Source organism: Bos grunniens, chromosome 4 (genome assembly GCF_055505025.1).
Source record: "Bos grunniens cultivar Pamir isolate PY7600 chromosome 4, Bosgru_T2T1.0, whole genome shotgun sequence".
NCBI lineage: Eukaryota > Metazoa > Chordata > Mammalia > Artiodactyla > Bovidae > Bos > Bos grunniens.
Genome location: NC_141168.1, coordinates 2,108,915 through 2,397,272, shown reverse-complemented (window position 1 = coordinate 2,397,272; position 288,358 = coordinate 2,108,915). Strand labels below are relative to the sequence as shown.

The following is a 288,358-nucleotide window of genomic DNA, read 5'->3' as shown; positions in this document are numbered from 1 at the left end:
GCCCTTGGGATATTACAATACGGACTTAATGTAAATTAGTGTGAATTTAAACAAGGCTTCACTGGGCATTGAGAATGTATTGCCGATTCCAAAGCCATCAGTCACAAAATCAGCCAATTTCTGTAGTACTAGAGCCGTGAAAACAATATAGGTCACCCTTATATCCCCAGGATATATGAATTCACGAGGTACCTACAGAGCGACGACAATTGCAGTAAATATAAAAACTCCATATGTCCTATTTCAATAGACATATCCTTTGAGGGAAGATAAAATGGGCAGCTGTGTCTTTCCAAAGCAATTTATACAATAGGGTTTTTAAATGTCTGCACCACTTTAAAAGGAAATTTAAAAAGTAGTATATTACCATTACGCACTAGCCATCAGAAATTATCTTAAAATTGATTAAAGTATTACTTATCTTAAGTACTGTTGACCTATTTTCCTTCGAGCCTGTCATCTGTGTCTCTAGGATATACAGTTTGTAGGGAAACAGAAGATCACTTTGGACCCTAGAAGCTTCTTCCTGAAGAATAATGACCATGTGCTATAACTTACCACTCTACTGGATCATAAGCTGGTGCACAAAGCTGAAGATATATAACAGGAGAAGTTTTTCACTCGATGTAGGAAAACGTGTGGCTCTTCAAGCCAGCTTGAAACCAAGCCTTGAATTAATTTCAGGTCCTAGGCGCATGTTTGAAAGTGAAGTCTTTGTGATCCACAGGTTCTAACATCCAGCCCAACAAACGCAATTCAATGCTTACTGTAAATTTTTCTTAGTTGCTGTCTTTACTGTGTCACATTTTATAACAGTATTAATTGTAACGTCAAATGCTTTCTTTTAGTCATAAGCAGAGTGTGTGTGGCTGTTGTCCTGTCGCTAAGCTGTCTCTGACTACTTGTGACCCCGTGGACTGCAATCCATGTCCAGGCCTCCTGTCCCTCACTATCTCCCAGAGTTTGTCCAAGATTGTGATAATGCTAAAGTCAATCGATAATGCTATCTAACCCTCTCATCCTGTGTTGTCCTCTTCTTTTGCCTTCAATCTTTCCCAGTACCAGGGTCTTTTCCAACAAGTCAGATCTTTGCATCAGGTGACCCAAGTATTGAAGCTTCAGCTTCAACATCAGTTCTTCCAGCGAATATTCAGAGTTGATTTCCTTTCGGGTTGACTGGTTTGATCTTCTTGCAGTCCAACAGACTCTCAAGAGTCTTCTCCAACACAATTCAAAAGCATCAATTCTTTGGTGCTCAGCCTTCTTTATGGTCCACCTCTCACATCTGTACATGACGATTGGAAAACCCATCGCCTTGACTATATGGAAACTGCTTCAGTTTGTCAGAAAACTGACGTCTCTGCTTTTTAATATGCTGGCTAGGTTTGTCATAGGAGACCTGGTTCTTTCTAAACATACCATCAATGAACGGAGCATTTTAAGGCAAATAACCTCTTGCCTATATTGTTAAAGTCAGGATTGAGTTAGACAAGAAGGTGGCAAGCTGAGCTGTACAGAGTCCCAGGGGTCCAAGTTCCTCACGGGTAGAGACCAATGATTCCAGGCACTTCTTTTGCAAGAGGCATCACTCTTTTCTTACTGTATGTCTACATTAGGAGTCTAATTGTATGTATCCATATACAATCTGAAGAGCAGTACTCCCCATTATGGGCTTCCCAAGTGGTTCGGTGGGTAAAGAATCCACCTGCAATGCAGGAGATGCAAAAGACAGGGGTTTAGTCCCTGGGCTTGGAAGATCCCCTGAAGGAAGGCATGGGAACTCACTCCAGTATCCTTGCCTGGGAAATCCCATGGACAGAGGAGCTTGGCAGGCTACAGCCCATAGGGTCACAAAGAGCTGGACAAAACTGAAGCGACTAAGCCTGCACACACGCAGTCCCCATCATAACAATATTGGAATTCACTGGCTACACCTCCTTTTAGACAATGTGGTAGACTAGGTGCTATATAGTCGCTGAGTCACTTCTGACTCTTTGCGACTCCATGCACTGTAGCCTGCCAGGCCCCTCTGTCCTTGGAATTCTTCAGGCAAGAATCCCGGAGTGGGCTTCTACTTCCTTCTTCAGGGGATCTTCCCAACCCAGGGATTAAACCCTGGTCTCCTGCATTGTAGGCAGATTCTTTATCACTGAGCCACCAAAGAAGCCCATGGCAGACTAGGCATTCTGATAAAACTTTTGGGGACAAGACATTTAAAAACTTCAGATTAAATAGAGCAAAGGTCTTTTTCTATGCAGAGCCAAAGGAACAAGAAGGTAAAGATATCCTCAGAGTCCAGGCAAAGCAAGTACAAACTTTTGGGGACAAGACATTTAAAACTTCTAGATAAAATAGAGCAAAGATCTTTTTCTATGCAGAACTGAAGGAACAAGAAGGTAGAGAAATCTCAGAGTCCAGGCAAAGCAAGTGCTGAAGGCAGAGAGTGAAGCGGAAGAAGCCCTTCACCCCAAGAAGAAGGAGAGCCGCACACAGGGCTGAATGCATCCATCAGGATTTCCCCGACCTGGGCAGGGATCCTATAACGAATGAGAGGAGGAAATTAGGCCAGAGGTGTGGGGGGAGCTGAAGGGGAGCAGCCTGAGACGAGGGGGCCAAGGGTCAGCACGAGGGGAGCCTTGGAGTGGAGGGGGCTGCAGGAGGGCTCCCCTAGCAGAAACTGCCGGTGCAGGAGGGCCAGCCCTGCAACAGCGCCCCTGGCCTGGAAGAGCCCTTCTCCTCTTGCCCTCTGGTCTCCCGCCAGGCCCTTGGTGGCTACACCCGACCAGAACCAACCAGTGGGGGAGGGGCCCTGCCCCCCTTGGTTCCCCCCTCCAAGGAAAAGGAGAGCTGCTGTGGGAGCACAGCCTCGCGGGGCACACCTGGTGAGGCTGGAGGAGCCTGGCTTTGGGAGCACCACTCTCCCCCGCCAAGGATGCTTCATCAAAGACAGTCTTCTTGTGTTTTGGGGGAGTTCAAGTTCACGCTTTAAGTGGGAGGGGTTCAGGGAACGCCAGATGAAGATGACTAAGGTCCTGTTTGCCTTGCAGCTCCTCATCCACATGGTTCTCAGCACCCACAGCTGCAGAGAGAAGTCAGCTCGAGACTGAGCCCAGAGGGCTTGGCTCCATCAGTAGACAAGCTTATACGTTCAGAGAGCTGATCGTCTTGCTATCCCGACAGGCTAGTCTACTTAAAGACATTAACAGCTGCTTACTCAGTGCCACGAACTGTCTCAGGCACTTCAGGAACTCAGGTCATTCACTGCTCACAGGGATCTGATCGGGTCACCATCACTGTGCGGACACTGCTGGGGACTTCCCTGTGGTCCAGTGGTTAAGACTCTGCGCCTCCAATACAGGGGTTCAGTCTCCGGTCGGGGAACTCGCTCCCATGTGTCTTGTGGTGGGACCAAGAAGCAAACAAATAAACAAGGTTGCACTGCTGGAGAGTGAGGGGCCCCAGCCTCTACTCCCTGGAAGAGCGTGTGCGCAATTGACAGGTTTCCTCCTGACGCATCTGGCACAGTTTGACTCGCCTGCATAACTAACCGTCCCAAGGTTTTCAGAGACAGATTGTTAAGCTTCTTTACTTTGATACTTACAGAACTATTCGTATTTTTATAGTTCTTCGGGCACCAATTTTTGATGTTTTACTTTTCTAATAATTTGTCCATTTCACCCACCTTTAGAAATGTATTAATAAACTATTTCCTTTAAAATACGTTTATTGTTTGGTTACAGTCTAAAATATATGGAGAAACAAATTCTTCATTTTTGCCACCACTAATTTTTCTTTCTCTCATTTTCTCTGATTAAATTTGCCAGGGATTTACTGACATTCATTTCTTTGCAAAGATCCAATTTTTTTGACTTTTTTAATATTCTTTTTGTTCATCTCCAAGTTCATTAACTTGTTTTTTTTTTTTTTGTCTTTTCCATCATTCTACTTCCCTTGAATTTAACTTGTCATCTTCCAACTACTTAAAAGAGGTACTCAGAAATTTTGAGATTTTTTTTTCTCTTAAAAATGCATATAAACCTGTTTATTTTCTCTAAGTGAAGCTTTCACTGAGTCCTACAGGTGTTAATATTGATATATTGTATTTTTATCATCCAATTCAAAACATTTTCTAATTTTCATCAAGACTCATCCTTTGACCCACGATTATTTGAAAGTTTATTCCTTAATTTTCAAATGATTATGTAGGGTTTTTTCTTGGGCTTTGGGTTTAAGTAAATTATAGTCAAAATATATACTCTGTATGATTTCAATTCATTGAAATATGTTGAGACATCCTTGTTTTATGGCCATAATATAGTTGATTTTTATAAATGCATTTCATATGTTTGAAAATAATGTGCACTCTGCAGTCATTGGGTGTAGTTTTTATTTTGTTTTTTTGGCAGTGCCATGCAGCATGCAAAATCTCAGTTCCTTGTCTAGGGATCAAACCCACACCCTCTGCAGTGGAGGCACGGAGCCCTAACCACTAGCCCGGCAGAAATTCTCCTGGGTGTAGTTTTTAAAATACATCTCTAAGTCCAATTTGCTAATTGTTTAGATGTTTTAACCTTATTGATCTTGCAACCTACATAAACATTTTAAATAATTTAATAAGTTGTTTTATCGAATAACGAGGAGAGATGTTTTCACATTCCCCACACGGCTGTGGGGATTTGATATTCTCCACATCACTTTGTCGCTTTATGCTTCCTACAGCAGAGGTGGTCTTAGACTTTTAAGTCTTCCAGGTGACTTGAAATCTCTATTATCATGACGTAACCTGTGTGTCTCTGGTCAAACGTTTAAGTTTGATTTCTGCTTTGACATCAATATAAGAACACTACGTTTTATTGGTTTTGCTTTTTACTTTGTAAGTTCCCAAACTTTCTGTGCTTCAGGCACCCTCAGGATATCAGTAATTCTGTCAAGATGGTCCTAAGACAAACATAAGACCAAGTTGTTCCATTTATTAAACATGACCAAACGAATCGATAGACATCTCTGTCCTAAGAACTTGGCACCTGCCGGTCAGGGTGCAGCCCCTCAGCGCCTGGAATCAGAAGGACGTCACCCCGCATCGCCAGGACCACAGCATCTCTGCACAGTGCTTGGCACCCACTGGTCAGGGTGCAGCCCCTCAGCGCCTGGAGTCAGGACGTCACCCCGCGTCGCCAGGACCACAGGATCTCCGCACGGTGCTTGCTTTTTACCCTCAGCAACTGTGGTAAGGTCATCTTCGCAAAGATATGACATCGTCATAAATAATGTGGACATCTGATGTCGGAACCGGGAAGGACTCTGAGCTATTATCTCTGCAGGGCCAACGGATTTGGCTGTGTTCTCTCCAAAGTGTAAAGCGCCCCGCGTCAGCCTTTGAGCTTGCCCTGGAGCATAGGATGCATCTCCTCCCATCATTTCACCGTCGGCCTCTCTGCCCCCTCACTGCGCGCGCGTCACTTGTGAGCAGCACACTGCTGGACGCTATTTTGCTTTTCAGTCCACTCAGATAATTCTGCCTTTTAATTGAGGCTCATAGCGAACTGAACTCCACAAAATTCATACGCTGAAATTCTGTTAATGTTAGGGTATTTGGATAAAGATTTGGACAGCCCTTAGGCATACCATTAACGCTGATTTTAACAGCAGAAGATAAAAGTCTTCCCCTGTGGCTGGGAACGTTGTCGCCTTCATTCAGCGTGCTTGTTGGGTGCTATTTTATTTGTCAATCCACTCAGATATTTTTGCCTTTTAATTGAAGCTCACAGTGAACTGAACCCCACAAAATTCATACGCTGAAATTCTAACTGTCAATGTCATGGTATTTAGATAAAGCTCTGAATAGTTCAGGGCTCCCCTGGTAGCCTAGCAGTAAAGAATCCTCCTGTGATGCAGGAGCCATAGGAGACACAAGGTTCGATCGTGGTGGGGAAGATCCCTTGCAGAAGGACACAGCTACCCACTCCAGTATCCTTGCCTGGAGACTCCCATGGACAGAGGAACCTGGCGGGCTACAGTCCATGGGATCACAAAGAGTCAGACATGGCTGAGCAACTTAACATGCACATACCAACCATCTTGACCTAACAGTCAGAGGAAGACACCCAAGAAGATCAGAATAACATTTTTCTCAAGTGTACATGGCGCGTTTACCAAAGAGACCATGTTCTGGATCATAAAAGAAGCCTCATAAAAAATTTCATAGGATCATAATAAAGCATAGCATGTCTTCCAACTACAACAAAATTGAACATAAAATGTTGAGAGAAATATTTCAGAACATCCTGAAATATTTCAAAATTAGCAACATACTTCTACATGGTATGTGTGTCAGAAAGTATTTACAGGAGGAATTAGAAAAGAATTTGAACTGAATGAAAATTAAAACAGAACATAACAAAACTCTTGTGGGATGAAGTTAGAGTACTAATTCAAGGGAAATGTATAGCATTAAATATCCCAATGGCTAACACTAATTTCAACAGTAAAAGATAAAAATCTTCCCCTGTGGTTGGGAACCTTATTTGCGGGAAGGTTAAACCATGTGGAAAAGAATAGGAAAAACTGTCCTTGTTTGACAATGACTTGGTTGTAGAAGACACAGAACATCTTAAAGAATTTATACCAAAAAAAATTCTCAGAGGAGTGAGTTCAGCAAGTTTTCAGAATGCAAAGAAACACTTGCTCACTAGTGAACAACTGAGCACTGAAATTTAACACCACTGTAATAACATCCAATAGTTAGGGATAAATGTGTGCATGCGTGTGTATGCATAACACACGGATACTGAGAACTACAGCATATTGCTGAGACAAGGCTTTTTTAAAAGCCTAAATAAGTAGAGAAATATGCCATGTTTATGTATCAGAAGACTCAAAATGGTTTAAAGGTCAGCGGCTCTCAGCTGCGATCCAGGTGTCAGCTGGCACCTCCATCGCCCAGCTTGGAGGAGAGAGGACCGGGTGCCAAGCCCCTTCCCGGAGCTGTGGCCACGCTGCTCTGCGTATCAGTAATGTTCCTCTTCTCACTGAGGGCTGCTCCATTGCTTGAAATCCACAATGTGTCTGTCCATTTAGTTGCTGATGTTCCTGTTGGTTGTTTCTCGTGTTTATCCGTTATGCATAAAGCTGCTGTGAGTAATGATTTACAGGTCTCTGCCTAGAAGTGTAAAGGGGACGCATGGAGAAGGACAAGCTCCTGGCCCTCTGGGCTTCACCCCTCACACCAGATGTGCCTGCCTTGCTCCCACTTGAGGTCACGTCCTCATCAATGCTGAGCTCCTTGAGACTGTCCATCACCCGAATCTCGCCTTGCATCTCAGGGCCGGGTTTATAGGAAAGGCCAGGGGCCCAGAGTTTGCTACTGTTCAGTCACTAAGTCATGTCCGACTCTTTGTGACCCATGGACTGCAGCACTCCAGGCTTCCTGTCCTCCACTATCTCCCAGAGCTTGTTCAAGCTCATGCACATTGAGTCAACCACGCCATCCAGTCATCTCATCCTCTGTGGTCCCCTTCTCCTCCTGCCTCAATCTTTCCCAGCATCAGGGTAATTTTCCAGTGAGTCAGCTCTTTGCATCAGATGGCCAAAGTACTGGAGCTTCAGCTTCAGCATCAGTCCTCCCAGTGAATATTCAGGACTGATTTCCTTTAGGATTGATTGGTTTGTTCTCCTCACAGTGCAAGGAACTCTCAAGAGCTTTCTCCAGCACCACAGTCAGAAAGCATCAATTTTTTCGTGTTCAACCTTCTTTATGGTCCAACTTATTCCTCATTGAATCAAGACTTGCTTTTTTCTTTTGCAGATAACTTAATTACTTGACCACATGATCCTCTTGAATTGTCATTCTAAACTTTTATTCATGATTCCCAATTCCAGTTGGTAATCAGCAGATAGAAAGTGTTCCAATTAGAGAAATCAAATTAATTCTTTTTTAAATAAGGAGAAAAAACTACTTATTCTGGACTCCTGGGAAGCAGAAATTAGGTGGGATTCTTAAAATGAAAAGGACAATTATCTCTCCCTCATTTGCTTCATCTTCTCTTCTTTCCCTGTGTTCTCCACTCCCTGTAGCCCAAGAAATTACCAGAGGAGGAAATGGTGCCACGTGTCACACTCCCCACTGAATTCTGCCACCAACCGTGACTTTGGCTTTGCTGACAGATCAGAACAGAAAGTCCAGAACGTTAGGAAATCAGTATCAGATGTTCAGGAGAAAACAGGTGACGGCTTGGCGTCTATTTATCAGTCATGGTGGGATTGAAGGGTGAAGGACGTGGAACCGAATGCTTCGGATCATCCCGCCCTTCCCATCCTATGACATACTTCGCTTTAAGTTGCTTTTCCCTTATCAGGTATTTATTCCATTAGAATTGCTTCATAAAAGCTTTCGATTCTTCTCAGTGATGAGCCACTAAGGATCCAGGCAGAGTTATAATTACTTCAATCAAGACGTCCTGTAACCTGTCATTCTCTCCCCCTTTACAGCTGTGTTCAGAAAAGGCAGTTGAAACCACGAGACACAGAGGCTGAAATTCCGGCTTTCCTATAAGAGCCGTCAGCAACGGTGCACCTCCTTTCCAAGGGTTTTTAGTCCTGGTTTGCCGACGATAACTCCTTTCTCAGTTCCTTTCTTGTCATCCTTGTTCCTGAAGCCAGTCAACAGGCTCTGTCCCAGACCAAAACTTCATGAAAATCATCACTTTGGTGAACTTATTTTCGGCCTAGCTCCCAATTTTTAAAAATGAAAGTGAAAGTCACTTGGTCGTGTCCAACTCTTAGCGACCCCGTGGACTGCAGCCCCCCAGGCTCCTCTGTCCATGGGATTCTCCAGGCAAGAGTACTGGTGTGGGTGCCATTCCCTTCTCCAGGGGATCATCCTGACTCAGGCATCCAACCCAGGTCTCTGGCATTGGAGGTGGATTCTTTACCATCCAACTCACCAGGGAAGCTCCTCGAACGGCATACCTGAACATCTAGTGATTTTCCATGTGAAACTGAATCACTGTACTGTATTTTTAAAGCATGTTCAGTCCTGCATCCCTCGTTATTCCATTTGCAGAGGGTCCTCTGAGCAATGGTTGGGTCATCAAGGCCACCTAATGCCCCGGCGACAGTGAGCGCTGGGGACACAGGAAGCTGAGTTCAGCCCCCTTGTTCTTCCAAGGAGGGGCAGGAGCCAGGGAAAGGCCCCACGGCCTTGCTAACCGAAATAACAACAGCAGGCTTTCCCATCAGGACCACCGAGACAACTCAGAGATGAAGAAAATGAAGACAGGACGCGGTGGCTGGGTTACAAACAGAAAAAGGACTGTGAAGTCACCATGGGACTTTGAAGCGATCTAACAGAGAAACCACGATGTTCTCTCATTCCAAGCCAGCGAGTCTTGAAACAATCGCAGTGTTAATTTTAGAAGATGCTTAACGTGGAGGTTTTCATGGTGGAGGCTACAGTGGTTTCTCTGAGGTGAAGAACTAAGAAATAAACACAGAACAAGCCTGCTAGGTATTGGTAAGACCAGGAGCACTGACGTTCTCGTAAGCCTGCTCCTCCCAGGAAGGCACGCGTCAGGGCACTTCTGGTGTGGGTGCTGAGTACAGAGCAGCTGGCAGTGAAGTGCCAGGAGCTCCCAGGCACCACAGGGTGAAAACCTGTGTCTGATTCCTTCAGCCACCAGAAACAGCCTCGGACCTGACAGTTCAGGGCGCGTCCAGGTCTGTGCTCGTGCAGACAGCAGTCTCTGTATAGCCGTCGAGCGTGTGGACGGTTGTGGAGGATGGGCTCGGAGACTGAGGGCGGACGCATGGTCAGAGCTAACTGGTCACGTGCTTGCCCTGTGATGAACTAGTTACAAAAAGAGGGGTTCAGGATGGGGGACACGTGTACACCCGTGGCTGATTTGTGTCAATATATGGCGAAAGCTACTGCAATACTGTAAAGTAATTAGCCTCCAATTAAAATAAAGAAAGAAACTGGACCCTTGAATTCTCATGCCTTTTCCCGGTGCAGGCGCTCATGATCTGCATCTATCAGAGCTGAGGGCTCGGGTGCAGGTGTGACGATAGTGTTCAGGGTGAGCTGAGGCTGGAACCCCAGCTTCAGCCAGCGCCCCTGTGCCCCGCTGCTCCCGGGTGGGCTGAGGGGGAAGCAGGGCCTCCGCACTGCCCCCACAGCCCTAACCCCCGTCCTGCCTGCCCCCTGCCCAGGCTGGGCCAGGAGCCAGCCCCTGCCCAGGGACCTGTCTGCTCCTGCTGGCCTAGGGAAGCGATGCTAGTCCAAGAGCAAATTCAAGCGATTTTCTTACTCGAGTTCAGAGACAGCTCACAACACCAACAGTGCGTTTTGACCAGGAACTGCTGACGAGCGTACAGAGCAGTGGTGGGCCGAGAAGTTTTGCAAAGGAGATGAGAGCCTGGAAGACGAGGAGCACAGCGGCCGGTCGACCGGAGCTGGCAACGGCCAGTTGAGAGCCTTCATCGAAGCTGGTCCTCTCACAGCTCCATGAGAAGTGGCCAGAGAACGCAATGTCGACCTTGCCACAGTCGTCCGGCATTTGAAGCAAACTGGAAAGGTGAAAAGCTCGATAAGTGCGTGCCTCATGAACTGACCGAAAAATTTTAAAAATCACCATTTTGAAGTGTTGTCTTCTCTTACTTTACAAAACGACAGTGAACCATTTCTTGATCAGAGTGTGAAGTGTAACAAAAAGTGAAGTGCATGCAACAACCGGCCATGACCAGCTCAGTGGCTGGACCAAGAGGAAGCGCCAAGGCACTTCCCGAAGCCAAACTTGCATCTGAAAAAGGTCGTGTTCCATGACCACTGTGTGGTGGTCTGCTGCCGGTCTGATCCACTCACTACAGCTTTCTGAATCCCAGCGAAACCGTTCCATCTGAGATGTGTGCTCAGCAAGTGGCTGCGACGCACTGAGAACCGCAGCTCCTGCAGCTGGTGGTGGTCAACAGGAAGGGCCCGATTCTTCCCCAGGACAGCAGCCAGCACGTCACACAACCAGCACTTCAAAGGTTGAGTGAAGTAGGCTGCAAAGTCTTGCCTCATCTGCCGTATTCACCTGACCTCTCACCAACCAACCGCCACTTCCTCAAGCATCTTGACAACCTTTTTCAGGAAAAGTGCTTGCACAGCCAGCAGGAGGTGGAAAATGCCTTCCAAGAGCTCCCTGAATCCCCAAGCATGGATTTTGATGCTACAGGAATAAACAAACTTATTTCTCACTGGCAAAAATGTGTTGATTGTAATGGCTCCTAGTTTGATTAACAAAGATGTGTTTGAGCCTAGATATAAATGATTTAAAATTCACTTTCCAAAACCACAACTACGTTTGCACCAGCCTAACACCAACCTGCAGCTAGGATGTTTCTCCTCACCCTTCTGCTGTTCAAAGACCATCCATCACCCGGCAATTCTTGGAAGTCTGGAAGGAGAAGCTACGTGTTCTGTAAGGGTCACTACAACTTTTCCAATTCAAAATGCTTATGGGCTTTGCTGTGATGGGCAGTCCAAAATGAGATAATCTTCTGGTCATTTCTTAGGAACTAGCTTTATATCTCCAACTATCCCCTAACATCTTTCTTGGTTGAGGCCACACGATATGGTTTGCAGGGGAGGCGGCGACGTGTCACGCTTCGCTTTACGCTGGGAACACATCTGCTCTTAGGAAATCACTAGGCACTGCTTGTTTTGCACAATCTAGGCACAATCCTCCAAATGAACTCACGGAATGTGAGAGCAGAAAGGCACCTACGAGCCCTCCACCCCCGCTCTGTGTTTCAGGAACGCGAGTTGGTCCAGGCAGCACACTGAAGCTTCTGGTACCAAAGGTGAGAAGGGGCAGGCTGGTTCTAGGATCTCAGGTCATCTGTCTCCTATTCGGGACTGTTTCTACTCACACACACAGCAGGAGCAGGCAGAGATCTCCTGAGCAGCAGAAGATCTACTCACACACACAGCAGGGGCAGGCAGAGGCCTCCCGAGCAGCAGAAGAAACGCCCAGCTCCCCGTTGTCATCTCTCTTTTAAAACAACACTCAGTTCTACCAAAATCCACTTCAAGGCTTCTGCTTCCTGGCAGGATGGACAAACAAGGACCAGGCTTACCTTCCTGCAGGAAAAATAAACGAAGACACGGAATGAAACACAGGAAACAGCCGTACTTCGGACTTGGTGAGTCAGGCAGTGAAAAACAGTGACCCCTGAGGAATGAGAAGCGAACGAGGCGACGCCCACAGGCTTCTGCGACCAGCGGTGACCGCCGTGCTGTCCAGGGGTGACCGCCACGCTCGTGGCTGCTGCCTCTGGGCCCGTCGGTGCTCAGAGCCTGTGTCCCCCTCAGCCCCCGCTGGAACCATACAGAGCAGTGCGGGGGAGCTAAGAGGGTAGGTCTTACATCCAGTAAAATATAATGATAATTGAAGATGGTGGGAGAAACTTCTGGAAGTGATGGGAACGCTTATGTCCTAGAGTGTGGCAGTGGCTTCACAGGTGTGAAAGTGAAAGTCTTAGTGGCTCAGCCCTGCCCAACTCTTTGCGACCCTGTGAACTGTAGCCCCCCAGGCCCCTCTGTCCATGGGATCCTCCAGACAAAAATACTGCAGCAGGTTGCCAGTTCCTCCTCCAGGGGATCTTCCCGACCCAGGGATCGAACCCAGGTCTCCCGCATGGCAGGCGGATTCTTTACCAGCTGAGCCACCAGGGAATCATGGGTATGAACTTATCTTCAAACTCACGTAGCTGCCGACATCACATCGTAATCAGCAGAGTTCTCCAGTCTCCACGTACAGCTCAGGGTAGTGGTTGGGAGGGACGCCGAGTTCTGCAGACCACTAGTGACCCTGCGGGAGCTCAGTGCTAAGAGACCGAGAGAGGAACAGAGCAGGCGTCGACGGCGAGGGCGCACTGTGCCCGCCGACTCAGGACCAACGGCACACAGCCAGCGAGGACGTGCACAGCACCCGCGCTGCGGGAGGCCCGGCACCACAGTCCCCACGGGAAGGCTCGGGGTAGCAACACCCCGCACGGAGACGGAGAACCAGGTTCTGGTCCCACGCTGCTCTGGTTCACCAGGGAAATAAGGATGAGCCAGAAGATCCTGACATTTGGACACAAAAGTGGGAGTGCCTCCAACCAGCAACAGTGTACGAGCGATGCCATAACTGTGACGCGATGGGCTATGTTCACTTATCTGTTTAGTGACTTAGCTAGTTATCAGGGCTTCCCTGCTAGCTCAGTTGGTTAAGAATCCGCCTGTAATGCAGGAGACCCCGGTTCCATTCCTGGGTCAGGAAGATCCCCTGGAGAAAGGATAGGCTACCCACTCCAGTGTTCTTGGGCTTCCCTGGTGGCTCAGCTGGTAAAGAATCCGCCTGCAATGTGGGAGACCTGGGTTTAATCCTGGGTTGGGAAGATCCCCTGGAGAAGGGAAAAGCTACCCACTCCAGTATTCTGGCCTGGAGAATTCCACGGGGTCACAAAGAGTCAGATACAACTGAGCGACTCTCACTAGCTAGTTATCAGGGATCACAAATCCCTTGAGGATCTGATGGAAGCTGTGCAGTCATGCCATCCCCAGCAACATGGATGTAGGTAGAAATGACCACACTGTGTGAAGTAAGAGAAAGACTGATATCACTTACATGTGAGACCTAAAAAATGATACAAATGAATTTATATACAAACAGAAACGGACCCACATAGAAAACAAACCTATGGTTACCAAAGGGGAAAGGGAGGGAAGGATAAATCAGGAGTTTGGGATTAACATACACACACTACCGGGGTTCAGTCCCTGGGTCAGGAGGATCCCCTGGAGGCGGGCCTGGCACCCAACTCCGGCATTCCTGCCTGGAGAATCCCATGGACAGAGGAGCCTGGCGGGCCCCAGTCCACAGGGTTGCAGAGTCGGACACGCCTGTGCTGTATGTATGCGTCTCTGCTGTGCTCAGTCGCCCGCTCGTATCCAACTCTTTTGACCCCAGCGACTGTAGCCCTCCAGGCTTCTCTGTCCACGGGGTTTCTCCAAGAAAGAATACTGGAGTGGGTAGCCTTTCCCTCCTCCGGGGGATCCTCCCAACCCAGGGATCAAACTCAGCTCTCCCACATTGCAGGTGGATTCTTTACCAGCTGAGCCACAAGGGAAGCCCAAGAATACTGGAGTGGGTAGCCTAACCCTTCTCCAGGGGAATCTTCTGACCCAGATTTGAACCAGGGGTCTCTCACATTGCAAGCAGATTCTTTACCAGCTGAGCCACCAGGGAAGCCCATATGTATGTGTATATATACATGAATATATATACACACATATATGACTGAGTCAGTCTGCTGTACACCTGTGGTGAGGTTACATAACACCGTAAAACAACTCTACTTCAATAAAAAAAAATAGAACAAACCCCTCCAGCAATGTCACACGCACAATGTTACATGTCACATATATTTCAATTTTAAAAAGTAAAAGACACATAGAAGTAAAAAAGAAAGAAGAAAGCTTCGAGCCCCAACTCCAGAGAAGGGTGTGAACAGACACGCACAAAATCTTGCATCAGCTGCCAGTTAGCCCCCTGTTAAGAATCCCTAACACATTCATTTAGAACTTTCCACTTTTCAGAGTGTTCTTAGGTCTATTTTTATCTCACACTTTGCTTTAACAGAATATACAGATTACTGAACCCCACCCAAACCCGGGGTCTCCAGGGTGGACAAGGAGATATTTCTGCCCTGACCTCAGAATCCCCGTAGAGAGGAGACCCTCCATGGTGGGAAATGTTTGTTTCTTCGTTCATAATGCAGACATCAGGTCTGAAGGAGAGGGGAGAAGGGAGGCAGGGTGGGGACCAGTCTGGGGTCTGGTTCTCCGTCTCAGAACTACCAGCAGAGAGCTGGGGGGCAACAATGCAGAGAATAAACCTCGGCCTCCGTCTGGTGGCCAGCTGGGGTCACTGGTGTGGAGTCAGGGAGTCAGCAGGGGGCTGTCCGGTGACCTCAGAGAAGGGCCGACTCCAGGGACCATGGAGCAGGAGGGCAGCTTCAGGGGCAGAGGCCCCCAGGCTCCCAGGCTCGCTGGCCACCCCGGAGGCCTCCCCACCTCCCTGGAGGACACGGGGGCCTGGATCTCCCCAGCACCCCGAGGACGAGGCGGCCTCTTGGAGGCTGGCCGGGGGCAATCAGGGGGCGGCCTGATGATGGCACCCCGCACGTGGACGCAATCAGCATAATTTACCCCCAATCAGTGGGGGGGCGTGGAGCCGGCAGGCCTGGCACTCGCAAGGCCGGGTGACAGAAATTGTTTTTTAAGCAGCCGCCCTCTGGAGACATTACCCTCTCCCGACACCCAGCATAATGAGGCCTTGATTATCTGTCGGGCCTGCGAGCTCAGGAGTGGCTGTCGAGGCCGCCAGCGCCAGCTGGAGCCACCCTGCCCTCCGCCCCGCACCTGCCCTCCAACGAGCCCCTTTGTTCCCCGACGCCCCTGCCCTTCGCTCTCCACTCCCGGAGTGTCTGCCTCATGCCCCTTTGAGAAGGAACACGCTCCTGCCTGAAGCTACTCAGGACACAGGGCGGAGCAGGTCCCCACCTCGCAGAGATTGAGCTGGACAAGAAACTCAGCCACTGCGGAGGCAGCAGCTCCAGACAGAGCTGGCAGCACAGAGACCCTGTGCTGGGGAGTCTGTGGGCACCCCACTGCACGCGCCCCCACTGTGGATATCTCCCCTCGGGCACCCTCACTACAGACACCCCCACTATGGTGTCTCCCCTTTGGTCACCCCCACTGCGAGCGCCCCACCGCAGGCTGACCCCGGGAGGTGGAGTGATGGGAGGTGACGGGGACAGAGTGAAGGGTGCCCCCCTTCTCTAGGGACATGTCTTCCTGCTCTGAGTGTCCCGATGGAGCACACCCGCAGAACGTGAGATGATGGACGGAGGGGAGATGGAGAGCTGGAACGGGTAGAGGGGCCCAGCTCTGAGCTCCTGTTGCCTGGTCCACGTGACCTCAGGGTCACCGTCCACTGCCCAGCCCAGAGACCAAGTGCCGTGGCGGCAGGCGTGGGACTGAGCCCCGGTTCCCAGACACGGTCGGTCTGGTCCAGGAGACAAGGTGCCCCCTGCCTCTCCTGCACACATCCAGGGCCCACACGGCACGCACAGTTGGAGGGATCAAAAGATGAATCCGAGACTCTGCCATCAAGAAATCTCAGCGAATAGCTGGCGGGAAGACGAACTGAAACGAGGACGGAGCTCTGAGGAGACGGGCGTCAGCCACGTTTGTGGTTGCTGTTACACTTCGCACGTCAACCCCCAGACGCCAGCCCCACGTTCTGTATCCAGACGGAGCTCGGTGTTTGCCGATCGATGAGGCTGTACTCACTTTGGCAGAAAAACGTAAATGTTTCCTGGCAGCAAAAGCAGAAAATATATTTATCTAAAGGGTATGCGTTTAAAATTCCACAGTAGCAAAACCAATGACGAGGCAGGCAACTCACGTTTCTTTCCCCCAGATAATCCCCTGGTGAAGGACCAGCTCCAGCTGGTGGAGGCAGCCCTTGGCTGCCAAGACCTCAGCTTCGAAGGAAGAAGCCATGAACTCACCCGCTCAAAAGTTCACAGGCGAAAAGTGCCATTCCCCTCCGAAGCATGCTGTGTATTGGAATGGGCCGGAACAATCTGATCAGCCTCTTGGCCCGTTCCAAGGAACTGGGATGTCCCTCCTCCCATCAGCTGAGCAGAAGAGCAAGCTCAACATCAGGACGAGCATGCAGGCTGAACCTTGCAGTCTGGCCCAGCCATGGGAGAATCCCCCCCACCTCAGGCTTCCTGGCAGAAGAGAACCACCGTGGGGTATGTGTGTTTGGGGATGGACAGGAAGTTTGTCCAGCCATCCTCAGCCACCAGCACTGCCTGGAAAAATGCAAACCCCTTACCACATGCTGCTACCCGCTGTCCAGTGAGGCTGGATTCTAAGACCTGACTCAGTCCTCCGTCTCCATATTGAAACACAGCTCTCCACACACTGGGCTTCTCAGATAGCTCAGTGGTAAAGATGCTGCCTGCAATACAAGAGACACACGAGATGCGGGTTCGATCCCTGGGTCAGGAAGAGCCCCTGGAGGAGGGCATGGCAACCCACTCCAGTATTCTTGCCTGGAGAATCCCATGGTCAGAGGGGCCTGGTGAGCTACAGTCCACGGGGTTGCAAAGAGTTGGACATGACTGAGGGATTAAACAACAACAACTGTGTCTGTGAAATGGGGCCAACAGCTGTAGCTGGCTGTGGATGTGAATGAAGCATGTTTACAGAAGTAGGAGGCAGCTGCTTCTGAATCTTGTGTTAACTCTTTCTGCTACTAAGAAAGCTGAGTGCAGAAGAACTGATGCTTTTGAACTGTGGTGTTGGAGAAGACTCTTGAGAGTCCCTTGGACTGCAAGGAGATCCAACCAGTCCATTCTAAAGGGGATCAGTCCTGGGTGTTCATTGGAAGGACTGATGCTGCGCTGAAACTCCAGTTCTTTGCCCACGTGATGCAAAGAGCTGACTCATTGGAAAAGACCCTGATGCTGGGAAAGATTGAGGGCAGGAGGAGAAGGGGATGACAGACGATGAGATGGTTGGATGGTATCACCGACTCAGTGGACACGGGTTTGGGTGGACCCCGGGAGTTGGTGATGGACAGGGAAGCCTGGTGTGCTGCGGTTTATGGGGTTTCAAAGAGTTGGACATGCCTGAGTGACTGGACTGAACTGAACTGATACATGTCTAGAAATCTGAGTGACCCCCAAGGCTTCTTGGGAGTGAGGTTGAGGGTGATTTGTGGTGGCCCATTCTGTCTTCTTGATCCTTCCGTAACTTTGTGGATAGAGACCACAGAGCTGTACCTGCTGGAGGCGGAGCTCTGTATTCATAGAAAACATGGGGAGTACACCTGTGGGACATGGTTCCGGGACCTCAAAAAATAAGAGAAGTAGCAAATATTCAGTAGAAAATATAATGGAATTATTAAGAGGTAGTAGAGGTTTAGACAAAATTCCATCTAGTCAAAGCTATGGTTTTTTCAGTCATCATTTACAAATGTGAGAGTTGGACTATAAAGAAGGCTGAGCACTGAAGAATTGATGCTTTTGAACTGTGGTGCTGGAAAAGACTCTTGAGAGTCTTTTGGACTGCAAGGAAATCCAACCAGTCCATCCTAAAGGAGATCAGTCCTGAGGATTCACTAAAAGGACTGATGCTGAAGCTGAAGCTCCAATATTGTGGCCACCTGATGCAAAGAGCTGACCCATTAGAAAAGACCCTGATGCTGGCAAAGATTAAAGGCAGGAGGAGAAGGGGGCGACAGAGGGTGAGATGGTTGGATGGCATCACTGACTCAATGGACATGAGTTTGAGCAAGCTCCAGGAGACGGTGAAGGACAGGGAAGCCTGGTGTGCTGCAGTCTATGAGGTCACAAAGAGTCAGACATGACTGAGCGACTGAACAATAACAAGGGGATTGGAAGGACATAAGAGAAAGGAGGAGAAAGGAAGAGAGAGATGGAGAGAAATGGAAAGAGAGGGAGATGGGGGAGGATAGGAAGAATGGAGGGAGAGAGGAGAGCTCTCCAACCAAGAAATGCCAGAGCACAGGAGGGAGGAAACTTTAAATGAACCAATGAAAAGACGAGCACCTCCAAGTTCATAATGGGGTGCCCGCAGGAGAAGTGGGTGCCATCCACCCTTGAGGTACAGGGCAGAGCATTACGGGGGGTTTCCTGGAGCCGGGCAGCCAGCCATGAGCACAGGAGTGGGGTCACCCCATGGCTTCCCCCCTGCTCTGCCCACCTGAGTCACAGATGCCCCCAGCAGCCTCGACCTCCAAATATCACAAGGTGTCTCAATGGGCCCCAGAGCCAGAATCACGTAGGGAAGGGCCTCCTGGAGAATGCAGTCCAGCTCACTCAGGCAGATGTGACTGTGGCCTTTCATACCAACCCTGAGATGGAGAAACGCAGCCAATCCTCAGTCCTGCTCCTGGGCATCTCTCCAAAGGAGTGGAGACCAGTCTAAAGAGACAGCACTGCAGCACTGCTCACAACGGTAATGAACAGCAGGGCTGGAGGAGACTTAGGAGGTGATGGCAGGCTTCAGCACGGACTCTGGTGACAGTGGCAAGGTGTATGTGGCGGTGGTCAGTCATTAAGTCATGTTCAACTCTGACTCTGTGGACTGTCGCCCGTCAGGCTCCTCTGTGCATGGGATTCTCCAGACAAGAATACTGGAGTAGGTAGCCATGTCCTTCTCCAGGGGATTTTCCCAACCCAGGGAATGAACCCTTGTGTTCTGCATTGCAGGCAGATTCTTTACCAACTGAGCCACCAGGGGAACCCTTCAAGGTGCATAAGTGTTAGTAGCTCAGTCGTGTCCAACTCTTTGACTCCATGGACTGTTGCCCACCAGGCTCCTCTGTCCATGGGATTCTCCAGGCAAGAATACTGCAGTGGGCTGCCATTTCCTTCTCCAGGGGATTTTTCCCAACCCAGGGATCATACCCATGTCTCCTGCGTTTCCTGCACTACAGGCGGATTCTTTACTGCTGAGCCACTGGCGGAGCCCCTGTTTTCTATTATAATTCACAGTAATTCCATGTCTGCATTTAGACCCTCGTCTGGGTGTGTTTCAGGCTCCGTGGTGACTAACCTATTTGATTTTTCTTTGATCACAGCTTTTGAAGGGCATTAAGGTTCTAAAAGTTGGCTTTTGATTGTAATGAAAGCTCAGACAGGGACAGTGACCAATGTCCAGATGCATTTTTCACGTGAAACAGACATTTCTTAATATATTTGTTTCCTTCTTTTGGACGTTAATCCCTCAGAGTTATTCATTTGACTGTTAGTAACAGATCATCAAAGGAGTGCTGAGAGCCCAGCACAGAGACAGCAGGGATTTACTGCTCAGGTCTCCAGCCCTGCGCGGCGTGCGTCCGCGCGTGTACACACCCACATGAATGCATGTCCTCTGGTTTTGTTCAGGTTAATGCTATAATCTAAGGCAAAAGAAAAAGCACCTGCATAACATAAAAATCTCAAAGAATGGGTCAATAGCCATTGAAAATAATGTTGGAACAGGTGTGGAAGGAAATCTTTGATCTCGAAGACCCTTTTAAAAGTGTCAGAAACAAAGTACATGCTTAAGTCAAAGAGAAACCCAGAAGCATTGTTTGGGAAAGTCAGGGAGGTTTTCGGTTTAATGCAAACGTGGCTCCATTGCCTGATGTTCACAGGATCCAGCTGAAAAGACAAAATCCGAGGGAATTACCCGCGTGGCGCCCGGGGCGCTGCGTTCTCAGCGGACCCGCAGGGGAGCCCCGGGCGTGTTCTGGAAACCCAGAGGGAACGCAGACGTGGTCCCGTCCTGACCACGGCCACGGCCTCGGCTCCTCCCGCTGGAGTTTGAGAGCCCTGCGGGTCGGCTGAGGGCCAGGGGTCAGAGGGCAGGGTTCGGGCTGGTGGTCGGGACCAGAGCTGTGGCCCCAGCGCCTCTGGCAGTGACTGGGACGGTGATGGGAGACGGGGCGTGAACGTGGGTTTGCAGCCAGCACCCTCGCTCATCCGGAAGACGCTCCTCCTCCCAGTTAAGCGCGGGGCTGAGGCCAGTGCTCGGGGTGGGCGCTTGGGCAGGACTGGCCCATCCACACCCCCGTGGGTGCAGCGTGCACATGGGCGGGCTCTGAAGCACCAGCCCCCCAGCACTGTGGCCGCTGGACCCCCTCACCTTCCTACAAGTTATGCAGGACCCCAAAGAGCCGGTGTTCACGGGGCTACGCAGATCTCTACTATCACGCCCTGCCATCGGCACAACGTGGATGGACCTTGAGGGCCTCACGCTGAGTGAAGTAAGTCAGAGAAAGACGAACACGGAACGGTCTCACTACATGTGGAACCAAAACTAAGAAACAGAAGAACTCACACAGAGAACTGGGGGCTGCCAGAGGTGGGGGTGGGGGGTGAGCGGGTGAAGGGAGTGAAAAGGTGCAGGCTTCCAGGGATAAAGTCAGAGCGCTGGGCTGGAACGCACGGCCTGGCGACACCTCATTGCATTATTTGCGAGTTGCTGAGATCTCAAAGGCTCGGATCAGACAGTACCCTGAGGACCGCCAACACCAAGCCTGAATTACATACAAGAAGAAAAGGACGCGGACAAGTTGCTAACTTCCCCTGGAGGGCTGGGGAGAGCTTCCAGAAGAGGGTGTACCCTAGCAGAAGTACGGGAATGAGCTGGAGCGCCTGCGGGAGGGAAGCAGGCTTCAGGAGAGGAGGGCAAGTCCTCTGTCTTATCCCATTGCCCTCCCTGGGCTCCTCCAAGCACATGGCCTGTCTGCCCAAGCCTCAGTCTGCTCACCTATAAAACAGGATGCCAATAACTACCTCGTCGGGAGTCTGAGTGCTCAACTGCACACTCTGCATGGAGCAGTGGGTCCAAGCCCTGGCATGCAGCCAGGTCACTGCCTGCCGGGGACTCTGACCCACCCTGAGAGACAGGACAGGCGGCTTTTTCCATCAGTGAAGTCGCTCAGTCATGCCCGACTCTACGACCCCATGGACTGTAGCCTACCAGGATCCCCTGTCCATGGGATTTTCCAGGCTGTTGATAAACTCCCCCCACCCCTAAATAACTTATTAATTTTCTCTTTGATGATGTAAGGATTTCTCTGGTGGATCAGATGGTAAAGCATCTGCTTATAATATGGGAGACCCAGGTTCAATCCCTGGGTTGGGAAGATCTCCTGGAGAAGGAAATAGCAACCCACTCCAGTACTCTTGCCTGGAAAATCCCATGGATGGAGGAACCTGGTAGGCTACAGTCCATGGGGTCGCGAAGAGTCGGACACGACTGAGCGACTTCACTGTCTTTCACTTTCTTTGATGAGGTAAAACTATTAATATATTTGGAGCCTTGATCCTATGTATCACAAATTTGAATGCAAGTAACAATAGTAAGGTGTTCATAAGGTCCTACTTGATGAAGCCCTTGAGTTTAAGTGTCTGTGAACTCCTTTGATTTGAGTACAAAGGTCGGGGCCTTGAGTGACAAAAACTCTGAAAGGTTCTGTGTCCAAGAGAGACAGCTCCTCAGTGTGAAACCAAAAACGGCAAGTTCCTATGCTCTTGATGGGCTGATGCAATTTGGGAGGTGGCCCCCAGAATATCAGATCCAGAGACCTTTGTGCAGGCACACTAAGACACTTTGAGAACTTGGGAGAGGTCTTTCTCCATCTATAGATTTTTGCTGCATGAGCTCTCAAATATGAGGGTCTAAATGGCCAGCAGCATACAGCAAGTCACTGTATCTTCAAGTTCAATGTCAAGTGGGTTGAATGTGTATCATTTTTCATTTTGAAATAGATTCTCTACAGTGCATGTTCCCAACAGGTCAGTCAAGGAATGAACCCACATCTGAAATGGGCACTTTGGAAACATCAAGTTTGGCAAGCCAGCCAATGTGTACCTCCTAAAACCGAAGGCAGTATTTGTCTTTGGAAACAAAGTCTTCCCAACCTGAGATTTTCTAATACAAAGTAGTATCTACTTTAGTCACAGAGTTTTCTGAAGTCTTGCCAGAGCAGAATTCTCCAGATGCCCTTCTATCAGAGATGCTTATCTGCTCCTTTCTAGGTGGAAATAGAAGCTGAAAGAAACGCCCAGGACCTGCAGGACAGGGACCTCCATCTACAGAAACTGAAATGACCCGCCATGCAGGGTCACTGTTGTTCAGTTCAGTTCAGTCGCTCAGTCGTGTCTGACTCTTTGCAGCCCCGTGGACTACAGCAGCCAGGCCTCCCTGTCCATCACCAACTCCCGGAGTTTACTCAAATGCATGTCTATCGAATAGGTGATGTCATCCAACCATCTCATCCTCTATCATCCCCTTCTCCTCCTGCCTTCAATCTTTCCCAGCATCAGGGTCTTTTCAAATAAGTCAGTTCTTCACATCAGGTGGCCAAAGTATTGGAGTTTCAGCTTCAACATCAGTCCTTCCAGTAAATATTCAAGACTTACTTCCTTTAGTATTCACTGGTTTGATCTTGCAGTCCAAGGGACTCTCAAGAGTCTTCTCCAACACCACAGTTCAAAAGTATCAATTCTTTGGTACTCAGATTTCTTTATGGTCCAACTCTCACATCATACATGACCACTGGAAAAACCATAGCCTTGACTAGACAGACCTTTGTTGGCAAAGTAATGTCTCTGCTTTTTAATATGCTGTGTAGGTTGGTCATAACTTTTCTTTCAAGGAGTGTCTTTTAATTTCATGGCTGCAGTCACCATCTGCAGTGATTTTGGAGCCCCCCAGAAATAAAGTCTATTGTAAGTGTCCAACATTCTCTTCCTAAGGCCCAGGTCAGATAGAGTCTCCCCATGAGGCCGCCCGCAACTCCCCGCATCAGCATTAACCACTTTCTGTGCTTTCCAATGCTTCCCAGCTGGATGGTTTAAGCCTTCCTTCACAGTCACACAGCGATGGCCCTTGCCACCCTCTGAGCACCTGTCCACAGGCTGATATTCCATCCATCCTCTTATGCTTTTCCTGGTTGCGGGAGTGGGCAGCGACTTCTGATCTTTGTTTCTCCCAGCAGATGACTTAGGAGTTTATGCAAAATAGGTGTTCAAAAAGTATTTATTAAGTCGCACTAAATGACTTTTTTTTTTTTAAGTTCAAGTAACAGAATGTAGCAGAGCAGCACTTGAGCCCAGACCTGCGGTTCTGTCTGTGGCTCACTAGCACTTCCTGTGCAAACGTCCCTCCGTTCTTATGGCTCCTGTTCAGCAGCTGTCAACTCTCCCACGTGCAACTTTCCATGGAATCAGGTCTCTCTGCTCTGTTTACACAGAGCATGCAGCAGCAAAGTCCAGAAGAAGGGTGGCCCCACACTCCTCCCACGGCAGAGAGGGTCATCTCAGCACCCCCACAAGCACAGCCCTGCACGCACACTCCCAGTCACAGCCCTGCATGCACACTCCCATCGGCCCCATGGGCTCCTTACCAAGAGATACTATCAGACAGCTTCAGACACCAGTTTGATCAGACACCAGCATCAGACATCAGTGGATACTGATGGATGTGAAGGTCAAAGTGAAAGTTGCCCAGTCGTGTCCGACTCTTTGCAACCCCATGGACTATACAGTCCACGGAATTCTCCAGGACAGAATACTGGAATGGGTTCACTTCTCCAGGGGATCTTCCCAACCCAGGGATCAAACCCAGGTCTCCCACATTGCAGATGGATTCTTAACCAGCTGAGTCACAAAGGAAGCCTGAGAACACTGCAGTGGGTAGCTTATCCTTTCTCCAGCAGATCTTCCCGACATAGGAATCAAGCTGGAGTCTCCTGCACCGCAGGCAGATTCTTCACCAGCTGAGCTGTGAGGGAAGCCCGCACTGACGGCCGGATTTGTATCCATGGCCGTGCTGCTCTCCCAAGCAAAGCATCTACTCCAAAAGCTGGCAGCCCAAATCGATTCTTTGACGGGTTCCTGGCTCCCCTACAGCATGTTGTGATCACTCAGGTCAGGCCGCCGCCTACTTCACACCAGCCTTAACCGCAGAGCTGGCCTGCAGGCCTTCTGTCCCTGGAGAAATCCGGTCCAGACGGGGCATTCACGTCCACCAGGACGTCCCTGAGAGAAGTGGCCTTCCTTCCCAACTGGCATGTCATGGTTTCCGGCAAGCACAGAGCTCTGGGGTCACCGGTGCTGGCTCTGCTTTGTGTGAGGTTACCCCCAGCCATGGCCCCAAGGGCTCCCTCGGCCAGCGGGCAGTCTGGACAGAACCGGAGGCCAGCAGAACCCGGAGAGGCCCAGGCTGCAGTGGCTCCAGGTCCCCTGAGGACTGTGGTGCAACCACTCAGCAGCTCGCAGGGCACTTGGTCTGCAGCTGCCGGCCTGCGTCTGCCTTAGGAAAACATCCGACATCGTGGGATGACAAAGACAGCCGCCACAAAAAGCCGGGAGGCCACCCTCGCTCTCGCAGGTTTAGACTTGGGGTATGATTTCTACACCGCCCCTGAAGCTCCCATTAGCAAACAGGAATGAAAAGATACCCGAGGCCTCCATGGCTGGAGAAGACCACCAGCAGGCGGGGCGCAAGGGTGCAGGGCGAGCTGGTGGGGAGGGTCCATGCCACACCCTGCCAGACCCGCCAACTGCTTCCGCACGAAAAGGAAAACACGCAGCCTTTAGCAAGAATGGCCGCTTCAGAGAGACTCCCTTTCTCGTGCCCCTGCTCCAAGGCTGGCTGGAAATGACGCCAAGAAAGCAAAACCAAATGGAAGAAATCGTTGAAGACACTTTGACGGATGTCAGAGCTGCTTGGGGCCCGTCCGCGTGCAGAACAACGCCTGAGAAGAGCCTTCTGTACTGGGGCGGTCGCCCTAAACCAAATGCTGCCGTTGCCTCACCGTTTGGGGGATAGTGAAACGCTACAGGGAAAGTGCTGTGGGCTGAGTCAGCGCGTTATTAAATATCGGCAATCATCAGCAAGAGCGCAGAGGGTTCCTTGCTCCTTCTTGGTCGAAGAAGCCAAGAACAAATAATTCAATTGTTGGTAAAACTGGGGTTTTAGTATGGCTGTTTTCCCCTAAAACTCACCTATTATATTTCTCATGCTCTTAAATTAAGGAGAATTGCTAGGATTACAAATATTAAGATGAACTCGAAAGCAACAGACGTAGCTGAACAAATGTGTTGCCGCACTAAACACAGAGACGCACTTCCAGGGTGGGGAGTCGAGGCGAGCTGCCTGGAATGCTGGCTCCAAAACATCCACGAGACAGGAGTTTTGATCCAACCAGGCACGGGCACCTCCCGAGAGCGGGGCGGGGCCCCACAGAGCAAGAGCACGTGATGGCAGTGTGGGGGCCGCCTCCCCACACCACGCTCCTGAGCGAAGCTGCGGACACTCAACGCTCCAACTCGTGACCTCTGGCTGGAGGGTTCCCTGCGGGGCTCCGTCTACGTCCTTTGAATCCCAGACCCCCTCCTTACGTTTTCTGTGGGTCTGCAGCCCTGGCCCTCCATGCCGCTGGCTGCAACTAGACTGGCCCGAGGCTTCCATCTCAGGCGAATGATTTTCCTAAATCCAGCACGTGCATAGTCCTGAGATCTGCTCTTCACATACCTCTACTGAGATGGTGAAAGTGAAAGTGAAGTTGCTCAGTCATGTCCAACTCTTTGCAACCCCGTGGACTGTAGCCTACCAGGTTCCTCCATCCATGGGATTTTCCAGGCAAGAATACTGGAGTGGGTTGCCAGACGGTACCTTGGTTTAATTCCTTCTTTCTTTTTTAATTGGAGTAACTTGATTTACAATGTTGTGTTAGTTTCTGGTATACAGTAAAGTGATTATATATATATATATACATATAAAGAGCAATATATATATGTTATTCTTCATATTCTATAGGTTATTATAAGATATTTAATGTAGTTCTCTGTGCTATACAGCAGGTTCTTGTTGCTTATTTTATATAGTGTGTGTTGGAGAACTAAATGGCAGCCCAGTTCAGTATTCTTGCCTGGAAAATTCCATGTATGTGTATGTTGATGTTTTCGAAATGTGGTGCTAGAGAAGACTCTTGAGAGTCCCTTGGACTGCAAGGAGATCAAACCAATCCATCCTAAAGGAAATCAGTCCTCAATACTCATTGGAAGGACTGATGCTGAAGCTGAAGCTTCAATCTTTTGGACATCTGATGTGAAGAGCTGACTCCTTGGAAAAGACCCTGATGCTGGGAAAGATTGAAGGCAGGAGGAGAAGGGGGAGACAGAGGATGAGATGGCTGATAGCATCATCGACTCAATGGACACGGGTCTGAGCAAACTCGAGGAGATAGTGGAGGACAGAGGAGCCTGGTGGGCCGTAGACCACGGGGTCGCAAAGCGTTGGACATGACTTGGCGACTGAGCAACAACAAACGTTAATATAAAACTCCTAATTCGCCCCACCCCCTTGCCCCTTCAGTAACAAGTCTGCTTTCTACGTCTGCGCGTCTGTTTCTCTTTCGTAAAGAAGCTCACTCGTGTCGTATATTAGACTCACCCAGAAGCAATACCACGTGGCACCTGCTTTCTGTCTGACTCCATGTTGTGTGACAATCCCCAGGTCTATAGTTCCTTCTTCACCACAGCTTCCCTCCCCTGGCCCCTGGCACAGACCTCCTGGGGCTGGGATCAATCACAGATGGCACAGTCCTGCCAACCCCCGACCAGCTCTCCACCCTGAACCCACCAGCCCCTGAAGCCAGTGTGGTCCCAGGCCATAGATTCCTCCTCGGCTCAGGGAAACGTCTGCCCTCAGTCAGCAGCATAAGACGTTTCAGAGACTTTCAACCTCCAAGCATCTCCCGTGAAACCAACAGCTTTGCCATGAGGGTGACTGGGCTCTCGTAAGAGCGCTGGGAGCCTTGCCATGTTTGAATTTGCAAGAAGACATAGCTGACACATCCACCCTGGGATTCTTGGTAGTTTTTCAGCAACTTTCAACATTTTCAAATTAAAATCTAAAAAAAAATAATTAGGGATCACTCCCCTGTCAAATGGGAAAAACAGCAGCACAAGCATGTTTTTACTTCCATTTGAAGGACAAGAAAACCAGGGTTCTGGGTGGCCATTTAGGGAGACAGACAGAATCGCAAACCCAAATTTTCCCATCAATCATTCAAAGCCATTTTCCCTACATCCTAACACTCATAAAAAAACATAAAAAAGCTAAGTTCTCTTGAATATAAAGAGACAAAAGGACAGTGTTTGTCGACTTGCTGTCCATGAAGATAACATTCAGTTAATCTTATATCAATACCAAGAGAAATAAGAATTTGGATTCTGCAAAATCATTGCACAGGTTGAATTAGTTGGCCACGTGCACCTCCAGTGACTGTGTTATGTTTCTATGGCGATGAACTGTTTACAGAGTGTCGCGGGCAGGCCAGCCCTCCAGCCGCCATGAGCTGGCCCCGGGCTGGACCGCCAGGAGCCCGGCAGTGCCTTTTTCGTGGGCAGGCCAGCCCGCCAGCCGCCGTGAGCTGGCCCCGGGCTGGACCACCAGGAGCCCAGCAGTGCCTTTTGAGGACGGACTTACAGATCTCAAAGCCAGACTCCACTTTAAAAAAGAAAGTCTTCCCTACTCAAAATTCTTCAGATTTCATTTTCTAACACAAGATGACCCAGTTTCTCTTTTGCTTTTCAAGAACCTTCATGGTGACCACAGACAAAACAGCCACTCTTGTTCTGCACAGTCCTGCAGGTTCCACGGTCAGGGCTGGCCTCACAGGAGCTCACCTCCGCACAGATCCCGCCTCCAAACATGTCAGCTAAAGCCTCTCCATCCCCCTCAGCCGGCCCCACCTGTCCACGTCCTCCCCATCCAGCCCCGTCCCTCACTTCCCTCCCCTCGTCTCCTCCCTCTGCAGCTGGTGTGAAACTCCTCCCAGTAAAATCAGTGAGAATACTGTCGCATACAGGACCCGACTGATGGTGAGAGGGTGCGGGTCCTGCCCGCTGATGCGCTCAGCCTCGAGCCCCAGGCACGCGGTCCCCGAGATCCCCATGATGAGAAGTGTACTCAGGAGAGCACAGGAGGGGGCAGTTATCTGTACAGACATCCCCGGACACGCTGGTTCCTCTGAAGATTTCTCAACTTTCAAAATGTATTTTTGCTTAGTCGTATCCAACTCTTTGCGACCCTATGCACGCTAGGCCACCGGGCTCTTTGTCCATGGGATTCTCCAGGCAAGAATACTGGAGCAGGCTGCCATTTCCTCCTCCAGGGGATCTTCCCGACCCAAGGACAGAACCCATGTCTCTTATGGCTCCTGCATTGGCAGGTGGGTTCTTTACCACTAGCGCCGCCTGGGAAGCCGTGATGGTGCGAAAGTGACCCTCATTCTGCAGACGCTGTACGTGGACTTGTGAACTTCCATCTTTCCTCAGGTGGCAATAACCCGTCTGGTGCTCACTTGTGACGCTGCGCAAGGCCGCGAGACTCAGTTCCCAGTCGGCAGCCCCCACCCCCGTCACACGTCACCACGGAAACACGGACAGCCGCTCTGCGTGTCCTCCAGTGTGGGATTCGGTAAGCAAGCAAGCTATTCGACACTTCGACAACATGTGGGCTTTAGGTGCTGGCCTCGGTGCTCTGAGCACATCTAAGGTGGGCAGGGCTGCATGATGTGCAGTAGGTAGGGTACTGGATTCACTTCTGATTTCCAACTTAAGGGTGCGTTCATCAGGAGGTCATCCCAAGGGAAGGGAGATCTCTCTGGGGAGAACTCACCCAGGCCAGGCATGCGGGAGGGCCTGTGTTGGCCTCAGCGGGGTGTGGGACACAGGGAGGAGATGTGTGTGTACTGGTGGGGTGGGGAGCAGGAGGGGTAACTGAGGCAAGCAGGGGAAAGAGCATACAGAACGGTTCTGACGCATTAAATTACATACATTTCTCAATACACTGAGATAAGAAATATGGTTAGTGCATTGAGAACAGACTTACGGACATGGGGAGGCAGGGAGGAAGGAGAGGGTGGATTGCGTGGAGAGAGCAACGTGGAAACTCATGTTAGTGTAGGTAAAACAGACAGCTGATGGGAACATGCTGTGTGACTCAAGGAGCTCAAACTGGGGCTCTGTAAGACCCTAGAGGCGCGGGATGGGGAGGGAGGTGGGAGGGAGACTCAGGAGGGAGGGGACATATGCAGCTCTACGGCTGATTCATGTTGATGTTTGGCAGAAACCAAAACAATTCTGTAAAGCAATTATCCTTCCATTAAAAAATTTAAAAAAAAGTTTTTAAATAAATACGGTCAGTGGAGCAGAGTTCACGGAGCACGAGGCAATCAGGATGAGATGAGGGAGGGAGGGTTGCATGGGGCCCTAAACCAGCGTCATGTCGAGAAGAAGCCCAGGAAGGACTCTGAGACCCTCCCTCTGGACCACAGGCAGAGGAGGCTGACCCAGGGAGAGGCTGCCGTCGGGTGAGGCACTGGGCTCAGGGCGGGTCAGTGCGGCCTGGAGAGTGATTCCACGGGGGACGGGAGCATCCAGGTGAGTCCAGGTCTCTGCCCTGAGCGTGCAGGGCACATGGACGGTGGTCAGAAGCCCTGGAGAAAGGACGGGGCAGGGTGGAGGCAGCAGAGGGCATCACGGTTTTGCTCCACTCTCTGTAAGTGGGGGCCAGGCCAGAGCTGCGGGGTGGGCAGCTGGGGGGCCCAGACCGCAATCTACCCGTCGCCTCTGGAGCTGCATGGTGATGCGTAAGGGCACTGAGGCCAGGGAAGACTTCGTCCCTTCCAGCTCACTGTGACTTGAGGAGCCCGCAGGCCGTGTGTCTCCTGGGGTGATGGCCTGTGGCCACCTCGTGCGGGCTCCTGGGAGGACGTGGGGCGGCAGGAAGGGTACCAGTCACGGCTTCCCTGCCTTGTTCAGGACAGCCCCCTGGTCCTCGGCAGCTCAGACAGGCTCCACGTTCCCCAGAAACAGTTTCCCCTCAACAATCCAGTTAGCCTAAGACTCAGTGCAAGAGCCTGGCAATAGAACAGTGAGGATAACTGAACAGCGTGTCTGCCTGAACCCATCCCAGAAACGACCTGGTCCCATGCTCACGCGATGCCACGGGGCGCGTCTCCCAGCCACCCGCGCCAGCCCGTGGCTTTCCCTCCACGTGGGAGCCGGCCCTGGCCTGCGCTGGCCGGCGACCGCCTCAGGGGCCTGCTTCTCCTGCGTCATCGCGCGGGCACGGGGGCTGAGAGCAGAACCGGGAAGCCCACGAGGCCGTCTCCTCTTCCCTCCCGCCCCCGCCAGGAAGCCGAGTCCCACTCTTCTTCTCTCATCAGAGTCGGCCCTGAGATCCTCCACTGTACTGGCGTGTGAAGGACTGCCACGCTGCCAAATGCTCCTCTCAACGGACAGCACGAGCTCCCAGCCCAGCCTCGGGCGTCAGCCCGCACCTTTTCCCTCCTCATCTTTATTTCAAAGCCTCCCGTTTGTCCACCTTTTGTGACGCTTCACAGGCTTCCCAGTCTCCCGGCCTCCGATCTGCGGGACACATTGGTCCCTCCAGTGTTGCGTGACTGTGTCTTCAACATCAGTGCTCTGAGGTTTAACAGTCAGGCCAGGTCGCAGGAAGGGTCGGGACCCCTGAACTGTGGCTCATCCAAGTGGGGGTGTGCTGCATGTGTAGATTTCAAGGACTTAGAAAGATGTAAAATATTTCATTTATATTTTCTGTAATGACTGCACACGAAATGCTACTGTTTGATAAAACCCACTGGGTTAGATAGAACATATTATTTAAAATAATTCCATTTTTTATGTTTATAGTGGCTACTACTGATTCATAGCCGCCTGTGTGGCTCTCGTCACGTTCCCGTGGACCACGCCCACCATGACACCTGGTGAGGACGGGGTGGGGGGAGCCACTTGCGGAATCATGACAGGGGGTGCAGGGTCTCTGGAAGGCTGCTTGTCTGGACCCAGGGGAGATGCCATCTGTTTGGGGGGCACAGCTGCGTCCAGATGAGGGGCCAGGTGTTCCCAGAGGGTCTGCTGAGACATCTCACTGTGCAGGGGCAGTTTTTGAACATCTCGAGTAAACAAGGAAAGGAAAGAATGAATTTTCATGCATTTTTACAAGAAGTGCTAGGGAATTCATGTTGCTCCATCAGAAGTTTCACAAATGAAAAGGTTCACATCTGCGTCTCTGTAAACCCAGAGGCGGCCCCGTGGGTGGGGCCCAGCCCAGCCCTGCCCTCATCACCAGGGCACTCAAGGTGCTGGTTCAGCTTGGCCCCAAGCAGGCTCTGCTCTGAGGAGTCCACAGTGTGTAGGAGGAAGCTGACCATCAGTGACACGCGAGAGATACAGGTGAGGGAAGGCTTGTGCAGTTTTACAGACTTAGTGTGCAAGGACATTATCATTTTGTATGTAATTTATTTCAAGCTTTGTGGTTTTCAGCCTACAGCTCCTGCACTTATTTGGTAAGATGTAACCCTAAATCTTGGTGCTACTGCAAATGGCATTGTTTTCTATTTGTCTTCTGCTGTTCAATGCAAGTATACAGAGATACAAGTGTTTGCATTCTGACCTTCTTAAATTCATTAGTTCCAGTATTTTTTTGTGGATTCTGTTGGTTCTAAACAGTTTTACTTCTTCCATCCCAGTATGTGTAAATTTATTAATTTTTCTTTCTTTATCCCACAGGCCACAATCTCAGGTACAGTGCTGAAAGGAACCAGTGGTAAAGCACACCAGCCCTCAGCCCAACCTGTAAGAAAAAGCACCCAGCCTTTCGCCACGGGTTTGTTGTCAGCGGTAAAGTCTTCGTAGCTTCCTTTATCAGATTGAGACAGAGCTGCCTATTTTGTTTGCTGAGAATTTTTTTTTAATTGCACCTGGGTCCTGAATGTCATTAAAACCTTTTCTGCATCTATTGAGATGCCCACACAGTTTTCCTTTCTTGGTGATGCATGTCACATGTTGACATACAAAAATTCCTAATTTTTGTCACACTAAATTTTTACCTATGAGTAGATAAAAGGTATTTTTCATCATGATAATATTGTAACTATCCTAGGATATAATGGTGTAACACTAGGGTACACACCCAAAGGGCAATTTTAATAAACATTTCTGATGTTCAATTATTTTAAAAGAACATTTTTTTCAAAATTTAATATTGAAAACTTTAATAGTAACCTATGCAACAAGAAAAAAACAAACTAGCCCTCATTCAAATAAGGACCAAACAAGTAGCCCCTTCTCATCATTAATATTTAACGCTTTTTGGAAGTTCTGTTAAAATCAATAAGAAAAAAAAAATCACAGAGACTCCCTAGAGAAAAATAAGTAAAGGGCAGGAACAAGATTCCCAGGAGAAAAACAAGTGACCAAAAAGCAGGAAGCGTGTCCAATTTTGCAATCAGAAAATAAATTCAATAGAGGATGATAAAGTGATAGCATTCCCTGCCAATTAGGGAGTCAGATTTTAAAATAATAATGATGCCAATGGAGCGAAGAAATTGGCAGTCTTTGTGGTACAAATTTTGGGAAAAGGTTTTTGCTGAGAGAAGGTAAAGAAATGCTAAATCAACCAACAGATATAAATTGGAGTCCATCAGAAGTTAACAACATGCTCTTTGAAAGACTACTCAGGAAATGCAGTGGAAGCCTCTGATGGAGAGAGAGTATTCGCAAGACACACATCTAAGATCTTGGCCAGAATCTACGAGGAGCTCACAATTCAATAATGAGGCAAGCAATCTCAGTTTTAAAAGAGTGGGCAAAAGATCTGAACAGACACTTCACTGAAAAAAGATATACAGACAGCAGACAAGCCCATGAAGAAATGCACACCACCATTTGTCATTAGGAAGATTGCAATTAGAATCACAGCGAGACAGCACCACACGCCTGCTAGAGTGACCGGGATTCTGACAAACGCCTCCCACAAGAGAGCAAGTGGAGCTCTCCCACATTTCTGGAGGAAATGCCAAATGGTACAGTGACTTTGGAAGACAGGTTTTTTTCTTACAAAGTTAACATAAGCTTACCATACAATCCCACCCCAGGTATTTACCCAAGGGAAATATAAGTATACCTTCACCCAAAGAGCCCTGCGTGAATGTTTCTATTAGTCTTATGCACAGTGGCCCCAAAGTGAACGCAACCCAACTGTCCATCACTGGTGAATGATAAACAAATCGTCAAATATGACATAATAGGGTACTACTCAGAAATTAAGGGGCACAGCTACTTCTGTCCATGCAGCAACATGGGTGAGCCTCAAAAGCACGATGCTGACGGAAGCCAGATGTAAACGTCTGCATGTGAGCACACATCTCTAATTCAAAATGATACACACGCCCCGGTGCTCACTGCAGCGCTATTTACAACAGCCAAGACATGGGGGCCTAAGTGTCCCTCAGCAGAGGAATGGGTAAAGAAGATACGGTACGTATACACAATGGAGTATTACTCAGCCATAGAAAAGACTGAAATATTGCCATTTGCGGCAACATGGATGGGCCTAGGGATGATCATACGGACTGAAGTCAGTCAGACAAAGGAAGACAAATATCTCATGATTCCACTTACATGTAGAATTTTGAAATGATACAAATAAACCTATTTACAAAACAGAAACAGACTCATGGTTACCAAAGGGGAAAGGTGGTGGGGAGGGATAAATTAGGAGTTCGAAATATACACACGACTACATAAAGAAGAGATGGTCAACAAGGACCTACCGCACGGCACACGGGACTCTACTGCATGTTGTGTGATAACCGACAAGGGAAAGACTCTGAAAATGAATGAATATATATATATTTATGTATAACGGAATCACTTTGCTGCACACTTGAAACTAACATCATAAATGGACCATATTTCAATTTTTAAGCAGCCCACATATTGTAAGATGCTACTGATGGACTATTTTAAAGGAAATAAACCAGAGGACATAGATCAGGTCAGTGGCTTCAGGGTCTTGGGAGAGGAAAGAGAATCTGTTGCAAAGGGCAGGAGGAAATCTGTGAGGTGAGGAACGTGTTTTCTCTATTGGTTGCAATCATTGTCAGTACACGACTATATGCATTAGCCAAAACTCATCTGACTGTACATTTCATGAGCACATTTTCGCGTATGTAAGTTACACCTCAATAAACAATGCCCAAGGATAAAGGAGACCAAAATTCCAAACAAGACCTCAAACAGACAAAAAGCGCTTCCTGTGTGTTCTTAAATCGGTGCCACCAGACATCTGCTCCTACAGATCACGGCTTCGGGTCCCTGTGTGTCGCGCTCAGTCGTGTCTGACTCTGTGACCCTATGGACTGAATCCTCCCGGGCTCCTCTGTCCACGGGGATTCCCCAGGCAAGAATGCTGGAGTGGGCTGCCATGCCCTCCTCCAGGGGATCTTCCCGATTCAGAGGTGGAACCGGCATCTCTTATGCCTCCTATGTTGGCAGGTGGGTTCTTTACCACTAGCGCCATCTGGGAAGCCCCCTTTACTGGGTCCCACTAAATGCAAACACCTCCCCAGTGTGGGAAAGGGCAGAACCTTCCCCATCCCTGGTGCCCCCTCGCCCTTCCACCGTGTGAAGATCACAGGCCGCATGAACATCATGTAAAAATGGTTCCGAAAGCCCTGTTTCCTGTAAAGGGTCTGGGCCCTTTCAGAAAACAGCTTTGGAAGAACAGTTTAACTAATGACTCTCTGAGGAAGAGGAAAGGAGAAGACTTTGGGGTGCTTTGTACTCAAATGTGGTAAATGTCCACTGAAACCATAAAGGAACTAAAATTAAAACCTGAATAAAATATGGCAGCACATACCAAGACCACATAACAATCTATTTAAAACTCAATAAAGATCTCAATAATAAGTCCCCCAGGTGTCCTTTCTACCACTCCAACTTGCAGTTTCTTATTGAAAAAGCATCTGACAAGCTCATCTGATCCTAGCTCCTGACGAGTGGCCCGAGCATGCAAGCATGATACGACTTCACACACTGCGTGAATCGGCAGTGTTCTCTTTACGTGGTCTTCAGAATTCTTTAAAACTCATTTTTTGGACATTACCATAAGCCTATCAGATAATCTGTAGGTCTCATTTCACAAATGAAAAACAATATTTTCCTCTCTTTTCTTGGAGGAAAATAGCCCTGGTTGTGGGCAGAGGCCACACCCAGGTCCCTGACGCTTTTCATCACCTCGTATCGCGCTGCTGGGAGATGGAGCTGGAGGCAAGCATCCTGTCAGGCTGTCCGCGGGGCCTCTTCCCCTCCCGTCACCCGTCCCCACGCACCCTCTGTCCTGGCTCAAGAGATGGCAGGAGGAAGAGGTGCTTTCTGATTTTCCTAGTCCACCGGGTGGGGGAGATCGCCAATCAGGGAATTTCCGGAGGGTGTGGAGTGGTGCACGTGGGGAGCATTCCAACTGGAATTCTGCACCCACCCCTGGGTGGTCTCGAGACTCCAGGCATGGAGGGACCTCCAAGTTCCCCATAAACATCCGAACTCCAGGGCCTTCCTTCAGGTTCCCCTGGGCGGGAGGGGTCTTCCTGTCCACTGCGGCCTCCGCTGAGCGTCCACCTCTTTGTCTGCAGGCCCAGAAGAGGCACAGCGATTCTCAGGCTTCCAGATGAGAGCATTTTGGGCAAAAGCAGCCGCGACCTGGGCAGTGCCGCCGGTTGAGTCCTGGCGAGAGGAGGGCGAGCGGAGCCGCACGCAGGGTCACCCGAGAGGCTCCCAAGACCCACGCCAGCGTCCCGCCGCCCAGGCCCGCTCCAGTCTCTGTGGGGGCAGCCGTGGCACGGGGCTTCTGCAAGCGCTTGGGCGGGCTCAGCGCACAGTAAACCCTGGGACCCACTGAGCAGCCCGAAGCAGAAGGGGAGGGTCCTTCAGGGGACAGGGCTCAGCCAGGGCACGCATGACCACACACGGCCTGGGCTCCAGTCTGACGGCCTCCTCCTCAGGTCCCGGAAATGCTGCGTCACCGGGTCCCTCCTGACATCTGAGAAAGACATGAGGTGTGGAGCCAGTGCCCCAGAAGGGCAGCTCTTCACGCAGCCTGGACTGCCCCCCAGACACACGCAAATCACTCACGGACCCAAACACCTGTGAGGGCCGGAGGTGAAGAGGGCGACAGAGGAGGAGATGGCTGGAGGGCATCACCGACGCGACGGACATGAGTGTGAGCAAGCTCCGGGAGTTGGTGATGGACAGGGAGGCCTGGTGTGCTGCAGTCCATGGGGTCACAAAGAGTCAGACACGACTGAGCGACTGAACAGCAATGACACAGACACACCCACACACACACACAGGCCCTCACACAGAAAGCACACCTGAACACGGGCACAACCACACGCTCACGTGTGCAGTCACACACTCACACACACACACACAGAGTCAGTCCCCTCTCTCTTCCTGGGATCCTGTGTCCAACCTGGGGAGCTGAGACCACGTCCGGGGGTCCAGGAGGTCATGCAGAGATGCCGTCTCTAGGTGTCAGCAGGCGGCGAGCAGCCACCCTGGGACCCCCGTGCTCGCTGGAGGACGACGACCCTGTGCCCTGCCCTCACCCTCAGACGGGCCGAATCAGACGGCGCCGGCCACGAAGAGGCAGGACGCTCATCTCAGCCCCACGGGGGCCTCCCTGAGTAGACTCCCAGGAATCGGGATCATTAAGACCAAGTCACCAGAGGAGCCCTTGCCAGCTGCCAGCCGGCTCATCAACCTGCCACCGAGAACTCTGGGAGGATCTTCCTGCCTCCCTGGACCTCAGAGGCCTCCTTTCAGCCTCGTCTCCTCAGGTCTCAGCCCCTAACCTGGCACCCCTCCCCTCTTCATCACCAGGTCACAGTCCAGAGGATGCCCTTCAACACCCAGGTGTGTGTGCTCACGCAGGACGAGGCCAAAGGCGGGGGTCTCAGACGTGTCCCCTCTGCTGCCGACCCCAGCCCCCAGGAGCACGCATTCGGTCAGCACTTGCAGGAGTGAACGGGTGGACCCGCAGGCTCCCCGAGTGTCTCTGGTCCCTCCGTGGGACGCTCACGACGCTGGGTGCCGCGGGACCCTGGAGCTGTCGTGCTTTCTCTCCACCCTGACCTCAGCACCAGCAGTACGGGGAGGAGTGGACACCTCTTCTTCTCTCGCGTTTCCACTCCAGGTGGTGGTTGCAGAACTGAGTCTCCTAAGGTGAGGCCAGAGTCCGGAGAAGCAACAAGGTTCTAGAAGGTCCAGGGTGGTTGCTGGGCCCCGTCAACCTCAGGATGGGACACCGAGGTGAGGGGCTCTGTGGTCCAGGCCAGGGAGCTCTCAGCCTGGGGGAGGGGGTGGCGCTTTTGTCGTGGACTCGGCGGAACCCTGCATCCGTGGAGCCCCTGTTGGGGCTTTCCTCCAGCTCGGAAGTGGAGGAGCCTGGGAGAACCACTTAAACCATCTTGTACCTCACAGGGCTCACCGCCTCAAAGAGCCCTGCGCCGAGCTTCATTAATTAATGTTTGCAAAGTGCTCTGGGCTCCGCGGATGAAAGGGCACTCGAGCAGTGCAACGTGTTATTATTATTATGAAAATGGATTGGCAGCCAGGCCAGATGCTGAATGCAGATAGAGCCTGATAAAAGATGGGCCACAAAAGAAGAAAAAGTTAATAAGGATGTTTCGGGTGTGCTGCTAATGGTCTCCCTGAAATTACTCCTCTCTCCTGTAATGATGATTTTGAACAGAGATAGGATCTTAACTGCTTGCAGAACCAAAGGGTATTTCCATGGCAGGCGTTCGGAGGACGCAGAGGCAGCTACAAAATAACCCAACCCCAGCCCCGCCTGGCACAGGGCACCATCACCCGTCTCCCAGCTGCAGCAGGATCGAGCTGGGGCTCTTAGATGATTAGAGCACAGTTAATGGGTTATCTGGGCCTCCATGTGGCAAGCTCCATGTTCAAAGGTGCCCTGAGAAAGCCTGCAATGAATGAAGAGTTAAGTGGAGAGAAGCGAATCCCGCAGCACGTGGTCCCAGCCTGGGTCCTGCGCGGCCAGCTGCAGACGCGAGTGCCCCAGAGCAAGTCCGGACACGCACGCCTTGATTAAGTCTTTCTTAAAACCCAGAAGTTAACTGTCTCCTGAAGTATTTGGGGGTGTTGAAACATGTCACAGCTGACAGAAAGTCAGGTTTGAAAGTCCTGGCACAAAGTCGCACTGGGTAGCTTGGCTCTGTTTCTGCCCAGGAAGGAAAAACGTAAAAATAAAAACCCCGCTGCCACGCAAACACCTTATTCTCTACACGCAGTGAAGCTGCTGAAGGCTGTAAGTTCTGAGAGGACGAGCCTGCCGTTCTGACCCCAGATGGGCCCAGAGAGATGAGGCCCCTTGGCTGAAGCCACACGTCTAGGACTGCAGGACCCTGGTGTCTAGGGGGTTGCCCCAAATCAAAGTTTCAGGAGAGACTCCTCTGCTCTGTTAATTTTTTAAATTTTATTGGAGTATGGTTGGTTAACAATGCTGTGTGACTTTCAGGTATACAGCAAAGTGATTCATTTATACACATACAAGAAAACGGATACATGTATACCCGAAGCTTAGCTGTATACCTGAAACTAACACATCATGCAAATCAAGTCTACTCCAATAAAATTTTTTAAAACCTAGACAGTGTATAAAAAGCAGAGACATCACTTTGATAACAAAGGTCCATATAATCAAAGCTATGGTTTTTCCAGTAGTCATGTATGAATGTGAGAGTTGGACTGTAAAGAAGGCTGAGCGCCAAAGAATTGATGCTTTTGAACTGTGGTATTGGAGAAGACTCTTGAGAGTCCCTTGGACTACAAGGAGATCAAACCAGTCCATCCTAAAGGAAATTAATAGTGAATATTCTTTGGAAGGACTGTTGCTGAAGCGTCAATACTTTGGTCACCTGACATGAAGAGCTGATTCAATGGAAAAGAACTTGATGCTTGGAAAAACTGAAGGCAAAAGGAAGAGGGGATGGCAGAAGATGAGATGGTTGGATGGCATCACTGACTCAATGGACATGAGTTTGAGCAAGCTCTGGGAGACAGTGAAGGACAGAGGAGCCTGGCAGGCTTCAGTCCACGGGGTCACAAAGAGCTGGACACGACTTAGTGACTGAACAACAACAACAAAACAACAAATTCTTTTTCAGATTCTTTTCTCAAATAGGTTATCACAGAAAACCGAGTCGAGTTCCCTGTGCTACACAGTAGGTCCTTGTTAGTCATCTATGCTATATATAGCAGTGTTGTTTATAAAACCCAAGCTCCTGTTCCACCCCTCCTCCCGTTTCCCCTTGGTAACCGTAAGTTACATGTGAGTATATCTGCATCAATGTCTGCCAGTCTGTTTTGTAAATACATTCATTTATGTTCATTTTTAAAAAAAAAATAGATTCCACGTATGAGCAATACCCTGTGATATCAAAGGGCCATCCAACAGCAAGGGGTCCACGGCGTGCCATCCCTCTGGACATCATCTGTAGCTGTTGTGCAGGGCTGTCAGAGTGCCGGTCCTACTCGGCCCTTGACCTGGGCTAACCCTGGAGAGCAGGTGCAAGTCCACGCTCCTCCCACTGGGACGAGGGCTCCAGGCGACCGACGGGTGGAACCAGCCCCGGCAGGTCCCAGGGCCCCTCCACGTCTGTGGGTCTCCATGTCGCGTGTCGTCATCTCTCGTCTTCTAACCTTCCGTCATCCGTTTTCATCCTGATGGTTCATCTGAGATGAGCATTTCTTCCCTCCTAAGTTGTAACTTTTTTTTTGTTGTTTAATCACTCAGTCGTGTCTGACTCTTTTGCAACTCCATTGACTGCAGCCCGCCAGGCTCCTGTGTCCATGGGTTTTCCCAGGCAAGAGTACTGGAGTTGGTTGCCATTCCCTTCTCCAAGGGCTCTTCCCAACCCAGGAATTGAACCCGCATCTTCTGTGTCTTCTGCATTGGCAGGAGGATCCGCCTGGGAAGCCCTAGTGGTCACTCACTTGGTAGCAAGCACAGGATTCATGTTCTCTGTGGTTCTCGGTGGTGATGAGTAAAAATAACATGTGTGTAGTTCCTGCTGATGTGTCTGAAATCTGCAAGGATTTCAGAGTGGCTCTGCATGTGTGTGAAAGTGCAAGAGTGTGCAAGCCTCAGGACTTAGGTGCACAGCCTCTGAAAGAAAGCATGAAAGGGGAACCAGAGGGGGAGGAAATAAGCGCAAGTAAAACTAAGTCATCTGTAAGTATTCACAAACGGAAGTGGAGATCAGAAGGGGCCTTCAGGTCAGCTAGAGACCCCACCCTCGTTTGTAATCAAATTGGAGTCAGAACCCAGACGGATGGTGACCGGCCCAGGGACGAGATGGACAGCGGAGGAGGCAGGACCAGGTGTCTGGAAACAGAGCCCACTGTTCTCATAAGGCCGTGAGGACACTGTGTCCCAGTGGAATCATCAGTGTTTGAGGAAGTGACCATTGAAATAGAGTGTCGGTGTGGCTTTTACTAAGAATGCTAAGATTTCATGTTTCTTGGAATTACAGTATCTTGAGAAGCTTTGGCAAAGGACACGGAACCAAATGTTCGAGAAATTGTGTCCTTAGCGCCGTCATCAGTTCTCCCTAACTTTCAGACAGTGGAGCCTTTAAAACCAACAGCCAAGTCTCAAGACCAAGGTCAGTTACATGTTACTGACACAGAAGGAACGCTTCATTTCGCAGAAGGGATGGGAGCTCCCAAATCCGCCAGAAGGAGGGTTTTTGTACTAGAAGTCATGCTTCTCAAGTGGAGCGTCACTGCAGCATGAGAGCTGGGACTGGCACACGTCGCTGGATCTGTGTGTGTGTTGCCTCCAGCCACCATAAAGATGCAGTGGGAAGGAGCACGTCCCGCAAGCACAGTGTTTTGCGATCACCGGTGTGCGAGGCATGACGACTAAAACACGAAACACCCGGGGGGCGGTAGCCTAGGTCCTCAGCCCTCTGTGCCTTCCAGCTTGCACTGGCTACTCTGCTTTCATGTCTCCACGCAGACCTGAGAATCCGTTGATGCCTTGTAAGCGACATGCTGGGCTTGTTGAATCTGTAGATTGAACTGGGAAGAACCGACATCTTAACAAAACTGCACCTTGCTGATTTTCTGTTTCTTAATATTAAAGGAGGACTATAATTCAATCAAGTCTGACAAGCTCCTTGGGAAACAAAAGGGACCATGTAAATCTGATGAGATGAAAACCCCAAAAGTATAAAACCTCAGCTGAGACCTGAAATCTGGCTCAGGTAAACATTTCAGCTGAAAAAAACATATGTCATCTAGTACAAAAGCCTTATAAAATCCTCAGATCAATGCTAACTTTCTAAATTAATACTAACCTATTTATGAATTAATGTATTAAGATTCAGTACACTTCAGTCCCTCAGTCATGTTCAACTCTTTGTGACCCCATGGACTGCAGCATGCCAGGCCTCCCTGTCCATCACCAACTCCTGGAGCTTGCCCAAAGTCATGTCCATCAAGTTGGTGATGCCACCCAGTCATCTCATCCTCTGTCGTCCCCTTCTCCTCCTGCCTTCAATCTTTCCCAACATCAGCCTCTTTTCAAATGAGTCAGTTCTTCCCATCAGGTGGCCAAAGTTTTGGAGTTTTAGCTTCAGCATCATTCCTTCCAATGAATATTTAGGACTAATCTTCAGAGTGGACTGGTTGGATCTTCTTGCAGTCCAAGGGACTCTCAAAAGTCTTCTCCAACACCACAGTTCAAAAGCATCAATTCTTCGGTGCTCAGCTTTTTTATAGTCCAACTCTCACAGCCATACATGACTACCGAAAAAAACATAGTTTTGACTAGATGTACCTTTTTATATTAAAATGAACATTAAACTGTCAGATTAAAATAATTTAACATTTAATTAATTAAATAGAAGAATGAATGATTCTTACACACTGCTATATTTAAAATGGATCACGAACAAGGACTCTCTGTGCACATGGAGCTGTGCTCAGTGTCTTGTGGCAGCCTGGGTGGGAGGGGGCCTTGGGAGAGAACGGGAATCTGTGTTCTGTGGCTGAGCCCCTTCCCTGTTCACCTGAACCTATCGCGACGTTGTTAATCGGCTATGAAAAGTGAAAGTGTAGTCACTCAGTGTCTGACTCTCTGTGACCCCATAGACTTTAGCTCTTCCAGGCTCCTCTGGCCATGAAATTCCCCAGGCAAGAATACTGGAGTGGGTTGCCATTCCCTTCTCCAGGGGATCTTCTCAATCCAGGGATTGGACCTGGGTCTCCTGTACTGTAGGTGGAAAGTTTAAAAAGTAATGATAATTGATTATTTAATAGTAATGATTATTTAATAACCAGTGATAAGTAAACTCAGCTTAACATATTAGTTTATTTAATAAATTCCCAAATCGATGTGAATTTCTTTGACATGCACTAAGGCACAGTTTCCATCCTGTCCTGTTCTTACCTCTGCTACTTGGATGCTAATCTTTTGCACATTTCACGTGCTTTAGCCCTAACTGGTGTGTTAGTACAGTGAGCAGCTGCCTGAGGCGATTAATACACAGGACAGGCGTATGCATCACTCAGGGAGCCAGGCTCTGTTTTTTGGGTCATTCAGGCCCTGGGCTCCTGTTGCTGTGAGACGTAAGAGCCTGTCTGGCCCCGTCAGGGCAAAGGAAAGAGAAAACGAACTCATCAGGTCAGCTGCCGTTTGGGGTGGTCTGATTACCGCTGTAATGGGAGTAGGCTATCTTATCCATGCGGTCCCTTATCACTGGAAATGAAATCACGCCTATTACGTTGTCAGGGGGGAAATGAGGGAGGCGACTACAGAGAGTGATCTGACCTCCGGTCTGAGGACTGCCTCTTGATTTGGGGGAAGCAGCTGTAAAAGACACACTGGGACACAGGGAAAATCCACGTGGATCAGGTAACAGACGGTGCCAGGGAGCCAGCATCACCAGGCAGGCATTTGTCACTGTGGGACGAGGAAAACTGTGCCTATATTTTAGAGATGCGTACTGAAGAAATCAGGGATAAATTGTCAGTATGTCTCAACTTACTCCAAAGTGTCACTGCAGAGAAGTAGCTAAAGAAAGCATAGCCAGGCAGGTCACAGTAATAGAATATTACTATTCTATTCTCTTTATTTTTTCTTTATGTTTGAAATTTTTCTTAGAAAGATAATATACACTTTATTAAAATGGGAAGGTGCTGGATGTATTCTCTGGGACACTGGGGAACACGTGGAGACCAGGCAGGAGGCTGGACACGGAGTGTTCACACCTGCGTTCTAGACAAGATTCTGAGGCTTTTAAGTCCTTCACAGTCAAGTGATTTTTTCAAGTCCCAGGAAGAAAAGTCACAACTGGTTAATATTCAGAGGGTGGGTTAAAAAAATGGTTCCAGTCTAATGATAGAGGAAAGTTACCTACAGAACTTAACTTGCGACCCCATGGACTATGCAGGCCATGGAATTCTCCAGGCCAGAAGACTGGAGTGGGCAGCCTTTCCCTTCTCAGGGGATCTTCCCAACCCAGGGATCGAACCCAGGTCTTCCACCTCTCAAGCAGATTCTTTACCAGCTCAGCCACAAAGGAAGCCCAGAACTTAACTTAAAACCACACAAATCACAGAGAATCCGTGCTCTGACTCTGGGGGTGACGTCACTGTCCACTAGTCTGTCAGCTCATCGACGTCTGTCTGTCCATTTGTCTCTCTCCCTTTCTCTCTAGTCTTATGACCCTTGACAAGTACCCATCAGAATAGGCTACTCAAGTGCCACTTTGACCTTGTCAGGCCCCAGGTACCAACTGTCCTTCAGAGGCTCCTGGGCTCCTAAGGCCTGGCTCAAGCATCCTGCCCCAACCCGCTTCGTTTCTTGGTACTTACCTCCTGTCATTGCTGGACCTGCCCTCCCTGGGCCTGAGTCTCATCCAGTCCCTCTCCAAGTGGCCACACAGGTACACACGTGTGTGCACGCACGCCTCCTGCTCCCAGCACCCTGTGAATCTCCATTGCCCTTGGAAACCGTCTGCCATCTCCCCCGGGGTGCTTCCAACAGCCTCCAGGTAGGCCAGGTACCTCCGTCTCCTGCATGCTCCCAGAATCAGGCGGCACCCGTGCCTGTGAACTCACCCTGGGCCTGAAAGAGCCAGAGTGGGCAGCAGGGCCCCCCTCCCTCTCTGCACCCCCAGCCTCATCTCAGCGCTGATGCCAGGAGACGGCATCCTACAGCGAACTAAAGTGAAACTAAGCCGGGAAATGTTGTCATGAAGACGTCTAGGAAGCCCGGAGGTAGATGTTCTCAGGTCAGAGTCTTCCCACGGTCCTCAGCCCCCACCCATGTGCCCTTTGCTTCTTGGAGGGCCGATGTTTTCTATTCCCAATTTTACTTGGTTTCCTCACCACCTCCCAGATGTTAAAAAAACAAAGGAGGCAGGACCTGTGGCTTTCAGGTGCTACCCAGGTGGCACCAGTGGTAAAGAACATGCCAGTCAGTGCAGGAGACGTGAGACACGGGTTCTATCCCTGGGCCTGGAAGATCCCCTGGAGGAGGGCATGGCAACCTGCTCCAGTACTCTTGCCTGGAGAATCCCATGGACAGAGGAGCCTGGCGGGTTACAGTCCATGGGGTCGCAGAGTCAGACATGACTGAGCAACTTAGCACACGTGGGATTTACGATCTTACTAAGTAGCTATCTGTAGAAATACACATGGATGTTCATCGGGTTAGATCTCCCGTCCGTGTCTTCTGGTTTAACAAGAGGTGCCTCGCTACCCTTTGAAAAAACAAACAGAAAAAGAGGTGCGAGGACAGACGTCTCCAGGCAGTAATTTCTGCACCATCACAGGAAGGACCACGCCACGGCCGAGAAGGACCTGGCTCGTGTCCCCTCCAGCTGCTGAGAGGAGACTGCTCTGACAGTCCCAGTTCTGGTATTTGCTTGGCTTCCGAGAGCTGGTATTTGGGGATGTGCCTAGAATTCTGACACCCTTTAAAGGGAATCTCACCCTCCTCCAGGACGGTGACTGGGTGTTGGAAATACCAGCAACGTGCCTTTTGATTATTTTGGAAATCTATGTGTTCGTTTTCACCTGGCTCTTTTTAAACTGCTACTATTTACATTATATGTTGTGATTTTTTCAATCTGTTTCTGCCAAAGATGTCAAAGAAATGATTTCAGTCTTTCAAAAGAGCTTTAATTCTGCACATGCTTGACCTGTGAGTTTGGTTTGCAGTGAGCTGTCCATTCACTGCCCAGAATCGCTCCTAGACTGCTCTGAGGTTCGTGTCTGTGCTGGCGACCTTAATCCATGCGCCGCCTCCCACCACCCGTGACCCTGGCTCAGCCTCCAGCAAGAGCGGGGCTGCAGGGACTCCGAGACGCTCAGACCCTCGAGCTGCTGTGGGTGCAGTAACTGTGGAATATGTCTAGTCCTGTGGGTTTATTTGTCCCCTATCAAGTCAACAGGACTGATAATGTAGGCATAGACACTGAAATACCCTATTAACACACTGAGGAAAAAAACTGCCATACAGATTGTTACATGGATATTCAAAGATGCGGATTCTCGGTTAGGTGGGTCGGTTTGCTGTACCTGAAATCCTTTTATTTTGAAGTTGAGAAGAGTATTTTGTTTATTTTTGGTTTTGTTTCTTCTTTTCCATCTATCACAGGATGGTGACTGCAGTTCCCTCTTCTGTGCAGTACCTCATATCCATCCCATAATCATAGTTGGCATCTGCTGATCCAAACTCCCACTCCTTCCCTCCTCAGCCCCCCGCCCCCTTGGAAACCACAAGTATAGAGAACAGTGGGGCTTTTTTAAATGAAAATGTAGGTACTGAAGGTATGTGACATGGTGATCTGAACACACACAATGACGTGACCGCAGTGATGCTCACTGACAACCGTCTCCTCTCACGGCTGGTTCTCCGCGTGTGCGACAGGCACAGGAAACGCAGACCGTCACCAGCATCAGCGCGGAGTCCGTCGTGCGGGTCCCCAGGCCCACTCCATCCCCTCGACCCCCTCCTCCTGCACAACGGCCACGCCGTACCCTGTGGCCAACCTCTCCCCTTGCCCTCCACCCCAGGCGACCACTGCTCTGCTCTCGGCCGCCACATATCTGACTCCTTTGGGTCCCAGCTGTAAACGCGATCCCGCAGCTTCTGTCCGGTTTATTTCACATGGCATAATGTCCCGCAGGTTCTCGCATGTTACGTGATAGAGACACACACAGAGTGTGCACACAGGTGTCACACACCCGTCTCCTCCTTCCATCTGTCACCTGCGGCCTGGCTGGTGTGACTCAGACTCCCCCCTCAAGCTCACCCCAGCACTCTGGGTCCGGGTCCTTCATCAGTCCCAGCCTGGCTCCGCCTCCCGGCTTCTCGGTCCTGGGGTGCCTTCCCTCCACTGTCGTGCTTCGGGCCTGAGGCTCTGCAGCCTCTCGTCCACACACGTGAGCGTAGACCCCTGATCGTCTCTGAGACTCTCCTTTCAGCGGCCACGAAAAGACACGTTTACTTTCAGTTCCCTTCAGTTGCATCTAGTTGTCACTTCAGGATATTCTGGATAAATCAGTGAACTTTCCTCTAGCTTCTCATGGCAATTTTGAATCAGGGAATACCAAAATTTCACTATGGCGCCCACATGTGCATTTTCCACCATGCATTTGATACGTTTTCTGAAGAATTTAACTCTGGTGACTGGGTGCCTTACGGCCACCACACCAGGAGCCCCATTCTCTCCTTCAATCCCTGTGGGGAAAGATCAGGTATCTTTCTTTACGGGAATGAACCTGGAGATGCAAACTATTCTTGCCAGATTGCTGGACACTCGTTGAGGACAGGCTTATGACGGGTACAAAGATGAGTGAGCACTCTCTTACACTGCTACATTCTAGACAAACCAGAGACTGGGGCTGATTCGAAAAGCTGGGACTCAAAGCACGCTTGCTCTGAGAAACTCAAGAACGAGGTCAAGAGTTTGGCTGTCTCTCAAAGAAAAGTGAATTTCCCACATTTTGATTTCCAGGCCCCCGGTTGGTGCTGGACGGATTCTCACATGGTGCGCTCTGCAGGACACCTTCCCAGAATAATCCGGAGCTCGGGGGCAGGGCTTGCAACGTGAGCCACCCCTCAGCCTCAGCCCGTGAGCAGCCAGCAAAGATGCACTCTGAGTATACACTAAATGGACATCTTGGCCGGGAAATGACAAGTCAGCAGTGGCTGCAGCATCCTTGAGAGTGAAGGGCAATGATACAGACGGGATGGAGGCGGGAAGCAGAGCGAATTGTCCTTGGGACCCAGCCTCTCCTGGGTTCACATCCACTTCTCCGTTCTGAAGGGTTCCAGTCTCGTCAGCTTTTTTCTCACTTCTCTGTCCGGAGAACCATTCCCAGTCTGTCAGAGGTCTCACCATGTCTCGAGTACCCATCCTATTTAAGGAATTTTAAGAAAATGCCAGATCTTTCATGACTTAGAGTACTTGACATTCTCTCTGAACAAAACCAGCTGTTGAAGGATTTTAAATCCATGCAACCTTTGGTACAAAACAAGATGCAGTGTGAAGGACTCAAAAGGATCTTGGGCAATCAAGACCTAAAGAAAGTAAGACAGTGTGGTGATAGTTGCTCAATCGAGTCTGACTCTGTGACCCCATGGACTGTATTCCACCAGGCTCCTCTGTCCAGGGGATTCTCTAGGCAAGAATACTGGAGTGAGTAGCCATTCCCTTCTCCAGGGGATCTTCCTGATCAGGGATCCAGGCCAGGTCTCCTACACAGAAGGAAAGAAGGCAGATTCTTTACAGTCTGAGCCACCAGAAAATTGAGATAGGACCCCAGGAAATAATTATCTTTTCTACTGAAGTATAGTTTGATACAATAGGATCATTAGTCAGTCGGTCAGTTCAGTTGCTCAGTCATATCCAACTCTTTGCGACCCCATGGACTGCAGCACACCAGACTTCCCTGTCCATCACCAACTCCCAGAGCTGGTTCAAACATGTCCATTGAGTTGCTGATGCCATCCAGCCATCTCACCCTCTGTCGTCCCCTTCTCCTCCTGCCTTCAGGCTTTCCCAGCATCAGGGCCTTTTCTAATGAGTCAGTTGGCTAGTCAGTTGCACCAGGTGGCCAAAGTATTGGAGGTTCAGCTTCAGCATCAGTCCCAGTGAATATTTAGGACTTACTTCTTTTAGGATTTACTGGTTTGATCTCTTTGCAGTCCAAGGGACTCTCAAAAGTCTTCTCCAGCAACACAGTTCAAAAGCATCAATCCTTTGGCACTCAGCTTTCTCTATGGTCCAACTCTCACATCCATACATGACTACTGGAAAAACCATAGCTTTGATTAGACGGACCTTTGTCGGCAAAGTAACATCTCTGCTTTTTAATATGCTGTCTAGGTTTGTCATAGCTTTTCTCGCATGGAGGAAGGGTCTTTTAATTTCATGCCTGCAGTCACCATCTGCAGTGATTTTGGAGCCCAAGAAAATAAAGTCTGTCACTATTTCCACTGTTTCCCCATCTATTTGCCAGGAAGTGATGGTACCAGATGCCATGATCTTTGTTTTTTGAATGTTGAGTTTTAAGCCAGCTTTTTTACTCTCCACTTTCACCTTCATCAAGAGGCTCTTTAGTTCTTCTTCACTTTCTGCCATAAGGATGGTATCATCTGTGTATCTGAGGTTATTGATATTTCTCCCTGCAATCTTGACTCCAGCTTGTGCTTCATCCAGCCCAGCATTTCTCATGATGTACTCTGCACAGAAGTTAAATAAGCAGGGTGACAATATACAGACTTGATGTACTTCTTTCCCAATTTGGAACCAGTCTGTTGGTCTATGTCCAGTTCTAACCAGTGCTTCTTGACCTGCATACAGATTTCTCAGGAGGCAGGTAAGGTGGCCTGGTATTCCCATCTTTTGAAGAATTTTCCACAGTTTGTTATGATCCACACAGTCAAAGGCTTTAGTGTAGTTAATGAAACAGAAGTAGATGTTTTTCTGGAATTCTCTTGCTTTTTCTATGATCCAACAGATGTTGGCAGTTTGATCTCTGGTTCCTCTGCCTTTTCTCAAGCCAGCTTGAAATCTGGAAGTTCTGGGTTCACATACTGGTGAAGCCTTGCTTACAGAATTTTGAGCGATACTTTGTTAGCATGTGAGATGAGAGCAATTGTGCAGTAGTTTGATCATATGCTCAAATATTTCTGAAGATCCTGAAATAATAACCAGATGTGTGGACCTAGAAAGCACGAGAGTATTGCTGAACAGGAATACTGGGCGAAGAAATGGTGTAACTAGCAACATGCAACGTTTACCCAGAATTAGCAGGGAACGGCCTTTACTCCTCTCCGGGTCACTGCTCAGTGAGCAAAGTTGGTGAATGGATTCTAAATGACCTTTCTTGAAGACAGTGCAATGTGGTTCGAGGTCATCGTTTCAGAGCTTAGCGATGACCACCTCTGACTCCCGGTGGATGTGAATGTCCATGTTATTCTGGGGACTGTCGTAAATACAGGACACCACGCTGTAGCTGAAATGACTCCAGAAAAGCCCTTTTTTTTTATTTGCTCTTTAATTTTAAAAGAGTGTGTGTCATAATTTGTGATAATATTGTACACGACATATACAATACTTTGGCCACCTGATGTGAAGACCCAACTCATTAGAAGAGACCCTGATGCTGGGAAAGACTGAAGGCAGGAGGAGAAGGGGACGACAGAGGATGAGATGACTGGGTGGCATCACCTGCTAAATGGATATGAGTTTGAGCAAATTCCAGGAGATGGTGAAGGACAAGGAAGCCTGGCGTGCTGCCATCCATGGGGTCACAAAGGGTCAGATACGACTTAGCGACTGAACAACAGCGCTGTACATGAAAGTGTTAACTGCAGCTGGATGGAAGAAAATCCAAGGGGGAAATTTCGATGGGAATGAAAAAAGTAACATTTCTCCTTCATCTCCAGCCCTCTCCATAGCAGGAACACCCCGTGCCGTTCCCCAAAGGCACCATCCATCCCTTGGTTCTCCAGAAAAAATCTGAGCTCTGTCTGTGATAAGGTCAAGAATTAATACTGAAACAAATTATACAACTGCTCAAATTGAGAACCAATTCAGGAGAAATTCTGTAGGGGTCAAGAAGGCTGGTCCGTCCATTCTCAAGCCCAGCTCCTCGACTTCCTAGCCCCTGATCTCCTCCAAGCTCCGGTCCCCCATCTGCAGAGTAAGGACAGTGACCGCAGTGATGACAGCGGCCCCTTCTCACCGTTCAGGGCCGTCACTCGGCCCGGGCCTCTCAGGACGTGTCCTCTGCCCTGAGGACTGTCGCCTCCTGCGTCCGGATGGCTGGCACGAGGGTCTGCACCCTGGTGACGCAGGACGACATGGACAACAGCGTGACTAGGTGGATTCTCAGCCGGCTGAGCCGTAAATATACTGCCAAGAGCACGTGGATTTAATCATCCTGGAGGAAGGCTCTGTAAGGCCAGCTTTTGAGTTAAACCAGGTTCCATTTCAGTGTATTTGTGAATCGACTGGATGAAGAGAGAGGCGGCTTGTCCTTGACTGAAGAAAAGCCCTTCTCTGAGCTGGGAGGTCACATTCTTCAGCTGCAAGCACATCGGAGGAGCAGCATGGGAGGCCGCCTGGGCCCTCCTTAATCAATGAAGACAAGACACTGCAGCCGGATCAGCCTCCGATTCTAAAATAAAATGTGCTTCACCAAGCTGCAGACGACACACAGAGGCAGGGGAGGCAGCATTAAACCAACAGTGACTCAGAAGCCAAGCCGCGTGCCAAGCAAGCCGGCAGCTCAGCCTGAAGGACGGGGGAGCCCTGCTCTCGGATTTACAAACCCACTGCGGAGCCCAGGATCAGGAAGCCTGGCCTCACCTCTAACTACTGCGCGTGTGAGTGCCTCTGGGGGCTGTTGTAAATGCAAGACACCAGGCTGAAGGTGAAGTGACTCCAGAAAAGCACGTTTTTTTTCACTTATTTGCTCTTTAAGTTTAAAATACATAAACCTGAAGGTCTGGGTTGCATGACAGATTCAAGGGGCCTTCACAGCAACGCAGACCACACAATGGAAGGCTGCTTAAAACAGACCCAGTCAACTTACACAGGTGGATGCTCAGAGAAAACCGTGAAACCAGCACCCCTCTGCCTCGTGCTCAGGTACTCAGTCGTGTCCGACTCTTTGCGACCCCCTGGACTGTGGCCCGACAGGCCCTTCTGTCCACGGGATCCTCCAGGCAAGAATACTGGACTGGGTTGCCATGCCTTCTTTCAAGGGATCTTCCTGACCCAGGGATCGAACCCACCTCTCCTGCATTGGCAAATGGATTCTTTCCCACTGCGCCCCCTGGGAAGCCCTTTGCCTGGACTGACATTCAAAGTAGCACGTTCAAATTGGAATACTTCATTTTAAAAAAGCTGGTGAGCCCCCAGGCCGGGTCCAGCATGGAACAAACGAGACAGGAAACACCAAGGCCGTCATCCCACCAGCAATGACAGACGTCTATGACATCGGAGGTCGTGTCGAGCAGCTGTTGGCACAGTCTCATGGCCGTCTCACAAGATGGCATTTCGTCCCAGTTCCACGAGTGAGAAAACACAAGCTCACAATTAACCTCAAAATGTGAACAAATGCACCCAATCTCATGCAGCTAGGAAGCAGCCAACCGCAGGTCTGACTCCAAAATCCAAGTGATTTCCATGATGCAAAATATTCACGGCTGATAAGAATGGCTGAGGAAATCTGTGGGGAGGGAGAGTCACACTGCTATTCTCCAAAGTTCTGAGCTGCTTTCTGTGGAGCTCCTAGAGACAGAACTGGAGGGACCAGTCAGTGGAAATATAAGACACCATCGGTGCCAATGAACCAGCAGCATGACCGAGGGGACCACAGAGGCATCGCTTCCATCACCAAGTGGTCCGCGGCCACCGAGGGGTGGGGAGCAGGCACGGCCACTGGCCACAGCTGTCACGGACGCGGCCCTGAATCGCATGACGTGCTGACCCGGTGACCTGAAGCTCTTCCCACTCTCTCGATTCATCCCAAATTTCAGACCACAAGGAGCGGTACCTTCTCCACCTGCACAAGGCCAGGAATGGCCTTAGATAGAATGGCCTTCTATCTAAGGTGTGTCATTGGCTCAGCTGGAAATTAAGGAATGACTCAGATGCTTGGAAATAAGATTTATATGGGCAGGGACTCTTCACACATCCATAAAGGGACAGATCCCATCAATCTCTGAAAGCACAGCAGCACTAACAGCATTTCTTTTTTTTTAAAGCCATGCCTCCCCTCTGAGCCACGTTCTCAGGCCCGAGAGTCCACGAGGGACCTTCTCCTTTGAGGGAATCCCTGCTATTTTCTATTAAACAGGTGCTGGCGTCACTTTCTCTCCCTCTCTGAGCGGTTCTGGGGAAGAACTGATCGGACTTTGGCAGGAAGAGTCCCCAGCACAGATGGACGGGGTTGGTGTGCCCACAGGGGAGCAGACCCGGGATTCTGACGGCAGATACGAGAAGCGGGCGCTCTGGGCGTGTCTGCCTCGGGGTCCAGAGAGGCGAGGAAGGGTCGGGCCCAGGGGCGGGGAGCCCGTCACCCCACTCAACTGTTCCACTGTCTCTCCAACCCCTCCCCCATCCTGCCCATCATTCGTGGACAGCCCTGCCCTGCAGGCCCCTGACTCACTTCACCCCCCTGCTGACACCCCAGGTGAGCTGCAGGATGGGAGGGCTAGCTTCAGGGGGACGGGAGCTTGAGGGGGGAGAGGGAGTGAGCCCCTCGGTCACGTGAGCACCCGGCTGTGACTGTCCTCGAGAGGTCCCGGAGGAGGGAGCAAGCTCCTTCAATCAAATACCTTCTTACGAGATGCATTTAATAACCATCCGGTGTCATGAATCCTAAGATCTGAACATGGGGGGCTCAGTGCCACAAGTGACCGCTCATAGGTCACACCCAGGCTTTGGTGACAGACACGTCTGTGACTTCAGGTGAGCGGAGGAAGTGACCCTTAAGACAAAGCGATCCTGTTGCAATGCAGAGAGGTGACCAGAAAGCCTTCAGCATCTGAAATTCATGATGAGCGAAGAGCGTGGTGTGAGCACAGAGGTATCCGGGTGCACGTGTGCAGTGCCTGCATCGGTCCGAGCTCATCCAAGGTGTAAATATTTACTGAGAGCCTACTGTGTGCCAGACACTTCCCTAAGTTCCACAACCTCACAGGCAAGTAAGAGAGGCCTCTGTCCTTCACTCACCCGGGAGACACACCCATGTATGCGATGCTCTCACTGGACATGACGCCCACTATGGCCGACGTGCGGAGGGACCCCAGAGGAAGACCACCTAAACTGGGGGTGATGGGCGGAGGGGCCAAGGATCGGGCACCTTAAGAGACAGACTCTCAAGTGGAACAGTGATGATGACCGTAGCCGCTCATGTTTGAGGGCTCAGGACGGTGAGCCCAGAGAGACTAAGCCCATACCTAAAGTGCCGCACTGAACTGCTGGAAACTTGATCTTGACAGTCTGGCCAACGTAGACCCTGGTTCAGTCCCCCCGCCGCCTTCCCGCCAGCGAGAGGCCGAGCAAGACAAAGCACACCCCCACGCGAACCCCTGGGTTTCCCTTGCTCTCGGGGAGCTTGGCGGCCACGAAGGGGGCAGGAAGGCAGCCTGGCGGTGGGGATGCCTGGCCAGGGAAGGAGGACCACATCGAACACCCCGCTCTGCCTGCAGGAGGAAAAGGTGCATGCTGACCCTCCGAGATTCCGCATCGTGAGCCAGTGGGGAAAGGACCCCACTGAAAGCATCACGCCACGGGGAGTACAGGGTCTCTGCTCCCCGGAAGTAGAGTAAGTAGAGTAAGCCAAGATGACACAAAGCAAAGAAGAGGTTACTGGAGGACCCCTCCTGCTCACAGAATAGATGGAGGTGAAGCCCAGGTGCTCCCAGTTCAGAGCTGTGGCGGCTCGATGCTGAGTGTGGTCCCCGGGGAGGAGGGGGCTGGGCGGGGCCACTCACTGTTGGTGTGGGCGCCACCTCTGTGACGCTCACAGTGAGACACACTGAGCTGAATGCGATTTACCTTTAAAAAAAAAAAAAAGGAAAATCTGAATTTCTTTCTGTTGGTAGTCTTTCATAAAAGCAAAATAGCATAAAGTGAACTTTGGAAAAGTGGGTGATGCCCGTACATTGTACAGAACTCGGGTGTGGGGAGACTATCGACACCCAGAGATGTATCAGGGAGCAGAGGCCACCAGAAACCAAACAGCTGGAGAACCTGGGGACGTGGTGCTGGGAGACCAGCCAAGCTACTAAAAAACGCTCAGAAAAAGAACTGGCCCCATCAGTCAGAGGTAGAGGGGTACTCAGCCTGCATGCACCAGGCAGGCTTCAGGGGGCGGCCCGGGTATCAGGAGGTGGCGGGGGGGCAGTTGGGGGCCTCCAGGGCAACGACCAGCAGGGCTGAAGCCGCTGGTACACGCCTCCTGCTCCCGATGCAGGCCTGGAACTCCATGTGGCTGGACTTGCAAGAAGGAACCCATTGCTAGGGACCCAGCCTGGAGGGGAAGGGGCGGGGGCTTGTTGAGGTGCCCACTGAAGCAAGGAATCAGTGCACCCAACTCCAGGGCTGGACAGAGGAACACAAGGGAACCTGTCGACTGTTTATTCATTTAACTTATTTCAAAAAGCAGTATCTGTAGGATGCTTTCTCCAGGACCCCTGGTCAGCAAGCGAAGAATTCTGCTTTATACAATGCCTCTCTCTCTGTGCTTCCTTTAAATTTTGAGAATAAGCATTTGCTATGGTTTGTTAATTACTTGTCAAAGGAATCAGGCAGAGGGAGATTTTTAATGTGTTAGGAGCTAATGTTGATTGAAAATCAATCAGAAATTAGGCTAGGGTTTCCTGCCCTGAGATGATTCCATAAGTCAATACAGAAATGGGCTGAGAGTTGGAAGATTCCATTTTCAGGCAACTTTTAGGATGACATCATTTCCAGGAAGTCAACACTTGAGTCATAAAATAGCACCTAAAAATAGAAAGCACCTCGCTGAGCTTCCAGCTCGGCCAGGACTCTGCCCGCGCCTCAGGCAGGAGAGGACTCAAGGTCATTTCTAGAACAAAATCACCATCAGAAGCTGCAGCAGAAAATCTCCCCAACCCCGCCAGCTCATCCCACTCCTTCCAGCCCAGGGCCTGGGGCAGCCTGCATCCTTCGAGGGCCGGTTCTCACAAGGGAGCCCCAAAAGCCGCGGGACTCTGGGGCCAGGTCCGGGGACAGCCAGCAAGTGTGTGGGTCTGGGGAGGCAGCGCCGTCCCCAGCACCCCCCAGTCAGAGACCCCGTGTCCAAACAGCATGAAGGAGGGGTACATCCATGTACTGCCCCCCCTCTTGGCCACCCAAAAACCCCACCTCCATCCTCACTTCCTGCTGTCAATCAGGGGCAGCTCGGGGCGGGAGGGCCACCAGGCCAGCCACTGACCCATGCTCACGGCGGCCCCAAGGTGGCAGGCACCACGCCCCCAGTGATGGGATCAAGGATGCCACCTGGTTCATTTACTTTATTTTCTTAAGAATTGTATGCAATTAGATATACAATTGGAGAAGGCAATGGCAACCCACTCCAGTGTTCTTGCCTAGAGAGTCCCGTGGACAGAGGAGCCTGGCGGGCTGCTGTCCACGGGGTCACAGAGTCGGACGCAACTGAGCGACTTCGCAGCAGCAGCAGCCGATGCACAATGTGATGGCCCGACACACAGGGAAGTGACGGCCACAGCCAAGCCGACACTCACTCCCCACGCACTCCTCTCTGCGTGTACATCAGGGGCACTGGACATGCACCCTCACACAAGCTCCCTAGCATCAGTGCAGGGTCACTCCCTGGGGTCCCTAGGCAACCCCACGGTGGCCTGCTTGCTCGAGTGGCTCGGCTATAGTGCTGAGGGAGGCTTCAGCACGAGAAGCGGTGTCACCCGCTGCAGAGACGCTGGCAGGCATCAGAGAAGGACTGTCACGGAGACCGGGGTCAGGCCCATCCCTGTCATTGGGCGAGAAGCACCGACACTGCAGGGAGCACAGCGGGGCTGCTGGAGCGTCCCGGGCCACCCTCAGAGGCCGCAGCGGGGGGCCTGGAGAGCAGCTCCTTGGACACGAGGTGGAAACTCGGGACCCAGGGTCTAGTCTGGGGTCACCTGGGCATCCCTGCTGGCTCAGCAGTAAAAGAGTCTGCCTGCAATGCAGGAGATGCAGGAAACGCAGTTTCAACCCCTGGGTCGGAGAGATCCCCTGGAGGAGGGCATGGCCACCCACTCAAGTATCCTTGCCTGGAGAATCCCATGGACAGAGGAGCCTGGCAGGCTACAGTCCACGGGTTTGCATAGAGTCGGACACGACTGAAGCGACTGAGCATGCACACACACGCTGGGGTCACCTGCATCTCGTCACCGTTAGCCCTAAAGCCTGTAGACAGAAGGACACGTGGACAGCCAGCTGTCAGTGGGGTCACTGCTGCTACTGATGCCATGGGTGGTGGTGGTCTGGTTGATCTGTTTGCTCCCTGTTCAAAGGCAAAGCTTGGATTTGGTGGAAACATAAAGCTTGACCCTGTGTGGAAAGCATGCGTCCTTTATCTCAATTCCATTATTTTAATAAGAAATTCAATTTTTATGGGTAAAAACACGTCCTATAGAAAGGACACTTCTGAGTATCACCACAGCTCCTTCCCAACCAACCTCAGGCCCTTTGGCGGGAACTTGTGTGAAGAGGACTTCAGTGTCTTCACCAAGACCCTCTTGGCAGCCACCAGCTGTGGCAGGAAGGAGCTCAGACCGAGAGGCAGCACCCGAGGGCCTGAGCAGGTCGGGTGACCACGTGACAGAGACCCCACCTCCGCACGCACGTCCGTAATTCGAGTTCCGGTTCCTCCTGGGCTTGCTCCCTCCATCTGCAGTGGTCTCCTCCCGGTGAATTCTGAGGCCTCTGCGGTTGAGGACACCCTGCCCCACGCCCTCTCCCGGGATCCAGAACCGCAGCTGGGCCGGGTGTCCAGCCCGGGCCCGACCCTCCTGCCGTTTTCAGGTGCTGCTCCGAGACTCGTGTTTCCCAGCCTCCTTTGCCACCCAGACCTCCGGTGACAGGCCAGCGTTCTTCCGACAGAGAGGGTCGTCCCCGAGCCGAGCCGTGCTCCCTGCATCCCTGGCTGGAGATTCTCCACCTTCGCTGAGAACCAGTGATGCACACATGTTACCAAGGTGGGGGATGTGGGTCTGGTCCCCACAGCCAGCCTCCCGCACGCAGGTTGCTCTCAGACGACTGCTGTCTGTGGGCCGTTTTTGCGTTCAGTGCTTTTCTCCACTTCATTGAAACGAGGGAGGCGTTATGAAGAGGCTTCGCTCGTCTACTTGAGCTACTGCAGTCAGGAAAAAGCAACACGCAGAAACGTTCCCAGCGGCAGACCCAAAATACTGTTCCCCTACCGACCTCTCCCGCTCTACTGTGCCACCCGAAGGCGCTCGGGAAAGGAAAGCGGAGCCAAAGCCCTCCGTGTCGGACGTCAGCCCGCACGGTCATTCTCCCCAATGTCTGTGGCTGTGTTATTAATTCATTCACCAGGCCCGCCCCAACATTTTAATGAAGTGCTGGCTCGGTGGCCGGGCCTTATTCTCTGCCTTTCATCCCAGAAGTCTCGAAGGCAAAGGAAACACAGCCTAGTCGGGGGATCGTTCCCAGATCGTGTGAGCTCCCGGGGGTAGCACATTACTACCTCTGCCGAGTGACTCTTTAAGGAGCCCCGTCGGGGGAGTGCTAGGTTTCGGGAGCCCCGGGGGGAGCGAGGAGAGGACGGGAGTCGGCAGCAGCGGAGAAGAGCCCCCGACTGCAAGAGCCCACCGAGGGCCCCCCAGCGGGCCGCCCCAGCCCTGGCTGCAGGCCCTCCCAGGTTCTCCTGCACTCAGGCTGGTGGGACCTGAGAAGCCTGCATCTCCTGCTCACACATGGTGGGGGTGGGGGTAGGGTCGTGCTGGGGCCACTCCCGAGGGTGGCCTTGTTGCCCGGGCGGGCTCCCCACACTGCCACCCGCCTCGCCCCCGCCCAGCTGCCCTGCTGAACAATGAAGATAAAGATGCCCGTCTTGGGGCTGTTGTGAGACTCGGGGTAGATAACAGCGGCACTTGAGCTTATGTGAACCAGAAAGCTCCGCCGGGTGTGCAGCGTGAGCATCGCTGTGACCGGAAGTCTGGGCGCTGGAGCTGCGGAAGGAGGCTGGAAGCTTCCCGCGGCCTGGAGCCGGGCCCTTGGGCTGCTGGGCTAGGGCTCCCATCGCCCTCCCGCCGCAGGGCCCAGGCCAGCCCCAGAGAGCCACTCGGGACAGGCACCACACGGGTTCTCAGCTACCCCCGCTCTGCCGAGTCCTGGGTGCATGGCTGGGGCCACCAACCAGCTTGTGACTGAACTGAGTCGATCCGCCGTCTACAATGGGGCTCTTCTCTCCACTTCCCACCACAGCCTCTGGGCAGCGCCCAGGCTTCCCTCCAGAAGGCCCCCTGGGCAGCGCCTGTGAAACAGGCCAGCACCCCGAGCAGGGACCCCCACCTCTAGCCTGACGTCTAACCCATCAGGAGGGCACTTTCCCCAGACGACAGACGAGGAAGCTGAAACCCCGAGATGACGATGGGGGCTTGAGGACCGAAGCCCGGGACCCCACCCGACGCCAGCACTGGCCTGTGATCGCGGGTACCGTCAGGGTCCAAACCAACAGCAGATGAGGCTGGACTGTCCACTGCTCTTGGCTCTGGTGGAGCAGCGGGCGGCAGAGCTGGCGGAGAAGACACTACGAGGATAGGCGGCGCCCTGCAGAGAGGGGCCGGGGTCTCAGCCCTGCCCGCAGCCCGGCCCACCCTCCGTCACTCGGGCTCGCCTCCCATCTGTGGGCTGTGAGGTGTGGATGGGGGAGCGGCCAGGAACCAGATGCCCACTTTCGTCTTAGGACCCATGGGCAGGGACAGCCAAGCCCTGTCTCACAGGATCCCATGTTCTCTGTGCTAAGAACCCGAGCTTGAATGACAAGCAGGGTGCTTGTCCCCAGGGACCAGGAGGACCGAGTGGGGTATACAGGTTGGAAGGGGGCGATCACAGGCCTTCCTGGGCCCCCCAGTGAGGCCCCCACAGAACAGGGTCCCCTCACGCCTGCAGCCACCCTTCTCCCCGACACGCCTGCCACCGAGGGCACTGTGTCCTGGGATGCACACGTGTAGGGTCTCGAGCCTGCAGAAGGAGCTGGGGCAGCCTCTCAAGGGAGTCTGTCCAGGTGAGGAACTGCCCGAGGAGCCCTTCACTCAGCAGAATCTCCTACCAGAGCTCTGCTCCCTGCAGCGACCGTGGTGGCCGCTGCCAGCCACGCCCTCGACAGGCGAGGTCAAGTGCCCCGCACAAGGGAGGGGCTCGCAGCCCCGTGCCCTGTGACCTCCCACGATCACCCCATGACCTCCCGTGCATTGTTGCCGGGTCACGGAGGGAATGTCGCCCCGGAAGGGTCACTGCAGACATCCAGCCCCACTTCTGCATCCTCCAGAGACAGAAGAGCCCGGCAGAGCTCTGAGGATTCGCCCCAGGGCACAGGCTGGTCAGCCTGAAGGTGTGAACAAAAACCCAGCTTTTGGCGCCATCCTGCCATCCAGAGGCATGTCTCAATGGGGATATAAAGGCCAAAGTGAAAATATGTGGAGAACATTCTCTGCCAACAAGTGGCCTATATTTGGAATTCACACAAAGGCAGGCAAGTCACTCAGATAAACCAAGTAAGTATCCAAGGGGGACTTTCCTGGCGGTCCAGCGGTTAAGACTGTGCTTCCAATGCAGGGAGTGTGGGTCTGATCCCTGGTCGGGGAACTAAGATCTCACACGCAGTGCGTCCCAGTAGGTGGCCAAGTAGGAATACAGTGACTAAACATTGACTGAAGCCTTGGGTAGATCCAATAAGCTTTCCCAGACCTCAATCCCTCCTTCTATGAAGTTAAGGAGTTCTAATTCCTTAATAATGTCTTTCCTGGATCTTAATGATCTTGGGGAAGTCTCCATTGAAGAAACGGACTAGGAATTAAATAACAGGAGGAAAGGAGCACACAGCTGTTGGGAACCATAGATTTTGAACCAGTTTGCCGACATCGGGTATCTTTTCCCTGAACAAACAAGGAAATCTCTAAAAATTTTTGTTGCTTCTTCTTTTAAAAACCCTTCTTAGGCCTTCCCTGGTGGGAAGAATCCAGTGGTTAAGAACCCACCTTGCAATGCTGCGGACATGGGCTCAATCCCTGGCTGGGGAACTGGGATTTCATGTGCTGCAGAGCCACTGAGCCCACGGGCCACAACTAGAGTGTCTGTGCACCACAAGGAAAGGTCCCACATGACGCAATGGCGATTCCTGAGTGCTGCAATCAAGATCCGATGCAGCAAAAAAAAACAAATATCAAAAAACCTATTCTTCATCATCAGTCTCGCACTAGGAGTGTTCCTTGGTGACCTGAGACGCCCAAGCAGAGCCAGCAGGCAGAGAGGATGGGGCATCGGAAGAATGGTAGGTATGTGTCCAGCAATCACCTCAATGGCCAAACTAAGTTCCTTCCCCTCCAGCTTAATTTTCAGTTGCAATTTATCAGTTAGGCAAAGACTGGTTCAGCTCTTGGAGAAACAACCACGTGTCTGTGTAAGAGAAGCTGCCAAGAGGTGAATGTTTAGAGAGAAAAGTCCTAAAGCATTAGGGATGAAAGGGTATTTTAGAGAAGGCGACCCCTCTCTTCGGACCATCCTTCACAGAGAATCATTCTGGTTCCCCTTGCCAAAGGCTTAAAAACGCATCTCTGCGTTCACTTTTACAGCAATTATTAATCTACTACCACTCAAGTTTCCATCCTTTTTAAACCACCAATATTTTAACCAGCAGGTCCCCTAAATCAATTGCGGACACACTGCAGCGTGTCTGGAAATGCACTCGCAGCACACACGGTACAGATGGTTAAACACCTGCAGGACAATTAAACACGATTACACACATTCCTGATAAGCCAGGCAACCTTGCCTCCTGTGTGCTCCTCTGCAGCACCCACCAGTATGTCGGTCAGTTAATAAAAAGACAGTTACTAAGCCCTGACTCTCTACCCAGCCTGATCTCAGGTGTGGTTTAGAATACATTAGAAAAGGCCCTCAAGTTTATCATCACCAATATTCAAAAGAATTTGAAGATCAAGGTCCTAAGTAGGAAATCTGAAAAGGAAGAGATTAGGATTTGGCTGAAGTTGTTGAAAGATGTAGAAGAGCAAAAAAAAAAAAAAAAAAAGGCACACGAGGCTTCACCTGATCCTGGGCAGAGGGGTAAAATCTGCATCCCCTAAGAGAAGATGGACCTCTCAGCAGTGGAAGACAGCGTGAGTACAGGCAGAGGGTACACTCGAGCGGCCCGGAAGAGGGGCTGCAGGGGTCGCGTGGAAGAGACCGTGACGCAGGTGAGCGTGTGTCTCCATCAGTGAAGTGGGGCTTAGGAGTCAAACAGGAGAAGACAAGGCGCACAGTAACTTTTGTAAAACCCCAGGCTTTGAATGCTTAGAGGCACTGTGAGGTGCTTTCTGGACGGGCGTGTGCCCACTCAAAGGTGCAGAGCTGGCGGGAGACACGGCCCCAGCGCTCAGTCAATCGAGGCGACGACAGAGGTGCTTGCGCTGCGCCCTCCTGGGCTGTTCCTCTGCCGACGGACTCGGGGTGTTGCCAGGTCTGAGCCATGGTGACTCCGCTTCAGTGGACGCGGGGCTTGCAGCACATCTTCGGTACGTTGCTTAGTCTCCTTTGATCACACACCCAGAAGCGGGCCTGCCGGACCGTATGGTAGCTTTCTTCACGTCGTTCCTAAGTCTGGCAGTGGACGGGTGGTCTTTACCTGCTCACTGGTGGACTCTTTCCTTCATGAGCTCCTAGAGTCTGTATTTGTCCTCTTGTTTTATTGAGGTAAATTGCCTTAGCAGTTTTAACAACTCATGATAACAGACTGGGTCAGGACAGCCCCTTACCTCCAGGCAGTGTGTCTCAAACAGGAGAGCTTTCGTTTGCCATCTGCGCATCCTGTGAATTTAATACATTTCCTTTGGCATTTTCAAGTAGACCTTTTAAATGACCATTTGTCGCAGAAAGCGGTTTCCTCCACGCGAGGAAGCCGCACCGTTGCGAATCCGAGTTCGTGCTCTGAGCAAATGGGAATCCTCCTTCTGTCCTGGGTGGCTTCGTGAGTAAATCCGTGTAGGTCTACTCTGTTCCCGCCGTTGAAGGCAGCAGCACAGGACTGCCCGACCCAGGGCTTCTCTCCATCGGCCTCACCGACACACTGATACCCACGCGTATATTTCTTTTAACATAGCTTCCTCCATCCCTCCTGATGGTAACTCTGCCTCCCCTGATTGCTGAGACGCCATGCCACACTGGACCCAGCCCGCCTCCTTCCCTCCTTCCAAGCGAGGGACTGTTGGCTCTCCCCAGGGGCAAGGGCCCTCCCTCTGGAGGCGGGCTCCGTCTGCCTTCCGGAGGTCTGCAGCTGGGTGCCCCTCCTAGGAGCCCTCCCTCCTGGGGCTCTCTCTGACCTTCTCTCTCCTTGGCAGCCTTCCCTCGTATATTGTGTTTCAGGCTCATAGATGTCTCCCGATTTTATTGTAAAGAGGGCATTTGCATTTTTATTCTTATTCTTCTTGAGGCTTCAGGCTGATTTTTAAGAGACCCAGATGGAAAAATGCCATCTTTACATAGCTAATTCTAAACAGGAATCTCCCGGTAAATTCTGAGTAAGTTTTTAAATGCAAAGAGGGAAGAAAGAGGCTAACGGGAGGACTCCTGAGGTCTGAGTCACACTGACCTCGGGAACACACAGGCAGATGCCTGGTGGGTGAGCCCAGGAAAAGGCTGCCCCCCCAGGAACCTGCGCACGGGGCCCCACGCTCTTTGGAGATCAAGTGAAGACCCGAGGGGGCTTTAAAGCCTGCCGGGTGATCTCACCAGGAAACCAGAGACTGCGCGCCCCCCCCAGGATGAGGGGCCAGACATCAGCGCGGGCGGGCGGAGGTGTCTTCCCATGGGCAACGGTCTGGGACGTGTGTCCCCAGGACCCACCGTCAGAGGCAGAGAGACAGCGTGCACCTGCGTTCTGAACTTTTCTGTGCCTTCTTTTTCCTTTTAGTGAAATTCCCTTTTTATAAATAAATTACAGTCTCAGCTTACTCGAGGAAAATAAAAACAGCATCTTCTTCATTTCATCCACGATCAGCCCAGAGAGAAAAAGGTGAAGATCAGAGAATGATTCGATTCAGGGAAAATCATAAAACAAATGAACGAGGCACATGTATGTGCCTGTGTGTGCACCTGCATGTGTGTGTGTGCCTCTGTGTGTGTGCATGTCTGAGTGTGTGTGTGTGAATGTCTCTGTGTGTCTCTGTGTGTGTGTGTGTGCATGTCTGAGTGTATGTGTGTGTGAATGTCTCTCTGTGTGTGTCTCTGTGTGTCTGAGTGTGTGTCTCTGTGTGTGTCTGTGTACGAGTGAGCATGTGTGTGTGTGTGCACGAGACATATGAAAGAAAGGACTCCTCCTGCTGGCACACCGTCCTCTCAGACTGGAATGGTCACTCCTGACCTCCACTTCGCTCAGCAGGACAAGTGAGGCTCAGTGGACAAGCAGCAGCTTTGGATGAAGGAGGTGGGGGCCAGAAGGGAAGAGCCTGGAACACCTAGTTAAAGAGAGAACGCCCGCTCCGTGGCTCAGCTGCCACAGATTTCCAAGAGTTCACCCCATGTTCCCATTTAGTCTCTAACCCTCCGTGTGCCCACCAGCACCCTCCATTCCGAGAGGGGCAAGCAGACACCAGGAGGTCATAAATGGCACAGCTGCCGCTCCCAGGCTGGAGAAGGGACCCGGCTCTCTGTTCCACGTGCTCACGGCGCTCCACCGAGCCATCCGATCGCGATGCATAATTAATAGCAGGAAATGCAGGACCCCGCTCTCTGTCGCCTCCGATTCCCAGAGGGCTCAGTAATGAACTTCCACTTCCAACAAGAATACCCATCTCTGAGACAGATGTTGTCCCAACATGGAGCCAGGCCCCCCGCTTTACCTTCGGGTAAAACCAGGCCAGGCCTTCAACACCACAAGGACGGCCTCCCTGTGTCAGGAGGATGTGAGACCCATGTGCTCCCAGACCCAGCACAGCTCTTGTGAGCATCACTGCAGACCAGCACTGGGATCGGCCAGTGTCCTGAGGGACAGCGACCAGGCCATGTGACTGGATCTGAATTCATCCTTACCACCAACTGCCCTCACATACTCTCCACGCTCCTGTGCCTTCCTCAGATTCTAAACTGGCTATTTTCCTGTTAACTGATCAAATAGCATGCTTCACTGAAGTCAGTTTGTTACAGGACAGCACCAGACGAAAACGAGAATAAGAGAGAAAAATGCCAACTGACACCATCACAAGTGAAAAGGGACGCACACGAAGTTCCCCTGGGAACCTGAGTGCTGTTACCAGTGGGAATTAGAGCCCAGTTGGGTTTCACTTTGAGGTAATTTGTCTCTTCGCAGTTGGTTGACTTATTGCAGGAACAGTGACCTGTCAGCAAGCCATTGGGAAGTGTCAACAACGCACAGTATCCTTTTAAGGTTTTGAACCCAGGATCCAGAAATCTGAGTCCAAGACCCAGGTCTGTTGGGCAGCGGGGTGACCTCTGGGAAGCCATCCCCCCCCCAGGCCACAGCTTCCTCACTTGCCTGGGTGTGGTCTGCACCCACACATCTAACAGTCCACGGACATGGACTAAGGGTCCACGAAGCCTGGGCCACACATGGAGGACAAAGGGAAGGGGGAAACCGAGCCGGTGGCCATGCTCCTGGGAGCTCAGAGTGGGGCGGGCGGCAGATGTAGATGAGGAGACGCACAGTTCAGACATGCGGGGCCGCCCCCTGGGGTAATCCAGAGGAAGGCAAACGTATTTATCACACCCCGACACCCAAGTCACCCCTCTCCTCGGACATGACCCCATCTGGAAATTCCAGACTCCCAAGTGCAGGCGGAGAGGAGGTCTATCATCCTGGGAAACGGCAGCAGCTTCCAAGGAAACTGACCAAAATTGGAGGAGTGACCTCTTCTCTTGTCCCTTCCTGGGGAAAAGCCGCCAGTGAGAGCAGCACAGCCCCCACCGCGGAGCAGCACGTGGCTTTCTCCTGCTAGAGCGCCAAGCATGATGGCCCGCAGCCCCGCGAAGCCCCAACGGCCCGGCCCGGCCTCACCTTCCGATAAGCACGGGCACTTACGTCGCGCAGCTGAGTTTCTGACATAAATCATTTGAGACCGTGTGTATTTCATCTTGGTTGATTCAAGAAATTACAAGTGTCCTAATGCTCAGTGGCAGAAGTTGACATATCAAAGGATTCGTAGGAACATCAACAAAAAATAAATCACCTTTTCACTGCCTCTCCCCAAAACTAAATTCCTCGTTTTACAAAGACCATATAATCCTTTCATTTTCAAACAAATACCACTGCATCATTGTTGTTCTAGCATAAGCTCACATAAATCTTGCAGTGAGGAGCACCCTTTAATGGCCCTGCCTGAAGGGCCCTCGCGACACCGGCACAGGGCAGAATCCGAGGGGATTACACATGTCCGGACAGTCGGGACGATCGGAGCACAAAGGCCCCCTCCTGAGAACCCTCCACAGGCGACGACATGCTGCACTTTCCTGTCTCGTAAAAGGAGGCAGGAAGACAGTTATAACATGAATTGGCACTAAAGGCATGTACTGGTTATCGAATCTATTAATTTGGGGTTTAATATTAACTCTGGTGTCTGCTATGACACGCATCTGACCCACATGGGCTGGTGTGGGGAGGGGGGCGGTGGGCTGGGCACCATCACGTCTCTGGGGGGAGATGAGTGGCCGGGGGCAGGAATCGGGGGTGGCATTCTTTCGCTTTGACCTTGTATTCGAAGACAGTGTTTGCTTTCAGACAAGTATTGACTTTACATGGGGCCAGCCTCCTTGAGCCTGACGTAGCACGTTTCTCTGTAAATTTTAAAGGACTGCAGGTTCAAGAGGTAGCTTTTAACTCTAAGACATTTGAGCAAGTTAAGGTGATACCTTCATTCTTCAAAGGAGCAGAAGATGTTCATTCCTAAGGAAGACAGGTGTGCGTCCCATCGCCTAGGCCACTCAGCAGGAGAATGAGGAGTCAGATCCCTGTGTCTATTTTGCCCCACGTTCCCCTAGTTTTTATTTATTCAAAACCAGAGGAAATGCCCTTAAACTTTATATGCTTCATTTGAGGAATGAGGTTAAACTCTGGAAAAAGAATCATACCAATAATAACCATGCCATTTGCTCGAGCTGTTAAAGACAAGTCTGAACCCAGAGGAGTTCTTTAACCCATCAACACCACTGGAAGGAGAACGCTTGAAAACTGTAAGATCCCCTGCAAAACTTTTGATGGCCTGAACAACATCAAGGACTTGCTGCTGAGTGCACCGAGGTGCTCGGGGGAGCAGAGAATGGCCTGCTGGCTAAGGTCTCCCAAGAAGCAGTCCCCAAGCTCTCCAGCCATCAAACCCCTTCCCTCCCCATGCTGGCACTTTCTCACAACTTGCATCCTGGATCCAAGGATGCTCTTGGATCACAGGACCACAAAGAATGTTGAGTATTTTCATGAAATGAAACCACCAAGTGGGTGTCTTCACAAGCAACGACCTGGCTCTCCTTACTGCTGTCCCTCCCTGGGAAGCAGCTTAGGACGCATCCAGGAGCAGAGGCAAATGGATGGATCTGGGGGCCCTGCTGCAGGTTCCAGGAGGGAAGAGGTGCATTTCTTGTTCTTGGGAATAACGCACAGGCTAACCTTCTGAACACGGCAACAGGAAGCTCTCAGAACCAGCCACGCTGCCCTTCCAGACCGCCTCAGTGGCATCTTGCCATGTGGAGAAGAGTCCAGCGGGAGGATGTTTGCTGAGGAGCCATCATCCATGGCGCTTCCCTGGTGGCTCAGCGGTAAAGAATCCACCTGCTAATGCAGGAGATCTAAGAGACACAGGCTCAGTCCCTGGGTCGGGGAGATCCCTGGAGAAGGAAATGGCAACCTGCTCCAGTATTCTTGCCTGGACAATCCCACGGACAGAGGAGCCTGGTGGGCTACAGTCCATGGGGTCCCAAAGGGCTGGACACAAATGAGCACGGCACACACGCCGTTCATCACAGACCGTGACCCATGAGAGGCTGTTTGTCCTGCACCCAGAGGATCTGCTCATCCGCTTCCCTTTCCATGAGGACAGCCTGGATATACCCACCCCGGGTCCCGCGAAAGCCACTCCCAGCTGCGCCGCACTCAGGACGCCAGCAGAGACACGCAGAGACCGGAGGCCCCAGGCCACCTAGAGCCCTGCTGACCGAGGGGCAGGCTCTGAGTCTGCCAGTGCTGGGCGGTGGGGGTCGGTGGAAAACTGCTGTCAGCCGAAAACGCCGCTGCCTGCTCTCGCCATGGGCAGCACCGTGCTTCAGCAGGTGCCAAACACCAGACCTACAGATGAAACCGCAGGATGGACTCAGCCGTCCCCGGCAGGCTGGCGGTGCTGGCGGCCACCCCCTTGGCTCATAGGAGTCTGTGCTGAACACGGGCCGCCAGCTCCCGGACAGGGGCTCAACTCTGCCTCAGGCTCCTCCATGAATCAGGGCAGCTGCGGCCCCCTGTCCACTCACAGTCGCCTCCAGGAGCCCCCAGCCCCTCTCCTCAAGAGCCTGTAGGGCAGAGGAGGAAAGACCCGGGCTTGCCAAGCCGTCCCACCCAGGGTCACCCCTGCTTGTCCCTGTGCTGACGTGTCATGTGGCAGTCAGCTTTAGATGCTGTGGAACCGCCCGGCATACCACTCCCAGGAGCATGAAACGCTGAGCAGGCTCAGGACGGCCCAGAGCTGACCGCAGGCCCGGTGGGCCGGAACCGTGGGGCCGTGGTCCAGTCACTGTGGTTCACGTCCTCGGACGACCTTACTGCTCACGTGGCGGTTTCCCGTTACTCACTTCACCCCAGCTGAAGTTTGCTGTGAATAAAATGCCGGGTGTTACGATAAGCACTGTCTGTGGACTGCCCAGCATCACCTGCTAGAAGATGGTGCAATTATTCCTGCTTTGTAGATAAGGACGGACAAGAGAGGGGAGGCTGAACTGCGTATCTGAACAGCACGTGAGAGAGTCGGGACACACGCTGACCTCTCTGGGTCTCTCTGACCCAACCAGTCAATGGGGTTTGCTCCCGGGGTCCATGTCCCTGGGGGTCCATGTCCCCTGGGGGGTGCGGGCTCCTGTCCTGCCTCAAGCAGCATGGCCTGGAGAGAGGAGCTCGGCTCTGATGGAAAGCAGCCCCCTGGCCTGGGTGCGGAACCGGGCCCCGGTTTGCTGTCTGTCTGTGAGCATCTCACTCCGTGTCACTGGTCACATGGTGCCCACCCTCTTCCTAACAGGAAAGAGCCCCCAGCTCTGCCTCGGGTGCTCAGCCCTGGGGTCTCCTGGCTCCAACCACAGGGTCAGCGTGGGGCTCCAGGGCTCCTTACACGATGTCCCTCCCTGCCTCAGCAGCCAGCCCAGCACGGCTTCCAACACACCTGGCTCGGGAAGCAGGGGCCTGGCCGTCCTGCTGCACTGGGAGCCACACGGGCCCCTACCCACCTGAACCCCAGCTCTCTGGGACGGCTGAACCAGATGATTTCCGAGTTCTTTCTTACCCCTAATATTTTTCAATATTTTAATTTTATAGGAAGTCATCCCTAATATTGGCTGTCTGTTTTTAATTGAAGTCTACTTGAGTTACAGTGTTGTCTCAGCTTCAGGTTGCAGCACAAGGGCTCAGTGCACACGTACAGAGGAGAGTCCCCACACCACACGCAGGTCCTGCTGGTCATCCCTTCTATATGAAGTGCTGTGTGTCTGCTGATCCTAACCTCCCAACTGGCTCTGTTTTGAGTAAAGATGGATGACGGCCTTCCCTGAGTCACGTGAATGATCCTTCCCAGAAGTTAGGGTACATGTCTGGTTCTCACTGTCATCTGCAAACGCCAAGATTTCTGGAAGGGAGCTGAGCAAAGAACCCAGCCCAAGGGATGGCCGGTGCCACAATTCTGGCCTCCTCCCCAGACCGAACCCTTGAGGCTGGCTGGACCTCGGCTCCCACTTCAAGGAGCTGGGGCATGGCTATTTTCCCATCAAATTCTCAGGAAAACGTCTAGATGATATTGAAAGCTGTAGAAGAAAACCAATGTCTCCCCTTCAATTAACCCCAGTGCTTCAGCAGAGGTTGATGTCACCGCCGTAGAATTGTGTTAAACGTGCTGTGTAAGTGAACAGCTCGGTGACCACGAGCACGCCTCCCGATGCTCGCTACCTGCCCTGGGCCAGCTGCTGTCAGAGGCTCAGGCCTGTGCACTCCTGGGCAGGGGCGGGAATGGCTGCGGCCAAGTGTAGCTATCCAGGGCCACGGGCTGAGACCAGCTGCCTTTCCCCATTCCCCTCCGATTAATTCAGACAAACGTGTCCTTTCTCGGCAGACTGAGCCCCGAGAGGCAGCAGGTGTAGATGATAATGACATCAAGCAATGTTTACCAGGCGCCAAAATTCACTGGACATTCACAAAATCAAGATGGCTTTGTAACTCGCCGCAGAAGTGTCCATCTGAACCAGGACGAAGAGCACGCTCTCAGAGACGAGTCTCATTTTGTTTGGGCCAAATGAAAAGATGGACGTGAGACGAGCTCCGACGGAACAGCCAGCTGCCTCGGAGGAGCCGGCTGCGGAATTCGAAAGGCCCACAGAGGTGTGGGCACGGGCCTCACTCCCGGCTCGACGTCCTCAGCAGCGGAATGAAACGCTAAAATGTGGGGCAAAAATCGCTCTTTTTCCTTCACGTGGGAAGGTGTGAAGCACTTTACAGCAGCTCCCGTGGTAAAGACCATCTCTGATCACGTATGGTATTAACTGTGCCAAAGCTACACCGTGCTTGAAGCTAAAGTGTCTCATTACGAAGATAGCACCAAGGAATGTGTCATTATATTATAAAGAAATTACCAAAAAAATAAAAGAAGAAAAAGCTGGATCTTATTCTCTGTCTTCTGTGCAGAATTAAATTCTCTAAGGACCACTGACCATGTTGCCATCCCCCCACGAACCCGCTCCACACTGAGATCCAGCCCAAGAAAAGCCCCTCTGGGGCAGTTAATGGGGAGCTGGTTTGCACTCTGGGGGCTGGAAGGCAGGGTTGCGGAGGTGCTGAGAACCCTCATGCAAAGCCTCTGCCCAAAAAGCCTTTCTAAAAGCTGCCACGCAGCAGAACTTAAAACGGACAGGGGTTGCCAAGAACGAGCTCATAGCCAGACACGAACGTCAGCCAGCCGTCAGGACAGCAAGTGGCTCACTGGAACCTGCCCCACCTTCCCTAAAATCCTGGGGTGTGTTTGACTGGTCGGCCCTCACGAGGAACAGCTTCCATCCCATGGGGCACCTGCCCAGCCCACCTCGGGCTCACGCTCCTGAAAGACAAAGCGCTGGGCTCTGTGCAGCCAGAGGGAGGGGCTGCCCCTCCTCCCCCACTGTGGGCCGGGCAGCCACACGCCCACCCGCTGTCACCAGCCTGGGCACAGAGTGCCCCGGGGAGCATCTGGCCCCGCCAGGCTGGACCCACCTGTCTGTTCCCCTGCTCTCCACCCCAGTAAGACACAGGAACACACGCTCCTTAAAAAGAAACACTTAGACGCTGCTTTGAAGCACAACGGGATAATACAATTTTTTCCCGGAGAGCGCTGCGATTAGATGGAAGCACAAGGAAGGCTGAAGGGGCCGCCCTGCAACATCCGGCACAGGCTCAAGCCCCGCATGGGCCCCGATGGGGCCACAGTCTGGATCTAAGTTCTCAAGCAAATGAAGTGGACGGGCAACAGCGTCACAGTTCCTGGGGCAGAGCGAAGGCACCGTGGTGGCAAACGAGATGCAGTGCGCCCGGCTCCTCCAGGCCCTGAGATGGAGGAGTGCCTGCTCTGGCCTCGTCCAGACTAGGGGTGCAGATAACACGGTGGCAACCATCTCTCAATGCCATTCACTGGGTTTCCTCCTGCAACAGCCTCAGTAGCTAAAATGCACGCGGAAAGGAGCTATCTGTACTCTTTCAACACACATTTACGACCACCTCCCATGCAGGCCGGCTGAGGAATGGAACAGCCTTGAGAGGCTTAGAGTCCAGCAGGGAGATGGGCAGCAGATCCGTAAGTCAGTCTATACGGGCAAAATGCACCCGCCGTGCGGAGGTGTGGCAACACATCTGTGATTGGAGAACGGCAGGGGGAGGGGGCGTGAGGCCTTTCAGGAGGAAGCGTCCCCGCACAGGTCGCCCACGGCAGGGCCCCACCCAGGCAGGATCGGCACCCCAGGGCAGAAATTCTTCACCGGGGACTAACAAGCCCCATAGGGGTCATGGAGAGAATTCAAGGGCATGCACACTTAGGCGGAAATTACAGCTTCAGTTTGACTAACCTCTTAGGCAATCAAACCGACTACCAGTGAAATCATAGAAAAATTCCCATCCCGTGACCGTTGTCGGAGATTTCTCAAATACTATGAGGCTCAGAACTACTTTAGAGTGCTGGTGATTACAAAATCTGCCACCAGGTCTTGTGATTTGATACGGTGCTCCTAACGTACATATATTACTACACCACCAATTATATTTTTACAACACATCTGATTTCTTTTGAAACAACAGACTACACCATAATTTGTTTCTCTTAAAATCCTGTACATTTTATTTTATGCACCAAGAAATTTTATTCTGTGAAGGGTCCCAGTGGCTTCACCAGAGGTCTATGGGAAATGCATCAATTAATCAATAAGAAAAATGACAGTAAAATTAAGAGCCTCTGCCTTAAAACAATTGTTCTTACCATTCTTAAGTATTCAGTTCAGTTTAGTTGCTCAGTCATTTCCGACTCTTTGCGACCCCACGGACTGCAGCACGCCAGCTTCCCTGTCCATCACCAGCTCCCGGAGCTTGCTCAAACTCATGTCATAGTGTAGTGAATGGATGAACAAAATATCTGATTTCTCCATCCATGCCATTTCTCATAAAGATCTTTCAGTAATAACTGAATCACAATGTGTTCCCAGGTAATCCACCACAAAATATAGGAAACAAGAAAAAGCATCTCTACAGAATTAAAAATGATCAAGTTCAGTATCCACTTGTAATCCAAGCTTCTAGGAAACTATGAGCAGAAGAGAACGTTTTCACCCTGATGAAAAGTAGCTTCAAGAAATCTACAGCAAACCTCCCAGATTAACTGCGACATTTTAAAGCTTCTCTACGAGGTAGGGTTGCTCCTGTGCACACCACTTCTGCTCTGCGCTGCCCTGGAAAGCACAGTTACTTCAATAAAAAGAAATAAAAGGCATAAGGATCGGTACACAAGAAGTAAAACTGCCGTTATTCACAGATGATGCAACTTTTTAAGAATAAAATCCCAGAGGCTCGATAGACAAATTATTAGAATTAGTAAGTCAACTGAGGAGGGTTATGAGATTGAGGTCACTGTATAAAAATCAACTGGATATCTTTCCACCAAGAGCCAACGGAACATTTTTTAAAAATAATAATGGAGGAGATTCTGCGGTGCGCTGGGATGCGGCTTCGGGCTGGCCCGATTTCAGCACAGCTGCGGTGGACAGCTCCACGCATGCCCTGGCCCCACGTCAGGCTGATGCTGCGGGCTCTGAAGCTGCACAGGGCCCTGCCGCCTGTGCACAAAGACACTCAGAGGCCCAGCAGCTACACCCTGGGGCAACCTGCACCACCAGAGGACCAGGGCTGCTGGCAAATGCCCCGACCTGTTCTCTGGTGGGCAAAGCCCAGGCCCTCTCTCCTCCGTCTTCGGTGAGACTGGGTCCCAGCCATCCACTAACACCCACTCTGGGGGTTCTCGTCTCTCCCCTGGCCCACTCCTGTGCCCTGACTCCTGGATCTGCCTTCTAACTAAATTGCCCGTGCTTGCATTCTTGCCTCAGGCTCTACTTTAGGGAAGTATACACAGACACCATCTACAATAGCATCAAACAATATCTGTAAACTGTGAATGAATCTTACAGGAGATAAGCAAGGCCTCTCTGCAGAAAAAAATATAGGATATTATTGTAAGTAAGAGATCAGCTAAGTGGAAGCATATATAGTATTCGTGGATTGGAAGACTAAATATGGTAAATATACTCATTCACCAAAATGGATTTGTATAGTAAATGCAATCCTAACCAAAACCCAAGAGACTATTTTTTTTATTTAGAAACTTGGCAAGCTGATCCTAAAATTTCATGAAAATTCAAAGAGCAAAGAACAGCCAAGACACTTTGGAGACAGGAGACATGCTCTACTAAATATAAGATCTTTTAAAGTTATGGTAGGTATTGATAGAACGATAAACAAATTAATGATCAGACCAGAAACAACAGCCAGAAACAGACCCTAAAATTTAGTCACTTTGCATAATACAAATGTTCTGCTAAAGAGTGAGAAGTTATTCTTCCTAACAAAAGAGTTCAGGACACTCAGATATATTTTTAAGAGCCTTGATTATTACTTCACACTATGCATATAAGTTAATTACATGGAGATGACAGAACTAACCACAAAAAGTAAAACAGGAAAGCTTGTTACAAATAACATAAGAAAAATTTCTACTCTTTCTACTTATAACCATATTTATTGTATATCCTTCACTATTTTACTGGGCATTAAAGATGAATGATTACTAAAACAGTGTATTTCACGTTTATAAATATGGGACAGACTTCAGTATCACACAGTGATTTTTGCTTTTAATGATGTTTCAATATTAATGTCATGCCTTTCCTCTGTTTGCTTTCTTGATGTGTTTCCAACCTTTTGTTTAGGTCTGTGTTTCTCATCGAGCACATGGTTTTCCTTTCTGAACCAGGATAAAACCTCTGACTTTTCATTCAGAATTTTAACCCACTTGTATTTATTGTTATAACTGATTTTTCACTTCTCTCATTATATTTATAATTTGCATTTTATGACCCCTTGTTGCTTCTTCGTTTTCCGTACTCTGAAAAAATAAAATGGAAAAAAAGGTCGAACTTAACAAAAAAAGTACAACAAAATCAGAAATATCTAGAAATACACATCTTAGGAAATGTGCCAGATCCACATGAAGAAAATGTAAAAGCCTAATTGAGAGACAGAAGACTTAGAGAAATGGACAGATGCGGCATTCCTATCACATTCGCTAAACTGAGGACTGTAACACCGTCGACGTTCCTCACATTAACTCGTGAGCGTCTTGCAATTCTACTCACATTAGTTTTATTTGCTTGCTTGATTGCTGTTTGTATAATTAGACAAATGAGTGTAACATCTATATGAAAGCATAATCTGGCAAAAAGAATTAATGCAGCTGAGAATTTCAAGGTAAACCTTCCACGACCAGAGCTTAAAAGAACGCGGTGAGACGACGCAAGACGGGGGCCCGCGGGGGAACACGTGCAGTCTGCAGGGGCCACCGGAGGCCGCGGAGGAACACGCGCGGGCGCGGGCCAGGCCGCCAGGCTGGTTTAGAACGTCGCTCCGTCCGGAAGCCGGGGGCGCAGTTTCCGGCCTGTCACTCGGGGTAACAGCCGCACGGACCTCACAGCGAGGCGGATGGCACAGCTCACACACGACAGCCCTGAGCGCTGAGCCCGGGCACGGGAGGGTCAGGGCGTCCTCGGTGGCGCCGTCCTCCGTGACGCTGAGCACGGGACAGGCTGCGACAACGCCCACAGTGCGGAAGTCTGGTGAGCGTCGACCAGCCCAAGCTTCCCAAAACCAGTGGAGCGAGCATGTTTTTACAAACATCACCTCTCTTAAAACCTCTCATAACCATGGCCTGAAGAGCATGCCCTGGGCAGTGCAGTCCTCGTGGGAATAAGACTTAGGCTCTGATGGGATGGTGTCCAGAATCACCCGGGGGAGGAGGGGGTTTAAAGATGATCCAGAGAAAGCTCATGAACTATCTGGAAAGAAATAAATTAAGCTATGCATAAAAATAAACTATAAGACACTAAAGAAACGTAAAAATGAAAGTCGCTGAGTCGTGTCCCACTCTTTGGAACACCATGGACTGACTGCGCCGTCCATGGCATTCTCCAGGCTGGAGTATTGCAGTGGGTAGCCGTTCCCTTCTCCAGGGGATCTCCCCAACCCAGGGATTGAACCCAGGTCTCCTGAATTGCTGGTGGATTCTTTCCCAGCTGAGCCACCAGGGAAGCCCAAGAATACTGGAGTTGGTAGCCTATCCCTTCTCCAGTGGATCTTCCTGACCCAGGAATCAAACCAGGGTATCCTGATTTGCAGGCGGATTCTTTACCAGCTGAGCTACCAGGGAAGCCCATAGATAAAGTAAAAGAAAAATAAACCAGAAAGAACAAGCTAAAATAATTGATATAATTAATCAATTATAATTAATTATCATTTAAATTATATAGCTATAATTTATATAACTATAAATTATAGTTTAGTTTAATTAATTAATAAAACTATAATTAATTTTAATTAATTAAAAATAAACTAAAAGAAGCCATATTCCTTAAACCTGTTTTTAACCCTGAGGTAAAGGTAACTCGTATTAGCAGAGTAGCAAGATAAGACAAAGTAAGGGGAAACCTTGGTAGATGCTATTACAAGACAACTGAAAACTTCTGCAAATTGAGACTTCATAAACTCAATGAATCAAAGAATTACCAACATTTTAAAATATCGACAACTATAGTCAACAGGAAAATTAAGAAAACTGTGGTCAAAGTGGCAACTGGCGCAAAGAAATACTTAACAAAAAGACATATAATGTTCAGTCACTAAGTCCCATCTGATTCTTTGCAACCCTATGGACTGCAGCTCACCAGGCTTCTCTGCCCTTCACTACATCCCAGAGTTTGCTCAAACTCATGTCCACTGAGTTGGTGATGCCATCCAGTCCTCTCATCCTCTGTCTCTCCTTCTCCTCCTTCCCTCAGTCTTTCCCAGCATCAGGGTCTTCTCCAGTGACCAGGTGGCCAAAGTATTGGAGCTTCAGCGTCAGCATCAGTCCTTCCAATAAATATTCAGGGCCGATCTCCTTTAGGATTGACTGGTTGGATCTCCTTTCTCTGCTTTCTCCTATCTCTGCTTTTTAATATGCTAAGTTTGTCATGGACATGAGTTTGTGCAAGCTCCGGGAGATAATGAAGGACAGATAAGCCTGGCATGCTGCAGTCATGGGGCTGCAAAGAGTTGGACACGACTGAGCAGCTGAACAACCACAATGGTTTGTCAGAACTCCTTCCAAGGAGCAAGCATCTTTTAATTTCGTGGCTGCAGCCACCATCCACGGTGATTTTTCAGCCCCCAAAAATAAAATCTGTCCCTGCTTCCACTTTTTCCCCTTCTATTTGCCATGACATGATGGGACCAGATGCTCTAATATAATACCCAATATAAAGGTATGAGGTTAATTCAGAGAGAAAGACTACAAGGCTGCATTTTCCCTTTCAAGCCAGCAAAGATTAAAACCTACATTTGCCAGGTGTTTGGGGAAACGGTGTCACATGCTGGGAGTCTGAGTATAACCTTTCTGAACGTCTCTTTGCAAACTGTAGCAAAAGCTTTCAAAATATGAAGACTTCGATCTCTCAGGTGAGATGATGTTCTCCATTGGAGCCCCTCTCTCCCCAAAGCCAGGAAATAAGTCAAAAGATGTTTATCGATGCAAAGTCTAGTATAAGTGAACAGACTGAGTATCCTACGTTATGGAGGCCCACCTGCCCCCGTGGAACCCGACAGGATGCGACCGTTTCTAACACTTCTTGTTACCTTACATCATGTCGGCTACACGTTTTACTTTTGATGCGACGCTAGCTAAGTCCTTCTTGTGTTTATTTGATATTTCTCCGCATAACACTCAGTAGTTTGCCTAAATGGACTAAATAAGACAAACGAAATCACATGCAAAATTCTAAACTGTCCGTTTAGAGAGCAGGGCCATTTCTCTCTGGACCGCCCTGCCCCTTGATGGGTTCTCAGGGACACAGTGTATGGGAAACAGAAGGGCTGCCTGTGCTGCGTGGGTCTGACTCGAGTCTCTCCTGCTGCAGTGACAGGTCTGGTGAAAGCTTGGGAGCTGTCCCCACAGGAGTATAAAGTGACAGGAGACAGCTGAACTGACACCAGAAAGCCTAACAGAGAGGTTATGATGGGGGTTTTGGCAGCAGCATGGGTTCCATAATGCCTCTAAAATCCAACAGCGAATTTGTAAATCAAATCAAAAGTATGTGAACCGAGCCCGAGTGGCAGGGATAAGTGGGGATGAAACAGAAGAAGCAGTGACGTGTCGCGCCGTGATGCTGAATTTAAAAACGCGAGGCCTTCCTGGAGCCGGCGAGGCCCTCTGGGCAGAATCGCTTCCTCCCTTGGACGTTCCCAAGTGGACTATCCAGTGTTATTTCAAATGGTTTTGGCCTCATGTCACCTTGCTTGTGATCTTTTTAAAACCTGCCATTAGGTTGAGTTCAGCTCTTACCCCTTTTCTGCAAAGTCACACCCAGAATATGTCACGAGAGGCAATGCCAGTGGATACAGTGTGTGGGCTGGGGTCCCAGCCCCTTCCCCAGGTTCGGCCCAGTCCCCTTCTCCCCACAAAACCTCGAAGGGCACATGACACAGCTGCACAGACCACTGCAAACGTGGGCTGGGCCCCACATATGCCACACGGACGCACCTCTCGACAGCCGACCTCACAGAGGCCAGCGGGTCCGCACAGCGCTCGGGGGCTGTCTGAGCAAGGCACCCGCCACCTCCTCCGCCCTCCTGAGTCCTGGCCGGGCCTCAGGCTTCGTGAAGCTTCTGAGTCATGACGGCAGTCAGGTACGAGCCTGGGGGAGGAGCCCTGGGCGCCCAAGTGCCCCCAGTGGTGCCCGGCCCTGACACCCCGTCCATGTATACTCACAGCACACTGCCTGCCCCAAAGTGAAAGAAACTGTGTTAATCGCTCAGTCACATCTGACTGTGACCGCATGGACCATAGCCTGCCAGGCTCCTCTGTCCGTGGGATTCTCCAGGCAAGAATACTGGAGTCAGTTGTCATTTCCTCTTCCAGGGGATCTTCCCAACCCAGGGATCAAATTCAGGTGTCCAGCATTGCAGGCCCACCCAGGGGTCAGTCGAACGGATCTCAGATGCTGACGGCGTAAACTGAGCGAAGGACATGATTTTCACTTTAGTGGGACCTGTAAATGGGCAAAAACAAACTGGTGCAGGTGAAACGTGACGGCGTCCGCCCGGCGGTCGGTCTTCCACGGTGCGGTCAGCTCGCCCAGCTGGAGCAGCTGCTTCCCTCGGGCTGTGCCTCAGACCCAGACCTGGTGTCTGACTTTGGGGTCCACATCTCCCTGGGGCTGAAAGGCCCATTTCCTAACTCAGAGATTCTGTGTTCCTGGAGCAAAGTCTCAGGACAAACAGAAAACACAAACCACAACAGGACAGGAGCCCAAAGCCCCACATCTTCCTTCTCGGGAGCCCGAGAGCAGGCCCCACAGCCCCTTCTCCCCGGGAGAGCTTCGGGCGCCGCCCCTGACGGCCCGTCTCCCCGTCCGGGTCAGCAGCTCTCTGATCGACTCGGCACATCATCTCCCCCATCCAGGGCACGCAGTCGTGTCTTCTTTTATCCATCTCGCCCACCCTAGGCAAGAGAGCACGTCCTCTCGTGAGCATACACTGTGATCATTTTCGTAAGTGTAAGGTTTTTTTTTTTTTTAACTGGGAGAGTCTTGCCTCCCGGCTGAATCAAAAGCTGCTCGGGCCGCGTGGGCCCTGATTCATGCCTTGCACCCCTCGTCTCCAACTGCAGGCGAGGCACGCAGCAGGGGCTCGACGAGCGCCCGCTGATTAATGGAACTTGAGCTGTGAACGACAGCCCTCGCTGGGGAGCCCGAGCCTTCAAGTGGGCCGATTAGCGTCTCTGCCGCCATCACCGCTGATGGGCTATTGTGCACCGCTCACGTCTACAATCAGCAGACCCAGGTACTCAGCACTGCCGACAGCTTTCCACGCTCTCAGGCGGCCAAAAATAGCTGTACAGTAAACTCTCATTATGCAGGAGGATGGTAAATTGGGGTGCTCTAATTAATTAAACATTCTGGTCAGTAAAAAAAAAAAAAAAAAGACATATATATGCAGAAGACCGGCTTTTACAAAATGAGAATACTTTTACAAAATAAGATATACTCAGCCCCGAAATTACCCAACCATGGACCCGCATCGTTGGAAAATGATCTAAAGGACTCCGCTGTGTCTGATGCAGTGTGTGCAGAAGGCATCAGTCTGGAGGGGAAATCTGTGTTCTTCGTCGCTCAGTCGTGTCCGACTCTTTGCGACCCCACGGACTGCAGCCCACCAGGCTCCTCTGTCCATGGAATTCTCCAGGCAAGGATACTGGAGTGGGCTGCCATGCCCTCCTCCAGGGGATCTTCCCCAACCAGGGACTGAACCACAGCTCTTTCATCTCTCGCGTTGGCAGGCAGGTTCTTTACCATTAGCACCGTCACCTGGGAAGCTCCAAGGGAAAGTCTGTGGTCCCTCAAATGCAGCAAGCTTCAGGGAGGGGCTTACATCTCCCCTGGCACCAATACCCACGAGATACCAGTTTAGACGTTCCGGTATCAGCATTATTTTCAATAACTGAGGCTTTAACTACTTACATAAACTTCCTGGTTATCATAATTCTGCAAAAACAATCATTTAAAGAGAGTATTATTTCTAGGTTTTAAAATGAATGAGAAGAAAGCTTGAGGGCAGACTTCCTGGGAGTTTGAATGTTAGGGGTCTTTCCCAGTCTCTGAATTCTGTCTTGTAATATTGTCTCTTTAAAAATCCTGCTTTTGGTCATACGGGTTACCAGCCATTTCAACAAAGACCGAAGCAGTTAACTTTTAGTTTATGCATACAGGAAGTTATGACCAACCTAGATAGCATATTCAAAAGCAGAGACGTTACTTTGCCAACAAAGGCTCGTCTAGTCAAGGCTATGGTTTTTCCACTGGTCATGTATGGATGTGAGAGTTAGACTGTGAAGAAGGCTGAGCGCCAAAGAATTGATGCTTTTGAACTGTGGTGTTGGAGAAGATTCTTGAGAGTCCCTTGAACTGCAAGGAGATCCAACCAGTCCATTCTGAAGGAGATCAGCCCTGGGTGTTCTTTGGAGGGAATGATGCTAAAGCTGAAACTCCAGTACTTTGGCCACCTCATGCGAAGAGTTGACTCCTTGGAAAAGACCCTGATGCTGGGAGGGATTGGGGGCAGGAGGAGAAGGGGACGCCAGAGGATGAGCTGGCTGGATGGCATCACTGACTCGATGGACGTGAGTCTGAGTGAACTCTGGGAGTTGGTGATGGACAGGGAGGCCTGGCGTGCTGCGATTCATGGGGTCACAAAGAGTCGGACACGACTGAGCAACTGATCTGATCTGATCTGATACAGCTTTCATGCAACTTCCAGTTGCTTATTCCAAGACTCTGCAGTGTACAAAAACAAATGTATCAACTATTGTTTCCAACTTTTCTAGCTTGGGAAACTTAGGTTTCTTTATGCTTACATGCTCAAAAGTATTCAAATGATGAGCATATTTTTAAATGAATAAAATCATATTAAAACCTTGTGTAACTCAGTCAATCTGTCCTGGTCGTACATTAAGGGTGAACTGGGAGCCTTAGAAAAGGCCACGCCCAGCCCTGAGAGATTTTTTTTTTCCACTTAGGTGAATGGGTCTGGGGTCCAGGCATCCACATTTTTAAAACATGGGGAGATTCTAACCAAAGTTAAAGCCCAAGACTGTGGTAGAGAGAAAAACTGGGCTTCTTTTTTTTGACTTTAAACTTTTTCCTTTGTCCTGGGGTGTAGCCGAGTAACGATGCTGTGGTAGTTTCAGGAGGACAGTGAAGGGACTCAGCCACACGAAGGCATGCGTCCTTTCTCCCCCAGACCCCTCCCCTCCTGGCTGCCACCTAACACTGAGCAGAGGTCCCTGTGCTGCACCACAGGTCCTTGTTGATGGTCCGTTTTAAAGATAGCAACGTGTACATGACCTTTCCAAAGTCCCTAACTATCCTTTTCCCCCGGCAAGCACAACATCATTTCTCTAAGTCTATAAGTCTCTTTCTGGAAAAACTGGGCTTCTTAATCAAATATTTATTAACATGAGAAATACCTGTGTCATCCAAACCGGAGAGAAAGCAGCTCATACCTCTGTGTGCAGAGATGCCGACTTGCAGGGGACGACTATTGAAGCAGGTATTTACTGCCAGATTACTGAGGGCTTGACTTACCTCGAGTTTGAGGAGTAAATAGACTCCGAGTTCTTTTATTCTCCCACCTGAACCAGCCTCCCTTACTTGACTCGAGATGTAATTCTAAACCTTCAAGAAAAGCATATCAACAAACTCCTCTCATCTTCCTGTTGATTCAGAAGTGGACAAATTCCTCATAAAAAGTACTGAAAGCAGAACCAGCTCGTAATTGGTTCCCACGTCCTACACTGGGCACACAGGTTTGAGGAGGAGATAGCATCTCTGGGGCGAGGCTGGGAGGTGGGGCGGTAGAAGCTTCGTATCACGACATCAAAGCCGGGGAGAGATGAAAAGGCATCTCTCTATTTGCATCATAAACAAATTTTACATATTATGATATTCCAAGAATCTTTCATTTTAACAGGTGGAAAAACAAGGACAGAGGCCGCGTGTAAAACACAGAGCCTCATTTGTGGTCGGTGATGAAGTTTATGGGGCTTTGATAGAAGCTCTGCCATGAGTGCGCAGCAGGCAAGGGCTTGTCGGGCTCTGCCCAGGGCACGATGTTTACCGATCCCAGGATGATGCGATAAATCCATCGTCAGTTGGGCACAGCTGCAAATTCATTTTTAAAACGACCATTTTGGTCCCAGTGAACCCATTTCAGATTTTTTTTACCTCCTTTTCTGAAGGGCCGTAACTTAAAAGGGGCGACTTGGTGGGTTTCAACTGGCTTGGCACAAGTGCGGATCTGCAGGGCTGGGTGAGCGACACGGGATGTGGGCACAGTTTTCCTGCAGGTCCCGGGGCGGAGGCCGCCGGGGTGCAGCCACAGGCCGGCAGCTGCTTCCCGCCGCTTGGCGGTGAGCACGGGCTCGGCGAGCAGCCCCAGCGGGGAGCAGGCGGCTGCATCTGGGCCCCGCACCTGTTCCTCACCCGGGCAAGCAAGGGCACAGAGACAATGGCTTTAATCAAGGGAGAGTGATGAGCGATTAGGTGTCTTCTAATTGTACCTGGAACCTCTGAAAGAGCCCCACTCGTGCTTGTTTGATTCCTTAATTACAGAAACGCCTCTCAGAAACGGCTGCCGCTTCCTAGACAAGAACGCACTCATCTCTGGATGTGATGGTCCACTTTCCGGCGAGAAGGGTGCGCATCATGGAGCCCTGAGGCTCTTCCAGCTGACGGACACGCAGGCTAGTTCACCGAGGCAGTCTCTCCCTTCCAGACGTTATCCGTTGCTGGGAGCTCAGGTTGTCTCAGAGCTAGATTTGGGGGTTTTTCTGACTTGTTTTACTTAGTTTTAAATTTTAAATTTTACTGACATACAGTTGATTTACAATGGTATGCCTAATTTCCGATGCACTGCGAAGAGGCTCAGTTATACATAATATGCATTCTTTTCCATATTCTTTTCCATTACGGTTTATCCCAGGACATCAGAGGCAGCTCCCTGTGCTGAACAGGAGGACCCTGTTTATCTGTCCCTTACATAATCCACATCTGCTAATCTTGACTCCCTGTCCTCCCCTCCCCGCAGCTGCCCCCCGCCCTTGGCCACCACTGGTCTGTTCTCTATGTCTGTGAGTTGTTTTTGTTTCAGAGACATATTTTGCACATGAGGCACTTGGAAATTTTCAGTAAGTCAGCGACTTTGTGAAAATGAGGAGAAACACACGGCAGGTCAGCACCACGAAACACAAATTACTGTCCCTTCATCAGGCAGCAGAGTGTGAGGGAAATGGGCCAGGTGCGCTGTCCCGGCTGTGCTGCTTACCGTGCCTTCATCAGACAACGAGCAGTGTATGAGAGAGATCGAGGCCAGGCGCGGTGTCCTGGCTGTGCCGCTTACCGTGCCTTCATCAGACAACGAGCGGTGTATGAGAGAGATCAAGGCCAGGCGCGCTGTCCCGGCTGTGCTGCTTACCGTCCCTTCATCAGACAACGAGCAGTGTATGAGAGAGATCGAGGCCAGGCGCGGTGTCCTGGCTGTGCCGCTTACCGTCCCTTCATCAGACAACGAGCAGTGTATGAGAGAGAACGGGCCAGGCGCGCTGTCCCGGCTGTGCTGCTTACCGTGCCTTCATCAGACAACGAGCAGTGTATGAGAGAGATCGAGGCCAGGCGCGGTGTCCTGGCTGTGCCGCTTACCGTGCCTTCATCAGACAACGAGCAGTGTATGAGAGAGATCGAGGCCAGGCGCGCTGTCCCGGCTGTGCTGCTTACCGTCCCTTCATCAGACAACGAGCAGTGTATGAGAGAGATCGAGGCCAGGCGCGCTGTCCCGGCTGTGCCGCTTACCGTGCCTTCATCAGACAACGAGCAGTGTATGAGAGAGATCGAGGCCAGGCGCGCTGTCCTGGCTGTGCTGTGGAGAGAGCCAGGGGCCTGGCAGGAGCGGCCCTCAGCAACATTCACCCCCAGGAGGTGTGACAACGGCCCAGACCGGGGTGGTGTCTCGGGCTGCCAAGGCACAGAGGGGCCCGCCCACTGCATGGCGCGTCCATCAGCTACTGCATCACTGGGCGTTCACCCGTGTGGCATTATGGGAGTTTCTGGGGCGGGCCGACGAGACATAAGGAAACACGGCCACCTCTGGTGGGCCCTGTGTCAGGGGGACGTGGGGCGACAAGACAGTCTTCTGGTGGGCGCTGCACACTCCCTCTCGATACAGTGCAGGATGACATCTTGTGACAAAGAGAAGGCAAGACGTGGGCACCCCACATGCAGACTTAATCCCAAGAAGTCAGGCTGGATGCAGAGACATGTCAGGCTGCAGGCCTTTGCTCCCAGTGAATCTGCCCATCCTGGGCATGGGGGGCACCTGGGCACTAGTGGGCGGATTGGCTGGGGGTGGGAGCAGGACGGCAGATTAAAGCAGCCCAGACGTCACCCCGGCCCGAGCCGTTTCCACGTCTCCCGGGGGGGACTCTTCCTGCCCCAGTGTCTGGGCCTCAGTGACCCGGTGTTGACAAGGACTAAAGGATTCTGCTCGCAGGACCGTCTGCGGACCACCCCGAGCTGCGATGCTCCAGTCACTGCTGACCTGCACTGCAACCAGGGCCGTCCGGGGCCCCAGGTACAGAGCCCCCGAGCAAACAGCTCCTCTTTGTCCCAAGCCCAGGCCTCTGCCCACCCACCAGCCCAGCCCACAGCTCTGCATGCCTTCGGCAGAACCCACCCGGGCTGTGGAGCCAGGCTCCACGTGGGGGAGCGGCGGACACACCTGGTTTTGCTCTTGCTCCGCACGGCAGCCTTCTGGAGTCTTGTCTCTGTGGGGACTAGGCGGGATCAGACGCCTCCTGTCTGCTGTCTTCATCACCCCCGTTTGCCCGTCTTCCCAGGGTCGGAGGAGCCAGCCGTTCATGTCCTGGGCCTCCTCTCCTCGGACACGAGCGCTGCCCCATGGACCTCACCCTCAGCAGGACAGTGGGAATAAAGGGCCTCAGGAAAGGTGTCCTTTCTTGACAAAGCCTGGCATTCCTGATGGTTTTGACATCATACAAATCCCGTTTGGAATGTCTCCAGTCGACAGTCAAGGTCCTTCTCTTTCCTCTCCTGGTGTGACACTCCCAGTCCTCCAGTCACAAGGTACCCAACTCGGGGAGGACTGGAGAGACCGCATGGAGAGGGACAGCAGAGGGGAAGAGCATGCTAACTTGGTTTTAGAGGGACAGCAGAGGGGAAGAGCATGCTAACTTGGTTTTAGAGGGACAGCAGAGGGGAACAGCATGCTAACTTGGTTTTAGAGGGACAGCAGAGGGGAACAGCATGCTAACTTGGTTTTAGAGGGACAGCAGAGGGGAACAGCTAACTTGGTTTTACAGCGTTACTGCTGTTTTATTACATCTAGAATTGCTATTTGCTTTTCACCACATCACTGGTGAGGTCTGCACAGAGCAGGCAGTCCGAACCGGCATTTGAGAAAGAACAGAACGTGGGTGAGAACGGTGGACTGGATGGGCCAAGTGGAGACGAACTAGAGCAGAGGCCCAGGAAGTCAGAGCAACGAGTGCCAACCGTCCGCACGCCTCCGAAGCCCGGATCTGTGCAGACACAGCATCTCCAAAGATCCACCCGCGGGTGGAGTCCAGGTAGATCTACCATCCTAACTTTCTAGCCAATAAAGCATTTTCAAAAATGATTACCACAACACCAAGCAAGCTCTTCTGCTGCCAAACAGATATGCAACAATTACGCCAGTGAACGGAAAGATTTAACTTGACAAAGCACTCAGTGTTTGCTATTGGAGTTATGATGCTAAGTCGCTTCAGTCGTGTCCAACTCTTTGCAACGCTATGGACTGCAGCCCGCCAGGCTCCTCCATCCATGGGATTCTCCAGGCACGAATACTGGAGTGGGTTGCCATGCCTTCCTCCAGGGGATCTTCCCAACCCAGGGACTGGACCCACGTCTCTTACATCTCCTTCATTGGCAGGCAGGTTCTTTACCACTCGTGCCACCTGGGAAGCCCTATGATGGTATCAGTAAGTACAAAAAACAAACAAACAAACAAGAAGAAAAGAACCACCAACTAGCTAATAAGCAGTGGAGTGGAACGCCAACACAATTTTCCAAACTTTGAACTTGGGGTTCTTCCTATTATATAGTACTGTCTCTCTGTCAGCACCCCTAAGACTTTAGAAATCAGAAGACAATGGAGCACAGATAACCAAGAAGGACCTACCACACAGCACATGGAGCTATACTCAATCACATGTAATAACTGAGAATGGAAGAGGATGCAAAAAAGGAATATGTATGTATAACTGAATCACTTTGCTGTATACCTGAAACTGCCACAACACTGTAAACCACCTATATTTTAATAAAAAAAATTTTAAAGACAACAGAGCAAATGGCCTCTTTCTGAGCGACTGCTTTGCTCTAGGCCCACGTGCAGTGATGACCGCACACGGCCACCCTGCTGCTGGTCCAAACCGGCCACTGCTCCCCCAGACGCCACACCCACGGGTCACACCACGGCCCTCTGGGCACAGATACCTGTGCTGCTGCCCAGGAACCCACCAGCTTTGGGCTGGTTTCATTTCCGTTTGCATGGATTGAACATGAGGGTGGTGGGAAGGAAGCTGCTAGAATCCCACCGGCTCCAGGAAGCCCCCACGCGTGGACCTCTATCCACCTTTCCACACGGCACGGATGCCCAGACCTGCGTAGACGGTCACTGGAGATGCTGCTCTGTGGGCTGGCCCAGGGAGGGGGGTGGAGCAGAAATCACAGGGGCTCACGGCCCCCCGTCAGGGGGCTGAGGGCTGCCTCGCCTCCCACGGAGGCCTTCTCCCTTAGCTCCCCATATGAGCAGGTGCAGGCTATAATCCCACGCGCTGGGGATCTCTTGGGACAGTTCTTAACCCCTGCCTTCACGCTGCCACCGAGCTGTGATAGTGATCAAGACTGAAGAGGAGCCAGGACAGCCAGAGGCATCCCACCTCCCACCTGGACCGGTACTGACACTCACATCGGACTGTACACATCGAACTCTCACGACCTGGTTCAACGGTTACCAGCATCGTGCCGTTTTCGTTTCCCTGTCTTCCACTGGGATCTCAAGGTCCCAGTCAACTCTTATCCTTATATTTTTACATCCTTATATTTTTCTTTGGGGGGTAAACTTAAACACGCTGAAATGCACAAATCTTAACTGAATAATTGTGACAAATTGAATCACCTGTGAAGCCCACACCCTATCCCCTTAAAGAGCATCCCCAGCTTGTCAGAAGGCGGCCTCCTGTTCCACCTCCCAGAAGCAATCACCGTTCGGACATACCTCACCGTAGACCAGCGTAGCTGGGATTCGAACGTCACATAAATGGAGTCATATAAAGCACGCTGTCGGGGAGAGGCTCGGCTTCTTTTTTCAGCTTCACATCCACGAGAGTCACCCGCCCGGCTGATTCGGCCACTGCTTCCTCCTCTCCGGTGGCCGGTGGCATCCCCCGGGTGACCGTGCCACAGTTCGCTTGTCCTTTCACCCACGGGTGGCCACTGGAGCTGTCTCCAGTTTTGTACAATTGTGAGTGAAGGTTCTGTGAACACTAGGATGTAAATATTTTGGACAAATATTTTCCTGTGTTGTTTTGTTGTTTTTATATAAAAACACGATCGCATTACTGGAGTCTAAGGGCATGAGTTTAACTTTATAAGAAACTGCCAAACACGTTCCAAAGTGGTTTCACCGCTTTGCAAACCTGGCGGAATCAGGCTGGAACTGCAGCTGCTCTTTTCAGACGTAGCCATGCTCTTCGGCGGGTGGAGCTGCACCCTCGTGACATCTATCTGCACCTTCCTGACAGCTACGATGCTGAGCGCTTCTCTATGGGCTCATTTGACCAATGGACATCTTCCTTGGTGAACTGACTGGTCAACTCTTCTGCCTATTTTTAAAAATAAGGTGTTTATTTTTTGTTGTTGAGAATAAGAACTATATTCTCAGTATGAGTCCTACGTCACCTCTGCCTGGAGAATACTTTCTCCCAGCCCAGATCTGCTCATTCTCTTTCCTAAAATATACTTTTAATGGACTGGAAGGATTTTTTAAAATGAAGTCTAATCAGAAATTTCCCTTTGAACATTGCTTTCTGTGTCCCATGCAAGAACCTGTTGCCTACCTCCTGGTTAGAGAGATACTGTCCAATGTTTTCTTTTAAACACTTTATAGTTTTAGCTTTACTTTATATATACATGACACACCTCAGTTTTTGTTTATGAGGGAAGGGAAGCCAAGTTTCTTCTTTATTTATTTGTTTATGGTCATGCGAGGTCTTCCTTCTGCACAGGCTTTTCTAGTTGCGGCGGGCGGCGGCTTCTCCTGCTACAGGGTGCGGGCTCCAGACACACGGGCTCCTTGGTCGTGGCTCACAGGCTTACTCTGCGGCATGTGGGGTCGTCCCAGACCAGGGGTCAAACCGTGTCCCCGGCACTGGCAGGCAGATTCTCATCCACTGACCACTAGGGAAGTCCAAAGTTTGTTTTTTTTCCCCCTTTATGGGCATCAAGTCATTTCAGTAATATTTGTCTTTTTACAAAACCTTACTTTTACCATTGAACATTTTAGACGTCTTGGTTAAAAACCAATCGGCCATATAAGGGTGGGCTCTGGAACCTCTATTTCACTCCACTGTTTACTAATGTCTATTTTATATTCTCAGACTAGAGCCACACTGCTTGATGCTGGACTTTGCAATAAATCATGATGTCAAGCATCACAAGCTCTCTCAGTCTTGAGGCTGGCCCATCTTTCCTAGGCTTCTAAATCAATGTTAGAACCAATTACCGAAATGCTTACTGTGTGAGACTGGGATTGCGTTGAAAACATAATCAAATTGGAGATGAGAGACAGCTTACCAGTACTGAGCCTTCCAGCCTTTCACGAACATGGTGCGTGCCTCTTCATTTATTGAGGGATTGCCTGTTTTCTCTCATCAAAGTTTTGTCATTTCAGTGTGACATACTCTGTATGTCTTTTGTTAACTTTATTTCTACTTTATGCTTTTTTGATGCTTTTACACATTGATTTTTTAAAATTTTACTTTTAAAACTGGTTGCTGCTAATTTATAGAAATTCAATTGTATTTTTGAATATTGACCTTCATCCTAAGACTTTGTTAAATCTACAGATTTGTCCTAATAAGATATTGTTGTGGTGGTTGTTGTCAATAACTTAGGATTTTCTGTGTAAATAATCAGCTTGTCTGAGACAGGACAGTTTTACCTCCTTATTTCTATTTCTTCTTCTTATCTTTCTGTACTGGGCAGACCCCCATATGAAGCTGAATGTAGTGATGGTAAGAGGTATCCCTGCCTCGTTCCCCGCCGTAGAGAAAAGCATCACTGTCTAGTAAATGGCTTCCCTGGTGGCTCAGACGGTAAAGAATCTGCCTGCAGGGCAGGAGACCCGGGTTGGATCTCTGAGTCAGGAAGATTCCCTGGAGAAGAGAATGGCTTCTCCAGTATTCTTGCCTGGAGAATTCCATGGGCAGAGCCTGCTGGGCTACAGTCCAAGGGGTCGCAAAGAGTTGGGCACAACTGAGCGACCGACACACACTTTTATCGGATTGAGGGAGTTTCCTTCAATTGCTAGATGCCTGAGAATGTTTGTCTTGAACAGGTTTTAATTTTTACCAAATTTTTTTATGAATCTACTGAAATGAATCTTTCTTTTTTTATTCAATTTCAATGATTTTCAATTTCTGTGGTCTCTGATTTTCAAACATTAAACCAACTTTACATTCATAGGATAAAGCCCACTTGGTCATGATGTATATTTCGCATGTATTGTTGGATTCAGTGTGTTAACGTTTTGTTAAAGATTTCAGCATCAATGTTCTTAGAAGATACTGATCTATAATTTGTTTTTTTCTGTGACTCTTTTTGTCAGGTTTGGGTATTACAATTATGCTACACTCGATATGAGTTTAAAAGTTTCCTTTCTCTATTTCCTAAAAGATTATTGTAGGATTGATGATTTTTCTGCCTTATATATTTGAGGAACCCTCTGGGTCTAGGGTTCTCTTGTGGGAAATTACTTTGATAGGAATTTTAAGGTCTTACCTGGCTTTTTCCTTTCACCTTGTGTAATTTTTCATAAGCTGTATGTTTTTTGAGGAATCTGTCCATTTCAATTTTCATTTATTGACATTTGTCAAAAGACAAATGTCAAACTGTCAGATCTATCAAATTTATGGCATAAACCTGTTTGTAATATTTCCTTATTACACTTCTGCAGGTGCCTGCAGGATCTGTCACGATCTCCCTTCTTTCGTGACTAATACCATCAGCTTTTGCTCTCCCTTTTTTTTTCTGGATTATTTTTGCCAGGAGTTTGTGACTTTACTCACATTTTCAGTAGACCTCACTGGGCGTTGTCCTGATCCCGGCTGTTACGGGCTGTTCCTGATTTATTTCTGCTCCCAGTTCTATCATTTCCTTCCTTCTAGCTGCTTTGGGTTTCATGTACTCATTTTTTTTTCTAGTTTCTTGAAGTGGAAAATTAGATCATTGATTTAAATCACTTTCTTTCTAAAATAAGCGTTTTGGAGTTATAAATTTCCCTCTGAACACTGCTTTAACTACATTTCATAAAATGTGATATGCAGCATTTGTAGTCAATTTGAATTCTTTCTCTTTCGCATTGTGATTTCTCCTTTGACATGTGGGGCTTTTTCAAGTTCATCATTTAACATAAAAATATTTGGAACTTTTCTGGAGCTCTTATTCTTATTGATTTCAAATGCAATTCCATTGCTGCCATAAGACACATTCTGTAATATTTCAACCTTCTGAAGGTGATTAAGTGTCATTTTATGGCATGGCATATGAATTATCATGATAAGCATTCCATGTATGCTTGAAAATAATGTGAAATCTGCAGACTTGGGCAGAGTTTCCATCAACGTCAATTAAGGCACTGAGATCCTATAATTTAGGTTTATAATTTAAGTGGGTAAATTTATAAACATATAGATTTATAATCATAATTCATAATCGAGATTCTCTGTCTTTACTGATTCTTTTTGTCTAGTTATTTTATAGATTCCTGACAACACAGTTTTACTAAGCCTAGTAAATTCTGTCCTTTTTGGTGCAGTTATTTTGAACCTCTAGTCCTAAGGCTTGTACAAAGTGTTTATGGTTATGTCCTCCTGATAGACCTTCATTAGTATGAAGTGGTTTTCTTTATATTTGGTGATATGTTTTGCCTCAAAGCCTATTTTTATATATTACATATTATTATATCTATATATTATATATCTATTTAATACACATCTATTTTTATATATAGGAGTCCCTGGTGGGTCAGTGGTAAAGAACCTGCCTGCCAATGCAGGAGACCAGGGTTCAATCCCTGGATTGGGAAGATCCCCTGGAGGAGGGAACAGTGACCCACTGCAGGATTCTTGCCTGGAGAATCCCATGGACAGAGGAGCCTGGTGGGCTACAGTCCAGGGGGTCATAAGAGTTGGGCATGACTTAGTGACTAAGCCACCAGCAGCAGCATTTTTATGAAATATATATATATATATATCTCTGCATTTTTCATCTGCATGCAGACTAGTCCCCTGTAAGTGTTCAACAGCTTCTGCCAGTGGCCACTGAGCTGGGCAGCTGAGCCCTGGAATGTCTCTGTGCTCTGTGTTGAAGACTAGCTTCCTGGGTATAGAATTCTAGGTTGGCAGATGCTTTCAGCACCTTGGTTTAAAATGTGATTCCAGTGTCTTCTGGTCTCTGTTCCAGAAGAGACCTCTGTGGTTGCATCGCCATTTGCCTTATGTAAGATGCCATTTCCCCCTAACTGCTTTTCAAAATTTCATACTTACGCTTGGATTTCAGGAACTTAACTACGACATGCCTAGAGGTCTGCAGTTTTGGTTTTTCTTCTCTTATCCTACTTGGAATTCTTTGAGGTTGTTGGATTTGTAAACTTGATGTTTTTTAAAACATTCAGGACACTTTAAATTATTATTTCTTCAAATCTATTTTTCCATTCCAGTATCTTTCTCATTGCTTTTTGGAACTTTAATTACAGATGTGTTAGATTCCTTGATCTCTATTTAACTCTAGGCTTTGGAAGCTCTGTTCATTTTCTTCAGTGCTTTTTCTCTTCTTCAGAATTGATCATTTCTATTGATCTATTTTCTTTTTTTTTGGCTACACTGGTCTTTGCTGTGGCAAACGGGCTTCTCTCTGATTTCACAATGCAAGCTCAGTTCCCCCGCAGTATGCGGGGTCTTCGTTTCCCCACCAGGGATGGAAGCCACCTCCCCCTCATGAGAAGGCAGGTCCTTGGCCGCTGGCCATTGGAGAAGACCTCTATTGGTCTGTTTTCCCTCATGAGAAGGCAGGTCCTTGGCCGCTGGCCCATTGAGAAGGCCTCTATTGATCTGTTTTCACGTTCACTGGTTCTTCTGTCATTCGTCTCATTCTTCTGTGAAGTCAATTCTGTGATGACTTCAGTTCTATTTCTGAATATTTAAAGCCAAGAACTTCTACTTACCAGTTTTCTTCCAGAGCTCTCCAGCTATTCATTTACTAGGCATTTACTTTCCTTTATCTTCTGGTATACATGTTATTAAGTTCTTTAATGCATACCTATGCTCATTGCAGCATCTGGCTCACTTGAGTTGGTTGTTATTTGCTGTTTCTCTAAGTACAAGTACGTTTTCTTGCTTCTTCACACATCCGTGGAGTGCTCAGTCACTCAGTCGCGTCTGACTCTGACACCACGGACTGTAGCCCTTGAGGAGCCTCTGTCCATGGGATTTTTCAGGCAAGAATACTGGAATGGGTTGCCATTTACTCTTCCAGGGGATCTTCCTGACCCAGGGATCAAACCCGCGTTTCTTGGTTCTGCATTGGCAGGTAGATTCTTTACCACTGCACCAATTACTATTAAACACAAGTCACTAGGGATGAAACACCGTAGTTTCTGGATTATTTTACGCTTCTCTGGAGAATAATTTTTATTTCAGCAAGCAGTTAGTTTCAGGTCAGTTCAGTTCAGTCGCTCAGTCATGTCCGATTCTTTGTGACCCCATGGACTGCAGAACACCAGGTCTCCCTGTTCTTCACTGTCTACCAGAGTTTGCTCAAACTCATGTCCATCAAGTCGGTGATGCCATCCAACTATCTCATCCTCTGTTGTCCCCTTCTCCTCCCACTTTCAATCTTTCCCAGCTCAGGGTCTTTTCCAATGAGTCGGCTCTTTGCCGACTCAGGTGGTCAAAGTATTGGAGTTTCAGCTTCGGCATCATTCCTCCCAATGAATACTCAGGGTTGATTTCCTTTAGGATTGACTGGTTGGATCTCCTTGCTGTCCAGGGGACTCTCAAGAGTCTTCTCCAACACCACAGTTCAAAAGCATCAATTCTTCGGCGCTCAGCTTTCTTTATAGTCCAACTCTCACATCCATACATGACTGCTAGAAAAACCATAGCTTTGACTAGACGGACTTTTGTTGGCACAGTAATGTCTCTGCTTTTTAATATGCAGTTAGTTTGGCAGGGCTCAAACCCCATACTCTGCAGTGGACAACAGCTAAATTGTCTGTGTAATTGTACTGGTTTCCAGATGCCATTTTCTCACCCTGCAACACACAGCACAGCTCAGCGGTCAGCTGGCAGTGGGGTGGGCTGTATGTGACAGTCTGGGGCACCTCTCTTCCATCATTTTCTAACTTTCTAGATGGTCAGCCAGCCCCAAGGTCCCTCAGTCTAGAAACTCTGCACGTGTCTGCCATCCCAGCCACAAACTGGGGATCGGGGAGGTCCTTCAAGCAAAGACCCCAAGTGTGAACCCAAAAATATCGCCACCTCTGTGGCTTGTATTTTAAGACTGGGCTCCTCTCTAGCTTCTGCCTATTATCAGTTACTCTCCATTGACATTGATTAGGTTTTTATTATTATTATATTCTGTTCAGCTTTTGCAATGATTATCCTTGGGAGACTTAACCTGAGAAGCTACTCTGTCATCACCACAGTCTTGAGCTTCCTTATATTGTATTTTGAGTACTGCCTATGATAAACCTAGGCTTCCCAGGTGGCTCAGTGGTAAAGCATCTATCTGACAATGCAGAAGATGCAGGTTTAATCCTTGGGTCAGGAAGATCCCCTGGAGTAGGAAATGGCAACCTACTCCAGTATTCCTGCCTAGAAAATCCCATGGACAGAGGAAGCTGGCAGGCTACAGTCCATGGCGTCACAGAGTCAAACACGACTGAGTGACCAAGCACACAGGATACGCTTGGTAGGTTTTGGTACCCAGGTCTGACCCAAACTAGTGTTAGGTGTTTCTCTTTAATTTCCACAGCGGGCGCTCCCACAGCACTTTAAGGAAGTCCAGTGGACGGGACTGTGTCGGGATCGCCCATGGAGGTTTCCTCTCAGGCTCTGGAGGCCAGCAGAACAGCAAGGTGAAAAGTGCCACCCAAGAATCCATAGAAATGTGCCATCCCCTCCTCAGACAGGTAACCACAGTCACCTCCCACCAACAACAAGCTCTGTAACAAGCTGGCACCCAGGTCAGTTCCCCTCTCAAAATCCTTTGGGAAAAAAACAACTGATGAACTTCAGAAAGTCTGTTTCTGTAACAAAATGTTCCTTCCTTGCTGCTTTTTTTAGCCTGGATTAGAACCAGCCACTCCTCTTACTGTGCTATTGTAATAACAATATGGTAACCTGGTATCTTTACTAGAAACCTAGACTTGGGAGACAGCCCCAGAAATAGGGTTTGCTTGAGGCCAATTTGGAACCAACCGTCTCTCCAAAGGGCTTCCCCAGTAAAGAATCCACCTCCAATGCAGGAAATGTGGGTTGGATCCCTGTGTCAGGAAGATCCTCTGGAGAAGGGCATGGCAACCCACTCCAGCATTCTTGCCTGGAGAATCCTATGGACAGAAGAGCCTGGTGGGCTACAGTCCATGGGGTCACAAAGAGTTGGGCATGACTAAGAGACAGCATCTCTCAAAATCTGGAATCCAGGCTCCAGGTTGCAAGAACCTCTCCTTTCTGCTGAAGTCCTGGTGGGCACACACTTTCTAGGAATGGTCACCCATCACTTTGTAGGAGTCGATCTGGAACCTTCAACTAGACCACAGCTCCCTACCGACAGGACCCCTTCTCCTCCTGTGGTCTCCACAACACTGAGGACCATGGGTGAGGTCCTAAATCCTGAGCCATTGCTGGTTTTACAATATCCAGTACAGGGGTCCCAAAGATGACCCAACCCAGCCACCCAGATGACACGTAAGGATGACTTGTTGGCATCATTTTGGAGGCAGAACAAGAAGTTTCAACCTCAGATCTTCACACGACTTTAATTTCAACTTTGTCTTAGAGATAAGTGCCTACTATGTGTCAGATCCCCTGCTTGGGGCCAAGGCACATGAGACAAAGTAAGATCTGTGGTATCGAGAAGTCCACAGTCCAGTGGGGAAGCAAAACAAAAAACAGTGAATGCAAACATATGATTCTAAATATCAGAGATGTTAGTGAAGGAAACAGTGAAGAAAGGGTAATAGGTTTGGAGGAAGTAAGTTTGCAACAGTAATATTTATTACATTGTGAAGAAGAGGGTTAGCTCCTCTCAGCTGCTGCCCCTAACCTCAGGTGTGGGGTAGCTCCTCTCAGCTGCGCTAAGGGCACCAGTCACCGGGAGGACCTACCCCATGCCCGAGGCCAGGGGCCGCGGCCGGGAGGAGAAACCCCACCTCCAAGGAGCGGTGGCTGCGTGGGCGCAGGAGGGCCTAGAGGAGCTATTCCACGTTCAAGGTCAGAAGGGGCAGCGGTGAGGGGATACCCCTCGTCCAAGGTAAGGAGCAGCAGCTGCGCTTTGCTGGAGCAGCCGTGAAGAGATTCCCCACGCCCAAGGTAAGAGAAACCCAAGTAAGACGGTAGATATTGCAAGAGGGCATCAGAGAGCAGACACAGTGAAACCATAATCACAGAAAACTAGTCAATCTAATCACACTAGGACCACAGCCTTGTCTAACTCAATGAAACTAAGCCATGCCCGTGGGGCCACCCAAGACAGGTGGGTCATGGTGGAGAGATCTGATAGAATGTGGTCCACTGGAGAAGGGAATGGCAAACCACTTTAGTATTCTTGCCTTGAGAACCCCATGAACAGTATTAAAAGGCAAAATGATAGGACACTGAAAGAGGAACTCCCCAGGTCAGTAGGTGCCTGATATGCTACTGGAGATCAGTGGAGAAATAACTCCAGAAAGAATGAAGGGATGGAGCCAAAGCAAAAACAATACCCAGCTGTGGATGTGACTGGTGATAGAAGCAAGGTCCGATGCTGTAAAGAGCAATATTGCATAGGAACCTGGAATGTCAGGTCCATGAATCAAGGCAAATTGGAAGTGGTCAAACAAGAGATGGCAAGAGTGAATGTCAACATTCTAGGAATCAGCGAACTGAAATGGACTGGAATGGGTGAATTTAACTCAGATGACCATTATATCTACTACTGCGGGCAGGAATCCCTCAGAAGAAATGGAGTAGCCATCATGGTCAACAAGAGTCCAAAATGCAGTACTTGGATGCAATCTCAAAAACAACAGAATGATCTCTGTTCGTTTCCAAGGCAAACCATTCAATATCACAGTAATCCAAGTCTATGCCCCAACCAGTAACACTGAAGAAGCTGAAGTTGAATGGTTCTATGAAGACCTACAAGACCTTTTAGAACTAACACCCAAAAAAGATGTCCTTTTCATTATAGGGGACTGGAATGCAAAAGTAGGAAGTCAAGAAACACCTGGAGTAACAGGCAAATTTGGCCTTGGAATACAGAATGAAGCAGGGCAAAGACTAATAGAGTTTTGCCAAGAAAATGCACTGGTCATAGCAAACACCCTCTTCCAACAATACAAGAGAAGACTCTACACATGGACATCACCAGATGGTCAACACTGAAATCAGACTGATTATATTCTTTGCAGCCAAAGATGGAGAAGCTCTATACAGTCAACAAAAACAAGACCAGGAGCTGACTGTGGCTCAGATCATGAACTCCTTATTGCCAAATTCAGACTCAGACTGAAGAAAGTAGGGAAAACCACTAGACCATTCAGGTATGACCTAAATCAAATCCCTTATGATTATACAGTGTAAACGAGAAATAGATTTATGGGACTAGATCTGATAGATAGAGTGCCTGACAGAGTGCCATAGATCTATGAACTGAGGTTCATGACATTGTACAGGAGACAGGGATCAAGACCATCCCCATGGAAAAGAAATGCAAAAAAGCAAAATGGCTGTCTGGGGAGGCCTTACAAATAGGTGTGTAAAGAAGAGAAGTGAAAAGCAAAGGACAAAAGGAAAGATATAAACATCTGAATGAAGAATTCCAAAGAATAGCAAGAAGAGATAAGAAAGCCTTCCTCAGTGATCAATGCAAAGAAATAGAGGAAAACAACAGAATGGGAAAGACTAGAGATCTCTTCAAGAAAATTAGAGATACCAAGGGAACATTTCATGCAAAGATGGGCTCGATAAAGGACAGAAATGGTATGGACCTAACAGAAGCAGAAGATATTAAGAAGAGGTGGCAAGAATACACAGAAGAACTATACAAAAAATATCTTCACGACCCAGATAATCACAATGGTGTGATCACTGACCTAGAGCCAGACATCTTGGAATGTGAAGTCAAGTGGGCCTTAGAAAGCATCACTACGAACAAAGCTAGTGGAGGTGATGGAATTCCAGTTGAGCTATTCCAAATCCTGAAAGATGATGCTGTGAAAGTGCTGCACTCAAAATGCCAGCAAATTTGGAAAACTCAGCAGTGGCCACCAGCAAATTTGGAAAACTCAGCAGTGGCCACAGGACTGGAAAAGGTCAGTTTTCATTCCAATCCCAAAGAAAGGCAACGCCAAAGAATACTCAAATTACCGCACAATTGCACTCATCTCACACGCTAGTAAAGTAATGCTCAAAATTCTCCAAGCCAGGCTTCAGCAATATGTGAACCGTGAACTTCCTGATGTTCAAGCTGGTTTTAGAAAAGGCAGAGGAACCAGAGATCAAATTGCCAACATCCCCTGGATCATTGAAAAAGCAAGAGAGTTTCAGAAAAACATCTATTTCTCCTTTATTGACTATCCCAAAGCCTTTGACTGTGTGGATCACAATAAACTGTGGAAAATTCTGAAAGAGATGGGAATACCAGACCACCTGACCTGCCTCTTTGAGAAACCTATATGCAGGTCAAGAAGCAACAGTTAGAATTGGACATGGAACAACAGACTGGTTCCAAATAGGAAAAGGAGTACGTCAAGGCTGTATATTGTCACCCTGCTTATTTAACTTCTATGTAGAGTACATCATGAGAAACACTGGGCTGGAAGAAGCACAAGCTGGAATCGAGATTGCCGGGAGAAATATCAATAACCTAAGATATGCAGATGATACCACCTTTATGGCAGAAAGTGAAGAGGAACTAAAAAGCCTCTTGATGAAGGTGAAAGAGGAGAGTGAAAAAGTTGGCTTAAAGCTCAACATTCAGAAAACGAAGATCATGGCATCTGGTCCCATCACTTCATGGGAAATAGATGGGGAAACAGTGTAAACAGTGTCAGACTTAATTTTGGGGGGCTCCAAAATCACTGTAGATGGTGACTGCAGCCATGAAATTAAAAGACGCTTACTCCTTGGAAGGAAAGTTATGACCAACCTAGATAGCATATTCAAAAGCAGAGACATTACTTTGCCAACAAAGGTCCGTCTAGTCAAGGTATGGTTTTTCCTGTGGTCATGTATGGATGTAAGGGTTGGACTGTGAAGAAAGCTGAGCGCTGAAGAATTGATGCTTTTGAAGTGTGGTGTTGGAGAAGACTCTTGAGAGTCCCTTGGACTACAAGGAGATCCAACCAGTCCATTCTGAAGGAGATCAGCCCTGGGATTTCTTTGGAAGGAATGATGCTAAAGCTGAAATTCCAGTACTTTGGCCACCTGATGTGAAGAATTGACTCCTTGGAAAAGACTCTGATGCTGGGAGGGATTGGGAGCAGGAGGAGAAGGGGACGCCAGAGGATGAGATGGCTGGATGGCATCACTGACTCGATGGACGTGAGTCTGAGTGAACTCCAGGAGTTGGTGATGGAGAGGGAGGCCTGGCGTGCTGCAGTTCATGGGGTCGCAAAGAGTCGGACACGACTGAGTGGCTGAACTGAACTGAACTGAAGGACAGGGAAGCCTGGCATGCTGTAGCCTGTGGGGCATAGAGTCAGACATGACTTAGCAACTGAACAACAACAAAGGCATCTCTGAGCTCATCTTCATGGACATTGACACTGCTTCTGGCAAACTGTGTGCCTGTAATTCGCAATCAAAGCCAGGGGGAAAACACAGGAGCCTCGATCCCTGTGTAACTTGTGAGATTTCCCCACCCAGGGCCTCTCCAGGCTGGGGGCCCTCTCCAGGCCCTCCCCCTGGCCCCCGCCGACCCTCACGTGCAGTCTTGGTAACCAGTTCAAGAAACGAGGCCGTGTCATCCAGGGCTGCGTAAACACACAGGTCAGCCAAGGTAAGAACACCATGAATCTGTGCTTCTGTTCGGCTGAACCCTCTCCATTAGCACACCCATGAGCTCGTCTCTTCTTCTGAGCTGTGTCCCCGCCCAGGAACACAGACCCCACGTGGAGGGGCACCTCGGGGCTCTGACGGAGTCCAATCAAACCCTGAAATTATTTTAAATTCCCTACTAATGTCTCTGGGTATATTCCCAAATCTAGCCCTGAGGCTGGAAAAACACATCAATCCGGTCTCTTCACACTGCACAAAGGTCTTCATTTCCCAGCTCAATTATAACTAGAAACTATCTGAACTTGGCCTCGGTGGTCTGGTTTCCCCATTAACATCTGGATCCTTGGAATTAATCTCTTATAAGGACACTCCCCTTTAGACACCTAACTGGTTTCCCAATATGTCACATTTGAGGATTTCTGGTTTCTACAAATCTCAGACCATGTGAAAGAAGGATGGGTTGGGAGGGACACGAAAGTCACCGCTTCTGTGGGCATTAACTGATTGCAGCCTTCCTCGTCCTCCTTGAACAAAACAGACGATATTTATTGGGAGATGCATAAGAGAACCACTGATAAGGCCAAAATAGTACCACAATAAACTAACCAGGAAAGCAACCTGCACAGACAGGTGGGCTTGAAATTACAGTAACCACCACAGATCAATCCCTACTTTAGCCCAAGCTCCTGGGAAGAAAGACCACACGAGACATGAACGGTGGACTCGACCGTGTAGAATATCCACGTGTGACTATGTCCTCCTGGAGGGAAGTGTCCACTGGGCTGACGTGGGGCTCTGGAGGGGGCCCTGACCCAATGAATCTCCACAGCAACAATTAGAGGAAACTATCAACAAATGTGTCCATGAAGTGTATACATATACAATCCCAAGGGGACACAGTACAAGCATTTGTAACCTGACAGGCTTTCAAAAAACAATAGCTAAATGACCGAAACTAACTTCATGTAACAAGTCCTGTACTTCAAAAGCTCAACTGCAGAAGTAGGGAAAACTGAGGATACTAATTCTTCAAGAGATGGGAAAACCAGACCACCTGACCTGCCTCTTGAGAAATCTGTATGCAGGTCAGGAAGCAACAGTTAGAACTGGACATGGAACAACAGACTGGTTCCAAATAGGAAAAGGAGTACATCAAGGCTGTATATTGTCACCCTGTTTATTTAACTTATATGCAGAGTACATCATGAGAAACATGGGACTGGAAGAAACACAAGCTGGAATCGAGATTGCCGGGAGAAATACCAATCACCTCAGATATGCAGATGACACCACCTTTATGGCAGAAAGTGAAGAGGAACTCAAAAGCCTCTTGATGAAAGTGAAAGTGGAGAGTGAAAAAGTTGGCTTAAAGCTCAACATTCAGAAAACGAAGATCATGGCATCCGGTCCCATCACTTCATGGGAAATAGATGGGGAAACAGTGTAAACAGTGTCAGACTTTATTTTTCTGGGCTCCAAAATCACTGCAGATGGTGACTGCAGCCATGAAATTAAAAGATGCTTACTCCTTGGAAGGAAAGTTATGACCAACCTAGATAGCATATTCAAAAGCAGAGACATTACTTTGCCAACAAAGGTCCGTCTAGTCAAGGCTATGGTTTTTCCTGTGGTCATGTATGAATGTGAGAGTTGGACTGTGAAGAAGGCTGAGCACCAAAGAATTGATGCTTTTGAACTGTGGTGTTGGAGAAGACTCTTGAGAGTCCCTTGGGCTGCAAGGAAATCCAACCAGTCCATTCTGAAGGAGGTCAGTCCTGGGATTTCTTTGGAAGGAATGATGCTAAAGCTGAAACTCCAGTACTTTGGCCACCTCATGCGAAGAGTTGACTCCTTGGAAAAGACTCTGATGCTGGGAGGGATTGGGGGCAGGAGGAGAAGGGGACGACAGAGGATGAGATGGCTGGATGGCATCACTGACTCGATGGATGTGAGTCTGAGTGAACTCCGGGAGTTGGTGATGGACAGGGAGGCCTGGCGTGCTGTGATTCATGGGGTTGCAAAGAGTCAGACACGACTGAGTGACTGATCTGATCTGATCTGAGGATACTAATTTGTGTTTTAAAAAAAATAACAGTAATACTTGAGAAGCTTCTTGAATGATAGCACTTAAGCATGGTCCACCAGATGACAGACGTTCCTCCACCTTGAGGCTGAGCTTTTTCTGTTTACCATCAGATCCTCAGCAACTAACACATGTTCAGCACTTAATAAACGTGTGTTGGGATGGGTGAATGGACAGAGCAGGATACGAAGTGGCCACAAGAAGCAGCTGGACGATCTGTGCCGACGCTCTGCTCTGTGCAGCCCAGGACAGGCATGGCCCCGGGGCTGGCAAGGCCACCGGGGCACTCGTTTCGTCCAGCACAGGTCAGAGGAGGTGCTGAGTCAGTGCTCAAAGGATGCACTGACTACCTGGAGGGTCTTGAAACAGCGCTGTAAGATCAACACGGGTTTCTGGAGCAGTGAAAATACTCTGCATGCTACCACAGTGCTGGGCCCACGGAGTTACCTCTTTGTCCAAAACCATAGACTGGTATGTGGGAGACCTGGGTTTGATCCCTAGGTTGGGAAGATCCCCTGGAGAAGGGAACGGCTACCTACTCTAGTATTCTGGCCTGGAGAATTCCATGGACTGTATAGACCATGGGGGTCGCCAAGAGTCGGACACGAATGAGCGACTTTCAGTTTCACTTAGACTGGACACACCAAGAGTGCGCCCTGATGCAAGCTACGGGCTCTGAGTGATGACCACGCGAACCTGCGGCGCCACTGACTGTAACAAATGGACCATCTGGTGGGGATGTTGAAAGCGGGGAGGCTGGGCTGGGGCGAGGGGTAGGTGGGAACTGCCTGTACGTTCCTTTCAGTTTTGCCAAGAACCTAAAGCTGCTCTAAAAATATGATGTCTTTTTAAAAAGATTAAACTGGGGAGGAAGCTGTAAATGGCAATAATGTGAAAAAGTAAAAGTAAGCACAAACCAAGGCAGTCATGATGGCCAAGTTTTCGACTTTGGAGGGCCACACCCACCAAGGAGACCAAGGGGGAAGCCCTTCTGCTGAACTTCAGTCGCCAAGGAAACCCCAGGGGAGCCTGCAGCCAGCATCCCTGGACGGTGGGGGCAGGCCCACCCAGCGAGGCCTCCAGCCTCCACACATTCCACCCACGGGCATTCCCGGGTTCCTCCCGAACACCCACCACCTCGTGGACAAGCCCACCCCCAGGACATTAGGGACCGTTCAGTCGTGCGACCCCCACGTTGAAGACCCTGACAGGAGCTAAAGGGGCAAACCGCGTGCCTCTCAAAACGGAAGGCCTGCCGCCGGCCCGCATGCGCCACCAGGAGCCCCGCACCAGGCGTACACAAGGTCTCCCCCAACGCGCCTGGTGCGGGAAGAAAGTCACACAGGGCGGCTGGCCGGGCACAGCTCACGGGCAAACATCCGAGCCAAGGGGCTGCCTTGGACGAACAGGCTGGCAGACGTCGGCACTGCAGGCATCAGGGAGCTAAGGGTGCCCAGCAGACGCGCTGGGGATGAGAACTCGTCCTCCTGAGTCAGGACGAGTGTTATGAGGCTGCCTTTCCTGGGAGGGCTGCGAGGTAGCCGCTTCCCAAATGCATGTGACCTCAGGTCCTTTGTCCCCCGCGGAGCAACGCCCCCCACCCCGGGAAGGCCCTCAGCATGCACACAGCAAGCGGGATGCCCCCTTCCTGCCGGGCTGTGGTCCAGGAAACCACAGTCTGGACATGAACGGACAGGTCAGATGGCACTTGGTGGGCACAAGCAGCCATCTTGACCCAGAACCGACAGGACACACACAGGTCCCCACCCCAGGGGTCCCTGTAGGCACAGTTCAAACAGCACCCAGCTCCCTACAGAGGTCTCAGATGCGACCCCAAGGAACACTTGAGGCTGAGTCTGAAGCGGGGCAGGGGCTCCTATTACACGGCAGATCACTGTCCTTGCCAGATGCTGGTGCTCGGGAAGGTGGGGCAGTGGGCGCACCTCTGTCCACTGGCATCAAGCTAGACTGATACAAAAAATCAGGCAGACGGCCATACCTGCCACCCAGAGCTTCACTTGAGGGCATGAAATGGTTTTTACGAGCATGAATTTAAGTTGCCAGACTCACAAGATAGTCTTCCTCAGACGCTTACCAAAACATTACAATTTTCAGTATTCATGTAAAATTAAGAGGTACTGTTGGTCCAGCTAGTAAGGTTATGCTTCATATCTTCCAAGCTAGGCTTTAGCATTCCGTGAACTGAGAACTTCCAGATATTCAAGCGGGGTTTAGAAAAGACAGAGGAACCAGAGATCAAATTGCCAACGTTTGTGGGATCACAGCGAAAGCAAGGGAATTCCAGAAAATATCTACCTCTGTTTCATTGACTATGTTAAAGCCTTTGACTGTGATCATAATAAATTGTGGAAAACTCTTAAAACGAGATGGGAATACCAGGCCATTTTACCTGTCTCCTAAGAAACCTGTATGCGGGTCAAGAAGCAACACTTAGAACCCTGTATGGGGCAACTGAACGGCTTAGGATTGAGAAAGGAGTATATGGGACAACTGAACGGCTTAGGATTGAGAAGGAGTGTGACAAGGCTGTTCACTGTCACCCTGCTTATTTAACTTGTATGAAGAGCACATCGTCGGAAATGCGGGCTGGATGAGTTACAAGCTGGAATCAAGACTGCCAAGAGAAATATCAACAACCTCAGATATGCAGATGTTACCACTCTAATGGCAGAAAGCAAGGAGGAACTAAAGAGCCTTTTGATGAGAATGATGGAGGAGAGTGAAAAATCAACATTCAAAAAACCAAGATCTTGGCATCTGGTCCCATCGCTTCGTGGCAAATACATGGGGAGAAGGTAGAAACAATGACAGATTTTTCTCTTCTTGGGCTCTCAAATCACTGCAGATGATGACGGCAGCCATGAAGTTAGAAGACGGTTGCTTCTTGGCAGGAAAGCTAAGACAAACCTAGACAGTGTGTTAAAAGCAAAGGCATCACTTTGCCGACAAAGGTCCGTATGGTCAAAGCTATGGTCTGTCCATTAGTCATGTACGGGTGTGAGAGCTGGTCAATAACGAAGGCTGAGCGCTGAAGAATAGATGCTTTCCAACTATGGTTTTGGAGAAGACTCTTAAAAGTCCCTTGGACTGCAAGGTGATCAACCAGTCAATCTTAAAGGAAATCAACCCTGAGTATTCATTGGGAGGACTGATGCTGAAGCTGAAACTCCAATACTTTGACCACCTGATGCAAAGAGCCAACTCACTGGAAAAGACCCTGAGCTGGGAAAGATCGAAGGCGGGAGGAGAAGGAGACAACAGAGGGTGAGATAGTTGGATGGCACCACTAACTCGATGGACGTGAGTTTGAGTAAGCTCTGGGAGTTGGTGATGGACAGGGAGGCCTGGCGTGCTGCAGTCCATGGCGTTGCGAAGAATCAGACGCAACCTGGTGACTGAATAACAACAAGTTTATCTCAGGGGTCAGCAGCCACGTGGCGCCAGTTTCCGGGGACCATCGGCAGGATTTGAGTGAGTTCCCTCTTGACCGGTTCCTTTGGTTCCACCCTGACACTTCTGGCTTCACAGGGATGATAGTCACAGGCCCTTGACAGCTCTTCTCTCAAATACCCCACTGCTATTTCCTCTCTGTCACAGACCTTGCCACTAATTTTTCAGCAGACGTTGATCGAGTTCTGTTCTGTGTGCCAAGGAGAAAACTGAACAGTTAACCCTGCCGTCCTGAGGCATACTTCCTAGAGGGATTATACCCTGACCACAGACCTTGTACATTATTTTTAGCAGAATTTTCTCTCTCCTTCAAAAGTAGAAAAGGACAGTAAGCGGAATACCAGGGAAATACACTCCCAGTCTCATGCCAGTGAAGACATTCCCTGGCATTACAGATTCTAGAATCTTGCAAGGAATTCCTGGGATCAATAGGCCACAGCAGGAGGGGAAGGCCACGGTTTCGGGTTCTCTGCACAGCTTTAGGAAGTGGGACAAGATCTGACATATTCTTATCTCGTTTCATAAAACTCGAAAAGCACGTAGTTTTAGGAAAAGCTGTGAGACAGTTTTCGTGTCTCGGCGTATGCGTCACAGCCTAGTGGGTGAGCAAGTGACCGGGGACGATCTTTAGCACTTTACAGTCTCCTTTCGCCTGTGAGTCCCGGGTCACCCCGTGAGATCAGGGTGGGTGCTCGGGGTTTTCCATCCCAGCCCTCCGCCCCAGAGGATGGGGCGTCTGGGCCTCGTCCCTGGGAGTTTCGCAGCTCGGCCCCCGGACCAGCGTGTTTTTCTGGGGGTCACTACGAGAAACTGCTTTATGAACACTGTCACTCTGAATCCCTCACCGAGAAGCACGGGCATAAATAATTAAGAAACTCCTGCTGCATTTGTGGCTGAGGACGCTGCACACCAACCCTCGGGGCCTGATGTGAAAAGTCCAAGGTGAATATTTTTTGCATTCAGTTCTTGGAAAAGGCTTCCTCCTTCTCAAGAACGAAAATGTCTCTTCCTTTCTGAGGAAGAGAATTCTGATTCTCTCCCTGTCTTCATATTCACTGACCTCACCAGAGCGGAAGAAGGTGGAGAAGAAAGGAAAGCAAGGCCAGAGAAGAGGGAACAGGACATGCTGAGCTGGCAGAGTGCAGGGGACAGCTCGCTGAGCGCAGACGGTCCTCGGGCCTTGGACTGTGTTGTAAACACCACGGAAAGGCCCAAAGTCTTTTGTGAAGAAGAAACGTGAGCTCATAGCACTGAAAACTCTACTCAATACTCTCTAATAAAAGAAGCTAAAAAAGAATGATATACATATATGTATAACTGAGTCACTTTGCTGTACAGCAGACACTAATAGCATTGTAAATCAACTATACTCCAATAAAAATTTTAAAGTAAATTAGAAAAAGAAACTCAGGGTCTTCAGCAGCCTCTCGGGAATCCCTCACACCCCGGGGCTGCCTGTCCCACCCACCTGGGGACCATCCCACTGCAACCACCACCCTCCAAGGAGCCCAGGTCACAGAGAGGTGACGAGGAAGCCCCCGTCGGGAGAGGGAACTGGGTACCACTTGAAGCAAATGGGGCTTCTGGTCTGGGTCACCTGCACAGCCGGGAGTCGGATGCACTGTGCCACGGCCACATCTCAGACACTCCCACGAGAAATTAACCTGAAATGCAACCATGACAACCGCTGGGATCCTACCGCCCACCCATGATGGAGCTCACAGACCTTCTGTGAGGCTGGACCAAATCTGTCCGGAGCTGCAACTCCCAGGAGAGGGAGGCCAGCACCTGCGAGGACAGCTCATTAGTGGAGTAGACGCAGGATGCAGGCTGGCGTCCACACCGTGTCCTCAGGAGCGCTGGGTCCAGGGCACCAGAGGTGAGAGGTGGGTTCTCAGGCTCTGGGGGCTGGGGGCCCAGGCCTCACCCCAACTCTCCCAGGTGGGCTGGTCTTATCTGTTTTCTCATGGAGGCCCTGAGTGAGATATAATGTGAAAGCGGGATTCTACTGTCCCCAAACACTGAGATGGCAGAACGAGGTGACCCAGGGGACACGTGATCCACTGATCTGCCGCCTGTCACTCAGCCTATCTGCCTTCCTCATGGCTCGGGTCATGACCCCTAGTGACCCCGTCTGCAGACTCCTCACGGCTCGGGTCATGACCCCCAGTGACCCCGTCTGCAGACTCCTCACAGCTCGGGTCCTGACCCCCAGTGACTCTGTCTATGGGCTCAGTGACACTTTCCCATCTTTATCCTGACACAGCGACCCGCTCCCTCTGTACGGGACTCTCTCCTCACCTACACTGAGCCCTCAACTGCTTGCCCACCCTGAGCTGCTCTGACGCAAGCCCTGCCCTCCTTGGTGCCCCAGGCAGCAGCCAATGGCAGCCCCGCTGGGCGTCCATGGCCAAAGACAATCGGCGTGAGCACAGCTGGACTCGGGACATGGCCCAGAGCCTGGTTTCCTCCTGTTCCCCTGTCTCCTGCGGTCACGGGTAAGACTCCTGGTGCTGAAAGTCTTCCGTGTTGTGGGTTCAGAAGCATTCTGTGTGCACACATGTGTGTGTGCACGTACATGCCTGCTTTTGTGTATGTGTGTGTGGGTGTGCTCAGACATGTTCAACTCTTTGCAACCCGATGGGATGTACCCACCAGGCTCCTCTGTCCATGGGCTTCCCAGGCAAGAATGCTGGAGTGGGTTGCCATTTCCTCCTCCAGGGGATCTTCCCCATCCAGGGATAGAACCTGCGTCTCCTACACTGGCAGGCAGATTCTTTACCTGTGAGCCACCTGGGAAGCCCTATGTGGAAACACTAACCCTCAAAGTGACAGTATTGGGAGGTGGGGCCTTAAGCAGGTGATCAGGCCACAAGGGTGGGGCCCTTGTGGTGGAATCAGTGCCCTTGGGAGAAGAGTCTCTTGACCCTGTAGATCAACCATCAGATCAGATCAGATCAGATCAGTCGCTCAGTTGTGTCCGACTCTTTGCGACCCCATGAATCGCAGCAGGCCAGGCCTCCCTGTCCATCACCAACTCCCGGAGTTCACTCAGACTCACGTCCACAGAGTCAGTGATGCCATCCAGCCATCTCATCCTCTGGCGTCCCCTTCTCCTCCAATCCCTCCCAGCATCAGAATCTTTTCCAATGAGTCAACTCTTCACATGAGGTGGCCAAAGTACTGGAATTTCAGCTTTAGCATCATTCCTTCCAAAGAAATCCCAGGGCTGATCTCCTTTAGAATGGACTGGTTGGATCTCCTTGCAGTCCAAGGGACTCTCAAGAGTCTTCTCCAACACCACAGTTCAAAAGCATCAGTTCTTCGGCGCTCAGCCTTCTTCACAGTCCAACTCTCACATCCATACATGGCCATTGGAAAAACCATAGCCTTGACTAGATGGACCTTTGTTGGCAAAGTAATGTCTCTGCTTTTGACTATGCTATCTAGGCTGGTCATAACTTTCCTTCCAAGGAGTAAGCATCTTTTAATTTCATGGTTGCAGTCACCATCTGCAGTGATTTTGGAGCCCAGAAAAATAAAGTCTGACACTGTTTCCACTTTTTCCCATCTATTTCCCATGAAGTGATGGGACCGGATGCCATGATCTTCGTTTTCTGAATGTTGAGCTTTAAGCCAACTTTTTCACTCTCCTCTTTCACCTTCATCAAGAGGCTTTTTAGTTCCTCTTCACTTTCTGCCATAAGGGTGGTGTCATCTGCATATCTGAGGTTATTGATATTTCTCCCGGCAATCTTGATTCCAGCTTGTGCTTCTTCCAGTCCAGCGTTTCTCATGATGTACTCTGCATATAAGTTAAATAAGCAGGGTGACAGTATACAGCCTTGACGTACTCTTTTTCCTATTTGGAACCAGTCTGTTGTTCCATGTCCAGTTCTAACTGTTGCTTCCTGACCTGCATACAAATTTCTCAAGAGGCAGGTCAGGTGGTCTGGTATTCCCATCTCTTGAAGAATTTTCCACAGTTTATTGTGATCCACACAGTCAAAGGCTTTGGCATAGTCAATAAAGCAGAAATAGATGTTTTTCTGGAACTCTCTTGCTTTTTCCATGATCCAGCGGATGTTGGCAATTTGATCTGTGGTTCCTCTGCCTTTTCTAAAACCAGCTTGAACATCAGGAAGTTCACGGTTCACAACCATACTTCAATAAAATAAATTTAAAAAAGAGGAGAGTCTCTCCGCCATGTGAGGACACAGTGAGAATATAGCTGGCTATGAATAGGCCGTGGGCTCCCACCAGACTCCAAATCGGCTGGTGCCATGACCGTGGACTGCCAACCCACAGAACTGTGACAGACGTGTTTTTTGTTTAAGCTGCCCAGTCCCTGACATTTTACTTACAGCTGCAAGTTTCAAGACAAGGGAAGGGAAGGTGAGTGTCTAACACAGCTGACTGTCTGTCCATGTCTCCAAACGTCACAGACGGACAACTGTCTGCACCTCGTCTCTCTGATGAAACATATATAAATATCCATGCATAAATATCCACATCCTTAAGAACTATTTCAGTAACTTCACAGCACCCTGACGATTCGGAAGTGTCTGTCCAGTGGGTGTCATGGATGAAAAGCACTGATGAGGTAGAATCCACCATGAAAGGGTCATCAGAAAGCGTTCAATGCTAGAAACTGCCTGGCCAGGAACCACTGAGCCAAGACCAGAGGAGGGCGGCTTGGAGTGGCTACGACAGCTGTCCTCAAACACCTGAAGGGTTACACAGAGTAAGAGAAACACCTCTAGGTCCCCTGGACTGCAGCGGGGGAGCCACGGATGCAGCTGCTGGACTCTGGGTGTGAGTCCTGACTCTGGACATCAGTGGCCATGTGACCTCGAGCTTCCTGGTCTGAGATTTGGGGAAGCCTCAGCCTGTGTGGGGCAGCCTCACGAGACAGTTCATGAAAACGGTGCTCACAGTTCTCGGCCTCTAGAAAGAGGCTCGGAAAAGAACAGTTACTGGTATCGTATTGATGCCTAGACTCACCAGCCCTAATAGAGCAGGACTATGAAGCTATGACCTGCAATGAGATTATGGGCTGAAATCAAAGGTAACTCTGGTTTGTTGATCATGGAGAAATCTGAGGCCTGCCATGAGGTCATCTTGACAAATAATATAGTCCACAGCTGTCTGTCATGGTACATCTTCCATACAAGGCCTGAAGTTTCCTAAATTAAAGCACTATTGGGTTAGCTGGGATTCCCAGGTGGTTCAGCTGGTAAAGAATCCACCTGGCAATGTAGGAGACACAAGAGACACAGGTTCGACCCCTGGGTCAGGAAGATTCCTTGGGTAAGGAAATGGCAACCCACTCCAGTATTCTTGCCTGGGAACACCCATGGAGAGAGGAGCCTGGCAGGTTCCATGAGGTTGCAAGAGTCGCACACAGCTGTGTCTGAGCACAGCACACTGGGTTAGAAAATGAAAACTTCCCAAAGACCCCTAGTAACAAGGTCTTTCCACCACCCGTACACCATTCAGGTCTGAGAATGCCTGCCTCGGCCTGGGGTGGGGTCAGCAGGTGGTTGCAAATATCTGACACCCCCGATGGGAGGTGGGCTCAGGGTGGCTTCCACCAACAGAGGACAGCAGAAATGACAGCAGCAGGCAAGGTCTGAGCAGGAGAGAAAACCTCTAGTCACTTCAACAGGGAAAGCTCAGTGCAAAGAACTGGGGACCAGGGTGATGGGGGACCTCAGTAAGGAGCAGGGAGAACCCTGAGAGTTCAGGAAAGCAGGAGCCACGGAGCGCCCCACCCCAGGGCCGGGATCCAGATGTGCGGGCGGGTCAGCCCATGGCTCTCACAACCCAGCTGCCTCAAGCCCGCCTTGAAACAGGGTTCTCTTCTCCCTCCCCGACTTCTCAAAGCCTCACCTGGCTCCTTCTGGTGGGACCTTCACATCCTGCGTGTGCAGCAAGCCCGGCGCCGCCCTGGGCAGGACCAGACATCACCCACGGAAATGGGCTCACGACTGATGGCCCCTCCTGGGTCCAGGCCAGCAGCCCATCCTCCTGATGACCAGAGCAAGTCTTGTACCTGTTCCTGTGGCTCCAGGAAGCTGAGCACCCAGAGCCACACAGAGATTCTCCTGCAGGCTCAGCCACTGCTCGGAAGGCATCTGGGTCAGGACCCAGTGCTTGTCAGGAACCGGGCACGTTCATTCAGTGTACAGTGGTAAACACGAGGCCCTGAGCCAGCGCAGAGGTGGGCGGCAGCCAGGGCAGCTGGGACAGCCCTCAGATGCCCCTCCCAGAGTCCACGGGGTTCCCTCTGTCCAGGGACCCTCCCTAGTCATCACCCCCATGCTGTCTCTGGGCTGTGAATTGATCCCAACTTGCCCTTTGCTGCAAACTGGTCCCTCTCTCTTCTCTTTGAGAAAAGGCTCAAATCACTGAGGCATGGCTAGTGAACTAATCAATATCCCAGGTTAACTGCCAAGAAGGGGCGGGAGGTTGCCTGCGTCAGCTCCGCGGAACACCTGTCTGCTAACGGGGTGCTGCCAGGGGACTCCAGGCAGCGTGCCAGCTGCAGGCGGGACGCACCAGGGCAGAGGGGGGTCATCCTCCAGCCCCGCAGGCCACTCCCCATGGCCTCCTGCTCACGGCTGTGGGAGGTGAGCGTGGATGGAAACTGAGGAGGAGCCAAGCAAATGTTCCACGTGTGACATAAGAGATGATCCAGCAAAGGAGAGGGTAAGACGGCTCAAAAGCACTCAGTGAGAAAAGTGACCGGAAGCGTGTCAAATTTAAAGTTCCATATGGACAACGCGCATCGCGTAGAGATGAGCAAGACAATCGCTTCCCTCCGGCCAATCGTCCTCTTAGAGGAGCAGCAAGAAGCGGATGCGTGCCTCTGGGAGTGGACGGGCCACGCTGGATGTGGTCAGAAAGGGGAGGGCCTGGCTGCGGGGGTGCAGGTGCAGCCCTGGGCGGCCCCCTGGGGGTGGGGACACCCAGAAGAGCAGACACGGCCAGCCGGGGTGGGGCGGGGGGACGGTCACTCCCGACAGAGGAAACAGTCAGGGCAATGACCAAGCATCCCGCAGAGACAGGGCCCCAGCAGCAGAGGCCACACGGCGGCGTGTTGGCAGAGGGCTGGGTGCCGCACCGCTGCTTGGAGCCAGGAGGAAGGTAAAGTAACCCTAGGCTGGAGCCCGTCACCTGGGGAGAACGGTGATGCGAGATACAAGGGTGAGCAGTGGGGTTCTGAAGAAGACAGCGTTTGGCTGGTTGACAACTTCACATCATCTGTGGAAACTACAGTCTGGGATCCAGAAGGCTTCCCTGAGGAAGTGATGTCCGAGTGAGACCCAAAATGTGAAGAGTTAACGATGTGAAGTTCAGGGTGGGGAAGCAAGGTCGACAGAGACACAAGGCATTTGAGGACCGAATTAGGGATGGGTGGATGGATGATGGATAGATGGAATGGTGGGTGATGGATGGATGGATGGATGGATGGAAACAGGGTGGTTTCAGCTTTTACAATCATTTATAATCAGCCAAACACATGCGCGCGCACACACACACACACATCACATGGATACCGTGTGCCTACAATTCTTTCCTGTTTTAATATCAGACAAGGAACAGCAGCAGTGACCTCCCATACCTCAGCCCAACCTTAAGATCACATTCGGGAGGAAAAATAATATCTCCGAGAAAAACCCAGTTGAAGATGAACAACCAAGCATTTCACTAGAGAGAAGAGTTACGTTAGGTGATATTCAGCACTTTACGCCTAACTCCAAGAGCAAAATGTGACACATATCTGCCAACAGGAAACTTTTATAGAAACTGCCTTCAAAATTCCTTCATCTTCATTAAAACATTTAAGAAAGAAGTTAATTAAGAGACTGCTCCCCTTTCAGGTTATTGTTACAACAATAAAACTAGAAATGACCAACTGTCCCAAGTCAAAAGAGATAAAAGCAAAAATAAGTAAATGGGACCTAATCAAAAGCATTTGCACAGTAAAGAAACCCCATAAACAAAATGAAAAGACAACTTATGGACTGGGAGAAAATATTAGCAAATGATGCAACCAAGGGCTTAATTTCCAAAATATACAAACAGCTCATGCAGCTCAATATCCCAAAAAAAGCAAACAATCCAGTCAAAAAATGAGCAGAAGACCTAAACAGACATTCCTCCAAAGAAGACATACAGATGGCCAACAGGCACATGAAAAGATACTCAACATCGCTAATTATTAGGGAAATGTACATCAAAACCAAAGTGAGTCAGAATTACCAATTACACAACAGTCGGAATTACCATTGTTCAAAACTCTACAAACAATGAACGCTGGAGAAGGTGTGGAGAAAAGGGAGCCCTCCTACAGTGGTGGGAAGGTAAATTGGAGCTGTTACCCTGGAGAACACAATGGAGGGTCCTTAAAAACTGAAGACAGAGCTGCCGTACAATCCCGCAATCCCACTCCTGGGCATCTTTCCAGAAGAGGTAAAACTTGGATTTGAAAAGATCCATGCACCCCAGTGCTCACAGCAGCCGGGCATGGAGGCAGCCTAAGCATCCACCAGGAGAGGAGTGGGCAAAGAAGACGGGGCGCCGCACAGTGGATGCCACTCAGCCGTGGAAGAGAATGAAGCAACACCACCTGCAGCTCCAGGGTGGACCTGGAGACGCGCACACTAGCTGAAGCAAGTCAGAGACAGGGTCACATGATGTCACTTATATGTGGGGCTTAGAAAAGTGACACGAATGGGCTTAATTGCAGAGCAGAAATCGACTCACACAGAGAACCGCCTCACAGCCGCCAGAGGGGAGGGGGGGCGGCAGTCAGGAGTCTGGAACCAACAGACACACACCACACACACACCACAGACGGCCACCAAAGACCTGTTGCACAGCACGGCTTTGAAAATATTCAAGATTTTTTAATAACTTCTAGTCAAAAAGACTCTCGGAAAGCTTTAACGTGTGCGTGTGCGTGTGCGCGTGTGTGTGCGCGTGTGTGTGCATGTGTGCACGTGCGTGCGTGCACGTGCGTGCGTGTGTGTAACTGAACCACTTCGCTGGACACCTGAAACTGACACAGCAGTGTAAATGCTTCAGTTTAAAAACAGGCTAGCAGTGCGCACGTCGCGAGTGGGCACTGTGAACGGGGCTGCACCAACGCCTCGGATAGTCACTACCCTGCTCAGCCCCCCAGCCGCCTGGAAACAAGTGATAACACCATCCCTTCTCATAGGCGAGGAAGCAGGCTCAGAAGGGTGTCTCGTGTGCTCAAGCTTACAGGGCTGTAAGTAACTGAAAGATTCGTGCTAACACCTATTAAAATGTCATTTTTGAAACAAGGGGAAAAAACACCCACATTCAACCCTCTGGGTCCCTCCTCGCCGCTCTCTATGTTGCTGCGTCTTGTTTCTCTTGAGTGAGCAAAACCCTGTCACTGGTTACAGGCTGTCGCCCCGGCAGGGCGCTCCCACCCAGAAAAGAAAAGGACCCCAGCACCCCGGAGAACCTCGCTGTCCCAGGACGCCCACTCCTGCTGCTCAAGGACCCTGCGGGCCGGGAGCGCGGGACCCGGCCCTTCTCCCGTGAGCCCGCCGGGGACGCGGGCCGCCTGCCTGGACCGCATGATGGGAGGGCGTGCAGCCCAAAGGCTAGAGGGAGAAAGGGCCCCTTGGGGCTCACGCGGGGGCTGCAGAGGGCCTGGGGCCCGCCTGCCACCACGTCGGCTCCAACAGTCCCGTTCACCCGGAAAGGCAGACGGGGAGACAACAGGGAGGGGGTCTCTTGGCAGAGGAGGAGCCTGCTCATCTGCTCCCCCAGAGCCCCAAGCCGAGAGAGGCCACAGCGCTGCGTCCCCTGGGAGCAGGACACTCGGAGCCCTCTCCTGACTTGGCCTCGAGGCCTCCGAGCCTACCATGGCCCCAGCTCCCTCCTGCCTACGTTCTGTGAGAGCCCAATTAAGCTCGACACTGATATCGGTGCTTCTGCCTCGGAGATAAAAATAACCGGCGGAGCTGAACGGAGTTCTGTCCCAGTTTATTTAAGGCATAATCTCAAGCATCCCTTTGTCCTAATTACGGCGCCGCGCCCCAAAGGAGGGAGCACAGAGAAAGCCTGAGAGCGGGCCACGCTGTCCTTCCGATCTTCAGTGTGACTCTCTCAAATATTTACAAACCTCCCCAGAGCTGGGCTTCCCGGGTGGCTGCGGTAAGGAGCCCGCCTGCCAGTGCAGGAGATGTAAGAGACGCGGGTTCCACCCCCGGAGGAGGGCATGGCAACGCGCTGCGGTGTTCTTGCCTGGACAGTCCTGTAGACAGAGGAGCCTGGCAGGTACAGTCCACGGTCGCACAGAGTCGGACACGACTGAGTGACTGCGCACACACGCAGCGGAGGGGTAAGAAGGCTCAGCTTTGCCTCCTGGAGAAGAAAGTGGGGAGGAGATGAAGCCAGGCCTTCCTGAGGAACCAGAGGCTCAGCTCTTCCAAGTTCAAGAGATGGTCACGCTCTTTAACCGTGGTGACAGCCCCTCAGTACGTGTCGCCATGGTGCCACCTTCGTCCTTCGTGGGACCCTTCACACACCTGGGGGCTCAGAGCGCTGTGGGCGACGCCCAGCGCCAGCCACGGCCGTTGGAACCCGCCGCCCGGACAGCGGTCCTCTGGGTTGTGAGCCTGCGTTAACATCTGAACTCATCTCACAGCAAATTTCATGGAAATCCATTTTTTTAATTTATAAATATATATATGTATATATATACTCGAAGGCTACTCTAGCTCTAATCTGCCTGCAATGCAGGAGACGTGGGTTCAATTCCTGGGTGGGGAAGATCCCCTAGAGAAGAAAATGGCAACCCATTCCCGTACTCTTGCCTAGAAAATCCCACGGACAGAGGAGCCTGGCCAGCTATAGTCCCTGGGGTCACAAAAGGTCGGACACGACTTAGCAACCTAAACAATAATATATAATTTATGGAAAAGTGCTTAGGCAGATGTTCTGTTTCTGGATGTTCTGCAAATCCATCTGAAGGTATAGCTTGAGGCCCTGAGTAAGGTAACTTACTCCATTACAAGTAGAAAAACCCTTCAAACAGGGCTGGGAACAAAGAGCGGGACATTCCAGCAGCCTGAGTCACCTCCTGCCAGCCAGCCCCGCCCTCCCGCTTCAGGCCCGTCCACCACTTCAGAGGTCTCCCAGATACAGGTCTGGGTGGACCCTTCTTGCTCAGAGGCTGAAACGAGCGATACCATCTAGGAGTCCTCCCCTCAAGCCTCCCCACGGAAAACTCCTGAAGAAGCTGAACCTTCATAAGATAGCTGCTCTATCCTGATGCAGGTGGCGGGCGAGCGTGAGTTCACTGACTCAGTGAAAGTGTTTCTCAAGCCTCCACCATGTGGAACGCAGCCCACGCGGGGTCCTGGGGTCTGGGGCTTGCTGCTGCACTGTTCAATGTGATAACAATTAAACGTCTCTGTGTCCAGAATGGTTTATAACTTGCTCAAAGTGCTGCACGCAGAGGGTCCCTTCAGTGTGCCAGCCGCAAAGAATGTCATCACTTACTCTAAATCACACACATAAACAAATAAGAACGTTATTTAAACGAGAGGCCCTTCACTTAGAGAAACCATATCACAGTTATTTCAGGATCCAATTAGATTTAAAGCTTCGTTTGGGAAACAGAAGATGAAAATGAACTCTTCTCCTAAGGCCGTCTGGATCAGGGTCAACAGTGTGCCTCATTTGACTCCATCGAGCAGCAAGTCTGCCCAGGTAACAGTTGAGCTGTCATTACTGCTTGAAAATAATGACAATGTTAACTGCCCTCTGCTTTGATTTAAAATATATATGATATCAAGGTGTATTCACTCAGTCGTGTCCAACTTTGTGACCCCATGGACTATACAGTCCATGGAATTCTCCAGGTCAGAATACTGGAGTGGGTAGCCTTTCCATTTTCCAGGGGATCTTCCCAACCCAGGGATCGAACCCAGGTCTCCCGCATTGCAGGTGGATTCTTTATCAGCTGAGCCACCAGGGAAGCCCATATATAATATTACATATAACAATACGTAAGAATATGATATCAACATAACACATTCATAAAACAGGTCATTTGAAGAAAGGAAAGGCCGAACAGCAGGGATCATCCATCCAAGAAAAGATTCTTTACATTAAAGGAGTTGCTGGAAAGGGTTTTGAACTTGAAGCTTCTGGAGGCATTGAAGCGTTGGTCTGTAAAGCAGGTGCTTCTTGACAAACCCCAGAGAAGGCGGCTAAGGCCGAGGGTGGCAGGACCCCAAGCGGGGCCCCTAGAGAGGACACTGGGGCAGGAGGGATCGTCCGCAGGCTCTGGGGAGACAGAGTCGCTGGAGCTAGGCCCGGTGCGGAGAGCAGGAGCGGGTCACGGGGCTCCTTCCGGGTCCCAGCCACACCCACCTGCCGCTCCAGCCAGGTGGCCCTGGCCTGCAGGTGTGGGGTCCGAGACCGTGTGGGCACCTTGCGTGGACTTGAGGGCTGGGAGCGGCAGCGTGGCGTGGAGCCGCTGAGGCTCCCCGCTTCCCTGGCCCTCCCAGCGGGCATGCTCTTGCCTCCCCGCCTCTGGGCTCAGCCCCATGGCCAGGTCAGGGCTGTCCTGCTCTGCTCGCGTGAAAGCCCGTGCCAGGCTCCAAGCTGGGGCCCCAACAGCAGGCCAAGGGAATCCCCTCCGCCGGAGCATCCTTCCCCCCGGCTCTCTGCCCGAGCCAGGCCCCCTGGTACAGACAGATCGCAGGCACCGGACCCAGCACACCATCCGTGGGGCTGGAGCCGGACGCCGGGGGGAGCTCAGGCCTGCTGACCAGCTGGAGAGAAAGCCAGAGCTGCAAAGGCTGGCCCTGGGAGGCTGGCTGTGGTGACCACGGGGACCAAGGCACGGTGCGGTCAACCACCATCCCCACGTGAGAACAGGGGTGCCGGCACACATCGGCCCCCGAGGAGGGCGTGCCCCTCAGTGAACGGCCCGGCCCGTCGCCGAGGGAAAACGTGCTCCTTCCCCAGGTATGCACGGCGTGTTTGGGGAAAAAAACAACAAAAACTTGCTGATTAAGATGTCCAGCTCTCTGAACACGGTCTGCGGTTACCAGACCACCATCATCCAGTTACACTGGCTCTGAATGTTAAATAACCCGGGACGTCGAGCTGAGCTGTGAACCTCTCCCTGGGAGGGGGAGGAGGAACCGGCCCCCAGTGGCACTGTGCCCACAGCAGGGAGCTGCCTGCCGAGGGCAAGGAGGCCTTCTCGGACCCGGGGACACACCTTTCTCCTTTCCTGACCTCCCTGACAGTCGTCTGTGCCGGCCAAGTGATGACAAGGATGACAGTTCTTACAGGGTTGTATTTCTGCCTGATGGTTTCATGTTCGAAAATCGCCATGAACCAAAACACAGTAAGACCCCCAGACCACATCTGCCGTGCGCATAGGGCCCAGCTCAGCAAAACTGCACACGATTTCAGGGTCAGAGTCGACGGCGGGGGCATCAGAAGACTCTGGAAATAAGTGACAACTTCCTCCCCCGTCGGCCTCCCCCGAGGATCCCTGCCTCACCCCGCGGCAGCAGCCATACCCCAGGGCTCCTTCTGGACGCCCCCCTCTAGAGCACCCCAAATTCACGTTCAAGCTGCTCCCAAAGGCCTGCCGGGTTTCCAATAAAGGGGCCGCTGTCATGCACTTCCTGACAGTCCGTCTCACCAGCTGAACCCGAGACCCCGCACACACGCCCACCCCCACCCAGCGGCCTCGGTGATCTTACGACCACAATCTGAGCTGGTCACCATGTGCCCCAAACCTCCAATGTCTTTCCAAGACCCCCTAGATCAACCCCACACCCGCCCCTGCCCCCGCGTGAGCCTCCGCCAAGCCCACAGCCCGTGTCTCTGACCCTCCTCCCGCCCCAGGGTCTTTGCACAGGCTGCTCCTCCCACAGACTCCTCCGCCCTGGGCTCCGCTCCACTGAATGCCGCGCACCCACGAAGCTCCCCAGACCCTCTGTGCCCTCACACGCTCTGCTTCTCCAGGCAGGTGACACTCACGTTCTAGTGGGATTAACTGGCTAACGTCCACGCTCTGGCAAGAATGCCTTCTGATGCTTGCGCGTCCTCTCTGCCCAGCACAGCTCCACTTCCTGCTGAAGTTCCCAGTGGGTGAATAAGCAAGCCAATCAAAACAATCGATACATTAATTCCACGGTGCATGCGACCCAAGTGAGCTCCAGCGGGGGAGTGGATTTCTCGCCAGGGTCGTGTGCTTACTGACTTAAGCCGACCACGGCACGTCAGGGCTTAGTCCTAGGACGATGCACGACCGCCTGGGTGAGGCAGTCTGTGGTGTCAGCACAGACGCAGTGGGGAGAAGAGCCCACTGTGAACAGAGCAGCTGAGCACGCGTGCGATCCGGACCCCGACCGTGGAGGTGAAACGCCCCCAGAGTCACACCAGTGGGCCACCTGGTTGCCAGCATCTGGGGGCCAGGGAGACCCGCTTCCACAGACCACTGGCCCTGGAATAGGACGGACCCCAACAGCCCTGGCCGGGAGGGAGGGAGCCGGTCTGCCGCTGGCCCCTCACCACCCCTCGCTGCTCCAGCCCAGGAGAAGTCAGGGCCCACAGAGGGTGGCCCCCAAGTCCAGCACAGAGAGCCCGCGAGTGGCCCAGAAGGCTCGAGAGGGCCGTCAGCACCCTTGTCATCCCTGCGGTCCCGCCTCCAAGGGCCGAGCATCACCCTTCCGACCCCTGCAGCTTCCTCATCCAGCGGGTCCTCGCGGGCACTCGGTGTGAGACTTGCACACACAGGCCTCGTGCCCAGTGCTGAGGATGGGCACCCCAGGGCCTCCCCTGGCTGGCACACTCCCCCACCCCACAGTCAGCACGACCCCTGATGGCGGGCTGGCATCCTAACCTCTCAGGGGCTCATGTCTCTTCCCCTGTTGGCTCTTAGGAGGTCAGCAAGGAAACTGCAGGCATTTGAGAGCAACTCGCACACCTCCACACTCCCAGGACATGCTGCCAAGCCAGAGTTCTAAGCTAATCAGGTGAACCGACATGACGGCACGCTGGGTGAGTCGAGGGCTGGCCCCCAGTGCATTAAGAAGTTTTAGAGCTTGCTGGCAAGCCCCAACCTCAAAACCCTGATTATTTATTTATGCCCTTTTTTGTCTAAGAAGTTAAATCCCCAAAGCATCTCAATTTAGATCAAAAGCAATTTACCAAACTTCACCTGGCACACCTGTGCCTGGTGACTCGTTAATTACCCGCTTAGCATCTCCGGCTGCATGGAGGCGCAGCCACACCGGCCACAGGGGGAGCCTCTGACACCCGCTCCCGGACGGAGCCTTCCAGAACGCCCGAGGTGTGCACCCGAGGAGGCTCCCCACAGCCACGTGCACTTCTGCAAATTGCTTTTATTTTCCAGGGCGAGGAACTCAGAGCACCCAGCAAACAGACCCATAAATGCAAGTGAGCTTGCTGACATGCTTCTTGGCTACCTGATCAAATTATGTAATGGCACTAATATATCTTATCACCCGTGATCTATCGCACACAGGATCATCAAGTCCTGGCACCCCATTTATTTCTCCAGAGCCCTTGGTTTCCAATTTGGCATTAGAATATTAGGAATAACAATAATTACTTGCTTTTTACACTGCTTCAAACGAAAGAAATCATTAAATTGCACACATGAAAAGATGATCTCATTTCTAAGATGTCTCTCTCAGCTTGCCTGCCCTTTGGTTTTCCTTTCCTCCTTTCTTCTTTTTTCTTTTTCTTTCTCTTCTTTTTCTCCCTTCCTTCCCCTCTCACACACTCTAAGCAATCATCAAAGTATCTTCTTCTGGAGCATAAGCAGTGGTTACGAATGCCAAGCAATTAAAAAGAAAGGGAGTTTATTACAGCAACCCAATGCAAAAAAAATTTTGTCTTTTCGGTGTGACGAGATGGAAAGCATGACCTTTACTGAGCTCCAGAGGCATGCGAAGCGCTCAGTGCAGCGCAGTACGCCGTGTCCCAGGCTAGAAGCTTCTCCACCTTAATTTGCTCCCTGCTTTTTAAGTTCAACTCAGAGCTGAATAGGCTGCCTGCTTTGAGAACATCTAGAAAATTAAGATTACAAAATGTATTGGCTTCTGGAAGTCAGTAGCAAAGCCACAGCTCAGTGCCTCGTGACAGTGGCTTTCTGATCCTCCCCAAAGAAGAAACCACTCCCCTTAAGCCCCCACAGTTCTTTATTTTTATCCCTCCCACAAAACTTGCTGCGTTTTAACTTGTAATTGTAATTATGTCCCAGCTCATTCATTATGCCGTAAGCCCCTTTAAAGCCAGATTCTATCGCTGACTCCTCTCTGTATCCTTCCCTGCCCCAAACTGCCTCAGTCCCTGCCCAGGGAAGAAGCAGTTGGTCCAGCTGCGGTGGGGCCGCTAGGGTCTCACCCCAGGGTCTTTATTCCCCTTCAGAACTCGCGGCATCTTCCCTACCAGCATGTATTTTCAATGGTGCTTCCTGTTTTAAAGCTTATCTGGAATGTCTTCACAATAATTGGGATAATAATATCCCACCCCGCCCCGTGGCAATCCTACCCAGAGACAAGATCCCGATGTGTTAGACTGGAGATAAAAAGTACACAGAGAGGAAAAGAAAGCGTCCAGACCATCACAATCAAGAGAAGCTTATCACTGTTGTTCAGTCGCTCAGTCGTGTCCGACTCTGAGTGACCCCATGGTCTGCAGCATGCCAGGCCTCCCTGTCCATCACCAATGGACAGAGCTCCCAGAGATTGCCCAAACTCATGTCCATCAAGTCGGTGATGCCATCCAACCATCTCATCCTCTGTCACCCCCTTCTCCTCCTGCCTTCACTCTTTCCCAGCATCAGGGTCTTTTTCAATGCATCAGCTCTTCTCATCAGGTGGCCAAAGTATTAGAGCTTCAGCTTCAGCATCAGTCCTTCCAGTGAATATTCAGGGTTGATTTCCTTTAGGATGAACTGGTTGGATCTCCTTGCAGTCCAAGGGCCTCTCAAGAGTCTTCTCCAACACCACAGTTCAAATGCATCGATTCTTCAGCCCTCAGAAAACAGGAAAACGAATAATCCCAAAAACCATCTGTGCAGTTCAGCTCAGTTGCTCAGTCGTGTCCGACTCTTTGCGTCCCCATGGACTGCAGCACACCAGGCTTCCCTGTCCATCACCAACTCCTGAAGCCTGTTCACACTGATGTCCATCGGGTTGGTGACGCCATCCAACCATCTCATCCTCTGTCGTCCCCTTCTCCTGCCTTTAAACCAACTCCCTTACAATTTACACTGGAAGTGACAAATAGATTCGAGAGATTAGATCTGATAGGCAGTGTGCCTGAAGAACTATGGACGGAGGTTCATGACATCGTACAGGAGGCAGTGATCAAGACCATCCCCAAGAAAAAGAAATGCAAAAAGGCAAGATGGTTGTCTGAGGAGGCCGTACAAATAGCTGAGCAAAGAAGAGAAGCAAAAGGCAAAGGGGAAAAGGAAAGATATACCCATTTGAATGCAGAGTCCAAAGAACAAGGAGAGACAAGAAAGCCTTCCTCAGTGATCAAAATCCATAATGAATAATAAATCCAGAGGCTGCAGGAATGACCTGCCTGGTGCGTGTCCCTGTTCTCGTTCAGATACACTTTGCCTGGATGTGGAACTAACAAAATACAGTGTCCGCAGACCATCCTAGAACCCGTGGGTGTGTGCGCACCAGACAGTCCTCACCATGGTCTAGATTGTTTGAGCAGAAAAGACGTGTCTGTGTTCACTCTGTTCCACGGGGTAACTGATATCACAGCCACGCATGGTCGCTGTGCTGAGCTGCAGCGAATGAAGCTCTGGCATGGGAACCAGCGTCAAGCCCCCTTGCACGTGGAGACCCCGGACATCCCATGCCATGTCCACAGCCTTGGCGCCTTCCTCTTACTCTGTCAATGGACAGGGCTGGAGTCAGAGCGCTTCAGACTGGACTGCAACCGTCCAAGGAGAGTTTTATCCTAATAGACACCCCAGGGCCTCCAACGGGTCACGTAAACACCACAGGTACTGGCGGGTGGACTCTGCTCCCCTCTTCCATCTCAGAGGAGCTCCAGGATCCAGCCAGAGGTGGGAAACAGTCATTTGAGTTACAGCCGCTCGACACACCGAGGGTCCAATCACCCGGAACTGGTGAGGGAGGCGGTGTCAGCACCCCACCTTCTGGGGGGACACATGCCCCCTACTCCCAGCCAATGGACTTTACACAAAGTCGAGTTCCCTGCGTGGCATGCCCAGAGCTCTTCCCTCTCCACTCCTGCCTAGAAGTAAGCTGCTCGTGGCTAAAAACACAACCGAACAGACCAGGCAGCAGCCACTGAGCTGAGTGAGTGAGGGCACCTGCGGGGGGTGCGGGCCCGTGTCCTTGGCCAGTCGTCCGTCACGGAGCCGCACGGCACGAGCACACAAGGGCCACGAGAGGAAAGCACTGCAGGTGAACGCTGCCCCAGTTCTGGGGCACTGAGCTGTGATCCAGGCGTCGGCGGGTTGTGCCTTCTGGAGACCCTCCTCCAGGCCCTCCTGCTTCCTGTGGCTACCAGCAAGCCAGGGCACTCCCGGGCTGTACCCTCTGCCCTTGGCATCAAGGGCTTCCACGTGTGCCTCTGTGGCTGTGCCCTCAGGTTTAAAGCCCACTGGTTAGCCCAGGCTGGCCACGTCTTGAGATCCTGAACTGAGTCACATCTGCCACGACCCTGTTTTTCAAATCAGATCGCGTTCACGGGTCCTGGGTGACGGAAGCCCACAGAGCCCACACGCACTCTCTCCCGACCCCTGTTCCTCCTGGCTGCGCCTGTGCTGGGCTGTCCTTCTGTGCTGGCTCTCCCCCAGCTGCAGTGAGCGGGCCGCTCTTTGCTGTGGTGTGCGGGCTGCTTGCTGCAGTGGCTTCTCTTGTTGCGGCTCCCAGGCTCCAGAGCACAGGCTCAGTGGCTGTGGCACCCAGGCTCGGTCATTCCCAGGCCGAGTCTCCTGCACTGGCAGGCCGATTCTTCACCGCTGAGCCCCCAGGGAAGCCGTCAGGACCCTTAAAAACCCTGGAGCCTTTTCCCTTGTGTCTTCTATACCTTCTCAGGAGCCTAACAATGTGGCAATCTCCATGAGGACGTCCGATCTCAGCCACTGCCAGTTGACACCACCACTGACTGGCTGTTCCCGCAGAGCAGGCTGGACTTGCCCGTCCAAACTCCTGGAGAGCGAGAACAAGGGGTTTTTCCCTACAGAATGGGCATACATTAGGACCTGAGCGTTGAAAAGTTTTCTTGTGATAGTTTGTAGTGGTTGTTGTTCAGTTGCTCAGTCGTGTCCAACTCTTTGCGACCCCATGCACTACAGCACGCCAGGCCTCCCTGTCCATCACCAACTCCTGGAGTTTACCCAAACTCATGTCCATTGAGTCAGTGATGCCATCCAACCATCTCATCCTCTGTCGTCCCCTTCTCCTCCTGCCCTCAGTCTTTCCCAGCATCTGGGTCTTTTCCAACGTGTCGGTTAGCGGCATTGTTTCCGCAAGATCGGATGTTGTGAATGTGGAGAAGAGAGAAGAGAGACAGGAGACGAGGAATCATCTCTCCAAACAGTCACTCCACCCGGAGCTGGGCACTCACCTGCACACACCCTGCACAGAAGAGAGGAGGGCGGAAGCCGGGCCGGTCCGCAAGCTTGTGACCTGACTGGGGGCTCACCCTGGCCCAGCAGAATCGGGGCACTCGCACGGCCATGACGGGACCCCTCGCATGGCTGTGACCAGCACAGAAGGGCAGAGTCCCTCCACAGACAGGACAGGGGAAGACATCCCGGAGGAAGTGGGCTGCGGAGGGAGAAGACACTTACTGCCAATGACCAGCTTGTGAAAAGGTTCAGGGAGATAAAGCTTGGGGGATCCTGCAGGTTTGTGTTGGGACAGAAAGCGGGAGAAGACGAAGCTTAAAGTGCAAACTGCAGCTGGTCTGGAAGCCGCCTTGCACCTCTATCCTGTAGGCAACGGAGCTTGTAAGCTCCTCCACCTCCTGGGCCTGGGGAGGAGCCCTGCCTGCCCCGCAGCGTCTCTGCTCACAAAGGGCAGGCTGCCGTGCCCGTGGCGGTCTGGGGGACCAGCACCCCCAGACCTGTGCACTCTTCACCCACGCAGTCACCCCACCTTCACTTTCACTTTCTGCTCAGCGGCCTTTTGTACACAAGGCCAGTTTTGGCAGTCAGCTATTTGGGGACTGGAAGCAAGCCCCGGTCACACATTAGAAGTAATCAGAATAAAGCAGGTCATAAAACCTCGCTTGGTAACTCATGCTGTATTTATAACATGTAAATAAGTCATGGATACTCCAGCTGTGCAGAGAGGCTGCAATGACAGGGTGAATAATAACACGATGAAAGGTTGTCAAACTGCAGTGTGTCGACTGCAGGGAAGATTTTAAGGCTTCATTTAGGAAGAGAGCATGACACCAGATTTACGAAAGGGGAGGAGGTCCCAGCCGGCCGCTAGAGCAGACAACTCTGTGAGACGCACAGTGGGGCAGGACAGCGGGGGACCGGAAGCAGCCCACTGACCCTCCTTCTAGAAGGGCCTCAGGTTACCACGCCTCTCGCAGGAGACACTCAGACCTTTGCGCAGAGGAACTGGAGGCATCTTGCATGAAAACTCTGGGGAAATACAAAGGGATAGTTTCATGTCAAACAGTTATTGTCAGGGAAAGAGAAAAGAGCCTCCAGGCACTGGAAAGACAGTGGAGGAAGGTCCCCCTTGGGGTTCCTGCACTTCTTTCTCCTCCTGATTTGAATGTCAGTCTCTGGGTGTCAGGAAGGTGTTTGGAAAGCAACAATCCCCTATGAAAAATACAGGGCTGGCAGAGAGCAGAGGTCACGGGGCAGCAGAGGAGGCTTAGGCCAGAGCCTGGCAGGCTGGGGGCACGTCGGAGAGTCTGCACTTAGAGCAGCACTGCTTCCGGCTCCCCCAGCCCAGCAGCTCAATGCAAGAAAGACAGACGACTTGGACGAGGTTCAGAGCCGAGCGGAGCAACAACAATACTAAGAGGCTGGCTTCAGGGATTGATTTAGGAGGAAAAGATTAAGGCCGCCAAGTGTGTACAGCGCTCCTAATCGTGGACTAAGCGAAGACAAGATAAACATCATCAGATATTTAAAGGGTAGAAGCAGCGAGGATAGAAGGGGATTATTTAGACGAGATTCTCCATTTATGCAACACGTCGTAAACTGTCATAAAGAGCTATCAGATGAGGACTTGGCTCCCTCAGAGGACTCGGGGGTGAACTTCAGCGGAAACTCCAGAGCCCGCACTCGCCGCCCTCCCGAGAAGTAAGGAGGCCCCGGAGGGCGGCCCTCCACCGCAGTGTGAGCGGTGCGTTCACACTGGGACACGCCGGGAGGGACCTGGAGTCGCTGCTCAGCCCATCGTGATCTCCGGTTCTTTCCTGGGGCCTGGGTGCGAAAGGGAGGCTGCCGTGCTGCCCCGCCCCCTGGGAGGCCACGCCCCTGCACGGCGCTGCCCCGCCCCCCTGGGGAGGCCACGCCCCTGCCCCTGGTGCGTGGACTGCAACTTCGTGTGCCTCCGTCTCACCCACCCACCCAGGTACCGCCGTTTCTCACCATCAGTGGACCTCCCAGCGCTTGGCCAGCTCTGGTCACCTTCACGGTTCCTCTTGGGCTGGGTTTGGTTCTGCCCTGCGTCTGCTCCGGCCCTTTAGTGACCCTCGATACGTGGCAGGGGCTCTCTCTTCTGGATGGTCATGTTCGTCAGCCCGCACATGAAACCAGGATATCCTCCCGTTAATTAAAACCCCCTTTTGTGCTCCATGAAAGAGTATTTAAATTTTCTTCTGACGGTCTTTATGCATTCTCTGTCAGGTTAAGTTCTGGATGCTGAAGAGCTGGTGGCTATTCTGATGGTGCCTTATTTATACTATATAATCCAACTGTTTGCTACTGATGAGGAAAAACATTACTGAGAACTGTAGGTTAATTTTATTAATAATCCAGGTTCCTTACTAGGCCCTGTTTGGTTTCAGTAATTTATTCATTAATTCTGCTGGGTTTTCTCTATAGATAATCATATGAAAAATGACAGTTTCGCCTACCTTCTCACATTTTTATACCATACATCCTTGTATTTGACATGTACTATTTCTCTGTTCAGGAGAGATGTTGAAAATTAACACAGATAACAGTCATCCATGTCTTAATCCTGGGCTTCCTCAGTGACTCAGAGGTAAAGAAACCACCTGTAAAGCAGGAAACACAGGAGATGTGGGTTTGATCCCTGGCTAGGGAAGATGCCCTGGAGGAGGGCGTGGCAACCCACTCCAGTATTCTTGCCTGGAGAATCCCATGGACAGAGGAGCCTGGCAGGCTGCAGTCCATGGGGTCACAAAGAGTCAGGCACGACTGAAGTGACTGAGCACGAAAGCACATGTCTTGATCCTAATCACAAAGAAATAATCTAAGGTTTTTCCACAAGCCACACTGCTCACTGTTCATTTCCGTTTGTGCAGACCTTCTTCCAGAGACACAAAAGGGCGGGCTAAGTCACTCAACCACGTCTGACTCGTTTCAACCCCATGGACTGTGGCCCACCGGGCTCCTCTGTCCATGGGATTTCCCAGGCAAGAATACTGGAGTGGGTTGCCATTTCCTCTTCCAGGGGATCTTCCCATTGAACCCAAGTCTCTTGCGTCTCCTTCATAGGTAGGCAGATTATTTCCCACTGGGCAAAAGGGACCAGGTACCAAGGAGCTACTGTGACCAACGCAGTCCTTACTCAGAGCAGGAAGCAGAAGCCACCACCACCACTCCCGCTGGGAGGCGGCTTCGGTTTGCAGTCGCCGAAATGAACAAGCGGTTGTTAGCTGTTCATTATCGACTTGGCCAACTAAAAACTGAATCCCTCACACCACTGGGAAAACCTCTCACTTCTCCATATTTTGTGTGCTTCCCACAGACTTTGCTAAAATGCTGACGGCCTTCACACCATATGATCAAGGATGGCTTCTCCCCCATTATCCAGCATGCTGTGTCCATCCTTAACGGCTTGGATTATGTTATCTATTTATTTAGCAACAGATGGTGTGGTTTTTTTGAAGGCAAGGATGAACTCAGACGCAGGCTAGTATGTTTTTTTAGTTCTACAACTTCTTGTGATTCTAGAAACCGTATCCTCAATCTGCACTGAGTGAAATCTCCACCATCCCTGTTCTCCAGCGCGTGTCCTCAGTTCACCTCGTCAGGTGCGTGCGATGGCTCCTCCCCGGCACGGAAGGCCAAGAGGTTGGTCCCCCGAGAGCAGACGGGGCCCGGCCTGGGGTCCCTCCTGCACTGCGTCCTCTGTCCTCTGCTTATGCATCTGGGCACACGTGGTAACACCTTTCCGCACTCTGCCCCCTTCCGCCGTCCTTGGGGTGAGAAGGTCCAACAGGCACGTCCACTCTCATGTCCAACCCTCCTTTCCTCTGTGCTGCATGCGTGGAGATGGCGCCACTTGAGTAGATTTCTGAGGATGCTGTGAAATCAAGACCACACAAAGACCTGCAGGGCCCAAGAGTTCCCCAAAGGATTGTTGTTCCCCTGTATTTAGTGCAATCGAAACACTCATTCTGCAAAATAAAGAAGCTCAACAAGACCTGGGGGTCTCCTGACAGTTCAAAGCTTTAAAAAAAATCAGTTTTCCCCAAGACTGCCTTTTCTCTCTGGACTGTGGAGCCTTGGTTTGGGGGGACCTAGAAAAGACCCTGATGCTGGTAAAGACTGAGGGCAGGAGGAGAAGGGGGCAACAGAGGGCGAGATGGTTGGATGGCATCACCAACTCAATGGGCAAGAGTTTGAGCAAGCTCCAGGAGATGGTGAAAGACAGGGAGGCCTGGCATGCTGCAGTCCATGGGGCCACAGAGAGTCGGACACGACTGAGCCACTGAACAGCAACAACCACCCAGATGGCCCTGGGCTGGAGGGAGGGCTCCTCCTCCGTGTGAGCTGAGGCTGTAGCTAAGGCCCTCCCCAGGCTCTTCTCCAGTGGCAGGTGACTCAGGCTGGGTCTGGGTGTCAGAGTCTCCTCTTCACTGGGACTCAGCTCTCACTGGACCCAAGAAGATCATTCTAAAAATCCTCGCATAAATCCACAGTGCCTGGAACCTGGGCATCTGGGAACACACCTTCAGAGGCACCAAGCTCAAACATCAATGAACAAAGAAGGTGAAAGTGTGATGGCTACAGTCACGTGCAAGCCCCCCACGTCTGCGACGGGGACGCAGGTGAGCAGTCTGGCTGCAGTGTCTGCAGGGAGCCTGTTGTGCAGGGGAAGGACAGCCTGGGCCGGGCTCAGCAGGGCGCCCACCCTACCGCAGGCACATGGATGCAGAGACCGCCACCCACTGGCCCACCCTCACGGGGAGCACCCTTCCCAAAAGCCGTCACACACTCTAGCTTCCTGAGCTCCAAGTCCCTGGGCGGGTCCCGTTGCCCCATCTTACAGGCAAGGAGACTGAGGCTCAGCACAGTGAAGATCCCTCCTATTCCAAGGGCCAGTGCCGGCTGATGACCAGGCTGGGAATCCGTGTCCCCGGCCTCTCCCAGAGGTCGGTCCTCAGCGCAGGGCCTCCTTCCCGCCCGCACGGCGTTCACACCACACCCAGCAGCAGGCTGCCCACCGCCGACAGTGTGTGAGGCTAAGGCTGGGCCCCTGCATGCAGGCTCAGGGGCCGAAAACAAACCTGCCTCCTAATGGGCACAGCGATCAAATAAACATGAGGGAGAAAGCCTCGTGCGCTGATGTCCTGACTTCAGGTCACATTAAAGTGCTGTGTCACTGACCGCGCTGCTGCAAGGCCCCCGCTTGACCTAAGGACGCAGCTGAGGACTTTAAAGATCCGTTTGGACCCACCAGGGAGGAGGGGGCCACCGCCACTGGTCTACACCCAGGACCTGAAAGGACCCAGGTAACTACAGCTCATAAAACTGTGCTACCCCTTCATGCATGTGAAAGGGCAGCTGACGCGAGGTGATGGAGACCAGGGCAGAGCTTTCTGAATGTGACTGCGAGCGTTAGGGGGTTTCTGTGTGTGTGTGTGGTGGGGGGGTGACATTTAAATACATATGAAGCACTTCAAATGTGATGAGAATGTTGGGAACAGTGGAGGAGGGAATAGTAGACCTCCAGTATTCTTGCCGGGAGAATCCATGAACCGTGTGAAAGGGCAAAAAGATATGACACCGGAGATGAGCCCCCCAGGTCAGTAGGCGTCCAAGATTAAATTACTGGGAAGAGCAGAGAAACACTCCAGAAAGAAGGAAGGGGCTGGGCCAAAGCTGAAACGACGCACAGTTGCAGACGTGTCTGGTGGTGAAAGTAAAGACCGATACTGAAAAGAACAATATTGCACAGGAACCTGAAATGTTAGGTCCATGCATCAAGGTAAATTGGACATTGTCAGGCAGGAAATGGCAAGAGTGAACAGTGATACTTGAGGAATCAGTGAATTAAAATGGATGGGAAAGGGCAAATTTAATTCACATGACCATTATATCTACTACTGTGGGCAAGAATCCCTTAGAAGAAATGAAATAGCCCTCAGAGTCAGCAAAAGAGTCCGAAATGCAGTACTTGGGTGCAATCTCAAAAACGACAGCATAATCTCTTGTTCGTTCCCAAGGCAAACCATTCAATACCACAGTACTCCAAGTCTATGCCCCAAGCACTAATGCCGAAGAAGCTGAAGTTGAATGGTTCTATGACGACCTATAAGAGCTTCTGGAACTAACACCAAAAAAAAAAAAAAAACGATGTCCTTTTCATCATAGGGGTCTAGAATACAAAAGTAGAAAGTCATTTGGCATTGGAGTACAAAATGAAGCGGGGCAAAGGCTAACAGAGTTTTGTCAAGAGAACACATTGGTCATAGGAAACACCCTCTTCCAACAACACAAGAGATGACTCTACACATGGACATCACCAGGTCAATACCTGGTCAATACCTAAACAGACTGATTATATTCTATGCCGTTGAAGATGGAAAAGCTCTATACAATCAGCAAAAACAAGACTGGGAGCTGACTGTGGCTCAGATCATGAACTCCTTACTGCAAAATTCAGGCTTAAATTGAAGAAAGTAGGGAAAACCACTAGACCATTTAGGTATCACCTAAATCAAATCCCTTATGATTATACAGTTCAGTTCAGTTCAGTCACTCAGTCGTGTCCGACTCTGCAACCCCATGGACTACAGCACTCCAGACTTCCCTGTCCATTACCAATTCCTGGAGCCTACTCAAACTCATGTCCATTGAATCAGTGATGTTATCTAACCATCTCACCCTCTGTCGGCCCCTTCTCCTCCTGCCTTCAATCTTTCCCAACATCAGGGTCTTTTCCAGTGAGTCAGTTCTTTGCATCAGGTGCCCAGGAGTTTCAGCTTCAGCATCAGTCCTTCCAGTGAATATTCAGGACTGATTTCCTTTAGGATGGACTGGTTGGATCTCCTTGCAGTCCAAGGGACTCTCAAGAGTCTTCTCCAACACCACAGTTCAAAAGCATCAATTCTTCGGTGCTCAGCTTTTTTAATAGTCCAACTCCCTCATCCATACATGACCACTGGGAAAACCATAGCTTTGACTAGATGGACCTTTGTTCGTAAAGTACTGTCTCTGCTTTTTAACAGTGGAGGTGACAGATAGATTCAAGGGATTAGATCTGATAGACAGACTGCCTGAAGAACTATGGACAGGCGTTCTTAACATTGTACAGAAGTGCTGTTTGAGACCGTCCCCAAGAAAAAGAAATGCAAAAAGGCAAAGGGGTTGTCTGAGGAGGCCTCACAAACAGCTGAAGAAAAAAAGAAGTGAAAGGCAAGGGAGAAAGGGAAAGACACACCCACCTGAACACAGAGTTCAGAATCCTAGGCTTACAACCATGAATGTCTTCCCCAATCTTCATCTATCGTAAGGAAAAAGTACAAATCAAAAGACATCTCTTCTCAGAACAGACACAATTTTATAGTAAATATTTCAGACTAAAGGCATCATTGGCTCAAAGGACATGAGTTTGAGCAAACTCCGGGAGACAGTGAAGGACAGGGAAGCCTGGGGTGCTGCAGTCCATGGGGTCACAAAGAGTCGGACACGACTGAGTGACTGAGCAGCAACAGCAAACAGCAACAGTGCGATCCAGAGGCTAAACTGGAGACCCCAGGGGGCAGTGGAGAGGGGCTGTCCACCCTGTGTGTGTGGTGTGCAGCTGGGAGGAGAAGGCAGCTCCCCAAACTGGAGAGTCCCCACAGACGAGCGTGACCGCGGGCTCATGACCGCCCCACAGCACCGAGTGACGGACGGCAGAGAGGGTCGAGTGTCCCTGCTGACCGCAGCCAAGGCTGGTGCTGGGGACGCGCTCGTCCTCCAGGCTCTGGGAGGAGAAGCAGCGCAGAGAGCTGGGCTGCAGGCTCCAGCCCCAGAGCACCTCTCGCCCTCCTGGAGTCAGCACAGTCACAGCACCCTGCCCTGGGCCACATGTGCCAGTCAGGACGACACCGTAACACACAGCGCACAGCAGGCAAGACGCTGGCGCAGGGGTGCGCACCCGTCAAGAATGTTCCCTTCAACACACCGACAACCAATGTGTAGGTTTGCAGTCTGGGCTCCTACATGTTCCCGCTTTACACCCCAGTTCACAACAAGGGACCTTCACCAGCTCCTGGGCGGGCTGTGGACACACATGTGGGATGTACAACCGATGGCTTATGCTCTTGGTTCTGTTTTCAAAGGATATGCATTTCCATGTCACAAAACCACACCACTAAAGGCAGTGAGGGCTGAGCCCGCAGGAGTGGACACTTAGTCAGGAGGCTGAGGAGTGACGAGGAGACAGAGGGGGCACAGAACCGCCCCAGAGCCCAGGGGCGTGGGAGGACAAGGCTGAAGGAGACTGGACTGAGCGTGAAGGGCCGTAAGCGCTCTAAGGACAAGGCCACGAGATTCAGGACTTAGGAAGAGATGTGCATGCCTGCTTAGTTGCTCAGTCATGTCCAACTCTGTGTGACCCCATGAACGGCATCCTGCCAGGCTCTCTGTCCATGAGATTCTTCAGGCAAGAATACTGGAGTGGGCAGCCGTTCCCTTCTCCAGGGGATCTTTCCAACCTAGGAATCAAACCCAGGGAAGCCCACCAGGGCTTCTCCCACCAGGGAAGCCCAAGAATACTGGAGTGGGTAGCCTATCCCTTCTCCAGGAGATCTTCCCGACCCAGGGCTTCCCTGGTGGCTCAGCTTGTAAAGAATCCACCTGCAGTGCAGGAGACCCTGGTTCAATTCCTGGGTTGGAATGAAACCCATCACCAAATAAGCATGAGTGGAGATCTCGGACAAGACGCTGGTCCTCCCGAGGCCCCAGTCTACTCAGCAGAAGCGAGAGGAGCCTGGGACGTGAGACCAGGAGCTGTGCCAGACGGCGCCCCCCTCCCAGGCCCTGGGCCCACAGAGCCACTAACCTCCCAGAGGATCTGGAGGGCTGACCTGGAAAGAAAAGGACACGCCACAGACAGCATCAGTGCCGCTGGAAGAGTTTGATCCGAGGGCCCGTGTCTTTTAAGAAAGAGATGGTTGCTAAAAGCGTGAGGACCAGAATTACAAGACTAAGAGACAGAAGGCTCAGAAAATTATCCCACGGTGACCTGGCTGGCCCACCACCCCGGGTCCCAGGGGCTCGTGGCCCAGACCACTGAATTCCCTCCGGGTCCCCAGCCTGGCCATGGCGAGATGCGTGTCCTGCTCCCACAGGCCCCGAGATGCCCATCCTGGCCCTTCCTCATGATGATGCCCTTTGTCTGCACTGTCCGACCGTTCACCAAAGCCCACCGACGCTGAGATGTCTGCCGGGCCCCAGCATCGGAATTAATGCCTTTCGGGAACTGAGTGGGTTCCCTCTGCCCAAATCTCGGCCTCGGCTGCCCCGGCTCTGTCCCGGGGCCAAGCACCTGCCCCACCGGGGGAAGTGTCTGTTTTGCGGGCCAATGACTCATGGCACCCTCCCTGAAGCCGGACCCGACAGCCTGCAACACAAAGTTCATTTAAATCCCCATTTACGGGATCCATCACTGAGCTGGCATAAAAGACACTTCTTTGGATGCTCGTAATATGGTTAGAAAACTACGTTTCAACAACAACACACAGAGACTCTACAGGAATTCAGCGGAAAGGGAAGAACATTTCAGGAAGATTTCATGCAAGGAAATTTCAGGGACTTCCCTGGTGGTCCGGGGGTTAAGAATCCACCTTCCAACACAGGGGACGAGGGTCCGACCCCTGGTGGGGGAAACTGAGATCCCACGTGCCCACGCAGCACAGCTGGAGAAGCCCGGCCGTCACAGGGACCAGCCTGCGTGTCTCGACGAGGACGCAGCGCTGCCAAAATAAAACAAATCAAATCAAATCAAGAGGAAGTCTGAGCGGGAACTTCAAGAAGGGGATCGGTTTTGGAGAGTTGGGTAAAAAGTAAGGATTTTTAGCAAGAAAACATCCCGTTGAAAGTTGTGGAGTTAGAAAGCTCCAGGTGTGGTCAAGAAGCCAGGCGGTCACCCGACACAGACCAGGAAGCCAAGGGGAGCAGGCGTGCCCGGGGCCCAGTACCTCAGTGGACAGGACAAGGCCCCCGCCCTGGGGCAGATCACGTCCTCGGGACCAGGCACCTAGAGGAAAAGGTTCACAGAGGCGGCGACAGGATGGGGGCGGTGAGAGGAGGGCAGAGCAAAGAGGAACCCCAACCTCGGGGGCCCCAGGCCTGCTTGCCCACGAGAGCTGGGGTCACAGCCAGAATCCCCCGGGGCCTGGCGCTGGAACTGGGCATTTACAATCTTCATCTGTACTATGAACACATCTCACGCAAGAACTCTGTGACCATGGCTACATCCTGGTGTCCAGGTAACATTTCTGGGATTCACAGGAGGATCTACACAGCTGTTCATCGTGGTTTCTGCACAAGCGGCAGCCACGTGTATTTTTCTCCTGTGATGAAGGGAACCTCTGGACACATATGCCTCTCACAGAGCGAGTACAGGTGAGCCCTGCATGCCCACGGTCTGAAAAGGACTGCAGGTCCCCCAAAACCATTTCCCGTCTCCTGGAATCTGTGACTAGAGCAGGGTGAAGTCCCAGCCCCGAGCGCACACCTGCGATTTAGGAAGCGTTTTGGTTAGGAAGCCTGGAGGTTGGTCAGGAAAAGGAGCGAAAAGGCGCGGACAAGCACGGGGGCTCCAGGGGCGGGGCTCCAGGGGGCGGGGCTCCAGGGGCGGGGCTCCAGGGGGAGGGGGTTGCTCCTCCCCTGGGGGTGGGTGCAGCAGGGACCAGGGTCCCGGGACAGCCCCAGGAATGCCACCGTCCTGGCTCCATCTTTTCCTGCTTCTGCCCTGGAAGGACAGCTCCAACCTCAAGACCCTCGGAGGCAGCGAAGACGCACAGGGTGTTAGGAAGTGACCTCAGCACATCGGAGACCCCAGGTCTTGGTGGAGATGATGAGGAGAGGTGAGGCTCAAGCGGTGGGGTGGCAGCTGGGCCCCGGCAGGTGAGGGCCTGGAATGTGTGAGGCCCTCCGACAGGTATCGAGGAGCAGTTGTAAAGAGATAATTCAGGCAGCGAGGAATTGCAGTTCAAAGCCAGTGACACAGAGAGAAACCTGAGATTCCAAGTTCAAAGTCGCAGCAGCGAGAACAAATTGCCGTGCGTCTCAGCCGCGAGTATGGCTGGGTGCGCGCTCCACCGGCTCCCGGGGTTCGGGTGGGGCCAGGCTGGAGGTGCGGCTCAGCTTTGAAGTCCCCAGAAGGCTGGGGGCCTGCATCCCGGCGGGGCGGGGCCCAGGAGGACAGACCATCAAAGACGCCTCCCTCCACGTTTGCTCAGGGCCGGGCTTTCTCCAGTTACAGCTGCCTAACCCATTGTGTAACCCACTGTTTGCTTAGGTTTAACGCAGAGTTAGAATTCTGGTTTTGTTTCTCACTTAGGAAAGAAAATCACTTTGTAGAGGGAGGTTACTAAATAAAACTTGGAGAACTGTATTCAGCCTCATAAGATGACTTTTGGCTTGAATTTGATCCCTGGTGGGTGACTGAGAGGGTATAGAATTTCCAGGAGACTAGAAGACATTTGAAAGAAATTCCTCTTGAGTAGTAACCTGCCGTGGTAACCACAGAAGACATTTCTGCCTGCCCAGCTCCAGGCAGAGTTCTGGGGGCCCCACATCATGGCATTCCTTCACTGGTTCAGGAAACACGACAGTGCCCATTGTCAACTCAGCTCTGTGCTGGGTCCTATGGATCCAAGGGTACAGAAAACACGTCGCCACCTTCAAGGACTTCAAAGGTAATAAAACAAGCATTTTGAGTGTTTCCAGCAGTTAGTTCAGTTCAGTCGCTCAGTCATGTCTGATTCTTTGCGACCCCATGGACTGCAGCACGCCAGGCCTCCCTGTCCATCACCAACTCCCGGAGTTTACTCAAACTCATGTCCATTGAGTCGGTGATGCCATCCACCCATCTCATCCTCTGTCATCCCCTTCTCCTGCCTTCAATCTTTCCCAGCTTCAGAGTCTTTTCAAATGAGTCAGTTCTTCGCATCAGGTGGCCAAAATTTTGGAGTTCTAGCATACTGAAGCCCAAGATAGTGAAGTGAAAGTTGCTCAGTCATGTCCAACTCTTTGCAGCCCCATGGACTATACAGTCCACAGGATTCTCCAGGCCAGAATACTGTAGTGGGTTGCCTTTCCCTTCTCCAGGGGATCTTCCCAACCCAGGGATCTAACCCAGGTCTCCCGCACTGCAGGTGGATTCTTTACCAGCTGAGCCACAAGGGAAGCCCAAGAATACTGGAGTGGGCAGCCTACCCCTTCTCCAGAGAATCTTCCCCACCCAGGAATCAAACCTGGGTGCAGGGGTCTCCTGCATTGCAGGTGGATAGCAGCTGAGCTATCAGGGAAGCCCTCAGACCAATGAAGAAAAGTCAAACCCCCGAAAACTAGACCTTTGAGAGTAAATACGGAAGAACAGGGGTGGGCCCGGGAGGGGACGGCACAGCACGGTTGGACGGTGCTGTCCGCCATGGGAGAGGAGGCTTCCGCACGGAAACGTCCGGTGTCGCCGTGGACACAGGACTCACAGTGCACGCGTGTTCAAGGCGCCTGGGGCGACGTCTTCATACGTGTATCTGTCTACTGAGAGTTTAGGCCGCCCCGAGGTCTAGTCCACAGCTAGGCTTCCGCTGGAGCACGTGACTAAGCTGGAGCCTCCTGGCGTGAGTTCTGTCTCCAGATCAAGACGCTTGAGCTGACGTCAGACTGGATGTCACCCAGCATCCCCTGCAGAGACAGGACCATGGTCGCCCAGCATAAAGGGCCTGCTTATTCCCTGTATCACTTATTTTACGATGACCCATACGTCTACAGGAAAGAAAGTCTGAGGCCCCAGGAGTACGACGTGTGGGAAGGAGACCCTTTCCCCTCAAGTGTTCACTGAGCACATCCTTATCTGTCTCCCACTGAGCTGCAAGATGACAGGGAGACAAGACAATCTGAGAGACTGCTCCCGTCCCCAGACACCCTGACCTTGCAGCTGAGATGCAAAATGTGCCTTCACAGAAGTGCCAAATGGCTTTGAAACTGGCAAAAATTAAAATGCAGTGAGGTTTCGAAAAACGGGGTAATTAATACAGGCTGCCGTGGCCAGATAAGACCTTATGGAAGAGCAGGTACTGGAAAGGCCCTGAGAACTGCAGAGTTCCACAGATGCAGAGGAGACAGTGGCCAGAACTGGGTTTCATCGCGTGTCATCTAAACCAGAAGAGACTGGAGCGTGGGTGGGAGAGGGAGAGTGGGGGAGGGAGACGGCTCGGCAACCGGAGGACACCTGCCTCTGGACAGGTTCCTACGTCCCTCACTGGACTCTACTGTTCCCAGGACACTGACACCTTACACTCTGGAACCAGAGATAAACTTCAGATCGGAAACAGCAATAGCATAACATGCATTGCATCCTTGGCCTAAGAGCTTAAACCATTAAGTATCAGTGGCTACTGCAGAAAGCTGAAATCATACACGGATATCACCATGCAGATGCGTGGGAAACCATGAAGACCAGAGGGAAAACAGAGGTACCCCCAAGGGAGATCCTGGCCCCAGGGAGGGATGGACCGTCCTCAGGGACAGGGACTGGGGGGGCAGGTGGGAGAAGGAACAGGCTCAAGGGGACCAGGGTGGTGAAAAGCTGAGCCTCTTCTGAAGCACCGCCAGGCGACAGGTCCAGCACTCCCATGTCACGCTGGGCACCTGCTCTCGGGACACCAGTGTTACACGTGACGGCTCAGGATTGGATCAGAAACACACCGATTATACCACAGCTCTTCCTAGTCTCACAGGCACACGAAGATGACTTATCATACACCCAAATTCTATCTCCATCTCAGCAAAGGGACATGCCCTTCCTGTCGGCCGCTCTGCCAAAATCACCAGGCTCCTCCAGGACATTTCTTCTCCCAAACCCAACATCCATCAGCAACACACGAGATGGTGCCTGCAAAGCACACCTGGGTAGAGCAGCTGGTGCGGCCCCACCTGAGCCCCCACAGTCACTGCTCCCCTGCGTTCGGGCGTACTTCCGCCCTGGCCCTGCGACCCATCACCAAAACACAGAACGTAACAAGTGGTGAGCACACGGAGAAGTTAGAGCCCTTGGGTCTTCTGGTGGAAACAGCCCATAAGAGACTAAATACAGAATTACTGTGTGACCCAGCCACTCCCCTCTGAATGAATTACCGCCGTGACGCCACTCACCGCCTCTGAAATCCACGTACCACTGAGACCCACCCACGCCTGAGACCCACTCACCCCCGAGACTCACTTACTACTGAGACCACACCCACCACTGAGACCACACCCACCCAAGAGCCACCCACCAGACCACACCCACCCCTGAGACCACACCCACCCCTGAGACCCACTCACCATTGTAACCCCACTGAGACCACACCCACCCCTGAGACTCACTCATCATTGTAACCCCACTGAGACCACACCCACCCCTGAGACCCACTCACCACTGTAACCCCACCCGCTGAGACCCACCCATCAGTGACCACACCCACCACTGTGACCACACCCACCGCTGTGACCACACCCATTGCTATGGCTCCACCCACCACTGAGGCCCACCCACCCCTGTGACTCCATCCACCACAGACCAAACCAACTGCTGTGATTGCACCCACCCAACCGGCACACACCGCCTTTATTTTCTCCACTTAACCACTTTGACATATTTTACTTATTTGCTTATTTATTATCTGTCTCCTCAAATAAGAATTTAGGTCCTATTAAGGCACAGATTTGGTCTCCTTTTTTGTTCCAAACATCCCAGACAGTGGCTGGAACACACGTGCCTCTTATAGCTGTTGGGTGAATAAACGGATGAGTAGGTCAAGCTTGACTATATAAAAAAGAGAAGAAATCTTTTCCTTAATATTAGCATTTTCTAAAACTCTGAGTCTGGTTATACTGATTTTTCCCTCCATATGAAGGTGATGCTCTTTTCAAAAATGTATATGGTCCATATGTGTATAAAGCACAGAAAAAAAAACTGGACAGAAATCGGCTCTACAAGGGCCAATCTCTATTCCCCATCTCTACTGTAAGTCTCTGTATCACAATGACTTTATCACAAACGTATGGAGCACGGCACGTGTGCGTGTGCATGTACATATGAGGCTCTAACAAGCTTGCAGTAAGAAGCTGTTGGAAGAACACTCCGCATTTTCCCTGTGGGTTATTTTTGTGAAAAAATGTCCAGCTCTGGTTGCCACACTAGGTTTCACAGGCTTCAAAAAACTGAACTCAAGGACTCCATATTTGAAGTCTGCACACATTCTAAAACCCTTCTTGAAAAGTCGATAATATTGGAACAATGGCTGATGTTTGGAAGAGAAGAGCATTCTTTACTCTGCAGCATTTTCTGCTAAAACCTCAGCTGTCAACACCGGCTGAGATCCTGCCTATCAGATGCCCTGGCCGCCTGACTCCCCTCGCCCACCAGCCACTTAAAATACTTTGTTTCCTTTTAATCAGAATAAGCTCTGATTATCTCCCTTCAGAGCCAGGCCGCCGTTCTATCACGTTGACAGGCTGGGGAGGGCTGCTGCGTTTTCACACGTGATGCGGGACAGACTCAGGTAGACACCCAGGAGACAGACAGAGCCTCACACAGACAATGGGGGGATATTTCGCAGCTCCAGGGAGCACGGCGTGCTCCAAGAGAACACAAAGGAGCAGTGCCTTTTTGCCCAGAAGCAACGCGTTTCTGGATGTTTGTTTTCGAGGAGGTGAGGGAGGCGGGCAAGCCAGAATTTGGCTTCCCCAGCTTCGCTCTGAGTTGGTGGGGATTTAAACGGCAGCTCACTCGCTCTGAGCAGCACAGGCCACTATCAATCTGGAGACAGATGACACGAGGCAGGCTCCCTTACATGCGGCTCTTGATCACTGGAGACCCACGGGGTGAAGAAGTGGTTTCCGTGCCGTAAACAGAAAGCAACAGGAGAATGCTGGCTTCCAGTCCGCTACAAAAAAACACTCACATTGTTTTCAGAAGAAGCAAAGCTCTATTACCTGCACACTCCGGTTATCTGAGGACAGAAGAACGGTGGCTCTTGGCCCGGTACTGGTGTCTGCAGGAGACAGTGAAGGAGGAGATGGGGCCGTGGTCCCCCCACCCCAAGTTCAGCCCCAAGGACCAAAACAGACGCCTCCCAGACCAGCTCCCAGAATGGCCGCGGCTGGCACCACTCCCTCCGAGAAGGCTTTCTCTCTGTTAAGTGGAGTGGCTCCTCATCCATAAATGGCCCCAAATCTGTTTATTTGGGGGAGATAACAGGAGCCAGGATAGGGCTTCCCAGATGGCATGGTAGTAGAGAAACCACCTGCCAATGCAGGAGATGCAGGAGGCGTGGGTTCAATCCCTCGGTCTCGAAGATCCCCTGGAGGAAGGAATGGCAACTCACTGCAACATCCCCGCCTGGAGAATCCCATGGACAGAGGAGCCGGGCAGGCTGCAGTCCACAGGGAGTCCACAAAGAGTCGTGAGTGACAGAGCGACTGAGCGCAAGCAGGAGGAGCCAGCAGCTGGTGAGGAGCACCAGGGTCTCCAGGACGAAGCGTCACCCGCCGGGTGCAGCCTTCCTCAGCGCGTGTGTGCACAAGTTGCCCTGACCTTCCGGCCGCTCAGCTGGCCCCACAGCCTTGCCACCCCCTCCCCACAGGTCTCCGTGATAGCCCAGTGGCAGAAGCAAGAGCGAGCACTAAATGAAATCCTCTGCTAATTCACTAGCACAACCAGCATCGATACTTATTAGACGCAAACTAGGAAAATCAAGTTCCCACCTAATTAGGAAACCCACTAACTGTGCAATACACTATCGCGACAAAGTTCTAGCTGAAACGACTAAGATTAATGGAGTGGTGGCTTTTTGCATTTTTTATTGTCGCAACTAATACCTTCAAGCATAGTATTATATTCCCCAAGGCTTTGTCTCGGCAGCTAACCTGTTAGTACAAAGCCTTGACGATAGTTTCCCATTGAAATGGGTGTTTTTCAAGATTTCTGTCACATCATTGATAACGTCTTTCAAAGACCACACGTCTCTACTTCAAATAAACCACTCAGTCACGTAGCCAGCAGCCTATTGCCCTTAATTCTAAACAATCTTTGACAGTTCAGCAGAGGTAGGAGTATTTATGGACAGTACTCTTGTCTTTACTGACAAAGTACTTCATTTGCTTTTGCTCTTGTTCAGTCTCAGTCATATCTGACTCTGCAATCCCATGGACTGCAGCACGCCAGGCTTCTCTTTATGGATCACAGTCTTGTCGTGGCAAAGGGGCTTGCATAGCTCAATGAAGCTCTGAGGCATGCCATGCAGGGCCACCCAACATGGACAGGTCGTGGTGGAGAGTTCCGACAAAACATGGTCCCGTGGAGGAGGGAATGGCAACCCACTCCAGTATTCTTGCTTAGAGACTCCCATGGACAGAGGAGCCTGGTGGGCTACAGTTCATGGGGTTGCAGAGTCGGACATGACTGAGCAACTAACACACTTTATATATGTTGCTAATTATCCTTCCATGGTTGCACAAGTAGGGCATATAAGAAGATGCATCTGTGTCTTTAAAATTATTTCATAAAAATGCACGTAGCAAGTATATGCATAGAGGCACGTGCTTTTTTGTACACTATCTAACTGCAAAACAGAGTGATTATCTCTCACCTTTGACACAGCCATCCTAAACGAGAGAGTCTACGCTGCTACATCAAGACACTGATTTCACATCCAAAGGTCAGACTGGTTACTTCACCTAAATTTATAAACACTAAAGATAATTGAACAGTTAACTGATCCATTCTGCAAGGCTGTCCCCAGACTGCATAGCATGGGATGTGGCTCAGGGCACCTGGAAGGCATCTACTCTTCCCACGCTCCAACCTGGAGCCACCAGGATTCTCTCAGGGCGGCGAGAGGCAAGGGCCGCCAGGCGTCACTGAGGGGGGACAATGAGAACGGCAGACCTCAGCAAAGGCAAGTTCCGACACCCTTTCAAGTCTGCTTTGGTGTTAAACCACCATCAGTAGTCACTGGGCCCTTCTTACATACGTAGCTCTTGACCAGGTCATCAGATTTTTGAAATCAGAAAAGTTGGCCCAGTCTTTACATCATGAAGCAAACTAGTCATGTCTGACTCATTGCAACCCTATGGACTGTAGCCCACCAAGTTCCTTTGTCCATGGGATTCTCCAGGCAAGAATACTGGGGTAGGTAGCCATTCCCTTCCCTAGGGGATCTTTCTGACCCAGGGATCACACCAAGGTCTCTTGCATTGCAGATTTTTCACCATCTGAAGCCATCAGGGAAGCCCCAATCAGTTGACCTGCAAACATTAATTAGAAAATGATAAAAAAAAAAAACAAACCTTGAACTCACAGTGTTCAGGAGGAACACTGGTGGCCCATCCAATAAGTGGAGCAAAACCCATGAAAAAGAGACAGAACTCAAAAACTAATAATGATAAAAGAAAGCAGAATCTGAAATAAACAAGCTGAGGCCCATGTGCGACTTCCTCCTGCTTAATCCGCGCTATCTTATCTCAAAAGCCCACTGGGAGCCTTTGATTTTCTTAGCCTGCTTTCCATATTCTAGTTACTGAGTTTTTGTAAATGTTACATAAAGTATTTAGTCTCAGATGAAAAAAGTGCCACTGAAGATAGGCTTTTAGTTTTGTCAAGTGTTGGTCTGGCTTCTATTTGGCTTGACATTTTGGGAAAGAATCTGAATGAGATCATTTTAAAAACAACATTGGTTGAAATCTAAGTTTGACTCAATTAGATGTTTGTTCCTGAATGTGAGTGATCTTTGCGTTCGTTTTCCTGGATCATCCTCACCTGGTCGGGGGCTGTGGCGGGGGGCAGGAGAGTGACGGTGAGAGAGAAAGAAGAGGTGACAACCCTGAAAACCAAACTGTACTTATTTCAAGGACAGTAAAGTCAGAGTTCTTCCCACTGTCTAGAAATTATTTCAGTGTTTTTTTAAAAAAAAAATTACTGGAAGTACAGAAAGCTCATCTTTATAAAAATTATTATACCTTTAGTTTGCTTCCTGCAGAAAGGTCAGAGGGCCTACATCCAATTAATGGTGAGAATCTACTTCAGTCCAGGACATAATTCAGTGGTGACTACACTTACTGTTCTGACCGTCTGAGACAAAAGCCTCAGCCGTGTATGTCATCCAGGCCCATTCACAACGAGACTCCTTACACCAACTAAACCCCCATACGTGAAACAGACAGAAATTCTACAGTTTCTCCTACAGTGAAATTTTGTTATCACAAGCAAGCTGCGGTGGTCTGGTCGATAAGCCAACAGACCAAACAGAGTGGCCCCTAAGTTCCTACCATCGATGAGTCATTAAAATCACACACTTCATACCCGGAGGACGAAAAGAAGGACATCATGCAAATACCTCCCTTTCTCTGCGTTCCGAGGGCAGCTTTGTGTGTGTCTTTGTTGCTTGTAGCTTAGGAGTTGAAGTGGGTTTTCCTGCCTGGAATGGTTGGAATTCTTGCAGTGGTGAGTGGCGGGGCAGAGCCGGCCGTCACCGATGCTCCGACAGAAGCACCGCAGAACTCAGCAACCACCGGCCGCTCTCCCGCCCCCGCCAGCGCACACAGGAAACAGAGGGGAAGGCCAAACCAGGCCAGCCAGCCTTCATCCCAGACAGACCGCTCACTGAGAAGGACACCCGAAACGCAGATCCCAGGGCACCACCGCACCGGCAGACCCCGCCGGAGCGCACGGAACCCCGTCTCCATCCACCCTGACCACGGCCCAGCACCATGGGCACCGCGCCAGAGCCGGAACATCGGCGCGCTGAGCAGGAGTGGCCGTGACGACGAGGCGCCCGGGATCCTCGGGCAGCCCCCCAGCTCGGGGACGCCTCTGACGAGCACCGCCCGCGTGACCCAGCGCGACACCCATCTCATAAACCGGGGACTCGCGGCACTTGCAGCAGGTGCTGAAAGACGCCCCCCGCCCTGCTGGGTCACCAGCGCGCCCGGGCCGCCCCAGTCCCGGAAGTCCTGCCCACGGCCCGCAGCACCTAGCGCCCGCATCGCAGCTCTGTCCTGCTCTCGGCTCTGCAAAGGGAGGGCGAGCGTCCTCACAGACTCTGTCCTCTGTGGTTTGGGGCGGAACTGGAAGCAAACAACTCTCCAGCACCCCTGTTCCAGGATCAAAGTCCAGAATCTTGGGGCTTCCCTGGTGCTTTAGTGGTTAAGACCCCCGGCCACCGATGCGGGGGGCGTGGGTTCAATCCCTGGTCGGGGCACTAAGATCCCTCATGCCACGGGGCACAGCCTATGTAACGTCCAGGCTCTTTGTCATCCTAGGGCCACAGGGCCACGTGCCGGGAGGTAGCCCTTGATGTACGTCTCAGAGATTCGTCCGAACACTGCGATGAGGAGAGGGCATGGCGCAGGGGCATGCAGGAACCACTGAAACGTGCGGCCCTGGGCTCACTCTCTCTCTCCTGCAGAGTTGAGGAAGCACCAGCCCAGGACTCCATGAACACTGCAGGGCCGGCTAGGGCACGGGGCAGGGGCACACAGGAACCACTGAAACGTGCGGCCCCGGGCTCGCTCGCTCTCTCCTACAGAGTTGAGGAAGCACCAGCCCAGGACTCCATGAACACCGCAGGGCCGGCTTCCTCCTGCAGCGCGGGCCGCCTCTGCCTTCTTGGCCCCTTCACCCGTGCACCTCACCGAGACAAGGCCAGCCCTCCCTGGCCATCACTCATCACTCCCCGGGCCCTGAGAGCCCGGGCCGGGCTGGGTCTCAGTGTCGGAAGCTTTACAAACCAACACCCGTGTCCTCAAAGCAGGGAAGCAGAAAAGACGCTGAGACCCCACATGGGATTCCCAGGGCAGAAGCCTTTCTCGCCTGACAGGTGGGAGCGGAGTGCAGGCCTGGGTTGCTGGCGTTGGCCTTGCGTCCCAGGACCTGGCCTGTGACCTGCTTATGAATGAAGGGAACTAGGAGGGATTAAGTTCCTACTGTGTGCCCAGAGCCACTCGAGGGCCTCACGTAGCCCAGCTCTACAGATGAAGGCAGGGTCTCCACGCTGGCAGGCAGCATGGCCCACCAGATCCTTTAGGGTCGGGTGGTGTCACAGAGACCTAGCCCAGCGCAGACAGGGCCACCATCAATACTCACTGAATGGCTGAGTCAGTAGACGTCCCGTACTCTAACAAAGGACTTATTTCCCTTCCCACACCGTGAAAAATGCAGGCCTTTATTCCACTGTAATCGGGAGAAGAGGCACCAGAAATCAATGCTTTCAGGTTTTGCCATGTTACAGACACGGTGTCTATATGAACATTAATTCACATATGAGTTCCTTTACATAATACTCCCATCAAGGAAACCCATCAGTATTTGAGTCCACCATCAGATTTAACTCCAGGGCCTGCCTGAAATTTTAAAACTTATTACTAGTAAGCCCACTAGTAACTAACTTTGGGGTGCGGCGTGGGTACAAGGCATCAGCGAAACACCCAGGTCCAAGGGTGGAGAGAGGTGAGGTGGGCAGAAACAGAGTCAGAAGAGCTCCGCCCACGTACGTGTGACCCACGCTTGTCTCAGGGCTGTAGACCCCGGGGGACTGTGAGGGCTCCCTGCCTTCTATCCCCAAAGACCCTCGTGTTCTGGGTGTGCTCGGACCTTCCACACCCCAGGAATGGACTCCCGTCGCTGGCCACTGTGCCCCACTGCCGGGCGCAGAGCAGGTGTTCACTGGAACAGACGGAGGGAAGGAGGTGCCCGCTGGCCCTCACGCCCCCCAACCCCATCCTCCACACACTGCAGGGTCGTCTTTCTAAAGCACGCGTCTGATTTCAGAACTGAGGGGTGAGAGACATTCCTCTCGGAGACAGAAAAGGTACTTCTTAATCTCAAAATATATGTTCAGCAAGAGGAATATTTTTATAAAAATAAAGGATAACCTGTCAGAACATACACTAGACGCTGTAACTTCAACAATGGAATCTACCCTATCGTTTGAAGCATCAGCAGTACATATTATATCTGCATTAGTGACAATGATAAATAGTGTTTTAGGATTTAAACGCATCAATTATAGCGTTCCTGGATATTCAGATGTCTTTTCCTGTTCCATTTTTACACAGTTCCTCTCTGAATTCAAATCAACGCTCCGAAAACATTTTTTCATTCACTGTAAATTCACGGGGGCCATTCTTAGTTATAGCATTCTTGTGAAAACAAGGAAAACCAAATCTGCCTTGAGCAAGATGTCTTTATCACAGCAAATGACACGGTTTTATTCTGTACCCAGATAAAAAGAACACCGGCGAGATTAAAGTGAAAGTAAGTGTCAGTCTTGAATGAACAAATCTTCTGAACTGGCTGGTCACCGAGAGCTATGTTCCATCAGCAATTCAATTCTTTGCTTCAAACGTTATTCTTCCTTTGCACCCATTCCTCTAGTGAAATAAGCCACTAACCTTGTGCTGTAAGTTACTCTTAGTAACTCACTCTCCTGCAGAAGGAAGAGAAGAACAGAACAGAAAAACAGAGAGGCTGTGGGGCAAAGCCACGGAAATTCCACCCCAGACACCCTGTGTGTTACCCCCACCCCCGCCACCCCGTGAAAACCCAGAATTTGTTGGAAAGAGTCTTTCTACCACAACAACAGATGAGAATGGAGATGGGGGGAAAAAAACACACTAAATTCAGTTTTTGACTCTCTGATCTACTGTTTGAAATACTGAAGAAAATCTATTGAAACTAGGATGCCAGCAGCTATGATTCCCAAATTCATTTTTCAGATGAGATCGTGTTTTAAGGACCTGCACCATAGCGCCATCTGGTGCTGACACAGAGAAAGATGCTTCGATCAGACAAGTAGGACGCAATCCCTTTGTTAGCCTGAACAGTGAAAATTTTAAAACACACGACAGCTGTCTTTCATCACATTAAATCCTAAAGTACTACTAAAAACAAATACAGTCTGAAAATTAACTCTGAAACTATTCTGCCTAAAATGATCTTATTTTGAGCAGGTATACCTTAAGATCAGTTAACATCAACACTGAGTTCTTAGAACATACTAACTTTTGCTTGCTGGAGAAGACTCTAGAGAGCCCCTTGGATTGCAAGGAGATCAAACCAGTCCATCCTAAAGGAAATCAATCCTGAATATTCACTGATGCTGAAGCAGAACCTCCAATACTTCGGCCACCTGATGGCAAGAGCTCACTCATTGGAAAAGACCCTGATTCTGGGGAGAGATTGAAGGTGGGAGGAGAAGAGGACGACAGAGGAGGTGATGGTTGGATGGCATCACTGACTCAATGGACATTAGTTTGAGCAAACTTCAAGAGAAAATGAAGGACAGGGAAGCCTGGCGTGCTACAGTCCATGGGGTTGCGAAGAGTTGGACACGACTGAGTGACTGAACAACAGCTCTCTCCATGTTCATCTATTTTTAAGTAATGAAAGCACTTCCAACTGGGGTTGCTGGTGAGATGCTTTGTCGTGAATTGGCACTTTCTCAATCACACTCTGCTGTGGAGGGGGACAGGGTACTCCTCCCCCTCCTAGGAGGTAAATTTAAAGTCAAGGCTCTACAATGGACTTGGAGGGTCAGACTGATTGGCAAGGAAAACGGCAAAGACCTCCAACTCTAGCTGACTTCCGCTTCTCAGAGCGGACATGTCCTTCCCCGGAAATGCTCGTGACCACAGAGCCGCCCCCGCGACGCTACAGGCTCCGCCATCCAGGCTCTCGGGCCCTGGGAGACAGACAGCGCTGAGACCACCCCGCGAGCCACGCCGCCCCGCTCACAGTGATGGGTCACCGCGCAGGCAGCACTGTAGTCCAACAACGGCATCAGAGATGGGGACGAGGCAAGCAAAGGAGCCCCCGTGCCTCCCGGGAAGGCGCAGCATCCCGCACCACGGCTGGCGGGAGGCAGGCGGCAGCCACTCCCACGCGCCGCCTTCCAAGCTCCGCCCTCTCCCAGGACCCCCTAAGGGGAGACTCACACCTGACTCTTCAGGGCGTGACCTGGCCAGCCCCGTTGTGCACATCCATTCGGGGAGGCCCACCTCCTGATTCCAGGGGGCTGTCGGCAGCCTCACACGGGCTGAGAGGGCCCTTCCCCTGGCGGGGGTCGGGGTCGGGGGGCAGCCCTGCCCGAAGCCCCTCCACCCCAACCGCAGGGCAGCTCTGCTGCTGGGTCTCTACCTGGACAAAGGCAGGCCTAGGGCTCTGCAAACAGTGACCGATGGGGGAAGAGAGAGACAGGAAGGCAGTGACCACAAGGAAAGATGGGGACCAGGAGCAGGACAAGGAGGGCGCAGGGCGGGCAGTGGGTGCCCACCCTTAGGGTGCCCAGCCCGATCACAGGTGCGGCCCACTGGCCTCCAGGGCCATCATCGCTCCCCTGGAGACGGGAGAGTCCCAACCCATTTGCTTCCTCTCCACCGCGGCCCGGCCTGCTGCCCTCCGCACACTGCCCTGTTTTGCTGGGCGAGGTGGATGAAGAGAGGGGGACAGGCTTGACCCCCAGGCCCATCTGGCCACGGGAAGCCCAGGCCAAGTCTGCCCCCACCGTGGCCCCTCTGCCTCCTCCAAAACCCACCACCGCCCACGAGGGAGCCCTGGGCAATGTGAGACTCTCACTAAAGGCCATTCCCCCTTCCCCCTCCCCGCTCCCAACCTGCAGAGCAGCGACCCAGCAGGAAACAGCGCAGATGAGAAGAGGGGTCACCGTGGCCAGCGTGGAGGCACTAGCATCACGCCAAAGATCACCGCCCGACCCAGCCGCGGGATGACCTCACCTTTAACTTTTTTGATGATGTCCCTCGGGCTTCCCTACCACTCTGAAGCTTCATCCAGTGGTGGCCAGCAGGCACGCTGCCTCTCAGAGGTTCTGAAGCACGGAGAGGGCACCAGGGGGTTCCCAGCCCCAGAAATCCCACCCTGTGGCCTGAGCAGCTTGCCCCACTGGTTTTTTTTAACTTTTAAAACTTTATTCCAAGTTATCCACCTCAAGGTTAGTAAGGAGTACAGTTAATGCTCTGTGCTAGTATCTAGGCCCACCCACTGCCAGCAATGGGCTCTGAGAAAACCCATTTCCTGACACCCAAAACTTAAACTACTCTTTTCAAAACATACCAAACTCCCAATACTTGGAAAAGTATGAACAAGCATCGTTTCCCCCATCAATCTTTAAATCTGAACTTACGTTATTAATCTACATTGGTGGATGTTAAAATGAAGTCATTTTAACAACTCATGACTGTACAAATCAAATCATCACTAGTTAATATTAGAGTATTTTACAAATACTACATGACATATTACCTTGCAGTCTGAAACATTATATTTCATACTTGCATAAGTTTATTTCAGATAACTGAAGCTTCAGAGAAGTCAATGGCAAAGTTTAAAGAATTGAGTTCTGTACATTGGTTCTAACTATCTCTATGTTACACTCTCTGAGGCTCATGCCATAGTTCAGCAGCAGACGCCTGCTCTGTGAATGTAATTCACCCTCCCTTTTGAGGAACAACCAAATCCACAGACAGATGGGTGGTCAGTGACTGCATTTAATCTTAATAATAAGTAAATCGGGAAATTGATCTTTTGATCCCATTTTATCCCACTCAAAACTCTGGCTAAAGTTATTTTCTGTGAAGCAAGAGTCGAGATGACTGCAGGAACTTTCTCTGAGAACACAAATGCAGACAAAAGAGAGGATGAGAATGCCTCATATTTGGCCACCACCCTTTCAATGACGACTTCGTAGGTTTCAGAATGTGGACAAAGACTTTATGGCTTACTCAGATCTTGGTGGCTCGTCCACAGATCCCCCCAGGCCAGCACTCAGGCCCGCAGCCCGTGGTCCTCCTGACTGGGAGCCTGACCGCAGCCCAGGCTTGGATGCTGGCGACTGTAGGCGGAACGGAGAAACTGGAACCCTCACGCGCTGCTGGTGGAGATGCAGATGACGCAGCAGCTTTGGAAAATCTAACGGGTCCTCAAAAAGTTAAACACAGACTTACTGCACGACTCACCAATCCCACTTGTAGGTACCCAAAGCAGTAAAAACAGAGGCTCAAACAAATGTTCGTACAGATACGCTCATAGCAGCGTTATTCACAGCAGCTAAGAGTCTGGGAAAGAGCCCAGCTGTCCATGAACCACGGACCTTATACAGATCTGGTCACACAGTGCGGTACCATTTGGCCATAAAAGGGCTGGGGCCTCATGCCAGAGCATTGCGGGGGGAGGGTCCTCAAAACCCTCTCCAGGTGAAAGAAGCCAGCCACAGGCCTCACAGAGGATGAGTCCATTCACCTTAAGTGTCCAGAGCAGGTCACGCCTACAGACAGAAGGCAGGGTTTCCCAGGGTCTGGGAGGACATGGGGAGGGAGGAAGTGCCTGTGGTGGGAGGTTTCCTCTAGGGACGAGAAAATTATTTTGAAACTAGACAGAAGTGATGGTTGTACAATGATGTACTAAATGTCCCTGGATTATTCCCTTTGAAACAATCAATGTCACATCATGTGAATACATAAAAAAGGAAAAAACAGATTAGATTGAAAATGATTAGGGCTAAATATAACACAAGAGAAGACTGTACACATGGACATCACCAGATGTTCAACACCGAAATCAGACTGATTATATTCTTTGCAGCCAAAGATGGAGAAGCTCTATACAGTCAACAAAAACAAGACCAGGAGCTGACTGTGGCTCAGACCATGAACGCCTTATTGCCAAATTCAGCCTTAAAGTGAAGAAAGTAGGGAAAACCACTAGACCATTCAGGTATGACCTAAATCAAATCCCTTATGATTATACAGTGGAAATGAGAAATAGATTTAAGGGCCTAGATCTGATAGATAAGAGTGCCTGATGAACTATGGAATGAGGTTCGTGACATTGTACAGGAGACAGAAATCAAGACCATCCTCATGGAAAAGAAATGCAAAAAAGCAAAATGGCTGTCTGGGGAGGCCTTACAAACAGCTGTGAAAAGAAGAGAAGCGAAAAGCAAAGGAGGAAAGGAAAGATATAAGCATCTGAATGCAGAATTCCAAAGAATAGCAAGAAGATATAAGAAAGCCTTCTTCAAGGATCAATGCAAGGAAATAGAGGAAAACAACAGAATGGGAAAGACTAGAGATCTCTTCAAGAAAATTAGAGATACCAAGGGAACATTTCATGCAAAGATGGGCATGATAAAGGACAGAAATGGTATGGACCTAACAGAAGCAGAAGATATTAAGAAGAGATGGCAAGAATACACAGAAGAACTGTACAAAAAAGATCTTCATGACCCAGATAATCACGATGGTGTGATCACTCACCTAGAGCCAGACATCCTGGAATGTGAAGTCAAGTGGGCCTTAGAAAGCATCACTACGAACAAAGCTAGTGGAGGTGATGGAATTCCAGTTGAGCTCTTTCAAATCCTGAAAGATGATGCTGTGAAAGTGCTGCACTCAATATGCCAGCAAATTTGGAAACCTCAGCAGTGGCCACAGGACTGGAAAAGGTCTGTTTTCATTCCAATCCCAAAGAAAGGCAATGCCAAAGAATGCTCAAACTACTGCACAATTGCACTCATCTCACACGCTAGTAAAGTTATGCTCAAAATTCTCCAAGCCAGGCTTCAGCAATATGTGAACCGTGAACTTCCTAATGTTCAAGCTGGTTTTAGAAAAGGCAGAGGAACCAGAGATCAAATTGCCAACATCCGCTGGATCATGGAAAAAGCAAGAGAGTTCCAGAAAAACATCTATTTCTGCTTTATTGACTATGCCAAAGCCTTTGACTGTGTGGATCACAATAAACTGTGGAAAATTCTTCAAGAGATGGGAATACCAGACTACCTAATCTGCCTCTTGAGAAATCTGTATGCAGGTCAGGAAGCAACAGTTAGAACTGGACATGGAACAACAGACTGGTTCCAAATAGGAAAAGGAGTACATCAAGGCTGTATATTGTCACCCTGCTTATTTAACTTATATGCAGAGTACATCATGAGAAACGCTGGACTGGAAGAAACACAAGCTGGAATCAAGATTGCCGGGAGAAATACCAATAACCTCAGATATGCAAATGACACCACCCTTATGGCAGAAAGTGATGAGGAACTAAAAAGCCTCTTGATGAAAATGAAAGTGGAGAGTGAAAAAGTTGGCTTAAAGCGCAACATTCAGAAAATGAAGATCATGGCATCTGGTCCCATCACTTCATGGGAAATGGATGGGGAAACAGTGGAAACAGTGTCAGACTTTATTTTTGGGGGCTCCAAAATCACTGCAGATGGTGATTGCAGCCATGAAATTAAAAGACACTTACTCCTTGGAAGGAAAGTTATGTCCAACCTAGATAGCATATTCAAAAGCAGAGACATTACTTTGCCAACAAAGGTCCATCTAGTCAAGGCTATGGTTTTTCCTATGGTCATGTATGGATGTGAGAGTTGGACTGTGAAGAAGGCTGAGTGCTGAAGAATTGATGCTTTTGAAGTGTGGTGTTGGAGAAGACTCTTGAGAGTCCCTTGGACTGCAAGGAGATCTGACCAGTCCATTCTGAAGGAGATCAGCCCTGGGATTTCTTTGGAAGGAATGATGCTAAAGCTGAAACTCCAGTACTTTGGCCACCTCATGCGAAGAGTTGACTCATTGGAAAAGACTCTGATGCTGGGAGGGATTGGGGGCAAGAGGAGAAGGGGACGCCAGAGGATGAGATGGCTGGATGGCATCACTGACCCGATGGACGTGAGTCTGGGTGAACTCTGGGAGTTGGTGATGGACAGGGACGCCTGGTGTGCTGCGATTCATGGGGTCGCAAAGAGTTGGACACGACTGAGCGACTGAACTGAACTGAAACATAACCCTTTTCCTTATGACTTTTGCTTGGGAATTCAGTAATTTCAGCAACTCAGGGTGCCAGAAACTGATGGGGTCCTTAATGCCTCCTCCAGGGCCATCAGGAGGGGAGGCAGCCCTTCTGCCACACGGCATGAGTGCCATCAGCCCTCAGTTCTCAACAGGCGTGTGAGAAACGAATCATCGCACACGCTAGTTATGATACAAGTCACACGCCCCGTACAGACACAGCCTGGGTTACAGGCCGAAAACCTCCGCGGCCTGGTCATCCCCGGGCAGTGGGACGTGGGTCCAGGCCACCCTTAGGTGGCAGTCGCTTCGAATGTGGCTCAGAGCCAGGCCTGCAGAAGCCGAGGTCTCTCTCCTCTGCGGGAGACTCCTGGGGCGGGGGTGCCCCGGGGACGGGCGGGGCCTTGGTCGGGCTGTGACGCCCTGGAGCAGCAGGACGCAGGTTCTGCGCAGCCCACTTCTGCTGCTGGCACCAACAGAGCCCGGTGCGTGCTGAGCTGCCAGGCACGAAGCTTGCTTGGGTCTCTCCACACCAGCGGGGCCGCGTCTCCCGGAAGGCGCCTCTGCGTGTGTTGGCCAGGCCGCGCTGGGCCGGTTATGACCGCCGTCAGCCACACCTCCCTGCGGCTCTGGACGTGCGCACGTTCACCCCTGGGCTTCATCCTCCCCGGCTGGGGACCCTGCGAGCGCCAAGCCTGACGGCGGTCAGCGAGGGATCAGAACACTGACACGGACTCAAACCCTGCAGCCGCCCCTCCCAGGCCAGGAGCAGGGCCCAGAGAACAGGGCGCCCCTCAGGACACCCCCAAACAGAGCACCATCAGGACAGCCAGAAAGCAGGGCACCCCTCAGGACAGCTCCAAACAGGGCACACCCCACGACACCCACAAAAAGGGCTCACCCCACGACACCCCCAAACAGGGCACACCTCAAGACACCCACAAACAGGGTGCACCTCAGGACAGCCAGAAAGCAGGGCATCCCTCAGGACAGCCCCAAACAGGACACACCTCATGACACTCACCCAGACAAGAGGTGGACTTGTCTTCGGGGCTGATACCAGTGCTCTACTCAACAGTTATGAAAAGAGGGAAAGAAATGGTCTTATAAATTAAATCAATTATCATCAATATTTAAAGGAACACTGTAGTCAATCACTTTATAACTCGCCCCGTAGTTCATTGATCTATGATTATTTTTGAGAGAGGCAGGCCTGCACCGTTAGCAGTGTACCGTCGGTTAGCATTTTCCTTGGAGCAAAAGATTTAGCAACACTGCCCGGGATTAAGTCACACTGTGCAGGTGTCTCTGACACTGTTTTAAATGGGACTGTCCTGGGCAAGTAGAGACATAAAGGCAGGTCCCCTCAAAGAGAAGCAGAGAAGGCGCGGCAGACACGGGGGGAGAGACGGCGAAAGGCGGGGACAGGAGGGGCCGGGGGAGGCACACAGCTTCCCGCAGCGTGTGTGCAGCCGCTGCGGGCGTGGCCAGACACTGAGCACGCCCGGCACCACACTGGGGTGTGTGTGTGTGAGCCAGGTGTGTGGAGTGTGTGTGTGAGCGTGTGTGAGCGTGTGCAGTATGTATAGTGTACGTGTGTGTGTTTGCATGTGCAGTGGGTGTGGTATGTGTGTCAGGGTGTGTGTTTGTGTGTGTGTGGTGTGTGTAGTACATGTGTGTGCAGGCTGAGTGTGCAGTGTGTGTAGTATATGAGTGTGTTAGTGTGTAGTGTGAGTCAGTGTGTGTAAGTGTATAGTGTGTATGTGTGAGAGTGTGTAACATGTGTAGTATAGGTGTGACTGTAGTGTGTGTGAGAGTTTGTGAGTGTGTGTGAGGGTGTAAGAGTGTGTGAAAGTATATAAGAATATGTGAGTAGAATGTATAAGGATGTGTGGGTAGCAGTGTGTGAGTGTATATAAGTATGTGGTGTGTAAGAGCATGTGGGTGTGTATAAGTGTTAAGTATAAGAGTGTATAGTGTATAAGAGTCTGTGTATATGTAAGAGTATGTGTCTGTGTAAGAGTGTGTGTGTGTGTATGTGTAAGACTGTGTGAGTGTGTGAAGTATGTGATTTATGAGTGTGTGTACGTGAGTGTGTAGTGTTTGAGTGTGTGTGTATGTGTAAGAGTGTGTGCGTGTGTGCGCATCAGCAGGATGCTGCTGCTGAAGTTGCCCGGCTCACGTGCAGAGCGGCTCACGCGGGAACCCCAGCCCAGGGCAGTGGCCGACACCCTAGCCCGGGACGCCTGAGCTCCCGAGAAGGTGCGGGGAGTCCCGCTCCCGTCGCCTAGCCTGCTCTCTGGGAAAGCGTCCTCCCTGTGGTCGCGTGAAGAAGCAGAGGAGACCCTCCGGGGAAAGGGACCACAAGGTGACCAGAAGGGCACGACCCCTGGGAGCTGCTCCCAGAGGACAGAGGACGCTGGGTGCGTGCCCCGGGAATTCCAGATTCTCTGACTTTGGGAATGACACAGTGACAGGAGGCCCTTGCCTGCCACACCACAGTCCTTCCTGGGAACGCCCTGGGAGCCGCGCCCCCGACAGCCAGGGAGGCGCTCGGCCGGCCAGCGTCGCTGCTCGAGTTCAGCCCTCAGGGGCGGTCAGAGCCCGTGCAGCCGAGAGTTATAGCGCAGCACAGCCACCAGCATTGGAAAGGAAGAGGCATAGCCACTGCCAGCCACAGGAGATATACCAAGAAAATCCAATAAACACGTGAGAAGACGTTTGATCTCACTAGTCATCAGCTCAGGGCAAACTAAGAACCGTGAGACACCAGTCTCTGCCCGCTGTATTGATAAAAGCTAAGAATTCTAACAATGTGAGAACTCAGGGAGCATACGGACCGACGGACCACAGAGACCAGCTGACACACCTCTTTGGAAAGAAATCTGCTATCGTTTTGTGAAGTCGAGCCTCTGGACGCACTGTGACCCCACAATTCCCCTCCCGGGTAGACGCATCCCAGAGAAACCCCTGGGCATGAGCCTGAAATAAAATACACAACCCTGGTAATAGCAGAACAGTTCACAACAGCAAGAGCAGAAACAACCAACGTCCTCACTTGGGGAATGGATAAACTGTGACAGCCTCACACAGAGGAATGCCACGCAGTCGTGAAAATGAGTAGACAGCTGCCCCATGCCACAGCAACTACGTCTCCTTGCCGTGCCAAAAGCCACCGAAAGGGAAGAAGTGGGCCCAGCAGCTGGGGGACATGAGATGCTAAAACCTGAGACTAAGGCCATGGCCGGCGGCGGACAGATCTGTGGGTCTTTGGGAGAGAAACGCAAAGGACCTGGCAACACCTCAGCTACGGGGAGAGTCAGGGAGGAGTCCTGAGCTTCAGGCTCATGCGGGGGGCCAGGTGACGCCATCCTCGGAGATGCGGACACACAGGGTGGGAGAAGTGGGTGGAGGAGAATCTAGACACGGGCGAGAGAAGCACTCTATAAAGAGGAGGGGCAATCCTGAGGACACGGGGGCGAGACCACATGCATAACCGGGGGACGGCGCTCATGCGGAAAGCAGACGGTAAGCGCGAAGGCCCTCAGGCAGGCGTACCCTTGACCCCAAAACCCCTGGGAGCCTGCGTGAGGCTGGGCAGACACGAGATGACAGAGGCGGCTGAGACGGAACAGAGCCTGCGAACAGCAAGCGCTCAGTGCACCCCAGCTACCATCCTCCTCTGGACTCGCCACGTGACTGGCACACGAGGTGCCTGGCCTAGGAAGCACGGGGAGACCACCCCTCAAGCCAACAGTCACTTCACGACATGAATGATCACGGGCCACAGGGCTGGAAAAGGGCAGTCTTCATTCCAGTCCCGAAGAAAGGCAATGCCAAAGAGTGCTCAAACTACCGCACAATTGCACTCATCTCACACGCTGGTAAAGTAATGCTCAAAATTCTCTAAGCCGGGCTTCAGCAATACGTGAACCATGAACTTCCTGATGTTCAAGCTGGTTTTAGAAAAGGCAGAGGAACCAGACATCAAATTGCCAACATCTGCTGGATCATGGAAAAAGCAAGAGAGTTCCAGAAAAACATCTATTTCTGCTTTATTGACTATGCCAAAGCCTTTGACTGTGTGGATCACAATCAACTGTGGAAAATTCTGAAAGAGATTGGAATACCAGACCACCTGATCTGCCTCTTGAGAAATCTGTATGCGGGTCAGGAAGCAACAGTTAGAATTGGACATGGAACAACAGACTGGTTCCAAATAGGAAAAGGAGTACATCAAGGCTGTATATTGTCACCCTGCTTATTTAACTTCTATGCCGAGTACACCATGAGAAACGCTGGACTGGAAGAAGCACAAGCTGGAATCAAGATTGCCGGGAGAAATCCCAATAACCTCAGATATTCAGATGACACCACCCTTATGGCAGAAAGTGAAGAGGAACTCAAAAGCCTCTTGATGAAAGTGAAAGTGGAGAATGAAAAAGTTGGCTTAAAGCTCAACATTCAGAAAACAAAGATCATGGCATCCGGTCCCATCACTTCATGGGAAATAGATGGGGAAACAGTGGAAACAGTGTCAGACTATTTTTCTGGGCTCCAAAATCACTACAGATGGTGACTGCAGCCATGAAATTAAAAGACGCTTACTCCTTGGAAAGAAAGTTATGACCAACCTAGATAGCATATTCAAAAGCAGAGACATTACTTTGCCAACAAAGGTCCATCTAGTCAAGGCTATGGTTTTTCCTATGGTCATGTATGGATGTGAGAGTTGGACTGTGAAGAAGGCTGAGCGCCGAAGAATTGATGCTTTTGAAGTGTGGTGTTGGAGAAGACTCTTGAGAGTCCCTTGGATTGCAAGGAGATCCAACCAGTCCATTCTGAAGGAGATCAGCCCTGGGATTTCTTTGGAAGGAACGATGCTAAAGCTGAAACTCCAGTACTTTGGCCACCTCATGGGAAGAGTTGACTCATTGGAAAAGACTCTGATGCTGGGAGGGATTGGGGGCAGGAGGAGAAGGGGACGCCAGAGGATGAGCTGGCTGGATGGCATCACTGACTCGATGGACGTGAGTCTGGGTAAACTCCGGGAGTTGGTGATGGACAGGGAGGCCTGGCGTGCTGTGATTCATGGGGTCACAAAGAGTTGGACACGACTGAGAGACTGATCTGATCTGATCTGATCTAAAGGAAATCAGTCCTGAATATCCATTGGAAGGATTGACACTGAAGCTGAAACTCCAATCCTATGGCCACCTGATGTAAAGAGTGACTCACTGGAAAAGACCCTGATTCTGGGAAAGGTTGAAGGTGGGAGGAGAAGGGGACGGCAGAGGATGAGATGGTTGGATGGCATCACCAACTCAATAGACATGAGTTTGAGCAAGCTCTGGGAGACGGTGAAGGACAGGGGAACCTGGTGTGTTGCAGTCCATGGGGTCACAAAGAGTCAGACGTGACTGAGTGACTGAATGACCGAGCCTCTGAACAACAACAACCACCACTTCCAAACTTCCTACGTCACTGATTCCCCCCCTCAGGTGATTCAAGTTGCTATTTGTCAGTCGCTATTCTGTCTCATTCGAGTTCCTCCTTTCGAGCCTAAAAGTTCCAGTTTATCAAGTTTCTTCTCCAAATAGAGGTTTAAAATTAGAGCAAAAATGCAATAATAATAAGCTAGAAATAGCATGTTGCTACAGTGATACCAAAGTCTAAAATTAGATTTTGATCTATAAAAAAACACAAAATTCATTACTCTGCTACTCATTTCTGCCATTTTTCTCTGGGCCAAACCCATTTCAAAAAGAACCTTTATTATATGGAATCACAGAATACCTGTCCCACAGTGAGAAAGAGATGGATCAGGTAATTGAAGTCCACAGGTAATCCAGAAACCTCATTCCAGTTCAATTTCAAAACGTTCTCCCATCAATACTTTATTACATCCACTCTCGAGTCACAAAACTGGCTGATTTATGAAGTCGGACAAGTCTCTTGGCCTCTCAGACCTCGGTGTCCTCAGTGATTGCGTGCAGAGGCCGCACAGACGACCCCAGCAACTGCTCCGGGGCCACGGACCCCAGCAATTCCCATCAGCCTTCCTCCACCCACAGGCAGCAGGGCTGGGGAAGGGACATCAAAGATCAACTGCCAATTGACTGATAACCAAGGCACTGATCCACAATTCCAAATGATTCCATGGAATCTGAGAGCCAAGATTTATGTTTCCAGGCTACAGCAAATCATGCCTCAGAGTAAGACAGTCCTCACCAGTGGGCAGAATATCGCAACCGTATTCCATGGAAGAAGAGAGCAAAAAGGAGGGAGGCCAAATATTTCAGTGTCTGTCAGGAAATATGTAACTAACAGATGACTCTGTGGTTGAGAGATGCAAGAGGTGGATGAGGACAGACAGTCCCAGGTCTGGGAGATGCACCCAAGGTCTCAAAGTGCAGCAAACGCATTTAGAACATCCCCAGGCTAATTCCTTCCTTCACCAGAGACTGTCACCTCAGCGTAGTGAGTAACCTACTCCAGTACTCTTGCCTGGAGAATCCCATGGACAGAGGAGCCTGGTGGGCTACAGTCCACAGGGTCGCAAAGAGTCGGACACGACTGAGCGACTTCACTTCACTTCACTTAGAAAAGGCAGAGGAACCAGAGGTCAAATTGTCAACATTCACTGGATCATAGAGAAAGCAAGGGAATTCCAGAAAAACATCTACTTCTGCTTCATTGACTACAAGAAAGCCTCTGGTATCAGCCACCTGGAGCGGCAGGTGCTGAGATACAGAACCGCTGCTGAGAATGCAGAGAAAGTCGAGGATGAGCTGAAAGCAGAGAAGAGGAAGCTACAAAGAGAGCTCCGAACAGCACTGGACAAGATCGAGGAGATGGAGATGACCAACAGCCACCTGGCCAAGCGGCTGGAGAAGATGAAGGCCAACAGGACGGTGCTGCTGGCCCAGCAGTAGGGCCCCGCCCGGCCCCAGGCCCGCCCCGAGGGGCTGCCCTTCGGCCACTGACGCAGACCCCTTTCAGGACTGTTTGAGCTTTGGCATTCAGATAGCCACCTTTGTATTTTCTAATTTATGAGAGAATGAAACAGGTTTGAATCTTCATGAATGAACACTTTGTGTGTAGTTTGATTCTAGACTAAGAACTAGTCCATGCCGTTATTTTTCATTTCCGTAATTTTAGAATCAAGTTTACTCACCATTTTCCCCAGCCGCCTCAGTGACTGGGCCCGGCTCTGGAGGACAGCGGCTCAGCGCCCGCTGAGACACTTCCTGGAGACCTCAGAAACACAAGTGCCTTCTCCACGGTGCAGTTCAGACTCCAGTGATCTCCAGGGGCCAAGAGACACTTACCCTTAATATCAGGTAGCGTTTTTATTTAGTGAAGAAACAAGTTCACAGGTGGGGAATATATGTTTCACTCAAATTTGTATGTTTGGAGGAAAAAGCCTTTTTTGTAAGATATTTAAATTTATATAAGAAAATGTTAGAAAGGGATATGGGAAGTGTATATAAAACTTGTTTTATTGCATGGGGCAGGGGCGCCCAGGGCCTGTTGCTCTTAAAGTAAGAGTAGGGTCCTTAGTCTTCACATCAGCTGTGCTGTATCTTGTAAAGTATTTCATCTGCTGCTTATTTGTGGAATGAAACCTCAGACTAGCCCGATGGAGGAGGAGGGAGGGCAGGCCAGGCAGGCGGAGGTCGGCCTCAAGAGTCTGTTAAACACACCCTTCTGCCTACAGTCGGCTACTGACACATTCGTTAAGAGGAGCCTTTAAAACAAATCATGGCAGTCACGCCCCTCCTAGCTCACACCCCTCTTCTCTCCTTAAGGAAAAATAATCTGAAATACAGAATTTCTTTTAAGAACTTTGGTTTCATCTTTAAAGGTACCCAATTCAAGAGGATTTTGCCGTGGAGTGTGTAGCCATGTTGCAGTATTTGTGATTCTCTGTTGTTCTCAGAATCGAAGTGGTTTTATGGAAATGATTATTGTATCTTCAACGTGTTTACACAAAAAATACGGGGGAAGTCTAATGAATTAAGGCCACATAAGATAAAATTAGACATGAAACTAGGTAATAAAGTTAACTTAAATATGAAAAAAAAAAAAGAAAGCCTCTGACTGTGTGGATCACAACAAACTGCAAAAAATTCTTAAAGAGATGGGAATACCAGACCACCTTATCTGCCCCTTGGGAAACCTGTATGCAGGTCAAGAAACAACAGTTAGAACCAGACATGGGACAACTGACTGGTTCAAAATTAGGAAAGGAGTACGTCAAGGCTGTATATTGTCACCCTGCTTCTTTAACTTATATGCTGAGTACATCATGTGAAGTGCCGGGCTGGATGAATCACAAGTTGGAATCAAGATTGCTAGGAGAAATATCAACAACTTTAGATACTCAGAGGATGCCACTCTAATGGCAGAAAGCGAAGAGGAATTAAAGATGAGAATGAAAAAACTGGCTTAAAACTCAACATTCAAAAAACTCAGGAAACTCAAACAGGGGTTCTGTATCAATCTAGAGGAGTGGGATGGGGCAGGAGATGGGAGGGACGTTCAAAAGGGAGGGGATATATGTATGACTATGGCTGATTCTGGAGAAGGAAATGGCATCCCACTCCAGTATTCTTGTCTGGAGAATCCCACAGACAGAGGAGCCTAGTGGGCTGCCATCTATGGGGTCACACAGAGTCAGACATGACTGAAGCGACTTAGCAGCAGCAGCAGCATGGCTGATTCATGTTGAGGTTTGACAGAAAACAACAAAAGTCTCTAAAGCAATTATCCTTCAATTAAAAAATAAATTAAAAAAAAATCAGGGCATCTGGTCGCATCATTTCATGACAAAGAGAAGGTGGAAAAAAAGTGGAAGCCAATGGATTTTATTTTCTTGGGCTCCAAAATCACTGGGGATGGGGACTGCAGCCAGACAATTAAAAGATGCTTGTTCCTTGAAAGAAAAGCTGTAACAAACCTAGACAGCATATTAAAAAGCAAAGACATCATTTTACCAACAAAGATCTGCGTAGTCAAAGCTGTGGTTTTTTTCATGAGTACATGTACATGTACAGACATGAGAGTCGGACCATAGCGAAGGCTAACCCCCAAAGGATTAATGCTTTCAAACTGTGCTGCTTGAGAAGACTTTTGAGAGTCTCTTGGACAGCAAGGAGATCAAACCAGTTAATCCTAAAGGAAATCAACCCTGAAGATTCATGGGAAGGACTGAAACTCAAGCTGAAGCTCCAATCCTTTGGCCACCTGATGGGAAGAGTCAACTCACTGGAAAAGACCCTGATGCTGAGAAAGACTGAGGGCAACAGGAGAAGGGAGTGACAGAGGATGAGATGGTGAGATCGCACTGCCAAGTCAATGGACAGAAATCTGAGCAAGCTGCGGGAGGCGGTGAAGGACAGGCGAACCTGGTGTGCCACAGCCCACGGGGTCGCAGAGTCAGCCCCGACTTAGCGACTGAACAACAATAGGGGAGAAACCGCAGCCTACACGGTTATTTAGGTTTCCGTTACACCTAAACGTTAGAGTGTTCATCTCTTGCACATCCTGGAAGCTCAGCAGAGGAGAATCCGCCTGCCAAAGCAGGGCACACGGGTTCGATCCCGGATCTGGGAAGATTCCACACACCGTAGCAGAGCCACTTAGCCCTTGAGCCAAGACTACTGAGTCTGCTTGCGACAACTGGACCCATGGGCCCAGAGCCTGTGCTCCGCGGCTGGAGAGCAGCTCCCCCTCCCCGCCTGGAGAACCCCGCATAGCAGCGAACACTCGGAGCAGCTAAAAAGAAACAAATCATTTTTTAAAAAAACATATTCATCTCTTGATAATGGAGTTGTGGGTAAATTTTATTTTCTCCTATTTGTTTGCATTTTCTGCCAAGAACATGTGCTACATTAGTACCATTGGTTTTTTTTTTTTTTTTTTTTTCACATAATGAGAGTTTTTCTTAAGTATTTAAGGAGTATTTTAGGGCTCTGTTTTTAGACCTTTACTCCAGTTTAAAAAATATATAACTGTCTGCCTGAAGAGAAATGCTAGCAGGTAATGCAAGCAGGGAAAGCCCACAGGGCTGGCCAGGCGGGCGGGAGGCCACAGCAGGGCTCTTGGGAGATGGGACAGTGCTGGTCCTGAAGGAGGGGCTGGGGTGGACAGGGCTGGGAGGAGGGCTTTCCAAGCCAGGGGACAGCCACGCCCACCAAGAAGGGGAGCCCAGCCAGGAATGCAGCCCCTCCCGGCCCAGACCCCGCAGGAACACCACCCGGGCCTGCGCCTCCTGCGGCACCCGGCCCTGCTGTCTCCACAGTCAAGCGGACGGATGAAGCCTTCTCTTAACCACGTGGCTTCAGGAGCAGGAGGCAGGGGCTGCCTACACTGTGTTTGCAGCTGTGTCCCCACGGACTATGTGTTAGGCACATAGTACAGGCTCAGCAAACGCCAGCTGATAAAGACAAAGGATGTGCCTGTTGATTCTTTGCTAGTCAGATCGGTAAGGCTGCAGCAAGACTCAAGTGTCACACAGTAACAGGCTCACAAAGGTTAACAGCAGGGACTCCGGGATTTCATTTAGAAACTCTCTCATCAGCCAGCTCAGTCTTGACTAGTCTTATTTAGTAAACTAAAATCACGCATGGCGCATGAACACACACGACTGGCCTTATGTATTGTCTACACAAAGCAAGGCAGGATTCTTGCCCCTACACCCCACCACTTACCATCAGGGCTTGAAATTCCCAACATTGCTCATTCATTTCCATTTAACACATAAATTTCGGCTTATAGAGAAATTCAAATACACTTTCATGGAGTGTATTAGCATATTACACCATTATCAACCTTAAACACTCAGAACCAATAGGTTCTCTTTCATTTTTGACTATCTCCAAATAGGATTTCAGATGGTTTACAACAGTACAGATATAATATGACCAAAGTTAACCATGACTGAGAAAAAGATGTGAGTTAAGTAGTAAAAACTGGCAGTAGGTACAGTTCAGTTCAGTTCAGTCGCTCAGTCGTGTCCGACTCTTTGAGACCCCATGAATCGCAGCACGCCAGGCCTCCCTGTCCATCACCAACTCCCGGAGTTCACTCAGACTCACGTCCATCGAGTCAGTGATGCCATCCAGCCAGCTCATCCTCTGGCGTCCCCTTCTCTTCCTGCCCCCAATCCCTCCCAGCATCAGAGTCTTTTCCAATGAGTCAACTCTTCCCATGAGGTGGCCAAAGTACTGGAGTTTCAGCTTTAGCATCATTCCTTCCAAAGAAATCCCAGGGCTGATCTCCTTCAGAATGGACTGGTTGGATCTCCTTGCAGTCCAAGGGACTCTCAAGAGTCTTCTCCAATACCACAGTTCAAAAGCATCAATTCTTCAGCCCTCAGCCTTCTTCACAGTCCAACTCTCACATCCATACATGACGACAGGAAAAACCATAGCCTTGACTAGACGAACCTTTTTTGGCAAAGTAATGTCTCTGCTTTTGAATATGCTATCTAGGTTGGACATAACTTTCCTTCCAAGGAGTAAATGTCTTTTAATTTCATGGCTGCACTCACCATCTGCAGTGATTTTGGAGCCCCAAAAAATAAAGTCTGACACTGTTTCCATTGTTTCCCCAACTATTTCCCATGAAGTGATGGGACCGGATGCCATGATCTTTGTTTTCTGAATGTTGATAAGTGGGCACTATTTCTCTATCTGCCCACATAGATGGATGGATGGGTGGATAGGTGGGTGGATGGATGGACAGACAGACTTCCTGTCCATCAAGCCAGAGCTGAGTTACATCATCCTTCTTTAAAGTCAACACTGGTGGAAATAGAGCTTTTCCTGGACCCGAGCAATGTGATTCTAAACAATGTCGTCAATGAAAGTGTTCCTTAAAATGCAAACGTAGGCTCCCCATGGCTGTGTCCTTACTGGCCTGTGGGCACAATGTGGATGCACAATCACGCACATTTCCTTCTCTAAGAGTCCAGATAGTGGGGTTCAGGCCACACTGCCTTCTCTGTTTTTAAAGATGGAGAAAGCAGTGGGGTGAGATAACAAGCACCGCCTTGACGCACACTGTGCGTGCCTTGTCTCGGCAGAGCCTTCCCTGAGGTGAGCAGGACGGCTGTGAAACAGAGCTTTCGGCCACGCAGACAGCAAAGATGCTTTCTGGAAATGGCAAAGGATCTATCTGCCCACCAGACATACTGCAGGGAGGTAAGAGGCACGAGGAACCCTGGCGGACTCAGCCTTTGCCTCTGTGTGAGTGTCTTCCTGAAACCATGGAGCTCCACCCAAACAAGCCAAGGTCTGGGTTGTCTCACAGGGCATTACCACATTCTCACATATCCCACTTTATATAAGCACCAGTAGATTACATTAGACATGAGCCACTGAGCAAGTCACGTTTGTTTCTGGAGCTAGTGGTAAAGAATCTGCCTGCCAATCAGGAGACACAAGAGACACAGGTTTGATCCCTGCATTGGGAAGATCTCTTGGACGAGGAAATGGCAACTCACCCCAGTATTCTTGCCTGGGAAATCCTAAGGACAGAGGAGCCTGGAAGGCTACAGTCTGTGGGGTTGCAAAGAGTTGGACATGATTGAACATCCATGCACACACACCCGGTTTTTAATGGAAGTATTTTATATCATCCATGAAAAGACTCTGATGCTGGGAGGGATTGGGGGTAGGAGGAGAAGGGGACAACAGAGGATGAGATGGCTGGATGGCATCACTGACTCGACGGACATGAGTCTGAGTGAACTCCGGGAGCTGGTGATGGACAGGGAGGCCTGGAGTGTTGCGATTCATGGGGTTGCAAAGAGTCGGACATGACTGGGCGACTGAACTGAACTGAACTGAAGGAAATGCCAGAAAAACATCTCAGTTCAGTTCAGCTGCTTAGTTGTGTCCTACTCTTTGCGACCCCATGGACTGCAGCACGCCAGGCCTCCCTGTCCATCACCAACTCCTGGAGCTCAAACTCATGTCCACTGAGTCGGTGATGCCATCCAACCATCTCATCCTCTGTCATCTCCTTATCCTCCTGCCTTCAATCTTTTCCAGCATCAGGGTCTTTTCAAATGAGTCAGTTCTTTGTATCACGTGGCCAAAGTATTGGTGCTTCAGCTTCAGCATCAATCCTTCCAATGAATATTCAGGACTGATCTCCTTTAAGATTGACTGGTTTGATCTCCTTGCAGTCCAAGGGACTCTCAAGAGTCTCCTCCAACACCACAGTTCAAAAGCGTCAACACTTCAGCGCTCAGCTTTCTTTATGGTCCAGCTCTCATATCCATACATGACTAACGGAAAAACCATAGCTTTGACTAGAAGGACCTTGGTAGGTAAAATAATGTCTCTACTTTTTAATATGCTATCTAGGTTTATTATAGCTTTTCTTCCAAGGAGCAAGTGTCTTTTAATTTCATGGCTAAAAAAAAACATCTGCTTCACTGACTATAAGAAAGCCTTTGACTATGTGTATCACAACAAACTGGAAAATTCTGAAAGAGATGGGAATACCAGACCACCTGACCTGCCTCTTGAGAAATCTGTATGCAGGTCAGGAAGCAACAGTTAGAACTGGACATGGGACAGCAGACTTGTTCCAAACTGGGCAAGGAGTACGTCAATGTTGTATATTGTAACCCTGCTTATTTAACTTATATGCAGAGTACATCAAGTGAAATGCTGGGCTGGATGAAGCACAAGCTGGAATCAAGATTTCTCGGAGAAACATCAATAACCTCAGATATTCAAATGACACCACCCTTATGGCAGAAAACAAAGAGGAATTAAAGGGCTTCTTGAAGGTCAAAGAGGAGGGTTGAAAAAGCTGCGTTAAAACTCAACATTCAAAAAATGAAGATCATGGTATCCGTTCCATCATTTCATGGCAAATAGATGGGGAAACAATGGAAACAGTGAGAGATTTTATTTTTGGGGGCTTCAAAATCACTGTAGATGGCAGTTGCAGCCATGAAATTAAAAGATGTTTACTCCTTGGAAGGAAAGTTATGACCAACCAAGACAGTGTATTAAAAAGCAGAGACATTACTTTGCTGACAAAGGTCCGTATAGTCAAAGCTATGGTTTTCCCAGTAGTCATGTATGGATGTGAGAGTAAGACCATAAAGAAGGCTGAGTGCTAAAGAATTGGTGCTTTTGAACTGTGGTGCTGGAGAAGACTCTTGAGAGTGCCTTGCTGCTGCTACTAAGTCGCTTCAGTCGTGTCCGACTCTGTGCAACCCCATAGACGGTAGCCCACCAGGCTCCCCCGTCCCTGGTATTCTCCAGGCAAGAACACTGGAGTGGGTTGCCATTTCCTTCTCCAATGCATGAAAGTGAAAAGTGAAAGTGAAGTCAGTCAGTCGTGTCTGACTCTTAGTGACCCCATGGACTTCAGCCTACCAGTCTCCTCCATCCATGGGATTTTCCAGGCAAGAGTACTGGAGTGGGGTGCCATTGCCTTCTCCAGAGAGTGCCTTGAACAGCAAGGAAATCAAACCAATCAATCTTAAAGGAAATCAGTCCTGAATATTCATTGGAAGGATTGATGCTGAAGTTGAAGTTCTAATATTTTCACCACCTGATACGAAGAACTGACTCATTTGAAAAGACTCTGATGCTGGGAAAGATTGAGGGCAAGAGGAGAAGGGGGCGTCAGAGGATGAGATGGTTGGATGCCATCACCGACTCAATGGACGTGAGTTTGAGCAAACTCTGGGAGAGGGTGAAGGACAGGTGTTGGGGGCCAGAGTGAGGTACTCCGCCCGTGACAAAGGTCATGAGGAAGGAGGCTCGACATACGCAAAGGCGGGATCGAGCCTCAGGAGTCCCCCTGGAACTCCTCGAGCATCTACCCCCATAACCAGAGCCTGCCTACTTTACTACTTTGTGCTCACCTACACCTCTGACTTTACGGGGGGCTGTCCCCCACAACCTCTTTTGGAGAAGGAGTTAACTTAGAGCTCCAGTTTATAATAATTCCTGGGCGTGATAAGAGTGTTTTAACCTACAAACTCCTCTGAAGGTTCTCTGGCCTGCCTGACAGGCTTGTCCGGCCACATGTGATCGCTCACAGCCTCCCAACCGTGAGAGGCACAAGATGCTTTAAACCTTCTAAAAACAGGTTCCTTAGAAAAGTTAGAAAACTATTAGTATAAGTATAATGGGCTAATTAGAAATTGTGTTGGTGAAGGGTTTTTCATTTGTTGAGCCAATGTTTGTTGCTAAGTCTCCATATCCCCTGCCCTTACACACATTAATGAATATATAGAATTAACCTTTGATATTAATCACGTTAGACCTTAGGCTAAGTAAATTCTTTCCTTAACTAAAACCCACTACACCCTCACCCTGTAGGAATGTAACTTTATTTGGGTGGCGTCTGTTTTGAGAATAATCAGCCCTGGAGAAATAAGTGTCCTGATTGACTGACCGCTGTCACAAGGAGAGGGTCGTAAATTGTCAGCAGGCCCCCCTGGCCAGAAGATGATGTAACACCCCTAAGACCTCTGTATACATTTGTATGAAGCACCTGACTTTGATAAAAGTCAGGACTGCTGACCCCGCGTGACTTTTGCATAACATCTCAGTGTATAAAAACAGACTCTGGAAAATAAAGAATTGGGATCAGTTTCTCGAAATACTGGTCTCCCCATGTCGCTCTCTCTCTCACTCTGGTTGAGTCTCCATCTGGAGCGCGGAACCCACCATGCTTACTAATTATGCCTGGGCTTCTAAGATCCGACCGGGGAGGCCTCAGTGTCTCCTCTCCTTCGGGAGAACGGAAGGACGCCTGCGGCCTACGTAAGTGGTGCAAACTTCTTGTCTTGAAGTTTTATTGGTCTCCCGCATAAACCAAGCTACTCAGCCTCTTTTCTCCACTGAATTTTCCTACTGAGCTATCCTTATTCTATTACTCTTTATATCTTTAATTAATATCTAATTGAAGCTATCGTATCCTGATCCTCGCCTATGCCGTCTCTCCTTCGAATACCCTGGATCAGCCGGGGCTGGTCCCCGGCAGGTGGCGCCCGAGACAGGGATTTTCGAAGGTAAGCTCCCCAAAGCAATCAGGGCCATCAGCCCTATTGCTCCCCGTTCTCGGAACAACTGGGTGACCAGCCCTCTTGTTCCCCCACGGAGCAGTTTGGGTCACCAGCCCTACTGCTCCTCCCTCGGAACAGTTTGGGCCATCAGCCTACTGTTCCTCCCCCGGAACAATCTGGGTCACCAGCCCTATTGTTCTTCCAGTGTTCGGGACGGCTAGGACCCCACTCAGGGTGCCGCGGACCCCCCTGTAGGATAGACAGGGCGAGAGGAGTGGGAAGTGTTGAAAGTGTTAAAGAGTTAGAGTTAGAAAAAATGGTTTCTGAAGTTAAAAGGCCAAAGAAAAGCCTGATCTTTTGAAAGCTAAAAGCTTTATCTTCTATTATATTTAACTTTCTGACATGGATAACACTGAAACTAAGAATGGCAACTCTTTATACAAGTAATCTTGAAACTGTTAAAGAAGCTACTGTTAATTTAGATACTTGGGTGAAGGTGAAAAAACAACTAAACACTTATCCTATAAATATGATTAAAAATGTTCTGGATCCTCATCATGAGGCTGTGGGATGACCTATGGGAGAGGCTATAGCGGTGGATGGTAGTGGATCTCCACCTTCTGCGCAGATCATATTTTCTGCCATTGACAAGGAAGAGGAGGGACACTGTGCTCTACCTCCCGAGGAGTGAGAGGGCTTACAGGACGCTGCGGCCGGGCGCCCTGGCGAGCCCCCTCTCCCTCTACACAAACCTTTAAAAATTTATCCAACAATTTCTGATTTAAGGCGACTACTCCACCTCTGCTTGCACCTCTCAGGGCCTAGGAATTCCCCAGTTTACATCCAAAGCCTCCCAGAGCATTGCCTAAGGTTGAAAAAGATTAAAAAGTTTTATTTTTAAAGAAAGGAGCTTTTAAAAAATACACAATATACAGAGCCTACTCCTTGCAGGAAAACCCCCTCTGGGGGGGCCTCACCCAAGCAAAAAAAGAGAGAAAAATAAAAAGAAAAAAGAGAAAAAAAGTGAAAAAGAAAAAAGGAAAGAAAATAGAGAAAGATCTAAAGATAGAAAAAGAACTAAAGAGTGAAAAGGAGAGAGGATCGGAGGAGGAAGGAATCAGGGAATGCAGCAAGATAGAAAAAGAAAAAAAAAGGAAGTTAGAAAAAGAAATACAGAGAGAAAAGAGAGGGAGGAGGAAAGAAAAAGAGAGAAAGAGGGTAAAGGAAACAAAACTAAAGAAAGAGAAGGTAGTAAGAAGGAAGAAGGAAGAATGAAAGAGGGAAACAAAAAGGAAATGATAGAAAGTAAAAGAAAAGAGAAAAGGAAGGAAAAAAGAGAGTGAGGGAAAGAAAACTTGAGAAAGATTTAAAGAGAAGAAGGAAGAAAAAATCAGCAGAGGAGAGAGGAGAGGACTTACAGGACACTGTGGCCAGACGCCCTGGCGAGCTACCTCCCCCTCTGCGCAAACTTTTAAAAAAACTTATCCACCACTTTCTGATTTGGGGCGATAGCCGCCGCCTCCGTTTGCGCCTTCCAGGGCCCAAGAGTTCCCCACTTTGCCCCCAAAGCCTCTCAAAGTGTTGCCTAAGCCTGAAAAAGATAAAAAGTTTTTTAAACAGTGGAGCTTTTAAAACAGACTGCATGCACAATATGCAGAGCGTGCTCCTTGGAGAAAACCCCCTCAGGGGGGTCTCACCCAGGCTAAGAGAAAAGCCAAACGGTAAGGGGATTTAGCAACAATATTAACCCTTGACGAGGTTGCTCCGATTCCAATGGGAGTGGCTGGCCCCCTGCCTGAGGGCATTGTAGGACTTGTGCTAGGGTATAGCTCGCTTTCAAGAAATTTTGGTGGTGTATGGTGTAGTAGATTCTGATTATATTGAGAAATTAAAGTTTTGACCTCACCGCCTACTAAAACTGTGCAAATTAATAAAGGTCAAAGAATAACACAGCTTTTGCTTTTTACCTTATTATCAGACAAGAAAAACCTTGACTTCTCAAGCTAAGAGCCACAGAGCATTTAGATTTAGTGATCTAGCTTTTTGGGTGCAGGGAATTACAGCTCCAAGGCCTTTAAAAGATCTTTTAATTCAAGAAAATAAAATGTCAGGGCTATTAGACACAAGAACAGACGTCTCTTAACATTGCTGGAAAAGACTGGCCCAGTTCCTGGCCCACACATACTACTAAAAATGAGTTGGTGAGATTAGAGAAAGTGATATGCGGGCTGAGAATGCTGTAGAAAAAAAAAAAAAAAGGTGAGGGAGAGTTTAAAACCTTGAAGAGTAGTGAGTTCCCTGTTGCTGGAAGTATTCAAGCAAAGATTAGATGGTTGCTTGTCATCTAAAAAGCTATAGACCAAATTTAGGTTACAAAACAATAACTGGAGAAGCTTATAAACATGTTGTGCAACACCTCTTTACTTGCTTCTCATATTTAGGTGTGCCAAAAGTTTTAAAAACTGATAATGCCCCTTTGAAGCTGCGGAGAGATTGTTTACTAACTTTAAATGATTTCCAAAAATTATTAGGGGACATTAATTGGATATGCCCTCATTTAAAACTGACTACTACAGATTTAAAGCCTTTGTTTGATTGCTTAAAAATTGATCCTAATTCCAGTTCTAAGAGAAAGTTGACTAATGAGACAGTTAGCTCTTGTTGAAGTGTATGAGACTTTAAATGATCAGTTAATTAAGATTAATATTACCAAAAGATGAGATTAAATTATTTTTGCCACGAAACATACACCTACAGGGTGCTTGTGACAAAAAGGCCCATTGGTTCCATCTACCAGTGACCCCAAGAAAAGTAGTTTTATCTTATCCCAGCTTGGTGGCACAATTAATTATAAAAGGAGGAAAAAAGAAATGTGGAACTTTTTAGAAAAGAAGTAGCAAATATAGTAATTCCATTCAATAAGGATCAACTGCAAGTCTTTTACAAAATAGTGATGATTGGCAAGTTGCCCTGATAGATTTCAGGGGTCAAATTTTGTTTCATTTGCCCTCAAGCCCCCACAGTAGTTAAAAGTTCAAAAATGTTAGATTGGCAGTTTGAGGGTACCTGTGGAACTTTCCAACCCTATGTAGTTCCTACGCTCCCCTTTACCCTATGGGGGAGGGACGTGCTATCTCAAATAGGAGATACTCAGAGAAGGGTTTTCTCAATTTCTTAGTGATCAACAGGTGGTACAATTAATAATACTATATATATTATTATAAATACATAATATAAATATATTTGCCTAATTACAGTTTGCCTAATTAGGTATGGGTATAAATAAAATATAATAGAGGTATACCTAATTCTATTTATAGATCTATACTTAATTAATTTGTATATCATTAATATGTATAGTATATATGCATATTATACATATACTGTATAATCAAATATATATTGCAGTAATATAATGTGTGTGTGGCTGATATTAATTGGTATGGATTGATGTGCTGTGATGATATATGTTCTATATACCGTATAATTATATGTGTGTGACATGTATTATTGCAGTACATTGGTTTGTGTTGGCTGGTATTAGCTGTGTACGTGTTGTATTGCTGTAATATATATTAATTAACATATTAATTATAAAGATTAATTCAAGTATATTATGTCAATAAGTTTATACTTGTTGAAATGTATAACTACATATATAAATACATTTTGCATTTAGATATATCTGTATACCAAAATGAGATAAGGAGGTTATGCATTTATTATTTAAATTTATACAGAGACCTAAACTAAACATTACACCTAAATTAACATATCCCAAAATTTATGTTGTTAAAATGTAAATTTTAAAAATTTAAAAAATTAAATTGACAACTGCTTGACAATTCTTTTACCATAAAACCCCCATAGGTGTAATTGGGGTGGCCAGACAAAAAATTGGTTTTATGGCAAAACGGCCCCCTAGAATGGGTCCATCTCCCCGCCCAAACTAAAAAAGTAGTGGCTTCTTATCCAGGATTGATAGCTACGCTGATATTAAAAGGGAGAAAGCGGAGCATTGAAATGTTCGGTAAAGAACCAGCAGAAATTGTAATTCCATATAATAAAGAACAACTTGATGCTCTTCTAATGTTTGATGAGGACTGGCAGGTTGCCGTAGGAAATTATTGTGGTCAAATTCTACATCATTTACCTTCGCATGTTTTGCTGAATTTTATATCCAGACATCCAGTTATTTTTCCTGTCAGATGTAAACAATCTCCTATTCCAAATGCTCAGATAGTTTTTACTGATGGGTCAGCAAACGGTAAAGCCTCCATAGTTACTAAAAATCACCAAAAGGTTTTAGAAACATGGGAAACTTCAAACAGCATAGAGGCTTTTGCTATGTTTGCAGATGAAGAATTTAACCTTTATTCTGATTCTCAGTATATTGTCAGGTTGTCTCCACACATTGAAACTGTGGTTTTTGTCTGAAAATAAAACTACCATATTTCATTTGTTAACTAAATTACAGCAACAAATTTGGAAAAGAAATAAAATATTTTTCATTGGACACATTCGGGCTCATTCCGGATTGCCCGGCCCTTTAAATGCCTTTAATGATTTGGCTGACTTAACCAGAAATACAGTGGCTACTGTGATTGAGGAGGCCAGAGCCTCTCACTCACTTCATCATCAATATGCTACTACCTTAAGATATCAATTCCAAATTCCCAGAGAAACTGCTAGGGAGATTGTGCGTTCTTGCTTATATTGCCCCACTGTTTATAATAGTCTACCTATGGGAGTTAACCCTCATGGTCTCAAACCTAACATACTCTGGTAAATGGATGTAACTCATATCTCTTCATTTGGAAAACTTTTCTTTGTTCATGTAACTATAGATACCTTTTCTCATGTCATTATTGCAACGTCTTATACCGGAGAGGCAGTTAAAGATGTTATACAACATCTCTTTACTTGTTTTTCATATTTGGGCCTACCAAAAGCTCTGAAAACTGACAATGCTCCTGCTTACACTTCTAAGTCTTTTCAGGAATTTTGTTTACAGTTTCAAATTAAACACAATACAGGCATCCCTTATAATCCCCGGGGACAAGCCATTGTGGAAAGAGCACATCAAACATTAAAGCTTCAAATTCAAAAATTAAAAGAAGGGGAGTTTAAGTATAGCTCTCCCCATCAAATCTTGCAACATGCTCTTTTTGTAATAAATATTTTAAATGCCGATTCCGCCGGAACTACTGCAATGCTTCGCCATTGGTGCCCAGAGCAATTGAATGCAAAGCCATTAGTCAAATGGAAGGACCTTCTCTCAGGACAATGGAAGGGTCCTGACTCATTATTAACTAGCGGTCGAGGATGTGCTTGTATTTTTCCACAGGACGCAGATTCACCAATTTGGGTTCCAGACAGGCCAGGTTCGCGGCGCGCACTCGCTTGCCCCGCCCACTAGGCAGCTCTTGCCTCTGCGCCTCCAGCCTCGCCCCGCACCCTCCTCGCTGCACCCCGCGACCTAGAGCAAAGAAGTTTGTGCAGCGAGTGAGGGCCAGAGAAGAGAGTGCACCCACAAAGTGCCGTCCAGACCAGCGCGGCGCCGGCCAGCAGGGGAGACAAGATAAGCATCGAGATCCCGGCGAGACTGACAGGGCTGCTGCAGCGTGAACTCCAACCAGAAAATAATTCTACTTATTCTGTTTTAGCTTGTCCACACTCGCCTTATGTTTTCCTTTTTACTAATGACTCCAACAAACTTAATGTAGGCATGAATTATTCAGGTGGACCTAACGTAGTGACTTGTGAACAATGTATGCTTTCATCTTGTTTAAACCCTCAATGTAATGTTTGCTCCTTTGTGGTGTTACAATGCCCATCCTATCTTATGGTGCCTATATGATAGCTATGGTCTTACTGTGTTACAACAACTGCAGGATTTAATGCGATCGCGACGGTTTGTGGTCTTGCTTATCCTAGGAATATCAGCTTTGATAGCAACAATTACTTCTGTTACTGCGGCAGCAGTATCATTGACTCAACAAGTGCATACTGCCCAATATGTTGATACCATGTTTAAAATTGTCTTTTTAACTCTAGCAACTCAGGAAGCTATAGATAGGAAATTAGAGATGAGAGTAGACGCCTTAGAAGAAGCAATTATGCATATTGGGATAGAGTTACAGGCTTTAAAGGTGAAGATGGCTTTGACATGCCACGCTGATTACAGGTGGATATGCGTGACATCTTTGAAAGTAAATGAGACAGATTATGAATGGGAAAAGATTAAAAATCATATCTCAGGTGTTTGGAACAGTTCTGATACTGGCCTGGACTTAGGGAAACTTCATAATCAAATACAGACCTTGGAACACTCTCAACTGGATTTTACCGCCACTGGAGCAGCTAATGACTTTTTTCACACCTTCTCTAACTTTATTTCTGGAAAAAATATTCTGTCTAATATCCCTAGTTATGTTGTTTTTGGTGATCTAATCCTACTTCTCATAATCATTCTTCCTTGTATTGTCAGGATTCTCTGGCAGAGCATTTGGAAGCTCGCGACTGAGCTGCATCTGGTTGTTTTAAGAAATAAAAAAGGGGGAGATGTTGGGGGCCAGAGTGAGGTACTCCGCCCGTGACAAAGGTCATGAGGAAGGAGGCTCGACATACGCAAAGGCGGGATCGAGCCTCAGGAGTCCCCCTGGAACTCCTCGAGCATCTACCCCCATAACCAGAGCCTGCCTACTTTACTACTTTGTGCTCACCTACACCTCTGACTTTACGGGGGGCTGTCCCCCACAACCTCTTTTGGAGAAGGAGTTAACTTAGAGCTCCAGTTTATAATAATTCCTGGGCGTGATAAGAGTGTTTTAACCTACAAACTCCTCTGAAGGTTCTCTGGCCTGCCTGACAGGCTTGTCCGGCCACATGTGATCGCTCACAGCCTCCCAACCGTGAGAGGCACAAGATGCTTTAAACCTTCTAAAAACAGGTTCCTTAGAAAAGTTAGAAAACTATTAGTATAAGTATAATGGGCTAATTAGAAATTGTGTTGGTGAAGGGTTTTTCATTTGTTGAGCCAATGTTTGTTGCTAAGTCTCCATATCCCCTGCCCTTACACACATTAATGAATATATAGAATTAACCTTTGATATTAATCACGTTAGACCTTAGGCTAAGTAAATTCTTTCCTTAACTAAAACCCACTACACCCTCACCCTGTAGGAATGTAACTTTATTTGGGTGGCGTCTGTTTTGAGAATAATCAGCCCTGGAGAAATAAGTGTCCTGATTGACTGACCGCTGTCACAAGGAGAGGGTCGTAAATTGTCAGCAGGCCCCCCTGGCCAGAAGATGATGTAACACCCCTAAGACCTCTGTATACATTTGTATGAAGCACCTGACTTTGATAAAAGTCAGGACTGCTGACCCCGCGTGACTTTTGCATAACATCTCAGTGTATAAAAACAGACTCTGGAAAATAAAGAATTGGGATCAGTTTCTCGAAATACTGGTCTCCCCATGTCGCTCTCTCTCTCACTCTGGTTGAGTCTCCATCTGGAGCGCGGAACCCACCATGCTTACTAATTATGCCTGGGCTTCTAAGATCCGACCGGGGAGGCCTCAGTGTCTCCTCTCCTTCGGGAGAACGGAAGGACGCCTGCGGCCTACGTAAGTGGTGCAAACTTCTTGTCTTGAAGTTTTATTGGTCTCCCGCATAAACCAAGCTACTCAGCCTCTTTTCTCCACTGAATTTTCCTACTGAGCTATCCTCATCCTATTACTCTTTATATCTTTGATAAAATAAATAAATAGGTCGCCGACGCCGTCCCCGCTTCGAATACCCTGGATCAGCCGGGGCAGGACCCCGGCAGACAGGGAAGCCTGGTGTGCTGCAGTCCATGGGGTCATAAAGAGTTGGACACAACTGAGCTGAACAACAGCAATGATGTAAATGCCGAAGGAAAACTACCGAAAATGACCGAGTTTGGGCAAAATTACAATTCAGATGATATTCTTGACCATAATTTGCTAAATCAAAGGTTTCTGGACATCACTCCAGAAACATGAATCCAGGTCTCTGATCATCCACTCAGAGGAAAGTCTAAGATGTCTAAAAGCAAAAATGCTGAAGTGCAAGTTAAATATCAAAGGTCTCAACATTGGTTTGCACCATTTAATACAGAGGTTTGATAAATTAGAAAATCATTTTGCCCTCCTGATTCTCATGATGGCATTAGGATAAAACACCTTTAAAAAAAAAACATTTAAAAGCTTAAATCAATATTAAAATCATTCAATTTGCCCAATTAACAATTTGTCTATTGAGTCAAAGGTTGATGGTGGATACATAAATTCTACAAAAGGTTTTAAAAGATTTTTGACAGCTTTTTTTCCTATTAGTTGAAGCGATTGGTGTTAGAACTACAAATTAGAAGGGAACAGTGATCTGAGAGAGAGAAATGACCTAAGACAGGCTTTAAGGGACAGCCTCATGGCCAATAGCATTTGGGACCCTGGGCCATGATGGTGCCACCTGCAGGAGACACAAGTCAAGCTGTCCGGGCGAGTCTCCGCTGCTCTGTGTGAGCTCAGAAGACACCCGCCCCTTCTCCCTGCTCCCCAAAGGCAGCACCAGTCTCACCGATCTCCTCCCGAGGCAGAAAGTGTGCAGAAAAGAAGGAGATGCAAACCAGCATTCATAATTTCTCCTCGTGTCCAGCCTGGTCGGCCAGCCCTTGCTTTAGGTCACGGGGCGGGCTATCATCTATTTTTCTTAGTCCTGTTTTAGCATTTTCACCAAATTTAAGCAGCTTGCTGGGGAAATCTGACTCTGGCCAAGATTAATAAGGAGAGTATCTCATTTTCAGACTGCAACGCATTTCCATGTGCAGAATTATTTCCCCCAAAATATGCCATTTAATTATTAAGGCCACTAAACAGCTGTAAATTTACATCAAAGTGAAGCTAGTATGCGCTCCTAGGGAAGGGTTGTGGGCTATATTTTAAAACAACTTTGAGTGTGTAACTTTCCCATCAGTTGCACAAAGACAAACAAAAGAGTTTATGCTTCATACACAGTCACACAGTCGCCTCCAGGAAAGCAGAGAAAATTTCCCCAAACCTTTAGAAATTAGAAAACTTTGAATGCTGCTCTAGTATAGAATTTGGACCTAAGATAGCAGAAAATATTCTTGCCCCAAAAGCAAACTTTCCATTTTTTCAGAACTGTACTTCCATCACTTATTTGGAGAATCATCAATGACGGTCCTAAACAGGCTTAGTAAGCCCACAGATTCATCAGTCCTGGTGGAAAGTCCATCAAGAGCAGCAGCAGCAGCCACGTCTCCCCCACTTCCTCCCATCCAACCCCCGGCTTCAGGTTCCCGCTCAGTACTCCCATGGGAGTTGCACCACCATCCTAAAGGGGCTTGAAGTCAGAACACCAAGCACACCCTTGGTCCCTCTCTCTCCTTCCACACCGCAGGACACGCCGCCCGCATCCCGAACTCCAGACGTGCCCGTGCTGTCTCCTCCTGCTCCGGGGCTGCCCCGGCCCTGAGCTCCGAGGGGCCTGCTCCTTCCCACCACTCGGGTCCAGTTCAGATGCTGTCCCTTCTGTGAGGCCTCTCTCACTCTCCCATCTGCACCAGTCCTGACTCTGTCTCCCTGGCACGCTTTGCACTCCTCCGCAGCACGCTCACTGCCCTCAGCGGCCGATCGGTTGCTCACTGGCCCGTCGTCTGTCCCCCGCACTGGGATGCGCGGTCTCTGAATTCAGGGGCTGTCCTGTCCTGTCCATCCCAGAATCCCCGCAGCCCACCCAGAGCTGTCCCGGTCAGCACCGCCCGGCCCCCGGGGGGTCATGAGCAGGAACCAAGAGACCAGGAAACGGATGTGCTCAGAAGCGAGCACACGGAGGCCTCGGGGCCTGGCTTACAAACTCCGTGGTCCTGCCGCCGTGCTGTCACCCGGCAGAAAAGCTGTGCCTTTCTGAGACGGAGGGGGTGGGCGTGGTGTAATCCTCCCGAGGGGATGACAGCTGGGGATGAGGACTCGACCGGCTGCCTCATGGTCACGTTCCGGGCTTGTTGTGCTCGCTCAGACTTCCCTCCACGGCCTTTCTCACTGACCTACAGTCACGTGCGCGTCTCCATCATCATCACAGTCTCCCCACGGCATCTGGCTAAAGGCAAGGGCCCCCTCAGGCCCACTCTCCAGCAGCACCCACAGGGTGCCCCAGCACTGCACTGGCCACAGGAGCGTGCAGCCTGAAGCCTGGTCCCGGGGAAGGGGACTGTGGGCACGTCCCGGTGAGGCGGCCTCTCCGGGGACCAACAGAGACCAGCACACACAGCGGGGCCCTGGCGCCCAGCCACCGTCTGCCCACAGCGCTGAACACCACAGAGGGTCTTCCTGCATTCACTGATCAGTCAAGAACCCCTCCACCTCGGGGCCCTTCTGGAATGTTCTTTACATATGATAGCTGCGCAACACACAGAAACACACCCACGTGCACAGACGACACAGGCTTCACCAGGCGTCGTCTGGTGACAGGCTGGGAGGCCCACGCACACGTCCTTGGCTTTACTGAAGATTTACCCCAGGTCTGTTCTAAACCCGAACACATGAGGCACTCTGAGTTCATTCCAATCGCCAGGTACATTCTCTTCAGAGCATATCACCAGTATCATCCAAGTGCGACTTTAATAAAAACGACAGCAAGCTCAGAATTAACTTCCAAAATCTGCATCATGTCACCGTGCGTCATGAGGAAGCTGTAACGGCCCATCCGATTCCACGTAACCACACAGTCTCAGAGGGTAGAGCCTTTATCTGTGGACATTCCCCAGGAAGAGAAAGTTCTAGCCAACATCCAGGAGTGGGCCATTTCCTGGGACCATGTTCAATTATTAATCTGAGCTTGATGAGGCTACAAAACATCTTACTGGAAAGGCGGCTGACAAAGGAGGGTTGAGATAGCTGGATTTGTTTCTCGTCCTTGGAAAATGTTCCATATCAACTAAGCATCCATCACTTTTCAGCTAATATTAATATTTTAATCACTGAGTCCATCAACTCTAACATGCATCTGTCGAGGACTTGTTATGGGTTCACCATTGGGCTAAACACGATGAAGGCACAAGATACATCTAAGACATGGTTTCGGCTCTCTTGGAAACAGAGAAGGCGATGGCACCCCACTCCAGTACTCTTGCCTGGAAAATCCCATGGATGGAGAAGCCTGGTAGGCTGCAGTCTATGGGGTCGCTAAGAGTTGGACACGACTGAGCAACTTCACTTTCACTTTCAGCTCTCAGTTATAAATCTGGCTAGGAAAGCAATCTATTTATACTTGAAAACTTTGATTAAATTAAAAATGTATTTATAAACATTTTTATACAGACAGTGGGCTTCCCTGGTGGCCCAATGGTAAAGAATCTGCCTGCCAACGCAGGAGACGTGGGTTCAATCCCTGGGTCCGGAAGATCCCCTGGAGAAGCAAATGGCAACCCAGTCTAGTATTCTTGCCTGGAGAATTCTGTAGACAGAGGAGCCTGGCGAGCTACAGTCCATGAGGTCGCAAAGAGTTGGGCATGGCTTAGCAACTGAGCACGCACACATAGACAATGCATGCTGTGAGAGAACAAGAGACGCTTCCTGAAAACATCAAGCACGCTCTGACTTTGAGGTGTTTGCACCCACTGTTCCTTCCAGATTTCAGAATGTTCTTTGCCTCCAGGGCTCGCTCCCTCGCTGCACTCAGGTCTCTGCCGAGTGCTCTGCATCGGTGGGTCTTCTCTGACCCTCCACCCACCTGCTCCATTTCCTCACCGGACAAGCATCTCTTCCCGGTGGCTGTCCACCCTGACCGACGGGGCTTCTTCCTGTGTAACCCTCTTCCGCCTTCCCCTCCCAGGAAAGAAGGCAGGAACTCGGTCTGTCCCCTCTCTACTCTGTCCCCAACATCCAGAAGAGGGCCTGGATCCTAACCGGCATTCAACCAGCATCTCTGTAACTACTGTTAAAGGAACATGTCACATAACACAGCTTACTTCACAGCATGACGTCATGTGAATTGCGATGTTTTCCAGGAAAGTCATGACTGCCATGTGAACCTACAGACTTCCTAAGAATCGAGCTTCCCTCCCAGGGTCAGCCCTGCAAAGCGTGCGGACAGGTTGCATTTCAACTTGCTGATCGCACGGGTGCCCCACATTATGCTGGACTTGAATACACAGTACAAACACATGGAGATGGATTTACATGTGACCTCTTAGATAAAGCCAACCCCAATCCATCATATTCTAAACTCTGAACGTTAAAACCAAGGGCGATGTTAATTTTGGACATTCGCACAGTTTAAAACCAACAAATTCCGTATAGATCTGAGCCATAGTTTCTAAATACAGACTCCTTGTCAGCGTAGATTATAAAAGAGAGAGAAAAAGACACTGTCCAGCGATCTCATTTGCCTCAAGTGACTCAACTGCTACACGAGGATAAACCATCTCCTGCTACACTGGATTTTCCAATTTGTTGTATATGTTTGTTTGCTCATTTGTTTTGTTTTAGTCCAGTTTATTCTGTTCTCAGATTGAAGCTGAAACAGCTCACATGTGTAGTTTTACCCTAAAGAAATAAAATGTGTTCATGCAGGCTTCCAAAAAGTCCTCCGATTGAAGACCACGCGTGAGACGCGTGGAAGGTCAGAGACGAGGAGGGTCAGAGGGGTGAGGAGCGGGGAGGAGCCCACCCCGTGTCAGGAAGGCCACCCCCTCCTGCTCAGGTGAACTCAGTCCACCGGGGCCAGTCTCTCTAAGGACACGGAAGACTCATCAGCAAAATACCCACAAATGAGAACTCTTGTCACTGAGTAAACACTAAAATAACTGCTACAACACGAAGACTTTCCTGCCAAAACAAACAAAAATGGTTTAGACAGCGTTCTCTTCGTGATGGAGGAGAGACCGTGAACTAGAGGGACTCCAAGAACTGACCTCCAGAGTGAAATACTTCTGGGGTGTTAGAGGGCTCCTTGGGGATGGCTTCAACTTGACGCTGACCTTGAAAGTAATGTCTAGGGAAGACCCAAGACTTGGGCAGCACCGAGACCTGGATTTAAAAAAAAAAATGGTGGAGGGGGAGTTGGGGGAAACTCCAGCCAAACCGGCCTGAGGAACAGAGCAAACACTGGTGCTGAAGGAAGTCCTTTTTCATGCTCACGTATCTGCCTCCCTGCAGCCCTGCCCACACTCACAGCAAGCCACCCAGCCAACGAACATCACACCCACCCACTGGTCAGCAGGCAGATCCCCGTGTCCACTTCCACCGTCGTCTCAAATGGAATCGCTGAGGGTAGGGAGGCCATCTGGTGGTAAAGACCACGCTGCTCTCCATCTCATTGGTGGGCCCACACTCTGCACACAGCTAAGGGGCAACTCCTGTCTCCTTATTCTGCACTACGTATGTATATATATTATATTATACGTATATATGGGCTTCCCTGGTAGCTCAGATGATAAAGAATCTGCCTGCAATGCAGGAGACCCATGTTCAGCCCCCACATTGGGAAGATCCCCCAGAAAAGGAAACGACAACCTGCTCCAGTATTCTTATTCTTGTCTGGAGAATCCCACGGACAGAGGAGCCTGGTGGGCAACAGTCCATGGTGTCACAAAGAGTCAGACACGACTGAGTGACTCACACTTTCACTTTCTCACACACACACGCACGCGCATACACACATACACACATATATACATATACATATATGTATATAATCACTCCTGCAGAGCTTTAAGATAGGGGAGGGAAATTCAGCCATGAAATGCTTTACATGACATAAAAATCCCCACCCCCAGTCCTTATCCCAGCCCCTCAGTACAAAGCAAGTTTTATTAACACAAGGCAAGTGCTCAATTTAAAGAAAACTGTGGGCATTAAAGCCGGTTGTTTTATGTCTCTGACATGAATACTCCGGGTGCATGAACTATTGAGGCCTGGGTTTAAGTGTGATTAATGCCTCACACTTGGAAAGCATCCAAACTTATTAAATCTGATGGAGTAAAACAGCGTAACTTTCTCATATTATTTCCAAGAGATACGATTAGGCCGAAGCGCACCAGTGAATGAAACCAGAAGTAAGCCGTGGGGCGGGGGCGAGGGACTCAGTTGTGTTTACAAAGAATTAAGAGGAGCCGAGCATTTCAGCAAGCACAGGCAGAGTTCAATCACCTCACCCCAAGGAGAACAGTGGAGCCTGAAACCCGCGCCAGTGGCGCCTCCCCACACGCCGCCAAGCCTGGCGCTGGAATCGAAGGGAAGGCCACGTGGCCCCTGTCCTCTCCTCCCACCCCACGGTGGATATGTCATTCATGCACACGTCATATCACACGCACATATCACACACATACATGTCACATCACACAGACACACACACGTGTTATCTCGTCCTCAGCCACGCCAGGGCTGAGTGATGTTTAACAGCTTCCTTTAAATGAGCCTCTCTCCGCACAGGATGCAGGGCCTACACACCCTCTGCTTACGACAGTACGCTTACCACCCGGACAAGCTGGTCCAAAACCGACTGCTCTCAGATTTACCAGTTCAGGAGTTATGCATATTTGGCCTTTCTGATCTGGGGTGCTTCGCAAAGGCAAGCAGCCCTAAGAACGCATCAGATATTCACTCAATTCTTTCACTTGTTCTCTGAATGGAAATGAAACTCCAAAGAAACAAACAGAAGAAAAGTACGGTCTGCAGCGCGTGGCACTCCGTGTCCAGCAGAGAGTGGCTCCAGCACATCACAGGCACCCCAAGGGTCACTCGAGGAGGTCAGCACAGGTGTAAGCATGGTACATGGCACCCCGTGTCCAGCAGAGAGTGGCTCCACCACGTCCCAGGTGCCCCAAGGGTCACTTGTGGAGGTCAGCACAGGTGTGTCTGGCTCCTCACTTAAGGGCAGAGAGATGCAGGAAAGGGTAGTGGCTGCCAGGCCTGGCTCAGACTCTGCAGTGACTCTAAATACTACACAGCCAGCCTCTCAGATACCTGGATTCAGGGTGATTGTTTGAGAAGGAGAAACATACGAAAATATTTGTAATATCAAAGCCCATCCGAGTTAATTACAAATCTCAGGGCAGATCTGAGACGTGGAGAGAAATGCTACACCCCCAGCAGCCTCTGAACTGATAAAAGAATAACAAATTTTTTAAAATCTGCCAAACAACAAAGCTTCAATTTATTATACATGCTCATCAATTTAACCCAGTAGAAAAAAAAAAAAAAAAAACCTTAAAAGCCTGAGGGTGATGCAGCGCCTTTAATACACAGACCCTGAGCACACCACAGATCAAGGCCCCAGCCCCAGCCTGCTTTGTCTGCCAAAGATGAAAGCCGGGCGCAAACAGGTGAAGGCTCTGTTTGAATCAGCACCTGCAATTAAGCACAGGGAAACCAAGAGAAGAGGCAAGCTGAACTCGCTCGGGAAAGACGTCCCGGACGGAGCAGGTGGACGCTCGCTGCCCCGTCGGCTGGCTCTCTCCCCGCCGGGTGGCGGGCACTCAGTGATCTCCTGCCTGGAAGGACACACACACACACACACACACACACACACCCCTCTCTCACATCTCTCTACATGTATCTTTCAGTGCTCGCCACTCTTTTGGAAACAACATCCCAACAACGCGGGTGTGCGTGAGATCTCACGACATCTGACCAAAAGGTCTCTGGACACTATGGTGAGCAACCCTGAGTTGTACGTTTGAGAGTTGCAGGACCTCCCTGGCGGTCCAGGGGTCAAGACTCCATGCTGCCAGCGCAGGGGGTACAGGCTCCATCCCTGGCTGGGGAGCTAGATCCCACATGCTGCGTGGCAGGCCAAAAAATTCTTAGAAATTAAGTAAAATAGATAAGCACCGAGGATTTATTGTGTGGCACAGGGAACTGTATACATAATTTTAAAAAAAGAAAAGAGAAAAGAAAGTTGCTAAGAGAGTAAATCTTGAAAGTTCTCATCAGAAGAAAGAAAAACCCTGTAGCTGAAGGGTGACGAGTGTTAACTTACCGAAAGGTGGCGAGTGCTAACTTACCGTGCTGATCATTCCCATAAACACACATATCAAATCCCAAAATCCGCTAATCAAGCATAAAGGTCTCCACCTGATGTCCTTCTCCACCAGCATTTCAATCACGACGATTCCTCTGTGTGTGCTCAGGCGTTCAGTCGTGTGCAACTCTTTGCAACCCCCTGGACTGTACTCGCGAGGCTCCTCTGTCCATGAGATTCACCAGGCAAGAATCCTGCAGTGGGTTTTCATGCCCTCTTCCAGGGGATTTTCCCAACCTGGGATCCAACCTGGGTCTCCTGCAGGCGGATTCTTTCCCATCTGAGCCACCAGAGAAGTCAACTAGAGCACGTTTACCCAAAATGTCCAGACCGAACCCTCTTCTCATTAACAGTATTTCCACAATGAAGCTCTCTGCATTCCAAAAGAGCGTGGTGGTTTTAATGAAAAGGCACCGCAGCAGCAGCTCACAGCGCTGTCGGTCAAGCTCAGCTTCTTGTAGAAAAGCCACACCGTCTGAGAGTGCCCGGTGTCCGCCGTGGGTGAGCACCGTCTGTGTGACTCAAGGGCCGCGCAGGAGATGGAGGAGCTCAGAGCAGGCAGCTGCCCTCTCCCCGCCATCACACGTGGTCGGTGCACGCTGGACAGACCTGCTCCCTGCTCCAAACACCCAACTCTGAAAAGGAGCCTGACCCTCAGTAATGCAGGCTCCCAACCTGTGTGCTGCCCACAGAACATCCCAATGAGAGTCTCAGATCCACTCGGACTTCAGAAAGAAACCACAACTGTATCAAAATGAATAAATATGAAGCTCATAAGGCTGACTCCTCATATGACAGAAAGCTCAGAAAGCATCATCTTTCCCTAAAGATCCTTTAGGAAGAAGACAGAAAGGATGTAACTGCTCCGTGCATCAGAACCTTCTGGGAGCCTCCAGAACCACTGGTGCGTTCTGTCTGCCTTCGTTTCTGTGAATTGATCGCAGTCCACGTGCGCTTGCTTTATGTCTCTTGGAGGCTAACAGCGATGACAATGCATGAGGCCAACCGAGAGAGCGACTGCTCCTTGGCCCCTAGACAGCACCTTCTCCAAGGCAACAGTTTATTCTTAATCTCAGAATTAAGGACGAGAGTGGGGAATCACTTCTGGATAAACCTGGGCCCCGAGCTGGTCCACAGGCCCATGCTCCCCACGTCAGAGTCAAAGCCTCTGTAAACAGTGACATCTCAGCATCTCCCCGGAGCCCTCCGCCTGCTTCCTCTCTGTTATTGCTGGCCCTTGGTTTATGCTCCGTGCCAGGCACCCACTGTGAGGTCCCTGAGCAACAGGGACCCTTCCCAAGTCAAAGCCAATGGGCCCGGTAAGCAGAACTGGATCTTCCTGCCAGACCTGCATCTATGGTTCAGACCCCGCTCACAGGCTCCCAACCTTCGGAGCTAAATGAGCAAGCAATCCAGAGAAACGGCACTTCCAGAACCTTGTTCTTTTGTGAGGGAAATGAACGTGCCGACAGCAGCGTGTTGGACAAAATATTCTTTCTTTCTTCAAACAGGCAACAACACACCTAAAATAACACAGCCTCGGGGGTGGGGAAGGGCTGGGATGAGCGGATGCACACCACCACATATAGAAGGGATAAACACCACGGTCGGACGGCGCGGCACAGGGCCCTACACTCAGTGTCCTGGGATGAACCGCACTGGAAAGAATATGAAAAAAAGAACATGTATAGTGTGTAACTGAGTCACTTTGCTGTACAGCAGAAACTAACACATTGTAAATCAAGTATACTTCCATTTTAAAGATAAACACTCTGAATTTTAAAAAATAAACAAATAGCACAGCCTTTCCCCTCAGTCCACCCTAGGCCTTCCCCCAGACACCGCCTCATGAGCCGTGGTCCCCCACGCCAGCAGAGACGAGCAGAGGGCACCCCCATATTCTCAGCTACACTGTTAAAAGAGAAAAGACAAGGATGAAGCAAAGTCCAAGCGGACGGGTTTTCTGGGCGAGACCTTAGGGCTCACAGCACAGACGTGTCGGTTTGGGGTCACGCAGATAAGAAAGAGACACTCCACTGCCAACAGGAACCTGCAGACGCGGTCAGCTCATCTGCGCCAAAGGCGGGAGCAGAGGACGAGGCTGCCTCCCCGAGGACACGGCCACCCGGCCTGCCTGAAGGGCATGAGCCGCACAGGACGAGTCCGGCAGAGCTCCCCCAGAGCCGGGAACACGCACGGCTGCTCTGGAACGTGGAGGACGGGCTTCGGCCTTCCCATCACCAGACACGCCTGAGCAACGATGGACCTGAGCTGGGACCAGGCACCCCTCCCTTCAGGGCCTTGCCAACCTGGAGATCCTAGGAAACCGACGGATTTTACAGGGGCTCCGTGTAGCTGTCGCTTGGCCAGCTTCAGGAAGTGGGAAGGTCAGGGCCCAATTTCTCTCCTCACCTTTGGCTAACGTGGTAACCCGAAAGAGCTATAATTTCTTTGGCCCTCTGTCGCCCGGGACAACACCGACACTTCATGTCACAACACAGGCCACATCCTCCTTTCAAACCTGCACCACTATCCTGACTTCCTCCTGTTGCCCACACTGCCTTGAACCTTTTGGAAACAATGGATTTTCGCTACAGGTATTTTTACAAACACAGCCGCCAACCCCCAAGAAAGCGAGGCTCTGGCTGTGCCCACAAAGCCCCCGGTCTCCATGTGCACTAGAGACAGTCACGACAGTCTGCCCCACCCACCAGCACCTCCAGGGACCCCCCTCCTAGTCGGAGAAGGGGCGGAGAGCAAGATCCCAGGACCCCACCCTCCCTGGCACAGCTGCTGAAGCATCACTGGTGCAAAGATACTTCCCACACCAAGTCGAGCTGAGTTGGTGAGAGTTTTTCTCAGAAATCTGAGCCAAGTGATACAGAGGAATTCAGGCAGCGCGCGAAGGGCACAGGGGCTGGGGTGCCGTGCGGTGGCCAGACCTGACCCTATTTAAGTCGAGGAAGCCAGTGCATGACGTGAGAGGGATGAGACCAGGGCGTGAGCAGCAGCACCGGCTCAGCGTTCAGTCTCTAAGTCCTGTCCGACTCTTTGCGACCCCATGGACGTTAGCCCGCCAGGCTCCTCTGTCCACGGGATTCTCAGGCAAGAAGACTGGAGAGGGTGGCCATTTCCTTCTCCAGGGGATCCTCCCGACCCCAGGGATCAAACCTGCGTCTCTTGCATCTTCAGCAGGGGGATTCCTTACCCCTGAGCCACCTTGGGAAGGATTATCTGTCTGTACTCCCGGCTGACCTGAGACCCCACTGATCGTCACATCCCATCTTCGGCTTCTCCAGCTCCTGAACATAAACACCTCTCCCAATTTAACTACAGCTAGCTTGAATGGGCTTCTGGTTGTTACAGCAAAAAGAGCTCTGACTGCAAGCAGAAGACTAGGCCGGTGCGTGTACTCAGGGCGGAGAGGAAGGAAGGGTCCCGGGACGCGGGGGACCGGTCATAAGACCTCAGCAGTTGCTTGGATGGACAGTCGTCCAGCTGCGTTTGCTCCCCCCAAACTGTGCCACTGATCACAGTCGCCCCCGGGGAGAGTGAGAAGGTGTGACAGGAACAAAAACCCGTTCTGCCGCCAGGGGTGCAGTTCATGATCATTTCCAGGAAGAATTCAGAATTTAAAAACGAATCCTGGAAATGCACCTCCATAACCCTGGGGAAGCAGTTCCCAAAGGCGGACTTGCAGGCACCAGAGTGCCCAGGGGTGGAAGATAATTTCGAGCAGGTGAGCCTTTCAAGTCCTCCCCGCTGGTGACGCAGACACCGCCAGGGAAGCGTGGTGCGGCTGCCCCGCAGTGGGACGGCAACGCCCGTCATTAGGGGCAGGAAGTGAGCCTAAGAAGACGGCATCTTGAACATCGCCAAGAGGGTTTGCTTAAATCTCCAGCTTTGATCACAAATGTAACAAAAATATCTGAGACTGAAGCAGCCTCTCCTTTGCGCATACATCAAAGAAGCTATTAGTACAAGAATCTAGAAGTTTGTTCAAATAAATATTCCCAACCAGATTTCTGGGGTCATTACAGAGTACGAGGCCTTTAGACATTCCCAGTCCGGTCTCTCGGGGCGACAAGGAACCTGCTGGGCTGAATCAGCATGGCCGACCGGTGGTCACGTGGCTGGTGGTCACTGCCTCCCTCGCGTGCTGCCTCGCAGACTCGCCCACCTGCACAGAGGGTGTGTCATCACAACACCCCCTCGCAACCGTTCACTTTTCTACGGCTCGACAGTACCGGGCAGTGCCCTGCTCCAGCTCCGCAGTTCCAGTGTGGCCAACCACCTTCTTCCCTGTCCACTGTCTACACAGCTACATCCAGAGACTTAGAAAACAAGGCATGCCCAGGCTCCCCTCTTCCCTCTCAAGAATAAGCGAGCTCTCAGCAGGGAGGGGAGGGCAGTGCCCAGGGGTTCACCATACACCACAAGGTGCCAGCTCTCCACACCGGGCAGCAAGTGCGCCTAACGGGCAGTGCTGGACGAGCTCCACTGTGGTCAGCGTCCACTGGAGCAAAGGCGGCTGGGCCTCACGTGTAGTATCCAGAAAGCCTAGGCACGACTCAAGAGGGGCCCCGCGCTGACCCTCCTGTCTGCCTGCGACACTGCACAGCTCTCCACCCCCACCGACACGCGAACTGCCCCCTTCCCTCCACAGCTACTGTTACTGCTCCCCTGGAGGCACCTTTTCCCTTCCAGCAATGCAGCTGCGAGTTTCGGTGAGTTCCAACACATGTCCCATGAGCCCAGCCACCGACACTTCCTCGCACCTGTCCTCTCTGCTCTGTGCTGCCCTCCGGCCCGCACTGCCCGCTTCCAGCACTGGGCGCTGAAAACAACCCAGGCTGGGCGACAACTTGAGGGCTATTCACTGGGAGAAAACCCGCCTGCAGCAGGTAAGGGGGGTGAGTCTGGGGCCTTCCTACCTGGGGGCATTCCCATCCTCCCCCCAGAGCAGGTGGGGAGGGCCTGCAGCTTTATGGTCAGAGGGATGGACTTGGTCTCGGTGCTGGCAAAGCAGCTAGACAAGCAAGGGTCACGGGTGTGGTTGGGGTGGTACCACGGAAGCAAACAAGCCAGGGGAGCCCTGAGATGCACAAACTGGTCCCTAAACTACACGTGTGGGGGAGACCCTGGGGGGGGATGAGCGGGAGTCTGGGTTAGCAGATGAAGCTTTTATAGAGAGAATGGGTAAACACGGTGCTACTGCAGCACAGACCCCACGCTCAGCATCTTATTATAATCCATCAGTCAGTTCAGATCACTCGCTCAGTCGGGTCCAACTCTTAGGGACCCCATGGACTGCAGCATACCAGGCTTCCACGTCCATCACAACTCCCAGAGTTTACTCAAACTCATGTCCATTGAGTCCGTGATGCCATCCAACCATCTCATCCTCTGTCGTCTCCTTCTCCTCCTGCCTTCAATCTTTCCCACCATCAGGGTCTTTTCAAATGAGTGAGTTCTTCGCTTCAGGTGGCCCAAGTATTGGCGTTTCAGCTTCAGCATCAGCTTAAATCATTATAAACCACAGTGGAAAAGAATATTGAAAAAGAATATACAAATATAGGTATAACTGAATCACTTTGCTGTACAACATAAATTAACTATACTTCAATGAAAATGAAAAAAAGAAAGTCGGTCCTCCTTCCACAGAGCCTTGGGAAAAAAATTAAAATAATAAATTAAATTAAATAAGCTACCTGTGCAGGTAGCAGGTCCCAGGGAGGTCTGTAAAAGTCACGAGCATGGGACATTTATGAGTTGCTGTGCATTTGAACGTAGTCTGCACACAGCCCAAGTGGCAGAAAGGAATCCTCAGTATCCTGAATGTCAGAAAATAACCTCCACTCGGATCATCAGCTGGCTGCTAAGCTGCACAGGCACAGGGAGCCCTCTAGGGCCGGGCAAAGAACAAAAAAATGACTTGCGATGTTCATGGCTGTGCACTACAAGGAGACATTTCACACCACGAGTCCAGGCAGGTTACTTGCCGACACTCTCAGAGGAATAAACCAGGATTACAGGATATGCAGAAAAATAGAAAGTGCATGCATAGCCCATACTCAGGAGGGAAAAAGAGCAATCAATAGGAAGAGATGTCAAGTGGACCAGAAGTTGAATTTAACAAAGATCTTCTAAGAAGCTATAAATACACTCAAAGAATTAAAGGAAAATGGGTTCAAAAAACTGAAGGAAAATGTGTTAAGCATGAGTGAGTACAGAAGGAATGGGGGGAAAGTTGGAAACCATAAAACAGAGCCAAACAGAAATGCTAGAATTGAAAATTACAGTAACTGAAATTAAAATTTCACCAAATGGATTCAACAGCAGATATGAGGGGGCAGAAGAAAATATTCAGTAGACTTGAAGACAGAGCAATAGAAAGCATTCCATCCAAAGAACAGATAGAAAAAAAAAAAAAAAGATCTGAGAAAAAGAAATGAATAACACATGTCTATGGAACAATGTTGTATGAACCAACATGTATGCATTTGGAGTCCCAGAAGTAGAGACAGGAAATGAAGTGAGACATTGTACAAAAACCTCCCAAACTGGGTGAAAACATTAACTTAACCAAGAAGTTCACCAAACCTAAGTAGAATAAACAATAAGAAAACCATACCTAGGCACGCAGTAGTCAAGCTGCTGAAAGTCAAAGATAAAAGTAAAATCGTGACAGCAGCAAAAGAAGAACAGCACGTGGCGTGCAGGAGTAAAGATACCATTTAAAGCCAGCTTCGCATCACAGACAACGGAGGCAAAAAGACACGGGGGTGACACGCAAATCGAATAAAACTCTCAGCTGAGAATTCTAGTCCCAGTTAAACTATCTTTTGTAAACGGTAGTGGAATAAAGATATTTCCAGATATACAAAACCAGTAAAATTTATTACAAAAACTGCACTACAAGTAATGATAAGGCAGTTCTTCAGGAGAAAAGAAAATGACACCAGATAGTAACTCAGATTCCCAGGAAAGAATGAAGCACACCAGAAATAGTATGTGGATAAATACTCAAAAAAATTTTCTTCCATCTATTAACTTTTAAAGAATGTTTAAAGCAAATCATTCTGATGGATTTTAACAAAGAGAATGTGCGTGCAGGTTTATATGTATGTATATAATTCTTGCCTGGTGGCTCAGCAGGAAAGAATCCACCTGCAATGAAGGAGACGTGGATTTGATCCCTGGGTTGGGGGGATCCCCTGGAGGAGGAAATAGCAACCCACTGCAGTATTCTTGCCTGGGAAACCCCATGAACAGAGGACCCTGTGGGCTATGGACCATAGAGTGGCAAAGAGTTGGATACAACTTAGCAACTGAGCATGCACGCACATATCTTACACCAGTGCAAAGTACCTATACTTTTCCAGAAGAAAGTCATCGTTAATTTGAAATCATCTCACATTCTAGTAAAGTAATGCTCAAAATTCTCCAAGCCAGGCTTCAGCAATATGTGAACCGTGACATTCCTAATGTTCAAGCCAGTTTTAGAAAAGGAAGAGGAACCAGAGATCAAATTGCCAACATCCGCTGGATCATGGAAAAAGCAAGAGAGTTCCAGAAAAACATCTATTTCTGCTTTATTGACTATGCCAAAGCCTTTGACTATGTGGATCACAATAAACTGTGGAAAATTCTGAAAGAGATGGGAATACCAGACACCTGACCTGCCTCTTGAGAAATCTATATGCAGGTCAGGAAGCAACAGTTAGAATTGGACATGGAACAACAGACTGGTTCCAAATAGGAAAAGGAGTACGTCAAGGCTGTATATTATCACCCTGCTTATTTAACTTTTATGTAGAGTACATCATGAGAAACGCTGGACTGGAAGAAACACAAGCTGGAATCAAGACTGCCGGGAGAAATATCAATAACCTCAGATATGCAGATGACACCACCCTATGGCAGAAAGTGAAGAGGAACTAAAAAGCTTCTTGATGAAAGTGAAAGAGGAGATTGAAAAAGTTGGCTTAAAGCTCAACATTCAGAAAACGAAGATCATGGCATCCTGTCCCATCACTTCATGGGAAACAGATGGGGAAACAGTGGAAACAGTGGCTGACTTTATTTTGGGGGGCTCCAAAATCACTACAGATGGTGATTGCAGCCATGAAATTAAAAGACGCTTACTCCTTGGAAGGAAAGTTATGACCAACCTAGATAGCATATTCAAAAGCAGAGACATTACTTTGCCAACAAAGGTCCATCTAGTCAAGGCTATGGTTTTTCCTGTGGTCATGTATGGATGTGAGAGTTGAACTGTGAAGAAGGCTGAGCGCCAAAGAATCGATGCTTTTGAACTGTGGTGTTGGAGAAGACTCTTGAGAGTCCCTTGGACTGCAAGGAGATCCAACCAGTCCATTCTGAAGGAGATCAGCACTGGGATTTCTTTGGAGGGAATGATGCTAAAGCTGAAACTCCAGTACTTTGGCCACCTCATGCGAAGAGTTGACTCATTGGAAAAGACTCTGATGCTGGGAGGGACTGGGGGCAGGAAGAGAAGGGGACGACAGAGGATGAGATGGCTGGATGGCATCACTGACTCTGTAGACGTGAGTCTGGGTGAACTCCGGGAGTTGGTGATGGACAGGGAGGCCTGGCGTGCTGCGATTCATGGGGTCGCAAAGAGTCGGACATGACTGAGCAACTGAACTGAACTGATAATAGGTTTAAAATAACTATGCAGCCTCTTGAGCAACCACAAGATAATAACACAGAAAGAAAAGCACACAAAGAAATATAGGTAAGAAATCAATAAGGATATTAAAGTGCTCTATTTAAATATTTAACACAAAAGAAGAACATGAGAGCAAAATGGCAAACATGAATCCAATCATAACAATAATTACATTAAATATAAATATACTGATCAGTCCAATAAAAAAGCAAGGATATTCAGACTGGATCTAAAAGCAAAATCTAACTATATGCTGTCTCTAAATTCAAAACTACAAAGATGGGCTTCCCTGATGGCTCAGATGGTAAGAATGTGCCTGCAATGTGGGAAACCAGGTTTGACCGCTGGGTCAGGAAGATTCCCTCCAGAAGGGCATGGCTACCCACTCCAGTATTCTAGCCTGGAGAGTTCCATGGACAGAGGAGACTGGCAGAGTACAGTCTATGAGGGCGTACAGTCAACGTGACTGAGTGACGAACACTTTCACAAAGATGGTAACAGTGAAAAAAACAGGCAAACTTTACACATGAGAGAGCTGGAGTGACTGTGTTCATATCCAATAGTTTTAAAACCAAAGAGTGTTACTCCAGACAAAGAGGGACATTTCATAATGATGAGATAGATGTTCAATTTAGCAGAAATACATGATAATTTAGGTACACGCACAGTTAATAAGAGAGCCCCCAACACATGAAGCCCAAACTGAGAGTGTGGAAAGAAGAGACGGTCACAGCTGAAGACCTTGCTGTTTTCTCTCCATGCTTCGTAGATCAGGTAGACAGAAAACCAGTAAGGAAACAGAAGACTTAAACAGCACTGTCAGACAACTGAGCTCTATGAAACACTCCTACCCAACAGCAAAACATGCACTTGTTTCAAACACTCGTGGAGCATTCACCAGGATAGACCATATGCTGAACCACAGAGCAGGTCTCAATGAATCCTAAAAGACCGAAATCATAAAGAATGTTTTCTGACTACAATGAAATGACATTTTAAATTGACAACAGAAGAATACTCTGATAAATCCCCAAACATGTGGAAAGTATATAAGATACTTATAAATAACCAACAGGTTAAAGAAGAAATTGTGAAGAAATATGTAGCTTAAAAAGAATGAAAATGAGAACACAACACACCAAAGCTTGTAAAATGCAGGTAAGGTAGTGCTTAGAGGGAAATTCATCACTAAAAGTTTACATTAGAAAAGAAGAAAGTCTATAATTAGTGACATAAAATTCCACTTTAAAAAGCTAGGAAGATAAGAATAAAATAAGAGGGAAAGAGATACTGAAATCATGCAGAAATCAATGTCATGGAAAAGAATCAAGTGATGAATAAAAACGAAACCAAGATATGAATCTTTGAAATTGTCAATAAAATTCATAAACCTTTAGCTAACATGGCGGCTGGTGAACAGATACCATGTTCATCTTGTCATCTGCTCCCCCTTCTAAAGCTCTCACGAGCTGGTTGCGAAAGAAGACAGTGAAGTCGCTCAGTCGTGTCCAACTCTTTGGGACCCCATGGACTGTAGCCCACCAGGCTCCTCCGTCCATGGGATTCTCCAGGCCAGAATACTGGAGTGGGTCGCCATTTCCTCCTCCAGGGGACCTTTCCCACCCAGGGATCGAACCCAGGTCTCCCGCACTGCAGGCGGACTCTCACCGGCTGGGCCACATCTGTAGCTGCTTGTGGCCGACCTCCTAATGCTAAAGCTCAAGATCTCCGCTCAGTACCATTCCCCTTGACCAGCACGACTCTGAAGGCCACTTTCATTCCTGAGCCACGTCCAGCCTCTTCAAAATTCCTCACTTCCACTCCTGGCCCACTTTCTCCTCCCAGCCCAGAGCTGGGACCGTCGCAACGTGCAGCCTCTCAGCCTGCCCTCCTGTGAATATTCAATCAAAGAACTTACCCGTTCACGGCTTCACAGCACCCGCCCTCCAGCCGTCCACCTCCTTCCACTCCCTGGTGCCCATCACACCGGGCTCAGAACCACCGAGCCTCGACAGGGCATCCCCCGCCCTCAAGGCAGCTGCCTTAAGTGCCCTCCCCACTTCTCCCAGCGGGCCCCCTCAGCTAAAACGCACTCTTCTTGTGTATTTATCTTACCCCAGTGATGCAGCTGCAAAGGCACGGAGGTCAAGCTTATTCATTTTTTCCTGGGTCAACATTACGAAGATAGCTCTCCACCCATCTAACGCAAGCAGCCGCTGTTTCTGGGTGGAAATGCTGCAGCTGCGTATCTGCGGCTCGTGACCGTGCTGGGTCTCGTCTGCCTGCTGCCTCCTCTCCCTGACTCCCGCCGCAGCCCTCCGGTGTGTCTCACACGTAAATTACAGCCGCAGACTAGCACGCACGTGCTGGTTTCCGTGCGTAGCAGCTTGTCTCTCACGCAAACCATTAACGCTGGTGCCAGCCTTCCTATTGGTCTTCCAAGCCTGGAAACGCAGGCTGCTTCCCGTAACGCAGGCCGTGTCCCCTCTCAGGGCTTTCTCCAGGTATCCTCAGCGCCCCACCCCTCACTCGTCTCCTTGCCCGACCGTGCGTCTGCTGGCTCGCTTACCCTGCAAACCATTCCCAGCCGGCAAGGTCCAGATCAATACCGCCCTCCATTAGAAAGCGCTCTCATCCTCTCCAAGTCCAGACATTTATCGTCTCTACTGTTCTCACATACAATATTTCAGACGCAAGATTTTTCTACCTGTGTGTGCGCGCATGTGCTCAGTCATGTCCGACTCTTTGCAACCCCGTGGACTGTACCCCACCAGGCTCCTCTGCCCATGGGATTTCCCAGGCAAGAATATAGGAGTGGGTTGCCATTTCCTTCTCCAAGGGATCTTCCCGACCCAGGGATCAAACCTGCATCCCCTGCATTGGCAGGTGGATTCTTTCCCGCTGACCCACCAAGGAAGCCCCTGGCACATGGCATCTGCTCAGTAAATGCCTGCTAATAACATGGTTATTACCACCTGTGCCCCCATTAACAGCGGCTGCTGAGTCTCCCCTCTGCAGGCTCCCTTGTTCCCACCCAGCCCTCTGCTGCCTCCGCCGAGTTCCGTGTCACCACCCTCTGGCCTTCACCGCCCTGGCAGTGTCACAAGCAGCTGTCTGAACCAGATGCGTCCTGAGGACAGTTCCTGGAGAGACTCTGGTGCCCAGACCAGGAACACCAAGATGAGCAGAACCCCTCAGATAAACATTTTAACAAATCTTTTTCCTCAGCATCGATGTACTAAGCATAACACTAGCCCATTCTGATCAGAACAACCGAACTCTGAATCCTCGTTTTTGTCTGTCGTTTAACTTTTTATCGTTAACACCTTTTGTACATAATTCTGTTCGACACTGCCTTAGGGTAGACCACCAGAACTAACGCTGACCTTGCCAAGAGGTCTCAATTACACGATCCTTTTTTAAAAACCATCCCTACTTGCTAAATTGCTTTTTCTTACAAATCTACACCCACTGATAGGATTTTAAAATTTTAAAAGACCCATAAGTGTCCTCTCCATCTGACAAAGTGTGAATCTTTGTGAAAGGAAGGCGGTCATTTAAGTGAAAGGGAAGTGATCTGTGTCCATTTCATAAATCAAGACTGTTACTTCTCTCCAAGGGGAGATATCAAAAGCTCAGATGGGCTAATCCTTTCTGAAGTGTGGCATATTGCAAGAAAACTGTAAAATTCATGCAGTGAACAGTCATTTTCCCTGTCCAGCATCCTGCCCCCCTCTTCTCCATTCACCCTGCTCCTCTGACACCTGGGGGAGCATTTAGACAGGAGGGCTGGCCCCCTTCCCCACCCAGCCCTGGCAGAGCTCCCTGCTGGCCTGCCAGAGCAAGGTCTTTCTGGGGGGTCTGCATGTGGAGAAAGCACCGGCTGTGGCCTGGCCCTGCATCCTTCTGCTGAGGCAGGCCCCACACGGGGATCACTCTATGGCTCCTCTGCTCAGACCCTCTGAGCCCCTGGGCCTCTGTCCCTTCCAAGTCTGCTTTTCAACCTTCAGTCAAACTTAGGAACCCCACATCTTTCCAGTAGATCCTCCTTTCTTATCTTAAATAGTCATAATTTCTACCATTGTCAACTACGAACCCTGCCTAATACAATGGATGAAGCCTGAGCACCCACTGTCACCAGTGACCCAACGTTTGCTCACTCCCTGGACCATACTGTCCCTCCCCAGGAGGGCGGTGTGATTTGTCACACGCATGGCGTGTGTGTTACCAAACCCCACCCCCAGGGGGCTAAAAGGTGGAAATGACCCAAATGTTCCCCGACTGATGAATGTACAAACAAAATGTGGCACGTCCACACAGGGGAGTATTACTCGGTCGTGGAAAAGAGTACAGTACCAACACGGGCTGCAGCAGGGATGAATCTTAGGAAACCGCGTGCTGCCTGAAAGAAGCCAGCCACAAAGGCCCAAATGCTGCACGATTCCATTATGTGAAATACACAGAACAGGTGCCTCCATACACACAGACAGCAGGTTGGCAACTGCCAGGGGCTGGGAGACGGGGGGACAGGGAGTGACCCCTCAATGGATACGGAGTTTTCTTCTGCAGTGATGAAAACATTCTGGGACTAGATGTGGTAGTCGTACAACTGCATGCATATACTAAATGTCACTGAATTGTGTACTTTATTTTTTTTTTAACTGTGCACTTTAAAATGGGTACTTCTATGTCATGTGAATTTCACCTCAAAAAAGAAAATACAAGAAGCAATCTAAGTGTTCATCAACAGACGAACGGATAAGGTAGATGTAATACACCCGCAAACACACACACAGAGGAATATTTCTCAGTCATAAAAGAAGAATAAAATGTTGTCAAATGCAACAACATGGATGTACTTGGAAGGTATCATGCTGAGTAAAACAAGTCACAGGAAGATCAGTACTGCACATCATCACTTATATGTGGAACTTTTTAAATAAAATGAGTGACTATAACAAAACAGAAACTGCGTCTCAGATACAGTGAACAAACTAGGGAGAAGGTAGGAGAGGGAGGTGCGGAAGGATTTGAGAGGGGCAGGGGATTAAGACGTGCAAACTACTACACACAGAATGCACACATGACAAGGATCTGCTGCACCACACAGGGATACAGAGGCAATACTTTATAATAACTTCATGTTTTATTTATTTACTGTTGGTCACACTGGGCTTTCTCTAGTTGCGGCGAGAGGGGACCACTCTTCATTTTGATGCTCGGGCTGCTGACTGTGGTGGCTTCGCTCGTTTCCGAGCACAGGCTTCAGGGCTGCAGGCTGCAGCAGTTGCGGCTCAGGGGCCCTCGAGCACGGCTCAGTAGTTGCGGTGCTTGGGCTCAGCTGCTCTGCAGCACGTGGGATCTTCCTGGACCAGGGACTGAACCCACGTCCCCTGCGCTGGCAGGCAGATCCTTATACACTGCACCACCAGAGAAGTCGCACATTTAAAGTAACTTTAAATGTCATATAACCTCTAAAAATTCTGATGCGCTGTCGTACACCTGAAACTGAAATAGTATTGTAAACCAACTATATCTCAATTAATCAATTAATTCCATTAAATAAAGGCTTAGAGCAGAAGGAAGAAAGGAAGGAAGGAAAGAAGTTAGGAAGGGAGGGAAGGACAGGGAGAGAGAGCAGAAGAAGAAGAGAAAGGAAGTACAACCCAGGGAAGTAACATTCCCGTCTTACAGATGAGGAAGGGAAGACTGAGAGCAGGTCCATGCTCAGGTCCAGACCCAGGGACTCCTCCTAGACATTCACTTACAGCCTCCCAAGCCCTCAGTCTGAAGAGGTCATGGTGAGCGGAGGGACAGGCGGACTTTCCCACAACAAAGAGTGTGTGTGTGCGTGTGTGTGAGAGACAGACAGACAGAATCCATCTGGATCTAGGAAACATTAACAGACATGGCCTCTACCGATGAGCTCTGATGAAAATCACCCCCAGTGTGGGGATGAGGTCCCTGGTGGCTCAGACAGTCAAGAGCCTGCCTTCAGTGCAGGAGACACGGGTTCAGTCCCGCCATTGGGAAGATTGCCTGGAGAAGGGGATGGCTGCGCACTCCAGGGTTCCTGCCTGGAGGGTTCCGTGGACAGAGGAGCCTGATGGGCCACAGGGGGTCGCAAAGAACTGGACACGACCGAGTGACTGACACTTGTTAAGTGCCCAACTATTAACGAATGATAAAGAAGCACGTTTCCACGTCTCCTATTTACACTGGTTTCCACCGACACACAGCCCAGCGTCCCCACAAAGACAAGTCAGCACCCCCCTACGTTTCTCTTATTCAGCTTCTATCACGATCTGCCTCCTTCCTGCTTCCTCCCCTTCTCATCTGTGCCTTCAATTACTAGAAAGTTACTCCATTGTGTTAATGCTTCTTTAATCTTATGCCTTCATAGCCCTATGAGTTTTCCAGTACTGAATAGTATTTTTACCCTCCTACAATACTCTTGCCTGGAAAATCCCATGGACAGAGGAGCCTGGTGGGCTGCAGTCCATGGGGTCGCTAGGAGTCGGATACCACTGAGCAACTTCACTTTCACTTTTCACTTTCATGCGTTGGAGAAGGAAATGGCATCCCACTCCAGTGTTCTTGCCTGGAGAATCCCAGGGACGGGGGAGCATGGTGGGCTGCTGTGTATGGGGTCGCACAGAGTCAGATATGACTGAAGCAACTTAGCAGAAGCAGCAGCAATGCTATTAATTCAGTTATTTTCAATTTGATGATCTGTACTTGACGGTTTTTGACCTTCTATTCAAAATCGAAGTCCTCATTACATTCACCTTAAAAAAAAATCATAGCAGAGTTTTCTTGGATTATTGGCCAAATGGCATCACTTAGGAAAAAAAAAAACCAATCCAGAAGTCTGACACAAAGCTACAAGTACCAAATAGCTTATATTGGAGGAAACTGCAAAGATATGACGGCTAATACAATAAAACTCATTCTTTTCCCTCCTATTTAAAAACAAAACGTCAGTCTAATAGCAGAAATATATCAGCAGTGTTTATTATCTGCCAAGTAACAGGGTTATAAATAAAAGTAATTCTGAACGCTTGTAAAGAGTCCTGACACCAGTAAATCACTAGGAAGCAGCATTCCATTCCCTGTGCTGTTAACTGTCCACCCCTTCAAGACAGCTTGTCAGGAAGAGGGTTCAAGACTATTCAAACAAAGCCTGTTGGATCCTTGCAGGAGGATCTCCTTACCTCCCCAGCCCAACACCCAACAATATGCCTTAACCTCTCAACAGCACCAACTTTCCAAGAGCTCAACAACCGTGAAGACCTTCTGAGTATTTTTTTAAATCTTAAGAAATAAAGGTGGAAAGAAGTTCACTGACAAACCCATTACTTTCAGAGAAATTGTCAAATAAAAATTATTTCCAAGAGGAATAAATACTGCAAAGGGCAAGAAACTGTGAGTTGAGAGAAATTAATAAATATGTAAAGCATGTATTTTAGTGAAGAAAACTACACCAAATCTCTCAAGAATGTATTAAACCCTGACATGGTTTGAATAATGATGACTACTTGCTACAATTGTATTTGTGAACACAGGCAGTGGGCAGCGACGCCAGCAACAAGAGGGAAGAAAAGGCTAAGCCTGAGCTCTGTGGGGCTGTGGCCAGGTGGGAACTGAGTGAACCAGTGGGTGGACGGACGGATGGATGGATGGGTGGACAGATGGATGGATAGACAGATAGATGGATGGGCAGATGGATGGATAGATGGATGGATGGATGAATGGATGGATGGATGGATGGATGGGCGGATGAATGGATGGATGGGCGGTTGGATGGATGGATGGATGGATGGATGGATGGACAGATGTATGGATGGATGGATGGACGGAAGGATGGACGGATGGATGGATAGACAGATGGATGGATGGATGGACAGATGGAAAGATGGATGGGTGGGTGAATGGACAGATGGATGGATAGACAGACAGATGGATGGATGGATAGACAGATGGACGGATGGATGGACAGATGGATGGATGGATGGATGGACTAATGGATGGATGGATGGATAGATGGACAGATGGACAGATGGATGGATGGATGGATAGATGGACGGACGGATGGATGGATGGATGGATGGATGGAAGGATGGATGGATGGACTAATGGATGAATGGATGGATGGATGGATGGATGGATGGATGGACAGATGGATGGATTAATGGACAGATGGATGGATGGATGGACAGATGGATGGATGGATGGACAGATGGACGGATGGATGGATGGACAGATGGATGGATAGATGGATAGATGGACAGATGGATGGATGGATGGACGGATGGACAGGTGGATGAATGGACGGATGGACAGATGGATGGATAGATGGACAGATGGATGGATGGATGGATGGTCAGATGGATGGATGGATAGATGGGGCAGCACTGTGAAGAGAAGCTTCACAGAGAAAAGTGGTCCTTGCACAGAGACCCAGGTTGAACATCTCTTGGGTTTGTGAAGAAGCAGAGGGAGGGCAGCACTGCAGAAGAAACACCAAGACAAAACCCCAAGGGTGAAAAATGACTCGGCAAGCACCCAGGAAAACAAGGGAAGAGAGTCCCACCATGAGCTTCGGAAACCAAAATTCCAGGTGAGAATCCAGCAGACTTTAGCTAAGTGTAGCAGTTTGCAAGGGCTTCATCACAAAGTGCCACAAACTTTATAACTCAGACAACAAACTGACCACGGGTCCTGGAGGCTGGGTGCCCGTGGCTTGCTCCCCACTGAGGCTGAGGGGACCGTCTTCTTCAGGGTCTCTCCCTGCTGGGAGGGGAGCATGCTTGTCATTATGTGGTGTCCTCCCTGCAGAGCTGCCTCTGTCTGTCCAATTGTTTCCTTTTTGTAAGGACACCAGTCACGTTGGATCGGGGTCACCCTGATGATACCCAGACTCTGGTTACATCTGCAACGACTCTATTTTCAACTAAGGTCATGGTGCAGGGACTTCAGCATTTGAATTCGGGGAGCACAAAATCCTACCAATGACAGTGAGCCATTTTCCAACTTTCACAGACGCACATGCCCTAAAAGACTGTTAACAGGGAAGACTCCTGCAGGATTTTCACAGAAAGTTCTTCATCAAATGCTCCTTGGGTCATAATTCTTGTTTAAATTTTGATGTTCTTTTTTGTTCTTTTTTATTAAGGCTGAGATGTCACTGATTTCTTCTAAAGGAGAAGAGCAGAACTGAGTTACACAAACACCTCATTTAAATGCTATTTGGATGGCTTCCATTTTTATTAAAAAGAGGCAATATTCTGCTCAGCAAAGTTGTTATACACTGCACTTTCTTCTTTTTTGCTTATCTGTAGTATATCGAGTTTCTACAGTGAACATGCACTACTGTTTTGTTTTCTTTTTACTTCTCACCCCCTTTACCCATTTCTCCTGCTCACTACCCCTGCCACGGGATCGCAAAGAGTCGGACACGACTGAGCGACTGAACTGAACTGAACCGAACTGAACCCCTGCCTCTGGCAACCACCAATACGTTCTCTGTGTCTATGAGTTTTTTTTTCGTTTGGTTGGTTTTTTGTAGATTCCACATATAAGAGAGATCACACAGTACTTGTCTTCTCTGTCTGACTCATTTCATTTAGCAAAACACCCTCAAGGTCCATGCATGTTGTCAAAAAATGGCAGAATTTCCGTATTTTTATGGCTGAATAACATTCCATTGTATGTACATATGTTTACACATTTACTTTATGCATTTATCTATCAATGGACACTTAAGTTGCTTCCATATCTTGGCTTTTGTAAATAATGCTACAGTGAACACAGAGGGGCATGTATTTGGGGGGGGGGGTGGTTAGTGCTTTTGTTTTTTTCAGATAAATACCTAGAAGTGAAATCACTGAAAATATGGTAGTTTTATTTTTAATTTTTCAAGGAACCTCCATGCTGTTCTCCATAGTGATTGTATCAATTTACATTTCCATCAATGGGGTAGAAGGGTTCCCTCTTCTCCACGTCCTCACCAGCATGTGTTGCTCATGGTCTTTTTAGTGACTCCCGCCTGGACGGATGTGAGGCCGTGTCTCAGTGTGGCTCTGGTTTGTGGTTCCCTGATGATCAGTGGTACGGAGCATCTTCTCATGTTGGCCGTCTGTATGTCATCTTTGGAAAAAATGTCTATTTGGATCTTCTGACCAGTTTTTAATCAGATTGTGCACTTTCTGCTGTTGAGTTGTATGAGTTCTTCATACCTTTTGGGTATTGATCCCGTATCAGATATATGATTTGCAAATATTTTTCCATTCAATAGACTGCCTTTATATTTTGTCGCTTGTTTTCTCTGTGTTCAGTTCTTCAGTTTGATGTAGCCTCATTTGTTTATTTTTGCTTGTGTTGTCTTTGCTTGTGGTGACGTATTCAAAAAACCATCACAAGACCAGTGTCAAGGAGCTTACTGCCTATGTTTTCTTCTAGAACTTTTACAGTTTCAGGTTTTACAGTCAAGACTTTAAAGCATTTTGAGTTAATCTTTATGTATAGTGTAAGACAGTGGTCTAGTTTCATTCTTTTGGCTGTCAAGTTTTTCCAACACTATTTAAGGAGAGACTATCCCTTCCCCCACCATACATTACTGACTTCTTTGTCCTAAATTAACTGACCATATGAGTTCATTTCTGGGCTCTTTATTCTGTTCCATTGATCTATGCATCTGTCTTTATGCCAGTACCATACTGTTTTAATTACTATGGCTTTGTAATATTGTTTTAAATCAGGGACTATGGTGCCTCCAGCTTTGTTCTTCTTTCTTAAGACTGCTTTGGCTATTCAGAATCCTTTGTGGTTTTATACAAATTTTAGGGTCATCTATTCTATTTCTGTGAAGAATGCCACTGGAATTCTGATAGAGATTGCACTGAATCTGTAGATACCCTTGAGAGGAGTGGATATCATAATATCTGAGTCCACAATAAGCAGAACTAACATTTACAAAGTTCCATGTGCCAAACATGAGGTAAGACCTCTACCTGCCTGCTCCAGGGAGCCTCTCAGGAACGCTATTTAAGGGCCCTTTATTCTCTCCATCTTCTATTCAGGCAAACGGTGCTTGGCTCACTCATCCACTTAGTGGCCGAATGAGGACTCTGTCCCCACGTCCAGCCTCTATGGCAACCTCACGCACAAAATGAAATTTGCTTTCAGAATCATGACCCAGACAAACTGCAAGACTCTTAGTCACACAGAAAGATTAAATCTCCCCCACTGGCTATTGATTCCTTTAACAAAAATAACAGCAGAGTTCATACGTCTGACAAGGACTTTCATAACTGAGGAAGAAAAAAAAGGGCCCAGTCAATGCCTGAGTTCCCAGCAGATGGGGAGAGGGGACACTCTGTGTTTCCGATAAGTAAGGTTTTATGGCAATTCTGGACTCCATGGTTAACCTTCCTTATTCCAGCTCCTCTCTCTTTACATTTTGTGAAAAAGTGAATACTTCTCATCTCAAATAGTCTGGAGGCCCATGAATTTTTCAAGATGATTAACTGAGTTTGCTAGCTAAATCTTAAGCTTATCTCCAAACAGAGGAAGTTATTAGTAACTAGATTTGTTGCTTTCTCCGCCTTGAAATTCTGACTTAAAAACAAAATAAGCGTTACTGTCTCTATTACCCACTGTGTTGTACCTAAAGATGAACTTTTCAGAGGCACTTGGGGGATCATCTAGTACAACATTTTCTAAGAATTTTTCTGAAACACCAGGTTCACACGATGCTAAAGGGCATCATAAAAAGTAAAAATGGGGGAGGCGTGCCAAACAGATCGTTACAGGAAATTTTGAACTTAACCAAATTAAACAGTAATTTAGAGCATTTAAAGACACTGTGATTCTCCAAGCAGGAGATTAAATGTTCTTTGTTTCACAAACTTATTTGACACTGGATTCCTCTTTGCTGGAGTATCTCACAGGCTTGATGCTTTAAAGGACAGAGCTGGGGACCACTGAACAAATGGATCCATCTACACAGAGATGGAATGGGGTCCAGGGGGTGGACCCAGGCCTGGAAGGTAGGCCCCCTGCCCCCCTCCATCTGATCCTCCCAAACGACGAGCCTTGCAGCCTCCATGTTATCGTGATTTCTGTGCAGAGACTGAACATGAATATGTAGTCTCTGTACACAGCCTCCTTCCGGTCAATCCACTGCTATGCTTACTGAATCCTGGAGGCACCATAGCAACCACACACTGATTCACAACAAGAACTGCTATGGCTTACTGAATGCTTACTGTGTCAGGCGGCACACTAAACATCTCTATGACAGAGACAAGATAACTATCCACAGTTTCCAAACGAGGAAACTGAGCCTGAAGGCTGCCCAAGGTCAGTAAGAAAGCAAAAGATGGAGATTCAAACCCAACCTAAGCCCTTCATCACCACACACACACACACATATACACATACACACACACAAATACACACATACATACATATACACATACACACACAAAAACATACACACAGATACACACACAGAGATACATACACACATACACACACACATACAAACATACATATACACATACACACACAAAAACATACACACGGATACACACAGATACACACACATACACACACACAAATACATACATATGTAATGCCCACACACATACACACACAAAAATACATATATACATATACACACATATACACATACACACAAATACATACATACATATACACACACATATATACATACACACAAACAGATACACACACATACATATACACACACACAAGAGCCTGCCTCTCAGGTCTCAGTTCAGTTCAGTCGCTCAGTTGTGTCCAACTCTCTGTGACCCCATGAATTGCAGCACGCCAGGCCTCCCTGTCCATCACCAACTCCCGGAGTTCACTCAAACTCATGTGCACCGAGTAGGTGATGTCATCCAGCCATCTCATCCTCTGTCATCCCCTTCTCTTCCTGACCCCAATCTCTCCCAGCATCAGAGTCTTTTCCAATGAGTCAACTCTTCGCATGAGGTGGCCAAAGTACTGGAGTTTCAGCTTTAGCATCATTCTTTCCAAAGAACACCCAGGATCTCATTCAGAATGGACTGGTTGGATCTCCTTGCAGTCCAAGGGAATCTCAAGAGTCTTCTCCAACACCACACTTCAAAAGCATCAATTCTTCAGCACTCAGCCTTCTTCACAGTCCAAATCTCACATCCATACATGACCACTGGAAAAACCATAGCCTTGACTAGACAGACCTTTGTTGGCAAAGTAATGTCTCTGCTTTTCAATATGCTGTCTAGGTTGGTCATAACTTTCCTTCCAAGGAGTAAGCATCTTTTAATTTTATGGCTGCAGTCAGCATCTGCAGTGACTTTGGAGCTCCCAAAAATAAAGTCTGACACTGTTTCCACTGTTTCCCCATCTATTTCCCATGAAGTGATGGGACCAGATGCCATGATCTTCGTTTTCTGAATGTTGAGCTTTAAGCCAACTTTTTCACTCTCCACTTTCACTTTCGTCAAGAGGCTTTTGAGTTCCTCTTCACTTTCTGCCATAAGGGTGGTGTCATCTGCATATCTGAGGTTATTGAGATTTCTCCCGGCAATCTTGATTCCAGCTTGTGCTTCCTCCAGCCCAGCCTTTCTCATGATATACTCTGCATATAAGTTAAATAAGCAGGGTGACAATATACAGCCTTGACGTACTCCTTTTCCTATTTGGAACCAGTCTGTTGTTCCATGTCCAGTTCTAACTGTTGCTTCCTGACCTCTATATAGGTTTCTCAAGGGGCAGGTCAGGTGGTCTGGTATTCCCATCTCTTTCAGAATTTTCCACAGTTTATTGTGATCCACACAGTCAAATGCTTTGGCATAGTCAATAAAGCAGAAATAGATGTTTTTCTGGAACTCTCTCACTTTTTCCATGATCCAGGGGATGTTGGCAATTTGATCTCTGGTTCCTCTGCCTTTTCTAAAACCAGCTTGAACATCTGTAAGTTAACGGTTCACGTACTGCTGAAGCCTGGCTTGGAGAATTTTGAGCATTACTTTACTAGCATGTGAGATGAGTGCAATTGTGCGGTAGTTTGAGCATTCTTTGGCTTTGCCTTTCTTTGGGACTGGAATGAAAACTGCCCTTTTCCAGCCCTGTGGCCACTGCTGACTTTTCCAAATTTGCTGGCATATTGAGTGCAGCACTTTCACAGCATCATCTTTCAGGATTTGGAATAGCTCAACTGGAATTCCATCACCTCCACTAGCTTTGTTCATAGTTATGCTTTCTAAGGCCCACTTGACTTCACATTCCAGGATGTCTGGCTCTAGGTCAGTGATCACACCATCGTGATTATCTGGGTCATGAAGATCTTTTTTGTACAGTTCTTCTGTGTATTCTTTCCACTTCTTAATATCTTCTGCTTCTGTTAGGTGCATACCATTTCTGTCCTTTATAGCGCCCATCTTTGCATGAAATGTTCCCTTGGTATCTTTAATTTTCTTGAGGAGATCTCTAGTCTTTCCCATTCTGTTGTTTTCCTGTATTTCTTTGCAGTGATCGCTGAGGAAGGCTTTCTTATCTCTCCTTGCTGTTCTTGGGAACTCTGTATTCAGATGCTTATATCTTTCCTTTTCTCCTTTGCTTTTCGCTTCTCTTCTTTTCAGGTCTGGCACTCAATAAACGTTCATGATGGCAGGTGCTGAGTGGCAGATTCAAGTGTCGGGGCAGGGTGCTAGAAGCAAGGGAAAGATGTTGTCAAGGTGTGGAGGCATTTGTCTTCAGTGCCCTGCAAGGCTGAGCTAATCATTTAAAAACACTCTGATTTTCTCCTGATTCTTGCCTTTCTACCCAGCCAGACTCCTCTTCCTCTGAATTTATACCAGTGGGAGGTATTCCCTCAAGACCACTGTCCCTGCCCTTAATGCCTCTGATTTTGATCTAAGGTCAAATTCTTCAAGGAAATAAAGGATACAAAATATTTCCCAGGAAAAAAAAAACGGCAACATGAAGCCAGCTGCCTTAGGCCATAAATTTTATCTTGAAAAAGCCTCTGTTTTTCTTTTAAGTGGTAAATTAATCAAAACTATAAAATGGGCATTCATTCTTTACTTACTATTCAGCAATGAAGGAGGGTTTCCCAGTTTGTGAGCAATAATTATGATCTATGACTATCAGATATTCCCAGCATTGTGGCAGCTTTTGCACTATGAAAGGGGCATATAATACCATCTCTAGCCAATGGGGTGCTAATTACTTGGGTGCAGAGGTCAGAGACCCAGAGCATGTCAAAATACAGAACATGTCAAGACCAGAGCATGTCAAAGTACAGAACTCAAGGTGTGCCAGATTTCACAAGGCAAACCTGTGCAGCAAAGGAGTCAGGCCACAGACACTGGGGCTAAGCTGGAGAGACTACTGAGGCCTGCGGGGCTGAGAGCGTGAACCTGAGCATTCCATCCCAGGAGGACAGTGTGGGGCTTCAACGCCCCCAGAAGCAGGGGCTCATTCAGGGGAGCGGTTACCAGACCACAGCTCCAGCCGTGATCCCTGAGGTGGGATATTTCTCCCTGGCTTTCGTGTTTACGCCATCCCGGGTGGTGGGCCACTTCCGGCAAGGAGCTAGGGGCTGCCTGTTAGTCCCCAGACACAAGGCTTCTCTCAGACACATATGGAACCTGCTGGAGTGAGGACTGATTGGAAAGTCTGGCCTCCTTTACCTGGGAGAAACCTCATTTCCATATAAAAATCACCCCGGAAGTTAGTCGAGTTCCTTCCTTTGCCAAGGGGGGCTCCATGCCTTTTTTCTCCTGTTCTCACCACATTTCCATGAGACAGGAAGCACTGGCAGCCATGTCATCACTTAGCACGTGCAAGGACAAAAGCAGGCCAGATGCTGCAGACAGGACGGAAGTGCCCCAGCACCTTGAGGGGCCGCTGGCCATTGTGAGCACAGCCTGGGCATCTGACAGTGCTGCTTCAGCTTGTGTGGCGAGGTGAGGGCACTGTGTTTACTCAGGGAAATGCCCTTGCTCTGGAAGCACAGACACTGAGCGCTGGAGGACTAAGTGCCCCCACGTCGAGAGCACCTATAATTTACTCCACGGTGCTTCCGCAACAGTATCGTGGCAGAAGGAGACGGTGGCTGACCGGGCGCTTACATTATTCTATCCTTCTTTCATATGCCTGGAGTTTCTGATAATAAATACAACAAAAAACAAAGCAGACCATGCCTACTGTTGACCTCACACACGACCCTCAGGAATCACTGTGTGTAAATTACAGAAGCGGATCCCAGGATCACTGAACAGTGTTTGCTAGGGGCAAGAAGGAGACGCACGCGCCCGGTTCCGCACCTCGTGAGGGCAACGCAGGACAAACGAGCGTCAAGTCTGCTGGAGTCCGCGCAGGAGGCGCAGTCCGCCCGCTCCGTCAGGCTCCAGCCATCGTCCAGCCAGAAGCGGCCTGCCCTTGAGCCTGACACCGCGGCTCTCAGAAGACCTGCCAAGGCAAACAGCGCCGCCCCGGCCAGTCACAGCCTCTGCTTTCCCTTCCTGTCCAACACTTATTTTTAACCTCGGACCCGCCACGGCGTCGTGATCGACCAGGCTCGGCTCCGCTGCCGCAGCCGCTGCCTGAAGGCGGGGCTGAAACGGTGGCCCGCCCCAGTGTCCGCGCTACCTGTCGCTCCGGGCTCATCTCAACCGCGCCACGTGCCCCATGGAGCGGACTAAGCAGGAAATCCCACGCATAAGGGCTGTAGGAGCCGGGTCGGCTCCAGGAGACCAGGGCCCTGGACGGTCAGCGGCGTGGGACCCGAGCCTCCCCCGGGACATTCTGCTGCTCAGCTCCGCCGCACTCCCCAGATCTATTTTGACATGAAGTTACCTCCTACTCACAACAGAAAGAGCACAGGGCACGCGCATACATGTGTGTCTACAAAGGGTGTGCTTGCACGCGCGCATGTTCTACACCGGGTGTTGTGTGAAGTGTGTGCAGAAAGCCTCACCCTGCTCTGTCACAAGAAGCAGGCTGGTCACCTCCCCTCTCTTGCACCAGACTGACGTGTCAGGGAAAATAACTGGAGACGTCAGGATCAGGCTTGTCAAGCTTACTTCTTATACTTTCTATGCTTACTACTTAACAGTGACGAAGAAAGCAGACCAGTTACCCTTTTCTGACTAATGTAAACTGAAGAATATATGCGTAAAGCTATACACCATTTTATTTTGTAATAGTAATTTTTTTGTCTCCTGTGCCATACAGTACTTCTCTACGGGCTATTTTAAACACAGTGTGTGTTCACGTCAATCCTGAACTCACTATTCCCTCCCCTTATTCTTACCCCAAGGTAACCGTAAGCTCACTCTCTAAGCCGGTGAGTCTGTCTCTGTTCCGTAATTAAGTACATGTAGATTCCGCCTATCACAGATACCATGTATTTGTCCTTCTCTGACTTACTCCGCCTAGTATGATGATCTCCAGGCCCACCCATGTTACTGCAGATGGAATTGTTTCTTTTGTTAGTGGCTGAGTAGTAGTCCATTGTGTGTACACACCACAGCTTTCTTATCCATTCATCTGTGCACGGACATTTATTTTGCTTCCGTGTCTTGGCTACCGTAAATAGTGCTGCAGTGAACACTCGGGTACACGTATCTTTACAGATCATGTTTTTCTCCGGATATATGCCCAGCAGTGGGTTGGCTGGACCACATGGGTAGCTATATTTTTTGAAGAATCCACATAAGATAGCAATTTTAAATGGCTGGGCTTCCCAGGCGGTGCAGTGGTAAAGAATCTGCCTGCCAATGCAGGAGACTCGGGAGACCTGGGTTTGATCTCCAGGTTGGGAAGATCCCCTAGAGAAGGAAGTGGCAACCTGCTCCAGTATTCCTGCCTGGAGAATTCCATGGACAGAGGAGCCTGGTGGGTTACAGTCCATGGGGTCCCAAAGAGTCAGACACAACTGAGCAACTGAGTGCGCACACACACACACACACACACACACACACAATGGCCGACTTAAGATCGACTTATTTTTCACAATATACGGTGAATGAGGAGTCCATGTTCTATGTTCTCTGAGGCGACTGAGTCATAAAAATACAAAGTTTAAAATTATGTTTCCCTTCTGTAAGTTGCATGAAGGTCTATGTACTGTCTTGGCCACCACATGTACCAATGTTCACGGCGGACCTCTACGGAATTCATGAGCACACGAACCAGCTCAGGCTCCTCCCAGGGACGGCCCCTCACTCACCCTGGTGGCCAGTCTGCTTGGCTGCTACCAGCACAGAACCTCATTCCTCACTGTTCTGGGGGAGCATGTCCTCGAGACCTCTCTCTGGGGCTCGCAGACAGCACCCCCCCACCACTACCTCTCCACACGTGCAGCCCTGGGGTCACATCCTCTTCTCAGGGGACACCAGTCACAGTGGACTCACCTCATGTAACTTCAGCATCTCTGTGAAAGCCAGTCTCCAAGCAGAGTCACATGCTAAGTACTAAGGTCAGGACCTCAACATATGGATTTGGCGCATGATTTGGCCATAACGGGCTGGAAAACACCCTTCTCTTCCTTAGAGGTGAACTGGTACACAGAGACCTCTGGGTTCTCAAGAGTAGGGTTTGAACCACAGGTCCAGGAATCGTCCACAGTTCACAGTTAGTGATGAAAGTGGGAGAAAAAATGTCAGTAAATGCTGCACTGCGGCGGGTGGGCTGGGGCTATGTGTCCAAGCACTGGACGGGATGGGACTTCACGGTGAGACGTGGAGCTGGGCTTCTGCTCCAGGGATTCCAAAATGGGAGCAGATGAGGGGAGTAAGTGCTTGGGGGAGACCCTGACACTCAGAAGGGTGGTCACGCTGGGAAAACAGAATGTTTCTACACAAAGCTTTCAAACTGTGTTGTTGGAGAAGACTGTGGAGAGTCCCTTGGACTGCAAGGAGATCAAACCAGTGAATCCTAAAGGAAATCAACCCTGAGTGTTCACTAAAAGGACAGATACTGAAGCTGAAGCTCCAATACTTTGGCCACCTAATGAGAAGTGCTGACCCATTAGAAAAGGCCCTGATGCTGGCAAAGATTAAAGGCAGGAGGAGAAGGGGACAACAGAGGATGAGATGGTTGGATGGCACCACTGACTCAATGGACATGAGTTTGAGCAAACTCCGGGAGATGGTGAAGGACAGGGAACCCTGGTGTGCTGCAGTCCACGAGGTCACAAAGAGTCAGACACGACTGAGTGAATGAAGGACAACACAAAGCTGAAGTCAGGAGCGTACAGGCTGCGTCTCCACTAAGGACTCGGCGTGCTTCCCGCTTCCTGGAAGAGCCGAGGCCCATGACCGCTCACAGACAGGGATCCTAGAGACAGAAGAAGGAGACTGAAAAGAGGGAGCTGTCCTGAACCACAGGCCCCAGGGGGCAGACTTACCGAGCACTGACCCTGTGAGTCAGGGCCTGGGCAGTCCACCCAGTTCTGCTGACCAAGGGTCCCCGTTCCTGCCCTCACTCAGGAGACTCTCTCCACAGACTTTCTAAATTTTATATTATCAGGTTGAATTTACTCTCTCCTCTCATTAGAAGTACTTATAAGAGAGTCTCTTCTAGTTAATACTTATAAGTTCATGAGAGAACTAAAAATCTCTCAGTCCATCCAAAATATAATATAATTTTAATCATTTCTCAATAATTCAGCCCTTAAAAAAAAAAGAAAACCCTTGACAGTTTTCTAAACGGGAGTAATTTCTTCTTTAACAATCTTCGCTGCCATCTTTGTCCCAGGCAGGGTTGAGCATGGCCACAGGCCACATAAATACTGTTCTCACCTGACTGCCCTGCAAACAGCCAACATCACCCCCAACCCAGCGGCCCCACCCATCTCTGCACGGCTCTGTGCCGCCAGCAGACCTCATAGGAGTGCACCCCCCAACCCCGTGACCCCGAGTTTCGGGCTGAGCCACTGTGAGGGTCGGGAGACAGAGACCTAAGAAGCTGCATAAAGGGACCTCCCCCAGAGACCTCACCCCGGCACCTGCCCCCTGGCCCTGGCTAACAGCTTCCTGCTGGAGCAGCCTCCGGGGTCTGGCCCCTAAACTCCCTCAGTGCCCCCACTTAGGAAGCCCTTCACTATGGTCTCTGCATTTGCATTCTCTGCTTCTGCCAGAACCTCATCCATAAGACACTGCCGCAGCAAACGAGGAGGCTTCATCCGACCACCATGTTGTCGCTTCATGACAAGTAAGGTGCTTTCCACGTGAAAAATGTGGCAAAGGCACCGGGGGCCTTACTAACGTGAACTCAAGAGAAGAGCCGTCGCTGCTGTGGTTTAGCATCTTCAGATGGTGCGTTTCAGGTGCCCACGGTCCCCAGCACAGCCATCCTTCCATCGGGACGTCCTTAAGAAGACGGGCCTGTCACTCAGGACTCAGAGACCCGCACAGCATGGTGGCCACACAGGCTGCCTGCCCTGTGTCCACACCCCTGGGAGAGGGGTGGTCCGCAAGGGCAAACGGCCCCTGGAGCCCACTCTCTCCCCTCCTGTACCTTCATGTGGTTCCACTCCGTGGAAAGACACTGTGTCCTCTCAGGAATGGCAGATAAAAACAACGGTGTGGCCTCCAACCGAACCTCCCTGCCTTCAACTCATTCAAGGACCCCCTGAGAGCCAAGCATTTTGCTCACAGTGACTCACAAAACCAGTATCCACCAGAAAAGCCTTTCTACTTAAGGGCAGACACAAGAAGTCAATGTGTTGATTTAAAAAAATGGGAAAATGCACTTTTTAAAAATTAAACAAGTCTGATAACAGGGTGAAATAAAGAAGTCACTACTTCTGGGACCTAAAAATAGTCTCTTGGAGTAAAAAAAAACTCTCTGGCTGTTGATCTAGTAGGAAAAGAGATTTCTGTTTAAAGCAGTGAGTCTCAAATTCCTGATTTCCCTGAGAATGCATCACGAATCATGGAAGACCTGCCAAGGTCTTTCTGCTCCAACCACTCATAAGCCATTCGGGGAATGGTATGCTATTGATCTTCACCGTGTGCTGAGGGTTCTCTACATTTCTTTTTGTGTTCCCATTGGAAAGACTCATCCACCATCAGAGTTTTCAGATCAGGAGCTAACTTCATTAGAGTTGGCATGGCATTATAAAATGCTCTGACACCAAAACAGAACTTCACCTGAGACCAAACATAATGTAGGCTGTGAAAGGTGCCTCCCCAGCAGAACTGGAATTTCACTCGTTAGCGGGGAGTTCTCCCAGTCGGCCCCAAAAGCATACCCTATACTCCAGAACGCCTCAGTATTTTCTCTTTGCCTGGGTCCTTTAGTCTTTTTTCCCAAGGTGTTAGATTTTGCACATTCTCACCTGGCAGAGAGAATGCTGGAGCAGAATTCCAGATATGTCAGCGTCATCTCACCTCTTTATATCTCGATTTTCTCAACTACAGAACACGGTGAGGAGCTTCCCTGGAGGGTCAGTGGCTAAGACTTTGTGCTTCCAGCACACGAGGCACAGGTTCAGCCCTACTGCTGTTGCTGTTGTTCAGTCTTTGTGACCCATGGACTGCAGCACACCAGACTTCCATCCTTCACTGCCTCCTGGAGCTTGCTCAAACTCATGTCCATTGAGTCGGTGATGCCATCCAACCATCTCCTCCTCTGTCATCCCCTTCTCCTCCTGCCCTCAATCTTTCCCAGCATCAGGGTCTTTTCCAATAAGTAAGCTCTTTGCATCAGGTGGCCAAAGTATTGGAGTTTCGGCATCAGACCTACCAATGAATATTCAGGACTGATTTCCTTTAGGATTGACTGGTTGGATCTACCTGCTATCCAAGGGACTCTAAGAGTCTTCTCCAACACCACAGTTTGAAAGAATTCATTCTTTGGCACTTAGCCTTCTTTATGGTCCAACCCTCACATCCATACATGACTAGTGGAAAAACCATAGCTTTGACTAGACAAACCTTTGTCTGAAAAGTGATGTCCTTGCTTTTTAATATGCTGTCTAGGTTTGTCATTGTTTTTCTTCCAAGGAGCAAGTGTCTTTTCATTTCCTGGCTGTGGTCACCATCCACAGTGATTTTGGAGCTCAAGAAGATAAAATCTGTCACTGCTTCCACTTTTTCCCCTTCTATTTGCCATGAAGTGACAGGACCAGATGACATGACCTTCGTTGTTTGAATGCTGAGTTTTAAGCCGGCTTTTTTTTTTTTTTTTTGGACCCCTAGACTGAGAACTAATATTCCAAAGGCTGAGGGGCAAGGCCAAAAAATAAAAGAAATGGGACAAACGCACCATCACCTCACAGACGCATTACACAGACAACTGCAACTCATCCAGGAGCACTTCTAATTTCTCAAAAAAGCGAGACAGAGTCAGTCAAGTCTCTACTTTTAACGCCCTCATAGGCAATGTTCTCATGGTTAGAAGTGGCTTAAGGCTCTCTCTACACTTCAGATGGAGGGTGCAAAACAGGTCCACTTGGTCTCTCTGTCCTTCCCCATCCAGAAGCCAACATTCCCACCCCTCTGTCCACTCTAGTCCCTCTTGAGGTGGTAGCAGGTGTCAGTGCTATTTCTCTGAGGGTTGTTTTGTTTTGTTTTTGCATTTCAATAGCAAATTATGGAAAACTTCCAGTGTGTCTTATGCTGGAATTTCAAAGTCTCTCACAGGAAGTTCAGCAGGGCTTCGGGAGTCTTTGGAGACACATTTCAGTCTACCCCAAATGCAGACACCTCTCTGCTCTGCTCCAAGGAGTCAAGCCCTTTCTAAAGAGAATGTTGTGATCCTACGCACAAAATTAAAACCTGAAAATTACACAAAATCTAAGACAGCAGTTGCTATAACAAAATCTCATAGGCTGGGCAGTTTATAAAGAACAGAAATTTATTTTTCATGGTTTTAGAGGCTGAGAATCTAATACTAAGATGTCAGTATATTCAGTGCCTGCTGAGGACCCCTTTCCTGGTTCATAGAGGGTCCTTCTCCCCATGTGCCTAAGTGGGGAGGAAGGAGCAAGGAGCTCTGTGGGTTTTTTTAAATAAGGGCACTAATCTCGTTCATGAAGCTCCACCCTCATGACTGAATCACTTCTCAATGGTTCCACCTCCAACACCATCACCTGGGGGTTAGGATTCAGTGGATAAACCTGTGGGGACAAAAGACATTCAGATCATACAGAAGGCAACATTTGGATGGAAATCTTTTCCACTGAAAGATGCCCATAGTTCCTCCTGGCTGTAAGATCCATTTGGTCTCTGGAGAAGATTTACGGCTTCATGACTTAAACCAGCTTCCATCAGTGCACCTCAGTCAACCCAGAGCGGAGCCTGTCTGCACCACTCCTATCTCTTTAAGACACTCATCAGCCCTGGAACATCCTCCAGGATAGATCACATGCTACTCTACAAAACAAGTCTCGGTAAATTTAAGAAAACTTATCAAGCATCTTTTCCAACCACAATGCTATGAGACGAGAAATCAACTAAAAGAAAAATACTGCAAAAAACACAAACATGTGGAGGCTAAAAAACAAACACATCACTGAAGGAATCAAAGAAGAAATTTTTTTTAAATACCCGGAGACAAATGAAAATACAACAATCCAAAATCTGTGGGATGCAGCAAGGCAGTTCTAAGAGGGAGGTTTATAGCAATACAAGCCCATGTCAGGAGACAAGAAAAATCTAGAATAAATAAGCTAAACTTACACCTCGAGGAACTAGGAAAAGATGAACAAACAAAACCCAAAGTTAGTAGAAGGAAAGAAATCATAACGACTGAAACAGAAACAACAACAACAAAAAAAGAGCAATGAAACTAAGAGTTGCTTCTTTGAAAAGACAAAACAGAAATGATAAACCTTTAGCCAGACTTATTGAGAAAAAGACAGAAGGTCCAAATAGATAAAATCAGAAATGAAAGAGAAGTTACAACCATCACTACAGAAATACAAGGGATATAAGAGATTATAATAAACAATATGCACCAATAACATGAACAATCTGGAAGAAATTAATGAATTCCCAGAAATATACAGTTTCCATCTAAACTAAACTCAAACAGATTCAAAGATACGGAGAGCAAATGCATGCAGGCTAAGTCACTTCAGCCATGTCCAGCTCTTTGTGGCTCCAAGGCCTGTAGCCCGCCAGGCTCCTCTGTCCATGGGATCCTCCAGGCAAGAATGCTGGAGTGGGTTGCTGTGCCCTCCTCAAGGGGATCTTCCCAACCCAAGGATCAAAGCAGCGTCCCTCATGTCTCCTGCACTGGCAGGTGGGTTCTTTACCCCTATTGCCACCTGGGAAGCCCTCGAGGGCACATGGGGGGTTGCCAAACGGGAAGGGAGAGGTGGACTGGGAGGGAGGTGAGACAGTTGAGGGGGATTAAGAGGCATGAATCTCCAGTTAGATAATAAAGAAGTCACGGGATATAACATACAGCATAAAGAATATGGTAGATAACATTGCAATACTTTTGTATAGGGACAGACAGTCATGTGACCTACCATAGTGATCATTTCAAAATGTAGGCAAATGTCAAATTACTATGCAGCACGCCTGGAATTAACACAATATTGTATGCAAACTATATTTGAACAAAAAATTAAAAAGCAAAAACAACAGAAGAAGACACTCATCAATCTTTAGCCTGTTCTCTGCTTCAGTGAGATTCTCTTCCAAATTCATGGAAAGCAGTTAAAAAAAATCTGACAAATAGGGTCACTAAATAAATAGTCATTGTTCTTATTAGTATTAATGCTTATTAGGCTATGGTTTTTCCAGTGGTCATGTATGCATGTGAGAGTTGGACTATAAAGAAAGTTGAGCACCGAAGAATTGATGCTTTTAACTGAGGTGTTGGAGAAGACTCTTAAGAGTCCCTTGGACTGCAAGGAGATCCAACCAGTCCATCCTAAAGGAGATCAGTCCTGGGTGTTCATTGGAAGGACTGATTTTGAGCTGAAACTCCAATACTTTGGCCACCTGATGCAAAGAGCTGACTCATTTGAAAAGACCCTGATGCTGGGAAAGATTGAAGGCGGGAGGAGAAGGGGATGACAGAGGATGAGATGGTTGGATGGCATCACCAACTCAATGGACATGGGTTTGGGTGGACTCCGGGAGCTGGTGATGGACAGGGAAGCCTGGCGTGCTGCGGTTCATGGGGTCGCAAAGAGTCGGACATGACTGAGCGACTGAACTGAACTGAATGCTTATTAGTTTTATTCTGTCAGATGAACTTTAAAACAATTTTGTCAACTCATAAAAGTAAAGAGGGATTTCTATCCAATTTTTTTTATTGAATTTTTACCCCCAACAAATAACTGTGGAAAAACTGACATCTACATAGCGTTCAGTTTTCCTATGCATCAACATGGAATGCTTCTTTATTTCTTCCTATTTTCCAATAAAATAAATGATATTTCCTTCTAATAGTTTCTACACTTTTCATCTCAATATCATTATTTCAGGCAGGAATCACTGGCTTCAATAAAAAGAATTACCACTCAAGCTAAGAAGGAAAAAGAGAGATTTTACTGTTAGACTGCCTCTCGTGGAATTCAAAGACAGAAGATAACACAGACCCCATCACAGGGACTGAAACGGGGCCTTCGGGAGCCCAGGCTCTTCCTCCCACCTCCATCTCTGGAGCCAGTGGTCCCTCCTCTCTGCTCGTCGAGAATCTGCTTCATTCTTGTGCTTCTCTCTTCAGACCAACTTCTCTGCTTCCTCACAGCTTCTGTTTCTCTATAATTTTACTCGGCACATGGCTTGGGTTTTTCATGGCCCAATTCCACCCCTAACTCTTCATGAATTTCTACCTCTGCTTCCTTCCACCAAAGAAGTCTCTGTGTCTCTTAGGTCAAATTCATAAGATATAAAATCCGGTGTGTTATCGGCTAAGTGAAAGTGAAAGTTGCTTAGTCGTGTCCGACTCCTTGTGACCCCATGGACCCCACTATACAGTCCATGGAATTCTCCAGGACAGAATACTAGAGCGGGTATCCTTTCCCTTCTCCAGGGGATCTTCCAAACCCAGGGATCGAACCCAGGTCTCCCAAGTTGCAGGCATATTCTTTACCAGCTGAGCCACCAGGGAAGCCCAAGGATACAGGAGGGGATAGCCTATAGCTTCTCCAGGGGACCTTCCCGACCCAGGAATCAAACTGAGGTCTCCTGCATGGTAGGAGGATTCTTTATCAACTGAGCTATGAGGGAAGCCTGTGTTATTGCTTCAGATCAGATCAGTCGCTCAGTCGTGTCCGACTATTTGCGACCCCATGAATCCCAGCACGCCAGGCCTACCTGTCCATCACCAACTCCCGGAGTTCACTCAGACTCACGTCCATCGAGTCAGTGATGCCATCCAGCCATCTCATCCTCTGTCATCCCCTTCTCCTCCTGCCCCCAATCCTCCCAGCATCAGGGTTTTTTCCAATGAATCAACTCTTCCCATGAGGTGGCCAAAGTACTGGAGTTTCAGCTTTAGCATCATTCCTTCCAAAGAAATCCCAGGGCTGATCTCCTTCAGAATGGACTGGTGAGATCTCCTTGCAGTCCAAGGGACTCTCAACAGTCTTCTCCAACACCACACTTCAAAAGCATCAATTCTTCAGCGCTCAGCCTTCTTCACAGTCCAACTCGCACATCCATACGTGACCACAGGAAAAACCATAGCCTTGACTAGACGAACCTTTGCTGGCAAAGTAATGTCTCTACTTTTGAATATGCTGTCTAGGTTAGTCATAACTTTCCTTCCAAGGAGTAAGCGTCTTTTAATTTCATGGCTGCAGTCACCATCTGTAGTGATTTTGGAGCCCAGAAAAATTAAGTCTGACACTGTTTCCACTGTTTCCCCATCCATTTCCCATGAAGTGATGGGACCGGATGCCATGATCTTTGTTTTCTGAATGTTGAGCTTTAAGCCAACTTTTTTACTCTCCACTTTCACTTTCATCAAGAGGCTTTTGAGTTCCTCTTCACTTTCTGCCATAAGGGTGGTGTCCTCTGCATATCTGAGATTATTGGGATTTCTCCCGGCAATCTTGATTCCAGCTTGTGTTTCTTCCAGTCCAGCGTTTCTCATGATGTACTCTGCATAGAAGTTAAATAAACAGGGTGACAATATACAGCCTTGACGAACTCCTTTTCCTATTTGGAACCAGTCTGTTGTTCCATGTCCAGTTCTAACTGTTGTTTCCTGACCTGCATACAAATTTCTCAAAAGGCAGATCAGGTGGTCTGGTATTCCCATCTCTTGAAGAATTGTTCACAGTTTATTGTGATCCACACAGTCAAAGGCTTTGGCATAGTCAATAAAGCAGAAATAGGTGTTTTTCTGGAACTCTCTTGCTTTTTCCATGATCCAGGGGATGTTGGCAATTTGATCTCTGGTTCCTCTGCCTTTTCTAAAACCAGCTTGAACATCAGGAAGTTCACGGTTCACATATTGCTGAAGCCTGGCTTGGAGAATTTTGAGCATGACTTTACTAGCGTGTGAGATGAGTGCAATTGTGCGGTAGTTTGAGCATTCTTTGGCATTGCCTTTCTTTGGGATTGGAATGAAAACGGACCTTTTCCAGTCCTGTGGCCACTGCTGAGTTTTCCAAATTCGCTGGCATATTGAGTGCAGCACTTTCACAGCATCATCTTTCAGGATTTGGAATAGCTCAACTGGAATTCCATCACCTCCACTAGCTTTGTTCGTAGTGATGCTTTCTAAGGCCCACTTGACTTCACATTCCAGGATGTCTGGCTCTAGGTCAGTGATCACACCATCGTGATTATCTGGGTCATGAAGATCTTTTTTGTACAGTTCTTCTGTGTATTCTTGCCATCTCTTCTTAATATCTTCTGCTTCTGTTAGGTCCATACCATTTCTGTCCTTTATCACGCCCATCTTTGCATGAAATGTTCCTTTGGTATCTCTGATTTTCTTGAAGAGATCCCTAGTCTTTCCCATTCTGTTGTTTTCCTCTATTTCTTTGCATTGATCGCTGAAGAAGGCTTTCTTATCTCTTCTTGCTATTCTTTGGAACTCTTCATTCAGATGTTTATATCTTTCCTTTTCTCCTTTGCTTTTCACTTCTCTTCTTTTCACAGCTATTTGTAAGGCCTCCCCAGACAGCCATTTTGCTTTTTTGCATTTCTTTTTTATGGGAATGGTCTTGATCCCTGTCTCCTGTACAATGTCAAAAACCTCATTCCATAGTTCATCAGGCACTCTATCAGATCTAGGCCCTTAAATCTATTTCTCACTTCCACTGTATAATCATAAGGGATTTGATTTAACTCATACCTGAACGGTCTAGAGGTTTTCCCTACTTTCTTCACTTTAAGTCTGAATTTGGCAATAAGGAGTTCATGGTCTGAGCCACAGTCAGCTCCTGGTCTTGTTTTTGCTGACTGTATAGAGCTTCTCCATCTTTGGCTGCAAAGAATATAATCAATCTGATTTCGGTGTTGACCATCTGGTGATGTCCATGTATAGATTCTTCTCTTGTGTTGTTGGAACAGGGTGTTTGTTATGACCAGTGCATTTTCTTGGCAAAATTCTATTAGTCTTTGCCCTGCTTCATTCTGTATTCCAATGCCAAATTTGCCTGTTACTCCAGGTGTTTCTTGACTTCCTACTTTTGCATTCCAGTCCCCTATAATGAAAAGGACATCTTTTTTGGGTGTTAGCTCTAAAAGGTCTTGTAGGTCTTCATAGAACCATTCAACTTCAGCTTCTTCAGTGTTACTGGTTGGGGCATAGACTTGGATTACTGTGATATTGAATGGTTTACCTTGGAAACGAACAGACATCATTCTGTCATTTTTGAGATTGCATCCAAGTACTGCATTTAAGACTCTTTTGTTGACCATGATGGCCACTCCATTTCTTCTGAGGGATTCCTGCCCGCAGTAGTAGATATAATGGTCATCCGAGTTAAATTCCAGTCCATTTCAGTTTGCTGATTCCTAGAATGTCGACATTCACTCTTGCCATCTCGTTTGACCACTTCCAATTTGCCTTGATTCATGGACCTGACATTCCAGGTTCCTATGCAATATTGCTCTTGACAGCATCGGACCTTGCTTCTATCACCAGTCACATCCACAGCTGGGTATTGTTTTTGCTTTGGCTCCATCCCTCCATTCTTTCTGGAGTTATTTCTCCACTGATCTCCAGTAACATATCGGGCACCTACTGACCTGGGGAGTTTCTCTTTCAGTATCCTATCATTTTGCCTTTTCATACTGTTTCTGGAGTTCTCAAGGCAAGAATACTGAAGTGGTTTGCCATTCCCTTCTCCAGTGGACCACGTTCTGTCAAATCTCTCCACCATGACCCGCCCATCTTGGGTTGCCCCACGGGCATGGCTTAGTTTCATTGAGTTAGACAAGGCTGTGGTCCTAGTGTGATTAGATTGACTAGTTTTCTGTTGAGTATGGTTTCAGTGTGTTTGCCCTCTGATGCCCTCTTGCAACACCTACTGTCTTACTTGGGTTTCTCTTACCTTGGGCGTGGGGAATCTCTTCACAGCTGCTCCAGCAAAGCGCAGCCATTTCTCCTTACCTTGGACGATGGGCATCTCCTCACTGCCGCCCTTCCTGACCTTCAATGTTATTGGCTAGTCAACAGCTAATTCAGATTAGCAATTTCACTCCTGGACCAATGTCACGTCTCGGGTCTAAGATGGTGCAATGAGCTGAGCGAGGCAGCGAGATGTGACAAGCAGGATGGCTGTGTGCACAGCAGAGGACCAGGCCTCTACAAGCGCCCCAAGTAGGTCAGGAAACGACAGGCCTGTCCAGCAGTGCTGCTATACATTATCCACAAGTCTGCTACCATGAGCAGGGGTCGCTTTTCGTTGTATTATCCACACTCTATCCCTGTACATAGTAATAACCTTGACACTTGTGTTTTTATTATGTATCCAGCAACTTTACATATGAAATCCAATGGTTTTTAAATTATTCCTTTTAGAGTTTTCAGTTCTAACATACTGACTTATTTTTGCACTCTCTTTTTAAATTTTATTCTTCAGATCAATCGCTCAGTCATGTCCGACTCTTTGCAACCCCATGAATCTCAGCACGCCAGGCCTCCCTGTCCATCACCAACTTCCAGAATTCACTCAGACTCACGTCCATCGAGTCAGTGATGTCATCCAGCCAGCTCATCCTCTGTCATCCCCTTCTCCTCTTGCCCCCAATCCCTCCCAGCATCAGAGTCTTTTCCAGTGAGTCAACTCTTCGCATGAGGTGGCCAAAGTACTGGAGTTTCAGCTTTAGCATCATTCCTTCCAAAGAAACCCCAGGGCTGATCTCCTTCAGAATGGACTGGTTGGATCTCCTTGCAGTCCAAGGGACTCTCAAGAGTCTTCTCCAACACCACACTTCAAAAGCATCAATTCTTCAGCGCTCAGCCTTCTTCACAGTCCAACTCGCACATCCATACATGACCACAGGAAAAACCATAGCCTTGACTAGATGAACCTTTGCTGGCAAAGTAATGTCTCTGCTTTTGAATATGCTATCTAGGTTAGTCATAACTTTCCTTCCAAGGAGTAAGCGTCTTTTAATTTCATGGCTGCAGTCACCATCTGCAGTGATTTTGGAGCCCCCCAAAATAAAGTCTGACACTGTTTCCACTGTTACCCATCTATTTCCCATGAAGTGATGGGACCGGATGCCATGATCTTCGTTTTCTGAATGTTGAGTTTTAAGCCAACTTTTTCACTCTCCTCTTTCACTTTCATGAAGAGGCTTTTTAGTTCCTCTTCACTTTCTGCCATAAGGGTGGTGTCATCTGCATAACTGAGGTTATTGGGATTTCTCTCGGCAATCTTGATTCCAGCTTGTGTTTCTTCCAGTCCAGCGTTTCTCATGATGTACTCTGCATAGAAGTTAAATAAACAGGGTGACAATATACAGCCTTGACGAACTCCTTTTCCTATTTGGAACCAGTCTGTTGTTCCATGTCCAGTTCTAACTGTTGCTTCCTGACCTGCATACAAATTTCTCAAAAGGCAGATCAGGTGGTCTGGTATTCCCATCTCTTGAAGAATTTTTCGCAGTTTATTGTGATCCACACAGTCAAAGGCTTTGGCATAGTCAATAAAGCAGAAATAGGTGTTTTTCTGGAACTCTCTTGCTTTTTCCATGATCCAGGGGATGTTGGCAATTTGATCTCTGGTTCCTCTGCCTTTTCTAAAACCAGCTTGAACATCAGGAAGTTCACGGTTCACATATTGCTGAAGCCTGGCTTGGAGAATTTTGAGCATTACTTTACTAGCGTGTGAGATGAGTGCAATTGTGTGGTAGTTTGAGCATTCTTTGGCATTGCCTTTCTTTGGGATTGGAATGAAAACTGACCTTTATCAAGTACTCTTATCAGGTCATTTGCGATTCCTAGGATTTTCAGCTGTATGCACGTCAGGAAGCAACAGTTAGAACTGGACATGGAACAACAGACTGGTTCCAAATAGGAAAAGGAGTGCGTCAAGGCTGTATATTGTCACCCTGCTTATTTAACTTCTATGCAGAGTACATCATGAGGAATGCTGGGATGGAAGAAGCACAAGCTGGAAACAAGATTGCCAGGAGAAATCTCAATAACCTCAGATATGCAGATGACACCACCCTTATGGCAGAAAGGGAAGAGGAACTAAAAAGCCTCTTGATGAAAGTGAAAGAGGAGAGTGAAAAAGTTGACTTAAAGCGCAACATTCAGAAAATGAAGATCATGGCATCTGGTCCCATCATTTCATGGGAAATAGATGGGTAACAGTGGAAACAGTGGCTGACTTTATTTTTGGGGGGCTCCAAAATCACTGCAAATGGTGACTGCAGCCATGAATTAAAAGATGCTTACTCCTTGGAAGGAAAGTTATGTCCAACCTAGACAGCATATTGAAAAGCAGAGACATTACTTTGCCAACAAAGGTTCATCTAGTCAAGGCTATGGTTTTTCCAGTGGTCATGTATGGATGTGAGAGTTGGACTATGAAGAAAGCTGAGCGCCGAAGAATTGATGCCTTTGAACTGTGGTGTTGGAGAAGACTCTTGAGATTCCCTTAGACTGCAAGGAGATCCAACCAGTCCATCCTAAAGGAGATCAGTCCTGGTTGTTCATTGGAAGGACTGATGCTGAAGCTGAAACTCCAATACTTTGGCCACCTCATGAGAAGAGTTGACTCACTGGAAAAGACCCTGATGCTGGGAGGGATTGGGGGCAGGAGGAGAAGGGGACGACAGAGGATGAGATGGCTGGATGGCATCACCAACTTGGTGGACATGAGTTTGAGTGAACTCTGGGAGTTGGTGATGGACAGGGAGGCCTGGCGTGCTGCGATTCATGGGGTCGCAAAGAGTCGGACACGACTGAGCAACTGAACTGAACTGAGGATTTTCAGAATAGCATGAAATAAGAATGAAACTATCGAACATTCATGTTTTTCCTATTTTTAGCAGATCTCCTCTAATGTTTTACTGTTAAATAATATGTAAGGAATTCGAAATGATCACAAATGGCTTAGAAATGTAGATGAGCAATGCTGATGCAACACAGATGTAACAGGACAAGACAGTGAGGACCAGCCTGACGCTCCCAGACCTAAGAGAAGTCCTGAGACCCGAGATGATGAACAGGATTGAGCCAATCACGAGACAGCTCTGGAAACACCCCTGTTCGCTGAGGGTGTGGGAGCAGCCACCCTGAAACCACAGGCTTCACACAACAGCCAAGCCACACAGAAAGCCTGGAGCGTGGACAGGGCTCCCTCTGGGGTGGTGGTGGCCGACCCCGCTCTTCCCGATGGTGAAAGTGGCCCAGAGAGACGCATGCAAAAATCAGCCCCTGGGATGACAGTCACCTTTAAAAAATGGGGGGGAGGCAGTGGGGGGAGTTGGGAGTTGAAGGAGAGTGTGGAATGGATAAAAATAATATGCTATGAAAATATTTAATTACCCTGCCCCAGAAATCCTTACATTATATATTATTTTGAAATGGAGGGTTTTTTTGTTTTAAATTACAGCATGCTATTAGTCAAACTCCTTTCTATTTTAAAAGCCTTTAATTTACTATGGCCAAATATCTTTATTTTGTACATGGCATTGTCAGTTTGGTTGATTATAATATGATTTAATTAGCACTATATTTCTCTATTGCCTTTCCAAATAGATTAAAATCTTGGAGCAGTAGTCATGGCTTGTACTTCTTTCATATTCTACACAACAGCTATCATTTTGCTGTAACTATGATAGGTATTCAATAAATACTTACTAAATATAGACAATATTACCAGACCACTATTGATAGCCAGGGATTCCATTTCTAACCTGGTCATTATCTCATGAACACTTGTTATGGGTATTAAGTTCAACTGAGCACAGATGAGTGTAAACAGACTGTGCAAGCCCATTACCCACCCCAGTTTGAAAAACATCAACCTGTAACACAGCAGAAGACCAGAGAACATGAGTCTGTCAGTGCACGTGTGTGTGTGTGTGTGTGTGTGTGTGTGTGTGCGTGCATGCATGTGTACAAATAAATGTTGATTCTTTTCCATAGGTTTTTTGTTTGGAAGAGAAACAGGGAAAGGACAGCCTCTCCAAGGCAAAGCATAAAGTTTGTAAGAGGTAACTTCAGGTTTTCACTCAAAGTGAACTCAGTTCTTCCTTTACATACAATTTTAATAGTCTGTCAAATGTTTACATTTTACAAAATATATAAAAGTGTTATTTTTTTAAAATAAAATCCAACAACATCTGTCATCTCTTGCAAGAACTGGAATATGTTTGGGGCCAGAGGTGGAATACAAACAGTGTTCTCTTGGGTTAGATTTTTATTGTTTTTAAGTAAAAACCAAACAGGCGAATGGGCATCAGACACACACATGTCAACACAAAGCTCAGGAACCCTGAGTCTGGAGGGAGGGGAGACGTGTGAGCACGCTGGCAGCCTGCCCCAGACCAGGAGAACCGAGCGGCCCGCAGCCCTCCTGCCGGACGTCTGCTCAGCAGCCGCAGCCTCCCACATGCGGGACCCAGGCCACTCGGACGCACTGACCCGCCACGGTAACTCACCCAGCACAAGGTCTCGGGGGCCTGCGCTTAGATTTATGGTATCTATTATTGGGTTGTAGATCAACCTAGATATTACATGTCAGTGTAAACACCTTTTCACACTCTTCACCATATAACTTGTCATTTTTAATCTCCTACACTGATGTTAAACATCTCCTTACCATCAAACTGTAAATACAGCATGGACCGTATTTTCTATGTGACTAAAAAGAATGATTGAAGAGCTGATTGAAGAAAATATTCCTTGATTTATTTCACCTTAGGTTCCCCAGCAATATGCTATGATTTATGCCCCCGTGCAGGCTGTCTGATTAGTTCACTCTGGGCTAAAAAGGCAGACCATCTAAAAGCATTAAAATCACAACAAGAATGTGATCCGCTCGGTAAGCACAATAGTGACATCTTGTGTCTAGGAGCACAGGAGTTACCAGCAGCCCTGCCGCTCCCAGTTAAAACCCGGGCCTGGTGAATCAGCAACAGGCCCGTGCTGCGCAAGCCAAGCACGGACTGCTCCAAAGTCCGGCAAGCCCCTGGGCCTGCGAACAAACCACAGCGGTAACTCTTCTCTTAGCATACTCAGCAGGCAAACGGGGGTTCTTACAGCCTTCTTCATCATTGAGGAAAGTCTGGATGCAAGAGAATGAGCATCAGACGAAAAGCTGAGAGGCTGGCGCTCCTGGCCCAGCTCTGTTACTGACTCATCGTGCTAGTCCCTCGTCTGAAGTCAACCACACGAACAGTTTCGTGTCCATGGCTCTCACATTATGTTTATTACAAACGCTGTCAAAAGAACACAGAAAGCACACATCATTGTTACATATAACGCTTGGTATCCCTGGATTCAGACAGAGACTCCAGCCCTCCTCCACCACTGGCGACCGTCAGTTACCTACAGGCGCCACGACGCTGCGTAAGGAGTACCCACGAGCTTCGGGAGCGCAGCACAGGCAGGCAGCTGTCTCGCACGTCTGAAGGTCAGTGAGGGGTCAGCTGATGCAGGCTGAGTCCAGCTGAGCGGCTCAGCTCCTCCGGGGAACAGAGGCCTCCTGCACCATCCCCCCAAGCAAGGATACCTCAGGGTAGGGGCCAAGCACACGGGTCTCCAAGTGCAGGTGCTCACCGCGCCACTGCAGCTGCCACACGTCTGAACCCGCAGCTGAGGGGCAGGGAGGCAAACCTCCATCAGTGGGAGTCTGCAGAGTCATGTGACGAGCCCCATCACTTCCCTCTCTGGACAGAGAAGTGAAGACACGGGCGGAAACACCAGCATCACGCCAACGCGTGCCAGGAAAAGTGAATCAAAGACAGGGATTTCAGTCCATGCTGCTGATTTTCCTGACAGCCAGTGCTCCCACCCAGATGCTGGAACCCACTCACTTAACTTACTAAGTACCTGTCGCAAACACCTCTGAACAAGACGGGGTGGGAGGCCAGGATCACGGACCTGGTGCAACAACCCCTCAGCACCCTGAACTCAGGTCCACATACACTCACTGCCCAGGCAACATGGGCACCTGTGTGGCGCGTGAACACCACTTCTCACTACACAGGATCCTAGAAAACACGCAGAGCGTCAATGTGAGTTTCGTGCAACTGCGCTTCTGAAACACATACTCAAAACGGAAATGAACAGCAAAGCGGATTTGTAATCTGAATCAAAAAGTGAAGAATTTCCTTTTTATAAAGAACTTAGGAATAAGGACATACATGTGAGAGATTTGGGAAGAGTTTAGTCAATGGCCTGGATGTAAGATGGTTTTCAGTTTGCTGGGACTGAAGGAGCCTTTTCTCTCCCACTGCTGTGGCATTTTATCCAAGCATATCTTCGTGAACTAGATGCTCACTTATTCCGAATCCAACACATTTCACAAGTGGATTTGTGACTTGAGAGTCCCTTGGACTGCAAGGAGATCCAACCAGTCCATTCTGAAGGAGATGAGCCCTGGGATTTCTTTGGAAGGAATGATGCTAAAGCTGAACCTCTAGCACTTGGGCTACCTCATGCAGAGTTGACTCATTGGAAAAGACCCTGATGCTGGGAGGGATTGGGGGCAGGAGGAGAAGGGGACGACAGAGGATGAGAGGGCTGGATGGCATCACTGACTCGATGGACGTGAGTCTGAGTGAACTCTGGGAGTCGGTGAGGGACAGGGAGGCCTGGCGTGCTCGATTCATGGGGTCGCAAAGAGTCGGACACGACTGAGCGACTGAACTGAACTAGTGTCAGAGTATAGGCCTGAGAAAACGCATTATTGGGGCCTACAAACAGTTTAAAACATTTCAGTGTCAGCTGAAGAGGAACAAATAAAACACACACTGTCCCCGGGAAGGGGGCTGAGAACGGCAGTGCTGACCTGTAGTTAACCGGACGGATGGGGGTGGGAGGCGTGGAGCGAGGGCACCACTGTGACCCCGGGCACGTGCCCCGGCTGTAACTGCCACCCGCGCGCAGCAAGGAGCAGTTACAGACGACACGGGGCGGGGCCGCTGGGGAGGGACGCCGTTACCCAGCGGGGCGGGCTGGCTGCAGAGCCCCAGAGCTCCTCGTGGAGGCACACACTCAGGTAGCCTTCAGTTTACATTCAGGGCCCTCACAACAGTGTCTGAGTGTCCCTTATCTCAGTCTTTAAACCTCCCTCTGTGTTTACAATGCTTCCAAACAAAACTTGAAAACAGTAAACAGATATCCAGTGGAGGACTTGTGAGAGTCAGCTTTCCAGGAGCCCTCTCAGCGCTGACAACTAACACCACGGATAAGATCTATCAACCGGGAAAACAGACAGGCTCCAGCTCAAAACCGGCTGCATGGCTTTATGAACCAGCACGACACACGGACGCAGAGCTGAGAGGAAGCCACGGGCTCCCTGGGAGCTGGGTTCAGGACGGTCCGGCCAGCTGACTGTCGGCATCCCTAAGATACCACGGTAGCAAGGGCCGCACAGGGCGAGGTGGGCACAGAGCTCATGACTCACGCAACAAGGTCTACAGAACGCTGATGATGATGCTGGAGGCCAGCGACCCCATCCCTCCTTTTGATCATAAACGCAAAAATTCCAAATAAAATAGTAGCCCATCAGCAGCGTATAAAGATAAGCTCTCGTGGCAGAGTAGGATTTAGCTTTAAGAATTTAAAATGACTCAGCATCAAAATATCTAATCAGGGCATCTACCAATTAACCCAACAGATTAGGGAAGAAAAGCCATGGAGTCACCTCAACGGATTCAGAAAAACCATTTTATAAGTTAACAATCATTCATGCGTTTAAACCATGTAGAAATAGAAAGGAACTTCCTTAACTTGACACTCCCCCGCCCCAGAAAAAGACAAAACCTAAGGTCGGCTTCCCTCCCAACTATGATGAGAGAGCTTACAGCAAACCAGTGTTCTCACCAAGAACACACACAAAATCTGGGGAAAACAAAATCCTGTTTGGAAGTGCCAAACAGGCGCTGGAGCGCCTCTGAGGGAACCAGGACTTAGGGGACAAGACCGTGGGGCAGGGAGATCACAGCAGAGCTGAGCTGACATCGGCAGCTTCTCCCACCAAGGCGCCGGCTGGTCCCAGTACCAGCAAGGTTCTGGACCTAAACAAAGAGCCCGTGCAAGGCCACAGCTAAGAGTCAGAGACACCTACCAAGGTGGCGACTGTCTTAAAAGGATGGAGCGATTGAAGCTGGAGGCGCGAGGGGCCAGGACCCCGGTGAGAGGGCAAGGGTGAAACTGGCCCCACAGCATGCCAGTCTCTCCCTCCAGAGGCCTGCTGGTGTGAGACCATGAGGGCAGGTAGCATGCAGCCAGAAAGAGACCCCAGGACACAGTGAGCAAAGTGCAGCCAAATGCAAAGAAATCAGGACTGGAGGCGGGGTCGGGCGGGAGGGCGTACCCCGGTGACCAATGTGGGGAGAGGGGCAGACGAGAGCCTCCCAGCCCAGCCTCACGGCAGCTCAGCCCACCAATGGATAAAGGCCGTCACACACCCTTCCAGCACAAGCAGTGTAAACCCTGCCTTGGACAAGAGGACATCACAGATTTTACAGCCGTTCATACACAACGTTCAGGAAAACAGTGACTCACACATTAAGAGACAGAGCCATCTGACCCCAGATCAAGGAAAAACACGCCAACAGAAAGTGACCCACATGTGATGGAAATACTGAAATCATCAGATAAGGAACTTACAAGGGTCACGAATATGCTCAGGGAAATGATGGAGAAGATGATGAATAAAGGATAATCTCATCAGAGAACTGACGTTTGTTAAAAAGGACCGAATGGAAATATTAGAACTGAAAAATACAGTAACTGAAATTAGGAACTCCAAAGATGGGTTCAGAGGGAGATGGCATTTAATAGAAGGAAAGATTCATGGACCAGAAGCAGGATGAAAAGAAAGTCTCCCAACCAGAGCATAGCAAGAAAAAAGAGCGAGAGGAGATCCACATTACGTTAATATCTACATTTCTTCTTGGAATTGGAGTTCCAAGAAGAAATGGGAGTCACTGCGGGCAACAGACAGCTGGAAGAGATAAGGACTCAAAATTCCCTACAACCAGTGGAAGGTATCACCAAGCCACAGAGTGGAGAAGCCGAGCGCCTCCCAAGCAGGACGGATGGGGTGGGGGTCCCCAGGGAGCCCTGCGCTCACTGGAGAGTCTGAAGCACGACAGAAGAGGGCAAATGAGTCGCAGCCCAAAAGAAGACTTCTGCAACCTGCAAAACCCACAGAAGATCAAAAACCACATTCCTGTTCTCAAAGGCTGACCATGCAGTTTTTAAAAGACAAGCAGATCACTCACCTTCCAAACCCTGGCACAGCAGCCAGTCCCTCGCTGAGCGCTGGGCGCAGAGAGGAAGCAGCAGCTCTCGCCCAGACAGCTCTCCCGAGAGCCACAGGCCCCGCGGCCACAGTCTGCCTCCTGGGCACCAGGCCATCGAGAGCAGCGCTGTGTCTCCCACGACCTAGCAAGGGCACCACACTCACAGCCTGCAAAGTCTGCTCTTCACACCTGACCACTTAGTCCGTGCACGTATTTGGGTTTTTTGTTTTTTGTTTTTGCAGCAGAAACCCACCTAGAGGTTCACACTTCTAATGAGAGTCTGGCCAAGGAGACCCAAAATGCAGTGGGATAAGTAAGATGGGAGCTTATTTTTCTCTCATTTCACAACCCAGACAGTCACTGGGTGGAAGACTATGGCATGACGTCACCCAAGGGCCCTGGCTGGCCAGCCAGCTCTGCAGGATGCACTGCAGACAGTCTCTGCACCCAGGACTGCGGCTGTCTTGGCAGGACGGCAGAGACAGTCCGGGCAGGGGACGCTCTTACTTCTGCAACCTTCGCCACCCAGACCTGGTCAGTCACACCCAGCTACCCAAGGTCTCAAAAGCGCAGCTTGAGTTTTCCAACCTCTCCAGAATAAGGAGGGTGAGGACAGGCTGCCAGCTGACCCAGAGCACCTCAGGGCCGGTTCCTGAACCCGCAGAGCACACCCCTTCCCAAGGAGGCAGGTGCCCGAGGAGAGCAGCGCTGGGCCAGTCCCACCAGGGTATCAGCCCCTCCAGACTTGGGGCCACAGCCTGGCTCCTCTGCTGTTCTCACCTCTCCTTCCACCAGGACAAACCGGTTTCAGGAACTTTGTGGGCTCTTAATCTGAACTTCACAGGTGGCTCAATGAGTAAAGAATCCACCTGCAGCACAGAAGATCAGGAGACGTGGGTTCCATCCCTGGGTCAGGAAGATCCCCTCAAGGAGGAAATGGCAATCCATTCCAGCATTCTTGCCTGGAGAATCCCATGGACAGAGGAGCCTGGCAGGCTACAGTCCATGGGGTCACAAAGAGCTGGACAGAACTTAGCAACTAAGAAACAAAAACAAGCTTTCAGTGGCCAAAAAAAAATTTTAAACAAAATAAAAATGGCTCTATGTACAGAAATAGTTGTACACCACCACAGAATCCATAAAAACGATGAGAGAGAACTCTACCAATGGACCTGGAGGGATTACTGGGTTTATTATTTGATTATCTATCATGCATTTATGAGTATATTTTTTATATATATTTATATATTTTATGTATAAGTATTTTTAAAAATCAAGATACAGGGAAATATAATATGAATTGATATAAAACAATGAACAGAAAAGCACATATGCCAAAATATGTGCTAATTATTATTAAGTAGCATGGAGAGTGTTATGAAATTATACACATCGTGTTTTTAATAATATTGTCGTAGGAGGACCCAGAGAGGACTCCAGAAGGATACGGACGTGAGAAATGACAGAAGTAACTGAACTCTGCACGAAACAGTTCCACTCAGTTAAAATCACAGGCGCCTGACTCCCGAGTGCTGAGGTCTGCTGTCACTGAGCAGAGCACATGCAGGTGAGCTTGCGTTTCCTCTGACCGTTTTACAACCTGGATGCCTTATAAAGTCATACTGTGACATAATCTCCATCTTTGGCTGCAAAGAATACAATCAGTCTGATTTTGGTGTTGACCATCTGGTGATGTCCACGTGTAGAGTCTTCTCTTGTGTTGTTGGAAGAGGGTGTTTGTTATGACCAGTGCATTCCTCTTGGCCGCCGCTCCTGACCTGGGACGTGGGGTCCTCCTCTCAGCCACTCCTGCGCCACGCACCACTTCAGCAATACGTGAACCATGAGCTTCCAGATGTTCAAGCTGGTTTTAGAAAAGGCAGGGGAACCAGAGATCAAACTGCCAACATCCGCTGGATCATCGAAAAAGCAAGACAGTTCCAGAAAAACATCTAATTCTGCTTTATCGACTATGCCAAAGCCTTTGACTGTGTGGATCACAATAAACTGTGAAAAATTCTGAAAGAGATGGGAATACCAGACCACCTGACCTGCCTCTTGAGAAACCTTTATCCAGGTCAGGAAGCAACAGTTAGAACTGGACATGGAACAACAGACTGGTTCCAAATAGGAAAAGGAGTACGTCAAGGCTGTATATTGTCACCCTGCTTATTTAACTTATATGCAGAGTACATCATGAGAAACGCTGGGCTGGAGGAAGCAGAAGCTGGAATCAAGATTGCCAGGAGAAATATCAATAACCTCAGATATGCAGATGACACCACCCTTATGGCAGAAAGTGAAGAAGAACTAAAGAGCCTCTTGAGGAAAGTGAAAGTGGAGAGTGAAAAAGTTGGCTTAAAACTCAACATTCAGAAAACTAAGATCATGGCATCTGGTCCCATCACTTCATGGGAAATAGATGGGGAAACAGTGGAAACAGTGACAGACTTTATTTTAGGGGGCTCCAAAATCACTACAGATGGTGACTGCAGCCATGAAATTAACGGATGCTTACTCCTTGGAAGGCAAGCTATGATCAACTTAGACAGCATATTAAAAAGCAGAGACATTACTTTGTCAACAAAGGTCCGTCTAGTCAATGCTATGGTTTTTCTAGTGGTTATGTATGGATGTGAGAGTTGGACTATAAAGAAAGCTAAGCACCGAAGAATGGATGCTTTTGAACTGTGGTGTTGGAGAAGACTCTTGAGAGTCCCCTGGACTGCAAGGAGATCCAACGAGTCCATTCTAAAGATCAGTCCTGGGTGTTCATTGGAAGGACTGATGTTAAAGATGAAACTCCAATACTTTGGCCACCTGATGAGAAGAGCTGACTCATTTGAAAAGACCCTGACGCTGGGAAAGATTGAAGGCAGAAGGAGAAGGGGACGACAGAGGATGAGATGGTTGGATGGCATCACCGACTCAATGGACATGTGTTTGGGTAAACTCCGGGAGTTGGTGATGGACAGGGAGGCCTGGCGTGCTGTGGTTCATGGGGTCACGAAGAGTCAAACATGACTGAGCGACTGAACTGAACTGAACTGAATGACGTATTCAGAAAGTAAATTACTTTGGATGATCAATGGGTATGAATCAAATAAAACCTAAAGGAAACAGAAGGAAGAACGTAATAAAGGCAAGAACTGAAATAAAACTAATACCTGAGTAACAATTAGAGAAAAACCAATTTGCTTTTTGAATTACAAGTAAAAGTAATACACTGTAGGAAGAAATAGAAGAAACACAAATTTCCCATATCAGGAATAAAAAAAAGGAGACGCTGGAAGAAATCTTACAGATTACAAAAAGATGAGAGGGAAATATGAGGAACTACCGTATGACAACAATTTAACAATTCCAGCAGAAACGAATTTCAAGGAGCACACAAATAATAACCAACTCAAGAAATTTAAAAATGTAGAAAGATGCAAAAAAAGAAACTGATTTTGTAATTTAAAACCTTCCTATAAAAATTTTATTTTATAAAATAATGCCTAAGGTGGGAAAGAATTTGAAGAAATAGGCATTCTTGTGTTGTTGGAAGAAACGAAAATTAACACAAGCTCTCTGGGGGGAAATTCAACAACATACATCAATTTTTTTTAACATGTACACCTTCTCACTCGGATGAAGAGCAGGGATGTTCTGCAAAGCCTTCCGTCTACTAACCCCAGCAGTGGACGAGCAAGAGCATTTGAGATTATCCATCATCAGGCTGTTCATATTTGCAAAAACAGAAACTGGAAACAAACTGATAAGCTATACAATTAAATTAACTAATATGAAAACAATGTAGTTAAATTAGTGTAAACCCATTACATTCTGACAATGAAATGAAATTTCTATGGTGGTGGTGATTACCTGTATTTACTGAATTCAAAATATGTTCAAAAGATATATTTGAAAGGTTATAAAGTAACATACCTGGTAAAAAATAAGTTGTGGTTTCCTTGACAGCACCTCTGTATATTTTCATGGTCAAAAATTAATCTGGAAGGGTTTTTTAACCAAGATGCTAATTATGATTATTAACAGATAGTAAGATCTGAGTGATTTTTCTTTTCTCATCTGAAGTTGTCTCTGTTGAGTATTTTGATACTGATCATACATTAATTTTTAATCTAGGGTTCAGTTCTAGATTTAAAGATACACTTGAGTCCTTGCCTTTCCAGCATCAACCCCTTATAAAATCAGAGCCGTAAAGCCAGTTAAATTGAGCAGAAGGACCACCGCCCGTTCCCATGCATCCTTCTGTGACCACACTGATACAACAGCTGGGGACTCGGGCGCCGAGAACACCGGCTTCCCTCTCACGCTGATCTCACCCAGGCCGGCCCGCTGCCTGACGCACGAGCCGTGGTATCAGAGCTGGTGAGGACACGTCCCCCGGCGGGCAGGTGTTCAGGCAATGACAACGCGCAAGTCCACCGATGGAAGGAGGGGGAGAGGAAGAGGAGAAGGCAAGAAGGGAGGGAGAAAGGGAGGGCGGGAAGGAGGGAATTCTAAAGAGCACAGAAGGAAACAAAACCTTGGCGTGATGGTTATCTCATGAAAGCACTCAAATTCTTCACAGCCTGTTCCCTGGATGATCAAAGTCCTGCCTGTGATCACTAAACTTGGGGATAAAGTTAAGCAGGTGCCCAGCGGGACATGACGTCTCCTGGGTCATGTGACTTTTCCTCCTTGCAGAAGAGCCAAAAGTGACAGCATCCGTGTCTAGGATCCATCCAGGAGCCGCGGGAAATGTAAGCAGGCGGGTGTGGAGGCAGCGTGACGGGGTGCGAGGCCTGTGTTCAAGCACCAGTTTTATCATTTTTCATCTTGGGAGCTTAGATAAAATAAAGTACTCCCGAAAATAATAAAGGCTGTCGTTCCTCCGACTGGACCTAAAGGGCCGTAAAGGCCAAGTGTCGCCTGTAGGGTCGAAGCCACGGGTGGTTGCGTGGGTCCGGAGAGGGCTGCCTTACTGGGTGGTGTGGAGGGTCCCAGTGGGCAGGGGGCTGCATCCTGCAGGGAGATGAAAGCTGGCCAGGTGGGCCTTGCCCGGCTCCTGGACACAGCCAGCGTGCTGCCTGTCAGGAACTGTAACCCGCTGAAAATGAAGACCCAGCAGCAGACACACTGCTGCTGTTTAGTCGCTCGGTCTTGTCCAATTCTCTACAACCTCGTGGACAGCCCCCCAGGCTCCTCTGCCCATGGGGTTCTCCAGGCAAGAATACCAGAATGGGTTGCCATGCCCTTCTCCAGGGGATCTTCCCAACCTGGGGGTGGAGCCCAGGTCTCCCGCACTAGCAGGTGGGTTCTTTATTCTTTATTCCAGGAAGTCCAGCACCCGTCGTGAGCTGGACCAGCTGCAGAGCCGCATGTCTGGGAAGGTGGGGAGGGGACTGAGCGCCACGCCTGCCCTGAAACCCAGAGCCCACCTCACAAGCTCACTCAGCTCTGAGACCTGTGGCCTCGCTACCCCTTTGTTCCAGCCGACTCAACCCCACCCCAGGCCACTGGGAGCCACTCTGCAGGGTCTCTACCGTGGGTGGCCCCAACTCTTCCATACAGCGCTTTCCATCTCCCCGGACAGCAGGCTCCCAGAGACGGAGCGCCTATCATCTGTTAGGTCCCTGGGGTTCACCACCGACGAAGCACACGCTCCGTCCACACTCATGCACACCGCTCGAAAAGCCAGGGTAACGCGCATATGTGTGTGCTCAGTCGCATCTGACTCTGCACTTCCATGGACTGCAGTCCCGCCAGGCTCCTCTGTCCATGGGACTCTCCAGGCAAGAATACTGGAGTGGGTTGCCATTGCCTCCTCCAGGGGATCTTCCTGCCCCAGGGATCGAACCCACGTCTCCTGCATTGGCAGGCAGATTCTTTACCATCTGAGCCTTCAGGGAAGCCCAACCCGGGTAACATTTACTGCTGTTTCACAGGAAATTACCATGGAGTGACACTCCAGGTCTCTTCCTCCAGCACCAGGAACTTGGGTGTTGGGGGGGAGGTGCTCAGGAAGTTAAGAGTTGCAGCAGGTAAGGGGCACCGGGTCCACCCCAGCCTCTCAAGGGACAGCTTTGCAGGGGGTGGGGGGGCTGGGGGGGCGGGGAGGGCAGATGTGTGGACATGAGAGCTGGGGCGGGCCTAAACCCAGGCCTGGTGGCCTCTCAGAGATGCCAGGCCAGGGGAGGGACAGAGGGGACCAGGGTGACTCGGCCAGAACAGGAGGAAGGTCCAAGGCCAGCTCTGAAGGTGACCCTGCCTGGGATTTATTCACGTGCAGAGGCACCTACATCTGAAATTGCCTGTAAAATCGAATTTTTTTTTTTCTGACAATTTTTGCTAAATTGGGTAAAGAAAGATATTAAATCCCATTTATGATATCATAAATTTTCCAAATCTGAAGAACTACTTTCCACTCTACAAGGAGAGTGCCAGGCCCAGTAACCCAGCTGTCCCCCTCACCTGCTCCTCACAGGCACTTTCTGGTGGGAGCATCTCATTTTATGATCCCATCTTTCTAAGTGATATCCTGAATGAAGGGGTAACTCAGATAATAAATCCACTCCAATTACTGTCCATTAGAAGACGGGAAAACATTAAGCCCAACCGAAGCTGGTGGGCTGCCCTTGCAGGGGAAAACTAGCCGAACGTGACCACAGGTAACACCCCTCTCCAGCTAGCACAAGGCCTTTCTTATGGAAAGGGCAGGTTCCATTCCAGCAGCGAGCTTTCTCACAAGCTTTCCCACGGCGCTGGCGGATGGAGAAACCGTGGCGGGAGGGAAGCGCAGCCGCTCGCCTGCTCTGGCCCCCTCTCCTGTCTTTCTTGGACCTTCTCTTCTCAGCTACCTTACAGCTTGGGAGAACCTCGCACACGTCCAGACAGAAGCAGACAGGTGACTGTTTGAGGGGCGGAGGGACTCCAACTTCAGATCTCCTGGAGACCCTGATGGCAGGGCCCAGGCCAGCATCCACCCTGGTCCTGCCCCTCCAGCCTGCAGTGGCCGGAGCACATCAAACAAACACATCTGCACCCAAGCGCACCTGGACAGGTGAGGGCCGCAGAGAAAGGGGGCTGGCTCAAAGGTCAAGGAAACGCCTCTAGAATGTGTCTACCCCAGTGGCTGTCCCTCACACTCCCCATGCTTTGGATGAAGGCTTTATGCTGACATCTGTTATGAGACGGAGAGATTTACCGGTCATCTCACAGTGACCATGAGCGTGTACTACCTCAGTCATCTACGACCATGACGGTGCAGGCCCCGGGCAGGGACTCTGCCCAGCCCCGCCTCCTGTGGAGTCCTGACCCCCTCTCACTCCACAGGGGTGAGCAGCTACATAACCACGATCTTGTTATTCACATTCACAACCATCGTGGGAGACTCAGCAGGAACTCAGTCATTCCAAGAGGCTCTCAGAATGACTGATCAGAACCAGGAAGAAGGAACTAGCCAGGCTGGTCCAAACATACTCGTCTGTCCCAGAGAATGGGGTGCTCATGCCCCCCAAGTTCACGGAGCATCTTCATGCCCAGCGCTCTCTCCTCCCGGGACGGGGCCGCCGTCGGGGTGCCTGCCTCCAGTGGGCTCCAGGAGCCTCACAGGTGACACTGATTCATGTCACTGCCGTGGACAGCAGTGGGAGCAGGAAGTACAGGTGGGTTTAAGAATGACTGGGGCAAAACAACATCCAAGCCACGAACAGCTCATGGAAGCCAGGACACATGTAACCTTTAAAGATGCTGATTTAAGGACTGATCCTGAACCCATTCCTCCAGGCAGGATTTAACTGGGAAGCACAGCGGAAGAGAAAACTCAGCAGACAGTGGGAACGGCAGGAACAGGACCCTGCAGACAGGCATGAGACACTCGTGGGGGGCAGGCCGGCCCCGCTACTGGGGAGAGACGGTGACTGCCCTCTCGGCTGGGGCGCCCGTCCCCCGGAGCCAGCGTCCAGGCCGCCTCTCCTGGAAGGCCACGGGACCAGCACTGGACTTGAGGGCCATCCCTTGACAGCAGGGGCTCTGCTCAGGTAGCCTCAGCCCGTCGCGCGGCGCGGGCAGCCCCAAACGCCACTCACCCTCCCCACTCAGACACTGCGGTTTGGTGCCTTTCTAATTTGGAAACTTTCTCTGATTTTAAGACACTCTTAAGGATATGAATCATTGTCACTTCTGATAAAACTGTTTCTTCTGACTTTTTTAAATTAAAAACTTTTATTTAAAAAAACAATCACCTCTTCAGAAAGACCTTCCCTGAGTGGCCAGCTTGAGGAGGCCCTGGTCACCCTCAGTTACATGTTCTCCTGACTGCACTTGTCACTGCAAACAAATGTAAACACATATTCGTCTGTATTCTCTTGGGACTCGAGCGTGCTGAGGGAAGAAAGGAAGGGATGGGTTTCAAGACACCGGACCCCAAAACCTGGCACCTTGGCATCCTGACAGTTTCAAGCTGGAGGAGTCAGAACGTGCCAGAAGCAGGAAGGTTAACCTGACCTCCCCCGTCCCCCAGGTGGACTCCCAGGCTTTGCCTTCACCACCTCCGTCACCTCCTCAGCAAGAGACCCAGCATTTAACTGAGAAAAGAAACCTCGGCGTCACAGCCAACCCACCACCCTGGATTCAGCCTTCAGCTCCAGGGTCCACTGTTCTGATGCGGAAGAAGGGAAATCAGTCTGGAAACCAGCACTCAGGAAAAGACTGCTGTAGAACACGGGCTCCCAGGGTGTGGGAACTTCATCTTCACCGACCCCATCCCTGGCACACAGATAGAGCTATGTCAACATCATCATGGAAAAGGCAGTGGCAGCCCACTCCAGTACTCTTGCCTGGCAAATCCCATGGACTGAGGAGCCTGGTGGGCTGCAGTCCATGGGGTCGCTAAGAGTCGGACACGACTGAGCGACTTCACTTTCACTTTTCACTTTCATGCATTGGAGAAGGAAATGGCAACCCACTCCGGTGTTCTTGCCTGGAGAATCCCAGGGACAGCAGAGCCTGGTGGGCTGCCGTATATGGGGCTGCACAGAGTCAGACACGACTGAAGCGACTTAGCAGCAACATCATCATTATTGAAGGATTCAGCTATTTTCATTGCAGCACATCAAAACACTCACTGACACTCTGGCTCACTCAAATCAAGCTGCCACACTCCGAGGATATCCGGTACGCAGGGCACACTTCTCTCTCTGAGCATCTCCTGTGTGGGGGGCACACCTCTCTCTCTCTGAGCATCTCCTGTGTGGAGCACACTTCTCTCTCTGAGCATCTCCTGTGTGGGGGGCACACTTCTCTCTCTGAGCATCTCCTGTGTGCCAGGGCACACTTCCCCTTCCTAATATCCCTGTTTGCAGGGGCACACTTATCCTACTGTAATCCCTGCAAGAACATTCAGAGGCACAGATTAGCAGGAGGAACAAAGGAGATTAAGTGATTTGCCCAAGTTCAGAAAGCTGGTAAAGGACAGAGACGATTTTCTGATTTCAGTTAAAAGCTAAAAATGAATGACCCTTCCTGGTTAAGTCTCAGTTAACCCGCCCTTTCACTGACACATGGTGTCTCGTTCCCAGAACTGACGACCTCAAGGAGACCAAAAGAACCAAAGTCAGCTGGAAACACACCTCTGGAGCTGGGCCGTGAACACAGTGACTTGCATCTCCAGCCTAAGATCCGTTTGCTAGGCTGGCTCGCTGTTCCTGGGATGAGGAAGCATCCATGTCCCATCTTGCCCAGATGGGTCAAGGACAACACAGAGACAGAAGGGGTTTCAGCCCATGACACGACATGGCAGTCGGTAAACACGGTTGCCTAAAAATTTTCCTTACGACGACCCTTCTGGAGCATATGTGGTTCCACGGGCAGTGGAAACAAGAGCTCAGAAAGAATCGGACATGACGCTGACACTGAGTGTTGCTCCTCGAGCCTGCTAATGCACGATGTGACGCCTCCCCCAGCCCGTTCGAGCGCCGGCCAGCAGGGGCCTGGCAGGTTCTGCGGTTCCATCAGCTCTGTGCTCGGCCTCCTACCCAGAGGCGTCCCTCTGCTCCTTCTCCTCCATCCTTCTCCACCTCTGGCCACAGCATCCCGGCCGACGGTATTAACTGACCAGCCGGCTCTGAGGCTGAAGCAGATAAACACGTGTTGTGTGTGGTAGACTAGATCTTAGTCAGCTGATGTGGACTCGGGGAACAGCTTTGCTGGGAAACGTGGAGGACGCTTTACTCTGAGCCCTGGGTGGGATGGCTAACACGTCTGGGCTCCAGCTGTTCCTCAGGCGATGGTGGCCCAGAAGTGGGGGCGCATCAGCCCCCCTGTAGTCTGGGAACAGAAGCTTGGCAGGTGTGGCCTCAAGCGTGTCCCCAGGCTGCCCTGCGCCAACCGGGGTCCTGCACCCACACCCCCGGCCCCTCTGCACCAGGGACCCTGCGCCCCACGCCCAGCACCCCCTCACCCTCGACTCAGTCCTGCAAGGCGAGATCTCTCTGCTTCAGAAGCTCCCAGGCCAGACTGGCAGTGAACATCAGGATGAACGTACCACTGGCTGTTTGCTTAAGAACTTCTGATTTCCCAGCTTACACACTGGAAGCTGCACACACGCAGAAGGGTGTATATATTTTAAATTTACATAATGGAGGAAAGGAAACTTTATTTTGAAACATGAATTAAAATCTCAATTTGCTTTAAAGTGTATAAAACACATCTGGGTCCCACTTTTCATCTTATTGGCACATCTTGAAAATCAATTTAACTTTTTTTAACTTTTTATTTTGTTTTGGGGTACAGCCGATGAACAATGTTTGACAGTTTCAGGTGAGCAGCAGAAGGGCTCAGCCATACGTGTACCTGTATCCATTCTTCCCCAAAGCACCCCCTCTCCCATCTAGGCTGACACGTAACAGAAAGTCTGTTTAATTTTTAATTGCTCACTATTGACAAATAGAGACCAGAAGAATTTGTGCTGGGAAAGTCATAACTAGACTAATAGCTGTAGGGAGCAAAAACCTTGTAATTGAAGTAGAAAGTATGAATGAGGCCCACTGCAGTAGAAGTGGGCCTCCTCTCTGGAATTAATACAGCAGAGACCCATAAAAGATTAATCAAGACAAGCAATCAATAACTTCTCAAGTGCTAATAAGCACTGCCTTGTTCCGCAGCGTGTTAAGCAGTTTATCATGTTTAGCCGTACGAAGATTTATAGAAAATCCATAGTTAAAACCAAAGGATGAGGTAATGAAACACTTAGTAAATGAAGCCAAATTAAAATTGATGCCTCATACCACGCACTCCAAAGATTTGCAAAAATCAGTTTTGATTCCCCCTTCTTTTTTTAAGAATTAAAAATAGTCATGTCACTTCAGCTGTGCAGTTAGGGAAATAATTTTTTAAGTATAGCGTTACTGAAATGACTACATGCCTGTTTTGTGGTGGAGGGCAGGAAATGCCTTGGAAATTAATGAACTTTTTTTCTACTCTCTTTTTCATCCAAGGATCAACTTTTTCCTGGAAATTTTTTGAAAGTTCTGTAAAATATCTTTTAGGATCATTCAGGTCTCTACTCTCCATCAGCTGATGGATCAACAGGTCGTGTGAGCAGATGAGTTAATGGCTAACTAATAGTTCATAAATTGTAGGTCTGGACCACCAGGTTACATCACTGAACTCCGCTCTGTGGCAGGCTATTAATTAAAAGTGTCAATTGTATGTTTTGTAAATTAATCTCTGAAGCAATATTATAATCACAAGGATATACCTAATCAAATAGATGGGCCACCATAAGTGTTTTCTTAAATTTAGAAACATAAACTAACCATAAGTAATTACAAACATGTGGATGCCGGGCGGAGGGGGGTGTCGAGACTCCTTCAGTGTAAACAATTGGAAAGACCAGAAAATACAAACAAGGTATCTATGAAGCTGCTAGCTGAATCAAGGTTTAAAATGAAGACATATTAAAAACATGAAAAGTGCCAAACTTTATTAATTAAAAAAATCAAGTTTGCCCCATACCAAACTGGGAGCTTACAAAATAGAGAACGTAATAGATCCCTGAAGATGAAGAAGACATTTCCTGAAGAAAATCCTCATGTTTATGATGTCTTCTGGCCCATTGTGAATTTTTTAAATCAGAAACTCTGGGTGCATGATGGAGCAGGAAAGCCCCACTAGGATGGCTACCACAAGTAACCACTCCACACACACGCCCACACACACGCCCCCGCACACACACGCACACAAACACACGCCCACACACGCACCCGCACACACATGCACACACACACATGCACACACACGCACACACACACACACCAGCACACACGTACCAGCACACACGCCCACACACACGCCCACACACACGTACCCGCACACACATGCACACACACACACCAGCACACATGCCCACACACACGCCCACACGCACCCGCACACATGCAGCAGCACACATGCACCCACACACACGCACCCGCACACACGCACCAGCACACATGCCCACACACACGCCCACATGCACCCACACACACGCACCCGCACACACGCACCCACACACACGCACCCGCACACACGCACCCACACACACGCACCCGCACACATGCACCCACACACATGCACCCGCACACACGCCCACACCCTCGCTCTGCCCGGGCGCCTGCTGGGATTTACCGGAACCGCCTCTCTGCAAGCGTCCCTCCAAGTCAGTTGACTGGACGGCTGTCAGTAGTGTGGGTCTCTTTCCACTCCCAGTTCAGGGGAAGCTGGGCCCGGCCAGAAATCACTCAGCAGGCAACAGGAGGTGGAGAACAGAGGGGACGTTTCTACCACGGGAAGCTGCCTGAGAAACAGCCACCCATCACCAACATCAGCGACTGCGCCTTCGCCTCCACGGAACAGGAGACTCAGCCTGCCAGAGTCAGCTGGGCTCCAAAGGCCCATCCGAGAGCCCAGAGACAGCAGCAGGACCCCGACGACCTCCCTCCCACGAGGCCGCATCCCGGGCTCGGCTTCAGGCTCAGGTGGGTCCCCGCGGTGACCTGGGCTCCGTACTTCCCCCTTCGGAAGACGCCACCACAGGAGGCGAGATTTTCCTTCAGTCTTAGGAGAGGAAGAGCTTGCCCCGCAGCCCCCAGCAAATTCTAAGTGTCACTGTCCAAAGCGGGGCCACGTCCCCAGTCCTGAGCAATCCATGGGGAGACATGGTGGTGCTGTCTGGATGTCAGGTCCATGGCTAAGGCCCATCCCTCATGTGCTGCTGACCTTCCATGAGCTCCAAACAGACATGGGCAGATTCAAAACACTCCAAGCACACAGTAGAGTGGTTGCCAGTCACGGCTCAGTGGCCAGCGAGTGTCCCGGGAGTAGCTCTGCTCACACGCGGCTGCCAGAGCCCGCGCACAGGGTTTTATCGCCGTGCCCCTGCGGTTCAGTCCTTATGTGCCTGCTGTTAGTTGCCTGCCGGCCAGGCAAGATCTGGCTCATGATTTAATTACATCAGAAACTGCAAGTAATTATTAAGGCCCAGTTCAGGGTCAAAGCCTCATAATCATAAGATAATTACCTTTGCTGTGTAAGTCACATCGTTTCGATGAAATACAAAAGTTTCCTGGCAAATAAACATCGAATTACACGGCACGTTCAATGTAATTCCTATTAAGGAAACTATCGGAGTACAGAACCACCACTCAGTGTGGCTGTAATGGTCAGCCGTGCTGTTGCGGAAGTTTCACTCAGCTGCTTAGGTCTCGAGAAAGGAAACGGTGTTAAAGCCACAGGGTGCTAAGAAACAGAGGCGGTGTCCCAGCGCTCTGGCTCGGGGGCTTTGTTTGTGTCGTTGTTCACGACGGTCAGCTCTTTTCTCACTGCGTTTACTTTCGGCCAGGCTGCGTCTTCACTGCTGTACTCGGGCGTGCCGGCTGCCGCAGGTAGGGCCACCCTGTTTCAGCGCTCGGACTCCTCACTGCGGTGACCTTTCTTGCTGCGGAGCACAGGCTCTAGGCACGGGGGCTTCAGCAGTTGTGGTGCGCAGGCTTAGTTGCTCCGAGGCATGTGGGATCCTCCCAGACCAGGCACTGAACACTGGCAGGCAGATTCTTATCCGCTACACCACTGGAGAAGTCCTGTTGATTTTATTTTTTATCAAATAGTCTTTTCATAGGGTTCAATTCTAGGAAATTTAGGACATACACAAGAAGTCACATTGTAAGGGAGAAAACAAAAAACTAAAGGAACATGAAAAACAATGAAACCTCAGATTTAAAAAAAAAGAAAAGCAGTTATGTAATCAAGGAGGCAGATTCCCAGTGATAAAGAATCCGCCTGCCAATGCAGGAGATACAGGAGATGCGGGTTCGATCCCTGGGTTGGGAAGATCCCCTGGAGAAGGAAAAGGTAACCCACTCCAGTATTGTTGCCAGGATAATCCCATGGACACAGGAGCCCAGCGGGCTACAGTCCATGGGGTTGAAAAGAGTCGGAAATGACTGAACAGACAGGCAAACAAGGAGGTGATTCAACAAGCGGCTGAAGAGGTGAGGGCTCTGACGAATGGCCACTAGGGTTCTCGGAATCTCAGGATGCAAAAAACAACCTCCCAGGTCTGTCCAAGGAGCAGAGCTGGATCTTTACAAGCCTCTCTTCATTAAAATTACTTACAAAGGAAGGCTCTGGGCTGACTATCCCTACTTTCCCTACCTTCCATAAGGAGCCAAACACACGCCAAGGTCACCATGGATCTGCTCTCCCACGAAGCAAGAGCAGAACACCCAACCGCCGGGACTCGGGCCCTTTCGGTCCAGGGAAAAAGGGTTCACCAGTTTGTTCTGACTGACGACTCCCATACCCCCCGCTTTGTTTCTTTCTGTTCCTCGTCACTTTTTCCCAATTCCTTCATACGATCACCCCCCGTCCCTACAGATATCATACGTGTCAGCTCTCATCGACCTGGACCCCAGAAGTTTCATACGTTAGAACTCAAACGCTCAGGGCTGCACACACGTCCACCAACACGGTTTCACCACCTCACCCTCGACTGTTTTCAGGCTCCTTCTCCATGAAACAGACCTGGACCACAAGGATGCACGTTCAGCTTCTTCTCTGAAATCTTGCTGAACTTACCATCTGCATACAGTTGGGATCTCCCTAAGTACAGAGCCGTACTACTGCATCACTGTCTCATGTATTTTGTCTCCACCAATGAAATGGTTAAGCTAAAGTTTATTTTTCATTATTCTCATTGCAAGGAGATCAAATGAGTCAACCCTAAAGGAAATCAGTCCTGAATATTCACTGGAAGGACTGATGCTGAAGCTGAAACTCCAATACTTTGGCCACCTGATGCGAAGAACTGACTCATTGGAAAAGACCCTGATGCTGGGAAAGATTGAAGGCAGGAGGAGAAGGGGATGACAGAGGATGAGATGGTTGGATGGCATCACTGACTCAATGGTCATGAGTTTGAGCAAGCTCTGAGAATTGGTGATGGACAGGAAAGTCTGGTGGAGAAGGAAATGGCAACCCACTCCAGTGTTCTTGCCTGGAGAATCTCAGGGATGGGGGAGCCCAGTGGGCTGCCGTCTATGGGGTCACACAGAGTCCGACACGACTGAAGTGACTTAGCAGCAGCAACAGCAGGAAGGTCTGGTGTGCTGCAGTCCATGGGGTCGCAAAGAGTCGGATACAACTGAGCGACTGAACTGATTCTTACTACTGAATATATAGTGGGTATATAATAGCTGTTAAACACTATTTGATTCATGCAACAAATATTTCTAGAGACTTGCCAGGTCACCAGTGTTATGTTGAGATACAAGGGTGCACGAGGAAGACGTGACCCCCCCACTAAGAGGTTTCAATCCCATGAGTGAGTTCCAGGGTAAGCAGTCACAGCTGATCCCTGTGTGGACGCCATGACAGGGACGCCTCTGCATGGTGGGGGCCGGGATGGGGGACACCTGGCCCGGAAAGACTGCAACCCAGACATAGGCAACACCCCAGAGCCAAGAGATCTTCCCATCACCATCTCAGCATCAAGAAACCACCTGCCCCCCTCCAGCAACTGCTCCCCAGTTTTTATAAACTCCTCTTTCAGCAAGTCTGATCACTGGTGTAAGAAACATCTAAGGTTAACAGTCAAAATGCACAATGGTCATGTCAATTTTCATGCACAATTTTGAAAATCAGAAATACAATCAAGTAAAATGTCATGATTTTTTCTTTTGACTTTTCGAAATCTCCAGATCTGTATCTCTTCAGTCTGGAATATTTGCAGTGAAACACAAATAACAGCAGTCACAGCACAAACCACGGGGTCGCAACCACGCTCAGTCACGCCTGGGCTGAGCGCTCACTTCTGCTTCCGTGGGTGACTCACCAGGACCATGGATTTTCGGAAGCATAAATGGAATCCAGCCACACAGTCCCTAAAACACTAAGAGAAGCCACACCAAGCCAGCAGCGAGATTCTGACGGAGTTTACAAAGTGAAGGCCAAGTTCCGCAGCAGCGCCTCGGTGACATCAAGGTCTGCTGACACAGCGTCCGACGGGAAGGGGTGGGGCTGCTTCTGAAAAACGTCACCTGCATCGTGGGTGAACTGGAAAGTTGTGCCTCCTCCACAAGCAAAAATGTCCTCAGACACAGCTTACTCAGCATAAACCGACCGAGCCTGTGCACCTACGACAGTTAAGTCACCCTGCGTTGTACGACTCTGCAAATGGTATTTTCCTTCACAGTGCCTATCTCAACTCAACTAAAACCATCTGCACAGTCTTCCCAGGATCGCTGTCTTCTAGATCGGAACCCAGACCCCACAGTTTGGGACCACTTCTTCCTGCTCATCACGTCACTGCCCAGTGCCCAGCATGCTAATCTGCGCTGACTAAAAACCACAAGTGTGCCACATTTCATGGCGGTAGGGGGGAGGTGGCATTTAGAGAAATATAACACAGCATCCTTGTAGCCAAGGAGCTACAGATGGCTGGACAGACAGAACGTCACCATGTCACAAGGTAATTCACAGAGTAGACAGTGTAAGATAAGTGACGAATGGTTTAGATACTAACCCCAACAGACACTGCACACAGAGTACTACAGTACACAACTTTGTGCTCAAAGCCGTTTCGTGCAGAATTACATTCTTATGTGATATTTCCAGAATTGGGCTCAGACGGTAAAGCATCTGCCTGCAATGCGGGAGACCTGGGTTCGATCCCTGGGTCGGGAAGATCCCCTAGAGAAGGAAAAGGCTACCCACTCCAGTATTCTTGCCTGGAAAATTCTATGGATGGAGGAGCCTGGTAGGCTACAGTCCATGGGATAGCAAAGAGTTGGACACGACTGAGCAACTTCACTGGTTCAATTTCACTGGCTAGTATTCTGTAGAAAAATAACATTAATCCACTTTTTGCAAAAAGAAAAAAAAATAATAATATAAAAATGGTAATATTCAGAATATCCTAAACAAACTTCCTGGTTTCAAATGCTTGTAAGGTATTTTAATAGGAAAATTATCTAAATGTATGAAGCAGCAGACACAGATAAAGGACTTGAAAACAAGTCCTTCCTCATATGTCCAACTGTTATAAAGGACATTAATAAAAAGTCAGTCATTGCTGTTCTCCCAACACGTAAGAGCTCAGAAGTTGCTCCTCCTGTCCCGACAGCAAGGAAAAAGTTTACTGAACGGAAAATCAGTCACCTTTTTTGGGTCCATCAGAAACTGGGGTCACAGGGCAAACCACTGCCCAGAGAACTGGAGACAGAAGAGTCAGACAGTCATGGAGAGATTCTACCTGAAACAGAAGCAGTGCAGCCGTAACCGGCAGGGACTTGGGAGTGGAGGTGTCGGTGCTGGGGTTATGGGTGGACACGCTGGAGAGATTCCTGGGGCCACAGTCTCTGGGGGACCCTACACAGTCACACTAAACCTCTAGGAACACCTGCAGATTCTCAGGTGAGCAGCCAAGAAAAATCCTCCTCTGTTTCTGGCAGAAAAGGAAAAGAATCATTCTGTAAAGATACCTGGGGCGCTCGCTGTCACAAAGGTCTACTCAGTGGGGAAAGACCCATCCAACCTGGATCACTGTCCAGCCCGTCCCACCTTCCTCTCACCTGAGGAACAGGGCAGAGGTCAGAACCCACTCACAGCTCTACTTACAGAGAGGCAGAGCATCAGAGAAGGAATAAATGAAAAAAGTACAATAATTTTATCCTTATTCTTAACTCATGTCACAGACAAGTGTTTGTGGGAAGTCATCACAGTAAGGATGTAGCAGGCGATTACAGTCCTGGGGTACAGGCAGTGAACGGCAGCAATGTTAGAAGGGGGTGGGTGGGGGCATCAGGGGACTGGGGTGCCTAGTTAAAAGGTAGCTGGAAGTGAACTTAGATTAGCTACAAACATATGTTGCATACTATCCACAGTCACTAATGAAAAATTTAGAAGTAGGTATAACTGACGTGCTAAGAGGACAGAAAGTGGGACAGTACAATATTTGATCATAGACCATCAATTAAAACCAAAGAACCACTATCTAACCCCAAAAGAGAAAGGTGCGCCCTGTTAAGCAAAGCCTTCAAAGGAATCCCATCCGAGGGATCCTATCTCCCCTTCCAGAAGTAACGACACTCAACCCGCATGCTCTTTGGTGCCCAGCCCGAAGATGCGGCTGGATGTCTGGAGCAGACAGTCTCAGCAGCCCAGCCTGGGGTGGTCCCAGGGCAAAGACAGGATGCCAGCCCGAGCATCAGGAAATCGGGCTCTGGGTCTCACCTCCTGCTGATGAGCTAACAATTAGTCTACACCAGTTTCTTCACTCCTCCAGCCTCATTTCTATCATCTTTAAGGTGAGCTAACATAGTCTAAACACAGTAAGTTCCCTACATACGAAACTTCAAGTTTCGAACTTTCAGAGATGCAAACGCGTGTTTCATCAACAACAGGCATGAGAGGAACTGCAGCTTGCCTTCTGTCTCCTATTGCTGACAGCCCTTCAGCTCTACCATCTGTACCTCCTCGCCCTCCCCAAGTCAGTGACTCTTCCTGCCTGTTCACGTGATGCCAGCCCGTGTGCCAGCTGCTGTATGCTTGCAGTGTTGTTGCTGTTCAGTCACTAAGTCATGTCTGACTCTTTACAACCCCATGGACTGCAGCACACCAGGCTTCCCTGTTCGTCATCATGTCCTGGAGTTTACTCAAACCCATGTCCATGGAGTCAGTGATGCCATCCAGCCATCTCATCCTCTGTCATCCCCTTCTCCTCCCGCCTTCAATCTTTCCCAGCATCAGGGTCTTTTCCAATGAGTCAGCTCTTGGCATTAGGTGGTCAATTATTGTAGCTTCAGCATCAGCCCTTTCAATGAATATTCAGGACTGATTTCCTTCAGGATTGACTGGTTGGATCTCCTTGCAGTCCAAGGGACTCTTAAGAGTCTTCTCCAACACCACAGTTCAAAAGCATCAGTTCTTCAGCACTCAGCTTTCTTTATGGTCCAACTCTCACATCCATAGGTAACTACTGGAAAAACCATAGCTTTGACTATATGGACCATTGTTGGCAAAGTAATGTCTCTGCTTTTTAATATACTGTCTAGGTTTGTCATAGCTTTTCCTCCAAGGAGCAAGTATCTTGTAATTTCATGGCTGCAGTCACTATCTGCAGTGATTTTGGAGCCCAAGAAAATAGCCTATCACTGTTTCCATTGTTTCCCCATCTATTTGCTATGAAGTGATGGGACCAGACGCCACAATCTTAGTTTTTTGAATGTTGAGTTTTAAGCCAACTTTTTTACTCTCCTCTTTCATCTTCATCAAGAGAGTCTTTAGTTCCTCTTCCCTTTCTGCCATAAGGGTGGTGTCATCTGCATGTCTGAGGTTATTGGTATTTCTCCCAGCAATCTTGATTCCAGCTTGTGCTTCATGCAGCCCAGCGTTTCTCATGACGTGCTCTGCATGTAAGTTAAATAAGCACTGCTGTACTTTTCCAGGTACTGTAAGAGTTAAAATGTTTGTTTTTCTATGTATTGCTTGTGTGAAAAGTATTATAAGCCTATCACAATATGGTACTACATAGCTGATTCCATTAGTTGGGCACCCAGGCTAACCTTGTTGGATTTACGAACAAACTGGGCTCATTCATGCTCTCAGAATGAAACTCATTCGTATGTAGGGGACTTACCGTAATAGCTAACGGTCTTTCCAAATTCACAATTCTTGAATTCTAAATTGATAAAAATAATACAATAGCTACTAAATGTATACAAGTATACTGTGCAATTCTAGACTGTACGTGACTGTGCATGCAGACAACACAAAATACGGCAAGGTAAATCTCCACTATTAACATTGCCAACAACGCCTTCTTTGTTTCATCCTTTGAAAGCCAACTGGTGATTCTTGTTTATCAAATGTAAACACAATGTACATAAAAACAGCCCATTCCACACCAGATTCATTACCTCTCTTCACTTCTAAACTTACTTCAGTTTTAATTAACACCATGTTTCTTGATGAAGAGACAACTTTGAGACTTCTCCACTCATTTGTCCTGAATTCTTGATTCTTGATTTTGCTGGTTTAAAGAATCCCATGACATCACCACAGTACCAAGACCACAGGTACCATCTGTGACTATACTCTGCACTGTATTCAAAGGATGTATTACATACAGCTCTTCATTTACTCCTCATGATAGACCTATGGTGTAGGTACCATCCGTATTTAATCCACAGAGAAACTGAGTCTCAGAGAAGTCAGGTAACTTGACACTTGACACATTAGTACCTTTCAGGGTCGAATTCAACTCAGATCTGACTCACCCCGTGTTCTCGCCACCATATCAGAGTTTTTAAATATCTTTAGTAACAGGGCCCCTTTCTGGAGAAAAATCTACATGGAATCTCAATATACAAAACAAATCACTGGACTCCAAGCCATGCCATGCTTCTCAGTCATGTCCAACTCTTTGTGACCCACTGGACTGCACCCTGGCAGGCTTCTCTGTCCATGGAACTGTCTAGGCAAGAATACTAGGGTGGGTTGCCATTTACCACTCCAGGGCATCTTCCCAACCCTGGGCTTGAACCCGTGCCTCTATGTCTCCTGCACGGGCAGGCCGATTCCTTACCACTGCGCCACCTGGGAAGCCCACTCATAAATACTGGACCCATAAATCACAAATAAATATATTCACGCCCCATTATAAAGTAAATCAATGAGCATAATAATGAATTCTGATGAGCATGTGAAATCAGCCATTACTGTTATGGTAGCGATTTTTTCAGGCTCTGCATCAATTTACTCTTGTATTTTGTTTCCATTGCACAGCACTCAACACAGCTGAAAAGCAATGGGTTATTAACATTTTTTATGTTGCAGTCACAAGCTACTCTTCAATTCAAAGTGATCCACAAGTCTGAAGGAAAGGGAATAGGAAACTATAAAAATAAGAAGCCCCAGGACTTACAATACACACTACACCAAGCTAAAGCACAAGAGCACGACTCCGAGTTGCCCACACACCTGGCCTCAGCCTGCAGGCTGACGGGCTCTCCCAGGTCATGTCCAGATCAACACTCCAAAGCCTGCCGCACATTGCACGGAGCCAGCAGACAGTACAGACACGGTTACACACGCTTGGGTAGCATGATCTTTTATAGGAATCACAAGCCTGAATTTTTCTTTGAAAAAGGGGGAAAAAAGATCATTTAAGAGACAAAATTTTTAGAATTAACAATAAAGCTACAGAGTTATAAGAAATGCCCCCAATGGCAAGATGTTCCTTAAAGTTTTCCCAAAAGAATTAATCTGGAAGCATAAATCAACATTCTAATGGCTTTTTATATCTTTCAATGTATTAAAATACAGAATATTTTGTATTTGAGGATGTTAATTTTCCCACTATTTAAAAAAAAAAAAAGAGGAGCTTAAGAAAGAAATTCACAGGCATAGAACAGAAAACGAACTTACAGTTATCAAAGAACAAAGGGGAAGGGGAGGGATAAACTAGGAGTTTGGGATTAACATATACACAAGCCTATACACAAAGCAGATAACCAGCAAGGACCTAGTGTAGCACAGGGAGCTATACTCAATATTTTGTAATAACCTATAAGGGGAAAGAATCTGAAAAGCATACGTATATAAAAAATATATCTGTAACTGAATCATATATATAAAAAATACATATTAAGAGAATTTGTATATGCATTATTGGGTCACTGCCCTGTACACCTGAACCATAACACTGTGAATCCACTATACTCCAGTCTTTCATAAAAGAGTTTAAATTTATATGAAGATAATATCCTATCCACAGCATGAATGCACCCTGCCTTGGCGTGTGGAGGTGGTCCTGACTGGAATACGCACAAAAGGGCATCTAACTCCAAATGCTCAATACGACTGTCAGGATGTAATGAGCTCCTCAAACCAAAGCAGTGACCTTGTTCTATCGGTTCCTCTCCTCACTGGGAAGACAGCACAGCGCTGCTGCACTGGGTATTCCTTCCATGCTCCCTTCGGAGGTGCAGAGCTAAATTGATCTTTGTAGGCTCTCAATGGTTTGCCAAGTGTCACAAGTAAAACAGAAGAGTAATCGGTTCCAAGAATTTTCTTAAATAATATATGGTCTTAGTGCTGAGTAATTTATTAACACAACTACTAATGCCTAAAATGTTTTTGTCAAGTTTTGCAGAGATGGCATAAATGTTTCAGATGCCATCCACCCAGGCTGACTGCCAGCAGAAAGCAGCCCCGTTGCAGAGGACTTCATGGAATATTTATAAGATCCAACTTAAAACAACCCCAGGCACTTGGCCAAAAGTGCAAGATACTTGCTTCATAGTTATAATTTAAGAGTTTTATGAAATTCAACAAAACAGAAGAGAATCTGAACAATCTTAGGTGTCCCATTACACTCTATACACACTCTTCTTGAGACTGTGCAACGCACTCACACATACAGTCTGGATAGCCATCCACTTCCTCCCAAAGAACCCCTGAGCTGTCTTATGAACCTACTTAGGCTGCAAAAAAATACTTGGTCCTTGATGGATCTTTTGACCAACATGTGGAAGAAAGCAGAGGGCTGGTATGAGGAGGGTTCCAGGATGCAGACGCTGGGGTTATTAGACCATTAGACAAACTTTCTATGTGAAAAGTTACTGTGGACAAAGTCCACAAACAGGATGGCCCTGCACTGCCCAGTCAGGGGGCACCACGGTCAGCCTGACTTCTAGTTTTGAGTAAGACGAGGTGTCTCTTGGAAGTGGTGCATCCGGAGATGGGAAGTCACACCTGAGTAAGGAGGACGGGTGCTGATGCTTCTCTGGGGGAAAGTACAGACTAAACGAACTTCAGGAACTGTTCATGTGGCCTCACTCACTCCAGGCCAGTTGAAGCGGTGTCACTTACTTAGTAAAACAAAAATGGTACCCTGATGAGGCCTACTTCCAGGGATTTGGGGGGTGGAACTAATGAAAACAGGACAACTCCCACTATATTACATGGAGAACTAGTTTAAAATACAACATTCAGGAAACTACATAGCTGAGTGCAACAGAAAGGATAGAAAACACCAGAAGCTAAGAGTAAAAAGAGAAGGATGTTGTCAGCAGGACTTTGGTGCCGCGAGGCCCTGGGAACCGGAGACAGGGCTGCCCCCCTCAGCTTCTGAGCATGCGGCCTGAGTCTGGAGTGGGAGCACAGACCCTGCAAGGGATGAACGCTGAACCACCAAAGGCACCGGGGACAGACGCAGGGTAAAGATGCCGGCTGTCTCCACGGGGTCTGGAGAGGCAAGATTATCCACAAGACACGGAGGACCAGCCGCAGCACAGGAGGCTGGGGCGTGAACGTGAGCGCCGGGAGGGACCTGGGACTCCAGGCAGAGAGCCCCCTTTACACGCGCCAGAGCCACCGCGCCTGCATCCAGCCCCGCAAGGAGCCAAGAGGCAGACGGTCTGGTTGGATAGGTGCAAACCAGGCCAGAGGGAGGTCACGCACCCACCCACACCCCACACACACACTCACACACACTCTCACATAACCACACACACACCACATACACACACCATAAGTAAACTCTCACATACACACCACACACCATATACACACACCATACACCAACTCTCACATACACACCATACACAAACTCACATACACACCACACACACACACACCATATACATACATACTCACATGTACCATATACACACACACTCACATACACACAATCACACACACCATATACACACACTATATACACTCTCACACACTTACATACACACACACACACCATATACACACACCATACACACACGCACACACTCACACACACCATATATACACCCCTTACACATCCCATACACACACTCACATACACACTCACACACATCATATACACACACTCACATACGCACACACACACCATATACACACACCATACACATACACTCACATATGCACACTCACACACACCATATACACACACTCACATACACACCACACACCATATAGACACACCATATACACACTCTCACATACACACACTCTCACAGACACACATTCTCTCACACACCACATACACACACCACACACTCTCAAATACACACCACAAACACATGCACACCATATATAAACTCCCACATATACACCACACACACCATATACACACACCATACACACACACTCTCTCTCACACACACACACACACACACATACCACACCCAGACCAGTTCAGAAGACTGTGTCACGGAGGAATTATGTAATTTCCCACTGTCAAGAGCTAATAAATAAAACAGCTGGTATTTGAACCCAGGCAGTATGGTCACAGAGTCATTAAAACCCAGTAGTAAAGTCCAAGATTTAACCTCTGCAGTGCTGCCCTTGCAGCTGAAGCGGGTAGGAGGGAAATGTATCTGGGCCGGCAGGGGATGCTCTGAAAAGAAACGACAGATTCTGAACCAAATGCAGAGGAACGTGATACAAACCTTGGAAACGGCTCCCATGGCACCTGAAGGAAAACATTCACCTTATGTGCATGGATGAGAAAAAGTTACAAATTAATAACCAAGAGTCCAGCCTAAGCTTGTAAATCCTGAGGAGAGGACACTGACATGAATGTCTGTGTCCCAGAGGACTTACAGGCTGATGCCATGACCCCCAGCATGGCCACGTCTGGAGATGAGGCCCCGAAGGAGATAAAGGTTAAATGAGGTCACAAGGGAAGGACCCCCAGTCCAACAGGATTAGTGTCCTCACAGGAGCAGATGCCAGACAGCTCCCCGACCCTCACTGAGGGAAGGCCCACAGAGGTCACGGGGAGAGGTCGGCCTCTGCAACCCAAGCGAGGGCGGCCTTCCCCAGAGCCTGACCTCACTGGCAGCCTGGGCTCAGAGGTCCAGCCTCCAGAACTGGGAGACGCAGACGCCTGCTGACGAAGCCGCCCGGTCAGCGGTACTTGGTCACGTCGGGCTGAGCTGACTGACACAGAAGGAAATGAAGGATCACGACACGGAAAACCGTGAGGCGAGATGCTGTTCTACAGCTCGGGCCTTTGTCAACGATGCCGGATGTTCACAAACAGGCCATTCTCCAACTATTTCCTCTCTTAAAAATCGCCTCCCGGCTTCCCTGGTGGCTCAGTGGTAAAGACTCTGCCTGCCGATGCAGGAGACTCGGTCCGATCCTGGTTCAGAAGAGCCATGTGTCACAGCCACTGAGGCTGAGCTCTAGAGCCCATGCTCCACAACGAGAGAACCCACCCCGAAAGGCCTGCGCACCGCAGGAGAGTCGCCCGCTCGCAGCAGCTAGACACAGCCGTAAACAATAAAACATGTTAAAACTGCCTTCACGCCTCTTGGCCGTTTTCATTTTCATACAAATTCTTTAATCAGCCTATCAGTCTCCATAAACACTGCACAATTTTTATTGGAACTCCACTGAATCTACAGATGTATTTGTGATGACATTTTTACAAAAAAGTGTTTTCTAATCATTGATACAGCAAGTCTCTTCACATAGAAGGATCTTTAATTTATTTCAACCAAGTTTTACACTTTTCCGTATGGAGACCCTGCACTTTGTTCAGTAGATTAACCGTCAGCCATTTCATCTTTGTGATGCTACAAGTAATTTATTAAGATTTTGTTTCTAATTATCTAATGACAGTGTATAGAAGTGCAAGTACTAACCGTGAAAACTTTACCCACCAATTCTAATATTCACCTGTAGATTCTTCGGATTTTCTATGTATACTACTCAATACAACATCTGAGCACACTGAATCTGAATCAAACACTGGAACTATTTTCTATCTGCTGAATGGTTTCTTCAGTAGCAGTGTGACTCTGTGTTTTAAAGGAATGTTTAGGAATTATGCTTCCAGGTTACTTAGATTTCAGCCCATTAGCAGAATTGGACTCTTCCCACCCACCCCCATCCTCAGCCCAGGATGAGCCAAGCGCCCTTTACTCTGGGCATGGACCACACCCTGTGTCAACATCCACGTCTCTAAAATGCTTCTTAGATGACACCATTTCTCCTCCCTTGTCTCTCTCTTGTCCTGAAAACAAGGCCTGTCTTCTTCAATTCTGTATCCCCAACACCAACTGTAACATAAGAAGCTCTCTATAAATATCTATGGAACCAAAGGGCCAAGCTAGGTTATTTGAGTCCAGTAATGGCCAAGAGTTTCACTAACTGATCTTAATCTTTGTGAAAGCAGGTGTAATTAATAACCAGCTTACAGGAAACTCTGGGTCAAAACAGAGGTTAAGCAGGAACTGTCCACAGTGACTAGCCTGGTGTGGGGCAGATTCAGTGGGCACACGCACTTCCCCTTCTGGTGGGCTGGGTCCACACACACAAGAAAACACTGAGAGCATGACCCCAGGGTGAGGTTTCTGTGGGGTGTGCACATGTTTCAGACACGCATTACCGCCTCTGCATCTGCCTCTCACACCCAGGTCCTCAGGAACAAAGGATCTCTACAGTAAATAAGAGCTTCAACTCTTAATAATATTTTAAACTAATCATAACCAGTGCATGCTTGCATGTGCTAAGTCGCTTCAATCATGTCTGATTCTTTGCAACCCCATGGACTGCAGCTCATCAGGCTTCTCTGTCCTGGGGATTCTCCAGGCAAGAATACTGGAGTGGGTACCCTTTCCCTTCTCCAGGGGATCTTCCCAACCCAAGGATCAAACCCAGCTCTCTCGCATTGTGGACGGATTCTTTACCATCTGAGCCACCAAGGAAGCCCAAGAATACTCGAGTGGGTAGCCTATCCCTTCTCCAGCAGATCTTCCCAACCCAGGAATAGAACCGGGGTCTCCTGCATTGCAGGCGGACTCTTTACCAGCTGAGCTACCAGGGAAGCCTCGTTCTTTACCACTAGCACTACCTAACCAGGCTCCATGTCAAATCTCCAGATCGCTATAGTTACAGTGGGCTGTCAGCCACAAAATTCTTATGTTGAAGCCCTAACCCCAAATGTGACAGTTTTCAGAGATGGGGCCTTTGGAGAAGCAATTCAGGTTAAATGAGGTTACGAGGGTAAGGCCCTGATCCAACAGGAGACCAGGGAGAAACCCCAGGAATCTGACAAGAGAAGAGGCCACAAGACCCAGCAAAAAGCCGAGGAGAGGCCTTGGGAGAAACCCTACCTGCTGGCCCCTTGAGCTCGGGCCTCCAGCCCCCCGACTGTGCGAGGACACACGTCTGGGGCTGAGCCAGCCAGTCCAGGTGCTTTGTTACAGCTGCATGAGCTGAATAATACACGGGCCCCACACACAGCTGTCGGACAAAGGCCCTCCTGTGTGTCTGCACCTGCCCTGTCCTTCCCCCACCCATCACTTCCAGGCCCCAGCAAACTGCAGAGCACAGGTCTCCCCCCACGTGTCTTCCCCAGGAGACCCTGCACTGGATCTGGGGAAGATTCCCACCCTCAACACCAAAGGACCCACCCCATGGGTACAGCCTTCCGCGTGGACACACAGACGTGGGCAGCCACAGCAATGGAGCAGAACTCACCTAGCACACGGTGGGGCGGGGGGCACCTGACCCTTTCACACGATGGAAGAGGAGAGGCCACACCAAGGGAGGGGATGCTCGGCCTGGCCCGACTCCAGGCCGACTCATGGTTTACCCGGTGCAGTGGTGGAGTAAGCGAGGCAGAGAGGCACGCGGCTGTGAGATTTATCGCCCATAAAGCCCTGTGACCCGCCCCAGGAGAAGCAACAGGGCTGCTGTACCCAGTAAGTCTGTGTCAACATACTTGTGCTTACATGTTTATGGAAAACTCTAAATTTCTATAAACACTTAAATTCCTACAGAAGATTTCACTCCTTTGCTGCTTCTCTTGACTTCTCTGAGGTCCCCACCAACCACCCTCTTTGTGGCGACCTCAGTGCGACCATCCTGGGGGCAGATGAGGCTCATGTCTCCAGCGCCCCTGGCTCGCAGACCGCAGCAGCACGAGAAGGGGTCTGCAGCTCTGCCGCGGGGCTGGAGGCACAGAGGACGGGCAGTCACCTTCCAGCGTGAGGACCACATTCTGCTCCTAGAATCTGAGCCGCGCACGAGCCTCACACCTTGTCCCCACTACATCTAAGCCAGTGACATCCAGCAACGTTTGCAGCTGGGTTAACACAGCTGTACCCGTGGTGATTTCTTAGGTGTTTTTCTCCGCTTTGATGATTACAGGATGGTTCTGTGTTCACATTAGAGGGGACCTGGTAAAAGATACACACAAATCTGTGGTATTTAGCAACTCGGCTCTAAGTCTAAAATCATCTCAAAATAAAAGCTTGAGAAAAACAAAACACTGGCTTTGGATTTGACCTGGACATGAATGAGTGGAGGAGATACGTGGTCGCCAGCTCTCTGGTTCAGGACTGGACAGATGGTGGTCCCCCCCAACTGCGAACAAGACCCTCTATTTACTAAGACAACACCAGCATCTGTAACAAGCAGTCCCCAGCACTTCCGAAGCTGTCTCCAAGGCCAGCCGGCTCTTGGTCTTCAGTCTGTGGTGCTGGGGTCTCTCACATGGCAGTGTCAGTGGCCGGAGAGAGAAGTGAGGCACTGGCCCTGGGTTTCATGGCCAGACAGGAAGCAAACCCATCACTTCTGCTCAAAGTCTGCTGTTACCACCAAGTCACGTGGTCACACCCAAGTCACAGAAAGGAAGTTTTTCTGTGAGTCTAAGATGAAGCCGAGGTGATGCGACCGGCACTGGTGGCCCTGACTCTGACCTCTGACCCCGGGAGTCACTTACCAGCCATCACAGCCTCACCCAGGTGCAGGTGGAGATGTTCAGCACCCTGACCTCTGAGACCTTCCCTGGGCCTCAGTAGCCAGAGGTTGCCGAGATGGGTCGCTGTCACCCCAGGAGGTGACTGGTCTGAAGCTGTGGTTGGGGTCAAGGGTCAGCAGTCAGGACACTGCAGAGCCTTGATGAGCCGTGCTTGGCAGCTGCTCTGCTCTAGTGGGTCAAGAGCGAGAGAGGAGAGGCCTCAGCTCTGGACTCGGCTTGCAGGAGGCCAGCCCCAGTAAATGGAGGGACGAAGCTCCATGGCACCCTAGGGCCAGGCCTGTGCCAGGTGTGGACACATCGGGACCTGGCATCACACTCACGCCCACCCTGTGACTCCAGCATGGACACGTCCATTCCAGGGCTGTGGAGTCTGAGGTCACACGTCCCCAGAATCCACAATACAGTGTCTGGCGGCGGGGCCTCACATGCAGGGCTTCCAGAGGCCACGTGTACTGTCCAGAGCTGGTAGCCCCCACCCACACCCACCCAGAGACCCGGCTCCACCCCCAAGGGGCCTGGCCTCCTTCAGGGGCAGCGGCCCCAGCGCAAGCGTCCATCCCGAGTGACTCAGCCTTCCCCTCGGGCACCTTGTCCGAGGTCCCCATGAGAGATGCTAAAGACCTGTTGGACCTGTGGACATCAGGACATCCCCCTGGTCGTTACTCTGAACTCTTTTTGGTGAACCCTAACTTTTGACAGCTAACATCCCAAATCCCAAACTTTACTTACTGAGGTAACTTCCTTAAAAAGAAACAAACAAAAAACAACAAAAACACACCCCACTGAATGGGAAAGAAGCTCTGTGTCCACATAACATGCTTCCAGCCGGGCTTGCTCGCATCTCTGTGAGGCCCAGGCGGGTGTTTTCACCACCATGGTCAGCATTCAATCCCTGGTTGGGGAACTAAGATCCTACAAGTTTGCACAGGACACCCCCTCAAAAAAGGATGGCCTCTTTCAGGGGTCCCATAAGCCCCCATCAGTCCCCCATCAGTTCCCCCACCAGCTCCCCCAACCAGCCCCCACCAGCCCCTCATCAGTCCCCACCAGCCCCGCCATCAGCCCCCATCATTGCCCCATCAACTCCCCTATCAGCCACCATCAGCCACATCAGCCCCCACCAGTGCCCCCATCGGCCCATCAACCCCCTTATGAGCCCCAGACCATGAGCTGGACAAGCTCCCTCTGCTCATCTGTGCTGACAGTGAGATCATAGCCATCACCAGCCAGGGGCTGGGCCCCCGATGTGCCACCAGCCCCTCACCAAGCAGGACTGATTCATCACAAGTGCTCAGACCCTGAAAAGCGCTCCCATTCCCAAGTAATATTTGCTCCTCTGCTAACTCTATCTTGGAAAAACCAGGTTTCCCTCCCAAGAAGTGCAAGTGAGAGAGGAAAAGCAAGTTTTTAGCCAAAATAAGTGAGAAGTAGAGTCTAACTCGGTCTTGACTCGTTTCACAGATTTTCTGATTTAGGGATCTGAAGAGGCCCGCCGCTTCTCTCGTCTGCCCCTGTGACTTCACACAAACCCAGCTGACAACGACAAAGCGCTTTCTTTGTCTCCACATCAGTTCATTTAAAGGGGACATGTTTACCAGCAGCTTAATCTGTTTAGTGCAAATACTCTTACATTCTTTTCCTCCATCAGAAACAAAGCCCTTCAAAAATCGCAGGGAAACTTGAAAGTCACAAACTGGCCTTCGAGGCCACGTGACAGTCGTGTGCATCTCAGCTGCACACACACGCCTCACTCAGCTCTCCCAACTTCCTCCCTTTGTGAAAAGTTAAGACCAGAAGCTGGCTTTCTGAGTGCTGGTCTCCATTTTTACAACTTTGTGTCACACAAACAATACAGCCCAATAAAAGATTGCTTTGATCCAAAGAAGCCCGCTCCTCTGGGAATTAGCAGAAAGGGAAGCGACTTGTATGTCTGGCAATAAACTTAATTAGATCTGACATATTTAATAAGGGAACAATTGCTTGGCATTTCACAAACAGAATAAACCAAGATGCTTTTCTTTGGCTATTACGTAGTTATATCAGGAAACATTTGATGCTACCAAAGTAATCAGCTGCCTGGAAGTTTTAATATCAGATTTGCAAAAGATGTAGAGTATAATTGTAATACTGTACTTGCTTATATTTTACTTTAAATATAAAGTAATCTTTAAATTGAATTTAACTATAAAACTTCCATAAAATAAAAATGCATGATCTCATAAAATCAAATCAGTCTTTAATTGTAATAATAAAAATTACATTTAAGTAATGCTGTCTCTGAGTTAATAGCTCCATAAAAGAGCAGCTGAAGAGCCAATCTGTGCTACCTGAGCAACTATTTCTTCAACATTTCTGTAACTAAAAGATGAGGTTTTGATACACTGTGCCCTGATTTGGCAGAATTCTTTGGAGGGAATTCCCAAGGGAACCCACCTGGAAGTGGTGAAAGATGGCAGAGCAAAGATGACTTCTGTTGTTCTCCAAAGGGGTTATTCATTTTAACCAGATTCCAGAGTAAAATGGCAACATTAAATCTGGAAACATTAAGAAAAAAATCAGTGCCGGTATTACACGTATTAATAAAGATGGAAGTAAATTTTGCTGTTGTTATTCACTGAACAATGAGTAATATTTTCCCAGTATTATACACTAATTTTCTAATTTGTGGACTATGTGGTTTAAAAGTCTGATCTTCATTTTTTAATGCATTATGAAGCTAACTAATAAGAATATTCTACTTCACCAATGAACTTTATTTTCAAGAAAGGCCCCCACTTGTTTATCTTCAAAGTAACACATGTTACTTCTGTGTCTCAGAGAATATCTGAAGAGTTTAAAGGCAGCTGATGGGACAGCAGAATATATTTGCAAATCATTTATGCCTCATCAGGGACTTAGATCCATAATATACAAAGAACTCCTAAAAGTCAACAACAAAAACAACCCAATTCCAAATGAGCACACGATGTAGCTTGTCCATTAAAAGGTTAACTTACCCTTTCCAAGGTTTCAATCCTTTTATCCACCCAATTATTAAGCAAAATTACTTGCAAAAAACAGGAGTGACTAGTGACTCTGACTTAAATCAACAGCAGAAGACTGGCCTCTGAACTACCTGGTCCTACAGCCAGCGGATGCTTTCTCAGTTACTGAAACTAAAGGGACAACGTGATGAGCCTTGGGCAGGGAGCCCAGGGACACCAAGTCTTGCCCTCAGGCCCCCTGAGGCCTTGAGGGGTGAACATGGGAAACACCCTCCAGGCCATGTGGAACTTCAGGCGTCTCCGGCCGCTGGCCCAGTGCACAACCCAGTCAACTGGACTGGTAAATGCCTTGTTTCCCAAGCCAGTTGGGAACAGACGACTTTAGAGCCTTGAAACACCAGGTGGCTTCTTCACTCTCCACGTTCACGCTCGGCACCCCCACCGTCAGCTGTGGGGCCGCAGCTCTGACCTCATCACCGGTCGGGTTACCACCTGTGCGGTCAGGACAGCAGGCTGCCTGCCCCCGGCGCACCCTCGCCCCCGGCGCACCCTCGCCCCCGCTAACACGGCCTGACGCCTGCTCCGCACTTAGCGCCCAGGGGTGGCGTCTCCACCCTCCCTGGAAACGAAGCACTAAGCCCCGGGCGCGGGTGCACGCCGGGCGAACCGTGAGAGGCCTCGCGCAGCTAGAAAGGGCCTCCTTGTTCTGTCTTCCTCTCCTTCCTGGGCCGGATTTACCTAGACAGCTGGGTCTTCAGGCGCTATTTTAAGCCAGGACCACGACCTTGAGGACGTAAGCCCCTCCGGCCAAGGGCCAAGACTGTTCTGCGGAGCCGCCAGAGCGGGCCGTGTGCGGTGACGACACGCAGAGCGCCGCCACCGCAGCGACGGGGGGCCCGCGGTGTCCCCGCCCCGCCCCACGAGGGAAGCGGGGACGGAGCCCACCCGACCCACCCCGCTTGTGAGGCGGATGCCGGGGGTGGGGGTCGGGGGTACCCAGGGGCCATGTGGCCGCCCGGCCCCGAGCCGCTCCGGGAGAACGCCGGGTTTGTCACTGACTCCACTCACCTCACCTGCGGGGCCGTCTTCACTGGCTGGAAGGAAGCCATTTTTTCAAAGTGCGGGAAATGCTGATGAACGTCTCGTGCGGCGACCTCTGAGGAGAAGGTCCTCTGAAGACCGGCCTCCGAGAACAACCCAGACGTTCAGGAGGCTGGAGGTGAGGCCCGGGACACGCGCACGCACGCTCAAGCCCCGCCCCCCACCCCTGACGTCCCCTCGCGTCACGCCTGGCCCGTGACGTCACCAAGCGTGTGCGGCTCCCACGCGGAAGTCCCTGCATCGGCCTGTTTCCGCCGGCAACTCCACTGCCTCGGTGAGGACGGCGCACGGGGGTCGTCTCCCCGCAGGTGACTTTTTAACCCTTCACAGGTGACATCCGTGAGCATGGAGCAAGCATCTTTTCTCTCACTTGCAGCTTCTCTTTAGAGCCCTACAGTAACCCGGAGTTAGCCCCCATTGGGAGCTCCTGTGTGCCCAGCACAGGTGTGTGCAGGTGTGTGCAGGTCTGCCCTGGGCATCCGCACGGGCACGGAGCCAGGTGACCGGTGGGCACATGACACGCCACAGTCAACACAGCGTTCCCTGGGTGCTGCCAGGGACAAACACGGGGGTGCGGGCACCCTGAGGAGCAGGTGCCTGTCCTGGGAGGAGCCACATGTGACTGATGCCCAAGCCAGCCTGGCAGAGGGGAGAGAACGGGCACACGGGGACCTGCCCTGGCCGAGGGGCCCGCTTCAGGGATGACCACAGCCAGAGCACAAGACCACGTGAGGTGCTGGGCAAGGTGGCTGGACAGTAGGCCTGGGCCTTCATCCTCAGGGCAGTCAGTGTCATCATGGGGATGACCAGATGATCAAGATGCCTCTTCCGGTTTTATTTCTTTTCTTTTTAAATTAATTGTATTGGCCTATAGTTGCTTTCTAATGCAGTGTTAGTTTCTATTGTACAGTGAAATGAATCAGCCACACCTGTGTGGATCACAATAAACTGTGGAAAATTTTGAAAGAGATGGGAATACCAGACCACCTGACCTGCTTCTTGAGAAATCTGTATGCAGGTCAGGAAGCACCAGTTAGAACTGGACATGGAACAACAGACTGGTTCCAAATAGGAAAAGGAGTACATCAAGGATGTATATTGTCACCCTATTTATTTAACTTATATGCAGAGTACATCATGAGAAACGCTGGGCTGGAGGAAGCACAAGCTGGAATCAAGATTGCCGGGAGAAACATCAATAACCTCAGATATGCAGATGACACCACCCTTATGGCAGAAAGTGAAGAAGAACTAAAGAGCCTCTTGATGAAAGTGAAGGAGAGGAGTGAAAAAGTTGGCTTAAAGCTCAACATTCAGAAAACGAAGATCATGGCATCCGGTCCCATCACTTCATGGCAAACAGATGGGGAAACAGTGGAAACAGTGGCTGACTTTATTTTTGGGGGCTCCAAAATCACTTCAGATGGTGACTGCAGCCATGAAATTAAAAGATGCTTACTCCTTGAAAGGAAAGTTATAACCAACCTAGACAGCATATTAAAAGGCAGAAACATTACTTTGCCAACAAAGGTTTGTCTAATCAAGGCTATGGTTTTTCCAGTGGTCATGTATGGATGTGAGAGTTGGACTGTAAAGAAAGCTGAGTGCCAAAGAATTGATGCTTTTGAACTGTGGTGTTGGAGAAGACTCTTGAGAGCCCCCCTTGGACTGCAAGGAGATCCAACCAGTCCATCCTAAAGGAGATCAGTCCTGGGTGTTCATTGGAAGGACTGATGCTGAAGCTGAAACTCCAATACTTTGGCCACCTCATGTGAAGAGTTGACTCATTGGAAAAGACTCTGATGCTGGGAGGGATTGGGGGCAGGAGGAGAAGGGGACGACAGAGGATGAGATGTTTGATGGCATCCCGACTCGATGGACACGGGTTTGGGTGGACTCCGGGAGTTGGTGATGGACAGGGAGGCCTGGCCTGCTGCAGTTCATGGGGTTACAAAGAGTCTGACACGACTGAGCAACTGAACTGACTGAGGCGTGTATCCCTTCCTTCTTGGATTTCCTTCCCATTTAGGTCACCATAGAGCACTGAGTAGAGTTCCCGGTGCTATACAATAGGTTCTCATTAGTAATCTGTTCTATATATACTATCAATACTGTACATGGGTCAATCCCAGTCTCCCAATTCCTCCCACCACCACCCCTTTCCCCCTTGGTGTGCATATATTTGCCTGTAGAGATGCGGATGGACCTAGAGGCTGTCAGATAGAGAAAGACAGATACTGTATACTAACACAAAAATCTGGATTAAAAAAAAAATATATATATATATATATTATCTCATGCTGCAAAGCAGAAATAAAGACACAGCCGTAGAGAACACCTGCATTTGTAGAAGATTCTTCCCAGAATTAAGAAGAAAGGCTGCGGAGGGAAGGAGGTGTGGGGCAGGCCGACCCCAGCTTCCACAAGGTCAGCGCCGTCTCCACGGGGCAAGAACGGCACCGGTGCCGGGGGCAGGTGCAGAAGCAAAGGTGGATGCAGGTGGGAAGGTCTGTGCGGAGGCCCTGCTGGGACAGAGGGCGGCCTGACCAAGGGTCCTGCCCCGCAGGAGCCAGAGGGTGTGCGGAAGGAAAGCAGATGCTGAGCGGCGCCAGCACTCACGGGGTCAGCGGCTCTGCCCAGCGCCCAGTGAGGTGGGAGTGGGCTTGGGACATGAGTCCTAGAGACGGGGCTGCGGTGTCCAAGGAGCCGGGATTCAGCCTAGTTGAAGTCAGTTCAGCCACATTTATCGCTGCCCTTGCTGTTTTCCTTGGGGACCCCTGAGTCTAGCAGAGGTGCCGCCGCCTACACTCGCTGAGACACCAGTGCCGAGAGCTGGGGCAGTCGTGGAGCAGGGAGGCAGGTGGCTGAGCAGTCTCATGAGAAGAGGCAGCTCTGCGACTCAAAAGATGAGGACTTGTTGGGGGCGACACAGCCCCTCGGGGGGCAGTTCTGACCGTAGCTGCTTTGGAATGGACTGCTCCCAGACTTCTTGGTTCACTGAGTCCGCAGTGGCCCAAGAATTTGCCTTTCTGTTGGATTCCCACCTGACCCGAAGTCACTGATCTCGGGACCAAGCCCAGGAAACACAGGGGCACAAGGGTGGGCATGAGCCAAGGCAGAGGGCCCCGCAACAGGAAGGACTGCTGGGTACAGGTGCCCGGGCCCCACCCCAAAGGCCTGTAAAACTCCCAGGGGACCATGAAGTGCACCCGAGGTGACACCCGGGGACCCTGGTCAGGGCGTGAGCTGCCTCTCCCTGCCTCATGTCACTGTTGACACACGGATATTCTTTTTGTCCTAGCTTTTTATTCTAGGTGGGAGTCCAGGTGATTAACCACGTCACAGCAGAGTGATTCAGTCATATGTGTGTCTAGTCTTTCCCACTTAGATTGTTACATAGTATTGAACAGAGTTCCCTACGCTTTCCAGTCGGTCCTTATTGGTTACCCATCTTAAATACAGGAGGGTATGCGTGACAGCCCCAAACTTCCTGACTGTCCCTCTCCCACCCATCCCCTCTGGGAACCATAATTCCCCATCAAGGCCACTGATGAGATTTGAACAAGCTGGAGTCAGGAAACATAGCATCAGATTTGTCCTCCCAGTTTACACCAGCTCCTTCACAGGTATCACACGGGCCCTGGGCGTGGGCCTCGGCCCCGCCCACCTCACACTGCACAGGTGAGGACCTCGGGCAGCTCCGTCGTCTCCAGCAGCTCTGCAGCCCGTTGTGCCGCCAGCACCGGCACCTGCAGGCCCTCAGTGTGGCATTTACTGAGAGATACCTGGGAGCCGTTAAAATCCTGCCCGTGGGGAATGTCATGGCAGAGTGTGCATTTTAGGTAGATCCTCAGACAGATTTAAGCAGGAAATGAGAGATCTTTTTTGCACAGTGGTGATCCTGGTAAAGATAAAGAGAATGTTGGAAGGCAAGGAGAGATGCGAGTTTTAAACCGGAGGTAAGAGCTGCAGGACTCAATGATAGGAAGCTAGGCGTATGGCTTTCTTTGGAGAACATCTGTTGACTCTTAACTTACCAGGGCGTCCTCAACTGTCTGACTGACAGGTTACAGAGACAGCTTCAGGCCTCTCCGTTCTGCCTTTCCCTGTGTCTCCTGTCTTTCTCTTTCTCTTCATCATGAACTGCGTGTTGTCTGACCCCAGTGCCATGAAATCGGGCCGACACAGCAGCTCTCTGTCTTCATGTTGAGGAGACAAGCACTAGATCAGACCCACACAGACTCCTGGAAGCGCATGTGTGCTCGGGGCACGAGCATCCAGTTCCTGCCCCTCGGCAGCTCACCCCTCACCAGTGGCCTCAGGAAGGAGCGCCCGGGACCAGCTGAGTCAGGAATAGAATGCGGAGACCTCGCGTGTGAACGGCTGTGTGCGACGGCCTGCTGGTACCTCCCAAAAGTGGACAGCAGGAGCCCCTGGCCCCACGCAGGCTGCTCTGAAGAGCCGCGGTTGAGGGGATCCACCCAGCAGGCAGGACTTCAGGGCCAGCGTCCATTCATTCTACCTGGAAGGAAGCGCAGCTGAGCTTCCCCGAGAGGCGTTGTTGCTGGGCTGGGTGGTCAGAGATTTGAAAGGAAACAGGTGGAGGGTCGACCACGAGGTGTGAGGAGGCCCGTGGAGAGACCTCTGGAGTGGACACAGAAGGAGAGGATCCAGGTCCCATGGAAAGCTTCCAAACGGCAGCCTTGTCCGAGAAGGACGGGTTTGTGAGCATCCGAGGCCTCCTTCCCAGCCACCACGGCCGTGTGGATGGACTCTCGAAAAGAGTGGCTACAGCAACGGGGATAGAGCCTGGGCTGGGGCTCCTCGGTGTCAGTGTCCACTCACAGAGCCCACTGTGGCTATGCCACCCTGAGCCACACGCTGCCAGCAGCAGATGCCAGTGCTGAGTCCTCAGGTGGTTCCAGCCCGCAGGGCAACCAGCTGCCCCTGACAGCGGGTGGACAGCGTCACCGTCGTGGGAGAGGCGGGCCTGTCTGTTCTGCAGAACAGACAGGGGCTCCAGCAAGAGATTCACTTTCTCTGCCCACAATGCTTTTGCCAAAATTGCCATCCATAGAATGATGCAATACCCTTTTCATCAACCGATAGTCCTTGTAACACTGCTTCTGGACAGGGAGACTCATCTTGTGGCAAGCCAGCTCCTGTCTGTGCAAGTCCCCGCCCTCAGCACGTCCTCCTTTCCCTGCCTGGCCACAGGACCAGGGACACGGGGCGCCACGCAGGGCTGGGGCAGTGTCCTCCCAGCTGTGCTGGATGCTCTGAATCCATGACCAAGGAAGGTCCAGCATTCAGCTCAGAAGTCTTTCCTGAGTCAGACGGGCCCAGATGTACATGTCCCTGGACTGAACAGGGTTCTTGCAAATCTCCTTCTAACCCTTTATCATGATCATTACCGCACTTGACTAACATCATCCGCCTACATGTTTGCCCCCCTACCTGAAAATCTAAAATGCCCAGGGACGTGGTGCCTGTCACATGCACATTTGAGGAAGGGAAGTGAAAGTTGCTCAGTCGTGTCCAACTCTGCGACCCCTTGGACTGCAGCACGCCAGGCTTCCCTGCATATTATATCTCAGGATAGTTTTCATCATATCCTGGAGTTTGCTCCAACTTGTGTCCATTGGGTCAGTGATGCCATCCAACCGTCTCATCCTCTGTTTCCCCCTTCTCTTCTTGCCCTCAGTCTTTCCAGCATCAGGGTGTCCTCCAAAGAGTCGACTCTTCACATAAGGTGGCCAAAGTATTGGAGCTTCAGCATCAGTCGTTCAAATGAATATTCAGGGTTGATTTCCTTTAGAATTGACTGGTTTGATGTCCTTGCAATCCAAGGGACTCTCAAGAGTCTTCTCCAGTACCACAGTTCAAAAGCATCAGTTCTTTGGCACTCAGCCTTCTCTGTGGTCCAACTCTCACATATGTATATGACTCCTGGAAAAACCATAGCTTTGACTACATGGACCTTTGTCATCTAAAGAAAAGGTAAGTGACATTATATAAATGGAAAAAGAAGACATGATCAGGGATTTCACAGAAGAGGAAATAACAGAAAGTTATAAGAAGTCAACCTACAAGAATCATATTTCTGTATATAAGCAATAAACAATTAGAAAAAAATGTAAATAGTAAATATTTACAGTAGCTCCAAAAATCATACATTTAGGTATAAATGCTAAACATATTCTGAGAACTGTAAAACCTTGATTAAAGAAAGGAAGGAAGATATACATTAGATGGAGAGACATATAATGTTCATGGATTATAAAACACTCTTCAACCGTGGTACAGGTTTAATGAAATTCCAGTGAACATTCCAGCAGAACTTCTGTCTGTGCATTCAAGCCGATTCAAAACCAATAGGGAGGACTTCGCTGGTGGTTCAGTGGATAAGCGTCTGCCTGCCAATGCAGGGGACGTGGGTGTGATCCTGGGTCCAGGAAGATCCCACACGCTGAGGAGCAACTAAGCCCGTGAGCCACAACGACTGAGCCCAAGGGCTGCAACTGCTGCAGCCTGTGTGCCTAGAGCTGGGCTCCGAGCCAGGAAGAGCCGCCACGGGGAGACGCTGTGCACCACAGCGGAGTGCAGCGCCTGCTCGCCACGACCAGGGCAAGCCGGGGGGCAGGGAAGGCCCAGCGCAGCCAGGAGTCAGTAAATAAACAAGCTTTAAAAAAAATAGGGCAAGACAAAGTAGCCAAAATAGCCAAACAACTGTGGAAAAGAACAGCAAACTTGGAGGACTCCCAGTAACCAATTTTAAGGGGCGGGGGGGGGGGGGGGTAACAGAGAATATTTGTAAGTCACTTATCCACCAGAAGACTTGTATCCAGAAACCACGATGGATTCAAGCAATGCTTTTTTAAAATTTTTTTTAGTTTGTTGAATGTTAAGTTTTGTTTTGTTAATTTTTATTGCTAGATATTTGCTTTACAATGCTGTACTGGTTTCTGCCATACATCGACGTGAATCAGCCACAGGTATATGTATATATAGGCATGTGTGTATATATAGGTATGTGTGTATACAGGTATGTGTGTATACAGGTATGTGTGTGTATACAGGTACGTGTATATATTGGGCTTCCGCTGTCTCAGCTAGTAAAGAACCCGACGACAATGCAGGAGACCTGGGTTCAATCCCTGGGTTCGGAAGATCCCCTGGAGAAGGGAAAGGCTAGCGACTCCAGTATTCTGGCCAGGAGAATCCCATGGACTGTGTGGGCCACGGGGTCAGACACGACTGAGCGACTTTCACTTATGTATACACCACACGCATTGGGACGCTGCGAGGAGGACCGGCAAGCCTGCAGCACCCGGTGCTGGGGAGGAAGTGACACGGCGGGGACTCGCTGACAGCATCCTGTGAAGCTGCGCATGCTCCGCACCAGACCCCCACTCTTAGATATCGATCTAAGAAAGGTGAACACGCGTGATCACACAGAAAGCAGTAGATGAATGTTTATAGGGGCTTTATCCCTAGTTGCCAAAAACTAAGATCAACCCAAATGCCCATTAAGCTGTGAGTGGATTAACAAGGTGAGGCACACTCCCCAAATGGAATGTGTCTCAGCAGTAAAAAAGGAACTTGGCTTGCATGTCGCAACACGGATGAATCTCAGCCACATCACACCTAGGCCAGACCCAAGAGGTCACATACGGTGTGACTACGTGTACAGGACACACTAGAGTGGGCAAAGCTGCAGGGACAGAAAGCAGCTGTGTGGCTGCCAGGGGCTGGGGACAAGGGGAAGGAATTGGTTACAATGGACGGAAGGAGATGTTTATGATGATGGGTTGTATGTCTTGATTTTGGTGCTGGTTACGTGATTGTTTGTGTTCATCAAAATGCATGGAACTGTACAATCAAAAAGGCGTGTGTATTTTTTACCTTGATATATTTAACTTTATAAATATTCCAGGTGTAGAAATATAAATTTAAAGGAATAGTATTGCTTCAAAGAGGAGACAAAGGGAATGTCAAAAAATAATGGTGTGCCTGGGTAAATTCTGGTACACCCATACCACGGATTATTTTGCAGCTATTAATTATATTTGTAATAGACAAGCTTGAATTTCCTACCAATAATTAACTCTACAAATGCAGCTTGAAGAGCAGAGCTAAATTTCTTTTATGAGAATCGTAATCTAGAAGAGTTACGAGTTAAGCATACCCAAATGTCCCCTGTCCCACTCCTCCCTCCTTCACCTTTTTATTGATTTGAGCCATTGCTTGTTAAAACCTGAGAGGAAATAGAAGTACAGGGCATCCCAGAAAACAATTAATTTATCTCCCAATATAATCAACACAGGCTCAATAAAAAGAATCTGAAACCAAATGTTCAGATGAAGATTACATGCCTTTGTTTTCCATCCAGTTTTTATGGTGTTGAAACAAGGATTTTTTTTAAAGCCTTGACTTTCAAAAGGTCACATGAGCACCGTTCCCCTAAATCTTTGTCTGGTCTCACAACAAGGCGAGTTTCCTTAATGCTGCCGCCCATCAGGTAAAAGCCAGGCCGAGGGGAAAGTTAAATAAAAAGCTATCTCAAATAGCATTTTTAAAAGGCAAACATCAGCCTTGTAAGTATTAAAAGCACGTTCTGAAATCCGCTCTGATGACAGTTTAAGAAAGCTGCTTTTATGTGCGGGGAGCCCTGCGGTGCAAGGCCTTTTAAATGCGAGTGTTTACCTGAAGGACCGGCAAGGGCCGGGAGCTGGCCTTGAAGAGGCGCCGGCAGTGGCAGCCGGGGAGCTCAGCCTTGAACTAATAAACCGTCCCGCACCTTTGTCTCGCCGAGAAAGACCGGCCTGCTCTCTCACAAGAGCGTACAAGCCTCTTTAAAGGGCTTGGGCTTTCACTCTGCGTCTCTGTACTTGTTGACTTAGAGTCTCTGTGAGTGACAGTGCGCATCGCTTGGTGTTTTCTAACTCTGTCATCTGTGCTACTGAGTGTACTTTGACTCAGATCAAAGTTGAAAGCTTCTAGAAAGATACACAAACCACAGGGCGACAAATAGCATGCTGTGTTTGACCCGGCAAACAATAAATTACTTTCATCAATCCCGGTAAAGAATCCCATGTTTTCAATGCTAATTCTGAGGTCTGAAATGATAGAACTTGACTACATTCTCAAAGAACGAAGAGCTTTAAATAATAAGGAAAAGATATAAATAAAACTCACATACTACAAGTACTGAAATTTCCATTGTTCAGAGAACTGTGATTTCAATCTGCTCTTGTCTGAAATCCAGTCGTAAAGTTTAAACTAAGTAGCATAAGTTCCAATAAAACGTGTTAATTTGCCTCTCTTTTCATTGTTGTTGGTTGATCAGTCACGTCTGACTCCTTGCAGCCCCGTGGACTGTAGCTCACCGTCCTCCTCTGTCCATGGGATTCTCCAGGCAAGAACACTGGAGTGGGTAGCCATGCCCTCCTCCAGGGGATCTTCCCAACCCAGAGACCAAAACTGTGTCTCCTGCGTTGCAGGCAGATTCTTTACTAGCTGAGCCACCAGGGAAGCCCTCTCTTTTCATAGTTGAAAATAATTTGTAGTTTATCTATGGCCACTCAGATGGCATGGAACCTGCTCTCACCTTGTGGACTCACCAGGGATGCTCCGATCAGGAATGGTCGTCAAATAATATGGGAACAGGAACACCCGCTCAGCCGGCTCGTACCTCACGCCACCTGTAACCACTAATCACAGCAAAAACACCAACCGTCCACAAGCACGAGCTACCTACAGGCACTGGGGGAGCGCTCTACACACATTCCCTCAGTGATCCTACAGAAGTCCCTCACAGTTTGCATACACCCCCTCACGTAATCTAATGCAGACTTTACTACTCCCATTCGCCGAGGGAGGAAGCCAAGGCACAGGAAGTTGGCTATGCTGCCCAAGACCACACAGACCTCGTAAGTGACAGAGCCTGGACTCCAACCGAAGTCTTTTCACTTCTAAAACCCAAATCTTACTGCACTGCAGTAAGAACAGTTTATCCTAATATTTACCGTGTGTGCTCAGTCGCTTGAGTCATGTCCAGTTCTTTGCGACTCCGTGGACTGTAGCCCGCCAGGCTCCTCTGTCCATGGGATTCTCCAGGCAGTACTGGAGCGGGTTGCCATGCCCTCCTCCAGGGGATCTTCCTCACCCAGGGATCAAACCAGCATCTCCTATGTCTCCTGCACTGCAGGCGGATTCTTTACCGCTGAGCCACTAGGGAAGCCCAATGAACAGTCTCTATACCGGTTTAAGAATTGACACGCAGATCTTTTATTTCAAAATCCTTCCAGAATCAAAGAAAAAAGTCCTTTTTTATCCCTAACTGAAGGTTTAAATTACATGGCTATTCCAGCTTGGAGAAGGATGAAGTCCACACTGGGTTGCTGGGTACCTGCTGTGGGTGGGTTACTGAGCTGCATGCTGGGAACACCACAGTGAAGAAAATCAAGTAAAACAGTTTTCAGTTCCATCAGACTTTTTGTTTTGATTTTTTTTTAATGTAGTTTTGGATTCAGATGTCCTGCCAGAATCTGCTGCTGCTAAGTCACTTCAGTCGTGTCCGACTCTGTGCAACCCCATAGACGGCAGCCCACCAGGCTCTCCTGCCCCTGGAATTCTCCAGGCAAGAACACTGGAGTAGGTTGCCATTTCCTTCTCCAATGCATAAAAGTGAAAAATGAAAGTGAAGTCGCTCAGTCGTGTCTGACTCTTAGCGACCCCGTGGACTGCAGCCCACCAGGCTCCTCCGTCCGTGGGATTTTCCAGGCAAGAGTACTGGAGTGGGGTGCCATTGCCCTCTCCACCTGCCAGAATCTAAAAACCAGTAAATTCAAACTGGAGCTAACATTTTAAATTTTGAATAATCCTTGTATTCTCTACAACTACCCAGAAAAATTAGGTGACACAATTTGGGCGACAATTGATAATCAGAGAACAAAAATAGGCAAGTTGCAAACTGTGGAATGAAAGCGGCTGGCCCGTTTCTGTGAGATCAGAAGTGATGAAATACGCAGGAAGCCCTGAGCCATAGAAACGCCAGAAGTGACAGCAAGGAGCCGCTTTCACGCTTCGCTCTCAAGCAAAGTGGACTCACTGGCCGTGCTTAGTGACGCTTAGTTTCTTGGCCGTCGACATCTTTTGTTAAAGTTATTATGGAAATCCCTACAGGAAAAAATAAGCCTTGATTATGGAGCTAAAGCTTTCTTCTTTCCCACATTGAAACCATTTCTAATGAGTCGTGATGGTGTGAGGCCACACAGGTAAACCTGGCATTGTGCACTGAACGTTCTCTCCTGCGCCTCCACAAACCTGCTCCCCGAGCTCCAGGGTATCTTGCCCCTCATGGCCATCCTGGGGGTCCCATGGGGCCACCTCCTGGCCACCCGCGCCCCTGACACCGCATCCCTTCCCCAAAGCCCCCCCCACCCCCCGCCCCGCCCCTCCCCCGACCCAGGCTCTCCTATCTGAGCACCTGGGCGGGACCCCTGCCACCGACTCCTCCCAGCACGGGGCCACCAGGCCTGCCCTCAAGCTGCACCTCCAGCCCTCCCCTTCCCACCCCGCTCTCTGCAAGCCTGTCCCCCCTCCCCTCCTGCCACACCCGAGCCTGCTCTCCCGGGCCCTGGACACACGCCCGCCCCAGCTGCTCACCTGTGTGGCTCCTTTCAGGACCTTGCTCTGCACATGCTGCTCAGGTTGCTTTGTCTCTTCTGGCCCACTTCCCCTCAGGTCTTCTCTGATCTTGCATTCTCACCCCAAACCCTTGTCATCACTGCCCCCCCCAGCTCCCCCGCCCTAGCTTATCCCTCCTCCTCCAAGAGTGGACGGCAGCTCTTTTTATCTTAATGCCAGTTCTTCACGTGCATGGTTTCTTCTCTTTCTAAACAATAATCTCCTTGAGGGCAGGACTCTGAACTGATTTCACTTCGATGTCACTGGAGTTCCTGGCATCATACTTTCATAGACTAAGCGTTTCATAAATATTAGTTTAATGACTAGGCAATCAAACATGTATTTAGAAATAATGGCCATGTAAATTAGTTATGCTGAGAACAGCACAGGAACAAACTTTATTTAAAATATACTATACATGAAAATACTTCCAAACCAAGCCACTCAGAGGATTATCATATAATAGATCAACTTTAGAAAAAGAGAACTCATTTTTTATGTACTGTCTTTTATTTAGGAGTTTCTTTTTGTATCTCTACTGACACAAGACTACCTCTTTTTCTGTTAAAGGAGTTTAAGCTTCGTAAAAGTTCTCAACATGGCATTTGTTCCAACGTGGTGTTTATTTCCTGCTCAACACTGTCACAACAGAGGCAGCTGGACCCTTTCAGTATTCAACTTCATGCATTGCTGTGCACACAAAACGTGACGTCTTCTTACAAAATTCACACACCTGCTGTACTTAAATATACTCCAAACTCACTTTCTTTATGATTCATTTTAAGGGCAATAAAGAGACAGTGACAGTTATTATAATAGGATTTAATATGAATGAAAAGTATAACCTGTGTGTAAGACCGTTGCTACCTAAAGGCTCAGAACTAAGAAACTGAGTGCAGTTGGCAAAAAAAAATCATGGATACTTCATATAGAAACTTCTAGAGGATTTCAGTAACAGTGAGAATAAATACCACATGTATGACATGTATGACACTGAATTGTCACAAAACATTTACTTCCAAATTATCTCTGAAGAAACACACAGGCAACTGCATAAAAGTAGTTTAATGGACTCGTTCTAAATAATTTCTTGATTAATTAATAAATTCTGGCCCATGAGCTAAGATTTCACTTAAAAACTAGTAATGATACGTTTTGCACGTGTAAACGAATGAACTACGGTCAATGAGGCTGTCTTCCCAGACAGCTTCACTTCCCCGGACAAAGCACACGCTGTGGCCCCGCACAGGGGCCGTGGAAGGGCGGCCGGAGGGGCGCAGAGCCTGGCGAAGCGCTCCCCGCAGCCTGGCCCGCCCCGTCCTCGCGCACCCCCGGTCTCCCAGGCACTCCAGGGTGCCACCCTCTGATCCGGGCCCCAGCCTGGACCTGCTCTGGCTGTCAGCGCAGCCGCACACGTGCACACAGCCCTGAGCAGCCCCGCGGAGAACACGCCTGGGCCGGCCTGAGCGGCAGTGCTCGGGCGGCAGGACTGAGTGACCCCAGTTGCCGAGGCCACCAAGCCCACTTGAATGAGAGCGCTTTTCGGTTTCTTCCTGAGTAAGTTGCCTGTTGGTGTAAGAAGTCATCCCTGCTGAGGCCTCCGGCTAAGCCCAGCTAAAATCCCCAACCTGTGGACTTACTCACAGCCCGGATGAGTCTTACTGCTTGAAACCTGCTGAGTCCCGGGTGGAGAGGGGCTGTGATGGGTCATTACTGTGACCACAGACAACGGACATGGAATCATGGACGGACTGAGCTTACAGAGAGACAACAGCCAGACCGTATGTGATAACAGAATACTGACCCACAGTCTGGCAGCAAGCAGCCAGGAAGCCAGCCCATCGCCTCTGCAGCCACCAGGCCAGGCAGTCAGGATTGATCCACTCCAGCTTTGGCGTGTTTTATCCATCCTGTCAAGTCAGGGCAAAGCAGAAAAGCTAAGTGTGCCCCAAACCAGGCACACCAGGTGTCCCCATCTCCACCTTCCCTGTGCCCACGGCCTCCCGCAGGGCACACTGAGCCTCCCCCCTTTCACTCCTGCCCGTCTTCGAGGCTCTGCTGAACAGGAGTGCTGGTGGCCAACGCCCCCTTGATAGAAAACCCTTAATCAATAGCACGTCTTCCTGGTCGGTCTTTCTTTACTTCCACTGCACGAGGGAGCAGAGGCTTGTAGACGTCATTACCAGCTCTGACAGAGGTATAACCAGGAGCCAAATCATGATGTAAATAAAAGCGCCTGGTCAAAAAGCTGTGTTTTCACATCCTTTCGCTTCAGCTTTGCCTTTTACAGCAGAGTCTTTCGTCGCAGATGACTTGAGACATTCCTCACGGTGTGCCTAGGAGCTTCTCTTAACCCTTCAGCCTCAAAGCCTTTCTCCTCTGAAGCCCCTTTCCTGGTGATCATCCTTGTCCATCTCCTCTAAAGTCACCACCTAGTCTGAATCCACCAGATCTTCAATCAGCAATGGCTTTTCCCACGAGGCCATTTCCATCAGCTACAGTACGTCGTGATGCTCACAAGATCTGTAATCTTAGCTTTGCAATCCTTTGCCTCATGTTCTTAAAGTGTACAGTGTCCGCCCTCGGTCAGAGGTGGACGGAGGAGCTGCGGCACAGCTGATAGTGGAGCGTGGAGGGGACGTCTCTCTAGAGCTAGTTCTGTAGGCGCTTTGGTAGATCAATTTCGATCATGACGCCAGGACAGCGATACTTCACTGCTTTCATAACCTTCTTATGTTTTAGAAAGGCCTTTTGGAAACAAAAACATTCTAGTAAAAAATTTTATCTAAAAACAACCCTCAATACTTTTTATTTTTTAAATAGCATGTCAAGTGTGATTCCCTTGATCACACATTCATTTTCACAGTCTCTCTCTATGTATACATGCATTGGAGAGATGGCTAAATGGTGTTCACCAAATGTTCATGATGACTACTCCTTGTGGTGGGGCCTTAAGTCTGTCCACGTAGGTTTATACACGTGTGTGTGTGTTCACTTTCTTCTTTGTACAGTTATATATTACTAGAAGTTGTTTAAAAGGGTCTATGATTTTACAAAACAGTGACGTTTTTCTTTTTGAAAACCCAAAACTTAAAAGTATACAAATAAACATCTATTTATTCAATAACTTACTGATAATTTATGAAAGTAAAAAACAATCAGGGAAGAGTTTAGAAACATATATATACCAAATAAATAGTAGATACAAGAGAGCTAAGGGAGAAAGTAAAAAAATTCAGGGATCATATAAAGTAAAAGGTTAAAAAACTAAAAGAACAGATAATGAGGGAGGGACAAAGAAAAATTACCCAATGAAAGGGAATGAAAGAAAGTAACCCAAGAAGAAGACAGTTATATGGGGAAAAAAACAAGACAAACAAAACATCTAGACACACAATGCTGACTTTTACTTTGACACGTTAATAGCTTGCAGACATCACTCCCATACTCACAAGGAAAAAGCTGAAAAAATCAACAACTTTTCTTAGGATGACCAGAGATTAAGATCAGAGGGCAAACCATCACGCAAGAAACAGACCTGGCTCTCTAATCACTGGCGCGTGGACCAGCTTAAGAGCTGAAAGCCACTGGGGGGCCAGGTCTTCTGCCAGTTTCACCACCAGGAGTTTTACCAGGTTCTCATGGTGAATCTTGCAGGAAGACTCCCCTCCCCGGGGTCCATGGCAGTGGGAGGGAACACGCAAAGGAAGCGGCATTTTGAAACACACACGGAGCTTTCTCTTCTTTGCCCAGAGACCTGCCCTCATGGGAAACTTCGCTGTTGCAGCCAGGGACCTGGGGAGAGGACAGGTGGGTGAGTCGATCCCCAGCTATTCTTCCTGTCTCATACGAGGGAGGAAGGCTGACGGACTCTTGTCAAGTTCACAGCCCGTGGACACTGGCCCATTAAAAAGTGAAGATTTATCCTAAGATTATAGAATGCTTCTCCTGCCCTATACCCAGCCACCACATCAGCAGGGCTCCAGGATAATCAGAGTGGATTACGACTAAGAGAGATGAGGCAGAGCATCTATCTAAGAGTTTCAGGGGAAATCCAATGGCAGTAGGGGAAAGAAGAACAAAGACCACAGTGGAAATGGAAGCGTTGGTGCCTCCAGCTACAGCAAGGATTAAACACAGCACAGCTCCTCACCAGAGAAGCAAAGAACACTACACTCAAGGTCTACTTACCTCACTTCCTATTACCCAAAACATGCCTGGCTCCCACCAAAAATAATAAGACATACAAAAGGCACTTTAAAAACCGCTGTCGGGACGTCCCTGGTGGCGCAGCAGATGGGGAGCCACCTGCCAGTGCAGGGGACATGGGTTCGATCCCCGGTCCGGGAAGCTCCCACATGCCACAGACACCACAGCTACTGAAGCCCACACGCCCTAGGGCCTGTGCTCCACAACAAGAGGAACCGCTGCAATAGGGAGCCCGAGCACCAAGACGGACAGTGGCCCCTGCTCGCCACAGCCAGAAAAAGCCCCCACAGCAACCAAGCCCAGCGAAGCCAGAGACTCACGAAACAAATCTGCTTTTTAAAAAACCTGAGGTCTGAAAAGACAAAGCAAGCATGTGAACCGGACTCCAATATGGCACAGATTTTGAAATTAGCAAATGGGTCTTTTTTAGAACAACGACAAATAGGATGATGGTTCGAGTGGGATAAAATGAACAACACGCAAGAACAGACAGGGAATTTAAGCAGAGACGGGAATTCTAAGAAGGAGTCAAAAGGAAACCCGAGAAATCAAAACTACTGTAGAGAACTGAGTGCCTCTTCTGGCTCATCAGGAGACTGTGGCACGCGGCCAGGGACAGACTCAGCGAGCTTGAAGACACACCAGTGAAAACCTCCCAAACTGAAATGCAGAGAGGATAAAGAAGGAAAAAGAAAGAGAACATCCAGTAACTGTGGGACAGTTCCCAAAGATTTAACATTTGTGCAATTAGACCATCAGAAGGAGAAGGAAAGAGGTGGGAAAAAGAAATATTTGAAATAATAATGGATAAGAATTTTCAAAATTAATGGTAGCCACCAAACCACAGATCCAGGAAGCCCAGCAACATCAACCAAGAGAAATGCCAAAAATTGTATGCCTGGCACATCACATACAAATCACAGAAAGCCAAAGGAAGAGACGGGATCTTGAAAGTCAAGAGAAAAAAAAACCCATCTTACCTATAGAGGGATAAGGATAATATTTACATCAGACTTCCCTTCAGAAATCAGGCAAGCAAGAAAAAAGTGCAGTAAAATATTTAAAGCATTGGAAAAAAAAAAAAACCCCACTAACCTAGAATTCTGTATTTAGTGAAATTATCCTTTCAAAGTGAAGGGGACACTAACAATAATCTGAAAAGGAAATAATTCAATTTTCAACTGCATCCCAAAGAATAACATATTTAGGAATAAATTTATGCAAGGAGGTGTAAGGCTTTTACACTGAAAACTGCAAAATCTTGCTGAAAGAAATCAAAGAAGACCGTAATAAATGGAAAGATATCCTGTGTTCTTGGATTGGAAGGCTTAATACTGTTAAAATGACAGTCCTACCAAATGCGGTGCAGAGATTCATTGCAATGAACCCCTATCAAAATCCCAATAGTATTTTTGCAGAAATGGGAAAATAAATTCTAAAACTTATATGGAAGCTCAAGGGACCCAAAATAGCTAAAACAATCCTGAAACAGAAGAGTAAAATTGTAGTCTCCTACGGCTGAATTTCAAAACTTACTGCAAAATACGACTCGCACCAGCATAAGGACAGACACATAGACCAATGTACTAGAACTGAGATTCCAGGTATACGTCTATGGCTAACTGATTTTTAGCAAAGGTGCCAAGGCCATCCAATGGGGAAAGGGTGGTATCTTCCCAGAAAATGGTGCTGGGAAAAATAGATATCCACGTGCAAAAGGATGAACTACACCTTTGCCTTACACCATATACAAGCATTAACTCAAAATAGATTGAAGAACTAAGTGTAAGAGCTAAAACTACAGAACTCTTCGAAGAAAACATTAACGGAAAATCTGCATGACATTGGATTTAGTGTGATGTCTTGGATACGACACCAAGAGCATCAACAAAAGAAAACACAGATCAATGGGACTATTAAACTATGACCCGTCTGCTTATAGAAGAAGACGTATGAAGGGAGTGAAAAGACACACCACAAAATGGGAAAAAATATTTGCAAATCCATATATGATAAACGTTTCATTTCCAGAATATATAAAGATCTCCTAAAATTCAAAAACAAGCATATAAGCCAATTTAAAAATGAGCAAGTGACTTGAATAAACATTTCTTCAAAGACAATATACAAGTGGTCTCCAAGCACATGGAAAGCTCCTCAATGTCATTAGTTATTAAGGAAATGCAAATTAAAATCACAGTGAGATACCACCTCACGACTATTAGGATGGCTGTAACATTTTTAAGTTCAAAATAGCAAGTGTTGGAGATAATGTAGAGAAACTGAACTGGTACATTACGGACAATGTGAAATGGTGCGTCTGCCATATAAAACAGTGTGGTGGTCACATACCGTATGACTCAGCAATTTCACTCCTGGCATGTACACGAAAGAATTGAAAATAGATATTGAGCAAATGCAAGTACATGTGTGTTCACAGCAGTGCTACTGACATTAGCCAAAACATGGGAACAGCCCGAGCATCTAAGAATGAAGAATGGATATACACATTGTGGCACATACATACAGTAGAATATTACTCAGCCAGAAAAAAGAATGACGTGCAGACATAGACTACAACAGGGATGCAGCTCAAAACCATTCTGCCAACTCACAAAGATCAGACACAAAGAGTCATAGGGCGATTCTGTGTCTGTGAAATATCCGAGTAGGTGAATCCACAGAGTTAGAATGCAGACTGCTGGTTGCCAGGGGGGAGGAGGCAATGGTATGGGATTGTATTTTCTCCATGGAGTTATCAGAATGTTTTGGAACTAATCAGAGGTGGTAGTTGCACATTTTGAAGATGTTAAATGCCACTGAATTGTTCACTGTAAAACGGTTAACTTTATGCTGTGTGAATTTCACCTAGATAAATTGTTTTTAAAATAACGGAGAAATGTAGACCTTTTCAGACAAAAAAAAAAACCTGAAGGAATTTGCTCCCAGGAAAATTGTCTTTCAAGAAATGCCTAAAGTTTTTCAGAAAGAAGGGAAATGACATGGTCAGAAATTCAAATATACTTTTTAAAAAGTATATTTGAATAAAAAAGATGGTTAGAGAAGGAACAGATGAAGGCAAAACAAAATTTTTCATTTTTTCATGTTCTTCACTGATCTAATAGATCTATTGTTTCTTCAATATAATCAACAAAGAGCAACATATTGGATGATTTATAGCCTACAGATAAGTGAAATGACACCAACGTTATAAGGAATGGCAGAGAGTGTAGCATCTACTCCTATCCATGAAGCAGCATAATGTTATTTGAAATCAGATCAGGTTAGCTGCAAATGTATACAGTAGACTTAGTGAGTGAGTGAGTGAGTGAAGTCGCTCAGTCGTGTCCGACGCTTTGCGACCCCATGGACTGGAGCAGGCTCCTCCGTCCATGGGATTTTCCAAGCAAGAATAATGGACTGGATGGCCATTTCCTTCTCCAGGAGATCTTCCTGACCCAGGAACTGAACCCGGGTCTCCCGCATAGTAGGCAGACGCTTTACCATCTGAGCCACCAGGGAAGTCTCCGCTAAAATAACTTTTAAAGGAGTATAATTGATATACTAAGAAAGGAGGGAAAACGAAACAATATAAAATGTTCAAGTAAAATCACAAAAGGCAGAAAAAGAAGGAAAGACCAAAAAGAAACAACAAATACCAAAAAAATTAAAAAAACATATATAGCAATAAATATTAATCCAACTATATAATAATCACTTTATAAGTGAATGATTTAATGTATTACATTAAAACACAGAGACTGACAAAGTGGATTAAAATACAACAGTCAACTACATGTTGTTTAAAAGAAACCCACTTTATATAAAGACAATGCTAGATTAACAGTAAAGGGATAGAGACAGATATACCATGTGAGCACTAATCAAAAGAGAGCTGGAGAAGTTGTATTGATGTCAAACAAAGCCAACCTAAGGAGAGGATAATCATCAAAGATAAAGACAGGCATTTCATAATGATAAAGGGGTCAACTCTACATGAAGACATAACTATTTTTAATGTGTATGTACCTAACAACAGGTCAAAATATGTGAGGCACAAATTTACAGATCTGCAAGAAGAAATAGATAAATCCACTATTATAAGTGGAAACTTCAACAGCCTCCCATCAGTAAATGGGAGTGACAGTAAATGGGAGTGACAGTAAATGACAGATCCAGCCTGTAGAAAATCATTAAGGACATAGTTGAGCTGACCAGCACCATCATTCAACCAAATTTAATTGACATTTAAAGAATAGTTCATTCAACAACAGCACAATGTACATTCTTCACAAGTTCATATGGAATATTCATCAAGATAAACCACATTCTGAAACTAAACTACTAGTTATCAGTAACTGAAACAGTTTGAAAATGCTGAAATATTGGGGGAATCAATTACACTGTGTGGATCACAATAAACTGGAAAATTCTGAAAGAGATGGGAATACCAGACCACCTGACCTGCCTCTTGAGAAATCTGTATGCAGGTCAGGAAGCAACAGTTAGAACTGGACATGGAACAACAGACTGGTTCCAAATAGGGAAAGGAGTACATCAAGGCTGTATATTGTCACTCTGCTTATTTAACTTATATGCAGAGTATATCATGAGAAATGCTGGGCTGGAAGAAGCACAAGCTGGAATCAAGATTGCCGGGACAAATATCAATAACCTCAGATATGCAGATGACACCACCCTTTTGGCAGAAAGTGAAGAGGAACTCAAAAGCTTCTTGATGAAAGTGAAAGAAGAGAGTGAAAAAGTTGGCTTAAAGCTCAACATTCCGAAAACTAAGATCATGGCATCTGGTTCCATCACTTCATGGGAAATAGATGGGGAAACAATGGAAACAGTGTCAGAGTTTATTTTTCTGGACTCCAAAATCACTGCAGATGGTGACTGCAGCCATGAAATTAAAAGACGCTTACTCCTTGGAAGGAAAGTTATGACCAACCTAGATAGCATATTCAAAAGCAGAGACATTACTTTGCCAACAAAGGTCCGTCTAGTCAAGGCTATGGTTTTTCCTGTGGTCATGTATGGATGTGAGAGTTGGACTGTGAAGAAAGCTGAGTGCTGAAGAATTGATGCTTTTGAAGTGTGGTGTTGGAGAAGACTCTTGAGAGTGCCTTGGACTGCAAGGAGATCCAAGCAGTCCATTCTGAAGGAGATCAGCCCTGGGATTTCTTTGGAAGGAATGATGCTGAAGCTGAAACTCCAGTACT

General features: G+C 49.2%; 3 long non-coding RNA genes across 12 annotated transcripts; 1 reads left to right on the top strand and 2 right to left on the bottom strand.

Moving 5' to 3' along the window:
• Window positions 1-57,159: 57,159 nt before the first annotated feature.
• LOC147373379 (uncharacterized) lies at window positions 57,160-269,561 on the bottom strand. Of its 9 annotated transcripts, none has more exons than XR_015161848.1 (4): window positions 267,198-269,561; window positions 265,579-265,679; window positions 229,912-230,068; window positions 228,612-229,802 (listed from the first exon to the last, which is right to left on the bottom strand). It is a non-coding gene; the product is annotated as an uncharacterized LOC147373379 (long non-coding RNA). The 9 variants fall into 9 exon arrangements; XR_015161847.1 differs by having other exon boundaries at window positions 229,916-230,068; XR_015161854.1 differs by having other exon boundaries at window positions 267,203-269,561.
• LOC147373381 (uncharacterized) lies at window positions 125,898-137,125 on the bottom strand. Its single transcript, XR_015161856.1, has 2 exons — window positions 127,228-137,125; window positions 125,898-126,264 (listed from the first exon to the last, which is right to left on the bottom strand). It is a non-coding gene; the product is annotated as an uncharacterized LOC147373381 (long non-coding RNA).
• LOC147373380 (uncharacterized) lies at window positions 160,849-180,275 on the top strand. 2 transcript variants are annotated; one of them, XR_015161858.1, is made up of 3 exons: window positions 160,849-161,468; window positions 166,217-166,334; window positions 179,625-180,275. It is a non-coding gene; the product is annotated as an uncharacterized LOC147373380 (long non-coding RNA). The 2 variants fall into 2 exon arrangements; XR_015161857.1 differs by having other exon boundaries at window positions 179,364-180,275.
• Window positions 269,562-288,358: the final 18,797 nt, after the last annotated feature.